At 45.7% G+C, this 288,358-nt stretch overlaps 1 protein-coding gene across 2 annotated transcripts; it reads right to left on the bottom strand.

Annotated features, from left to right (window-relative positions):
• Positions 1 to 46,274: 46,274 nt before the first annotated feature.
• On the bottom strand, positions 46,275 to 236,729 carry NAV1 (neuron navigator 1). Of its 2 annotated transcripts, XM_075335814.1 has the most exons (30): positions 236,391 to 236,729; positions 235,576 to 236,100; positions 199,703 to 199,805; positions 195,888 to 196,229; positions 169,248 to 169,386; positions 157,189 to 157,465; positions 152,180 to 152,834; positions 151,727 to 152,086; positions 149,622 to 149,663; positions 144,812 to 144,954; positions 142,588 to 142,755; positions 134,570 to 134,622; positions 134,367 to 134,390; positions 134,167 to 134,244; positions 128,994 to 129,077; positions 123,076 to 123,187; positions 121,441 to 121,562; positions 113,355 to 113,533; positions 112,124 to 112,286; positions 111,896 to 112,034; positions 101,653 to 101,747; positions 101,394 to 101,489; positions 101,147 to 101,312; positions 100,814 to 101,049; positions 82,341 to 82,495; positions 71,681 to 71,752; positions 62,962 to 63,158; positions 53,677 to 53,795; positions 50,438 to 50,635; positions 46,275 to 47,717 (listed from the first exon to the last, which is right to left on the bottom strand). In XM_075335814.1, the coding sequence occupies exons 2-30, from the start codon at positions 236,084 to 236,086 to the stop codon at positions 47,622 to 47,624; spliced, it is 5,124 nt and encodes a 1,707-aa protein (XP_075191929.1). In that variant the 5' UTR covers positions 236,087 to 236,100; positions 236,391 to 236,729; the 3' UTR covers positions 46,275 to 47,621. The 2 variants fall into 2 exon arrangements, with proteins under 2 accessions (XP_075191929.1, XP_075191930.1); XM_075335815.1 differs by lacking the exon at positions 134,367 to 134,390.
• Positions 236,730 to 288,358: the final 51,629 nt, after the last annotated feature.

Genomic DNA, 288,358 nt, shown 5'->3' with positions numbered 1-288,358 from the left:
ACGACTGTCCCACACACTGTGCACCACACTCCCGGGACCAAGTACCCCACAGCCCTAGGGTGTCACACCCCAAAACTTGGCGTAGTCGGCAGGATTCTAACTATACCCGTAAAACCGGGTAACAAGCATACCTTACAAACTGAACTGTGACTAAAATTTGCAAAAGTGCCACCATATTGGACTTTGAAAATAACTGCGCCACAAACTACAAAGAGGCACGAAACAAAAGGCTCCACCCATGACGCCAGTGAGGACGGAAGAGGTGCAGCCACCTGACCCAGAAGGTCCCGAAGTGCTCCCGTCCTGCGAGAAAGGTTGGTCAACGTTCACCAAGGGGGAGACAAAATGGAGGCTCAAGGTGACGGGATGCAGCGGGACCTGGACGGCAGAGAGGTTAGAGGCGGAGGTCCAGCGGCAGTGCTGGACGATGCAGGCGCAGCAGCTCCGGCAGGTCGCGGAGTAGCGAGTGGAAATGGAGGGGGTGGTGGTAATGTGGGCCCATGAGTACCGGGCGCCGATGGCAGGAATCGCATCAGGACCCTCCCAGACAACTGCAACCCGAATGCTGGCACCCTTCGTTCACCAGGCTGCACTGGCTTTCCCGGACAGACTAGATCAGGCCGCATCACATTCTCCGGTTGAGAAGGACCAGGATGCATCGCCTTCCCCAGTCGAGACCGACCAAGTGACCCCTCCATCGGGAGCCGCGGAGGAGGACATCGCCTCCGCCGACGATCACCAGGTACTGTTCCAAGCTGCTGTGGGGGACCTGGCAGCGAGCTGCCCATTTGCAGAAGTAGAAATCCCTGAACCGGGCGATGATGGAGCAGCAATCGCCACCTAGGAACGGATCCAGATCTCCTACCCAGTTCCCTGGTAGCTATGACCTGTTGTGCTACCTGAAAAGTTTTCTGATTCCAGTTTAAAGAAGGGAATTTTGTTTACTTACCGTAAATTCCTTTTCTTCTAGCTCCAATTGGGAGACCCAGACAATTGGGTGTATAGCTACTGCCTCCGGAGGCCACACAAAGTACTACACTTAAAAGTGTAAGGCCCCTCCCCTTCTGGCTATACACCCCCCCGTGGGATCACGGGCTCCTCAGTTTTAGTGCAAAAGCAAGAAGGAGGAAAGCCAATAACTGTTTTAAATACAAATTCAACCCGAGAAACAACCTCAGAGAACGAACTGTTCAACATGAACAACATGTGCACCCGAAAAAAAACAAATTTCCGAAGAAAAACAGGGCGGGTGCTGGGTCTCCCAATTGGAGCTAGAAGAAAAGGAATTTACGGTAAGTAAACAAAATTCCCTTCTTCTTTGTCGCTCCTAATTGGGAGACCCAGACAATTGGGACGTCCAAAAGCAGTCCCTGGGTGGGTAAAAGAATACCTCGTGATAGGGCCGTCAAACAGCCCTTTCCTACAGGTGAGCCACCGCCGCCTGAAGGACTTGTCTACCTAGGCCGGCATCCGCCGAAGCGTAGGTATGCACCTGATAATGCTTGGTAAAAGTGTGCAGACTCGACCAGGTAGCCGCCTGGCACACCTGCTGAGCCGTAGCCTGGTGCCGTAATGCCCAGGACGCACCCACGGCTCTGGTAGAATGGGCTTTCAGTCCTGATGGAATCGGAAGCCCAGCAGAACGGTAGGTGTGAAGAATTGGTTCCTTGATCCAACGCGCAAGGGTGGATTTGGAAGCTTGCGACCCTTTACGCTGACCAGCGACAAGGACAAAGAGTGCATCCGAGCGGCGCAGAGGCGCCGTGCGGGAAATGTAGATCCTGAGTGCTCTCACCAGATCCAATAAATGCAAACCTTTTTCAAATTGGTGAACTGGATGCGGACACAAAGACGGTAAAGTGATATCTTGATTGAGATGAAAGGAAGATACCACCTTGGGAAGAAATTCTGGAATTGGACGCAGAACTACCTTGTCCTGGTGAAACACCAGGAATGGAGATCTGCATGATAACGCCGCCAGCTCGGACACTCTCCGAAGAGACGTGACCGCCACTAGAAAGGCCACTTTCTGTGAAAGCCGAGAAAGGGAAACCTCCTTCATAGGCTCGAAAGGCGGCTTTTGGAGAGCAATTAGAACCTTGTTCAGGTCCCAGGGCTCCAATGGCCGCTTGTAAGGGGGGACGATATGACAAACCCCTTGCAGGAACGTGCGTACCTGAGGAAGTCGCGCCAAGCGTTTCTGAAAAAATACGGATAGCGCGGAGACTTGACCCTTAAGGGAGCCAAGCGACAAACCTTTTTCCAACCCAGACTGCAGGAAGGAAAGAAAAGTAGGCAATGCAAAAGGCCAGGGAGAAACTCCCTGAGCCGAGCACCAAGATAGGAATATCCTCCACGTCCTGTGGTAGATCTTGGCGGAGGATGGTTTCCTAGCCTGTCTCATGGTGGCAACCACTTCATGAGATAAACCTGAGGCCGCTAGGATCCAGGACTCAATGGCCACACAGTCAGGTTCAGGGCCGCAGAATTCCGATGGAAAAAACGGCCCTTGAGACAGCAAGTCTGGACGGTCTGGTAGTGCCCACGGATGGCCTACCGTGAGGTGCCACAGATCCGGGTACCACGACCTCCTTGGCCAGTCTGGAGCGACGAGAATGGCGCGGCGGCAGTCGGACCTGATTTTGCGGAGCACTCTGGGCAACAATGCCAGAGGTGGGAACACATACGGTAGCCGGAACTGCGACCAATCTTGAACTAAGGCGTCTGCCGCCAGAGCTCGGTGATCGTGAGACCGTGCCATGAAAACCGGGACCTTGTTGTTGTGCCGTGACGCCATCAGGTCGACGTCCGGCATCCCCCAGCGGCGACAGATCTCCTGAAACACGTCCGGGTGAAGGGACCATTCCCCTGCGTCCATGCCCTGGCGACTGAGAAAGTCTGCTTCCCAGTTTTCTACGCCTGGGATGTGAACGGCGGATATAGTGGATGCCGTGTCTTCCACCCACGTCAGAATCCGCCGGACTTCCTGGAAGGCTTGCCGACTGCGTGTTCCCCCTTGGTGGTTGATGTATGCCACCGCTGTGGAGTTGTCCGACTGAATTCGGATCTGCTTGCCTTCCAGCCACCTCCTTCACACAAAGCATAAAACTGAGGAGCCCGTGATCCCACGGGGGGGTGTATAGCCAGAAGGGGAGGGGCCTTACACTTTTAAGTGTAGTACTTTGTGTGGCCTCCGGAGGCAGTAGCTATACACCCAATTGTCTGGGTCTCCCAATTAGGAGCGACAAAGAAATGTTGATTGACTAGTGCCCACACAAGAGTGCTACCTCACCAAAGGACCCCAATTGACACCGCCACCAAGGAGAGGATAGTTGTCGGAAAGGTCTGGGGTAGAGTAGGCCAAGACCTGGTCACCATTGAGACCGGTGACCTTCCTCCTAGAGGGTTTTGGGACCAGGACCTTTGGGTGGTGGGTGATGGGGGGCGTGCTCAAACGTTTGCAATGGTTCAAGGAATACCTCCCTTGCGTGGGAAGAATGTTGATATATGTAGTGTACTGCTTACAAAATTTTTTAAAAAAATGTACCTTGTTATTTTTGCAGCCCGCGGATGTGCTGGAATTAACCAAGGGGGAATGTAGCACCCCTGCGGCACCAGGTGCAACCAATGTAACAGTGGAAACCCAAACCTTGGAATATCCGTGCCAGTCAACACACCAGCACCTTCAGGCCACACACACAATCCCCAACACCAAACTGGGAGACTGCCTAGCAACAGGTAAAAGGGATCGGCACTGACTGGATAGTCGCCACCCAATCTGTAGGGAGAGACCCAGCGAGGGGAGGGGTCAGTGATCAGTTGGGAAGTTGGTGGGAGGAAGTGTTTAGTAAGTGGAAGGAGTCACTCGAGTGAGGAGAAGTTGAGAGAAGGAAGTTGAGAGTAGGAGTGAAAGAGTGAAAGTGCAGAAAGAAAGGAAAAGACATGAAGTAACAACGGAGTGCTGCGACAGAAGTGAAGGACTGTGGAGTAAGGAACCAAGACTCCAGGGACTGTGGGTTACCTGTGGAAGTGGAAAACACCAGGGACCGTGGGGCGCCTATGGAAGTCTGGAACCTAGGCTCACAGGACTCAGCACGAGATGGGGTGCAGACCCTAGGACAGCGGGACACTTTATAGTCAACTGTTAACTCTGCAAGGCGAGAAGATCTCTAGGGTCTATCACCAATCAAAGAGTCTGAAACATCCGTAGCAAAGAGGGGACCGGGGATTGAACCCAATAAATAGTCCAGGCTGCCTGCAATAGGACCAAGACAGAAACACCTAAGCTGCATTACTCCACCAGCCCCAGCAGAACCCTGCAGCGGCGGCTTTAATAACCTGGCCGTATACCGCAAGTGGCGTAGTCAAAAAACTCTTTATTTTTTGTTTCTTCCTTTTCTTTTATTTTTACCCCTTTTTTATTCGGACCAACCAACCCCCAGGGTCACAGAATCGGGCATCAGCCGCGACCACGACTCCCCTGAGTGTCACACATGCCCGGGACCGAGTACCTCCCAGCCCTGGGGCGTCACACGTCACACTTGTTTAATAGACACTCATTTTATATATATATAAAAATTGGTGGTAAGGTGGCACCTGGAGAGCTAATTGTTAACAGGAGAAATGGGGGGTGCAGATCCCGTGATGTGGGACAGGTCCCGACACGTGTTTCGCTAAATGTTGTGCTTCAGGAGACCATGTGGCCACAGCATTCTTATTCATGGAGGTTCTGGCGCCAACTCCTCCTCTTCGTGGCCTGGCCCTGCCTTTTACATTTAGTAACTGCATCACAGATGTCAACGGACCAAGCATCCCTTCTTAATTTGTCTTCAAAGGAAAAACACAGTCTATTCTTTAGGTCCTGTTTCTGATATTCCCAGCAATGTTTTACTCTTTTCGTCCAGCAGATGGTGATGTTTACTTGCAGACGTTCCTGCATCCCCTTACATTCCCGTCTCTTTAAACTTGCCAGTCCTCGGACGAGAAGAATTTTTACGCCCCTTGGTATTCTTACGCCCTGATGTATTCAGCTGCTGAGCACACCACCCTCAGATCTCAGGTGTGCCCTTCTGCAGGATCTTGTTTGTGTATGTATTGTAGGTGAGCATTAACACACTCAGTTCTTCAAGGCCCCTCTTGAGGTGTCTCAACAGATACACCCAGGAATTCAGGTGCTTCATGCTGGAATTCAGCTTCTGGCTCTTCTCGATGGGACTCTTCAACTCCAAAGCAGCTCAGAACATGGGGTGATACTATTGTACATGCTGTCTACTTCAGTTACGTCATTGCACCTCCTTCAACACCTGATCGTACCTTCGTTGTAAATCCTACCCCCACCTTTTTTCTGGAGCCATCTTCATCTTTCACATCCACGTCACACATTGGCTCTGTCTGGGTCACTTTCAGGCCACACAATGATGCAGACATCTTGCTGCAGACAAATGATGTTCTCTCTCTCATTCCTTGCCATTCTATGTCATGGTTCTGCTGTGCTTTGGGTGAGGTTCTCCTCAGCTCACCTTCCCATCTCTTCCAGGTCTCTACTTTTTCTCTCTACGGTAATGGGCCAACCTTCTCTCTCCATTTTGCTCTGCGGGGGTGAGCATCTCTCACCACAGATTGACTTCTCCAGGTGCGGCACGTCTACTAGGCACAGGCTTTAAAGGACTGAGCAAATCTTCATGCTCTTTTCGACGCCCATGATGGGCAAGGCCTTCTCTTTGCACTGCACTACTGTCCACCAGGAACTGTCTTTGCTATTGACTGCTTTGTGTGTGACAACTCCTTAGCATGTGCCCCACTCCTTCGCAAGTCCTGAACTCAACTCAAAAGCCTGTCGGGAGGGCGTGTAGGTCTGTAGCATGGTTCCCCGGGGGGAGAATACACCCTCTGTGATCACTCTACATACCGATATCCAGGATCCAGTCCCGGGATAGCCGCAAGGGTTTTTCTTATGCTGCGTAGTTCCTCCCTGATATCCTGCATCTCTTGATATATCTCACGAGCCATGTCTGTCTCAACGTTGGGCAATTCATTTTTCATATAAAATTAAATTCTCTGTTTATTTAGTTTATATTTAATTTTAATTTTACTCAAACAATGGGGACTGCCATCTTGGATTTGCAGCATGTAACGACAGTTACACACCACAAATATGGCAGCTCCACTGCATAAGAGACAATAGTCGGCATCCAACCCTATCTTCTGCATTGTAGCTGCTCGCTGCTGTGATCTGGACATGCTCACTGGACTGTCCTATCAAAGCAGAGAGAGGAGAACAGCTCCGTCTCTGTGGGAGCTCACAGCGTATACTGTGTGCTACACTTTCCCCCTGAGCACAGTGGCGAGTGGTGATCTGCAGCCTGAGCCTGGTATTGTACTATAGATGTCATGCTGCGATCACCACTCCCCACTGCATGTACTCACCTCGGAACCCCGCTTCTAGCTGCTTCTCCTATCACTGCTTTTGGGCACAGTAATATTCTGGCAAAGTATTATGGGGCACAGTAATATGGTGGTACAGTAATGTAATATGGGGCACAGTAATATGGTGGCACAATAATTCACAGTAATATGGGACACAGTATTATGGGGCACAGTAATATGGTGGCACAATAATTCACAGTAATATGGTGGCACAGTGCTATGTGGCACAATAATATGGTGGCACAGTAATATGGGGCACAGTAATATTGTGGCACAGTAATATGCTGCACAATAATATGGTGGTAGAAACCAGAGGACAAGGTGGATTATATTGCAAAACAAATTATAAACATTTATTAAGTGAAAAAAACTTTTTTGTGTTAAAAAGACCAAATCATTAATACATAAAGAAATAGTACAGTGACAACAGACTGCTAGCACCAAATTACATAAAGGATTACAGGTAATGGGTGAACACTTCCATATCACAAAGCCAAGATACATAATAGGTAAAGCAGCCAGTAAAGTATACATAACACATGCAAACAGGCTAATATTGTACAAGTCTACAGATGATGTAATAACATACTGAAAAATCTGATATCAAAATGCAGGAAGATAAAGTGCCAGCAGTGCAAAAGAAGGTCTGGGGTCCCCACTAGGAAGGGTAACACGTGTTTCGCATATCAGATAGCTCGCTTCATCAGACCAGTGAGGGAAGGAAACAAATCCTCCGTTTGAGGACCTTTTGGTATGGTACAAAGGAGTAAAAAAGGATTAATTAAAAAGATTAAAAAGGGAGGAGACAGGGAGGACTACAGAAAAGGAGTGAAGCTCAGGGACTCATTCAAACCATAAGGTGTCATAGTACCCAAAATGGTAAATCTACTTGGTTTCTTTTTGGGCTAGAATTTTTTTCATATTCCCACCTCTACTGCCAACATGGACTACATCTATCCCCTTAATTTGTATGGATTTAGCATTGCAATTATGATGGCTGCGAAAGTGTCAAGCTGGGTCTTAAGACAGTAATATGGTGACAGTCATATGGGGCACAGTATTTTGGGGCACTGTAATATGGTGGCACAGTAATATGGGGCACAGTATTTTGGGGCATATTAATATGGGGCACAGTATTTTGGGGCACAGTAATATGGTGCCAGAGTATATGGGGCACAGTATACAGTGGGGCACTATGCCAGCTGTCCTAAGTGACACTTTCCACATATTAGTATCACTTTGCAGACTCCAACAAAATGGCTTTGCACTGTGATTCTAAACATCCCTTATCCTTTTGGAAACACCCAGATTGGGAGGGGGAGCTGTGACATCACACACAGGAGAGCAGATTCCACCCACTTTTACTGCAGTTGTAATGTGAGCTAGTTGTACACTAGGATTTCAGCAGCTGCTCCCCCAAGTGTGAAAAATATCAAACTTTTAAAATTATTTTTTATATTTTGCTCAATTAAAAACAAATGATAATATTTAAACAAAACATTAAATCATTAATACTTCACATTTTTTCAGTTACTGAAACATTTTTTGGGGGATGGCACCTTACCTTTAATGAGATTTGAAGAAGAAGAAGGCAGCAGCTCGCAAAAGCCAAGAATATTAATGAATTAGAAACCATCGCCCATGAGAAAGGGGTTAAGATTCCTCTGGAACACTGCCAGAAGTTGGTGTCTGACTAGTTTTCACATTTTCAGCAGGCCAAAGCCAAAGTGAGTTCTAATAAGTACTAAAAATGCTTGTCATGAAGGGATTAAATAATTCTGAGACTGCAAGAATCATTCAAAGTAGATTTTGTGCTGAATTTGGAGAAACCACTTGATATATTAGCTGTGCTGAGTTATTTTAACTTTTCTTATTTCATTGGCTTAATGCAAACAGCAGGAAAAAATGTCAGTTTTGCTATAATAAACCTAATTTGCAATGGAAGTTTAATCACTTTTACTGAAATTGTAGCGTGACTGCACCATCACTCTTTCCCCATTAGGGAAATTTTACGAGACCCATCTGATAATATACAGTATATAGTATTACAATATAAAAACATTAATAATGGTAAAATGATGATAAATCCAATAATAACAATTTGTATTTATTTTTAGGCTTTAGAGCATTTGTTATTTAGGCGTAAGTCTAAAGCGGGCTTTACACGCTGCGACATCGCTAGCCGATGCTAGCGATGGTGAGTGTGATAGTACCCGCCCCTATCATTATGCCGATATGTGGAGATCGCTGCTGTAGCGAACATTATCGCTACGGCAGCGTCACACGTACTTACCTGCTCGGCGACGTCGCTGTGACCGGCGGACCGCCTCCTTTCTAAGGGGGCGGTTCCCTCGGCGTCACAGCGACGTCACTAAGTGGCCGCCCAATCAAAGCGGAGGGGCGGAGATGAGCGGGACGAACATCCCGCCCACCTTCTTCCTTCCTCATTGCTGGCGTGTGGCAGGTAAGGAGAGGTTCCTCGTTCCTGCGGCATCACACGTAGCGATGTGTGCTGCCGCAAGGACGAGGATCAACTTCGCCCAAGAGACAGTAGCGATAATTGGGAGAGGACCCCCATGTCAACGAGGAGCGATTTTGGACGTTTTTGCAACGATCCAAAATCGCTCCAAGGAGTCACATACAACGAGATCGCTACAGCGGTCGGATGTGCGTCACAAAATCCGTGACCCCAATGAGATCGCTGTAGCGATCTCGTAGCGTGTAAAGCCACCCTAAGCGGTATATCATTCCTATCCATGTAGGTAGAGATCCTGTATGCGACAATTTTCTATTATCCTCGGCCATTAAGGGCAATTGAAGACTGTTCTCAAGGAGCGATGCTGAGGAAATTAACAAGAAACGCATCTAATCCGCACATGACTGTATCAATAAAGTTTTGTCAAAGCCAAATACCGGAAATTATAAGAAACACAATAAACTAAAACTACAGCGTAAAAATAACATTTAAAAAACACAAATAAAAAATGTAACCTAATTTAGCTAGTGGGTACAGAAATATAACAGAAAATCTGCAACATCACTATCTCACCAGATAATTTCTTCTTAGGGGAAATCTGTCACTTGTCCTTTTATACTTAATCTGAGAATAATATAGGTGCTGAAACACTGATTGCAACGATTTATCACTAGTCTGCTTAGTGTAGTTTTTATTTTTAATTTTTTCACTACTAGACTACTTGACCTGCTGCCAGGTAGCCCAACCCCACCTTACCACTGAATGAGAGCTTTCTGCCTATGCGCAGAGTACACACAAATCCAAGATTGGTTTATCACTTTCAGCTCAACATGCCTCTGACAACACAGCCTCCCTTTCCCCCGATGAATCGCTTTTGAGGAAACGCGTCGGGAAGGAGGACGTTGAGTTTCTGGTGTTACCTTAGGGATATTGTGTGGTGCGTTGTGAATCGCCCCCCCCCCTCCCCACTTTCAGTGAGGTAACACCTGTATCAATATAGTGAATAGTGGGATAGACGGTGAGCATAGATCCTACTGCCACCATTGATTGCACTATATGGACTTTTTGAGCACTATTTTCACTTAAGCCGTCTTTTTCCTCCCTGAATATACCTCAGTGTTTTTGTGACCTGCGGTCAAGTACTAATTTGCACATAGCCACTTTTCAAAAGAGTACTACTCATAGGGCCAGAGTGCAATATTGGGAGATTAACGGTTTTGCACAATGTCACTTTAAAGGGGGCTTTACACGCTACGACATCGCTAATGCGAACTCGTTGGGGTCACGGAATTGGTGACGCACATCCGGCCGCATTAGCGATGCCATTGCGCGTGACACCGATGAGCGATTTTGCATCGTTGCAAAAACGTGCAAAATCGCTCATCGGTGACATGGGGGTCCATTCTCAAAAATCGTTACTGCAGCAGTAACGAGGTTGTTCCTCGTTGCTGCGGCAGCACACATCGCTATGTGTGACACCGCAGGAACGAGGAAGCTCTCCTTATCTGCCTCCCGGCCGCTATGCGAAAGGAAGGAGGTGGGCGGGATGTTACGTCCCGCTCATCTCCGCCCCTCCACTTCTATTGGGCGGCCGCTCAGTGATGTCGCTGTGACGCCGCATGGACCTCACCCTTAGAAAGGAGGCGGTTCGCCGGTCACAGCGATGTCGCCGGGCAGGTAAGTATGTGTGACGGGTCTGGGCGTTGTTGTGCGGCACGGCCAGCGATTTGCTCGTGTTGCACAACAGATGGGGGCAGGTACCCACACTAGCCTTTATTCTATCTGGATGGTTATGTATGAACTAGGAGGACTATGAAGGTATATTGAATAACTCCTGTTTTTTCATTTATGTACGTCCAATAGGTACGTTGTGTTCAACTACAGTACCTTGTGATATCACTTGTTTGGGTTTCATAACATTTTTTAATCATAAACTATTAAGGGTTAAATTTTAAATACCAGTGCTACACACACTCCCTGCACTCCTAGCCAGAGTACACATCGGGTTAATTACCCGATGTGTATTCTGGCTATATGTGCAGGGAGCAGGGAGCCGGCACTGACAGCGTGAGAGCAGCGGACGCTGGTAACGAAGGTAAATAGCGGGTAACCAAGGAAAGGGCTTCTTGGTTACCCGATATTTACATTGGTTACCAGCGTCCGCAGAAGCCGGCTCCCTGCTCACTGCACATTCACTTGTTGCTGTCTCGCTGTCACACATAGCGATGTGTGCTTGACAGCGGGAGAGCAACAACTAAAAAATGGTCCAGGACATTTAGTAACAACCAGATGTTGCTTAGTGTGACGGTACCTTAAGTTTGCCAAACAAACCCAGAGTCAAGCCACAATCTTAATTATTCTGACAAGAAAAGCTTTAACTTATTTCCAGCAATATCTTTGCAAAGGTACATGACACTGGCCAGTTAATTTTCCATACCTTTGAGCAGGTTGGCAGTGTTAAGTTAGCTGAGCCAATCAGGCAACTGGAAGTCCTATTTTTGTTGGGAATAGAGTTTTCTTTAGGCAATCTGGAGGGCTGGACATCATGCAGAGTTCCTGTTGCACTGTGGCATCACAGAGCTGTGGTTTTCTTATCCGGGTCATAGAGCTTATCCCTATATGAGGGAAGAATGTGCCAATCGACGTGGTACACCATAACATGCTCCTGCAAGGAAGGAACCGCTATGTGCACAAAACAACCAATCCCTACAGAATTCTAAAAATATTGTCCAGTACAGCAGGTTCGGCAAGAACCAAGTAGTAACGCCTATAGTGTATAAATATGGAACAGCCTCACTTAGAGATCCTCCAATAAAATGATCATGCCTGTATCACCAATATATATATATATATATATATATAGAAGTAATATACATGCAAAGAAAAGGGGTGCTGTGGACAGTTTTTGTTGCCCAGTAGGAACGCAAAGTGGGGTTTTGTTTTGTTTTTTTACTATACCAATATTCAGGGTAATGACCCCAAATTTTTTTTATTTATGGACATTTGAGGGGATCCAGAAATGGGAATGAAAGGATGTGGGGTTTTGAGAAATATATTGAAGGGCTTTATAAGATGCACTTTTTCCCCCCAAATATTTGGGGAAAGTAGGGGGTGCGTCTTATAATCCGAATATACGGGGGGTATATATATATATTTATATATATATATATATATATATACTGCAGGATCCAGAGGAGGTGGGGGCAGCTCTGGAGCGGTGCTGGGGGCCGGTCAAAGCTGCAGGAGGGAGCCTTTGATCTCCTGCTCCCGCTCATATAATATGCACTGCCGCTGTCCATCACCGTGGTGCTGAAACCGCACAACGGCGATGGGCTGGGGCAGCGGCGCATATTATATCTGCCTGCACCCCCCTTTGATGGCACATGATCCTCTCTGTGTTAGATATGGCCCCCATACTGCTGCCCATAGTAAAATAAAAAAAGCTTTACTTACCTCCAGCGCTGATCTCCCGGTGTCTCTGCTGCCGCTGTCATCAGGCACGCATAGATGATATCACTCACATGATCGGCACCGAGAACCAGGAAGTTCAGGAGCAGAAGCACGGAGGGAGGCACGAGGAGGGACAGCGCTGAGAAGGTAAGGAAAGAGTGTTTTATTTTACTATGGACAGCAGTATGGGGGCCATATCTAACACAGGGGAGGTGTGCCATCTATAGTGGCCATGGGCAGCACACATGGGGGCCATATCTAACACAGGGGAGGTGTGCCATCTATAGGGGCCATGGGCAGCACACATGGGGGCCATATCAAACACAGGGGAGGTGTGCCATCTATAGGGGCCATGGGCAGCACAGGGGGACGTGTGCAATCCATAGGGGGCCATGGGCAGCACAGGGGAACATGTGCAATAAATATTGGGCCATGGGCAGCACAGGGGAATATGTGCCATCAATAAGGGGCAATGGGCAGCACAGGGGGGCATGTGCCATCCATAGGAGACCTGTGCCAGCTGTAGGAGATGTGTGCCATCCATAGGAGACCTGTGCCAGCTGTAGAAGGCATGTGCCATCTATAGGAGACCTGTGCCAGCTGTAGGAGACGTGTGCCATCTATAGGAGACCTGTGCCAGCTGTAGGGGACGTATGCCAGCTATAGGGGATGTGTGCCAGCAATAGGAGACTTGTGCCAGGCTGCCAGCAATAGGGGACGCGTGCCAGCACAGGGGGACATGTAACATAACTAGGGGACATGTGCCAGCAATAGGGGATGTGTGTCATCAATGGGGGACATGTGGCATCACTGGGGGATGTGTCCCAGCACAAGGGGGCTATATTAAATATAAGGGGGCCATATCCAGATTAAATGGGGCTAATTTTAGGATGTGGGGCTATGAGGGACATATACCCTATGATTTGTTAGACGGACATTGGCATTATAAGATGGACCCCATTTGACATTAAAAAAAAAATCTATTTTCCTTCACCAAATTTGGGGCTGCGTCTTATAATCAGGTGCGTCTTATAAAGCGAAAAATACGGTAAATTTGTTTAAAGGTCAATAAGCTCTGGGACTTCTTCGGTGACAAAAAATTAGAAAAACTGAAAAGGGGTAAAATTGGTGACTTCTATGTTTATATATAGGGGGTTGCTAAAAATGGGGAAATTTGAGGAGAAAAGGATTGGTTGAGATACCACAGTGGAGGGGGGACTGCAAAACTTGGCCCTGTCTCTGACGTTTCAGCATTGACGACCGACTCTGCTACCATCAGGCCCATGGAGGAAGCCAAGTCTGAAAATAATTCTGCTTTAGTGGCAAATTCTGACCCTAACACTAAGCCTAAGTAAGAAAGAAAAATTATAATATATAATTATCTGACTAGCGGGATGATACGGTAGGGATGATCATGGGGATGATTAGGAGATTGCGGAAGGATTCACTGGAATTGATTTTATTATTATTTGATTATATTGGTCACCAGTAAACCTAAAGTATCAGTAGTAATTTTTTCTTATTTTATATTTTTAAGAAACCACAACTCTAATTTTAAACCTAATTCTAAAAGGATTTTTTTTAAGTGATGGGGAATGACATGGGGATGGATGGGGGGTGAACAAAGGGGTAGTTCAGATATTAAGGAAGGATTTATCACAATTGATAGCTACGAGGGGCTGCTGATAAGTCTTTGTGATCATTTTTTGTTTCTATGATAATGAATGTTACATCACATGAAAGCCTTATGTGTCTAAAGCCGCTTTACACGCTGCGACATCGCTAGCCGATGCTAGCGATGTCAAGCGTGATAGCACCCGCCCCAATCGTACGGCCGATATGTGGTGATCGCTGCCGTAGCGAACATTATCGCAGCATAACATTATTGTTATTATTACACGCACATACCTGCTCTGCGACGTCGCTGTGACCGGCGAACCGCCTCCTTTCTAAGGGGGCGGTTCGTTCAGCGTCACAGCGACGTCACTAAGTGGCCGCCCAATAGAAGCGGAGGGGCGGAGATGAGTGGGCCGAAAATCCCGCCCACCTCCTTCCTTCCTCATTGCGGGCAGCTGCAGGTAAGGTGAGGTTCCTCGTTCCAGCGGTGTCACACATAGCAATGTATGCTGCCGCAGGAACGAGGAACATCGTACATGCTGCAGCAACGATAATTGGGAAGAGGGGGGCATGTCACCGATTAGCGATTTTGAACGTTTTTGCAACGATTCAAAATCGCTAATAGGTGTCACACACAACGACATCGCTAAAGCGGCCGGATGTGCGTCACAAATTCCGTGACCCCAACGAGATCGCTTTGGCGATCCCATAGCGTGTAAAGCCACCTTAAGGCTAAGAACACACATCAGGCTTTTCTGCCGTTTGTCAGATCCGGCGCGCTCCCGTACAGTCTATACAGTACAGTGGCTGCACTGCAACTTCCTGGTCACATGCTCCGGTCACATGACAGCACGTGACCGGAGCTTGTCGCGCAGCCCCTGTACTGTATAGACCAGACCTGGGCAAGGGGTGGCCCGCGGGCCGGATGTGACCCACCTACTGTCTGTGACCAGCCCACCCGTCTTGCTGAGAATTGGAGGCGTGGCCTTATCTACGATTTTATGCCTCAGCCCTGCTCTCACTGCCGGGAGCTATGTAGCCCGCAGTGCAGTGATAAGCAGCTGCCACACCCCCCACTGTGTCGGTCATGTCCCCTCTTGCTACCAGTTATGCCCCTCTGGATGCTGGTCACAGTCTCTGGATGCCTTCCATGGTGTTTATGCTGCTAGGCACGCCCCTTTTGCTGTCGTCCACGCCCCCTCTGAATGCTGGACACACAGACTCCTCGGATGCCTTCCTTGTCCCCTCCTGCTGCTGTTGATGCTGGCCACGACCCCTTTGCCTGCCCCTTCTACCCAGGATCCTCACGTGACCGATTCATCTGCACAGCGGCCACTTCAAAAACGTCTGTTCTGCAAACTGAGGTAAGTGCACCAGTAGCAGCAGGGAGAGTGCAAAGTGGCTGCAGGAGGGGGGAGCGGGGGAGCAGCCCTTGTGTCTTATCAGGTCCCCCCTGTGCCTGCAATAGAAGAAGCAGACACACTCAGAGAAGGCAGCCAGAGAAGCCCTCAGGCTCTGCTGCTGTAGTGCTGCCTGCCTGTGCCCTCAGCGCCCCCAGGGCCAGTATGTATGCCCCAATGGCCACCAGGGCCAGTATGTATGCTCCCCACTGGCCACCAGGGCCAGTATGTATGCTCCCCACTGGCCACCAGGGCCAATATGTATGCTCCCCACTGGCCACCAGGGCCAGTATGTATGCTCCCCACTGGCCACCAGGGCCAGTATGTATGCTCCCCACTGGCCACCAGGGCCAGTATGTATGCTCTCCACTGGCCACCAGGGCCAGTATGTATGCTTTCCACTGGCCACCAGGGCCAGTATGCATGCTCCCCACTCGCCACCAGGGCTAGTATGTATGCTCTCCACTGGCCACCAGGGCCAATATGTATGCTCTCCATTGGCCACCAGGACCAATATGTATGCTCTCCACTGGCCACCAGCCAGTATGTATGCTCCCCACTGGCCACCAGGGCCAGTATGTATGCTCCCCACTGGCCACCAGGGCCAGTATGTATGCTCTTCACTGGCCACCAGGGCCAGTATGTATGCTCCCCACTGGCCACCAGGGCCAGTATGTATACTCCCCACTGGGCACCAGGGTCAGTATGTATGCTCCCCACTGGCCACCAGGGCCAGTATGTATGCTCCCACTCACCTCTATATTTTCATTGAATCATTGAATTGTTTAACTTACTGTTTGTTTATGGAGGGTTAGTGTATATACTTTATACAGTATTGGGTAGAACGGAGTTAATTATATTAGTCCGGCCCTCTAAAACCATCCCAAGTTCTCATGCGGCTCTTCGGGAAAATTGATTGCCCACCCCTGGTATAGACTGTATGGGAGCACGCCGTATCCGACAAATGGCAGAAAAGCAAAAATAGCTAACTACCGAGTTTTTCCAAAAATTAGACACTGTCTTATACTTTTTTGTGCCCCCAAAAAAGCCCTAGGGCTTATTTTTGGAGGAGGTCTTATTCTTGGAGAAATGTGGTTGGGGGTACGTTTACCCCCCCCAAAAAAACAGACCTCCCCTTCCCAGGAGACTCATACTTACCAGACCCCGGACGGCTGAGTGACTCCGAAGTCCCCCCTGTGATCTCCGGCAGCCGCTGCCAGCAAGTATGCTGCACGCTGCCTCCTGCTGCTGGACAGAAACACACACATACTCATAACACAGACACTCATACACACACATCAGATATCACACACACACACACACACACTCCATCCATCCAGCGGTACAGAGTGCGTCCGTTGGGTTATACCTCTCAGGAGCCTGTACATTCTAGCATCTACCCCGGCCGCAGGGATGGGAGAAAGTCACGTGTCCCAGTTACTTGCGCTCCACCGCACGGCTTCTCAGGATCAGTATCGCTGGATGTGGTAAATGTGTGTGAGCAATCTGAAGGGTGATTGTGTGTGTGATGTGTGATTGTGTGTGTGATGTGTGATTGTGTGTGTGATGTGATGTGCGCGGGGGTGTGATCGCTACAGGTCCTGCCGCTCAGCGTCTGGTAAGTGTCATTGCAGGGTGTCTGCTTTCTATAATGAAGTGTCCTGCAGTATCTGTAACTTTTTTAGCTGCATGGACACTTCATTATTGATCCATGACTAGGGCTTATTTTGGGGGGAGGGCTTATATTTAAGCCTTGCTCCGAAAAAAGCTTAAAATCCCTGCTAGGGCTTATTTTTGGGGAGGTCTTATTTTAGGAAAAACACGGTATGTGTTTTGAAAACTTTGTGTTTGTTGCTTATGGCAACAGTGTTCTACGCTTGCAGGGAAACAAAATTGCGGAGTCTAATGCGATATTCACAGCAACTGAGAGCAGAGGAGTGATAATATTCTTGTTTCTGCAAGAAAATGTCTGCAAAGGTTATTCATGGTGATATGTCGCAGACATTGGGGGATCAATGCCCTTCATATTCCACAGTTAAGAAATGGGTTTCCAAATTTAAAACGGGCCACTTCAGCACCAATGATGAGGAACGTCCTTGGCGACCGAGAGTGGTTGTTGTGATCATCGATGGTGTGCATAACCTCATACTGGAGAATCAACAAATTTCATCTAAAGCAATAGCAGACATCATGGGGATTTCCTGTGAACGTGTTTGTGTCATTATCCATGAACATTTGGACATGAGGAAGCTATCTGCAAAGTGGGTCCCCAAATGTTTGACAACAGATCAGAGGAGCATGCCAGTGAAAATGTCCATTTGTCAGCGTTTACGGACTGATAAGAACTTCCTGGATCGACTGGTCACTATGATTGACACTTGGATGAATTTGTATGACCCTGAAAACAAGGAGCAGTCAAAAGAGTGGAGGCACAGTGGTTATCCTCGTCCAAAGAAGTTAAGGGTGCAAAAATCAGCCACTAAGGTGACAGTGTCTGTGATCTGAGATAAGTAGGGTGTGCTGCTAGTGGACTACCTTCAAAAGGGTTCCACCATCAACTCAAGGTATTGCATTGAACTTTTGGACCAATTAACGGCAGCTCTGAAGGCCAAAAGGTGCAGCAAGCTGTCCAAAGGAATCTTGTTCCTGCAAGACAACGCCACTGCTCACACTGCACAAGCGACCATGGCAAAACTGACAGAGCTGGGCTTCCAGCTGGTTGACCACGCACCTTATTCACCAGATCTAGCTCCCTCCGACTATCATCTGTTTCCAAACCTGAAGATACACCTCAAGGGAACCAAATTTCACACCATTTCTGATGCCATGGCTGCTACGGATGCCTGGTTTGATGCACAACTGAAATCCTTCTTTATGCTAGGCTTACAGAACTTGGAATACCGATGTAAGAATTGTGTTGACATCAGTGGAGAGTATGTGGAATAAATGTAAAGTTTCATCATCCTATCTTGTTTCTTTCTGGGTAAAGCCAAAGCCTTATCAGCAGCCCCTCGTATGTTTGATTTTTTTTCTTCACTAACAGTACTTGTAGTGTACCTTTCTTGTTTCCAGAACAACTACAAGGTGTAGAGCAGAGAGGCACACCCAAGTACTACCAATATTTTCTACATATTAGTGTTTTGAACACTGTGATAGAGTGGCACAGGCAGGCAGAGCTTGAGGGGCACAGTGCGCATGCGCCTCGTAATAATTACTTTGGATACAATTGCTCCATGAGCATTAATAAGAATTGAGTTTCACCCCTATTCAAATCAAATCTTTACTCTGTAAGTTTCCTCATTACTCCAGTTTCTTTTACTCATGTGTGTTTAATTTTCTTTTTTCCTTTCAGTAGTGATATATTTCATGACATATCTGGGATAGATATGATCGCATTCATCTTCACCAGCCTACGGCTGTTTAATTTATCTGCACTCATCAGTTTGATTCTTCTGCAGTCAGCACCTTTCCTTGGATGTCTTGTTCATCTGTATTCCTCTTGTGGCTTTATATATTGAATGGATCACATATATAGTCATATGTAAAAGTTTGGCCACCCCTATTAATGTTAACCTTTTTTCTTTATAACAATTTGGGGTTTTGCAACAGCTAGTTCAGTTTCATATATCTAATAACTGATGGACTGAGTAATATTTCTGGATTGAAATGAGGTTTATTGTACTAACAGAAAATGTTCAATCCGCATTTAAAAAAAATTTGACCGATGCAAAAGTATGGGCACCCTTATCAATTTCTTGATTTGAACACTACTAACTACTTTTTACTGACTTACTAAAGCACTAAATTGGTTTTGTAACCTCATTGAGCTTTGAACTTCATGGGCAGGTGTATCCAATCATGAGAAAAGGTATTTAAGGTGGCCACTTGCAAGTTGTTCTCCTATGAAGAGTGGCATCATGGGCTCCTCAAAACAACTCTCAAATGATCTGAAAACAAAGATTATTCAACATAGTTGTTCAGGGAAAGGATCCAAAAATTTGTCTCAGAGATTTAAACTGTCAGTTTCCACTGTGAGGAACATAGTAAGGAAATGGAAGAACACAGGTACAGTTCTTGTTAAGCCCAGAAGTGGCAGGCCAAGAAAAATATAAGAAAGGCAGAGAAGACGAATGGTGAGAACAGTCAAGGACAATCCACAGACCACCTCCAAAGACCCGCAGCTTCATCTTGCTGCAGATGGTGTCAATGTGCATTGGTCAACAATACAGCGCACGTTGCACAAGGAGAAGCTGTATGGGAGAGTGATGCGAAAGAAGCCATTTCTGCAAGCATGCCACAAACAGAGTCGCCTGAGGTATGCAAAAGCACATTTGGACAAGCCAGTTACATTTTGGAAGAAGGTCCTGTGGACTGATGAAACAAAGATTGAGTTGTTTGGTCATACAAAAAGACGTTATGCATGGAGGCAAAAAAACACGGCATTCCAAGAAAAGCACTTGCTACCCACAGTAAAATTGGGGGAGGTTCCATCATGTTTTGGGGCTGTGTGGCCAATGCCGGCACCGGGAATCTTGTTAAAGTTGAAGGTCGCATGGATTAAACTCAGTATCAGCAGATTCTTGACAATAATGTGCAAGAATCAGTGACAAAGTTGAAGTTACGCAGGGGATGGATATTTCAGCAAGACAAGCGTGCTGTCCATGCTCGGCGACCATCAAACTTAACTGAACTGGAATTGTTTTGTAAACAGGAATGGCCAAATATACCTTCATCCAGGATCCAGGAACTCATTAAAAGCTACAGGAAGTGACTAGAGGCTGTGATTTTTGCAAAAGGAGGATCTACAAAATATTAATGTCACTTTTATGTTGAGGTGCCTATACTTTTGCACCGGTCACATTTTGTTTAAATGCGGATTGCACATTTTCTGTTAGTACAATAAACCTCATTTCAATCCAGAAATATTACTGAGTCCATCAGTTATTAGATATATGAAACTGAAATAGCTGTTGCAAAAACCCAAATTGTTATAAAGAAAAAAGGTTAACATTAATAGGGGTGCCCAAACGTTTTCATATGACTGTATGTAACTACTCATGTATTACGCTTTGTTGTTTTTGCTCACATTGTATATTTATTCTGCATACTATTTTTAATTAATATATGCTTAGTGTACTAATATTTTTATCATTATTAATTTATTTTTTTATTGCTATCCCTATTACTTCTTAAGCGGGCTTTACACACTGCGATATCGGTCCCGGTATCGCTAGTGTGGGTACCCGCCCCCATCTGTTGCGCGACACGGGCAAATCGCTGCCCGTGCCGCACAACATCGCCCAGACCCGTCACGCAGACTTACCTGCCCGGCGACGTCACTGAGCAGCCGCCCAATAGCAGCGGAGGGGCGGAGCTGAGCGGGACGTAACATCCCGCCCACCTCCTTCCTTCCGCATAGCGGCCGGGAGGCAGGTAAGGAGAGCTTGCTCGTTCCTGCGGTGTCACACGGAGCGATGTGTGCTGCTGCAGGAGCGAGGAACAACCTCGTTACTGCTGCAGTAACGATTTTTGAGAATGGACCCCCATGTCACCGATGAGCGATTTTGCACGTTTTTGCAACGATGCAAAATCGCTCATCAGTGTCACACGCAACGGCATCGCTAATGCGGCCGGATGTGCGTCACCAATTCCGTGACCCCAACGAGTTCGCATTAGCGATGTCGTAGCGTGTAAAGCCCCCTTTAGGTCCATCTCTCTTACATTTTTTTTATCACATTTTGTTATCTCTTTTTCTTATTACATTTCCTTTATAAGGATTTTGCTCATATGTTGTCCTCATACAAAATGGACACTGAGTGGCGCGTAAGCACGGTGGGTTCTACTGTGTGCAGGTGTCTCTCAAGACAGCCACACAGTGCAGTGCAGGTCTCTTGACATAACAGGAAGTGTTTTCCAGACTCGCGCTGTCGCCGGAATGGCTGGATGCGACACGCTCACCACCGGGGACCCACCTCCCATGCACCTTATCATGCGGTGATTAATTACATCTTATACCTTATAACACATGCAGGCATACAACCCCTGGCAAAAATTATGGAATCATCTGGCTCTGAGGATGTTCATTCAGTTGCTTACTTTTGTTTAAAAAAAGCAGATCACAGACATGGCCCAATACTAAAGTCGTTTCAACTTTCTGGCTTTATGAAACACTAAAAAAAAATCATGAAAACATAATGTGCTAGCCAGTAACGGTTAATTTTCAAGACCAAACGGGGAAAAATTATGGAGTCACTCAATTGTGAGGAAAAAATTATGGAATCACCCTGTAAATTTTCATTCCCAAAACTAACATCTGCATCAAATAAGATCTGCTCGTTAGTCTGCATTTAAAAAGGAGTGATCACACCTTGGAGAGCTGTTGCACCAAGTGGACTGACATGAATCATGGCTCCAACATGAGAGATGTCAATTGAAACAAAGGAGAGGATGATCAAACTCTTAAAAGAGGGTAAATCATCACGCAATGTTGTAAAAGATGTTGGTTGTTCACAATCAGCTGTGTCTAAAATCTGGACCAAATACAAACAACAAGGGAAAGTTGTTAAAGGCAAACATACTGGTAGAGCAAGGAAGACATCAAAGCATCAAGACAGCAAACTTATAGCAATATGTCTACAAAACAGGAAATGCACAACAAAACAAATGAGGAACAAATTGGAGGAAACTGGAGTCAATGTCTGTAACCGAACTGTAAGAAACTGCCTAAAGGAAATGGGATTTACATACAGAAAAGCTAAACAATAAAAAGATGACTGCCTGAAGAGAACATGTAAATTTCCACAGTCATTGATGATATGTCACGTAAAGGCACTGGGAGATGGCTGTCATTACATCTTCAATAAATGCCAAGTTTATATAGAAATTTTGGATACTTTTCTTATCCCATCAATTTAACCACTTAACGACTGCGGGCAGTAATATTACATCCTAGCGGTCATAATGTTACTGCCCGCAGCATGCCGCGATCGGCGCACATCTCAGCTGATTTTCACAGCAGAGATGTATGCCTGCTAGGCACGAGCATAATCGTTATCTGCTCGTGCCGTTAAACCCCTTAAATGGAGCTGTCAATTATGTGACAGTGCCATTATAATCGCGATTGCAGTAAACTCATGTGATGACTCCTGTACTACACATGAATTACTTTCAGTTTCACTCAGCCCGGAGCCCAGTGAAACAGAAAGTGAGTGTTTCTGCTGTTTACAGTTGTATAGCTGTGATCAGCAGATAGGGCAGAGTGATCGGATTGCTGATCGCTATAGCCCCCTAGGGGGACTAGTAAAATAAAAAAAAAGTAAAAAAACCCTAAAAGTTCAAACCACACCCCTTTCGCCCCATTGAAAATTAAAGGGTTAAAAAAATAAAAAAAAAACACATATTTGGTATCGCCGCGTTCAGAAACGCCCGATCTATCAAAATATAAAATCAATTAATCTGATCGGTAAACGATGCAGCGGTAAAAAAATTCCAAACGCCAAAATGACATTTTTTTTTGTCTACACAACTTTTGTGCAAAATGCAATAACAGACGATCAAAACATGGCATCTGCACAAAAATGGTACAGTTAAAAGCGTCAGCTCGAGACGCAAAAAATAAGCCGTCACTGAGCCATAGATCCCAAAAAATAAGAACGCTATGGGTCACGGAATATGGCGTAAAACGTGCGCCACTTTTTTTGGACAAACTTACGATTTTTTGAACCCCTTATATAAAAGTAAACCTATACATGTTTGGTGTCTACGAACTCGCACTGACCTGAGGCATCACACACACACACACACACACACACACACATCAGTTTTACCATATAGTGAACACAGTAAATAAAATATCTCAAAAACAATAGTGCTATCACACTTTTTTTGCAATTTTTCTGCATTTGGAATTTTTTTGCCATTTTCCAGTAAACTATATGCTGAAACGTATGGTTTCATTTAAAAGTGCAGCTCGTTCTGCAAAAAATGAGCCCTCACATGACCATATTGACTGAAAAAAAAGTTACGTCTCTCAGAAGAAGAATGGCGAGAAAAAAAACGGAAAGCGAAAAATCGGCCGGTCGTGAAGGGGTTAAAGGATGTTTGGGAATGATGAAATCATTTATCAAGATGATAATGCATCCTGCCATAGAGCAAAAACTGTGAAAACATTCCTTGAAAGAAGACACATAAGGTCAATGACATGGCCTGCGAATAGTCCGGATCTTAATCCAATTGAAAATCTTTGGCGGAAGTTGAAGAAAATGGTCCATGACAAGGCTCCAACCTGCATAGATGATCTGGCAACAGCAATCAGAGAAAGTCGGAGCCAGATTAATGAAGAGTACTGTTTGTCACTCATTAAATCCATGCCTAAGAGACTGCAAGCTGTTATTGAAGCCAGTGGTGGTGCAACAGAATACTAGTGATGTATTGGAGTGTCCTTTTGTTTGTTTTTCATGATTCCATTATTTTTGCCTTATAATTGAGTGATTCCACAATTTTGGTTTTGAAAAGTAACCGTTACTGGATAGCACATTATGTTTTCATTTTTTTAATGTTTCTTAACCCCTTAACGACCCTTGACGTACTGGGTACGTCATGGTGACATGGTGCTAAACGACCCATGACGTACCCAGTACGTCATGGTGAAATCGCGGTCCCGGAGCCCCGGGGAGTGAAATTTGTTTAATTAAACAGTAGATTCGGGAAGGAGGGGACCTCTGCCTGACCTCAGGAGGGGTGGTGCTGATAAGGCCGTAATTTAGGTTGATGCAATCTAATCATGCATCCCTCTTAAACTGTCTGCAGTCCAAATTATGAGTCACTCGTGGTAGCATGCATTACCCTCTCTTTCGCTCACACCAGAGAGACGTACTCAGATATGAATAGAAAGTAAGACTGATTTATTTCCGGAAGTGTTACAAATATATATAACCTTATTGGCTAGGTGCCAAGAATACGTAACACGTCTCCTATTGGATAAAGTAGAACAGCTTATTCTGTGATATACAATTTACTGTAATGTGCTTGGTTCCTCATTTATATTAAGCAATGTCAGCATTATTCACTGGTCACAAGAATAGCCCAGACTGTCTGTCTGAGTCTTATGCCAAGAGATATGTGGGGTACAGTTCAAACAACATCTTAAATCTTGTTCTTTATGGATATCTCCATGTAACTCCTATATACTCATAATAATGATAATCACATCCCTAACAGTCCCCCCTTTGGAGATAGCCAAAAAGTCTTTCCTTACGTTTCCAGGTCTATTGATCTGTCCTAATGCTGATGGTTACCTCACTCACATACGAGATACCCCATCCCTTGTGGATGAATCTCCCCACCCAACAGACTATGCATAGGAAGCCAGATCCTGACCGTGTTCTCTAGACTGTCCTCATGGCTATGTTCCCCTGGCCCACGTTATTCAGGAAGGGGGAACGTGGCACTAGTCCTTTAATTGGCTAATATTTATCAGGGTTGGGTTCACTCAGAGTCTCATGCTCCTCAGTCCTCAGGCGGTAATGGTGGGACATCAAAGGTGGGATGTAGAGTCGTCTTCCAGTCCACATGCTTAGATATCATCATCCTGGCACAAAGTATCGGGTAGAAGAGGGAAGACAGCCATCTCCTGGTCTCAGGCAGGTCCGACATCTCTTTGTAGTGGAATGCATGGATCTTCGTCCGAAAGAAAAAGAGTGAGGGAAGAGAGAGAGAAAGAGAGAGAGAAAGATTGAGAAGAGAGGGAGAGAGAGAGAGAGGAAAAGAGAAAAGAGAGAGGAAAAGAGAGAGGAAAAGAGGAGAGAGAAAAAGAAAAGAGAGAGAAATCTAGATCTGGTTGGATCTGGAGGAGAAAACTTCAAAAACGTGTATTAGGCAAATGTTTAAACAAACAACAAGCTTAGTTGAAGTATCTGGCGCTACTTCTAAACAGGATTTCATAGGGTCTCAAGCTAGTGATCCCTGCTGAGGTGTGTCTGACACTGAACAATTCAAGGGGAAGACTCTCATGCCCTTGCCTTCTACACTGCCCCATCCTCCCAACCTTCCCTCTATTCTGTGGCTGGTATGGGGTGTGTAGAGTCAGTTCTGTGTCTAAGGCCTGCCATATCTCTTTGGCTGGCAGTGAAAGCAGGTCACTAGCCACTTTCCATGGTCTCCGGGAGCCCACAGCTGCACCCTATCTCAGTCCTCTTCTTCTGGGACTTGCTCTTGTAGGGTCAGGACAACGTCTTCTCAAGACTTTCCATCCTTCCTTTCTTCTTCACATCTGGGTCATTCGAAAAGCACAGATTGACTGACTGTTTCTCTCGTAAGTGGTCTTGGGGCTTCTTTGGATGTTCTGTCAGTGAGGGCACTTCTTACTGCTTCCCTTGACTCCTCCAATGTAGGCCTCAACCCTGCTCACCGCGACTCTGTCTGGCAATAGCAAAGCTTCCATCCGTTCTTCTATGGCCTCATGGCGACGTACAGTTCCATTGTCAGTGATCAAGTCTCTTATCCTCCACAGAGTAGATGCTGGCTGCCATCTTGCAGGCTGCAGCGAGAGCACATACATCTGCTTCTTCACAGACAGGCATGCGGGTAGCGACTGCTCTATCAGCACAGCGTCTTCTGCTACCAGCACCATACCCATGTGGAACCGTCTTCTTGATGCACATCTTGATCCATCCACAAAGATGTTAAGTCAGGGTCCAAAGGTGTATCCGTCACGGTATCGAATCCAGAGTTTCAGCTATGCCAGAGTCGACTACCTCTTCCACCAAGGTGTCAGAGGTGGGACACTCCCCCCTTGGAAGAGGGAGAAGTTCAGCAGGATTAAGGACCGCACACCGGGAGTTGGTGACTTTGTCAGGGAGCAGTGATGTCATACGGGCACTGATCTTCAACTGGTGCTTTAGGTAGGTGTTCAATCTGGCTGAGTAGTGTTCAAAGGACTGCTATCTTCCTCCATTGCAAACATGTAGAATGACTTCTGGGCTGGAGATGACGTGATGATACTCTTCAGGTGACTGTAACTGTAACTCAGGTGACTGTGACTGTAGCTCAGATGACTGACTGTAACTCAGGTGTTACCAGCTGTAGTTGTTTGCATATGGGCTCTCGGAGACCTGATACAAAGGACTATACCCAGGTTTGTAAGAAAGAGCAATGGGTGTAACTTTGGGGTCAGGAGAACATTGAAATTCTAAAAACTAAAATCCCCTAAAATCCCGGGGAAAGAGAAAAGAGCACAAGAGGGTTTGGAAACTACCAAGCAGCACCCCCTGACTACATCTACACAACTAGGAAAAAGCAGTGGAGTGTATCTACTCTACCTCTCCTGTGCTGACCCTGTAACTCGGGGCCCTGCACTCTCCCTCATCCCGACGGTAGACCTGATGGTGGTCAGGGCCGAGCCTCCAGCGTATCCCTATCTCCTGTCAGACCCTGCAAACTAAGACACAAAGGATTACTGGGTGCTGCCAACGAAAACTTTAATATATGTCAACTCCTGATGATCAATGTCCCCTTGGGACCACATGAACCTCCACCCTCTCTATCAGGGAACTCTTGTGCAAGATATCAGGCAGGATAACATACAAGTGAGAATATCTCAAAACTAGGCTAAGTAACAACTGCCATATGCAGAAAAATATCACTGTCCACCAGGACTAATAGTGAGCAGTCTATATGGTCTACTAAATTGTATAACATACAGAAAAAAACAAATATGCAAAAGTGAAGGGAAAAGGTCCACAGGACTATCAGCAATAACCTCTGCTAAGGTTCATTAGTGGAAAAATGGAGTGTGTGTGTTCCAGGTCCCTGTCTCCCCCCTCTGCAGTCCCTGCTATGTCGGCAATAAACAGAGCAGTGACTTTGGCTGCTAAAACAAAAAATGGGGAACTGGGTGTCGGCTGGACTAAAAATGGCGTCTAAAGATGAACTATGTAGTGTCTGAGTTAAAACGTCCACTAAAGATAATTACCGATAAGAAACAGCCGCTAAAAGAGGAAGTAGGTGTTGGCCAAAAATGGCGTCTGAAGAGTCCTGGGAGGGAGTGAAAAGAAAAGATGTCATGTATTGTGACATCTACATTCAGGAGGTATTCAATCTGTCACCGGGAATATGGAGAATATGGATTATATAGGGACCCCTGGGCTGACCCTGTAACTAGGGACCCTGTACTCGCCCTCATCTCGACGGTAGACCTGATGGTGGTCAGGGCCGAGCCTCCAGCGTATCCCTATCTCCTGTCAGCCCCTGCAATAACTATCCCCATACCATACCCCACCCAGGGCTGAGTGACTGAAAGAAATCTACATTCAGAACAGGAAATAATGGGGTGGGCTTACGTGGACACAAGTCCACCCTATATATCAGCTTATATTTCTTATTTTCACAGACAGGTAAAATACACATAGTGCAGTTGCTAGATTCAGAATTACTCATCAGTTCTCATCTAGAATTCTCCATTTCAACATACGTGTGTCATTTACAACTAAACTTCACAGAATTTCATTCACAGGACTGAAATGGAAACTAACACTTCCCTGTTTTTTTTTTTTCTTTCTTTTCAACTCTCCTACGGTGTTTCACACCAAAAACTGCGTACATTATACATAAAACATCTTCCAGTGTCACTTGGGTGATAAGGTACACGCACCCTCACTGCAAACCTGGCTCCATTACTGGCCAGAAAGAATCCCCAGCTTTAATCTGGGTGAAAACATCTTTCAGGGAAAACTATATATGAGATATTATGTCAGAGAGAGAATTCACGATATACATACACCTCCATGAGAACGGTCTATCGAATACTCAATAATTCCGATTAAGACCAAAGTTTAGGGGTCTTCCCCAATGTATTCAATTCTAGGTAAGAATACATTGACATCCACTAAAACAAGACCAGTGAGTACGCATACAACGTTCAACTCACTGCTTAGCATGAAAACCGTACCAGGTAACAGTCAGGGCTTTTTCACCCACTTTTTCCTTAACACTGCACCGGTACATCAGGTCCAAGGTATCAAACATCAATTATTGATGACACGTCACTCATAGGTGTATATATCTCAGTGTTCCTTCACAAGGACTGCAGCCTCTTGGGGCTTCCATGTCACATATTTAGGGCGTTCTTGTCTGGGACTATCGGAATAATGGTGCGATGCCATGTGTGGCCTGACGTCCTCAAATAGGACAGCACCTGTGGTTTACCTCTACTAGGGACAGTGTTGGTGGTGGATCATTGTTAAATCATTGTCATCTTCCTGACACCCCTCGGTGTCTTCTGCTGCTCCAGCAACAAATAGGCCAGTGGCCTTGGGACTTAAGATGGCCGGAAAAGGGAACTAGGTGCGGCCCAACCTGAAATGACGTCTGGGCAGGCTAGGGAGGGCGTTTGGTGGGCAGGGGGACAAACTACACAAGTCCAACCCTCTGGGGACGACTTATGAGGAGGGGGGCGTTGTTTCCTAATGGGCTTGGCCACTTCCTGAGGTGCCATTTTCTTGAGCTGATGCAATATAGAAATATCTACCATCTCTATCCCATTCCTCTTTCCATGTCAATTTCCTAACATCTTTTGACGTTCTATACCATGCCTCAGCATCCATAAGGAGATCTTTATCTTTCAAGATCCCTCGCTTGTTTAACAAAACATCTTTCCATTCCTTCTCGTTCGCTTACTAATTCTTCTGCCGTTAACTTGACAGGTGTGGACTGATTAGACCCCATATTAAAAAGGGTACACGACCTAAACTAACACGTCAATCTGGATGTCTGCTATGCCGTAATCCACTTCTTCTTCTGGACCAGAGACTATACACATCCACAGAATACATAGAATTTCTACCTCAGTCCACAAACCATAACTTGACAGGTTGTCCTACCAGGAAGTGGTGTCACGTGGGTGATAGATACTAAATTCACCCTCACTATCTCTTACTTCATGTACCAGTAACCTCTGTTCACACTATATACACCTTCTTTGAACGGTCCGTCCAGAACATCAATAATCAATGATTAAGCCTGACATCAAGGGTTTTCCCCAGTATATTCAATTCCTAGGTAAGAATACACTGACATCCACTAAAACAAGACCAATGAGTACAACTTAAACTCACTGCTTAGCAGGAACACCATACCAAGTAACAGTCAGGGTCAGTCCCCCACTTTTGTAACTTTATACAAGACTGCACATGTACATAGAAAACCCTTCCAAATCTTCTATCCCCGAAGATCAGGTCCGTCCAAGGCCTTATCAAACATCAACTATCGACCGGGCTTGTTAACACACCAGTGTATCTCCTCTTATACACAACAGTTAATTTTATTTTTTTTTCCAGTTTCTCCTTCACTCATAGAAGAAACCAGCTTCAATATACTTCAATATATCAAAGTATATTCCCGTGACACAACTTCCTCTTTTCGCGTAACCTGCAAGTACGAACGAACAAAGCACATAGAACTTCCTCTTTTTGCAGCCCACCTCGCTGCAAACAAACACAGTGATTAGAGCGATACCAGCAAGTACTCCACCTGCTGCAAATAGACAGACATTTTTACACAGGTAGACACAGGTCAATACAATGACATAACAATAAGGACACTATATACACCATCCAGGTGGCTGATCTCACCTGCAGATATAACCATATATATCCATATATATGTATCCAGCGTATATCACAACTTCCTCATTTTCCTCTACTTTCAACTCAGAGAAAAACGAAACTATAGAACTTCTGCTTTTCTCAAAGAGCAGACAAAAACCACATTACATAAATTACAGACAGCTTAAGGTGAACCTGACCACCTTGGTGTGAGATCTCTTAGGACGGCTTATTTCATGCGAGATGGCGGTCATTAGGTGTCTAGACTGGGACAGCCCAACCCCCCCTTCGAAATGCAAGTACACGCAAGAGGTTTGCAAGGTGAGATTATACAAATGATCTCACCTGCAGCTGGAGTTGCACAATTCTCCACCTCTCGTGTAGTTGCCTTCCGACTGAAGGTGTCAGCATGGCTGTCCGCCATCCAGAGCTCCGTCCTAAGGTTCGTTGGGCGCCAAATGATAAGGCCGTAATTTAGGTTGATGCAATCTAATCATGCATCCCTCTTAAACTGTCTGCAGTCCAAATTATGAGTCACTCGTGGTAGCATGCATTACCCTCTCTTTCGCTCACACCAGAGAGACGTACTCAGATATGAATAGAAAGTAAGACTGATTTATTTCCGGAAGTGTTACAAATATATATAACCTTATTGGCTAGGTGCCAAGAATACGTAACACGTCTCCTATTGGATAAAGTAGAACAGCTTATTCTGTGATATACAATTTACTGTAATGTGCTTGGTTCCTCATTTATATTAAGCAATGTCAGCATTATTCACTGGTCACAAGAATAGCCCAGACTGTCTGTCTGAGTCTTATGCCAAGAGATATGTGGGGTACAGTTCAAACAACATCTTAAATCTTGTTCTTTATGGATATCTCCATGTAACTCCTATATACTCATAATAATGATAATCACATCCCTAACAGTGCCTCCTCCCCGAACCTACAGAGGCTGTGATTGGCTGACGAACGCCGCTCAGCCAATTACAGTCACTGTAATGTTCCAGCCATTGAAAATGGCTGGAACATTGAAATCCAGCCCTCATCAGTGCTGCTGTAGCACTGGCCATTGGCTGGAGCTGGGTGATCGGTGCTTCACCCGCCCCCAGCTCTGATTGGAGAGACCGGTCTTGTGACCGATCTCTCCAATCACCGTGGATCTGGTGCCGGTGACCTGTGTCCGTCCCTGAAAGCCGAGGAGAGTGGTCTCTGCGGGTGTCCATCGGTAAGTTGCTGCCCCCGCCGCCCGCCGCTGTCCCCGATCGCCCTGCCAGCACCGCCGCTGTCTCCTATCGCCCCGCCCGCCACCGCCAGCCCCGCCGCTGTCTCCGATCGCCCCGCCAGCCCCGCCGCTGTCTCCGATCGCCCCGCCCACCAGCGCCAGCCCCGCCGCGGCTCCGATCGCCACCGCCAGCCCCGCCGCTGTCTCCGATCGCCCCGCCCGCCACCGCCAGCCCCGCCGCTGTCTCCGATCGCCCCGCCTGCCAGCGCCAGCCCCGCCGCTGTCTCCGATCGCCCCGCCAGCCCCAGCCCCGCCGCTGTCTCTGATCGCCCCGCCTGCCACCGCCAGCCCCGCCGCGGCTCCGATCACCACCGCAAGCCCTGTCGCTGTCTCCGATCGCCCCGCCCGCCATCGCCAGCCCCAACACTGTCTCCGATAGCCCCGCCCACCACCGCCAGCCCCACCGCGGCTCCGATCGCCACCACCAGCCCCGCCGCTGTCTCCGATCGCCCCGCCCACCGCCGCCAGCCCCGCTGCTGTCTCCGATCGCCCCGCCCGCCAGCGCCAGCCCCGCCGCTGTCTCTGATCGCCCCGCCCGCCAGCCCCAGCCCCGCCGCTGTCTCTGATCGCCCCGCCTGCCACCGCCAGCCCCGCCGCGGCTCCGATCGCCACCGCAAGCCCTGTTGCTGTCTCCGATCGCCCCGCCTGCCACCGCCAGCCCCGCCGCTGTCTCCGATCGCCCCACCCGCCACCGCCAGCCCCGCCGCTGTCTCCGATCGCCCCGCCCGCCAGCGCCAGCCCCGCCACTGTCTCCGATCGCCCCGCACGCCAGCCCCAGCCCCGCCGCTGTCTCCGATCGCCCCGCCCGCCACCGCCAGCCCCGCCGCTATCTCCGATCGCCCCGCCGCCGCTCCCTATCCACCGCTGTCCCCGATCGCCCGGCCCGCCACTGTCTCCGCCGCCACGTTCGCCACTGTCCCCGCCGCCACGCTTGCCACTGTCCCCGCCGCCGTCACACCCACCTTTTTCAGCCGCTGCTGCCCCCGAATTGGCCCCCACTGTTCCTGATCGGCCGCCGCCGCCTCCTTCATCGGCTGCCCCTTCTCCATCGCCACTACACCTCCTCCCACTCCATGTGCTGCAAGCCACCCTCCCCCCCATGTGCTGCAAGCCACCCTTCCCCCACATGTGCTGCAAGCCACCCTCCCCCCTCCATGTTCTGGGGGCCACCCTCCCCCCAGGGGAGATAAGGTATGCACACCAGTGACTATGGAAGGGGAATACATGTAATAGCAGAAACTGCTGTGTGAATACTGACATGAAAAATTCAATAGCTATATGTAAGAATGAAATGTGAAAAATGGAACCTGCATTACTGCCATGAAAATATGAATAAAGAGAAATTTAGCTACTGAATTGATCAATGCAATAGAGCCCCAACACTACGCCAAAGTATTTCTCTACGTTGGGGTCCCTAGCTTGTGTGTGTCCTCTCATGCAGTTAAAAAACTTACCGTGTATGGGAAGCTGAGACCCAGGCTATATATACGATGTGGATTGGCAATAGGTGTGTATGGGGAGGGTTCACAAACGAACCCTCCCCCCAGGGCCCCCCCTCCTCCATGTGCAAACTCTCTCTCCCATCAGACTCTGCCCCCCTCCTCGATCTGCTGCCTGCTCTCTCCCATCCTCTTCATCTACTGCCCCCTCTCACACTCCTCAATCTGTTGTCTCCTTCATCTGCTGCCTCTTCTGTCTGCTGTGATCCTGCTGCCTAGATCCATCCTGTAAGGTAGGTATCCCCATCTCACCTTCCTCCCCCCATCCTCCGCCGCTCCTCCATCCGCTGCGCCATTTCCCATCATCCATCCGCTGCACCCTTTCCCATCCTCTGCCGCTCCTCCATCCGATGCGCCCTTTCCCATCTTCCATCCGCTGCGCCCTTTCTCATCTGCCGCCCTGCCCTCTCACATCGCATTATCCAGCGCAGTTGCTCGCTTCCAAACTGGAGTGGATGATGCGATGCGAGACTCGTGCATTGCTCTCTCGTTTGGCACTGGTCTTAGTGGCAGGCGCTCATATTTTTTTTTTTTATTCATTTTTTTTTTACTGATGTCTGTATTTTTTATTTCGCCAAACTAATTTTTTGTATGGTGGGGGGTCTAGTTTCCAAAATGGGATCACATGTGGGGGAGCTCCATTGTTTAGGCACCTCAGGGGGTCTCCAAATGCAACATGGTGTCTGCTAATAATTCCAATCAATTTTACTGTGAAATGGCGCTCCTTCTCTTCTGAGCCCCGCCGTACGCCCAAACAATTGATTTCCACCACATATGAGGTACCTGTGTACTCAGGAGAAATTGCACAATACATTTTATGGTGCATTTTTTCCTGATACCCTTGTGAAAAAAAAGCTACCTGTTTGAAAAAACAATTTTGTGGTAAAATAAAGAATAAAATATTTTCACGGCTGAACATTACAAACGTTTGTGAAGCCTCCAGGGGTTCAAAGTGCTCATTAAACAGCTAGATAAATTCCATGAGGGGTCTAGTTTCCAAAATGGGGTCAATTGTGGGGGACCTCCATTGTTTAGGCACTTCAGGGGGTCTCCAAACGCAACATGGCGTCCGCTAATAATTCCAACCAATTTTGCTGTGAAATGGCGCTCCTTGCCTTCCGAGTCCTGCCGTGTGCCCAAACATTTGATTTCCACCACATATGAGGTATCTGCGTACTCAGGAGAAAATGCACAATACATTGTATGGTGCATTTTTTCCTGATACCCTTGTGATAAAAAAAGCTACCTGGTTGAAGCAACAGTTTTGTGGTAAAAAATTTTTTTTTTCTTTTCACGGCTCAACATTATAAACTTCTGTGAAGCCCCCAGGGGTTCAAAGTGCACATCAAAAATCTAGAAAAATTATTTGAGGGCTCTAGTTTCCAAAATGGGGTCAATTGTGGGGAAGCTCCATTGTTTAGGCACCTCAGGGGGATCTCCAAACGCAACATGGCGTCCACTAACAATTCCAACCAATTTTGCTGTGAAATGGCGCTCCTTGCCTTCCGAGTCCTGCCGTGTACCCAAACATTTGATTTCCACCACATATGAGGTATCTGCGTACTCAGGAGAAAATGCACAATACATCGTATGGTGCATTTTTTCCTGATACCCTTGTGATAAAAAAAGCTACCTGGTTGAAGCAACAGTTTTGTGGTAAAAAAAATTTTTTTTCTTTTCACGGCTCAACGTTATAAACTTCTGTGAAGCTCCCAGGGGTTCAAAGTGCACATCAAACATCTAGAAAAATTATTTGAGGGCTCTAGTTTCCAAAATGGGTTCACTTATGGGGGAGCTCCATTGTTTAGGCACCTCAGGGAGTCTTCAAACCCGACATGGCGTCCGTTAATGAGTGCAGCTAATTTTGCACTCAAAAATTCAAATGGCGCTCCTTGCCTTCCGAGTCCTGCCGTGTGCCCAAACATTTGATTTCCACCACATATGAGGTATCTGCGTACTCAGGAGAAAATGCACGATACATTTTATGATGCATTTTTCTGATACCCTTGTGAAAATACTAATTTTTATGGCTAAAGTAACATTTTTGTGTTAAAAAAGTAAAATTTTCATTTTTTCTTCTACATTGCTTTGGTTGCTGTGAAGTTCCTAAAGGGTTCATAAACTTCTTGGATGTGGTTTTGAGCAGAGGGAGGGGTGCAGATTTCAGAATGGGGTCACTTTTGGGTATTTTCTTTCTCCTAGGTTTCTCAAATCACTCCAAATGTGATGTGGTACCTAAAAATTTTTTTTTGGAAATTTTGTTGGAAAAATGAGAAATTGCTGAAGAATTTTGAACCCTTCTAACTTCCTAACGGAAATTTTTTTTTTTTCAAAAATTGCGCTGGTGTAAAGCAGACAAGTGGGAAATGTTATTTAGTAACTATTTTGTGTGACATATCTCTCAGATTTATGGGCATAAAATTTCAAATTTTGAAAATTGCGAATTTTTCACAAATAAACGCAAAACATATCGGCCTAAATTTACCACTGACATGAAGTACAATATGTCACGAAAAAACAATGTCAGAATCGCCCGGATCCGTTGAAGTGTTCCAGAGTTATAACCTGTCAAAGTGACACTGGTCAAAATTGCAAAAAATGGCCGGGTCTTTAAGGTGAAAACAGGCTGGGGGCTGAAGGGGTTAAAGCCAGAAAGTTGCCATTTGAAATGACTTTAGTTTTGTGCCATGTCTGTGATCTGCTTTTTTTAAACAAAAGTAAACAACTGAATGAACATCCTCAGAGCCAGGTGATTCCATAATTTTTGCCAGGGGTTGTATATATATACCTCATGAAACCACAGAACCACACAGTCTCCTCCCCCAACGAATCATTTGTGAAACGTGCATCAGGGCTTACGGACTTTTGCGGTGACCAACATCTTATGAGTACCGTATTTTTCGGACCAGAAGACGCACTTTTTTCTCCCAAATGCTGGGAGAAAGTGGGTGGTGCGTCTTATGGTTTGACTATAGGGCTGCGGCCGGGAATGAGGGTGCTGCGGTGGAGTGGGCCATCGAGGACACGAGCAGGCTGTAGCAGCGTCTGCTGTGACCACGTGGATCCCCTCCTTACATATGCACGCCCATCATCCCGCCCATCATCTCTCAGCACAGAAGGGTGGGCGGGACGATGGGTGGAGGGTGCGTGCATAATTAACAGCCGGCCGTGATCACCCCTGGCAACTACAGCCTGGAGTGATCATGTGCGGCTGTAGTCACTGCTCCCCGCGCATTATCATCAGCGCGGGGGGCAGTGAATCGGTATGGCATACTCACTGGCCACCTCCGTGCAGCTTCGCGATCTCCTCCCGTCTGTGCCGGTCAGCTGATCTGTGTAGAGAGCGGTGAGCACAGCGATGATGTCATCGCTGTGCGCGTCTCTAGTCACGCAGGTCAGCCGACCGGCAGACAGGAGGACGAGCGGTGCTGCAGGGAAGTGACCGTGACTGCTCCACACAGATCAGCGGCGCTGCTGCCACCACAGACAGGGGGAGTAGCAATGCTGCATGGAGCGAGGAAAGGTGAGTATAAACGTTTATTTTTTTGTGTGATACAGAATACAGGCTATATAGCAGTATGGGGGTATATAGCAGGATAAGGGCATATACAAAGATGGCAGTATATATCAGGATGGGGGCATATAGCAGGATGCCAGTATATAGCAGGATGCCAGTATATAGCAGGATAAGGGCTTATACCAGGATGGGAGTATATATACAAGGCAGGAGCCACATTTTTTGCTTAAAATTTTATTTTCCCATTTTCCTCCTCTAAAACCAGGGTGCGTCTTATGGTCCGGTGCGTCATATAGTCTGAAAAATACGGTAATTATTTTCATTGTATTGGCCTTTATTTTAGTTGCCAATAAAGAGGTCTTTTTCATTCATGTGATAACACAGCTCGATGTGTTTGAAGTACTTTAGGGCCATCTAGTGGTCATTAGCTCACACTACACTACCATTTTATTAATCTGACCATACAATCTTTAATATACAGCTTTACCCGGACACTGTTCTCTTTTTATATGCATTTGTGTCATGCGTTACTGTCCTTCATCATGTCTCCTCACCTTATATCTACTATAGTTATGTAGTTATTTGCTACTTTTTTTAACATACACTTTTTTGATACGTTAATAAAGACTTGATATTTTAGAAAATTGTTTAAATGACTACTTTTTGATTGTATCCTTGCTCAATTTTTTTTTATACAGCTGTATTGCTATTGTTATTGCTGTTTCTTGTTTTTTCATATGTGATCGTAATGAACTAGTTGCCATCTTTGAACTGACTGTAACTTCTGATTGACCTATTTAAAATACGGAGCCCAAAACTGGATCCCATATTCTAGATGAGGCCTTACAAGTGATTATAGAGGGGTAACAATACTTTTTGATCACGGGATTTTATCTTTCTTTTATACCCCCTAAATTCTTATTTGCTTTTGCAGCTGCTGCTTGACATTGAGAGATGCTGCTCAGCTTACTTGTAACCAGAATTTCTAAATTATCCTCCTGTTCTATAGTTCCGAATACATGTCCATTTAAACCTTCCAGACATTGGATGTACTGGTTTGTCATATATTGCGATGCATTCCTCCAAATGGATGTATCGGTACCTAGTGATCATGCAGGCACAGAAGCTGTGCCAATGTGATTTTCCCCGGTAGCTTGGCTTACATGACAGCCAAGACCCGGCTCTCACAACCAGGGCTGGTCCCCGCACCACTCCTGGCTGTTTAACCCCCTAAATGCTGTGAACAATAGGGATTACTTAGTTAGGGGGCTGGGAGAGGGAGTGAACTTCCAGAAGAGTGCATTACAAGAGGGGTGTAGTTTCAAAAAAAATGTGGTCACTTGTTTCTACTGCTTTGACACTTAGGGGCTCTGCAAATGGAGTCTGCAAACTATTCTCTTAAAATCTATGCTCCAAAAAATTGCACTTCTTCCCACCCGGCCCCTGCCATGTGGACAAACATTACCGTACAAGTCACATGTAGGGTATTGCCACATTCAGGAGAAATTGTGTAGTACATTATTGGGCATTTTTTAACCTATTCCCTTGTAAAAAATAGAAATTTGGGGCTAAAACTACATTTTAGTGATGGAAATGTAATTATTTTTTCTTAGTATGAAATTCTGTGACACACCTGTAGAGTCAATATGCTCACTGCACACCTAGATGAATTCATGGAGTGATACAGTTTGTAAAATAGGGTCACTTGTGGAGGGTTTCTGCTATTCTGGGCCTCAGGGGCTCTGCCAATCTGACAGGACACCCGCAAACCATTTGAGCAAATGCTGAAATCCAATGTGGTAATCCTTCCCTTCTAAGCTTTGCATTGTACTTCAAAAGTAGTTTTCTACCACATATGGGGTACTAGGGCACTCTGTAGAAATTGTGTAACAAATTCTATGAATTTACCAAAAATGAATAACCCCCTAGTGACACCATGTGCCTATCTTCTTTTTTTGGACTTTGATTACTTGCCTACCCTCCTCATTAGGTTTTTGCACACATGGTGTCACTAGGGGTAATTTTAATTTTTTTGAATAAAGTAGTTTTTAAGGGATTATTCACTTCTGGTAAATTCTTCATTGTGATCCCGCAATTTATCAATTTTTGTTAGTAGTAACATATTGTATTGCACCCTTAACTTCTTTGGATGAGGAGAACCACTGTGCCTCCGCTCTTTTGACTGCACCTTGTTTTCAGGGTCATATAAATAAATCCAGGTCTCATCCATAGTGACCAGTTGATCCAGGAAGTTCTTATCAGTCTGGAAACGCTGGCAAATGGACCGGGAAGTTTTCACTCGCATGCCTATCTGATCTGTTGTCAAACATTTAGGGACCCACTTTGCAGATGGTGTCCTCATGTCTAAATGTTCATGGATAATGACACAAAAACATTCACAGGAAATCTCCATGATGTCTGCTATTGCTTTAGCTGAAATTTGTCGATTCTCTAGTATGAGCTTGTGCACAGCATCAACAATCTCCGGAACAACAACCACTCTCGGTCGTCCAGGACGTTCCTCATCATTGGTGCTGAAGTGGCCAGTTTTAAATTTGGCAACCCAATTCTTAACTGTGGAATATGAAGGGCATTGATCCCCCAATGTCTGCGACATATCACCTTGAATATCCTTTGTGGACTTTCCTTGAAGAAACAAGAATGTTATCACTCCTCTGCTCTCAGTTGCTGTGAATATCGCATTAGACTCAGCCATTTTGTTTTCCCGCGTGCGAAGAACACTGTTGCCATAAGCAACAAACACAAAATTTTTAAAACATATATTAGACACATAAGGCTTTCATGTGATGTAACATTTGTTACCATAGAAACAAAAAAAGATCACAAAGCCAAAGACTTATCAGCAGACCCTCGTATAAAATCTCACTTTCTGGGTGTAAGGTGAAAAATTCTGAATACTTTTTCAAGGCATTGTATGTGAAGATATCTGCATATGTAAAAAGCATCTGACTCAAGCATGCTTTAAAAAGCTAAAGCAGTCAACACAAACAAATTCATTTCATTTTGAGAAATTAACTCCTCATGGACAAAGTGTGGTTTGAACTTGTTTATTGTCTTCCACATTTTTTACTTCTTGTTCCCTTTTAAGTATCATTATATCCACTTATATTTTAGTTTATAACAATAACAAAGAATACATTATTAACTTTGAGATGGACACATTTTAACTGGGAACATTCACAAAAAAAAACAAAAATAAAAATTATTATTGAATATGTGTTTATCAATGGTACAACTTTATAAATACATTGAAAAAACCAACATGCTACAGGTTACCAGAATGATACTGCCCCAAAATATTTTGCGATAAAGACATTTGGGACCTGGAAAAAAAATAAAAAGCAATAGAAGAGCTTGTGTACAAATGGAGAGGGGGGTGTTTTGTAGTTCCCACCCTAAATTAAGGCCTCTGATGTTAGGGTATATTTAAACAGGGCAATAATGCTGCGACAAAACATGGTCACTCTGACGCAACAAAATGCTTCTACTTATTTGCAAATGCAATTTTTTTTTCAGAACTGCCATGTGTGAATATACTCTATGTGATTTTATAAGCACCATTAGAAACCTTGCTTGATCAGAACAAAAAAACAGCAGCAAAATTTTAGGCCTTCTGAGAGGGGAACTGTAAAATAATCCCATTGCTAGCACCTGTGATTCTGTATAAAAGTCAATGCTTCTGAATGGTTTGAAAACAATGATAAAATTGCAAAAACTAGTCTCTCTTCTTCATGGATTTTCCTTCTCCGCTTTCTGATTTTTTAATAAAGGCTCTATACTGACTTTTCAGTAAATACAATATTAACAGAAGTCACTGTTATTCCTATGGGAATGCTACAAAAACTTGCATTTTAGGTCCGCACAAGACAACATCTATTTAAGTAAAACTATTTGTCGTGGGAAACGTTAATGTGGTTTTGTTCTTACAATGGCTCGTGATACAACTGATTGCTTTATATTCGGTTTATTATAAATATTGCTGAAGATTTCACCATTTTTGCTTCAACTCTGCAATTGCTGTAACATTTTCATACCTAGTATCGATATATAGGGATTTATCCATTGCCACTGTCATCTTCTGGTTGTGGCCAAAGTAAAAATGTCCTATCCCAATTGTGGTATTGCCCTTTCCCGCCGTAAACCTTGCTTCTAGACGGCAGCGTTTCATTAAAAAAAATATGTATAGGTGCAGATATATGGTATTGAATAGAATATTACCAGGAAGGTGTGATTTTATCCTTCTAATGGTTATGATTGAAGAATATAGATTATTTCTATATGATTTCAGTATGAAAGATTCATAGAAACACTCAAGAAACATTCAGGATATGTCCAAGATTCAGATGTCCTAATAATATCCAGACTGAGGGGAAACATAGGAGGCACAGGTATTTTTTGCCAGTAGTATACTGTTACTACAATAAGGCTCTAAAGCACCAAATAGCACCAATTCCATATGGCTTTGTGCCGCCCCGTGGACCAGTCATCATGTTCTCACTCATAAGGGTTCATGCTGACAACCGTAAAAAAAATAGTTCATGCTCGGCCAAGAAAAACTATACTCGGCCTGGAAAAAAATTGCACCATGGATGATTTGCCTCCAAGAATTGGATGGCACTTGGTTATTCAAGGAGCACAGGTTCGTGAACAAAATTGGACCGAACTCAGATGTCATCTGAGGGTGGTCTGAATTTCATGGATTAACAGATTGAAGACCATTTTTTATTCTCTGCCTCCAAGAAAAACGGATCCCACTCCAATTAACCCTGATGAGAGACTGATTAGCATAATCGGACCATATTTCTCAGATAAAATACAGTCATGTGAACCCAGCCTGAGACAGAGAGTGATGACTGGTTCTCTAAGTGGATCTGTCAGGTCTGCTCTTCTACTGTGAGGACAGGATATGATAAGAGAGGGCAGAAGAGTCAGGAGAATATATAGTTTTCTATGATTTCAGTCTGTACCGATAGATATACACAGTGGCACCATGTCTGTATGAGTTTGTATACAGGGAGAGCTATCAATCACTGAGTGCAGGGTGACAAACAGGATGTTCAGGCTGAAAGTACCGCTAGCAGTTAGGTTGGGTGCCCATGATGAGCTTTTGATGTTGTAGAATTTCTGTGCCTTTTAAGTAAATTAGGTTACTTGCATTTTTTTAGTGCGTTTTTGTATGTTTTTTTACATGTGTATTTATTCTGTTTTTGATGGTGTGGTTTTGTTGCTTTTTTTTTGACAAAACTTTATTGATACGGTGTTTTGTGGAATTCCATACGTTTTTGATGGTTTTCCACAGCAGAAACACACTTGAAAAACGTATATTTATTTTTTACCTAAGGATTTTCTGCATCTAAGGGCACAGTTCCATTTGCGCATAGCTTCTGATGCAAGAGTATTGGAAGTGATATGCTAATGATCCTCTGCTGCGAGCGTCAGATGAGGGTCATGTGACTGTGATCCAATTTTGCAATCGTAAGCTGCGGAGAAGAGCCAGGGAACACTTTCTCCCCATCTCCTCCCAGGCCTGTCTCTGCGTACATCGCACTGCAGTCGAATGACATGCGAGTGCAGTGTGATGTTTCACACGCTTCCATAGACTTGTATGGGAGTGTGTGAGCCAAACGCAGAATGCTGTGATTCATTACTCAGGCCGCTATGGCATGAGAAATCAATCGTAGATGGACACTGCACCATAATTTTGCACTGGAGTGAGAGCAATTTGATGTTTTATTGGATTGCACTCGTCCGTGCAAAGTGCAAGTGGAACCGTACCCTAATAGAATTCTATGATGTAAATCTGCACATAAAAGTCAGCGTACTCACAAGAGAAACTGACATGTTGCAGATTTGTAACACGCACCGCAGGTTAAAAATTGTTCAATTGGCCTGAGATTTCTATTAATCCCATCCACTTTGCTGGAACTGTAAGGCTATGTGTCCACGGTAGAATGTTGCTGCGGATTTTTCTGCATGAAAATCCGCGACTTTCGCGGCAAATCCGCACCTTTTTTTTGCCGCGGATTTGCAGCGGATTTACCGCGGAATTGCCGCGGATTTTGATGCGGATTTTTTTATTTTTTTCCCCATTCTATAGCCAAAATCCGGATCAAAATCCGCAACAATAATTGACATGCTGCAGATTTTTCCGGATCAAAATCCGCCGCGGAAAAATATGCAGCATGGACACAGCATTTCCAAAATGCCATTGAAATGGCTTGGAAGTGCCGCTGCTGCAGATTTTCGGAAAATCCGCGGCTTTTCCGCGAGAAATCCGCGGCAAACTCCGCGCATTTTCCGCAGCGTGGACACATGGCCTAAGGCTATGTGCGCATGTAGCGTAATTTTTGCATTTATGCTGTGTCTAGCACTGCAGCGTAAATGCATGCGTCCTGCGTCCCCTGCACAATCTATGAAGATTGTGCACAATCCGTGCGCACAATGCTTTTTTGAACGCATCGATTTGAGTGTCAAAAATTTGACAAAATCACTGCTTTTAAAAATGCAACATGTCACTTCTTTCATGAGCTTTGGATGCTGCTCCCACTCTGTCTATGGGAGAGGCAGCATCCAGAGCCCATAAAATCGGCATCTATTCTGCAGACACACTGTATCCATTATGCAATGTTTCTGCAGCGATTTGCAGTGCACATGAGCTGTCAAATCGCTGCAGAAATGTCAGCATGTACGTGCGCACATAGCCTTAGGGGTACTTTGCACACTACGACATCGCAGGTGCGATGTCGGTGGGGTCAAATCGGAAGTGAAGCACATCAGGCGTTGTTGTCGACATCGGAGTATGTGAATCCTTTTTACTACGATTAACGAGCGCAAAAGTGTTAAAATTGTATGATCGGTGTAGTATCGGGCATTTCCATAATGTCGCTGCAGCGACAGTTACGATGTTGTTCCTCGTTCCTGCGGCATCACACATCGCTGTGTATGAAGCCGCAGGAGCGAGGAACATCTCCTTACCTGCGTCCCGGCTGCAATGAGGAAGGAAGAAGATGGGCGGGATGTTTACGTCCCGCTCATCTCCACCCCTCTGCTTCTATTGGCCGCCTGCCGTGTGACGTCGCTGTGACGCCGCACGACCCGCCCCCTTAGGAAGGAGGCAGTTCGCCAGCCAGAGCGACGTCGCAGGGCAGGTAAGTGCATGTGAAGCTGCCGTAGCGATAATTTTCGCTACGGCAGCTATCACAAGATATAGCATGTGTGACGGGGGCGGGGACTATCGCGCTCGGCATTGCTACAATCGGCTTGTGATGTTGTAGTGTGCAAAGTACCCCTTAGGCTGTGTTCACACGCAATATTTTTGCTGCGCTCTTTTTCTGCGCTTTTTTTCTGCAATCAAAATCTGCTCTCTTGACAGTAAAAACACTTTGTTGAAACGCCCATTTTTCAGAGATTTTGATACATTTTTTGGGAGCAGGTTACATGTGTGATTTGTCTACAGTTTAATAAGATTTCACAATAGTGGTTCTCAAATTCTGGCAGGAATTGCTGTTACTATAAAAAGCAGCTTTTAATTTGCATTAAAAAAAGCAGAAAAAAAGTGATGAAATAAAAGCTACGTGTGAACATAGGCTAATGAAGAAGTTTTTTCAGTGTTTTTTTCTACAGCCAAGATCTTCACTCTTGGCAGTAAAAAAGGCCACATATATACGGCATGCTGCACATTTTCAAAAAATTCAGACAGGAAAAACACATCATCTGTGTGAGGATTTATAAAATCTCAGCATTTGTTGGTGCTGTAAAACACGTAGTGAAAAAACAGCACAAAACGCCACATGTGAAGAAGACTCAGATGCTGCGCTTTTAATACTCAGCACCAAAAACTCCTCATGGAAATGTAACTTTATACATCCAACTTCACGGTCAAGTGATAGAATCGATATATCTCCAGCTTGGCATCGCCTCCTTTATCACAAGGTACCCTTAGGGTATGTGCGCACGTTGCTTTTTACCTGCTTTTTACCTGCTTTTTTGCTGCTTTTTCTTCTGCGCTGTTTAATGCCAAAATGGATGTGTTCTTCTATTCAAGCAAAGTCTATGGGAATTTGGGTTTCTTGTTCACACTATGTTGTTCAAAATGCTGCCTTTTTGTGGCAGAACTTTGGTCAAAAACTCAGCTTTTCAAAGAAGCAACATGTCAATTGTTTTTGCCATTTGGGTTTTGCACTGCAAAGCTGAGTTTTTGACCAAAGTTCTGCCACAAAAAGGCAGCATTTTGAACAACATAGTGTGAACAAGAAACCCAAATTCCCATAGACTTTGCTTGAATAGAAGAACACATCCATTTTGGCATTAAACAGCGCAGAAGAAAAAGCAGGTAAAAAGCAGGTAAAAAGCAGGTAAAAAGCAGGTAAAAAGCAACGTGTGCACATACCCTTAGCTGTAGACACACAGAAGACCTGACAGAGCTGCTTTAGATCGATAAGACACTTAAACCCCTAATTCTGCTTACCTGTATAAAACAACAGAAAACATTAAAGTGGAACTGACACTAAAGTGCAATTTAGATAAATTGTAAGTCATTGATTGACATTCAGCACTGATAGTACACCAAATGAAACAGCACAAAATGCCCCTAAAACTAAGATTGCCAATAGCTCCGCACATAAAATATATTCATCCGGAATAAAGCTATTCTAAAAGGTGAAGGTTCAGTTCTATTTACTTAGTGACATTACTGTGGGGAGAAGAGGGGGTCCTAGATCTAAGTACATACACAATGTAAGAATATTTATCATCCTGCTTGAAAAAAGGACAAGATCATTTTACTGAACATTATACATATGTCTCCATCACCAAAATAGCAGTGGTATAGGATAAGATCTGCTATTTGCTGTATAGGTCGAAATAAATCCAAATTTGTTAAGAATGGCTGGGAAGGCAAGTCAAATATTTAGGGTCTGTGCGCACGTTGCGTTTTGACATGCGTTTACGCAGTGTTTTAAACTGCAGCGTACACGCATGCTTTCTGCGTTCCCAGCAAAGTCTATCAGAATTAAGCAAATTCCATGCGCAGGTTGCGTTTTGAAAGGCAGCAATTTGGATGACAATTTTTTTACAAAATCGATGCGTTCTAAAAAGCAACATGTCACTTATTTTGTGCGTTTTGGGTGCTTTTACCACTCTGTCTATGCAGCATCCAGAATGCATGAATTCTGCATTCAAAATACATCCAAAACGCTGCGTTTTATTTGTCACACCAGAATGCAACATGCGCACAGACCATTAGAGTTTCGGATCTATGCTGAGCTCAGTAAGATACATAGAATTTAGTACACATCTCACATTGCTATTTTTCAGCTGTATTAAAGGGAATCTGTCTGCAGGATGTTGCTATGTAATCTGACAGCACCATGAGGTAGGGACAGAGACCCTGATTACAGCAATGTATTACTTTATATAATGGGTGCAGCAGTTATGAAGAGTTCCAGTCTTCTCTGCTGCAGATCTATCAGAGTTTAGTTATTGAACAGAGTATAACCACACTACAGATTTCTGTGTACATTGTATAGTGAAAGAGAGCTGCTAATCAGAGCTGGGGGTGTGGTTGGACTAGGAAGTCAGTTGTCCTGTAGTGATAATCTGCTGCTGATAAAACAGAGGTTGTATTGAAAAATGCAGCTCAGCGGGAATCAGGGACTTTGCTCAAACATTATGGTGCTCTCAGATAACATAGCAAAAACCAAAGGGTATATTCCCTTTACCTAAAACGTAAATTAATTAACTTGGGGTACATTTCAGTATGATCACAATGGCTTCTCTCCATACTGATGCTAAAGTGGCTACTTGTAGATGAAAGGTCTGTCACAACGATATGAACATTTCATTATGTTTCCACCATAATACTGAATTCAGATAATCTCAGGTTGTAATGATTAATGTAGTGATTTGATTTAAGTCACTTGGGTGAGGTTTGTTAAAGAGTTCTGCAGAGCACGCAGAGTTTCAGTAGTTACCAGGTTGAGGATATATTTTTATATATATATATATATATATATATATATATATGAACAACAAATTTGCATAATATGAGGATCATGAAATCTATTTTAGAAATAAGCAGATAATACAATTTTTTCATTTAAAAATCACAATTTAGTGCCCTGAAATGAAGTTTAGGCCTCATTAAGACGCCCGTGCCAATGGGTTCAAGCATAGACCGCTAAAGCAGACTAACCGCACAGGTTCATTTATTTCTATGTGGCTGTCATAATCAGGTGGGGAGACCCACGGGTAAGTCCCTGCATTGCGATCCGATATTGGACCGATATTGGACCGATATCCACGGATGTCTGAATGAGCCCTTATGCTGTATTCCTTTTTGTTTAATGTATTGTTTAGCATTTCATGGAAAACTGCCAAACTGTATTTTGTTCACCTTGGCTTTTTACTGTGCGATTCTCGATATTTATGGACTCCAGAATAAACCCCTACTGTTCTTACGGAAAATTAAAACTATTCACCTGTAGAATAACAACTAGCAGTATATATGTCCCAGACATTATGTCCGGCATGCTCTTGAGAGAATGCAGGGGAGGGGGCTCGCAACTGGCAGCAAGAGAAGTAAGACATAAGAATGGCATGAGGAATATGCTTCACGGAAGAAATTATATCTATGTTCGGTCCACACAGCGCAGTTTGGTGCAGCTTTTGATGTATTTTGATACTTTGCCCTTTCTTATTAGCCATTTCTTGTTTTTTTTTAATGAAAAACATCAAACACTGGATCAAAACTGGACTGCATGAAAGACGACTTACATTATTAAAGATGAGTACTTATCCAAAAGCTCACGATCATACGTCCCAAACATTTCTGAGAGATCTGTCAAAGTTTCATCTAGGAAGTACAGTTATACTAATAACAGTCTTGAAACTGAACAAAACGGTTTCCTATTTTATACTCAAGTATATATAAAAAAAACGATAACTACCTCTTTTGTCCTCGGCAAAAGAAGATGCCATCCATGAAGTTATTAATTAATACTTAGTAGTCAGGCTTGGGAATTATGGTTAAGATATAAGAAAGAAGTGAAGGAAACGCAGCTTCCTCCTAAAACTTGTTTTGTTAATTTTCTGTAGTTATAATAAAAAAAGAAATAATTTAAAAAAATGCTTCAATCTGTAGCAATAATTGATTTCTGAGCCAGGATAGCGTAACTATTAGATAATACAGTTGAAAGAAGGTATAAAATGTTGAATACACAGACTAAATCCTACTAATTCAATCCCTCTCCATTTTGCAACTATAGTATTGTATAGCGGATAAGTTTCCCTATTGAGATTTTAGGCGGCTTTCAGGAGATATCTGAGTCTTCAGATGGTGGAAGATAGGTCACTGTCACACATCGTCTCTCTGTCAGGTGATTCAATATAATTGGCTGCTTCTTGAAGTTTTAAAAGCATCGCCATCTGCAAGACAAGAGAAAAAGATCAATTTAGTAACTGACATGCTTACGCCAACATTGTCTGTGACGAACTTAATGACAAATTGCCCATGAAACAATTCCTTGGTAAATTTCTAGTTAAAAAGCTCTTCTCGCAAGTAAAAAAAAAAAACAACTATAAAGCCATAAACTGTACTCATCTTTCTACTTTACAGTTGTTCCAAAATTCAATTTATCCAATATGGCTGCTACCACTAGCATCACACGTATGAAGGAAGACCACAAGGCCGCTATGGGGCCCATAAGTTGGGGGGGCCCAGTGCTCCACTTCTGCTGACTTGACTTAAACGGTATACGTGTCACGGCAGGGGATAGAAGCCATACTGGCCATATAATAAAATACAAAGGGAAAGGGAAAGGAATGTCCTATTGCTAGGGAAAGGGGGAAGTGGTGACCCCTGACAACAATCTGCAGTTCACCCTCACTGACCTCACCAACCCTATAGAGGTTCAGCACCTGTCGCCAAGCAGGAATACCTCACCCTAGGCAATCCCTGATCTGGGCCCTAAGTAAGAATGGCGGGTAAGAGCGCTAGTCAACACCACTAACGCTAAGGAAGGCAAAAGGAAACAATACAGGGAAATACAAATGCTACCACCTGAGCCCAGGGAGATAGCAAAGTCAAACACTTATCTTAGAAGCAGCTACAACAGAAGTCTCTGGAACAACAATAGAAGACGACTGCTGCAGACCACAGCCAGGGACAATTATAAACCACACCCAAACCATCCAAGGGGGAGGTTTATAAAGGAATTCAGAGGCTGGAAACTGAGATGAAAAACTGACAGTTTCCCAGGGTCATAGAATTTGCAGCTGTCAGATAACAACATACGCTGCCAATCTCTGGGATTTTCTAACACTCGACGCCACTTGATTGTCAGTTGACCATGACACCTACGTGAAAGGCCGTGACTCATCAGTGGCAATATGGTTCCTCAGGTTGTAGATACAGTTGGATAAAGTCTTGCTGTCACCTCAATATTCCATTCCGCCATTCAGCCTGTGCATCTGAGTCTCATAATAGCAGGCCAGATGATATCACTAGATCAAGTCTCAAGTTTGCTGTGTGGCGCATCGAACTGCACATAGAACACATTGGAGTTGCACATCAGGGTAACAGGGCTAGGTGAGTAGTTTTTGTCTTATAAGCCAGTACTTATGGAGGAACTGCAGGGCCTGATACTGTGTGGGGTTAAACTGTGGAAGCATCATACTGTAGTGGTGCTCACCTTGGGCATCAAATTGTAGAAGGAATCACTGTAGGGGCCTCATAATAAACTGTGTGGAGGAGCTGTGGAAGCATCATACAGTGTGGGGGGCTGTGTAGGCAACATACTATGTGATTAACTTCACACTATGTATTGGAGTACATAGGGGCCATTGCACTTTTGTGGGTTAAGTGGTATAGACATAATTCTGTAGGGGGAGCTGTGTGGGCATCAAAATGAGGATTCACTGTGTGTGCATCATACTGGGTTGGGGATCAGTATAGGGCCATTATTCTGTGGAGGACACTGTGGTAATACCATAGTTTGGTAAGCACTGTACGCCCTTCTACTGTAATGGGGGGCTGTGGGTGCATTACACTGTATTGGAGGGCACTGTGTAGACATTACACTGTATTGGGCCACTGTAGCAGTGGTATCATACTGTGTTGTGGGCACTTGTGAGGGCATCATACTGTATGTGTGCTGAGTACTTTGGGAAATTCACTGTGGGGTTATCATACTGTGTGGGATGCTCTGTGGGCGCAAATTGTGTTGGAGAATTCACTGTTCAGGTATACTGTAGGAGGGGCATTTTGGGGGACATTAAAATCATAGGTGGTATCATCATGGGTTAGAACATTAAGAGGCTTCAAAGGGGGCATATTTCTATGAACATGCTACAATACATGTTCCGCTGTTTCTTTAAAATTTGCTAAGTATGCCCTTCTATGACTGCATTCACGTGCTATGAACTGATTGTTTTTTTGGTGGTGACCTCAATTAGAGCTCTCTGCTATGGGGGTTCATTATTTCTATGTAACCCCCTGGCTGCTATTACACATTCCAAGCTATCACTCAGCATTTCCAAGTTAACATAAGTTAAATATGCATAGTTGTTTAGCAATAATGCCTCCTATAACCACATTACTGCAAGACATGCAAATTTGCTGTTTAAAGCTTAAAGAAACCAAAGTAACAAATCCTGTGGGTACTGTAATGGCGTCCATGCTCATCACTAATTGTTCTGAAACTGCTGAAGACAATTTCCAAAAGAAGAGTACTTGATATGATTCCTTGTGTTTTCAGGTGACTTCTAAGGCCTGTACACATACCGATTATTGAAACTTTTCAAACAGTGAAAAGAAATGATAAAAAAATGACTATAGTCCTTGTTATACTATTATACGTTTGGTGAATTGAGTTATTTTTCAGTACCATTATATCTATGGTATATGCAGTAGGAATGGTCCTGGCACATATACCCATACAGTCAAAGAAACCCAGCATATGCCAAAAGAAAGCCATTTTGATGTATGTTCAGGTAGTATAATTGGCATTCCTAAAAACCATAGTAAAGTTTTCTTCAGTAGGTTTATATTCAATGTACATGATGTGGCATTTTCTCTGTGGATTCATTAAATGTAATGTAATGTGAACAAAGAATTAAGTATCAATCCTTAGTCTAATAAGGTATACCAGTGGGTCTGACTCCAAAGAAGCTGGTGGGGATTCCTTCACGATGAGTTCTCTAGGAGGTGATGCTGACAGATTGGTGCCCATACTGGGTTGTGGAAGGTGCAACAGCTTTGACTGATCTTGTTGTGCCAAAGGCCAGGGTAGTGTGTCTCTAACCCACTCCACCGGATCCTCCCAGGCAGCTTTATGTCCATGAACCTATTGTAATAAGAAGAAAATAAAAAGATGAATACACAGTTACTTTCCCAGTAGCAGCGTTTGGCTTTGTGTAATACAGTGCAAAATTGTTTAACTATAATTAATCTTGTATATTGCTATATGTTTGTAACGTTTGTTATGAAGAATTCTTCAATAAAACGAGTTTTAATCTTGTAAGATCTAAGATTAGACATAAAAGATACGATTATTTATTTTGCCTTTTGCCTGATATTCTATCTATAAATGGTTAAACTCCAGCGATTGGAGCAATCTCGTTGCTGCAAATACTGGCAGATGCGGCTATATAACACAGCAGATGGCAGATATAGAGCTAGCTCAGCTCTTGAGCCCGCACCGTACATGAGGACCTGGCTAAGGATGCATTATAATAATTATTGTATACTGTGTCAAAAAGGGGCTAAATAGCCTTTGAACAATGAGTTGATGCTTGAAAAGGCCAGCTTTATTCCCTCTTTCTTGTTCATAATGACTAAGATAAGAAAGTTATCTTAAGAAAAACCAAACATGTTATTATCACCAAGCACAAGCAGTTTAAAGACAAGGCTATCTCCAAAGAACACTGCTTCCTCTTCAATGGTTCACACATTATCAAGAAGATTGTTAATCAAGGAACAAGTAGGGCACTTATGCGTATTCTCTCAAGTTTTGGATCCGTTGGATTTTTTAATACCTAATACATTTTTGATATTTTAATATACTGGATTGTGGTGCTGAGTCCACTCTTCACTTCTTCTCAGTTTCATATCATAGCATTTCTGTATGCAAGGTGTCGATTCGTATTGAAATGATGATGCCCTACAACTTTGTAATTCACTTTGTTCTCTATCTCGTTCTGTTTTCGAGATAAAAATGCTAACTCCGTTGTTTTTCACCAGGTGGCGCTATAAGTGGTTTCATTGCGTAGCACATGGCTACTTTACTATACCTAGACACCACTTCTATGCCTATAGCTGCCGCCGTTCTCAAATTAATGGCGGTGGACAGGATATGGGTGGACACACTGTATATATCCACACAGCGCTTCAGCATGCTCAGTACTTCCCTACTACGTTCTTAAAGGAAACCTGTCAACCATACGTTAAAGAAGTGGTTCACCCATTTTAATTATTTGCTAGATTGATGTAACCTTGAGAAACAATGTTTCTCTTAAATACCATGCGTAGGGCGTGTAAGAGGCGCTATTGCGGACCGCTCTTCCCCATCGCCTGACCCCTGAGTTCCGTTACCTCAGGGATCCGGTGATGTCACGTCAACTTCCTGTTCACCTGACATCACTGCAGTCAGCCCCTGTCTCCATGAGTCACTGGGCTGTTGGCGGAGTTTCATCGCTCGTCACAGTCCAGCTTCCCTCCTACTTGTTGTGCTCTGCAGTGAGGGAGGAGGAAGCAGGGAGATGCTGGGCTGTCACACTGGTCTGTGCTGAGTGGGGAAACTCTGCTCACAGCCCAGAGACTCGGGGAGACTGGGGCCGGCCACAGTGATGTCAGGTGAGTAGGAAGTTGACGTGACATCACCGGATGCTCGAGGTCACGCGATGGGGAAAAGCGGACCGCAATAGCGCCGCTCACAGGACAGGTATTTGAGAGAAACATCGTTTCTCAATATAATATCATTGTGGCCAATAGTGAAAAGGGGTGAACCATATGCTTTAAGCTCCCTAAACTCGCTTTGCAATGCATGTGAACCATAAGGCACTAGCAGTGTTCCACGAACACAATTGACATATACCTTTTCTTCACTTTTTGACCTAACCTTCTTTGCTGACTTTTTAAGGTTATCTGCCTGCCAGTAATTCTGTGATTAATTCTAATATTAAAGGGAACCTGTCAGCAGAAATTTCCCCTAAAACCTAACAGATTCCCCCTCTGCAGCTCGTGGGCTGCATTCTAGAAAGGTCCCTGTTATTATTGGGCCCCCTTTCTGACCAAAAAAAAGAGTTTATAAAGAGGTACCTTTTTGGCTTCGGATTCTATAAATCAGACACGGGGGCGGGCAGCCTGATGGCCGTTATTCTGCCCCCTGGTCCTGTATGCCGCCCCCATCGCTGATTTCCATACTTTTGGACGCCGCCCACTGCTCCAGCCATCCCCGCGCATGCCCAGTGCCAGTCTCACGGGACTGAGCACTGTGACTGCTGGTGACGTGTGCGCAGGCAAGTGATTATGGGCGGGACTGTGACTGTTATCAGCAAGTACCCGCCCATAATCTCGTGAACGCGCAAACCTCTCCAGCATCACACTGTGCTCAGTGTAGATGCTAGACTGTATGGGCTGCTTCCAGGGATGACGTCCCTTTGTCACGTGATAGGGGCGTGTTCAAAATACTATCACGTGACAAAGGGATGTCATACCTGGAAGCAGCCCATACAGTCTAGCATCTACACTGAGCACAGTGTGACGCTGGAGAGGTTTGCGCGCTCACGAGATTATGGGCGGGTACTTGCTGATAACAGTCACAGTCCCGCCCATAATCACTTGCCTGCGCACACGTCACCAGCAGTCACAGTGCTCAGTCCCGTGAGACTGGCACTGGGCATGCGCGGGGATGGCTGGAGCAGTGGGCGGCGTCCAAAAGTATGGAAATCAGCGATGGGGGCGGCATACAGGACCAGGGGGCAGAATAACGGCCATCAGGCTGCCCGCCCCCGTGTCACATTTATAGAATCCGAAGCCAAAAAGGTACCTCGATATAAACTCTTTTTTTTGGTCAGAAAGTGGGCACAATCATAACAGGGACCTTTCTAGAATGCAGCCCACGAGCTGCAGAGGGGGAATCTGTGAGGTTTTAGGGGAAATTTCTGCTGACAGGTTCCCTTTAAAGTTGTGGCATAACCACTCACCGTTGTCTGAACCTCAATGCCCCTAGATTCTATGATGAAATTAAATGATGACAGCAGCAGGGAGGGGCTAGAAGAAGAGGGAGGAGCTAGAGACAAAGCTCCTCCCTCTTCTCCTCCCTCTTTCCTGCTGGAAATACTTCTTTAAGACTGAAAGGATAGCACAATATAGTAGCACACTTGCCTTAAGTCCATCTTTGGCACCTTCTGAAAGGTATGGGATGATAGAGTTATTCCACAGATCGATAAACCATACACGGAAATCCTCAATTCCAATTGGACAGGATAAGAAAAAGCAGGGACCTAGAAAACGAACAAAAAAATTATTCACAAAACTTTGATTGTATGAAAGACCTCTAATACATTTTACAAATATAAGATTTAAGAAAGTTAATAACAAACAGGCTCACAGTGGGAAAGGTTGATTCCATGGTGGGCCTCTGTACAGGAGAGGGAGATCACCCCTTCTTATGAGCAGAAATTGTCAAAAGCACTTGATTTATGATGCACAGACCAAGCCAGCATCTCAGAATTAATTCAACAAACTAGCTAGTTTATTATTATATAGATGCATAGTTATATTTGTGAATGAAGTTAATGTAATAAACAATCATGGCTGAAAATGTTGGCACCCTTGAAATTGTTCCAGAAAATGAAGCACTTCTGCCTGAAAATTATTGCAATTACATGTTTTGTCAAACATATGTTAAAAAAAAAAAACCACAGCGGAAAAAAGGCAAATTGGACATAATTTCACACAAACCCCCCAAAATGGGCAGGACAAAATTGTTGGCACCTTTACAAAATTATGGGTAATTGTCTGAACAATGTGATACTTGTTCAAACTCACCTGTGACAAGTAACAGGTGTGGGCAATATGAAAACCACACCTGAAACCAGATATAAGGGGGAGAAGTTGACTCAATCTTAGTATTGAAAAAAAAGGATTTTCCAGGACTTCATTCCATAAAACTAATCTTTTTATTAAAAATTCATTTAAAAACAGAATGATCCATCTTGAGGATAAAAACTAATGTTTTTCTGGCATACACTATGCCCTTACTCATGGGAATTAAGAAAGATTAATTATATGGATGGAAGTGCCAGAAAATCCTTTTTTCTTCAATGGTTCTAAAGCAACTAAACTTCACCAGCAGGAATTGGCACCCAATAATCAACTTTCTGGTATATCCTGAAAAAAGAGAATTTTGTTACTAACCGTAAATTCTTTTTCTTATAGTTCCGTCATGGGAGACCCAGACCATGGGTGAATAGCTACTGCCCCCGGAGGACACACAAAGTTACTACACTCAAAACGTGTAGCTCCTCCCTCCTAGCATATACACCCCCTGCTAGCCAGTCCTAGCCAGTTTAGTGCAAAAGCTCAAGGAGGACATCCACCCACAAGAAGAGACAGAGTAAAATCCGGAAGAACCGGCACCTCTGTCTACAACAATAACAGCCGGTGAAGACACACGGAACAAGAAACCTGCCAACAGGCAATAGGGAGGGAGCTGGGTCTCCCATGACGGAACTATAAGAAAAAGAATTTACGGTTAGTAACAAAATTCTCTTTTTCTTTAACGTTCCTATGGGAGACCCAGACCATGGGACGTTCAAAAGCAGTCCATGGGTGGGAATAAACAGACAACTGAGAAGCAGGCAAACCTAACTTCACAAATGGGCGACAGACGCCGGACAAATGCGTCTGCCCAAGCCCGCGTCTGCCAAAGCATGAGCATGCCTTGGGTAGTGCTTCGAAAAAGTATGCAGACTAATTCGAGCTGCAGTCTGACAGACCTACTGAGCCGTAACCTGGTGCCTGAAAGCCCAAAAAGGCGCCGACAGGTCTGATCAAATGTGCTCTGATCCCCGGCGGGGAAGGCACTTGAGTACACTTGTAGATCTCGGAAATGGCCGACCTAAGCCAACGAACCAGGGTCGGCTTAGATGCCGAGAGACCGCTACGCTGACTAGCAGTCAGCACCAGAGAGAGGTGCACCGCCTAATAACGGCGGTGCGAGACACATAGATCCGGAGCGCCCGCACCAGATCCAGGATATGCAACACTTCCTCAAGCGATGAACAGGAGCCGGACAAAAGGAAGGCAGGAAAATTGCCCCGGATAAGGTGGAAGCAGTAACCGCCTTAGGGAAAAAAGTCCGGAGTCGGATGAAGACCACCTTGTCTTGATGCAAAAGACCAAAAAAGGGGGTGACTCCGAGAGAGTGCAGCCAGAACTCTCTGGCGGGAAATTATAGCCACTAGAAAGACTACTTTCTGTGAAAGATGAAACAAAGAAACCTCCCCAAGAGGCGCAAAGGGGGGTTTCCGGGAACCGGGAGGACCGGATTAAGGTCCCAGGGCTCCATAGGCCGCCGGAAAGGCGGAATGATGTGAGATGCGCCCTTAAAGGAGCGCACCGGAGCCAGCCGGACGATACGCCGCTGGCACATACTGACAGAGCCGAGACCTGTCCCTTAATGAGGGATAGTCCTAGCTGTAGACCGGACTGTGGAAGGGACAGGAGGGTCGGCAAGGCCAAAAAGGTCAAAGGACACTTTGGAGCTCGAGTCATAGCGGAGATGACTTCAGGAAGGATATCAGAAGTCGCCAAGATCCAGGACTCAAGAGCTACGCCGTCAATCTGAGAATCCAGAATTCTGACGGAAAAAACGGACCTTTTGAGAAAAGGTCTGAACGGTCCGGAAGATGCCATGGCAACCCAACGGACAGAAGGAGCAGGTCAGAGTACCAAGCCTGCCTGGGTCAGTCTGGAGTATGAGAATGACCCGACGGCCCCCTTTACTGATCTTGCCCAGGACTCTGGACAAGAGGTAGAGGGTGAAATACGTAAAGAGACGAAGCTGGGATCAAACATGAACCAGTGTGTCTACCGCAAAACCTGAGGATTGTGGACCACGGTTGGACAGCTGAAATAGTCTGCCTCGCAGTTATCACCTCTAGGATGTGGGCTGCGGATACGGTGGACTAGGAGTCCCTTGTCCACTGAAGAATGTTGAGCTGCCAAGATTGCCAGGCGGATGAGTGTCCCGCCCCGGAAGCTGATGTAGGAAAACGCTGTCACGTTGTCCGACTGGACTCGAATGTGCCTAGCCGCCAACAGATGGTGAAGGCTTAGAGAGCTAGAAATACAGCTCTGATTTCCAGCACATTGATCCAGAGGGCTGATTCGGACAGAGTGCAAGCGCCCTGCGCTCCACGGTGGAGATATACTGCTCCCAAGGCGGATAGGCTTCCATTGACGCCACCGTCTGACCAGCACCTGTATAAGGTGTCTGATAGAACGACGTCGACCGCCAGCGGAGGGACTACTGATCGACTAAGAGCAGCTTCACAAGTGCCGACAGAGTCTCGAATTGCGTCCCTGAGAACCTCTGGTTCGAAGTCAGAGTGGACTTGGACAGAAAGACAAGCCACCCGAATAGGTTAGAGTGGCGAGAGTGAGCGAAGCACTCTACTAAGAGTCAGCCCTGGATGAAGCCCCGACAAGAAGGCCGTCCAGGGCAAAAGATCACTGCCAATCCCTAGGGGTGCAGGACCCTAATCACAGCTGCCCCAATGAGAATACTCGAGGGGCCGTGGCTAACCCAAAGGGAAGAGCCACGAATTGGACCACTCCGATTGTCAAAACGTAGTAAACGCTGGTGTGAAACTGCGATTGACTCCTGCAGATAGGCATCTCTGATGCCGATGGCTGCTAGGGAATCTCCTTGGGTTCTTGATTGATCCGGTGAAAAACACACGGAACAAAACCGAGACTCCATGTGAAAACGCCACACCTGACTATGCTTGAAAAGCTAAAGATCCAGGTCGGAAGGCACCGCCCTCTTCGGGGACTAGGAATAGATTTAAGCAAAAATCTCAGAACCGTTCCCAGTCGGGAACCGGTACAATTACTCCATTGGCCTGCAAGAAATGCCACGGCCTGTGAGAAGGCGGCGGCCTTGGAGCCGGGAGGAGTTGACAGAAAAAATCTGTTTGGCGGGTGGACAGAATTCCATCCTGTAGCCATGGGGGATATAATCCCGCCCCCACTGAATGGAGACGTGTTAGAACCCTACGTCGCCAAGTGGAGAGAGCCTGCCACCGACCAAGGAGGTTGTTGGCGTGGCTAGATAGCTTGGAGGAAGCTGACTCAGTGGCAGCATCTCCTGCGGTCTTCTGAAGGCGCAGCTTCGAGCCATTTGGTTCTATGAACCTAGGCCGAGCTAGAGGACGATCAGATGGAGGAACGGAAACCACCGAAACCTCAACTGATTCCTGCCCTGGACAGGTTCCCTGGTTTAGGTTTGTGGCAAGGAAGAACACTCCCCGCCAAGAGCTTCCTTAATTTCATCCAGTTGGTTCCGAGGAAACTGGTCCCTCCGAAGCCACAGGAGCCTGCGGATAGCGAGGAAAGTAGCCAAGACCACCGCCGTGCGGTGTCTAGCATGGCAGACCTGGCAGAGGATGAAAAGACGGAAGTCTGGAAGTTCAGGCAACCGTTTTGGGCATAGAGTCCCTGTGAGGGAATGCATCTCCTCCAGAGAAGCAGAGAAGGTACTAAAAAACCGCACTGCTGTAAAGCTGAGGAGAACGAAGCTCCTGCCGCCCCCATACCGACTTGGACAAAAGGACAACCGGGCGGACCGCAAAACCTTAAGTGAGGAGCCATCAGCCACTGACATAACGGTCCGGGCTGAGCCACCTGAGGTGAATGAGCCCACTTCTTGACCACCATTGGTGGACAGGGGAAACACAGTCCTCAGAATCACGCTTCATGGGAAGCGACTGTCAGAGCGGAACCTGGGCTGGTCACAGGGGCCTGAAAACTGGAGTGGTTAAGGAACACACGTTGTGTTCACCTAGATAAGGTAACTCCGGCGGATTGAGGTCCAGTACAAAATTAATGTACCGTGGGATCCTTATAGAGGTGCCGTCAGCCACTGATACAACTATCCGGGCTGAAAGTCTAGACACCGGAGTGGCCACCCTTGGCGAATGAGTACACTCCTTGACCCCTCTGACGGGAGGGGGAGACAGGCAGCAGAACCCCGCTGTGGGGTCTGCAGGACAGGCTGTGGGCTTGGACGCAGCGGGCTGAAAACTGGAGTGGTTAAGGAACACACTCCTCGGTCCTGTTAAAGGTATACTGATGCCTTTCTGCCAGCGGGGAATACTCCCCTGATACAGGCGGATGGAGGTCCAGTACAAGTATAATGGACGCAATCCAATCATTCGCATCTGCGTCACCTACGGACGGATCAATGTACATAAAGTAGCGTCCGAGCCCCTGGTAGAGACATCCTCCTCGTCCAGTGAGTCAGCTCGTAATCGGAGCTGCGGGACGGGGAGGACAGGGGACCCTGCGTCTCCCTGTCAGGAGGACGGGGTCTGAGCCCAGAAGGAGAGTCCCTTGTGAGCTTTGCTGAGCGAGCTGAAGCAGAAAACGCCCTGAGAAGGGGGCTGCATGCTCAGCAGATGCCGGGACAGCCGACCCCTGGAAATAGGATTCCCCCAGGGGTCAGCCACCGAAACCGGAGCAGCTGGAGGGACCATTAATGAGCCTCCAAGCTGAGGGGCCACAGTGGTTATGAGCTCGGTACAGCCGTACGAGACTACCTGCAGTGGATAATAAAAACAGCCTGCAGCCTCGCTCTGTGAGACATGCTGCAGAGGTGGGGGCTCTGTCTAGAATGTCTAGAATACCCAAGACAGGGGTTCAGCCTGGGGAGACTCCAGGCTGAGGCACCACCACATAAGAACCATTACAGTGTGGGTCTGTGCTGGTTCAGGCAATATAAGCTTACATGCAGAGCATGTAGTGTACAGCCTTGGAGCTTTGCTCCTAGTGAGACATGCTGCTGAGGAGGAGGTTCTATAATAAAGAATTAACTCCTTCAGAATGCCCTGAGAGTGTATAAAAGTGCACAACCAGAGGTTGTGACTTATCAGGCCGCTATTATGAGTGCCCTCCGGATTCCAAGCCTGGACCCCCAGCCAGATATTCACTCCCTCTGCACTGCAGAGCAGCCAGCGCCGACCAGTGTACTAAGAACGCTGAGAAAATGGCGCCAGAGTGAGGGGGGGGGGTTAACCCAGGAGCGGGAATCGGAGGGCTAAGGAGATGTACAGGGGAGGGAATCATCTCCTCAAAAAGGAGTGTCCTCCCCTGTGCAGAGCGGCCGGCGGGCGGCGCTGCAGTGTCCCCCTGCATGACTGACATGCAGGGGAACGAAACGAAACTAGGCCGCGGCTGAAGCCGGGGCCTAGAGTTATGCATGCGGCCGACAATCAGGCATCATCGGCGCGGTTCTCAGTAAAAACCGTGGAACCGGCCGGAAACACAGTAAAAAGCAGCATTATCAAAGTAAATCACTGTCCCCCCCAATAAAAGTGCCCCACATTGCAGAAGGACCCTCTGAATAACGTCTCTATACTTAGCTTTGAGACGCAGGGCCCAGTCCCTGGGTGGGGTGGGGGTTCAGTGCACCGTCCAGCAGGGTCCTGCAAAAGGGCTGCGGATGGAGGCCGGTCTCCTGCAAGGCAGTGAGAACCGTGTTGGCTCTAACTTCAAGCCAGAGCCCCTAAGGGATGGTGAAGGAGCGCGGCATGAAGGGCTCCTGCCCTGAAGTCAACCTTAACAGCACCGCCGCCAGGGGGGTGAGAAGGGACATGCCGGGAGTCCAGTGGACCCGCTTTTCTTCCAAATCTTTAGAAAAAATGAAAAATCAAAAAAGGATGCATGTGTGTGTGTGATCCTCCTGACACAAAGAATGAAACTGGCTAGGACTGGCTAGCAGGGGGTGTATATGCTAGGAGGGAGGAGCTACACGTTTTGAGTGTAGTAACTTTGTGTGTCCTCCGGGGGCAGTAGCTATTCACCCATGGTCTGGGTCTCCCATAGGAACGTTAAAGAAAATATTGGCATGGTGAGCTTCTTTTATCTCTTCTCTCTTCAATCTTTCATTGTGTGTCTGTGCGTACTACACTAAGCACAGAGAACAGAAAAGAGAAGAGAACTCTGATCTCTGAGGACTTGAGAACCAAATTTGTTGAAAAATATCAACAATCTTAAGGTTACAAGTCCATCTCCAGAGATATTGATGTTACTTTAAGCAATATTTGATTAATAGTCAGGGAATATACATAAGTAATTAATTAAGAAGAATCTTTTATTCCCAAAGTGCAAAATTTTTATTAAATGTAATAATAAAATGGTGTACACAGCAAAACAACCCAGAGTGATCTCTTCAAGACTATTACATACAGGATATCCTCCAAATCTGTTAATGAATATCAGGGGCAGACCAAGGAATCCTGAATAAGATCCATAGCGGATAAATTACATCACACAGGAACGGTTTGATACAAACAAAAATACACAGAGCTTAATTAGCCAATACTCAGCAGTATTCCAATAGATAAGTGGTCAAATGACCATTCCACTTCTGTGGATAGGTGGTTTCCTGTTGGCAATGATGCGGCAGTCCTTTAGTGTGTTATATACACCGTTATACATAGATGGTGCGCCTGGTGATTTTGCCTTTTTGCCTTGAGGCACCAGGCGCACCATCTATGTATAACGGTGTATATAACACATTAAAGGACTGCCGCATGATTGCCAACAGCAAATTTCACCTATCCACAGAAGTGGAATGGTCATTTGACCACTTATTATCTATTGGAATACTGCTGAGTATTGGCTAATTAAGCTCTGTGTGTTTTTGTTTGTATCAAACCGTTGCTGTGTAATGTAATTTATCCGCTATGGGTCTTATTCAGGATTCCTTGGTCTGCCCCTGATATTCAGGAACAGATTTGGAGGATATACTGTATGTAATAGTCTTGAAGAGATCACTATGGGTTGTTTTTGCCCTTTGGGAATAAAAGATTATTCTTAATTAATTATTGATGTTACTTTACCCACAGTGTGCAACATAATCAACAAGTTTACAACTCATGGCACTTTAGCTAATCTCCCTGGATGTAGGCAGCAGAGAAAAATTATGAAAGGTTGCTAAGCAAGATAGTCCATATGTGGATAAGCAGCCCCAATCAAGTACCAAAGAAATTCAAGCTGTCCTGGTGCATTAGTGTCAACGCAAACTGTCCATCGACATATGAATGAAACAAAACACTAGGAGACCTAGAAGGACCCCACTGCTGATTCAGAGACATAAAAAAGCCAGACTGCAGTTTACCAAAATGTACGTGAGTTAGCCAAAGTCCTTCTAGAAATGCATCTTGTGGGTAGATGAGACCAAGATAGAACATTTGGTAAAGCAGATCATTCTACTGCTTACCAAAAATGGAATAAGGCCTACAAAGAAAAAAACACAGTACCTACAATCAAATATGGTAGAGGTTCAAAGATGTTTTGGGGTTGTTTTGCTGCCTCTGACACTGGGTGTCTTGACTGTGTGCAAGTCATTATGAAATCTAAAGAATACCAAAGGATTTTGGGTCACAATGTAGTGCTCAGTAACAGAAAGCTGGGATTGCATCCTAGGTCATGGGTCTTCCAGCCGGACAATGATACCAAACATACTTCAAGAAGCACCCAGAAATGGATGGAAACAAAGCACTGGAATGCTTTGAAGTGGCCAGCAATGACTCTGGATCTCAATGCCATTTAACACCTGTGGAGAGATCTTAAAATTTCTGTTGGGAGAATGCGCCCTTCATATATGAGAGACCTGGAGCAGTTTGTAAATGAAGAGTGGTGCAAAATTCCAGTTGAGGAGTAAGAAACTTGTTGATGGCTATAGGAAGAGATTGATTGCAGTTATTTATTCCAAAGGGTGTGCAACCAAATATTAAGTTGAGAAATTCACTTTGGCAGCTCATTTTTGGAGTTTTGTGTGGAATTACTTACAATTTGCCTTTTTTCTCTCAGTTTTTCTCTGTTCCAATAAACACAAAGGAAATAAACATGTGCATAACTAAACATGTGTAACTGCAATTATTTTCTGAGAGAAATATTTTATTTTCTGGAACAATTTAAAGGGTGCCAACACTTTCAGCCATGACTATATGCATCTAGTTGAACATTGGTCCTCCAGAATCAATGTTACTGGTAAGCCATTGGCATGCCACTGATAAATACTTATTATGCAATTAGTATCACTGATCGCCAATTTTAGGTTTCAATGACATTACACAATGATTTTGAGTATGTACAGTATAGTGTAAAGGACAGGTAACATTGTAAATGTGAGTGCATACCTAAAGTGAGTGTATAATTTAAAAGTACCAGGAAATAAGATTAACACTCAAATTTAACATTATTTATGTATTTTCTAGTTTATATTACTGATATATGATATGTCTGACATTATGGAGAGGCAAGTATGAATATAAAGGGATGTCAAAGAAGAAATTAAAATGAAAAATGTAAAAAATATAAAATGAAGTTCAGTTCATATTGAGAAAACCCAATATAAGGTGATTTTCTTTAATATACCTATGAGGAAGTCTGAAGTACTGTGCTTTTCCAGGAAAGTGTGCAAATGGTACCACAGCCGGGGAACCCAGTCAAGAATTCTGAGGAGCTCCCCATGTCCAGTTCCGATGCCGCCTTCAGATTCTAGTAGCTTTCGACGTAAATACCGACCTAAGAACCCATTTGCTGGCTCCACATTGTTAGAGAAAGTGAGCATTCTGTGAAAAACAAAATCATTTCCATTGGTTACACAGATCTACAAGAATAAAACTTTGAAAAGTAAGAGGTGATTTTTATATACTTGCTGAACTCAGTAAAAATATCGAAAAAATGTAATCAAATACTGTTTTTTTCACAAACACTGACTCCATAGAGTTTTTCTTGCACCATATTTTGACCCCTTTGTGGATGATTTTGGTGTTATTAGATTGGTTAGAAATGAATTGGCTGCTTTGAGGACAGAAGATTATCTTTACCCAGCTTCCAAGGAGTATAAAGAGGTACACTTGACTCAGAAGATTCAGAACATAAAGAGCAGGAATCTAACGAAGACTTTCACATTAGTCCCAACAAGTCTCAGCTCTTTTCACAGTTCTAATTAAATGATTTAGTCAGCCCTCCCTAAACATGCTGCAGAACGTTTAGGCTCTACACTAAAGAAAAGATATGACAATTTAAACTTTATTCTCAAGACACTTAACTACGAGGATCAAGGATGGTCAATATGTGGTGATCTGAAAGTTCCCTCTTTGGCCAGCAAGGAGGATAAACAAAGTACCTATATGCTATTTGTGTGACTGGGACAGCCGGGATAGGACTCATCACTGGAGCCAAAAAAGTTGGCCAATGAGAAGATTTTTGCAACCTGGACTTAAGAACATAGTTGTGGAAAGATTAGTTGATCCCACTAAAGTTCTCCTGCCACCACTCCACATTAAGCTTGGACTTATGAAGCAGTTTGTGAAAGCTCTCCCGAAAGAAGGACAGACTTCAGTACCTGTGTACAAAGTTTCAGGGACTGTCAGAAGCAAAACTGAAGGAAGGCATTTTCGTGGGTCCAGATATTCAGAAACTCATGAAGGACAAGGTGTTTGAAACAAAAATGAAAGCTGTTGAAAAAAGGGCTTGGGATTCTTTTAAAGAATCTGTGAAGAAACTTATAGATAACAACAAAGATCAAGTTCATCATGGAAAATATGCTGAAATGAAAATGGGCCAAAAAAAGAGTTAACTGTTAAAAAAGTGAGTAACTGCTTTATTTGCTATTTTCATGCAACACAATCAATTTGACTGTCAATAAAAATGTATTTGTGGAAAACCCTTTGAAAGTGTACTGTAGAAAACATTGTAAATGCTCTCAGACTTCTGCATTGCTTTTATGATTGGTTTCTTAAAATAATAAAATCAGATGTTACTTAGCCTCCCCAAGGCCAGCTCTGCCTCTGCGCCAGTTTACTGGCTGCAGCAGTGACATCACGACTATATTGTACATCATCACTGCAGCCAATCAATGAGCTCAGCAGCTGATGCTGTCTATATTGGCAGAGCTGCTGAGCTCAGCGATTGGCAGCAGTGGATGAAGCTGAAGGTATGAGGCCACCACTGCAGTCAGCAAACACAGACAGTAGTAGTGGCGCTCGAACTGGGGAGAGCGAGTAACATCCAAATTTATTCTATTAATCCAATGCTGCCATTTGAAGTCAGATACCTTTAACCGAAAAACATCAATACACACAAACATGTATACACCCTCCAGTACAGATGTTGTTCAGCAGCTCTGAGACCTGTGGCTTCCATGGCTCCTATGCCCATACACCAGGAGGCAATTATGCTTGTTTATTAATTTAACCCAAAGAACTGGGGCATTTAAAAGTGGATTTACAAGTTAAGTGGTAGTAATTAATATTTGCATTATTCCATTCTAAAAGACATTTGAGGCTCATGCAGATGTGACATAAGGATCCATAGAAGAGGAATAAATAAGTCATATATTCATTCCTCATGAATGGATCCACAGGACACATGTGTATGAGGCCCAAATATCTTTTCATCAGGCCTAAAGTGTGATTCGGGTACAGATTAAGCCTAATTTTGTTCAAGAATCACATTGTGGACTGCAAGAAAAGATATTTGAACATTCAGAATATTTAAATGGAGACTTACCAAGATTTCAGGCAGTCTGGCGGAGTCTTCACTATGTGCTGGTTCAGCAGCAGAGGGGTGCACCCTCTGTGTGCTACAGCGCTAATGTAGGAAGCAGGCGTGCACACTGTAACCAGCACCGACACACAGGCGTATACACACTGGGGAGTATCTTAGCAAGCCAGACATGCAAAGTGTGCAAAGTTACTGTGTGCATCTTATCTGCGTATGTCTGTGGGCCGGACAGGGACAATCAAAGGGTTGGATGTGGTCCGCACTTTGCCCACATCTGCCTTAAGGCCCCGTCACACTAAGCAACATCGCTAGCAACATCGCTGCTAACGAACAACTTTTGTGACGTAGCAGCGATGTTGCTAGTGATGTCGCTGTGTGTGACATCCAGCAACAACCTGGCCCCTGCTGTGAGGTCGTTGGTTGTTGCTGAATGTCCTGGGCCATTTTTTAGTTGTTGCTGTCCCGCTGTGAAGCACAGATCGCTGTGTGTGACAGCGAGACAGCAACAACTAAATGTGCAGGCAGCAGGAACCGGCTTCTGCGGAGGCTGGTAACCACAGTAAACATCGGGTAACCAAGAAGCCCTGTCCTTGGTTACCCGATATTTACCTTTGTTACCAGCCTCCGCCGTTCTCACTGTCAGGGCCGGCTCCTGCTCTGTGCACATGTAGCTGCAGGACACATCGGGTTAATTAACCCAATGTGTGCTGTAGCTAGGAGAGCAGGGAGCCAGCGCTAAGCATTGTGCGCTGCTCCCTGCTCTGTGCACATTTAGCAGCAGCACACATCGGGTAATTAACCCGATGTGTGCTGTAACTAGGAGAGCAGGGAGCCAGCGCTCAGTGTGCGCTGCTCCCTGCACGTGTAGCTGCGTGCACTGGTAACCAAGGTAAATATCGGGTTGGTTACCCGATATTTACCTTACTTACCAAGCGCAGCATCTTCCATGCGGCGCTGGGGGCTGGTCACTGGTTGCTGGTGAGCTCACCAGCAACTCGTGTAGCGACGCTCCAGCGATCCCTGCCAGGTCAGGTTGCTGGTGGGATCGCTGGAGCGTCGCAGTGTGACATCTCACCAGCAACCTCCTAGCAACTTACCAGCGATACCTATCGTTGTTGGGATCGCTGGTAAGTTGTTTAGTGTGACTGGACCTTTAGTGAACCGTAACCTGTGATCGTCTGATTGCTTGTTTTATATACATCAATACCTTTGTACTGCAGTATGTAAGTAAAATCATGGTCTTCTGAGAAACCTGTACTATGGCGATGAGATTCCAATATAGTACTCCAAGTGTCTGTGCGGCTTAAAGTTGTATTCTCAAGTTGTCACTTGAGCAGCTACAACAAATGAGGTCTCCTTACAGTCTCCTTAATTTATAGTTTCTGGCAGGATGGGCACAACTCCTTAAGAGACAGTTCCCATGAACAGCATACCTGTATTATAAGTAGAACTATAAAGCTTAGCAAAGTTCTGCTATAACGCATTCAGCTATCAGCTCTGGAGTCTACACTGCTATAACTATACGTATTTCCAAATAGAGATAACAGAAAATATGAAAAAGCACACAGCTACAGATAGCAAGAGCTGAGAAAGCTGAGAGCTGTGCTTAGCAGACCTCCTCTAAAAGTTACAGGCTGGTGATTTATAACTGTATCTCTTCAGAGGGGATGCCTCTGAGATCTACTTTATTAAAACAGTTTGTGGAAGTCAGGTGAATCCCTAAACATTATCCATTCGTTCCAGGTCTTATAAAATTTGTCTCTAGTGTCGGCGGCGAGCTCCTCCATCCTACAAATGGTTGCCATCTCCATGTACCACTCAGAAATAGGAGGAGTTGTGGGAGTTTTCCAGTATCTAGGAATGACGGAGCGCGCCGCCGCCAGGCAGAAACGTAGGATGTCCCGCTTGTGGTATGTAATTGAGTGAGACAGGACGGAGAGGAGTGTTATCTTGGGACAGTTCTCTACTGTTTTCCCAGTCACGAGTTGATAATTCGTGAGGACTTTCTGCCAGAACTGCTGGATCTTGTCACACTCCCACCAAATGTGTGTCATTGTACCAAACTCCCGTCCACATCTCCAGCACAGCGCAGACACCGAGGGGAATTTCTAAATATTTTATTACAGCTTTTCATGGGACAACAATGAAGATATGACACTTTGATACAATGTAAAGTAGTCAATGTACAGCTTGTATAACAGTGTAAATTTGAGGTGCCCTCTAAATAACCCAACACACAGCCATTAATGTCAAAACCACCGGCAACAAAAGTGAATACAACCGTAAGTGAAAATGACCAAATTGTGCCCAATGAGCCATTTCCCTCCTTGGTGTCATGTGAGTCATTAATGATAGAAGGTCTTAGGTGTGAAAGGGGAGCAGATGTGTTAAATTTGATGTTTTAGCTTTTTCATACAAGGCACCTCATGGCAAAGAAATCTCTGAGGATCTGAAAAAAAGAATTGTTTCACTGCATAAAGATGTCCTAGGCTATTAGAAGATTGCCAACACACTGAAATTGAGCTACAGTACAGTGGCCAAGACCATACAGAGGTTTAACAAGACAGATTCCACTCAGATTGCCTTGCCATGGTCAGCCAAAGAAGTTGAGTGCATGTGCTCAGTGTCATATCCAGAGGATGTCTTTTCAAAATAGACATATGAGTGCTGCCAGCATTGCTGCAGAGGTTAAAGGGTTGGGGGGGTCAGCCTGTCAGTGCTCAGACCATATGCCGAACACTGCATCAAATTGTTCTGCATGGTTGTCGTACTAGAAGGTAGCCTCTTCTAAAGACGATACACATGAAGCCTGAAAACAGAATGCTGAAGAAAAGCTGACTAAGGACATGGATTATTGGAACCATGGCCTGTGGTCTGATGAGACCAAGATAAACTTATTTGGTTTAGATGGTGTCAAGCGTGTGTGGCGGCAACCATGTGAGGAGTACAAAAACAAGTGTGTCTTCCCTACAATCCAACATGGTGGTGGGAGTATCATAGTTTGGGGCTGCATGAGTGCTGCCGACTGTGGGGAGCTACAGTTCATTGAGAGAATCATGAATAAATACATGAACTATGACATTCTGAAGTAGAGCACGATCCACTCCTTTGGAGCTGGGAGGCAAGGCAGTATGCCAATATAACTATTCCAAACACACCTAGAAAATGAGGATAAAGTTGCTGTACTAGCCAAGCATGTCTCCAGACCTAAACAGTTTTGAGCATTTGTGGACCATCCTCGAATGGAAGGTAGAAAAGGTCAAGGTCTCTAAAATCCACCAGGTCATTGATGTCGTCATGGAGGATATAAGGGAATTCCAGTGGCTCCTTTGAAGCTCTAGTGAACTCCATGCCCAAGGGAGTTAAGGCAGTGCTTGAAAATAATAGTGGCCACAAAAAATATTGACACTTTTGGCACAATATGGCCATTTTCTTTTGTTGCCAGTGGTTTAGACATCAATGACCATGTGTTGAGGTATTTAGAGGACACATCAAATTTACACTGCTATACAAGCTGGACACTGACTACTTTACATTTTATCAAAGTGTCATATCTTCAGTAATGTCCCATGAATAGATATACTAAAATATATACAAAAATGTGAGGCGTGTACTCTACTCACTTTTGAGATAAACTGTATGTACTTTTTAATACTTGTTTTACAGCTTGCAGCATAAATATCGTAATATATCACGTTTAAACAGCAGTTGAGAAAGAACACCTCTATTAGTTGACAGTGGATCTACATTTCTGAGACTGCCCCACGTATGCATGCTTTTACCTTCCCCTCTTCTGTATCTGAGTTATTTATGGTTCCTAGGGAGTAGTCACACTGAGGATTCTACCTTTTGAGTAATAAGGCTCCCCAGTACATCTTATTAATCAGCTACAGTGGGTACGGAAAGTTTTCAGATCCCTTTAAATTTTTCACTTTTTGTTTTGTTGCAGACATTTGGTAAATTTAAAAAAAAAAAAAAAAAATTCTCATTAATGTACACTCTGCACCCCATTTTGTCAGCAAAAAAAACAGAAAAGTAGACATTTTTGCAAATTTATTAAACAAGAAAAACTGAAATATTACATGGTCATAAGTATTCAGACCCTTTGCTCAAACACTCATATTTAAGTCACATGGTGTCCATTTCCATGTGATTCTCCTTGAGATGGTTCTACTCCTTCATTGGAGTCCAGCTGTGTTTAATTAAACTGATAGGACTTGATTTGAAAAGGCACACACCTGTCTATATAAGACCCGACAGCTCACAGTGCATGTGAGATCAAATGAGAATCATGAGTCAAAGGAACTGCCCAAGGAGCTCAGAGACAGAATTGAGACAAGGCACAGATCTGGCCAAGGTTACAAAAGAATTTCTGCAGTACTCAAGGTTCCTAAGAGCACAGTGGCCTCCATAATCCTTCAATGCAAGAAGTTTGGGACCACCAGAACTCCTCCTATAGAGGTAAAGAAGAACCCCAAGATCACTGTGGCTGAGCTCCAGAGATGCAGTAGGGAGATAGGAGAAAGTTACACAAAGTCAACTATCACTGCAACCCTCCACCAGTCGGGCCTTTATGGCAGAGTGGCCCGACGGAAGCCTCTCCTCAGTGCAAGGCATATAACAGAGAGAGGTAGAGAGGGGCTTTCAAACACCGCACCAATGATTACCGATGAGAGAAGTCAGATTAATGTATCTTTAATTTGCACAGGTCTACGCGTTTCTGGAGACTCAGCTCCCTTCCTCAGGACCGTAAAGCATAAGAAAACATCAAATCTACCGTGGTAGAAACAGACAAGACATATATACAAGATGACGTCAAAGACCCACCCCCTAAAGAAAAAAAACGGGCGGGAAAAACATACATTTCAACCTGATATGACGCAATACAATGATCTTCATGAATAATAATTAAAGTTAAAACAATTACAACAAATGAGAATAGAGTCGTAACAAAACATGTAATAAAATTTGTGTGATATTAAAAAAGAAAAAAACATCGTGTCTGAATAAATATACAAGCCAAATATATATATATATATATAAGTGTGTAAAATTAACGTATCAGGTGGGTCTAGATCTCACCTAAACCGTAAATACCTCTATTTAAGTGAACCTGAGGGTGGAGGCATAGAACCATCGCACCAACAACACGTGTGGTGATTCACGATGTGAAAAAAGGAACATGAAGAAGAACTCCACAATATTCCAGTGAAAAAAAGGAGGAAGAGAGAAGGGGATCCTGAAAAAATTAGTACAAAAATGTGAGCGCAAAGTATAATCACACGCGCTGAAAAAAGGCTGACAGTTCTATTGCGGTAAGCAAGGTAATAGGAGTTCAAGAGCGTGGGAAAAAAAGTGAATAGCGCCTGCAGGTGGTTCTATGCCTAGACCTGTGCAAAATAAAGATACATTAATCTGACTTCTCTCATCGGTGATCATTGGCGCGGTGTTTGAAAGCCCCTCTCTACCTCTCTCTGTTATCTGACATCTGGGGTACTGCTGCCGTGATCAGGATATCTATGCTTTTACAGTAGTTGTGACTCTCACAACTCTATCTGGTGAGTAGGACTGCTCATTATATTCACCCCGTGTCTATTGGGGTAAGACCCTATTTGCGCTTTTTGTCCACAGCTTTCTATCGTTTCAGTGCAAGACATATGAAAGCCCGCATAGAGTTTGCCAAAAAACACATGAAGGACTCCCAGACTATGAGAAATAAGATTCTCTGGTCTGATGAGATGAAGATAGAACTTTTTGGTGATAATTCTAAGCGGTAAGTGTGGAGAAAACCAAGCAGTGCTCATCACCTCCCCAATACAATCCCAACATTGAAAGATGGTGGTGGCAGCATCATGCTATGGGGGTGTTTTCCAGCTGCAGGGACACGAGCACTGGTTGCAACTGAAGGAAAGATAAATGCAACCAAGTACAGAAATATCCTGGACGAAAACCTCTTCCAGAGTGCTCTGGACCTCATAATGGCCGAAGGTTCTCCTTCCAACAAGACAATGACCCTAAGCACACAGCTAAAATAACAAAGGAGCGGCTTCAGAACAACTCTTTGACCATTCTTGACTTGCCCAGCCAGAGCCCTGACCTAAACCCAATTGAGCATCTCTGGAGAGACCTGAAAATGGCCGTCCACCAATGTTCACCATCAAACCTGTCGGAATTGGAGAAGATCTGCAAGGAAGAATGGCAGAGGATCCCCAAATCCAGGTGTGAAAAACTTGTCGCATCATTCCCAAGAAGACTCATGGCTGTACTAGCTCAAAAGGGTGCTTCTACTCAATAATGGGCAAAGCGTCTGAATACTTCTGACCATGTGAAATTTCAGTTTTTCTTGTTTAATAAATTTGCAAACATTTCTACATTTCTGTTTTTTTTCTGGCAAGATAAGGTGCAGAGTGTACATTAATGAGAAAAATAATGAACTATTTTGGATTTACCAAATGACTGCAATGAAACAAAGAGTGAAAAATGTAAAGGGGTCTGAATACTTTCCGTACCCACTGTACATCCCCTAAACACATGGAGTTCTTTGTGCATGAAATATAACTGTATGCGTGTGTAATAAGTTTACCTGAAACTTATGTGAAGTCCATGGTTTGGGCTCATTTTCACCGGCTGATTGGTAGTTCCAATAACGTAAGGGCTACAAGTGAAGAATTACAAGATTAGTAATGAAAATGAAACAAAATATAAACATTTCACAGTAGAAGACCTTTGTCCTGACAGGTCATCATACATTTTTAAAATTCTCTTATGATTTGTTTGAGTTCTTAAAAGCTAGACATTCAAGAATTCAGAAACATCATACAAAACTTTTTGGAACATTCAAAAATCATTGTGTGATAATCAACACTATCAGCTATCATAACACAATCAATCATACATTTTTTAGGTACATTTTTGAACTTATAAGGAGAAACCATTGACAACTTGAGAACTAAAGCTAAGTTAGAATAACCGTCCATTCAATTTTTTTTCATAAATCAATTATACACTTGAAAATAAGAGACATTATAACATATCTTATCAGAGAAATCCACTTCTTTCTTTTCCTGGGCTGATCTTTCATTCTTAAAATTCTCAATTCATGGGTAAAACCTGTCTTCAGTGAATACAGACTTTCCCATTACTGGGATAGGAGACGACAGTTGGTGCTCCTAAGGGTCTATGAAGTATATTCCTCTAGTTTATTCTTCCTCTTCTGTCTTCATAGAACATAAAGAAGGACCAACTGTTATCTCCTATCTCAGTAATGGGAAGATCTGTCTTCACTGAATATAGATTTTACAAATATTACCAATGTATTGAAAGTATAAAAACAATCCAAAAGGACAAAGAAGATTTGTCTGATAAAATACATTACAAAGTTACTTATTTTTACCTGTACTATTGATTTATGAGATAAAAATGATAGTGATGGTTACTCCATGTGTTAGCAGTGCAGCATGGTAGGGTCTTTCTAAGCAGAAAAAAAGAGGTTCAAGAAGGGAAGAAGCTCTTCCTCATTAGAAACACATAAATACAAGAATGGTCCGGACAAGGGCCACTCACCATAGAAAATAAAAAAACACACTGACATACTACTGAGCATCAGCAACAAACACAAGCTTTTCTCGCGAGGGACTTGGCGCACTCTCAGGCGGGTAGACTTTAGTTCTAAGCATAGCTGAGAGTAACGAGCTTGGGTGCAAGAATGTGCCAAAATTCTGCCTCAAACTGAGATCAAATTCTGGAAAACATCCCATGCAGCATATTTTCCAAGACGTTTAACCCTTTCATATTTTGACCTATTTGGACGTTTGGATGCAGACCAATTTCTCATATCTGAAGTGTCAATTCAAATAGAAATAACTTTGGATTGCCGTAACATATTTTGAGATTTTGTTTTTGTCACATGTATCAATATATAATTTAAGTCAATGTGGTTTGAATTTTTAAAAATATATATTTACACAAAAAATTGCCCTTTTCATAAATGTTCATGTGTCTACACTTAAAATAGGCAGTCGTACCAAAAAAAAATACTTACAGGGTTTCACCTGGAATAGAAAAAACTAAGCAACTAAAGGAAATATCATTATAAATTCCTAAACATATTTAATTAGCAAATCACAATTGTTTTGCTTAAGCCCTTCACGACCTTTGACGGATCTAGCCATCCTGGTGCCCTGGTACTTAAAGACCCATGACGGATACATCCGTTATGGCGAAATCGCGGCCCCGGAGTGCCGGGCACCGCGATCGGCTTTAAAAAACTGTAGATTCGGGAAGGAGAGGACTTGTACCTGACCTCAGGAGGGGTGGTGTCTCCTTCCCGGACCTACGGAGGCTGTGATTGGCTGACGAACGCCGCTCAGCCAATCACAGCCAGTGTTATGTTTCAGCCATTGAAAATGGCTGAAGCATTGAAATCCAGCTATGTCAGTGCAGCTGCAGCACTGGCCATTGGCTGGAGCTCAGTGAGCTTTACTGCACCCGCCCCAAGCTCTGATTGGAGAGATCGGACTTGTGACCGATCTCTCCAAGAACCGTGCATCTGGGACCGGGTGAGCTCGCTGTAGGAGATCGATCTCCTTAGCTTCTCCCTCCGTGGAATCTGAGGAGAGCGATCCCTGCGGGTGCCCATCTGTGAGTCACAGCCCCCAATCCACCGCTGCCCTGCTCCATGTGCTTCGCCCCTGCTCTCCCGCTGCGCCCCTGCATGTGACGCCGCTACTTTCCCGCTGCGCCCCTGCATGTGACGCCGCTACTTTCCCGCTGCGCCCCTGCATGTGACGCCGCTACTTTCCCGCTGCGCCCCTGCATGTTACGCTGCTATTCAGCAGTAAGAGAGCAGCGGCGTCAGATGCAGGTGGTGTCGCAGTGGGAGGAGAGCAGCGGCGTCAGATGCATGGGGGCATCTGACGCTGCTGCTCTACTCACGCTGCGCCCCCCCTGCATCTGACGCCACTGCTTTCTTCCTGCTCCCTCCTTGTATCCGCCGATGCGCCGCCCCTGCATCTGCCGCTCCACCGCCCCTGCATCTGCCGCTGCACTCTCCCCATCAGCCACTGCACTCTCCCCATCAGCCGCTCCAGTGCCCCTGCATCTTCCGCTGCACTCTCCCCATCAGCCACTGCACTCTCCCCATCAGCCGCTCCACCGCCCCTGCATCTGCCGCTGCACTCTCCCCATCAGCCGCTCCACCACCCCTGCATCTGCCGCCGCACTCTCCCCATCAGCCACTGCACTCTCCCCATCAGCCACTGCACTCTCCCCATCAGCCGCTCCACCACCCCTGCATCTGCCGCCGCACTCTCCCCATCAGCCGCCGCACTCTCCCCATCAGCCGCCGCACTCTCCCCATCAGCTGCCGCACTCTCCCCATCAGCCGTCGCACTCTCCCCATCAGCCGCTGCACTCTCCCCATCAGCCGCTCCACCGCCCCTGCATCTGCACTCTCCCCATCAGCCACTGCACTCTCCCCATCAGCCGCCGCACTCTCCCCATCAGCCGCTCCACCGCCCCTGCATCTGCCGCTGCACTCTCCCCATCAGCCACCGCACTCTCCCCATCAGCCGCCGCACTCTCCCCATCAGCCGCCGCACTCTCCCCATCAGCCGCCACACTCTTCCCATCAGCCGCTCCACCGCCCCTGCATCTGCCGCTGCACTCTCCCCATCAGCCGCCGCACTCTCCCCATCTGCCGCTGCGCCCCTGCATCTGCCGCTGCGCCCATGCATCTGCCACCTCACTCCCCCATCAGCCTCTGCCCCCTCCCTGATCTGCTGCCTGCTCTCTCCCATTCCCCTTAATCCTCTGCCCCTCTCCCCCTCCCGGATGCTGCCTAGAACCATTCTGTAAGGTAGCTATCCCCAATCTCACCTCCCACTTCCCTTCCACCCCTCCCCTCGCCCCCCCTTCCTCCGCCACTCCTGCATCCATTGTGCCCTCACCCATACTCCGCTGCTCCTCCATCTGCCACGCCCTCTCCCATCCTCCGCCGCGCCCCCTCTCCCATCCTCCGCCGCGCCCTCACCCATCCTCCGCCGCTCCTGCCTCCGTTGAGCCCTCTTCCATCCTCCATCCATCTTTTTTCCATCTCACCTAGTCCCCCCCTTTTTGCAGCACATCCGTGCGTTCGTCCTAATTTTTTTTATGTAAACTAAGAAAGAAATACAAATAAACTTAGTTTAGGGCCAGTAAAATTATACTGTAGTAATCATCAACTACAGTATTTTTTACTGAATATTGTAAGGGTCAGCCCAGTGCCACACATGAGAGCGATGCACAAGCCTCACACCGCATCTTCCGGCACGGTCGCTCTCTTCCAGACAGGAGTGTGCGGCTGTGTCGGGTGATGCGATGCGAGATTTGTGCATCGCTCTCACATGTGGCACTTGCCTTAGTGTCAGTTGCAGGTACTCATATATATATATATATATATATATATATATATATATATATATATATATTTTTTACTGACGTCTGTATTTTTTATTTTGCCAAACTAATATTTCTTTGTATGGGGGGGGTCTAGTTTCCAACATGGGGTCACATGTGGGGGAGCTCCACTGTTTGGGCACATCAAAGGGATCTCCAAACGCAACATGGTGCGGCTAACGATTCCAGCTAATTTTCCATTTAAAAAGTCAAATGACGCTCCTTCCCTCTGGAGCTCTGCCGTGCGCCCAAACAGTGGTTTTCTGCCACATATAAGGTATCAGCGTACTCAGAACAAATTGCCCAACAAATTTTGCGGTCCATTTTATCCTGTTACCCCTGTACAAATTAAAAAATTGAGCCTAAAATAACATTTTTGTGGAAAACAAGTACTTTTTTGTTTTTATGCCTCAATGTATGAAGCATGTGAGGGTTCAAAGTGGTCATTACACATGTAGATTTATGCCATGGGGGTCTAGTTTCCAAAATGAGGTCACTTGTGGGGGAGCTCCATTGTTTAGGCACCTCAGGGGGTCTCCAAACGCAACATGGCGTACGTTAATAATTCAAACCAATTTTGCTGTGAAATGGCGCTCCTTCTCTTCTGAGCCCCGCCGTGTGCTCAGACAATTACTCTCCACCACATATGAGGTATCTGTGTACTCAGGAGAAATTGCACAATACATTTTATGGTGCATTTTTTCCTGATACCCTTGTGGAAAAAAAACCTACATGGTTGAAGTAACAATTTCATGGTAAAAAAAATGTATATATTTTCACGGCTGAACATTCTAAACTTTTGTGAAGCCTCCAGGGATTCAAAGTGTTCAGTAAACATCTAGATAAATTCAATGAGGGGTCTAGTTTCCAAAATGGGGTCACTTGTGGGGGAGCTCCAGTGTTTAGACACCTCAGGGGGTCTCCAAACACAACATGGCATCCACTAACGATTCCAGACAATTTTGCGTTTGAAAAGTCAAATGTCGCTCCTTGCCTTCCGAGCCCTGCTGTGCACCCAAACATTTGATTTCCACCACATATGAGGTATCTGTGTACTCAGGAGAAAATGCACAATACATTTTATGTTGCAATTTTTCCTAATACCCTTGGGAAAAAAAAGCTACCTGGTTGAAGTAACAATTTTGTGGTAGTTTTTTATTTTTTTTATTTTCATGGCTCAAAGTTATTAACTTTTGTGAAGCCCCCAGAGGTTCAAAGTGCTCAATAAACATCTAGATAAATTCCATGAGGGGTCTAGTTTCCAAAACGGGGTCACTTGTGGGGGAGCTCCATTGTTTAGGCACCTCAGGGGGTCTCCAAACGCAACATCGCATCTGCAAATTATTCCAGACAATTTTGCTTTCAAAAATTCAAATGATGCTCCTTCTCTTCCGAGCCTTGCCGTGCGCCCAAACAATTGATTTCCCCCACATATGAGGTATCTGCGTACTCAGGAGAAATTGCACAATTAATTTTATGGTGCATTTTTCCTGATACCCTTGTGAAAATGCTAAATTTTATGGCTAAAGTAACATTTTTGTGTAAAAAAGTAAAATTTTCATTTTTTCCTTCCACATTGCTTTGGTTGCTGTAAAGCTCCTAAAGGGTTAATACACTTTTTGGATGTAGTTTTGAGCAGTGTGAGGGGTGCAGATTTTAGAATGGGGTCACTTTTGTGTATTTTCTGTCACCCAGGCCTCTCAAAGTCACTCCAAATGTGATGTGGTACCTAAAACATTTTTTTGTAAATTTTGTTGGAAAAATGAAAAATTGCTGATGAACTTTGAACCCTTCTAACTTCCTAACGGAAAAAAAAATTGTTTCGAAAATTGCGCTGGTGTAAAGTAGACAAGTGGGAAATGTTATATAGTAACTATTTTGTGTGACATACCTCACAGATTTATGGGCATAAAATTTAAAACTTTGAAAATTGCAAAATTTTCGCCAAATTTCCAAAATTTTCACACATAAATGCAAAAAATATCGGCCTAAATTTACCACTGACATGAAGTACAATATGTCACGAAAAAACAATCTCAGAATCGCCAGGATCCGTTGAAGCGTTCCAGAGTTATAACCTGTCAAAGTGACACTGGTCAGAAATGTAAAAAATGGCCCGGTCTTTAAGGTGAAAACAGGCTGGGGGCTGAAGGGGTTAAGGAGGTAATCACTATAAAATTAAAATGACCATGCTTTACTGTCAGAAACTTGTCCTAGAATGTTAGGACAGGAGTCGATGAAATTGGGCAGTAGGAAGCTCCAACCTCCTTCATATGTAGGAAGCTATACTCCACTAATACTACTGGAGTACTGGAGTTATCCAAGGTATTCGAATAAAAACAGACTGCTCACACTGCTGGCCACGCTGTTTTTCTGATCCAATATTGGAGATACCAGGGAGGCTGAGGTAAAAAAAGACTGCTCACACCGCTGTCCACCATGCCTTTCTGACCCAAAACTGGAGATACCAGGGGTGCTGAGTAGTGTTGAGCGGACCCGGATCCGCAAAATCCGGATCCGCACAGTTTGAGCGCCCGATCCGAGTCCGACCAGTACCCAGGATTCGGGGTGCACAATCCAGATCCGTCTTTTTTTTTTTTTCTCTCTCTCTCTCGTCCCGGATCCGGCTCCCCATTCATTTACATGGCCGCAGATTCCGTATCGGATCCGGACTTCGCCGGCAACCCGATCCGGATCCAACAGACCCGGATTATGACCGATCCGCTCAACTCTAGTGCTGAGGTAAGAAGACAATGCTCACACTGCTGTTCACCATGTCTTTCTGATCCAATACTGAGGGATGCTGAATCGTGACAGCATCCCTGGTATTTCCGCACTGAGTGAGTGGTCTTGTGCCAACAGGTAAAGTGGGAAAAAAACAAGTATTTGATACACTGCCAAGTTCGCACATTTTCCCACCTACAAAGAATAGAGAGGTCTGTAATTTTTATTATAGGTACATTTCAACTGTGACAGACAGAATCTTCCCAAAGAAAAATTCAAAAAACCACATTGTATGATTTTTAAATAATTAATTTGCATTTTATTGCACAAAAAAGTATTTGATACAACAGAAAAACGTAATATTTGGTACAGAAACCTTTGTTTGCAATTACAGAGGTCAGACGTTTCCTGAAGTTTTTGACCAAGTTTGCACACAATCCATCAGGGATTTTGACCCATTTATCATACAGATCTTCTCCAGATCTTTCAGGTTTCGGGGCTGTTTCAGGGAAACATTAAATTTCAGCTTCCTCCAAAGATTTTCTATTGGGTTCAGGTCTGGATAGTGGCTAGACCACTCCAGGACCTTGAAATGCTTCTCACGGAGCCACTTCTTTATTGCCCTGGCTGTGTGCTTTGGGTCATTTTCATGCTGGAAGACCCAGACAAGACCCTTCTGCAATGTTCCTACTGATGGAAGGAGATGGTTGGCCAAATCTTGTGACACATGACCCCATTCATCCTCCATTCAATATGGTGCAGTTGTCTTGTCCCCTTTGCAGAAAAGCACCCCCAAAGTATGATGTTTCCCCCCCAATGCTTCACGGTTAGGATGGTGTTCTTGAGGTTGTACTCATCCTTCTTCCTCCAAACACAGCGAGTGGATATTTATACCAAAAAGGTCTTTTTTGGTCTCATTTGACCACATGACCTTTTCCCATGCCTCCTCTGAATCATCCACATATTCATTGGCTAACTTCAAACGGGTCTGGACATGATCAGGGGCTGGCATGAGCAGGGCGACCTTGCGTCCCCTGCTGGATTTTAATCTATGACGGCGTAGTGTGTTACAAACTGTAATCTTTGAAACTGTTCTCCAAGCTCTCTTCAGGTCATTGACCAGGTCCTCCCATGAATTTTTGTACTGATTCCTGACCTTTCTCCGAAATTATCCTTACTCCACAAGGTGAGATTTTGCATGGAGCGCCAGACTGAGTAAGATTGAAGGTCATCTTGTGTTTCTTCCATCTTCTAATAATTGTGAAAACAGTTGTTGCCGTCTCACCAAGCTGCTTGCTGTTTGTCTTGTACCCCATCCAAGCTTGTGCAGGTCTACAATTTTGTCCGTGGTGTCCTTAGACAGCTCTTTGGTCTAGGCCATGGTGGGGAGGTTGGCGTGTGATTGAGTGTGTGGACAGCAGTCTTTCATACAAGTAACAAGCTCAAACAGGTGCAATTAATAAAAGTAATACAGGTAAAGTACAGAGTAGGAAGGCTTATTAAAGAAAAAAATAACAGCTCTGTGAAAGCCAGAATTCTTGCTGGTTAGAAGGTGATTAAATAGTTTTTTCTGCAATAAAATGCAAATTAATTATTTAAAACTCATACAATGTGATTTTCTGGCTTTTCTGGATTCTATCTGTCACAGCTGAAGTGCACCTATGCTCAAAATTACAGACCTCTCCATTCTAGTATGAAGACTAGAGTGGTCTGGCTACTGTACTTCATTAGAATTCAATTCTCCAATGAAATCAGCCACAGACTAAGCTTCACAGTACGACTATAATAGCAGCCATGTGAAATCAAGTTATTTAAACGTCAGTGACATATAAATGGTTAAACAGCAGTGATCGGAGATAGGTATGGTCATTGCAATTAGAGGAAGATGCTGGCTGTGTACCGCAACCGTCATCTCCCAGGAATGATGGAGCTCAACTTTTGAGCTGGCTCTATACACTGACACCTGTGTGATGTACTATTACTTCACACTTTGAGAAGCGTCTCAAATAACCCCAATTAAAAAGGTGCACCACATAAAAATTTAAAAATAGTGTTTAGAACATTTTTTAACCCTTCTGGTGCTTTACAGGAATTAAGACAGTGGAATTAAGAAGTGAAAAATCTAATTTTTCTTCCACAATTTTATTTTAACCCTAAATGTTTAATACAAGGAGCGATAGGAGGAAAAGCACACCACTATTTGTTACCCAATTTCTCCATAGTATGGCAATATACTATATACAGTCATACTCTGCTTTTTGGGAATACGGCAGAGGCCAAAAAGGAAGGGGCGCGATTCTGCTTTTGAAGCACACATTTTGCTGGAATGGTTTTCAGTTGCTATCTCGCATTGTCAGAGCCCCTGAGGTAGCAGTACAGTGAAACCTTCCCAGCGTTTACCCTATTTTGGAAACTATACCCAACAAGGTACTTGGACAGTTACTTTTCTTCTGCACTGATAGGCTGTCAATGAAAGTATAAAAGTATAAAGTATAGTGAGTTGATGCGAGCGACCACTGTATTCACTCCCTACATTGCCTCTATGACTGAAAGCCAATGGCTACCAGAAGGAAATAACCTCACGTCTCTCAGTACCTGCACTTTTAGTAAGACGGCCATGAAACATTGTACCTGCAGATTAATCCTATATCTGCAAGTAAATAAAAAACATCACAGAAATACAAAGCAGCCTTACCAGTACTAGCTCACAATGACAATTTACGACGGCCAATACCTAATGTATTTTATACATCTTTTTATTGCACATTTCATCAGCATTTTGCACCTGTGCTGCTCCCGCCTTTGTCATGGGGTCTTCGGCATCCTGTAGTGCACTGGTATTGTGACCCGCTGTTGGTAAGGCTGTTTTCTTTTTCTGTGATTATTTTTACATTTATTTCCTTTTTTCAGTTAGCTGTTTTTGATTTTACTGTATATACTGCAAGACAATGTGTACTCTTGCCGTCAGTTGTAAGCTTGTGTATATTAGATAAAATATCGACCAATACCAATGCTTTGGTTTTGTGACCTTATGTTGATAAGGCTCTTTTCTATTTCTGTAATGATTTTTGAATTTATGTCATTTTTTCAGTGACCTGTGTCTGTAAGTAAATAGTATTGTCCAAGATGATTGGGTCCATTTAAATCAGGGGACTCAAACACGTGGGTCGCATGCGGGTCCTGAGGATGCTTCATGCGGCTGAAGGCACCGTAGATCCCTTGACAAGCGCAGCAATGTCCAGGGGGCCGCCAAAGTCAGCACTTTATTTCAGATGAATGTGCTTCCTTGGAAATGTAGTGCTGCCCAGAGACTGGTGCTCTGCACTGTAATGCCAATGCCAGCCAATCAGAGGCCAGCAGCTGATGTCGGCCGTTGTACACCACTAAGTTGGCACTCCGATGTCAGCTGCTAGCCCCTGACTGGCCAGTGTCTGGCCTGGGCCGCGATCGTGTATCGTGTCTGCGGGCTGCATGTACAGAAAAGAGGACGTCAAGGGAATAGAGGAAAAGTGAGAAGAATATTTTTTTTTTTTATTTCACTGGTGACAGATATGGCTCGTACATAGTCTGGTCTTTTCTCTAGTAACATACGGATGTGAAACCTGGACGATAAAAGAACAAGACAGAAGAAAAATCAACGCCTTCAAAATGTCTTGTGGAGAAGGATGTTATCAATACCATGGATGGCAAGAAAAAAAAAACAAATCAATTTTAGCAGAAATCGAACCAGACATGTCACTCAAAGCATGGATCACCAAGCTATGACTTGCTTACTTTGGACACATCATAAGAAGATGGCAATCACCGGAGAAGGACATTATGGTCATAAGAATAGAAGGAACTAGAAGAGGAAGACAAGCAATCTGATGGCTTGCTACTATCAAGATAATGGCAGAGAAGACTCTGGTGAATCTATCCATGCTTGCAGAAGATCGATCTTCCTATAGAGCATTCATCATTAAGTCGCCATGACTAGAGTGCTGCACAGACCATTGTTAAACTAGCAAAATGCAGAGTTCTATTTATTTAGCATAGGAAAACAAATACAAAGTACAGTATAATATAGGTTTTCAGTTATCACTTACCACTTGTGATATTTGCAGGTCAAGGCCCCATTCACCAATTCGCTAATGGCTCCACCTTCACTAATATCATCCAGTAAAATGACTAAAGGGACATCACATGGTCCTGTCTCTCTGTCAATCTGGTTTGCCAAGTTGGATAAGTATAACTGCAGATCCTATATAAGAAAGATACACGTTACAAATATAATTTTGTCCTTAATCAGCAAGAAAAAAGATTACCATACACAGTATTGAAGAAATGTCATTTTACCAGTCATCCGATCCATAGTGCGGACCTGCCTCGTACGTGTCATTTGAGTCCTCCAGCTTGCAGCATTTCAGAGTAATAAATACCTGGCTGCAGTAACACATGCTGGTCATGGTTTGGTCACCATGAATGAAAAATGGAACTTTTGGGTACAGCATGGCTTATCTGCATTATAAATGCCATACTTATTACAATAAGCACCTACCTTATCCAGGTTGCTCTCACTTTCAAGGCCCCGATTCATCAAGACTAGCGATCTTCACGCAGCTCTTGATGAAGTGGAGTGGTGGAGAACATGACGTCTGCTTCATGAATAGGCGCAATCCCCTTTCCTAATGAATGGTGAGTTTGAGAAATGACACTCACCTCTGTGGGCCCTCGCCACTAATCTTACTCTAGACCCTGCTGATCATGCTACTGGCCAGAACGCGGATCTCTGACTACAGCGAGGACTTTCGAAGCATCCTCAAAAGAATTGACCATTTGGATATCACTACAAATTCCCTCTCCTTGAGACCACCCAATAGGGCAACTAAAACAGCTTAATAGTAAATGGAATCATCCACTTGCTCAAATAGGAACTATAAGTATTGACCTCATTTACACAAAGGCAAGTGGGCTTTTTTTTATTAAGTGGTCAATATGGATTTTTAAGATTTATGGACCCCAGCGCATGAACTATATAGGTTTACACCTTCAGTGTAAAGGATTTACAGGTTTTCATTTTAATCGGAGTAGTGGATTCACCATGTGCCTAGTGTATTTGCTATTATCACAAAAAAATGAAGGGAATTTTGTTTACTTACCGTAAATTCCTTTTCTTCTAGCTCCAATTGGGAGACCCAGACAATTGGGTGTATAGGCTATGCCTCCGGAGGCCGCACAAAGTATTACACTAAAAGTGTAAAGCCCCTCCCCTTCTGCCTATACACCCCCCGTGCTCCCACGGGCTCCTCAGTTTTGGTGCAAAAGCAAGAAGGAGGAAAGAAATTATAAACTGGTTTAAAGTAAATTCAATCCGAAGGAATATCGGAGAACTGAAACCATTCAACATGAACAACATGTGTACACAAAAAAACAGGGGCGGGTGCTGGGTCTCCCAATTGGAGCTAGAAGAAAAGGAATTTACGGTAAGTAAACAAAATTCCCTTCTTCTTTGTCGCTCCATTGGGAGACCCAGACAATTGGGACGTCCAAAAGCAGTCCCTGGGTGGGTAAATAATACCTCATAATAGAGCCGTAACGGCTCCGTCCTACAGGTGGGCAACCGCCGCCTGAAGGACTCGCCTACCTAGGCTGGCATCCGCCGAAGCATAGGTATGCACCTGATAGTGTTTCGTGAAAGTGTGCAGGCTCGACCAGGTAGCTGCCTGACACACCTGCTGAGCCGTAGCCTGGTGCCGCAAGGCCCAGGACGCTCCCACGGCCCTGGTAGAATGGGCCTTCAGCCCTGAGGGAACCGGAAGCCCCGAGGAACGATAAGCTTCGAGAATTGGTTCCTTGATCCACCGAGCCAGGGTTGATTTGGAAGCTTGTGTCCCTTTACGCTGGCCAGCGACAAGGACAAAGAGTGCATCCGAGCGGCGCAGGGGCGCCGTACGAGAAATGTAGAATCTGAGTGCTCTCACCAGATCTAACAAGTGCAAATCCTTTTCACATTGGTGAACTGGATGAGGACAAAAAGAGGGTAAGGAGATATCCTGATTGAGATGAAAGGGGGATACCACCTTAGGGAGAAATTCCGGAACCGGACGCAGGACCACCTTGTCCTGGTGAAACACCAGGAAAGGGGCTTTGCATGACAACGCTGCTAGCTCAGACACTCTCCGAAGTGAAGTGACTGCAACTAGGAAAACCACTTTCTGCGAAAGGCGTGCGAGAGAAATATCCCTCATTGGCTCGAACGGTGGTTTCTGAAGAACCATCAGCACCCTGTTCAGATCCCAGGGTTCTAACGGACGTTTGTAAGGAGGGACGATGTGACAAACCCCCTGCAGGAACGTGCGTACCTGTGGAAGTCTGGCCAGGCGCTTCTGAAAAAACACAGAGAGCGCAGAGACTTGTCCCTTAAGGGAGCCGAGCGACAAACCCTTTTCCAATCCGGATTGAAGAAAGGACAGAAAAGTGGGCAAGGCAAATGGCCAGGGAGAAAAACCCTGAGCAGAGCACCACGACAGGAATATTTTCCACGTCCTGTGGTAGATCTTGGCGGACGTTGGTTTCCTAGCCTGTCTCATAGTGGCAATGACCTCTTGAGATAATCCTGAAGACGCTAAGATCCAGGACTCAATGGCCACACAGTCAGGTTGAGGGCCGCAGAATTCAGATGGAAAAACGGCCCTTGAGACAGCAAGTCTGGTCGGTCTGGTAGTGCCCACGGTTGGCCGACCGTGAGATGCCACAGATCCGGGTACCACGACCTCCTCGGCCAGTCTGGAGCGACGAGGATGGCGCGGCGGCAGTCGGCCCTGATCTTGCGTAACACTCTGGGCAACAGTGCCAGAGGAGGAAACACGTAAGGGAGTTGAAACTGCGACCAATCCTGAACTAAGGCGTCTGCCGCCAGAGCTCTGTGATCGTGAGATCGTGCCATGAATGCCGTGACCTTGTTGTTGTGCCGGGACGCCATTAGGTCGACGTCCGGCATCCCCCAGCGGCAACAGATCTCCTGAAACACGTCGGGGTGAAGGGACCATTCCCCTGCGTCCATGCCCTGGCGACTGAGAAAGTCTGCTTCCCAGTTTTCCACGCCCGGGATGTGAACTGCGGAGATGGTGGAGGCCGTGGCTTCCACCCACATCAAAATCCGCCTGACTTCCTGGAAGGCTTGCCGACTGCGTGTTCCGCCTTGGTGGTTGATGTAAGCCACCGCTGTGGAGTTGTCCGACTGAATTCGGATCTGCTTGCCTTCCAGCCACTGCTGGAACGCTTTTAGGGCAAGATACACTGCCCTGATCTCCAGAACATTGATCTGAAGTGAGGACTCTTGCTGAGTCCACGTACCCTGAGCCCTGTGGTGGAGAAAGACTGCTCCCCACCCTGACAGACTCGCGTCCGTCGTGACCACCGCCCAGGATGGGGGTAGGAAGGATTTCCCCTTCGATAATGAAGTGGGAAGAAGCCACCACCGAAGGGAAGCTTTGGTTGCCTGAGAGAGGGAGACGTTCCTGTCGAGGGACGTCGGCTTCCTGTCCCATTTGCGTAGGATGTCCCATTGAAGAGGACGCAGGTGAAACTGCGCGAAAGGGACTGCCTCCATTGCTGCCACCATCTTCCCCAGGAAGTGCATGAGGCGCCTCAAGGGGTGTGACTGACCCTGAAGGAGAGATTGCACCCCCGTCTGTAGTGAACGCTGCTTGTTCAGCGGAAGCTTCACTATCGCTGAGAGGGTATGAAACTCCATGCCAAGATATGTCAGCGATTGGGCCGGTGTCAGATTTAACTTTGGAAAATTGATGATCCACCCGAAACTCTGGAGAGTCTCCAGAGTAGCGGTGAGGCTGTGCTGGCATGCCTCTTGAGAGGGAGCCTTGACCAGCAGATCGTCTAAGTAAGGGATCACCGAGTGACCCTGAGAGTGGAGGACCGCCACTACTGCAGCCATGACCTTGGTGAAAACCCGTGGGGCTGTCGCCAGGCCGAACGGCAGTGCCACGAACTGAAGGTGTTCGTCTCCTATGGCGAAGCGCAGGAAGCGCTGATGCTCTGGAGCAATCGGTACGTGGAGATAAGCATCTTTGATATCGATCGATGCAAGGAAATCTCCTTGGGACATTGAGGCGATGACGGAGCGGAGGGATTCCATCCGGAACCGCCTGGTCTTTACGTGTTTGTTGAGCAGTTTTAGGTCCAGGACAGGACGGAAAGACCCGTCCTTCTTTGGAACCACAAACAGGTTGGAGTAAAAACCGTGACCCTGTTGCTGAAGAGGAACGGGGACCACCACTCCTTCTGCCTTCAGAGTGCCCAGCGCCTGCCGAAGAGCATCGGCTCGCTCGGGAGGCGGAGATGTTCTGAAAAATCGAGTCGGAGGACGAGAGCTGAACTCTATCCTGTAACCGTGAGACAGGATGTCTCTCACCCAACGGTCTTTTACCTGTGGCAGCCAAATGTCGGAAAAGCGGGAGAGCCTGCCACCGACCGAGGATGCGGTGTGAGGAGGCCGTAAGTCATGAGGAAGCCGCCTTGGTAGCGGCACCTCCAGCGGTCTTTTTAGGGCGTGACTTAGACCGCCATGGATCGGAGTTCCTCTGATCCTTCTGAGGCCTTTTGTACGAGGAGAATTGGGACCTGCCCGCACCCCGAAAGGACCGAAACCTCGACTGTCCCCTCCTCTGTTGGGGTAATTTTGGTTTGGCCTGGGGCAAGGATGTTTCCTTTCCCTTGGATTGTTTGATGATCTCATCCAGTCTCTCACCAAACAAACGGTCGCCAGAAAATGGCAAACCGGTTAAGGACTTTTTGGAAGCCGAATCTGCCTTCCATTCCCGTAGCCACAAGGCCCTGCGTATTGCCACCGAATTGTCGGCTGCAACCTCCGTACGGCTCGCAGAGTCCAGGACAGCATTTTGAGAAGTTATGGACGCCACTTGCGGCGCAGACGTACGTGTGAGTGCGTCAATTTGCGCATGACCCGCTGAGATAGCTTAGAGTGCCCATACGGCTGCGAATGCTGGAGCAAAAGACGCGCCGATAGCCTCATAGATGGATTTCAACCAGAGCTCCATCTGTCTGTCAGTGGCATCCTTGAGCGAAGCCCCATCTTCAACTGCAACTAAGGATCTAGCCGCCAGTCTGGAGATTGGAGGATCCACCTTGGGACACTGAGTCCAGCCCTTGACCACATCAGGGGGGAAGGGATAACGTGTATCCTTAAGGCGCTTGGAAAAACGCTTATCTGGACAAACTCGGTGTTTCTGGACTGCCTCTCTGAAATCGGAGTGATCCAGAAACATACTCGTTGTACGCTTGGGGAACCTGAAACGGAATTTCTCCTGCTGAGAGGCTGACTCCTCCGCTGGAGGAGCCGAGGGAGAAATATCCAGCATTTGATTTATGGACGCGATAAGATCATTCACTATGGCGTCCCCATCAGGAGTATCAAGGTTCAGAGCGGCCTCAGGATCAGAATCCTGATCAGCTACCTCCGCTTCATCATACAGAGAGTCATCCCTCTGAGACCCTGAACAATGTGATGAGGTCGAGGGGATTTCCCAGCGAGCTCGCTTAGGCGGTCTGGGGCTGCGGTCCGTGTTAGAGACCTCACCCTGGGATCTATGAGACACCCCGGGGGAACATTGTTGTTCCAACTGAGGGGAACCAGGGGGCAGTGATTCCACAGTGCCCATGGTCTGAGATACCGGTCTGGACTGCAAAGCTTCTAGAATCTTAGCCATGGTCTCAGAAAGTCTGTCAGTAAAAACTGCAAACTCCGTCCCTGTCACCTGGACAGTGTTAGCTGGTTGTTCCCCCTGGGCCCCCCTTAGCAGAGGCTCCGGCTGAGTAAGTGCCACAGGGGCCGAGCAGTGCACACAATGAGGGTCAGTGGAACCTGCCGGTAGCGAGGTTGTACATGCGGCGCAGGCAGCATAGTAAGCCTGTGTTTTGGCACCCCTGCTTCTTGTGGGCGCCATGTTGTTGTCTCCTTTGAGCAACACAACAGGGTATATAGCCAGAATCAACTGTGCACCATACAGTGTAAAGTATAGCCTGTAAACATATAAACTATAATTACACTCCTGCACAAGTGGGGCCAGCACCTCAGGTGCTGCTTACCGCCCGCTTAAAGCGGTTGTGTGGCCATCAGAATCCCTGCCTGGGTCCCCCAGAGTTTGTCTCCCCTCTGCAGCGTCCGAGGAGCTGACAGGAATGGCTGCCGGCGTCCTGAGGAGAGGAGGGAGCCGTGGGCGTGACCCAGAAAGTGCGGGAACTGGTGCCCCACTGTGCACAGTGAGGGGGGTGGAGTATGCAAAGCATGCTCCAGCCCTCAGTGCTGCCGTGCTGTACAGCGTCCCGCCCTTCCCCTGACTGGCAGGGCTGGGGGCGGGAAGAAAAAGAGACTAGGCCCAAAAGCCGGGGACTCGAGTTATAAGCGCGGCCGCCGTATAAGCGCGGCCAGCGCAGAGTCCCCGGCGCACTAACAGTCCCAGCCGCGCCTTAGTAATAACAATGGCAGCGGCGGTCAGCGCGGTAGTCCCCATACACAAACACACTCAGCGACGCTGCAGTGTATAATGGCACAAACGCGGTCAGCGCCGCGGTCCCCGGTGCACTAGCACACCCAGCAATGCTGGAGTGTTGCTGTGCGCGGTCCCCACGGGGACACAGAGTACCTCAAAGTAGCAGGGCCATGTCCCTGAACGATACTCGGCTCCTATCCAGCAGGGTCCTCAGGAGCTGTGGATGGAGCACGGTCTCAGTGCCTGGAGACCGATAGGATCCCACTTCACCCAGAGCCCTAAGGGGGATGGGGAAGGAAAACAGCATGTGGGCTCCAGCCTCCGTACCCGCAATGGATACCTCAACCTTAACAACACCGCCGACAAGAGTGGGGTGAGAAGGGAGCATGCTGGGGGCCCTATATGGGCCCACTTTTCTTCCATCCGACATAGTCAGCAGCTGCTGCTGACTAATCTGTGGAGCTATGCGTGCATGTCTGCCTCCTTCGCACAAAGCAAAAAACTGAGGAGCCCGTGGGAGCACGGGGGGTGTATAGGCAGAAGGGGAGGGGCTTTACACTTTTAGTGTAATACTTTGTGCGGCCTCCGGAGGCATAGCCTATACACCCAATTGTCTGGGTCTCCCAATGGAGCGACAAAGAAATATATATTTCCAATGTCAGTAAGGTTTTTAATTTTCTGATTCCTTAAGAGGTGCATGACTCCAGCACATCCTTGTGTTAACGTATTAACAATCGAAAGAACAAAGCCGATGCTGATGAATCTGAACCTGTTTTAGGAAACAACACATGCACATAGCCAAAATGGTCGCTACACTAGCTTTTGTATTGAATTTTCCAATGAGCCTGTTCAAAGATGATTGCGAAGGGAGGGGGAGAAGGGTCAGGTGGAAACCACATGTTTTGATTGGTTGATCCTTTCCTATGAGCTGTGTGTTCAGGTGTGACCTGTAATTTTAATCCTGTCTCTAATAATATAGATCCCGCTGTAAACGCTTTTCAAAAAAATATGAAGTATATGCCTATACAAGCTCGATTGGTCAAAGTAAAGATTGCAAGATTACTATTTTTTCTATCAAGATTGTTAAAAAAAAATACAATTTAAAAAAATACATGTAGCACAAAAACTTGATTTAAACAATAGGTCTTTTTCCCTTTAAGTTTATTGATAAGTCAATAAACATTATTCCCTCGGTCATCCCATATGATGGCGGATTACTGCTGGTTTATTCAAAGTGACTGCTCTGACTCAGCTCACTGCAAAAATCTTTAAAGCTCTGATACAATGTAAAGTAGTCAGTGTACAGCTTGTATAACAGTGTAAATTTTGTGCCCTCTAAATAACTCACACAGCCATTAATGTCTAAACCGCTGGCAACAAAAGTGGGAACACTAAGTGAAAGTGGCCAAATTGTTCCCAATTATCCATTATCCCTTCCTGATGTCATGTAATTCTTAAGGCCCTGTCACACACAGAGATAAATCTGCGGCAGATCTGTGGTTGCAGTGAAATTGTGGACAATCAGTGCCAAGTTTGTGGCTGTGTACAAATGGAACAATATGTCCATGATTTCACTGCAACCACAGATCTGCCAAAGATTTATCTCTGTGTGTGACGGGGCCTTTAGACTTATACGGTCTCAGGTGTGAATGGGGAGCAGAGGTGTTCTATTTGGTGTTATCGCTAACACACTCTCTTATTGGTCACTGGAAGTTCAACATGGCACCTCATGAGGATCTGAAAAAAAACGAATTGTTGTTCTACATAAAGATGGCTGAGCTATAAGAAGATTGCCAACTCCCTAAAACTGAACTGTGAAGCACGGTGGCCAAGACCATACAGTGGTTTAACAAGACAGATTCCACTCAGAACAAAACTTGCCATAGTTGACTAAAGAAGTTGAGTGTACATGCTCACTGTCATATCAAAAGGTTGTCTTTTCAAAATAGAGGTATGAGTGCTGCCAGATCATATGCCTCACAGTGCATCAAATTGGTCTGCATGGCTGTCGTCCCAGAGGGAAGCCTCTTCTACAAATGCTGTACAAGTGAACCCACAAACTATTTGCTGAAGGAAAGCAGACTAAGGACATGATTACTGGAACCATGTCCTGTGGTCTGATGACACCAAGATAAACGTATTTGGTTCAAATGGTGTCAAGCATGTGTGGTGTCAGCTAGATGAGAAGTACAAAGACAAGTGTGTGTCTACAGTTAAGCATAATGATGGGAGTGTCTTGGTTTGGGGCTCCATGAGTGCTGCCGGCTGTGAGGACCTACATTTCATTGAGGGAACAATGAATGCCAATGTGTACTGTGACATTCTGAAGCAGAGCCTTACCCCCTCACTTCAGAAACTGGGCAGTATGCCAACATGATAATGACCCCAAATACACATCTAAGAAGACCACTGCCTTGCTAAAAAAAAACTGAGTGCAAAGAAGTTAGAGTGGCCGAGCATGTCACCAGACCTAAACCCTATTGAGCATCCGTGGGGTATCCTAAAATGGAAAATAGAGGAGCACAAGGTCTCTGACATCCAGCAGCTCCGTGATGTCATCATGGAGGATGAAAGAGGATTCGGGTATGTGCGCACACAGAAGTTTTGTTTCTTGACCAAAAAATGCATAAAAAAACGCATGTGTTTTTGCCGCGTTTTGGTACCTGCGTTTTTTTCACTCTATTCAATGGAAAAACACATGGGAAAACACAGAAAAAAAGTGACATGCTGCTTATTTTTTCTGCACCCAAAATTGAAGGCAAAAACGAAGCAATGTGCGCACAGCCTTTCGGATTTCTCATAGACTTTGCTGGGGAAGGATTGCATGCACTTTAGGACCACAAACTGCACCAAAAAAGCAGCAAAAACGCAGCAAAAAAAAAAAAGCAGTGTACACACAGGGCCATCTAGTGAAGCTCTAATGAAGTCCATGCCCAAGAGAGTTACGGCAGTGCTTGAAAATAATGGTGACCACACAAAATATTGACACTTTGGGCACAATTTGGCGATTTTCACTTAGGGTGTTCTCACTTTTGTTGCCAGAGATTTAGACATTTATGGCTGTGTGCTGAGTTTTTAGAGAGCACACCGAATAAAGGCTCTGTGCCCACGTTGCGTATTTGCATGCAGTTACGCTGCGTATTACATTGCAGCGTAACTGCATGCGTCCTGAGTCCCCATCACAATCTATGAAGATTGTGCATAATCCATGCGCACGTGGCGTATTAGAACGCAGTGATTTGTATGCTGCCAAATCGCTGCGTTCTAAAAAGCAACATGTCACTTATTCCGTGCGCTTTGGATGCAGGTCCCGCTCTGTCTATGGTGGGGGCTGCATCCAGAGCGCATGAAATCGTCTTTTTCACTGCATTTATTACGCAGTGTTTCTGCAGCGATTTGAAGCGCACATGTGCTGTTCAAATCGCTGCAGAAATTTCTGCAGGGACACAACGCAACGTGTGTACATAGCCTTACACTGTTATACAAGCTGTATACTGACTACTTTACATTGTATCAATGTGTCATATCTTAAGGGGGTGTTACACACAGCGATATCGCTGGTGAAAGCACCCACCCCCGTCGTTTGTGCGTCACGGGCAAATCGCTGCCCGTGGCACACAAAATAGTTTGGAGCCGTCACACGGACTTACCTGCCTAGCGACGTCGCTGTTGCCGACGAACCGCCTCCTTTCTAAGGGGGAGGTTCGTTCGGCGTCACAGCGGCGTCACTAAGCGGCCACCCAATAGAAGCGGAGGGGTGGAGATGAGCGGGACGTAACATCCCGTCCACTTCCTTCCTTCCGCATTGCCGGCGGCCGCAAGTAAGCTGCAGTTCGTCGTTCCCGAGGTGTCACATGTAGCGATGTGTGCTGCCTCAGGAACGACGAACAACCTGCGTGCTCAACAATCAACGATTTTTTAAAAAGGAACGACGTGTCAACGATGGACGATAAGGTGAGTATTTTCCATTGTTAACGGTCGTTTCTTGCTGTCACACATAATGACGTCGCTAACGATGCCGGATGTGCATCACGTAATCCGTGACCCCGGCGATATATCGTTAGATCCGTCGTTGCGTGTAACGGGGCCTTTAGTGTTGTCCCATGAAAGGAAATAATAAAATATTGACAAAAATATGAAGGGTATACTGACTTTTGTGTTATACTGTATATAGGGTATATCACATTTCATTAACTAGAGCTGATTGAAGATTGTTCCCCAGTGTAATTATATCGTTTTATAGTATGGGTGGATATGATTAAAGTGATGCCCAATAAATATTTTTATGGGGGGGGTCCTACTTTTGCTAGTAAATATTATCAGCATTTTAAAGTTTGGGATTTTTTTACACAGCTATATTTGTTTCACTTTTTAGGTTAAGCAGTGCTTGTGGACTTCATTTTTGCATAACAACCTAAGGTATTTATTGGTACGTTTTTGTTGGTATATTTTGGGACAAGTACAACTTCTTAATGACTTTTTATTACATTTTTTGTGAGTTGGATGAACAAAAATAGCAATTCTGACATAGTTTTTCCCTTTTTTTTCAAGATGTAAGATAAATATTCATATACTTACCTGTAATGTTTTGGGGTATGGCGGTTTTTTTTCAAGAATTAATAATATTTTTTAGAAAAAAATGTTTTTTTGTTGAGGGTTTTAATACCATTTAATAATCACTTAGAGACTTTTTTTTACAATACCTAAATTGTAAAAAAAAGATTGGCTAACAGAGGAAGCACTCTCCCTCTGTCAAACTCATTAAGTGCCACTGACACTATTGACAATAGCATATGAGGGGTAAACTGTTGGGATCAGTAATAAAAACGATCATTACAGGCTCCTGCAACTGACTGCGCCAATTCAGAAGCAATATCGGATCAGCATGGTGGATATATCCATCATAGAGAACAAAACTAACATTTGCCCATGATGGATAAATACTTCAGCTATCATTAAGCCGTTAAAGAGTAACAATCTTTTTTTAAAAAAAACCTCATATGAAGATTGATGTAACATTCCAGTATATCCGGTCACAGAAATCTGCTTCCTTTTTTTACTGGATCATTCACTTTGAATTCACTATACTGTACTATCTCTACTAGTCTCATCCATAAATGCGCTTTTCTCTGGTCAATACATGTCCTTTACCTAGTTAATAGCAAATTTAGCATAGGTGACATTTGCAAACACTTTAATCCTGCTTCTAGCCCCGTGTGAATGATGTGTCCTAGATTATCCACACAGAGGTCCACAGTGCGCTCCTGCGCATGCGCAGTCTGATCTAACCTGCTAAGGGCAGATCAAAGTAACATAGTGCGCATTTGCGGGTGTTCTTTGACCTTTCCCCATGCCTGCACATAACAGTACTTTGTTCTGCCCTCAGCAGGGAGGATCAAAGTGCGCATGCACAGGAGCTCAATGGGGGCCTCTGTGTGGATGACGTATGACGCGGTGGAGAATGGTGATGAAAGGAAAAAAGGAGAAGTCGGACCGAAACCTGCGATGCTCATCAGAACCAACCGCCCCTAGGTGAGTATAATAAAGGTCTTTTCTTATGTTATACAGCGCGGCCTGACCACTTATATACAGTATTCTAGAATGCTGTATATACAGTAAGAGCTGGTGGCCTCATCTTATAGGGGACAAATCCTGGTGACAGTCTAACTGCTTGTGTCTGCAACTATTACTGCACAACCAGCATATGATCCTACAGCTAATTAAAGAAATATGACAAACGACAAAAAGAAGGGAATTTTGTTTACTTACCGTAAATTCCTTTTCTTCTAGCTCCAATTGGGAGACCCAGACAGTGGGTGTATAGCTACTGCCCTCTGGAGGCCGCACAAAGAACTACACTTAAAAGTGTAAGGCCCCTCCCCTTCTGGCTATACACCCTCCCGTAGGAGTACAGATTCCTCAGTTTTAGTACCAAAGCAAGAAGGAGGAAAGCCAATAACAGTTTCAAAAACAAATTCAATCCGATAACACGATCGGAGAACTTAAGAAACAACATGAACAACATGTGCACCCGAAAAACGAAACCCTAAGAACAAATAGGGCGGGTGCTGGGTCTCCCAATTGGAGCTAGAAGAAAAGGAATTTACGGTAAGTAAACAAAATTCCCTTCTTCTTTTTCGCTCCTAATTGGGAGACCCAGACAGTGGGACGTCCAAAAGCAGTCCCTGGGTGGGTAAAAAGATACCATATGAACGGGCTGTCAGACAGCCTCTTCCTACAGGTGGGCCACCGCCGCCTGAAGGACCTGTCTACCTAGGCTGGCATCTGCCGAAGCGTAGGTATGCACTTGATAGTGTTTGGTAAACGTGTGCAGACTCGACCAGGTAGCCGCTTGGCACACTTGCTGAGCCGTAGCCTGATGCCGCAATGCCCAGGACGCACCCACGGCTCTGGTAGAATGGGCCTTCAGTCCAGATGGAATCGGAAGCCCAGCAGAACGGTATGTGTGAAGAATTGGTTCCTTGATCCACCGCGCCAGGGTGGATTTGGAAGCTTGCGATCCCTTATGCTGACCAGCGACTAGGACAAAGAGCGCATCAGAACGGCGTAGAGCCGCCGTGCGAGAAATGTAAATCCTGAGTGCTCTCACCAGGTCCAACAGATGTAAACCCTTTTCAAATTGGTGAACTGGATGCGGACACAAAGATGGTAAAGTGATATCCTGATTGAGATGAAAGGAAGAAACCACCTTGGGAGAAAACTCTGGAATTGGACGCAGTACTACCTTGTCTTGGTGAAACACCAGGAAGGGAGATTTGCAAGATAACGCCGCTAGCTCGGACACTCTTCGAAGAGACGTGACCGCCACAAGAAAAACTACCTTTTGTGAAAGCCGAGAAAGGGGAACCTCTTTCAAAGGCTCGAAAGGCGGCTTCTGGAGAGCAATGAGAACCTTGTTCAGATCCCAGGGTTCCAATGGCCGTCTGTAAGGAGGAACGATATGACAAACTCCTTGGAGAAACGTGCGTACTTTAGAAAGCTGTGCCAAGCGCTTCTGAAAGAATACGGATAGCGCGGAGACTTGACCCTTAAGAGAGCTAAGCGACAAACCTTTTTCCAACCCAGACTGCAGGAAGGAAAGAAAAATTGGCAATGCAAATGGCCAGGGAGAAAACCCTTGAGCCAAGCACCACGCTAAGAATATCTTCCACGTTCTGTGATAGATCTTAGCTGAGGATGGTTTTCTAGCCTGTCTCATTGTGGCAACAACTTCATGAGATAAACCTGAGGCCGCTAGGATCCAGGACTCAATGGCCACACAGTCAGGTTCAGGGCCGCAGAATTCAGATGGAAAAACGGCCCTTGAGACAGCAAATCTGGACGGTCTGGTAGTGTCCACGGTTGGCCTACCGTGAGATGCCACAGATCCGGGTACCACGACCTTCTTGGCCAATCTGGAGCGACGAGTATGGCTCGATGGCAGTCGGACCTGATTTTCCGGAGAACTCTGGGTAACAATGCTAGAGGTGGGAACACATAGGGGAGTCGGAATTGCGACCAATCCTGAACCAAGGCGTCTGCCGCCAGTGCTCGGTGATCGTGAGACCGTGCCATGAAAACTGGGACCTTGTTGTTGTGTCGTGACGCCATCAGATCGACGTCCGGCGTCCCCCAGCGGCAACAGATCTGCTGAAACACGTCCGGGTGAAGGGACCATTCTCCTGCGTCCATGCCCTGGCGACTGAGAAAGTCTGCTTCCCAGTTTTCCACGCCTGGGATGTGAACTGCGGATATGGTGGACGCTCTGCTTTCCACCCACGTCAAAATCCGTTGGACTTCTTGAAAAGCTTGGCGACTGCGTGTTCCCCCTTGGTGGTTGATGTACGCCACCGCCGTGGAATTGTCCGACTGAATCCGAATCTGCTTGCCTTCCAGCCATTGTTGGAAGGCTCGCAGGGCAAGATAGATTGCTCTGATTTCCAGAACATTGATCTGCAGGGTGGACTCTTCCAGAGTCCACATCCCCTGAGCCCTGTGGTGGAGATACACCGCTCCCCACCCTGATAGGCTCGCATCCGTCGTGACCACTGCCCAGGACGGGGGAAGGAACGACTTTCCCTGTGACAATGAGGTGGGGAGAAGCCACCAACGCAGAGAGTCCTTGGCAGTCTGAGAGAGGGAGACAGTCCTGTCGAGGGACGTCGATTTCCCGTCCCATTGGCGTAGAATGTCCCATTGTAGAGGGCGCAGATGAAACTGCGCGAACGGGACTGCCTCCATTGCTGCTACCATCTTTCCTAGGAAATGCATGAGGCGCCTCAGTGAGTGCGACTGGCTCTGAAGGAGAGATTGCACTCCAGTCCGTAGCGAGCACTGCTTGTCCAGTGGAAGCTTCACTATCGCTGAGAGAGTATGAAACTCCATGCCAAGATAAGTCAGAGATTGGGTCGGGGTTAGATGAGACTTTGGAAAGTTGATAATCCACCCGAAACTCTGGAGAGTGTCTAGTGCCACCTTCAGACTGTGTTGGCATGCCTCTTGAGAGGGTGCCTTTATAAGCAGGTCGTCTAGATACGGGATGACCGAGTGACCCTGCGAGTGCAGAACAGCTACTACTGCTGCCATGACCTTGGTGAAGACCCGGGGGGCTGTTGCCAGACCGAAAGGTAACGCTACGAACTGCAGGTGTTCGTCGTGTATGACGAAGCGTAGGAAACGCTGATGCTCTGGTGCGATCGGCACGTGGAGATACGCATCTTTGATATCTATTGATGCTAGAAAATCTCCTTGAGACATTGAGGCTATGACGGAGCGTAGGGATTCCATCCGGAACCTCCTGACTTTTACGTGTCTGTTGAGCAACTTTAGATCCAGGACGGGCCGATACGATCCGTCCTTTTTTGGGACCACAAACAGATTGGAGTAAAAACCGTGACCTTGTTCCTGAAGAGGGACGGAGGTCACCACTCCTTCCGCCTTTAGAGCGGCCACCGCCTGCAACAGAGCATCGGCTCGGTCTGGTGGTGGAGAAGTTCTGAAGAAACGAGTTGGCGGACGAGAACTGAACTCTATCCTGTACCCGTGAGACAGAATATCCCTCACCCAACGGTCTTTGACGTGTGACAGCCAGATGTCGCCAAAGTGGGAAAGCCTCCCACCGACCGCGGGTGTGGGAATCGGAGACCGCAAGTCAGGAGGACGCCGTCTTGGCAACGGTTCCTCCGGCTGTCCTTTTTGGGCGTGACTGAGACCTCCAAGAATCTGAGCGTCTCTGGTCTTTTTGAGTCTTTTTTGACGAGGCGAATTGGGACCTGCCCGGTCCTCGAAAGGACCGATAACCAGACTGACCCTTCCTCTGTTGGGGTCTGTTTTGTCTGTGTTGCGGTAAGGATGAGTCCTTACCCTTGGAGTGTTTGATGATTTCATCCAAACGCTCTCCAAACAATCGGTCACGAGAAAAAGGCAAATTGGTTAAGCACTTCTTGGAATGAGAATCTGCTTTCCAATGTCTCAACCACAGGGCCCTACGCAAAACAACGGAGTTGGCTGACGCCACTGCCGTGCGGCTTGTAGCGTCAAGAACAGCATTAATCGCGTACGACGCGAATGCCGCCATTTGCGAGGTCAATGGTGCTACCTGCGGGGCAAATGCACGTGTGACGGAGTCAACTCGCGCAAGCCCGGCTGAGATAGCTTGGAGTGCCCATACGGCTGCAAAAGAAGGCGCTAATGACGCTCCAATCGCTTCATAGATGGATTTCAGCCAGAGCTCCATCTGCCTGTCAGTGGCATCTTTAAGTGCCGCTCCATCTTCAACTGCAACCAAGGATCTAGCTGCAAGCCTGGAAATTGGAGGATCCACTTTTGGACACTGGGTCCAACCCTTGACCACCTCAGGGGGAAAAGGATAGCGTGTATCTTTAAGCCGTTTAGGAAAACGCCTTTCAGGATAAGCGTGGGGTTTCTGGATTGCGTCTCTAAAGTCAGCGTGGTCCAGAAAAGTGCTTAAAGTACGCTTAGGGTATCTGAAATGGATTCTCTCGTGCTGCGAAGCTGACTCCTCCACAAGAGGAGCTGGTGGGGAAATATTTAACATCTTATTGATGTTAAATATAAGATCATTAACTATGGCGTCACCATCTGGTGTATCTAGATTGAGAGCGGTCCCAGGATCAGAATCCTGATCAGTTACGTCCGCCTCATCACCCATAGATTCATCTCGCTGGGATCCTGACCATTGAGATGAATGTGAAGGCCCGTCATAGCGAGCCCACTTAGGCTGCCCGGGGCCATCGTCCGAGTCAGAGTCTTCACCCTGAGGTGTATATGCCCGTCCCGGAGCTTGGAGCTGAGGGGGACCAGGGGGCAATGATTGCACAGTGTCCGTGGCCTGAAGTACAGGCCTAGCTCGCAATGTGTCAAGAATTTGTGACATAGTGAGAGACATTCTGTCAGCAAAAGCTGCAAACTCAGTTCCTGTCACCTGGACAGCATTCACAGGTGGTACACCCTGGGTCACGTCCAGCAGAGGTCCCGACTGTGCAAGCGCCGCAGGGGCCGAGCACTGCACACAATGGGGGTCCGTGGAGCCTGCCGGTAGAAAAGTCCCACATGCGGTGCAGGAAGCATATAATGTCTGTGCCTTGGCACCCTTGCGTTTTACGGACGACATGCTGCTGGCTCTCTGAATGTGAGAGAGTCTATAGCCAAAGGGCGACCAGCGCTATGCAATACAAAGTATTTGTAGAAACAAAATACTAAGAATACTACTGGCACAAGAGGGGGTGAGCCCTGAGGGCTGCTTACCGCCCGCTGAATAGCGGGTAAGAGGCTGCAGAATTCCTTGTCTGGGTCTCCCCGGCTCCCCTCTGCAGCTCAGCGTGTCAGCAGGAATGGCTGCCGGCGTCTGTGGAGAGGGGCGGTCCGTGGGAGTTCCCAAACAAAAGTGCGGGAAACAGTGTCCCCTCTGTGCCGATTGTGAGGGCTGGAGTATGTAAAAACGACTCCAGCCCTCAGCGCTGATGCACTGGCCAGCGTCCCGCCCCTCTCCTGACTGGCAGGTCTGGGGGCGGGAACGAACGGAAGCAGGCCGCAAAAGCCGGGGACTCGAGTTATCAGCGCGGCCGCCGTAAAAGCGCGGGCCGCGCTGAAGTCCCCGGCGCACCACAAGTGCCAGCCGCGCCGCAGTCCCAGCGGCCGGCATGACCGATTCCTAGACGTGGCCAGCGTCCCGCCCCTCTCCTGACTGGCAGGTCCGGGGGCGGGAACGAACGGAAGCAGGCCGCAAAAGCCGGGGACTCGAGTTATCAGCGCGGCCGCCGTAAAAGCGCGGGCCGCGCTGAAGTCCCCGGCGCACCACAAGTGCCAGCCGCGCCGCAGTCCCAGCGGCCGGCGCGACCGATTCCTAGAAGTGTGCCTGCTTCAGCGAAGCTGAATGAGGCCATGGCACAAGCGCCGTAGCGCTGATGTCCCCCGGCGCACTACAACACCCAGCATGCTGCGGTGTGAGCGCCAAATGCACGGGGACACAGAGTACCTTGAGGAAGCAGGGCCATGTCCCTGATGTACTCCGCTCCATCCAGCATCTTCTCCAGGGGCTGTAGATGGAGCCCGGTCTCAGTGCCTGGAGACCAGTAAATCCCACTTCACCCAGAGCCCTGTAAAAAGGGATGGGGAAGGAATCAGCATGTGGGCTCCTGCCGCCGTACCCGCAATGGGTACCTCAACCTTACAAACACCTCCGACATACAGTGGGGTGAGAAGGGAGCATGCTGGGAGCCCTGTTTATGGGCCCTCTTTTCTTCCATCCGACATAGTCAGCAGCTGCTGCTGACTAAAAACAATGGAGCTATGCGTGCGTGTCTGACCTCCTTGCGCACAAAGCTAAAACTGAGGAATCTGTACTCCTACGGGAGGGTGTATAGCCAGAAGGGGAGGGGCCTTACACTTTTAAGTGTAGTTCTTTGTGCGGCCTCCAGAGGGCAGTAGCTATACACCCACTGTCTGGGTCTCCCAATTAGGAGCGAAAAAGAAAGGAAAAAATAAATACCTAAAAAAAACATTGGAAAGGAAAGTAAAGCACTAACCTTGCAGGATTGCTGATGCATGTTGTAAGCAGTAACAATGCCTTCAGTGACCTCTCGTCCTGATCTTTCCACCAAATATTCAGCCAGTCTATGCGCTAGAAAACTTTTCCCTGTCCCACTTGGTCCAGACAAGAGCAGCCGTCGATGCTTCAGCAACAAGCTAACGTAGTGCTGAAGCATTGGTTTAGGGATTAGGGACTCAAACACGAGGAGGTCGACACATCTCTCCTTCAGACCTGAATTTAGACATTAGAGAAAGAGGAAAATCCAAGAATCAGTTTAGAGTCTGAAAATTGAAGACATCACTCACTATGCCGAGACGAGCCATCCAACCTTTAAGGTGTAATATAATGTTTGCAGTGCTGCGCAGGCTCCTGGAGGGAAGAGTATCGGGGGTCTGAGAACCCAGATCCCTCTTCACATGGCCAAGGTTGTATCCACTCACGGAATCTCGTCCTAGACCTAATGTAGCTCCAGGATCAACCTGATTAACGTAATCCTAGAAGAAAAGATAAAGGACTTATTATTTAGCATCTGAAAGAAATTGCAATAAACAATGGAGCTGTAAAAATAGAGTTACCTGGAAAATTTGGCAAACGGCATCGTCAAGGCTTTTCCAGTCTGCTTTGTTACTAATTTTTACATGGCCCAAAAAGAACTCCTGCTGCTTCAGATCCTGAAATAAATGATTATATTGTTACTCACACCCTATCAGATCATCCAAAATATGATTTGATTTCCCCTCTCGTCCATGTAATAAGTAATAGTATCTCCATATTTAAACAATGTGTTTTCATGCTCTTTTCTACGAATCTGTAGGTTACTATGAGATGACTTACACCTTTAATAATGTGCTGTGGGGGCACTCTCACTACAGTGCGGAGCGAAACCTCCCGTTGAAGAGAACCATTTATACCATCCATTGGTGAATTATCTGAAAGAGATTCACAATGAAGTTTTTAAAATTAGATATGAAAAATGTTATAAAACAAGACAAACAGTATATTTCATATCAGTAAAATATACAACATACAGTGCCTTGTGAATGTATGCAGTCCCCTTGAATTTTTCAACCTTTTCCCACATTTCAGGCTTCAAACATAAAGATAAAAATGTTAATGTTCTGGTGAAGAATCAACAACAAGTGGGACACAATTGTGAAGTTGAACGAAATTTATTTTTTATTTTAAACATTTTTTAAAAATAAAAAACTGAAAAGTGGGCATGCAATATTATTAGTCCCCTTTAAGTTAATACTTTGTAGCGCCACCTTTTGCTGCGATTACAGCTGCAAGTCGCTTGGGGTATGTCTCTATCAGTTTTGCACATCGAGAGACTGAAATTCTTGCCCATTCTTCCTTTGCAAATAGCTCGAGCTCAGTGAGGTTGGATAGAGAGCGTTTGTGAACAGCAGTTTTCAGCTCTTTCCACAGATTCTCGATTGGATTCAGGTCTGGGCTTTGACTTGGTCATTCTAACACCTGCATACGTTTATTTGTGAACCATTCCATTGTAGATTTTGCTTTATGTTTGGTATCATTGTCTTTTTGGAAGACAAATCTCTGTCCCAGTTTCAGGTCTTTTGCAGACTCCAACAGGTTTTCTTCAAGAATAGTCCTGTACTTGGTTCCATCCATCTTCCCATCACTTTTAACCATCTTCCCTGTCCCAGCTGAAGAAAAGCAGGCCCAAATCATGATGCTGTCACCACCATGTTTGACAGTGCAAATAAGAAAGCCGCGGAGACACCATCACGTGTTTCTCAACGCTGGCAGGAAACTAGCCAGGTCTTTCACCGGGAAGGAACAACCACGGGAAGGGCAGTCTCCAGTCAAGGAGACCACCTATACCAAACATGGTATCCATCCACAGACAGCCGTTTCGGGGTATTTGCCCCTCATCAGTGTGGAGTAGGAATCTGGCTAGTGGGGGCAATGCCTAGTAAAAGACTACTTAAGCAAGCATTGTTGACCTTAGGGAGATCAACATATCCACTGCGGAGACACCATCACGTGTTTCTCAACGCAGTGATTCTAGAGCATTGCCCCCTGGGAAGTATGCAAATATAAAAGCCGCTAGGCATTGCCCCCACTAGCCAGATTCATACTCCACACTGATGAGGGGCAAATACCCCGAAACGGCTGTCTGTGGATGGATACCATGTTTGGTATAGGTGGTCTCCTTGACTGGAGACTGCCCTTCCCGTGGTTGTTCCTTCCCGGTGAAAGACCTGGCTAGTTTCCTGCCAGCGTTGAGAAACACGTGATGGTGTCTCCGCGGCTTTCTTATTTGCATACTTCCCAGGGGGCAATGCTCTAGAATCACTGCGTTGAGAAACACGTGATGGTGTCTCCGCAGTGGATATGTTGATCTCCCTAAGGTCAACAATGCTTGCTTAAGCATGTTTGACAGTGGGGATGGTGTGTTCAGGGTGATAAGCTGTGTTGCTTTTACGCCAAACATACCATTTGGCATTGTGCCCAATAGTTCGATTTTGGTTTCATCTGACCAGAGCACCTTCTTCCACAAACTTTAAATTACACTTTTTATGGATATCTTTGAGACATAGCTTTTTCCTTGCCACTCTTCCATAAAGGCCAGATTTGTGCAGTGTACGACTGATTGTTGTCCTATGGACAGACTCTCCCACCTCAGCTGTAGATCTCTGCAGTTCATCCAGAGTGATCATGGGCCTCTTGGCTGCATCTCTGATCAGTCTTCTCCTTGTTTGAGATGAAAGTTTGGATGGGCGGCCGGGTCTTTGTAGATTTGCAGTGGTATGATACTCCTTCCATTTCAATATGATTGCTTGCACAGTGCTCCTTGGGATGTTTAAAGTTTTGGAAATCTTTTTGCAACCAAATCCGCCTTTAAACTTCTCCACAACAGTATCACAGACTTGCCTGTTGTGTTCCTTTGTCTTCATGATGCTCTATGTGCTTTAAACATAACACTGAGACTATCACAGAGCAGGTGCATTTATACAGAGACTTGATTACACACGGGTGGCTTATATTTATCATCATCAGTCATTTAGGACAACATTGGATCAATCAGAGATGCTCAATGAACTTTTGGAGTGAGTTTGCTGCACTGAAAGTAAAGGGGATGAATAATATTGCACGCCCCATTTTTCAGTTATTTATTTTTTAAATAAAAAAATAAGCAATAAATTGCGTTTAACTTCACAATTGTGTTCCACTTGTTGTTGATTCTTCACCATGACATTAAAATTTTTATCTTTATGTTTGAAGTCTGAAATGTAGGGGAAAGGTTGAAAAATTCAAGGGGGCCGAATACTTTTGCAAGGCACTGTACATCTATAATAAAAGCACAATTCTTACTTACAATGACATTATTAATTATTTTCTGAAAATAATTCTGCCATGTTGAATGCACTTGGACACTGCAAATCTTCAAGATCCGCTGCTGGCAACTACCAATGCATTTGCGACCAATAACGTTCCTGATGGTCTTGATGGGAGACCAGTGCAGAGTCCAGAGATGATGTAGAATGTTTAGACCATTCAAAATGCTTATAATAGCACAAGTATCATACAGCCTGGCGTTGTGTTGAAAAACACTTTAGAGACATGGCTGTACCACTGGTTACACCATCAGATCAATGTAATACTAAGCTGTTAGTATACCTGGAGTGAAGATTAGAGAAGTCCAGTAACCGTACATTATGCCACCTTACAACATAGTCCCAAAAGTAGGACTCGTGTGATGTTCCCTACTGAAGACCACTTCATTGACCTCATACCACCTCTATCAAAACACTATCATGGTGTAAGCAAAGCAGGACAGCGTTGGAGACCGCTATGGAGATTTATCCTCTCCAGTGATGAGTCCTGCCTTGGAGTCCTGACTTGGACCCAATATTAGCCACATATTGGTCTGGACAATGCCATCAAGAGGCCTTGACCAAGTAAAGTCACACAGGTCCAACTTATGGAACTATGGTATAAGATGGCACAGTGTACACTAGTCAGGCTTCTATAGTCTTCATTACAGGTACATACACAAATAGTTCAGCCTATGAAGCCTAAACATGCTGTCATGGCCTGCAGCATCTCTAGACTTGCTCTCATTGAGCACATGGGATGTTATAGGTTGGCAAAGAGAGCTGCCAGCAGTGGATCTTGATGACTTGCATAGTTGCATACATTCAGCGTGGCAGAACATTATCAGACAACCATTAATTACCTCATTGATAGCAGCCAATATGTGTAAGTGCAGGCATTTCTGCGCCTGGCACTCATACTTAATACAAAAATTGAAAATTATGAAATATTTTTAAACATTTTAATTTCTATTGTTTCATAATTTCCATATCATTAACATGTCTATTGATCCTGTGATTTTCATAATTCCACAACGTTTTCTTCTTGGTGTTGCAATTTCAATGTTGCAGAGTGTATATAATAAGATAAAAAAAAAGTGTTAATGGGGATATCCTTGACTTTCAATACTTTTGAGCATAGGGCTAAGAACTAACAGGTTGCTAACTACCTGCTTGTTTTGCACAGTAATTATCTCTGCTGGTCCATAATGGTCATAGCTAGAGATTGGCATGCTCGCAGATAACTGGGACTGGCGGGTTCCTGTTATCTGGTTTTTAAAATCCAATTACAGTCCGGATTACGGTCCCTATAAAAGTGCATGGGGACCAGAATCTGGCAATTAAAAATGGTGGTAGAAGAGACAGGGAAATTGCAGTGCGCAGTATACTGCATCCATGCCATGGCGATAATTAACCCTCATTGAATATTCACTGCTTTACCCGCCCACCGGCGCCTATGATTGTTTGCAGTCAGATGCGCCCCCACCCTGAGTGTCAGCGTGTCAGCTGACTGCTTCCAATCACAAGCGCTGTGTGCATCTATATCGTACAGTAAAAATAAATAAATAATCAAAATTGGGGTTGGGTCCCACATATTATGATACCCAGCACAGATAAAGCCCACGGCTAAAGGGTGCAGCCGCCAGCTGTGCACTTATCTTGGCTGTGTATCAAAATAAGAGGAACCGCATAAATTATTAAAAAAAATGACATGGGATACCCAGCCAAAGTAAAGCCCGACAGCTGTGGGCTGGTATTCTCAGACTGGGGATGCCTATGGTTATTGGGCTGCCCCCCCAGCCTAAAAATAGCATCTTGCAGCTGCCCGGGATTGTCGCATCCATTTGATTTACCCGGCTCTTCCCAATTGCCCTTGTAAGATAGCAATCGGAGTAATAGCACAGGTTAATAATAGCTCACAGATGGCGCTAAGCCATAGATTAGTAATGGGAAGGGTCCCACGGTCCTCCTTCTGCTATAACCGCAACTAACCTGAGTGAAGTCACCGCTGATCGTGGCCCTTTCTCTGCCTGCTGTTACAGCGGGCGAACATGTTCCATGATCGCGCGCTGTGACTCAGATGTAGCAGAGCTGAATCGTCGTGGGACCACATGTGGCTTACTGCAGACCTGCAGGTGTGTTTTAGGGGTTAATAAAGTGGTAAAAGAAGATTTTTTTTTGTATTTTATTTCAAATAAAGAGTTTTTTTGGTATTTATATTTATTTACTTTCGATTACAGATTAGTAATGGGGGGTCTCATAGACCCTCCCCATTACTAATCTAGGGCTTAGTGGCAGCTGTGGGCTGTTATTAACCCCTGCTATTACCCTGATTGCGACTGCACCAGGGCAATTAGGAAGAGCCAGGTAAAGCACTGGGCTTGTCGCATCTAAAGGATGAGACAATCCCAGGCAGCTGCAGGCTACTATTTTTAGGCTGGGGGGTGGTCCAATAAGCATGGACTTCCCAAGTCTGAGAACATCAGCCCCCAGCTGTCTGGCTTTATCTTGGCTGGGTATCAATTTCGTAGTTTTTTTAAATTATTTATTTAGATAATAAAAAAAAAGAAAAAAAAGCCACATGCGGTTCCTGTCTTTTTGATACACAGCCAAGATAGGCGCACGGCTGGGCGCTGCAGCGTGTAGTCGTGGGCTTTATCTGTGCTGGGTATCATAATATGGGTAGTCCCTACACCAAATATTTTATTTATTTATTTTTATACCACGATACTGACCCGCAGACATATGCACTGCTTTCCCTTCCCACCGGCTGGCCTGGTGTCTGTGATTGGTTGCAGTCAGACACTGTTACACAGGTTGGGGGCGCGTCTGACTGACCAATCACAGACGCCAGGCCGCCGGTGGATATGGATGAGCCTAACGAGTGGCCCAGGAAGCGAAGGAGAGGCCGCGGGAGAAGCCGCGCCGATGCCTCGGTAAGTATGAAGTGGCATCTTTATTCTTATTTTCTTTATTTTTCTTTTATTATTTTTAATTTCTTGAGTGCCGGATCCAGATCAAACACCAGGAATCCCGGGCCCGAATCCAGCACCCAGGCACCTTTGAAACCGCATGGATCCGGTGCTTTACACACTGCGACATCGCTACCGATATATTGTCGGGGTCAAGTCGTTAGTGACGCACATCCATCGCAGCGTGTGACACCAAGGAGCGACGATCAACGATCGCAAAATCGTTCAAAAACGGTGATCGTTGACACATCGCTCCTTTCCTTAATATCGCTGCTGCCACAGGTTGTTCATCATTCCTGCGGCAGCACACATCGCTATGTGTGACACCGCAGGAACGACGAACATCGCCTTACCTGCGTCAACCAGCAATGCGGAAAGAAGGAGGTGGGTGGAATGTTACGTCTCGCTGATCTCCTCCCCTCCGCTTCTATTGGCCGGCCGCTTAGTGACGCCGCAGTGACGTCGCTATGACGCACCTCCCCCTTGAGGGAGGGATTGTTCGGCGGTCACAGCGACGTCACTGACAAGGTATGTGCGTCTGACGCTGCCGTAGCGATAATGTTCGCTACGGCAGCGAGTGCAAATGTCGCACGAACGACGGGGGCGTGTGCTATTGCGCTTGACATCGCTAGCAATTGCTAGCGATGTCGCAGCATGTAAGTGATGGGCGGACCCGAACTGTAAAGGGTGCTTTTACAGTTCGGGTCCGCCCATCACTAGTGATAGCCAACTAATTCCAGTGATTCTGCCACTTCTGCTGACATTACGATAACAGAGAAGCATCTTCTCTTCTGCTCTGTTAACAGTGTGTCTATGCCAATGTCATGCTGATGACAGCCAGTCATCAGTAGACCAGAGTGGAAGATTAGGTGCTGCTCTGTTGATGAGAGGTGAAATGACAAAGGGAAATCGCTGTGTGAGCCTAAAGAGATTGTCCACGTGCAGAACAGGCAAGTAGTTATCAACTACTTGCCTGCTAGTTCTTAGCCCCATAGGCATAAATATTAAAGCACCACTCCAGAGTTTCTTTTCAATGCTAGAGTGGCACTTTAAATCTAAGTCCTCTGACCCCTGTCTTATTCTCCCCTTCCGGTGGCTTCTCCTTTTACCGACACCGCTCTCGTCCCGTGGCTCCATCTTGTGACTGTAATGTCTGCCTGGCTGAAAGTCAGAAGTTATGACACAATATCCCAATGTATGTCTAGGAGAGCTAGAATGAGGCCAGAACAAGGCTCTCATAGAGATGTATTGAGTTTAGTAGCACACTCTAGCAAATCCCCTGAGAATGGCTGGAGCAAGGTTGAAAAAAAGCTGACGACAGCGGCAGGTGAGTATAAGACAGAGAGCACGGAACTTACATTTAAAGCACGACTCTACATGTACAACAAAAAATGCTGGAATGATGCTTTAAACTTCCTGGATAATCCCTTTAAAGCTCCCTCAATGTAACAGAACTGATAAGGTGTCTACAGCCTCAGATTTGCAAATCAGGAGAGGAGGATGGAAAGCAGAGGTGAGTATAATCTCAGTTTTTCCTCTGCAGCTGAATAGGGGGGTTGGGTGGGGACGCCTTGAAGGAATCGGGAGGGGAGCAGACGTGGACAGACTGTGACCTAAGGTGAGAGCAAACCTCCGAACCATGGACAGGATAGGAGGGAGAGAGACAGCACATGTGAGTAGGAAATCCAGACATGCTTATAACAGGAAGGGGGGCTGGAGCACCAGGCGAAGACTTACTGACTGCTCTCAGTGTCACACCAGCAGAAAGTGCTGCTTCCCAGGATTCTATTGAGTGAGCTGGCACGGATCAAGACCTACTGCACATGGTCAAAAATGCACACTCCCAAGATCCTGGCCGGACTCTCTGCTATAACTTAAGGCTACTTTACACACTGCGATATCGGTCCCGATATCGCTAGTGTGGGTACCCGCCCCCATCTGTTGCGCGACACGGGCATATCGCTGCCCGTGCCGCACAACATCGCCCACAGCCGTCACACATACTTACCTGTCCGGCGACGTCGCTGTGACCGGCAAACCGCCTCCTTTCTAAGGGGGCGGTCCGTGCGGCGTCACAGCGACGTCACTGAAACGTCACTGAACCGCCGCCCAATAGCAGCGGAGGGGCGGAGATGAGCGGGACGTAACATCCCGCCCACCTCCTTCCTTCCTCATAGCGGCCGGGAGGCAGGTAAGGAGAGCTTCCTCGTTCCTGCGGCGTCACACGCAGCGATGTGTGCTGCCGCAGGAACGAGGAACAACCTTGTTACTGCTGCAGTAACGAGATTTGAGAATGGACCCCCGTGTCGCCGATTAGCGATTTTGCACGTTTTTGCAACGATGCAAAATCGCTTATCGATGTCACACGCAACGGCATCGCTAATGCGGCCGGATGTGCGTCACGAATTCCGTGACCCCAACGACTCCGCATTAGCGATGTCGTAGCGTGTAAAGCCCGCTTTAGACTACATTTACACTTCTGTCTTTTTTCATCAGTGACAATCCGTTGTTTTGAGAAACAACTGAATCCTGCAGAGCTTCAGTTTTTTCCCCATAGACTTGTATTAACGATGAATTGTGACTGATAGCTTGCGTTGCATCTGCTATGCGACTGATCAGTCATGAAATGACTAACAGTTGGGCGGAAGCAACGCAGAATGTAACGTTTTTTTGCAGCGTAAAAAAACGCACCGCGCAGGATTCCGTCAGCATCCGTCATGGTTATAATGGAAGCCTATGGGAGCTGGAATCCGTCGGAATCTGTTAAATGACTGATTCCAGCGACGGATCCATTTTTAGCAAGAGAGCATGCTCAGAAGTGGAAATTCCTTTCTGGTTAGTACAAAATTCTCTCTCTCTCTGTCTGTTGGTCGGTCTCTCTCTCTCTGTTGATGTCGGTCTCTCTCTCTGTCGATGTCGGTCTCTCTATCTGTTGGTCTCTCTCTCGGTCGGTCTCTTTCTCTGTCAGTCTGTCGGTCTCTCCCTCTCCCGCCTTCATACTCACCGGTCACCGGCGCGGCGCTGCACAGCTGTCACACTGCTCTGGCGGCTTCTCCTGCTTTTTAAAATGCCGGCCGCTCATTATTCCATCTCGTATTCACTGCTTCCCCCGCCCACTGGCGCCTATGATTGGTTGCAGTTAGACAACCCCCCACGATGAGTGACAGCTGTCTCACTGCAACCAATCACAGCCGTCAGTGGGTGGGTCTATATCTTGCAGTACATTAAATAATTAAAAAAAAACAGCGTGTGGTCCCCCCAAATTTTGATACGAGCCAAGGTAAAGACACACGGCTGAGGGCTGGTATTCTCAGGATGGGGAGCCCCACGTTATGGGGAGCCCCGGCCTAAAAATATCAGCCAGCAGCCACCCGGAAATGCCACATCCATTAGATGCGACAGTCCCGGGACCCTACCCGGCTCATCCCGATTGCCCTGATGCGGTGGCAATCGGGGTAATGAGAAGTTAATGGCAGCCCATAGCTGCCACTAAGTCCTAGTTTAGTGATGGCAGGTGTCTATGAGACACCCCCCATCACTAAACTGTAGTGAAAGTAAATAAATACAAACACCGAAAATTACTTTATTTGAAATAAAAGACAAAAAAACACCCTCTTTCACCACTTTATTAATCCCCAAATACCCCTCCAGGTCTGACGTAATCCACACAAGGTCCCACAACGCTTTCAGCTCTGCTACATCGGTAGCAAATTTGCTGTTTTTTTGTATGTGAAAATGTTACTCCAGTAGTTGCAGGCGACAGAGTAGATGCATCGAATTCATTAATGAGTTTGGTGCATCATGAGAGGCCTTCATTAAGACTGCACAACGCCAATCTTCACAAAACAACGTCTTCAGAAGTACTCAACTAATAAAGGCACATCCCCAGACATTTCATCTGTAATTACAGTAGCTCCACTAACTACTGACTTTTCTGGATATTTATGCTCAGTAACATTCTGTGCTTTTTGGCTTAATTATTGTGTCATGGTAAAAAATTATTTTACACCTATTTGAACCAGTGGAGACATGACCAAACTGTTAAAGGGGATCTGTCAGCAAGTTTTTGATATGTCATCTTAGGACAGCATCACATAGGTGGGCTGAGACACTAATTTCACAGATGTCTCACTTATAAGGCTATGTGCTGTTGTTTCAAATCCATGAGTGTTTTATCAGCAGGCGATTATCACTGCCTGGATTGGTGCATGTGTGAGACCTGGCCTAGCCATGCCCCAAGCACTGATTAGCAGTTCACCATCAACAGGCAATATAAACAGAAAGCTGGGCTGAGGTTAGCGTTCTGAGCTATGCTACATGCTGAATCTAAAAACTCTGATTGTGTCAAACAGCTGTACCCAGTAAACTAAGTGATATATTGTTGGAATCAGGGTCTTTTTCCTACATTATTTTGCTCTTAGATGAGGTAGCAAAAACTTAGTGACAGATTCCCTTTAACAATCTTCCTTCGGCATCATTAAGGTCCAAGGAGCAATTTATGTGCCACAGTTTGAAGATAATTAAAATGCATTTTATTGTGCAAATATAAAGAGCAAATACATTGTAAACTTTTAGGAGTAGGAACATAGTGGCAAATATCCTAAGGAAAGAGAATATCCTGTCCAAAGAGAATGAAAACACTGTAGGAAGGAAATCAAACCTAGTGTTCAAGAATTTTGGTGGCCCAGTAAGTGGCTACGATAGCAATCATCATTACTATAAACAATAAATGGGGATCCCACCACTACATTTGAATCACACTACCTGTATCTGATGATGCAGAGATTCCTAAGGACTGTGTTAGAGTGATTGCCAAGGACCGTCGTGGAGAAGCGGAGGGATGTAGAGAAGGAGGGACCACCTTCAAACGGTCATTTTCTGCCTTCAACAAGTCAACTTCCAGCTGATGAGAAATGGCAAAACAAGAAAAGTAAGCCAGAAAGAGATGGCAGCTTCCGAGCATAATGACTGAAGGCGTGTATGTAAGCTTACCTGCATATTGTGCATTGTCTCTCTGAGCTGTTCCAGTTGGTGGGCAGAATTAAGAGCTTCCAGGCGAATGTCCGTTAGCTTCATCTCTTTCTCCCACAATTCTGATCGCAACTCTGACACCTCTTTCTTTTCTGGTTCTTCCCCTTCTTGAGCTTCAAATATACTAAGTAATGACAAAACAGTGCATTATACATTAGCCTTCTGCCTTGTAAAGAGGTGCAGAGTATGTCGGTACCATAGCTAATAAGCTGGATTAATGAAAAGATTGTTCTTTCTTATTATTTACATATAAAAGGGATATAAAAGAGCTCGAATAGAAATCAGCATACATTAAGAGGACTTGTCACATGTCCCCAAAAATGAGTTTATTACCATACCAATATCCCAATGCTCCCCTGAATCTGCAGAATGTTTGGTTTTTCATTTTGTCCCTCCAGAGCAGAGATATGCCTTTTTTTCTTTTGGCACCAAGTATGCTCATTTCTGACTTATGTTCCAAGAGGCCTTATCGGAAGAGTTTTTCTTTGGCATGTAGTCCTCCCCATCATATAGTTAAACAGAGTGATCTCCTCGTTCTCGAGGAAACATGAGAGCAGGAAAGTCTTTTTACATCGTGGTCTCACAAGAACAAGATTTCGCAAGATCACCTTCTTCAACCAGTTTCATATGCTGCCAAGATGGGATTGGGCATCAACATAAAAGAGGAGAACTACACGTTTCAGAGGAAACTCTTCTGACGTGCCGTGGTGGATCACAAAGTAAGAATATTGGGAACCACAAGTAAAGAAGAGAGTATCTCCACAATGGGGGGGCAAAACCAAAAAATGAAAGCAGCGTCAGATTCAGGAAAGCATGGAGATTTTGGTTGTTACTGAGTGTGGTTGTGGAGTTAACCCTTGTTGCCACCTTCCTGCTGTTGCTTTTCTCCTGAGTCTCTCGTTGTCTCTTCTTGTGTGTGCACAGTGTGTCAGTTTTAGTTTTTCCTTGTCTGTCTTTATCTGTGATTCCATCATTTTTGGGGGGGAACACATGATAAGTCCCCTCTAACCAATGACCTTATTGGCAATTATTTGCCAAACATAGATAGTAGTTATGTATACAAACTCCTTAATACACTGTCCATTTAATTCAATTGTATGATACTCTATGTAATTATCTCATTTGCTCTTTATAATTCAATAATTGTGTAACAAAATCAACATAAAAAAATGAACATAAGATAGATACATACGCAGAGGATGAAGGTGAGGAATGCAGAGAGGGTGACTCTGGACCTGCTGGTCTGTGGTGCTGTTTAGGCGACGTGGGTGCAGATGAGTCAGGGGTTGCCATCTCTTCAATATCGGAGTAGGAGTTGGCTGACTTAGGTCCTTTTTTCATACTGAATGCTTTATTAAATGAGCTACGCAACTATAAATAACAATAAGATTATATTCTTACTTTCCACCCTTAGAGAAATGATAAATATACAGTATTATATAAAAACATATAAAGTAATTTATTATATTTTTGTAATAAAAAATCACATTAAGTTACAAAACAGTGCCACAGCAAATTGCACAGTGGGGGTACCCAGTGCCGGACCCGATCAAACTCATGTCACCTATTCTATGGACAACACCATCAAACTCATTGGGCCTGATTCATTATTTACATTTTATTTTTTCTGTCAGTTTTCTGTTTTTATCTAAGTGGTATTTAATGACGTACATTGCACCAAATTCATCAAAACGGTTTATGCAGTTCATGAATTTTCCCAAAATTTCTCAAAAAGGGTCTATAACAATTCTTAAAACTTTTAGAGCAAAAGTTGGATCTTTTTTAAAATGTCACAAAAACTGATGAAAAACTTCTGCTGCACGTAAAATCATTCGGCTGGTGTAAGTGGAGGAAATGTGCAACAAATTTTGCAACTTTTTGAGATGCCTTAAATCATGAATCAGGCAAAAACATCTGGAAACCCCAAAGAACTTCTCCAGTAGAGAACAAAACAAAAAACACAGGAAAACATAAATAAAATACTGTATTTTTCGCTTTATAAGACGCACTTTTGTTCCCCCAAATTTTAGGGGAAAGTAGGGGGTGCGTCTTATAATCCGAATATACGGGGGGAGGTGTATATATATATATATATATATATATATATATATATATATATATATATATATATATATATATATGTGTATATATATATATATATATATATATATATATATATATATATGTATATATATATATATACTAGAGTCCAGGGGAGGTTGGGGCAGCTCTGGAGTGCTAGTGAAAGCTGCAGGAGGGAGCGTTAGATCTCCTGCTCCCGCTCATATATTATGCACTGCCACTGTCCATCACCGTGGTGCTGAAACCGCACCGCAGTGATGGGCTGGGGCAGCGGCGCATATTATATCTGCCTGCGCCCCCCTTTGATGGCACATGCCCCCCCTGTGTTAGATATGGCCCCCATGCTGCTGCCCATAGTAAAATAAAAAACTCTTTATTTACCTCCTCCAGCGCTGATCTCCCGGTCTCTCTGCTGCCGCTGTGATCAGGCACGCAGAGATGATGTCACTCTGCTGTGTCGACCACATGACCGGCACCGAAAACCAGGAAGTGCAGGATCTCAGCAGCACGGAGGGAGACACGAGGGAGGACAGCACTGGAGAAGGTAAAGTAAAGTGTTTATTTTACTATGGGCAGCAGCATGGGGGGGATATATAACACAGGGGGAGGTGTGCCATCCATAGGGGGCCATATCTAACACAGGGAGAGGTGTGCCATCCATAGGGGCCATATCTAACATAGGGTGACGTGTGCCATCCATAGGGGGCCATATCAAACACAGGGGGACGTGTGCCATCCATAGGGGGCCATATCTAACACAGGGGGAGGTGTGCCATCCATAAGGGGCCATATCAAACACAGGGGGACGTGTGCCATCCATAGGGGCCTAGGGCAGCACAGGGGGACGTGTGCCATCCATAGGGGGCCATGGGCAGCACAGGGGGACGTGTGCCATCCATAGGAGACCTGTGCCAGCTGTAGGAGACATGTGCCATCTATAGGAGACCTGTGCCAGCTGTAGGGGATATGTTCCAGCAATAGGGGATGTGTTCCAGCACAGGGGGACATGTGCCATAAATAGGGGACGTGTTCCATCAATAGGAGACATGTGCCAGCAATAGGGGACGTGTGACAGCAATAGGGGACGTGTGCCATCAATGGGGGACATGTGGCATCACTGGGGGGGCATGTGCCAGCACAAGGGGGCTATATTCAATATAAGGGGGCCATATCCAAATTAAGAGGGCTAATTTTAGGATAGGGGGGCTATGAGGGACATATACCCTACATGATTTGTTAGATGGACACTGGCATTATAAGACGGACCCCATTTAACATTCCTTCACCAAATTTGGGGGTGCGTCTTATAATCAGGTGCGTCTTATAAAGCGAAAAATACGGTAGTATTCAAAAAAGACAGAAACGGGAAAATGAATTTGGTGCAAAACAAAAAAAAGGCGCAAAACACCAAAATGTCGACACAAAAACAGGCCCAAGTGCTATGAGGAATCAGGCCCTTGGTATATATAGATCTAAGTTAGTCTGAAAAACAAACAAAAATATTAACAAAACAATTATACTCTCATGTTCTCCTAGCACATAATGTGCAAATATTCTATGTGATAATACGAGGAAAACTAGAAAACAACATAACCAACCATAAGCCTTCTATGGCCAAACAGGCACACAACTAAGAAACATATAAGGACATTCCTGCCTTCATAAAAAAAAAAAATAAAATCATTTACAAGAATTTGTAGCGATCCAAGCAAGACACATTTTAATTAGAGTTTATAAATACATGTTTGCAATTCCATCTCCATTATAAAGCCATTAAAGGGAAGTTTCCCTCCTTCTATTTTTGTCAAGTCCCCACATCAATGCTTAGAAACCAAAACCACAAACAGCGAGAATGGTCTCAATAGTGGTCCTTTTTACCAAGTCACGTGGTTGAGATTTGTGATGGGACAATTCTGAATCTTCTAAAAAAATAAAAATGAAAGAATGGAGAACTAAAAGCAAACAAAAAACTGTTAGAAAGATGGTTTTAATGTCCAAAGCCAAAAATAGGTGCAATGTTTCAGCTTTTCTTGAGCCATTTTCAAGCTGGTTACATCTGGATGAGTGTGACTTAAAGGGCATCTGTCAATAGGATCAACTCTCCTAAGGCTAGTTTCACACTTGCGTTGAACGGTATCCGTTGCATTGCGTTGTGTTGATATAACAATGGTCTGCACTCAATTTAAAGAGGATGGCGGTGCACGTGAAAAGAGGGCGATGCCCTAAAGTCATATAATAATAGATTCACTGCACTCAATTTGTAAATTTGCAAGAAGGTGAAAAATCATTTATTTTAAACAGGTGATCAAGCAACATCCAACGACGTTTCGACCCACCTGGGTCTTAGTCAAGTCGCTGTATAGTAGGTGACTGAAGGGTGAGGGATGATGTGCACTGAGGCATGGAAGTATATGGAAAAAGTGCCTTGGGGATATATATGTTATGCAGGCGCAGCAGCGCTATTGCTATTTGAATCTCGTGATTCACGAGATTCAAATAGCAATAGCGCTGCTGCGCCTGCATAACATATATATCCCCAAGGCACTTTTTCCATATACTTCAATGCCTCAGTGCACATCATCCCTCACCCTTCAGTCACCTACTATACAGCGACTTGACTAAGACCCAGGTGGGTCGAAACGTCGTTGGATGTTGCTTGATCACCTGTTTAAAATAAATGATTTTTCACCTTCTTGCATTGCGTTGTGTGACGGATGCAACGGATGTGTTGCATACAGTTAGGTCCAGAAATATTTGGACAGTGACACAATTTTCGCGAGTTGGGCTCTGCATGCCACCACATTGGATTTGAAATGAAACCTCTACAACAGAATTTAAGTGCAGATTGTAACGTTTAATTTGAAGGTTTGAACAAAAATATCTGATAGAAATTGTAGGAATTGTACACATTTCTTTACAAACACTCCACATTTTAGGAGGTCAAAAGTAATTGGACAAATAAACCAAACCCAAAAAAAAAAAAATTTATTTTCAATATTTTGTTGCGAATCCTTTGGAGGCAATCACTGCCTTAAGTCTGGAATCTATGGACATCACCAAACGCTGGGTTTCCTCCTTCTTAATGCTTTGCCAGGCCTTTACAGCCGCAGCCTTCAGGTCTTGCTTGTTTGTGGGTCTTTCCGTCTTAAGTCTGGATTTGAGCAAGTGAAATGCATGCTCAATTGGGTTAAGATCTGGTGATTGACTTGGCCATTGCAGAATGTTCCACTTTTTTGCACTCATGAACTCCTGGGAAGCTTTGGCTGTATGCTTGGGTCATTGTCCATCTGTACTATGAAGCGCTGTCCGATCGACTTTGCGGCATTTGGCTGAATCTGGGCTGAAAGTATATCCCGGTACACTTCAGAATTCATCCGGCTACTCTTGTCTGCTGTTATGTCATCAATAAACACAAGTGACACAGTGCCATTGAAAGCCATGCATGCCCATGCCATCACGTTGCCTCCACCATGTTTTACAGAGGATGTGGTGTGCCTTGGATCATGTGCCGTTCCCTTTCTTCTCCAAACTTTTTTCTTCCCATCATTCTGGTACAGATTGATCTTGGTCTCATCTGTCCATAGAATACTTTTCCAGAACTGAGCTGGCTTCATGAGGTGTTTTTCAGCAAATTTAACTCTGGCATGTCTATTTTTGGAATTGATGAATGGTTTGCATCTAGATGTGAACCCTTTGTATTTACTTTCATGGAGTCTTCTCTTTACTGTTGACTTAGAGACAGATGCACCTACTTCACTGTGAGTGTTCTGGACTTCAGTTGATGTTGTGAACGGGTTCTTCTTCACCAAAGAAAGTATGCGGCGATCATCCACCACTGTTGTCATCCGTGGACGCCCAGGCCTTTTTGAGTTCCCAAGCTCACCAGTCAAATTTTTTTTTCTCAGGATGTACCCGACTGTTGATTTTGCTACTCCAAGCATGTCTGCTATCTCTCTGATGGATTTTTTCTTTTTTTTCAGCCTCAGGATGTTCTGCTTCACCTCAATTGAGAGTTCCTTATACCACATGTTGTCTGGTCACAGCAACAGCTTCCAAATGCAAAACCACACACCTGTAATCAACCCCAGACCTTTTAACTACTTCATTGATTACAGGTTAACGAGGGAGACGCCTTCAGAGTTAATTGCAGCCCTTCGAGTCCCTTGTCCAATTACTTTTGGTCCCTTGAAAAAGAGGAGGCTATGCATTACAGAGCTATGATTCCTAAACCCTTTCTCCGATTTGGATGTGAAAACTCTCATATTGCAGCTGGGAGTGTGCACTTTCAGCCCATATTATATATATAATTGTATTTCTGAACATGTTTTTGTAAACAGCTAAAATAACAAAACTTGTGTCACTGTCCAAATATTTCTGGACCTAACTGTATAGTGGCACAACGGATGCAACGGATGCTGCAAAACAACGGAATCCGTTTTGATTTTTTTTTTTTTTACAGTTGTACCGGCGGCAGACTATTGTGAACGATCAGCTGATCGCTCCCAGTAGCCGGCCGCTGGGTGATCAGCTGATCGCTCCCAGTAGCCGGCCGCCGGGTGATCAGCTGATCGCTCCCTGCAGCCGGGCGCTCAGCTGAGCGCTGTCACTTGCCGGCGCCCGGGCATGCTGGCGGCCGGGCATGCCGGCGGCCGGGCATGCCAGCGGCCGGTCGCTCAGCTGAGCGCTGTCACTTGCCGATGGTCAGGCGCTCAGCTGAACGTTCGGCCACCGCGAGCCAAAATAAAGTTTGTGATTTAAATTAAAAAAAAAAAGAGCATGCGCAGTGAAATCCAGAGGATTCCGCTACTCAAAACAACGTTACATGCTGCGTTCCTCCCGCTGGGCGGAAGCAACGGAGCGTCGCCCAGCGGAAGCAACGCAGGTCTTTTTGGTACAATCCGTCAATACAAGTCTATGGGAAACAGCGGAATCCGTTAACGGATTCCGCTGTTTTCCAAAAGGGCGGATTGTAACGGAAGGAAAACAACGCAAGTGTGAAAGTACCCTAAGCCATCTATATGGGCATGTAGGTCATAGGAAGCTGAATAACATGATACCGTTATATCTGCCATCGGATGTATTATTCCAGAGAGATCCATATTTTTCTTATATGCAAATAAGCTGTTAAGATCTTCCTGAGAAGCTGCCTCTAAAGCTTATTTTAAATTTAAGAGGGCATTGCCAGTGTAAGACATGGAATGATTGGCACTTTGCTCCCATAATCACACACAGCTCTGTTGTGAGATCAGAAATAATACAGTATAGCAGAACTAACACAGTACAGCAGAAGTGAATTTTATCTCATTACAAATACATTTGCAACTGCAGTTCTCTCACAGCGCTTTAACTTTCATTTTGTTAGCTGCCAGTTTGGGGGAAGGGCAATACAGCTCTGTGGGAATACAACTGTAAATGTGATTATTGTTTTTGTAATGAAACAAGGGTTCACTCTGCTGTGCTGCATTAGTTATAATCAGGCACAGCTCTGCAGCACAGCTGGAAGCACTATGAGAGGACAAGTGCTGCTGCAAATGTTTGCAATAAGATAAAGTTCACTTTTGCTGTATTGTATTGCCCATACCGAAGTCTCCGCACGGTCCTGCCCCTCCCGGGGATGTCGGCTCTCTCATCCGTCTGGCCGTCCTGTGGTGGCTGCCCCGTCCCCGGTCCATTCTGCTGTCTACCGGAAGCTGTGCACATCTCACAGACATCATGGCTCTGCCCGAAGGGCACGCGCCAAGCCACACCCCTTTTCTTAAAGGGCCAGCGTATCCTAAACTAGAAGTGCCTCTCAGGTCAGCTAAGAGGCTGCAGTTACTTAAGGCACCTTTCCCCCTAAGGGAGGGAGGTGCCTGGACAATGAGTTAGTAACATCGCTAGTTCTCAGGTCCGTTTGTGCTGCTGCTGTCATTGTGTTGAGTGTTGCTGCTGACATGTAGATATATTTCAGTGCTATGCCTGTTTGCGGATCTGCTGCTGCCGCTAGAATCCATGCTGGCCGGCTACCTCGATACCCGCCACTGTAAGTATCCACGCTGGTTGCTGCTGCCATGTTCATGCATCCATCCCTCCATCCCGGACGGATCCACTAATCTGCCTGCTGCTGCTGCCGTTTCTACCAGAAACTGTACTGTATCTGAAACGCGTTGAAATAAATCACTTTTATTAATCTATCTGGAATAATCTTTCACAACGGCGGTGCAGCATCAACGCCCAGTCTCTTCATTAGTTTCCTATGAGAGTAAAGTGTCAATCATTACATGTCTCACACCAGTAACACCCCCTTTTTTCATTTAAAATAAGCTTTAGAGGCAGATTCTCAGGCAGATCTGGGTCCATCCCATAGATCATAATAGCTCATTTACATATAAGAAAATTATGGATTTTTGTAATATAATTTTAGTCAATGTTCTATGACCTGCATGCCCATATAGACGGCTTAGGAGGGTTGAGGCTAATGACAGATTCACCTTAAAGAGTAACCACTGTTTTACTTTTAGTCCATAAATCAATAGTACACATGAAACTCAGCAAGTTTGTAATAAATCTTATCAGACAAATCTGCTTCTTTCTCCTGCTGATCATTCCTTCTCAATTCATCGGTAAACTCTTTAGTAAGTGAAGACAGACTGAGCTAGGAGACGGCCATTGGTGCTTTTAAAATCCAATAGAGAGGGGAAGTGAAGGAACTAGAGGCGGGCTCAGACATTCTGCTGCAAGTTCTCCTAACAGGTACAGTTTCAATAGAACTGCCATCTCCTATCTAAGTAATGGGGAGATCTGCATTTGCTGAAAACAGATTGTACCCCAGAATTGGGAATTTTTATAATGAATGATCAATCATGGAGAATAAAGAAGATTTCTTAGATAAGATATATTACAAAGTTGCTTATTTTCACATGTACTATTGATTTATTAAAAAAAATTACATAAAATGATGGTTAGGCCTTAATATCACTGCATATCTTAGGACTACAAATAGCCCAGCCTATGAAAGATGTATATATTTATCTACTATTGGGTTTCGGGAGATCGTTATGTGTCTCCTTTTCAATGCTATGGTTCGTCCTGGGTATTGGCATTATTGGTACTGGCATCCTTTGGAAGTGTGCACCCGTCCATGTCGGACAAACCTTATTGTGCCTTTTCCTTTGTTTGAATTTTCTTGTAAAAATAAAGGATAATGTATATCTTACCCAGCTTTTTTTCTTCTTCTTTTTGCTGTCACTATCCTTCAGACTCCCTGCACTACAGTGACTTGAAATGCTATTTAAGCTGGAAATGCTATCCGATGAATTCTGTCGCCTAATTCGCAACTCTAGAATAACACAACAAAAGTAAAAGAAATGAGGTTAATAACAAGCGCAGCTGGTAGGCTATCTCTGGAGCCTCACACTACCATTGGGAAGAATGCATTAGTAATAGAACAGAAAGATAATCTTTCAATGAAAATGATAAAAACTGAACACCGCCAAATTCTCGCATTTCAGGAGTCTGATCACTTAAGGGTGATTTACACGCTGCGACATCGCTAACGATATATCATCGGGGGTCACGTCGTTAGTGCCGCACATCCGGCATCGTTAACGACATCACAGTGTGTGGCACCTAGGAGCGACGATCAACGAGCGCAAAAACGTGAAAAATCGTTGCTCGTTGACACATCGCTCCTTTTCCAAATATCGCTGCTGCTGCAGGTATGATGTTGTTCGTCGTTCCTGCGGCAGCACACATCTCTATGTGTGACACCGCAGTAACGACGAATATCTCCTTACCTGCGTCCACCGGCAATGAGGAAGGAAGGAGGTGGGTGGCATGTTCCAGCCGCTCATCTCCGCCCCTCCTCTGCTATTGGACGGCTGCCGTGTGACATCGCTGTGACGCCGCATGAACCGCCCCCTTATAAAGGAGGTGGATCGCCGGCCAGAGCCCTTGATTTGATGTTCTCTTGCCAATGTCCTGATGAAGGGAGCTGTGTCTCCAGAAACCCGTAGACTTGTGCATGTTATTAAAGAAGCATTAATCTCTTTCTGGATCCATTGGCGCGGAATTAAGACCCTTCTTCTATTACTCTCTGTTATCATCTCCAATTTGTAGCAGCCTCTGCAAGGTGCTGCAGCACAGCTCCGGTTCAAAAGGGTAGAAGCAATATTGTTTTGCAAGATTTGGCAGCAGCTACACAATGAAAGGAGCTGCACTCAGCCACGCCGTTGGCGTTGTACCCCATCCAATCTCATATTGGTGACCTTATCCAACAATAGGTCATCAATATATTCTGCACCAGGTGTTGCCGGATGCCACTTTAGCAAAGGCAGCACGCCCAGACTTTTAACCCTTGTCTGGTACCATGGGGTCACATTGACCCCATGCTGATTGGTACCAAAAATAGTTCAAGATTCAGCCTGCAGCTGCTAAGCAACAAACATTTGGGTCGCCCAATCGGATGCAAGAGGACCATAACGGAGGTCGTGTGCCACTTTACCACCAAGCCCAACCCGCCACAGGCTGCAAGAAATTGCTCTGCGGGCAACATACAGTTCCCTGTGATAGACATCATGATGGCAGACTAATTTTTCTTTCTCTCCAATTCTTCTCTTCCTTTTGGTAATTTGTTTTCACTTATATTCCTGCTCATGTAATATGGTAGTAGGATTATTATATATGATATTTTATACAAACATCAATATATGTGTAAGTGACATATCTCACTATGATATATGTAAGTGCAGCATTATTATTATTTTCTGGAATTTTTTATATTTAAATAAAATAAAAAAAAAAACAAAAAACACCAAAATGATTTGCAAAATGTAAATGTAAAGCTGACTTACCCCTCGGGGCAGGATCATGGGGATTGAGAGCCCCCTGAATAACAGCTTGTGCTTCGGAGTTCTTTGATTTTAGCAAATCAATAGTTTCTCGCAGCTCCACAAGTTCAGAATCCTGGTGTTAAAAGACATCCATCAGTAACACAAAATATGGCCGCTGCATGTATTATTCTGGTCTGTAAAACCGAGCAGAGCAGTACACGCTGTGATTTTGCCATCGGCCATGTGCACTGGCATTCTGGCTATAATGGGTCCGTGTGCTTTTAGTCTCAGCACACAGACTGATTATATGTCCATCTGAATAAGCCCTAAATGGGACAATTGAATTCAATGACCAATTTATCAAACCATACTTGGCAGTACAGACATAAAAAAACCAAAAATATATAATAGCACATCTGAGCCATCATAAAAAACAATGTTTATTAACACAAATAATCATAGGAAGTAACACAAACTAATTAAAAAATAAATAAATTGGTAATGGCAATGACAATGAATGGAGCAGAGATGAGCATGCTCATCCCCTGCTCCATTTAGACAGGAGGTCTGGAGAGCATCGTTTTTAGGATTGGTGAAGGCCCCTCTGATCGCATTATCAGTGATTAGTACGTTATCCCTTATGTAGATAGCGTAAAACTGTCCTGGATCCAAAGTCGACCCCTCTCTCTTCTATGACCGTCTTCTCTTTCTACTATGGTCCACACCGTGTTTCACACTTTGCCTGGTGAACTCCAGTGACATCATCATCCAAGACCATTTCAGGCCGACTCTGACACGTCTGTATGTCTGGGCATTGAGTAAGCTTGTATTCATTTACTTTATGCTTCAGAGGTTGTCTCATCAGTCCTCCCAGCTAGAGATCTTCTAAGCAAACTCCAGCCCAGTAATTGACACATCACTAGAATCAGGCTTTCTGCCCCTACATTATGCTGCTCTCAGATGAGGTATTAAAAATCTGGTGACAGATTCCCTTTAACCCCTTCCTGACTAATGACGTATACATCAGCCATGTGCCTAACCACACTAAGCCCGGATCTTGACCTGCACTTGATGGCTGATTTAATCAGTCATCAAGTGCCTCTAACAGCCGCAGATGGGTCCGAGATCCAACCGCAGCTATTAACCAGTTAAATGCTGCTACCGTGTTTCCCCGAAAGTAAGACAGTGTCTTACATTCTTTTTACCCCCAAAAGTGCCACTATGTCTTACTTTCGGGGTATGTCTTATATTGGAAAAAATCCCACAGCAATCGCAGCAAGTCTCCATGCAATGTACCGTATGGGGACTTGCCGCGATTGCGCCCTAAGTGTACCGCAAGTTCAGGAAACTTAACCACCAGCGGCTGCACATGAGGGCACTGAGGCTGCGTGATTTTGTATGTTGTCCATGGTCCTGATGGACCACGGACAACATTACTGCAACATTTCAACATTTCTCGGTAGCCAAGCGTTCAGCTGAGCGCCCGACCGCCGGCATGTGTCAGCTCTCAGCTGAGCGCTAAGCCGCCGGCATGTCAGGGCGCTCAGCTGAGCGCCCGACCGCTGGCATGTGTCAGCTCTCAGCTGAGCACTAAGCCGCCGGCATGTCAGGGCGCTCAGCTGAGCACTTTGCCGCCGGCAAGTCAGGGCGCTCAGCTGAGAGCTGTCTCATGCCGGCGGCATGTCAGGGCGCTCAGCTGAGAGCTGTCTCATGCCGGCGGCATGTCAGGGCGCTCAGCTGAGCGCTTTGCCGCCGGCATGTCAGGGCTCTCAGCTGAGCGCTTTGCCGCCGGCAAGTCAGGGCGCTCAGCTGAGAGCTGTCTCATTCCAGCGGCATGTCAGGGCGCTCAGCTGAGCGCTTTGCCGCCGGCATGTCAGGGCTCTCAGCTGAGCGCTTTGCCGCCGGCATGTCAGGGCTCTCAGCTGAGCGCTCGGCCGCTGTAACTGTACTGTAAAGAAGAAAAAAAATAAATAAATAAATTTTTACTACGTCTTACTTTCGGGGTACGTGTTACATTAGCCGACCCCCCCAAAACCCCCACTACGTCTTACTATTGGGGGTGTCTTACTATCGGGGAAACACGGTATCAATTATTGAGAGCAGAATTTAGCAAGGAAAGCATGTCATTGATCCCACCCATTGGCACGCCTGTCACTTGATCGCGGGGCACCAATGTGTTGTCATGACAGCTAAAAGTTTTCTGATGACCCCTGTGCTTGTAATTATAATACTATAGTATAATAGCTACTGCTAGTGACAATTACTGCCCAATCACAGTGTCACGGATGTCGCTGCCACATCACAGCGCTATACAAGTGGAGTGGCACTGCTGCCCTGAAGGCGCAACAAGTAAGTCATAAAAAGCAGACACAGTTGGACTTCATAGAATGGCAGAATTGGAAAGGACCTCCTGGGCCATCGTGTCCAACCCCCTACTCACAGCAGGATTCACTATATCATCACACACAGATGTCTGTCTAGTCTCTTTTTGAACACTTCTATTGAAGGAAAACTCACCACCACCTCTCATGGCAAAAACAAAAAGAAATAAATTTCTTAATTCCAGCTCACCCCTTAATGATGGAAGTCCTTGAGGATGGTGCACGGATGGGTGTAGGCCACGACACTAGGAACAGCAAAAATGGGGTCCATGCTGGACTGTGAGCAAGGAAGTAATTCCGAAACGTGTCTGTTCATGTTTTAATCTATTTTAACATGGTTTGAATAAAATTTAACTTTTACATTGGATGTTGCTGCTGGACCCCATTTTTGCTGCACCTCTCATGGCAGTCTGATCCACTCATTGATCACCCTTACTGTCAAAAAGTATTTCTAATATCTAACCCGTATCTTCTCCCTTTCAGTTTCATCCCATTGCTTCTAGTCTTTCCTTTGCAAATGAGAATAGGTCTGATCCGTCTACAATGTGACAACCCTTGAGTTATTTGTAGACAGCTATTAAGTCGCCTCTTCTTTTTTGCAAGCAAAACATTCCCAGATCCTATAACCGTTCCACATGGTTTGTAGACTGGTCACCATTCTGGTTGATTATATCTGAACTTGCTCCAGTGATATTCAGTGAGCAAGGGCATCCGCCCGAAACGTGTATGAATACTTATATTCCGCTCTACCCATATTTTATGGATTAAATAAAGCAAGTAATTTTACTTATGGAGGATCCGGTTTCCTTTTTTTTTTTTTTTTTCTTTTTTAAAATGTGGTGCCCAAAACTGGACACAGTATTCTAGATGAGGCCTGACCAAATAAGATTAGAGGGCAATAATTACTTCAAGTGTGCAGACTCTATGCTTCTGTTAATACATCCTAGAGTGGTGTTTGCCTTTTTTGCTGCTGCATCACACTGTTGACTCATGCGCGGTCTGTGATCTATTAGTATACCCATCTTTTTCACAAGTGCTGTTGCTTAGCTCTAATCCTCCCATGCTGTATATGCTTTTTCATTTTTCTTGCCCAGATGTAGGACTTTTCATTTTCCCCTGTTAAAAACCATTCCGTTAATTACTGGCCACTGTTCCAGTTTATTAAGATCGTTTTGGATCCTCTCTCTCACTTCTCTAGTATTAGCTATTCTTCCTAGCTTGTGACTTATTGCAATTTGCTTGTTGCATTTGCAGTACCATTGGGGACGCAATGCAACGGCATTCACTTGTATTCCACTGATGTGTAGCAGCGACACCCAACAAACTTTAGTTGTGTAACGGATTTTGCAGCCAACATTGCCAGTTGCCACTGGCCTTGTAATTGTTTAGTTGGCAACAGTGGTTAATTATTATTTAAAGACATTGAGGATAGCACACAATAAAGGCATTGTCAATAAAAACAAAGGGTGTTTTTTTTCCATGGCGATATATATATCTAATATATAAAGCTCAGTGTGTGTATGTATGTATGTCCGCTAAAGGAATTTGCGCATTTACAATTACGAAATTTTGCACAGACGCCCCATGTGACTCAGGGAATGTCATAGACTATGTTTGGGAGGGAAAATTTAACCCCATGCTTTCCAGTTACTCTACAAAAATCCTGCAGGCATTAAACTGAATGGAGCTGGGAGCTGCAGGCTATAAATAGCAACTGTCAGTGGTTGCTATAGGAACAAAATAAACTGTTAGTATAAGAAGCTTATGTGTGAGGTAAAAAGATGTTGGTGGTGAGACGGATAAAGAGAGACAGAGACACAGACAGACACAGCCGGGCAAAGAGACAAGCCCTGGAAAGAGACAGACTTGCAAAGAGACAGGCTGGCAAAGAGACAGCCCTGGAAAGAGACAGACCTGGAAAGAGACAGACCTGGAAAGAGACAGACCGGGCAAAGAGACAGCCCAACAAATAAATGGCCCGGAAAAGAGACAGCCCTGCAAAGAGACAGCCCAGGAAAGAGACAGCCCGGGAAAGAAACAGCCCTGGAAAGAGACAGCCCTGGAAAGAGACAGACCTGGAAAGAGACAGACCAGGAAAGAGACAGACCAGGAAAGAGACAGACCAGGAAAGAGACAGATCTAGAAAGAGACAGCCGGGCAAAGAAACAGCCGAGCAAAGAGACAGCCAGGCAAAGAGACAGCGCGGCAAAGAGACAGCCCTGCAAAGAGACAGCTCGGCAAAGAGACAGCTCGGCAAAGAGACAGTCCGGCAAAGAGACAGCCCGGCAAAGAGACAGCCCGGGAAAGAGACAGCCCGGGAAAGAAACAAGCCCGGGAAAGAGACAGCCCTGGAAAGAGACAGCCCTGGAAAGAGACAGCCCTGGAAAGAGACAGCCCTGGAAAGAGACAGACCTGGAAAGAGACAGACCAGGAAAGAGAAAGACCAGGAAAGAGACAGACCTAGAAACAGACAGCCGGGCAAAGAGAAAGCCGGGCAAAGAGACAGCCGGGCAAAAAGACAGCCGGTCAAAAAGACAGAGAGAGAGAGAGACACAGACAGATAAAGAGATTGAGACAGATAGACTGATGCAAATACAGACAGAGAGATAGAAGCAGACAGACAAGGAAAGAGACAGACAGCGAGACAGACAGACAGCGACACACAGACAGAGACTGGGAGAGAGACAGAGAGACAGTTACTTACTACAGCTAGTGTATATATATATATATATATATATATATATATATATATATATATATATATATATATAAATATATATACACACAATATATATATATATATATATATATATAATACATATAATATATATATATATATATGTATGTATATATATATATATATATATATATATATATATATACATATATACACACTATATGTCTAAAAAGCTGTATTCACTGAAGTATAGCCATTTAGAGGTATTACATGATTTATGTTAAAGGTGCTGTACTGAATAAAATAGGACAAAACATATGTACCCTGTGGACTAGCATGCGTTTCATTGAAATGTGGAAGCTGCAGCCCATCAGTGGGTTCTGACATAAATAATGTCATGAGCTGGGGACAGCCTCAGAACAGCATCGGTCCAATAGGTAAGGCTGCTTTCACACCTCCGGTTTTAGCAGAGCCGGCCAATCCGGCTCTAAAACCTATGCAACGGATGCGGCGACAAAACCGCATCCTTTGCATAAGTTTTTTTTACATGCGGCCCGTCCGGTTTTTGCCGCTTGCGGCAGGCTACTGAACGTGCGGAGTGGAAAAAAACGCATGCGGCGGCCGGATGCGGTGTTTGCTGCAGGCAATACGGCACTAATGTAAGTCTATGCAAAAAACCGGAACCCGCGGCAAAAAAAAAACGGTTGCATTTTTTCTGCAAAGCGCCGGATTGTGCCGCACAGGAAACACCGGATGTGTGAAAGCAGCCTAAGCATACTTTTATCTAATCTTCTTCAGCACACTGGGGGAATTCACAAGGACCTATCACTTCCCGATCTCCACTTTTGTTTTCATGATCATGGCTGGGTTGTGTTCATTACCTTCTCATTTGCAGTATCGGCGAGATTACGGAGTCTCGAAGTCATATTCACTAAAGATTGTTCAAATGCTGCCACTAAATTGGCCTGCAAAAAAGTGACAAAGTTGAAAAAAATCAAAAAATTGACACATAATGATTGTTACGGACATGTTATGTGTGTGCGTTTCTAATCCTCACATCCTAAAGACATACAAAAGCCTTGATGCTCTAATGAATTGATTACATGTTAAATATGTAACACTTTATGCTTATAGTAAGGAGAAGTATTAGAAATCCTTTCATGTAAAACAAGGGTTTTCACAGTCAGTTTCTAGGAGTCAATTAGATATAGTGCTTTGAAAAAGTTTTCATACCCTGTGAACTTATACACATGTATTTCATTGGGGTGTTCTGTGATATACTAATGTAAAAAGAATGCTACAAGATTTTCTAAACATTTGAAAAGTATAAATGTAAAATATTTGATGTGCATTTGTATTCAGCCTTCTGTAGTTTGATACCGCTAAATAAAATCCTGAGTGACCAAGAAGTCACATAATTAGTAAATTGAGTCCACCCGTGTGTAATTTATTCTCTGTATAATTACAGCTGTTCTGTGAAGGCCTCAGAGGTTTGAGAACATTAGGGATCAAACAGCATCATGCAAACTAATGAACACACCAGACAGGTCAGGGATAAATTGTGAATAAGAGTAAAGCATGGTTAGGTTATAAAAAAAACTAACCCAAACTCTCAGCATCTCATGGAACACTTTTCAATTCATCATCCAAAAATGGAAGGAGTATAGCAGAACTGTCTACCAAGACATGTTCGACTAAACTGACACACCAAGCAAAGAGAGCTCTAATTAGGTAAGTGTCCCATGGTCACTCTGGAGGTACTGCAGAGACCTACAACTCAAGTGGGAGAATCTGTCCACAGGACAAATATTAGTTACGTAATCCTCAAATATGGCTTTTATGGAAGAGTCACAAAAAGAAAGCCATTTTTGAAAAAGGTCATAAGAAGTTCCCTAGTAGTTTGCAAAAAGCCATGAAGGGGACACAGCTAACATATGGAAGAAGGAACTCTGGTCAAATGAGACAAAAGTAAGTTTTTGGGTAAATGCAAAACGCTATGTGTGGCAGAAATACATGGTACATGACCCTAAAAACACCATACCCCCCATCAAACATGGTGGTGGCACCATGCTGTGGGGATGCTTTCTTCAGCAGTGACGGGGAAGCTGGTCAGAGTTGATAGGAAAATAGAGTCAGCTAAATACAGGGGAATTGTGGATGAAAACCTGTTAGGGGCTGCAAAGCCTGAGACTGGGGTGCAGGTTCACCTTCCAGCAGGACAACGACCCTAAACATACTCCTAGAACTACAATGGAATGGTTTAGATCACATCATATTCATGTGTTTGAACGTCCCAATCAAACTATAGACCTAAATCCCATTGAGAATCTGTGACAAGCCTTGAAAATTGTTGTTCATACACGCCTCCATCCAATCTCACTGAGCTAGAGATATTTTGCAAAAAAGAATGGGCAAAAATTTCATCCCCTACTGTAGATGTGCAAAGCTGGTAGAGACATACCCCAAAAGACTTTCAGCAATAATTGCAGTGAAAGGTGGTCGACAAAGTCTTGACTCAGGGGTATGAATACAAATGCACATCACAATTTTCAGATTTATATTTTTTACTTACTTAAAAAACTATGTATCATTTCCTTTACATGTCACACATACTTGCTACTTTGAGTGGGCATATCACATAAACTCCCAATAAAATAGATTTCAGTTTGTGGGTGTAACAAAAAAATGTGGAAAACTTCACGGGGTATGAATACTTTTTCAAAGCGCTGTAACTATGCTTTGTTGGTCTAAGGCTTAATGGTGTCTGTAAGCTTGGATAGCCTTTGGCCAAATATTCATTAAACTGACACTTACCCTCCATATTCATGAGCCCTGTATAACACCGCCCTGGCTCTGATTGGCAGCCTTCTGCCTATGCACAGTATACATAGAAAATTGCTAATCAGTGGTGTGTGCGGGGTTATACATACCTCAGCATTCAGAGAACATGTAGATCCGCAGCAGAGAAAACTCTGATTCTATCAAAACTAAAGCAAGCAGCCTACTAAGTGATACATCACTAGAATCAGGGTCTCTGCCCCTATATCATGCTGCTCTCAGATGGATAGCAAAAGACCTGGTGACAGATTCCCTTTAAAGGCTTATTTCCATTTCAGTGTTTCACAGCCTGCATCCCAGAGTCAATTATATTTCTCTGATCAATTAATGAGGTAACTGTGGCACCTCACTGCTAACCTCAGAACCAGATCTAAGAGAGATCCTAGAATTCACTATTTTTAGGGACTTACCTTCTTTAATTGGAGCAGAAGATATGGAAAGTTGCTAATCTAAATACATAGCTAGGAAGAGACAAACAGACAGGCTTTCTACAGGAAAAGTACATCCTGACATCTGTTCTCACCAGCACTGACAAGCGCAGCATGCAGCATTGTGCTGTCACAATGACAGATAGCACACCGCAACGAGGCGTCTGTAAGGGAGTCTGTCAGGAGCAGTACGACAGATCCGGCACAGCATTAAGACTTGCCGTATAAACGGAAGCCATGACACACATTTTAACAAGGCCTTAAGTATCATAAAGTAAATAGGGATTGATATATAATCTGTGAATGTCTTTTCTGAGATGCTACTACTGCACAGATCGCCTGACTCCAATGGTCTCCAACTCAACTACTAGAAGAAAACCGAGTTGGGATCTATACTCTGATCTTTGATTTCTCTTTCCCCAATTCTACACGAGGCTAAGATTTTCTCATCCGCATACCGTCCGTTTATTGGATGAGCAGCAAACAGACCCATGTTGTTTAATTTAACTATTTACACATCTGTTTTTACTATTTTATATTCCATGTGTCCATTCCATCTCAAGAGAACCTATAAGCCCACAGAATACGTCATATAATACATATATTATTTCTTGCCTGTTTTGGTTAGAATAACTCTAGCCCTTTAAAAGAAGGCTGAAATCAGGCTCTCTGTTGTCTCCCTACTTTACCAGTTGTGTGAGACTTCCTGCGTCAGAGCTTGGGTATACCAGTGGTGGACAATGTAAGTGTGGAGAAACAGACAGGAGATCTGTGCTGTTATGTAAGATGGATCAGAAGGAGGAGGCTAGGAATAGTAAATGAGGTACAGCCTGTGACAGCCCTCTCATCAGTGTGTTGTGACTGTAGGAGTCTGTGCACTATGTAGTAACACTCAGATAAAGGCCCTGTCACACACATAGGTAAATCTGCGGCAGATCTGTGGTTGCAGTGAAATTGTGGACAATCAGTGCCAGGTTTGCGGCTGTGTACAAATGGAACAATATATCCATGATTTCACTGCAACCACAGATCTGCCAAAGATGTATCTCTGCGTGTAAAGTGGCCTTAACTCTTTACATGCAGCTCATTCCGTCTTTTGCTGATTTCGCTTGTGCAAGTATCTAAGTCATCCCCTTGTGGATGAACTCTTTAGAAACAGCTGTAATCTTCTCCTCTGTATAAACAGCTTAATACATAAGTGTTTTTGACATGGCTGAAAAATAGTAATTTTCTGTATGAAGTAAAGTTCAGGCTCGTAAGGAGGTGAATCTTTTGGTGGTGAATTTATGGTAAGTCTATTCTGCCATTCTATTTTATTGACCAGCGTCTTGACAAAACAGTGAACCAAGCCAAATCTAGCAGAATTGTCAGGCTGCCAGCAGGGGGAGCTGGAGTCCTGCAGGGAAAGACACTACACGGAGCTGAATGAGCAAGGAGGTGAACTCCCAGTGTGTGCTGATGCAGTGTCTGCTAGCATCAGCCGGACAGCTGAAGCTGTGGGGCATGCGGGGTATGGTCAGACGGGTCCGGGTCATACAAAGTACGGGCAGCAGGAAGACCGGAGGAAATAGCAGTGGAGGAGTCAAGATCAGGCCGAGGTTGGTACCAGAGGAAACAACCAAATGGGTAGCTAGGAGAGGGGGAAACAACCGGGGCTATTGTGGGAAGGAAAGAGGTGGGACAGATGAATGGCAGAACGACTAGGGGACAGAACACAGACAGAGGCTTAGGGCACAGAGAGGGAACGGATCAGGATCACACTTACAGGAACCAGCACTCACAGGCAAAGCAGCGCTAAGCTTATAGCCGGCGCTGGTTCACTGGAAATGTCAGCTTTTAAGGCATCCAGGCTCCGGTAGTGAGGCCCGGGAGAAGGCTCCGCCCCCTAGCCATGTGGACAGGGAGGCGAACCATGACAAGAAGGCTCTATTTTGTCATTCAAAGCCTGTATAGAATCTGATAGCTTGTATGTCCTACAGAAGAGCATCTAACCAGATTTTCCATCACTTTAAAGGGGTTGTCCACTACATTGACACTGATGGGCTATGCTTAGGATAGGTCATCAATGTCTGACTGGCTGGGGTCTGACATTGTGCACCACCATCGATCAGCTGCTCTACCTCCCAGTGGTGGTAGCAGGCAGCCAGAAATGCTCAGTTCCGGATTTCCCCATCTTCTGATAGCGGCCGCGGCCGGGTTCTTCACATTCACCTCCTATTGATTAGAAAGGGAGGCAGATAGGCAGTACCCGGTCACTATCACAAGACGTAGCAGCGCCGGAAATTAACATTTCCAGCCACCTGCTGCGACCGAGATCAGCTGATCGGCAGGGGTGCGGCGTGTCGGACCCCGGACAATCAGACATTGATGACTTATCCTAAGGATAGGCCATCAATGTCAAAGCAGTGGACAACCTCTTTAAAGTGAGTCCTTCTAATACGCAGAGAAATTACTTGATTTGCTTATGACATATTTTATATTTAAGAAAAGTCTAGTTATTTGATCTATTGTCACATTTAATGTTTTTATTATTGTCAATAACCTCTTTTTATACCTAGTGCATGTCTGATTCTCATCTGTTTTTATGGATTCATGACTATAAGGATCCAATATAAATGGATTTGAAACGCAAGACATCCACTTTCAATCCATTTTAGCGGATCGATGCTAAGTGACAATGAAAAAAAACAGAAGCGATGACAGAAACTTTCGAGAGTTATTTAAAGAACTCCGCTAACTCCCAATACTATACCCTAACGCATTCCCTGCTGTCATGTATGGCACTTACATTGGCGGACAGCTGCGTGGTCAATGCCGCCACTTTCTCTTGTGAGTTCTCTAGTTCTCTTCGTAGTTTCCGAATTTGCTTCATTCCACACAAAAAAAAAAGAAAGAAATAAAAATAAGTTCAACTGTTAATTAAATGTGATTCCTTGCAGAAAGCTAGCACAGGCAAAAGAAAAAAGCAGATAGGAATTGGATATGTACCTCTGATTGCATCCTTTCCTCAGCCTGACAGAAAAGTGTGCATGCCAAGGAAAAAACAGAGAGGAGGTTACAGGATTAGCAGAACCATGCTCGTTTGCATTCAAAGCACAAGCAGAGACTCTTTCATGCACTGGTAATGTACTTATAGGTGTCTACAGTGGGCAGCGGAGTATGCAACCAAACCATCACAAGTCAGTTCTTACAGAGGAGTATGTTGAAGACGCACTTGATGCCAGAGACAGGACAGAGCCGTGAACTGAAAAATAAATAGGGAATATATTAGCATCGAAGACATATCTACATCCCAAAGAATAAAAGCTTTACAGAGAGGCAAAACGAGACAAGAAATGACAAATTATTTCAACTTTTACCTTAATTACAAATTCAATATGGTGGATGATTAACTATACGATATGGACTTTATGGTAATTATGGTTGTCACTGACATTTCAGTGATCACTGTACTATCAGATAACTTAATCAATATAAATAGGCAATCTAATAGGCAATCAAATGCGCTCTTATGAGAAAACGTCAAGGTCTGTATATGGACCGCAACATCTGGACTGACAGCAGGTCTTCCAAGCCAAGCTAACAGCTTTATATATGTCTATTAAGGTGTAAGTTTGAGTCAGAAGACCCAGGGTCCGTATTAAGCCGCTAAGAGCATCTCTCTGGGTGTCCTCTGCCTGTCTAACTCACTGTCTGCTGCCTGTTATCAATAGTAATGTATCTCTAGAAGCAGAGCAGCTGAGATGGATTACATGAAATGGTGCGACTCTTTGTTTCTCTGCTCCTGTTCGCTGTTTAAAGGGACTCTGTCACCAGGGGTTTGCATTGTAAGCTGAGGACAGCATGCTGCAAGAGTTGAAAAAAAATCTGTGTTTCTCTTATCTTTGTTTACTCTTACTAAAGGGTTTATTGCTCGGTGATTAATATTGATGCACATGCAGAGTAGACTGGCATGCCCCCTGCTGTGATTGACACCTCACAGTCAATGACAGTCTATTGGGAGCCTGCTGTGGGTGGGGAGAGCTCCCAGCTCTGCTACACTCAATTCTGAGATAAAGTCAGAACAGCTGCACCTTGTAATCTAAGATAAATATGGTTAGATTCAGAATCTCTTTGCCTACAACATCCTGTTCTAAGATGACTAGCAAACACCGGGTGACAGATTCCCTTTAAATATTGGACAATGGCAAAAGCAATACTGATGAAGAAGAACAGCCCACTAATAAAAACGGATGGTAAGTCACAGAGCATGAGAATGAGGACAGTGCCTGGATATATTAGACTAGTATATACACTAGAAGCAGCATTAAATAGTTGTAGGTGAGGACACTGAGTGACATGTTGATACACACCTTACAAGATGGAGACTAAAATAGCTCATTTTTGGCATTTATCTGGTAAACTAGAAGGTGGCCCGATTCTATGCATCGGGTATTCTAGAATTTACGTATTGTGTAGTTAATGTATGATTTTTGTTATATATATATATATATATATATATATAGATGTTGTTGTGTGTAGTTACCAAGTGTTTGTGTAGGGCGCTGTACATGTTCTGGGTGTTGTCTGGGTGTGGCGGGGGGGTGAGAGCAGTGTTGTTTGTGTGTTGCGTTGTGTGTTGCGTTGTTTGTGGAGCGCTGTGTGTGTGTGTTGCGCGGTTTGTGTGGGTGTGGGGTGTGTGTGTGTGTTTTGGTGGGAGGTATGTTTTGTGCAATGTGTGTGTTGTGCGGTATGTGCGTATATTTGTGTGTGCCGCGCTGTTTGTGAGTTGGGTGTTGTGTGTGTGCGGCGTTGTCTGTGTGTGTGGGTGTCTGTGTAGGGCGGTGTTTGTGGTTCCCAGTGTGTGTGTGGTGTGTTGTGCAGTGCGTGTGTGGGTGTGTGTGTGTGTTTTGGGGGGAGGTGTGCACCCCCCATCGTGCTCCATCCCCCATGCTGCGCACCCCCCATCGTGCTCCATCCCCCATGCTGCGCACCCCCCATCGTGCTCCATCCCCCATGCTGCGCACCCCCCATCGTGCTCCATCCCCCATGCTGCGCAATCCCCATCGTGCTCCATCCCATCCCCCATGCTGCGCACCCCCCATCGTGCTCCATCCCCCATGCTGCGCAATCCCCATCGTGCTCCATCCCCCATGCTGCGCATTCCCCATCGTGCTCCATCCACCATGCTGCGCACTCCCAAACGTGCTCCATTCCCCATGCTGCGCACTCCCCATCGTGCTCCATCCCCCATGCTGCACACTCCCAAACGTGCTCCATCCCCCATGCTGCGCACTCCCCATCGTGCTCCATTCCCCATGCTGCGCACTCCCCATCGTGCTCCATCCCCCATGCAGCGCACCCCCCCATCGTGCTCCATCCCCCATGCAGCGCACCCCCCATCGTGCTCCATCCCCCATGCTGCGCACTCCCCATCGTGCTCCATCCCCCAAGCTGCGCACTCCCCATCGTGCTCCATCCCCCATGCTGTGCATTCCCCATCGTGCTCTATCCCCCATGCTGCGCACTCCCAAACGTGCTCCATCACCCATGCTGCGCACTCCCCATCGTGCTCCATCCCCCATGCTGCGCACCCCCCATTGTGCTCCATCCCCCATGCTGCACACTCCCCATCGTGCTCCATCCCCTATGCTGCGCACCCCCCCATCGTGCTCCATCCCCCATGCTGCGCACTCCCCATCGTGCTCCATCCCCCATGCTGTGCACTCCCCATCGTGCTCCATCCCCCATGCTGCGCACCCCCCATCGTGCTCCACAGTCACACATCAGACAGTATACACGCACACATCTGATCGCATACACTCACACACACACCCCACTTCTTCCTGTGCCCACCGGTGGGCGGTCCCAGCAGCTGTGCTGCACGCCGTGCTCCTCTGCCGACACTCACAGATCCGATCGCATACACTCACACACACACACTCACACATCAGAACACACTCACACACATCCGATCGCATACACTCACACACACACACTGACGATATCGCACATACGCGCTCACACAATCACAACATCCGGCGATACCACATGCTTCCGGCCATGTGATCCTCCGGCAGGTCCTGGAAGGTCACTGCACGCACAGGATCGCCGCCGAGAAGCAAGCGATATCACGGGATGTTGTGAGTGTGTGGATGCGATCTGATGTGTGTGTGAGGTGTGTGTGAGAGTGAGTGTGATCTGATGTGTGTGTGTGTGTCTGTTCTTATGTGTGTGTGTGTTCCGCCGCTGCAGGACGTGGATGCGATCTGATGTGTGTGTGAGGTGTGTGTGAGAGTGAGTGTGATCTGATGTGTGTGTGTGTGTGTGTCTGTTCTTATGTGTGTTCGTGTGTGTGTGTTCCGCCGCTGCAGGACCTTGATGCGCTCACCTCGGGGCGAGAGGCCATTCCGTGGGGGGGTGGAGCCTGGGCGAGCGGCCAATCCGTGCGGGGGGCGGAGCCGAGGCAAGGTGAGCGTCCAATCCGTGCGGGGGGAGGAGCCGAGGCGAGCGGCCAATCCGTGAGGCCGAGCGGCCAATCCGTGCGGGGGGCGGGGCCATGGCGAGCCCAGCGGCCAATCCGCTGTTTGTCACCGTAAGGACATGGCCAATCCGTGCGGGGGGGCGGAGCCGAGGCGAGCGGCCAATCCGTGCGGGGGGAGGAGCCGAGGCGAGGCGAGCGGCCAATCCGTGCGTGGGGGCGGGGCCATGGCGAGCCCAGCGGCCAATCCGCTGTTTGTCACCGTAAGGACACAATTTTGGAGCAAGACAGACAGCCAGACAAACAGCCAGACAGACAGCCAGACAGACAGAATAAGGCAATTATATATATAGATGGGCCCTATGGAACTGTTAAAGTATATGTCTGGAAAAGCTACGGATGTATACCTTTACCTAAGTCACTGCAGATTATGCACACTGTCAAGACTATCCTACATTGCCAGATCGAGCAGGTCATGTGACCACCAGAATGAACGTAGAACACTGAGATAAGCGGGTGAGAATCCTTTTTGTCTGATGTATATGAGCATTGAAGCAACAAAATCAGTATGGTTTTTCACAGGACAAAGATGAACGGCAGTATATAGTGAGTGCCCGGAAAACCCTTTAAAAGTAATGATATTCGGCTTATTTGAGCTGCTTATAAATAAAGCATACATTTATAATGCATGATAAATGCATCACATCCTAGACTGATCTCATACCCCTATCATAAGGATGAGCTTCCCTATCAATGCTGTGGGTCCTATTACTCCGCTTAAGCTAAGTGCAGGTTGCGTTTATGCACTTAGCTGAAAGTATACTGGCAGGCACGTGCTGACTAGACTCTCCTACGCGTCTCTCAATAGAAAATGTGACAGCCTGCTCAATCCGGCAGATGCAATGCACACTGCCACTATGTGACTGCAGAAATATAGCTGATGCCTGGAAACCAGGGTGCTTTACGCAGGAGTCGCCAATCAGTGACTGCAGGGATCTAGATCAAGCCCGGAAAACTCCTTTAATAGAGCTCATCTTAAACATGCAATGTGATTTTATTGTGACTTTTTATATACAGCAATCCTTTCAGCAATGCTCCTATAGATTAGTACATTTCAGTAGGTATCAGTCAGCCTCCAGGGCTCAAATATAGCTTTGACCCCAACCATTGTAATACAGAAATGCTGCAGTGTCACTACTGCTATAAGCCCTGCCGGGGGCATTGTCTGATAGGAGCCTGTGGTCACACTGGCAGAGTACACTGCGCACAGACCTACGGAAAGTCAACTCCTTCTTGTAGGACGTAAAAAAATGGAAAAGCAAACTTTACACGTCTTTAACATGCCGACCTATTACACTTTCACATTATTTAACCCACATGGTGAACGCTATAAAAAAATCAATAAAAAATCGTGCCAGAATATCTACTTTACTTCCCAGAAAACAGAGTAAAAAGCAATTAACTGTACCACGAATTGAAACAATAGCACTGAAAAACATCGAATGTTTGGTATCACGTTACCAACCTGCAGAATAAACACGTCATAAACATGCTGAAATGTAAACACTGAAAATGTAGAATATAAAACATGCAAGAACTGCGGCTTTGTGCACATGTTCACCTAGAAGCTGATATCATTTAGTAGATCAGTAACATTTAGGGGTGCTTTACACGCTGCAGCATCGCTAGCGATTGCTAGCGATGTCGAGCGCGATAGCACCCGCCCCCGTCGCTCGTGCGACATTTGGTGCTCGCTGCTGTAGTGAACATTATCGCTACGGCAGCGTCACACGCACATACCTGGTCAGCGACGTCGCTGTGACCGCAGAACAATCCCTCCCTCAAGGAGGAGGTGCGTTCGGCGTCATAGCGACGTCACTGCGGCGTCACTGAGCGGCCGGCCAATAGAAGCGGAGGGGCGGAGATGAGCGGGATGTAACATCCCGCCCACCACCTTCCTTTCTCATTGCCAGTGGACGCAGGTAAGGAGATGTTCCTTGCTCCCGCGGTGTCACACATAGCGATGTGTGGTGCTGCAGGAACGACAAACAACATCGTACCGGCAGCAGCGATATTAAGGAAATGAGCAACGTGTCAACGATCACCGTTTTGGAACGATTTTGCGATCGTTGATCGTCGCTCATTAGTGTCACACGCTGCGATGTTGCTACCGGCGCCGGATGTGCGTCACTAACGACGTGACCCCGACGATATATCGGTAGCGATGTCGCAGCGTGTTAAGTACCCCTTACTCTACAAATTGTGCCATTGAAAACTACAAATCACCCTGCACTAGACAAGTCTTTTGTGTACAGAATTTTAAAACAAAAATCATCATGATGAAAGGATTGGAAAAAAACACACAAAAAACTCCAGTCCTAAAGTGGACCTGTCACTTGCTAAAAATATTGTAAAAATCCCAGAGCTCCCCTAATCCTGCCATACGTTTCCATTGTGTGATTCGTCGCTCCACTGGATAGATATTCACATTGGTTTCTTTTGGAGCGCAGAATGTGAAATTCCTGCTTGCAGACCAACTGAGCACTTCCAACCCATCTCTCATAGACTCTGCCAATCACAGCTCAGCGCTGATCTAACAGTCTAAGGCCGGGGTCACACTGGTGTATAGTCTTTCATGCGAAAGAATGGGATGCGATATGTTAATGACACTCGGCTCAAACTCTGCTGCAAGCGTGAGCCAAATGTCATTATACTGTGATCCAATTGTCTCACGTGAGAGAATCAGAGAACAGAGATTAATTTCTCCATCTTCTCCATTGCCTTTCTGTGCATATATCGGACTGCACTCGGATGTCATCTGAGTGCAGTCTGATGTTTCACACTCACCCAGTAACTTGTATAGATGAGTGTGATCCGATTTGCAGAAGCAATTACAGCATGAGAAAAAAATCGCACATCTGCACTGCCCCATTGTAGAACACTACAAGTATCAAAAAGACTGATCCGCACATCCAACAAATGTGAACAAGGTGCTAGCTGAAAAAACATTACAACTACAAAATATATACAGCTGCACACTAAAATGCTAACAATGAAAAAGGGAAACTCTAGTATTGCTTTACAGCTATAGGAATATTTGAAAAAAGAGATACTTAGCTTATGTATTGGCCAATGCATGTGAGCTCGGTCACCACGGCAAGGTGCAACTCTGTGAACCGGGAACCTAACCTAATGCCACTATCTGGAAAAAGCTCCATGTCTGGGTAGAAATGCCACTATCTGAGTTAAAATCTCCATTTTAGTGTGCAGCTGTATATATTTTGTACATCGTATAACACTGACCAGCGTGCTACCTGGTAAAACATCAGCTAGCACTCGGCCATGTTATACATCTTTGTGAGCAAGCCCTAAAAGTCTCAAACGCTGCTGAGCTGTGATTGGCACCATCTGAGAGGAAGGAGTTGCTATCGCACACACATAGAGAAGACTGAAGAAACCCCAAGTTGGTCTGTGAGCAGAAATTTCACATACTGCACTACAATCTGGAGATTTGTAGAAGGTATTTGATTATATTTTTGGAGCAATGAACCCTTTTAAACCCAAAAAATGACTGGTCCTTAAGAAGATAAAGGGGTTTTCTTCTTTGTACAAACCCTAAACCCAATAACGTTCTTTGACAGGATGGTCAGAAAGTGTCCTACTTAAGGGACTTATAGCAATCAGCTGTAATTGGTACATTGCCCACTCAAAGCAATAGGATGTCTACATATTGCAAAACAAGGCACTCTGTTTAGCCATTCTACACTAACCAAGTGCTTTTAAAGCTCCTGTCCCATTCTGCCATCTTCTGACAGCAACTCCTGACTGGCTCTCAATGTAAGTCTATGAGAGACTCATTCTGCCTCTCACAGACTTACAATGAGAAAGGGATTCAAACATTGGAGCTATGCACAACTGGCAGAACAGTACCCCAGAGTAGCTGAGAACACGACGAAGAAGACGATGGCTAGAAAGTATTTTACTACGGGCAGGGAACATGCATTGGTGATAGCACTCCAGCGGTGAAATAAAAAAAAATGGATCTGGCTAAAAATTCTATTTTGGTTTAAATATCTGTTATCTGTGTAATTAAAATGTTAAAAAAATATATATTTTTGTCACATCTTGACTAATGTCGTATACCTAAATAAAAAAATTGTTCTTATGTTCTCCTGTATTGTTAAAAGGTAGATTAAAAATGAGAAAACTGTAAAAGAAACACAATCAAGTTCATTTTTCCAATTAAAGGGTCAAAAGACCAAAAAAAACTAGGTATTCATGTGTTTGTACATGTAAATGACATGATTTGGTATTTGCTATGCAAGGGAAATCCATTATTTTTATACAGGGAATGGACTGGATTAGTGCCAAAGGATCAAAATGTAGGCTTTAACACTGTAGGTACCTATGAGTAAAGAATAAAGATCTATATATACATGTAAAATATATGTTTGATGTCTGAGTCTGGTGTACATAGTGAACGCACTGCGAGAATTGACAGAAATGACAGCTTTATTACTACCCTATACATCAATTTTGTGTGCACAGAGAGTTTCCTTCAGGAACGGAAAGTTTCCAAATAAAGTGATTATATATACAGAGGGTATAAATATATAAAAGTATCAGAGCGGCCAAAATAAAATAGCAGAGGCATTCTTCAGCTTAAAGGTAACCCCTAACTGGCCACCATACCAAATTACACAGTGATAGTGTAGACTTGCCCCGAATGCTAAATTCTACCAAACTTACCATCATCAGAGGGGTCTCTAAATGAGCCAGATCTAGTCATTGTCCCTTTAGGTCGATCAGCAAGAGATAGTGAACTCCCTAAAGTTGAAGAACTGAAAAGTTCAAAAGAAGAGTCTTGAGCTGGAATACTGCTTGACCGAGCAATACGAGGAGCAGAAGAGGGACTCACTGTTGGGGAAGAAAAGGAAAGGAAAATTACATGTATTCTGCCCCGAGGGTCTCATACAGGGCCTATCAATACAATTACATCTGTCATGTCATGATGACAAGTGAGACGCTGTGAATGGAGAGGTTCTGACGGATGACACACCTATCGATCATGGAAACAAAGGGACAGATCCATTAACGATAGTTACATTTAAAGGCTCTGTTCACACTGGCATTGATTCATTACCCGCTGACCTAAATACCATGGAATCCCGTCAACCAAAAATAGATACCTGATGGAAATTGACAGATTATTAAAAACCACTAAGGTTAAAAAGCATCACATAACTATTCATGGGCAGTGCTGGGTGGACCCGGACTGTACAAGTCTGGATCTGCGCGGTTTCAAAGGTGCCTGGTGTGCCGGACCTAGGCCCGGGATTCTGGGTGTTTGATCCGTATCCGGCACTCGAGAAATTAGAAAAAATAAAGAAAAAATAAAGAAAATAAGAATGAAGTAAGCGCTTCATACTTACCGAGGCTCCGGCCCAGCTGCACGCTGCTCCCAAGTGGCTATCACACTGCTCCTGCGGCCTGCCTGGGCCGCTCACGCATATGCATTGCTTTCCCTGCTTTCCCCGCCCATCGACTGTGCTAGCATCTTTGATTGGTTGCAGTCAGACGTGCCCCCAGCCTGTGTAACAACGTCTGCCTGAATCATGATTCATGAAGCAGGAGGTTCAGGATGAGCAGAGGAGGAAACATTGCGCTCATCCTGAGCCTCCTGCTGCATGCAGCACGTGGCACAGGCTGTGCAGAGGAGGACACATCATCACGGGCGCAGCTCGACCAGAGCCTCCTACTGCATGCAGCAGGTGGCTCAGGATGAGCAAAGGAGGAGATATCATCGCAAGCCCAGAGATCTGCTTATCCCTCTCACATCAAGTGAATGGGATATAAAGTGATATAATCTGAATCACATTGTCATATCAACTGAATGGGAAAAAAGCATAATAGTGAGTGGGATATAAAGTACAGTACTCTACAGCGGTAACTAAGTAATGTATAGGGCTGCTGTGTTTCGCCCCTACATGGCTTAGTCTTAGCCTCTGTAGAAGCAGTTTTCAGCTGATTGATGGGGGTCCCAGGTATTAAGGCCCTGTCACACACAGAAATAAATCTACGGCAGATCTGTGGTTGCAGTGAAATTCTGGACAATCAGTGCCAGGTTTGTGGCTGTGTACAAATGGAACAATATGTCCATGATTTCACTGCAACCACAGATCTGCCAAAGATTTATCTCTGTGTGTGACGGGGCCTTTAGACCCACATCAATCTCATATTGAAGACTTATCCTACAAATAGGTCATCAACAGATCGGTTCTGGATAACTTCTTTAAAGTTCTCTCCTGTGTCAAATCCAATGGAGCAGTGAAGACCCAGAAGTGGCGCTCACAGTGGTACCTTTGGTACATTAGTGGCTAGTATATTTGTATTTTTACATTATAGACGGGCCTAAAGATCTATTTTTCTAGCAACACAACACCTGTAAGGTTTAGACAAAGAATAAGAATTCTATAGAAAATTGTAAAAAGAAAAAACACAAGCGCACATGTTCTGCATCAAGTTTATAAAATTTGACATTTTGCCAAATATATTACAGTAAATTTACAAATGCGTTTTAATTGTGGAACAAAGCAAAACATGAAACTGATAATGCCCTTCCAATGTCCCGGTGCTTCCCTTCTAATGCTACCTGGGTCCAGAGTGATGGCTTCCTTTAATCGCTGGCCACCGAAGTCCTTGGCTCGTTTCAAGTGAACAAGGAGCCAAAGAGGCTGACGGAGGATCGGGGCAGCACTAGATCAGAGGCAGCAGAGGATCAGTGAGATGAGAACGACTTCTGTGTCTGATTTTTTACAGCCTTCAAGACTTTTTTTCATTTTTTTGGAACTCAGGGAAACCTTAAGCCACCATTGCCAACATGATTTCCATAGGAAATGTCAACACTGTGTATGAGGAAAATGATCACATCTATTTTTATTTTAAAATTAACACAAAAATAAAAACAACTCACCCAAACATGCTAAGGGAGGCTTTCCTACATTAGTAAGTGGTAAAGGTGGAGGTAGAGGAGATAAATCATCACTATCTTGCATGCCCCCGATGGTATGTGAATGACGCCTCTCCTTGGGTTCATCCTGAGAATGTGACTGGTACCTAAAGAGGTTAAAGTAGCAATAAAATACACTTTTCATGTATTTGGTGAAAGTTCAGTAGCGTCAAGTAGTTTCCTGAACAATCATTAAAAGGAATCTGTCACCAGGTTTTTGCTTTCTCACCTGAGAGCAGCATCTTGTAGGGAAAGAGACCCTTAATACAACAATGTATCACTTAGATTACTGGAAGCAGCCGTTGTGACACCATCAGGCCATGTTCACATGTTTAGCATTTGGTGAGATTTTTATCTCAGTATTTGTAACCTGAAACCAGGAGTGGGTAAAAAATGCAGAAGTGGTCATGTGTGTCTACTACACTTTTCCTCCGATTGTCCCACTCATGATTTTGGCTACAAATACTGAGGTAAAAAAGTCATCAAACACTCAATGTGTGCACGTGGCCTCAGAGCTTTTAGATGCAGCATGTAGCAGTACTCAGAAAGAGAACCCCGACCACACCAAAGCTCTCTATGTACATTGTCTACTGACAGTAAGCTGCTTATCAGAAAAGGCGGCATGTTCGGAACGGTGCTTACGTGCACTGTAGTTCAGGGAGTGATTATTTCCTGGTGATAAAACCATCTTTGTGTGAAAACAACAGCACATGGCCTCTATCTCATGCTGTGCTCAGATTACATAGCAAAAACCTGCTGACATATTCCATTTCATACAGTAGTGCCAGAGGACAGAATTTAGCTAGCAGAATGGCAGACAATTAAAATATCACTGCATGACTAAGAATAGTTTTGCACCATGCTGGTGCAGACTCCATCACAAGATATAAAGCAAACATTCCCTTAGAGCTGGTAGGGAATGCTATAATTCTCCCTCGTGCCCAAACTGAGAGTCAGGCGAAAATAGGAGATGATTTTGCCCTTTCCCTGCCCTTCAGGAAGGCAACTTCAACTTAGTGGCTAAAAATATATAAAATATGTTCAGGCTACTAATGGCCATATCTCACCCTAGATTTCAAGAGTCTCCAAGAATTGTCTCTGTAGCCACCACTCAGGCTGAGGTATTAGTGGTTACAGTGAGAGGTATAGGTGTGAGGCACTCGCATTGCCATGAGTGGATATTGCAGCCGACTACAGCAGCGAGTCTGGCCTCATTATATGGCCTCCTTCCTATGTCCATGTTTCCGGTACTTGTGGCATCCGTTTTCTCACTACAAGGATGGTACAAAACTACTGGGCACAATACTACAGGGCACAAGGATGAGCACAATACTACTGGGCACAATACTACAAGGATGGGCACAAAACTACTGGTCACAAGAATGAGCACAATATCACAAGAATGAGCACAATATCACAAGGATGAGCACAATAATGCAGGGAACAAGGATGGGCACAATACTACTGGCCACAATATCACAAGGATGAGCAAAATACTACAGGGCCCAAGGATAGACACAATACTACAGGACACAAAGATGGGCACAATACTACTGGGCACAAGGATGGGCACAATACTACAGGGCACAAGGATAGGCACAATACAACTGGGCACAATACCCCAAGGATGAGCACAATACTACAGGGTAAAAGGATTGGCACAATACTACAGGGCACAAGGATGGGCACAATACCACAAGGATGAGAACAATACTATTGGGCACAATACCACAAGGATGAGCACCATACTACAGGGCACACAGATGGGGGAGATTACTGCAGCATGGGGACATTACTGCAAGATGTTGGCTGAGATTACTATAAGATGCTGCTAATTATAAAACATTTTTACAAGGTGATAAAATGTAAAAAAAAAAATCAAAATACAGCTTGACTTTTTTTGCCATTAAAAATGCTTTTTTATATTTAAACCTAACTAAACAAAAAAGTGCAGGTTTGTTATAATAAACAAGCAAAAAAATGTCAAAAAAGTGATCCAAAGGTGTATAGGAAAAAAACATGAAATCATTAAAAATGTCACTTTATCCTGCAAAGAATGCGGCCCCTCTCAATTTTTTTTTTCTATATGCGGCCCTTACACCCAGCTGAGTTTGAGACCCCTGATATAGAGCCTGGACAGTATAGGGGGATATAGTGCCTGAGGCAATGTAAAGAGAGGGGGACCAGTATAGAAAGGAGAGGGCAGTGTGGAGGGCATGTACCATAAGAGGGACAGTGTGTCATATTTTGTGCAGGGAACACAGTGAGGGGCAATATTTTATTCAGGGACATAGCATAGGCAGATATTTTTATTCAGGAGTGTTATAATCATTTTGGTATTTTTAAGGGCATTGTGTTGGGATATGCTGCAGAAGACCCTAGAAGATGGAAGTCTGTAGAGGTGAGCTATGGCTAAGAAATGTGATCATGGTGTCTGAACAAAAGAGAATAACTCAAGACAATCATCTATAAGGTACCTGGATGTAAATGATTACTTGAGATACTGACTGTGGATCCTGTATGGTCTGCAATCTAATGATGACTGATAACAATAACTCCCGTTATCTCTTTACCACTGTTAAAGATATTCTTGGAGTTATGTCAGTTCTTGTTATGTATTTCTGTACTGCTGATGGTTCTGGTGGTGTGTTTCTGTACTGATGGGGGTTCTAGTGATGCATTTCGCTACTGCTGGTGGTTCTGGAAATTTCTGTTATTAGTTTTGATCCTGTATACATGTAACAGTCCATAACTTGTAAGATTACGTGATTATGTTAATAAAGTAGGGTGCCATCTCACCAGTTAAGTGTTACTATGTTTTCATTTATTTTGGAAGCATTAAAGCGGTGTCCAAGTTTGTGATGACGTCTGTAGTTACTCTGTGTGACTGCAGAATTCTGAATTCTCCCAGTGCTTGCACTGTGCGCTGTCAGGATTCTCTGGTGTCGGCAGTGAGAGTGTGAGGTCACAAAACTACACCTATGCATTTACATACATGCGGTCACGTGCAAATTAAACATGCATTGCCTAAATCAATACAAATGACTTGAGTGAGGCTGGAGACATCTAGTCGAAATGTGGCCAGAACTACGCAAATCACATACTTGCGCTAACCTGACATCCATTCTTGCCGCCGGCAGCGCACATACTGACAGAATTCATAATTCTGCAGTCACCTAGAGTGACTGCAGACCTTTATCACAAAGCTGGACAAGCCCTTTCATTTTAAAATGAAATGGGTTTTCCCAAAAACAAAGTTGATTTTTAGGTTCATTTTAATCAGTAGATCTTAGAATGATAAGTTTCACAATTGGATGTGTTTAAAAAAAATGTTCCTGTACTGAAACAATCCTATACATGTGCCCCTGCTATGTAGGTCTGATCATGGTCTGATCATACCACAGCTCCTTGGAAGGGGAGGATACAAAAGAGCCTAAAGACATTACAGCACGAGATTATAGCTGATTCTTTTTGTGAGGTAAAACATTTCACTGTCTATTTTTAAAAAATGTTTTACCTCAAGAAAGACATTATTTGCGATTCCGTGCTGTAATGTTTATAGTTTTTTTACTTCCTCTCTGGCCCAGGAGCTGAATTCTTGCCCCAGCTGTGGGAAACCTTAGCTCCACCTCTGTATAGATATACATTTTCCGACTCTCTCATTTCTTCCTTTCTGATTTTGACAGGTTTAAAAGGCGCTGCGGACCTCCCAACACCAAGCTAAAGGAAACAGCGGCTGCTCTAATTTTATTGCCAGATCAACACCAGAATTCTGGAAACATTCTTAATTGTAAAGTTTTACATGTGTGGGTAGTATTGCCATAAAACTTCACCAGCTTGGGGAGAAAAGGCTTAACCCTTAGCTTAGCACTTCTCTCCTATTGGACGCCTCCACCCAATTCCTTTTCCTGATGAGTTTTTCAAGAAATAGCTATATTGCTGGGGAGCGGTGTCCATCCAAGTTGTAGGATTGGTTCATCACCCCATAATGAGATCATCTATAGGAGCTTTCTTCTGCATGAAGAGCATGGGAAATCACCTACCCCTGCTAACCCCTTCCTCATGTGGTGATTTTAGGCTTTTGTACTTTCGCCTGAACTTATTCCAAACTTGTAAGTTTTCTTTTTTATTTTATGTAAAATAAAATTGGAAATAAGTGAAAAATAATTATCTTGTGTCACCTTTTTCAGCTGAGATGTCTGAGATGGCGAGCTGACATTTTTATTGATACCATTTTTTGTGGTGTTCCGGTGACCTGTAAAACTGGCGCTTCGATCTTTTTTTCTCTTCATGGTCTTTGCCAATCAGATTTTTTTGATATTATAAAATGTATATTATAATTTTCAGTCGGAACAATGCCACAATATTTAACTTTTTTTATTCATAACTGTTTTGTTTGTTTTTTTTACTTGATTTCTTTGTTTCTTTAGAATACTTGATCCTATGATAGTCTGATCTTAACAATAACGGTGTCCTATGAAAGCCAACCACAGGCTGGTCTTCACTGTAGCACTGTCATGGTATGCCTGGGGCATTCTGTATGCTGCTGGATGCCAAGGCAACCCATTGGCACTCTGTGATCACATCGCAGAGGGCGATGGGTATATATAATGGCATGCCCACATCCAGATAGCCCAGAGTCTGCATCAAACATGGGTACCCAACATTGGACATAGAAGTATGTCCAACGTCAGAAAGCGGTAAAGACAAGGCAACAGCAGCACTATTTGGCCATATAGTCTGCACCCAGTACTGCAACAGAAAAAAAACATACCTTAATCCTTTTTTTGGCAATGTATTTCGGTCCTGGATAGCACTGTGGAAGTAAAGTTGAAAAGTTACACACAGCAAATCATTTAGTGTGCAGTTATGCATACAGCTTTACAAAGAAGAAATAGTTGATATGGATTTATTCCAGAGGTGGGCAACCAAACTAATAAATAAAGCAGGTGACTGTAGGAACGAGATCAAAATAAGTTCCACCTAATAACTGTTGTGGACCAAATTATTGGCAGACTTGCCTGTAAAATAAAAAAAAGACATATTCAAAAAGCTAAATACGCCAGCATTCTGCGTAAAAAAAATATGACTTCGGCCATATTTTGTGTTTTAGACACTTTTTGCGCCTTGTCCAGAAAGGGGCTGAGACAACAATAAGGGGATTGCTTTCTGGGAAAGTGGCACGGCTTACCGCACAACACAGAATGCCAAAAATGTGCCACAATGTTAGGTCAAACTTTTGGCACAAAGAAAGCCATAGGTGGTGTAAACTCGGACTAGAATGTATTAAAAATGGGTACATTTATCAAATAGCATAAACCAATGATAAATATAAAGCACTTTAAAATCAGCATGTCCCCCAAAACGCTATTTACCTAGAAATGTAGGATTAATCCGCAGATATATAAAGTAGCCTGGCCGCATTACTAAGAGTGTGACTACTAGAAAGAAATTGGCTTATTTCCTCCCAGAAATCGCCAGCATTTAGTCACTGGGGTATGTGCCTGGACAACTCACTTTGCAAAGACGGCAGTGACTGAAGGTCGGCGGCTGCTGAGAGGAAATAGATTATTTTCTCCTGGTAGCTGTACTTTCACTAAGGTGGCTGGACCATATTGTAACGCTATTCACCTGCAGATTAAAGCGGGCTTTACATGCTGCGATATCGGTACCGATATCACTAGCGTGGGTACCTGCCCCCATCTGTTGTGCGTGACGCACAACATCGCCCAGACCCGTCACACGTACTTACCTGCCCGGCGACGTCGCTGTGACCGGCGATCCGCCTCCTTTCTAAGGGGGCGGTTCGTTCAGCGTCACAGCGACGTCACAGCTGCGTCACTGAACCGCCGCTTAATAGAAGCGGAGGGGCGGAGATGAGCGGGACATAACATCCCGCCCACCTTCTTCCTTCCGCATAGCGGCCGGGAGGCAGGTAAGGAGAGCTTCCTCGTTCCTGCGGTGTCACACGGAGCGATGTGTGCTGCCGGAGGAACAACTTCGTTACTGCTGCAGTAACGATATTTGAGAATGGACCCCCATGTCACCGATGAGCGATTTTGCACGTTTTTGCAACGATGCAAAATCACTCATAGGTGTCACACGCAACGGCATCGCTAATGCGGCCGGATGTGCGTCACCAATTCCGTGACCCCAACGACTTCGCATTAGCGATGTCGTACCGTGTAAAGCCCCCTTTACTCTACATCACTGGGTAAATATTGTTTTCCAAGGTGACTGGTTCCCTTTAATACTGCCTAGTAAAGGCCATATGCACTCATTGAATATTTGGTGACCTTTTTACCTCAGCATTTATAAGCCAAAAGTCCAGGTGGTCCACATACTACTCTGCAATGATGGTTGAAAATGTCATTGTAGAGTAAGGCCATGCACAAGGTTGTGCAGTTGCAGGAGCTGTCAGACACAGCCAGACTCCCCAAGGTGAAGGCAGTGCTGAATAAGTGCTGTACATGCACTTTAGGTTTAAAAGTGCTGACAACAATTCCTTCTCCAATCTCAGCAATTTTCTAGAGTGAACAGAGATTGCTGGGCCTTTGGAAACTCAGATTAGCTTTGCTGTACAGCAAGGAGATTGATGTGCCCTGTAATTTGGACTAATATCAGTGAATTGAGCCTGAAAACAATCTAAGAGGGGAAAACTTCAAGGTTATTTCTATAGATCAGGTTAAACATGCATCTTTATTCAACTTTATCATGTCAACTATATTATTTCAGAAGAGGTCTCTAAAACATTTACATTAAATACTACAGCAGCCTACACTCTGCAAAAAGTAAATTGTTCGTGCACAGAAATCTTCAAACAAATGTATCAATTAAATAGTAATTTCACTAATTTTGAAAATAAAAAAATAATATTACCTGTCTGGTGCAGGTGACTTGGGATTGCCATCATTCCATCCAGTATCTGGTGCTTGGTCATTTCCATCTCCAGCATACTGGGCAGGAGGGACACTTATAGTGAGTGGAAGTGACTCCATGCTACGATGTAATCCTGATAATTTCGGGTACATTCTAAGATTACTCAGCCCCTGGGAAAAGCTGGCTGAATTGATGTTTAAGATAGGAGCTGGGCTTGGCGTCAGACAAGCAACCCCTGTAGGGAGTTCAAGCTGTTTATTTGGCAATTCTGGAACAGAAGGGGTAAAGTCTAGACTGTTCGAGTTGACTTTATCTAGATTGGATAAGGTTGGTGTCTTCATGAAAGGTTTTGTGATAGCCCTAGAATAAAATATGAAAAATTAGAACAATCGAGGAATAAAATTACATTTGTTTAGAGATAAAATGTGAAAAAATCCAATAAGTTAGACCCACCTCTGAGGGGTACTTGAGGGTGCTTCCTTCACATTTACTTCTACTTCATTTTTTGCGTTTGTTCGACACTCTGTGTCTTGAGCAACAGCCTTTGCTTTAGCCTTCTCTTTTTCACGATCAGTTTGGTTCACTCCCAGTCGCCCTCCGCCAACTTTTGATGGCTCTTTAAGACGGGAAGATGGAGTCCCCACAGGCTTTCCTTGTACTGGAACAAGACTTGCATCCACACTGCTGCTCAGTGGCCGGCTGCCACTTCTACCTCCAGTAACACTAATAGAACTAGATTTGGCAGGTCGCGGAAGGCTACGGTACTGTATATTTGTGCGGGCAGATGGAGAAAGGAATCCAGGCTCTGGTGCCCCCGTAACATCCAAGCTAGTCTTCCGGCTTCCACTTACAGATCCTGTAGAAGGTTTCACAGGGATCCCTGAAGATTTTGGAGTTTTTCCTAATGTGGCTGAGTTTCCAGTGAGTGGAGAAGAAGGTGCAATGGGCTTCTTATAGCCAAAAGTAGAACCTGGACGAGCAATACCTGAGGGAGGTTTCTTGGCATCAGGTGAGCGTGGATCGCGTCCTGCATCAGAAGATGACCGCTGCAGCCCAGACGTTTTTATGGTCAGTTTACACTTATCAGTTGCTTTCTGTTCAGGCTTAGCTGTTAAAAAATAATACAGGATCAAATATATCGTATAAAAAGAATTGAAATTGAAATTAACCAGAAGTTAATCAGAATTCTTAAAATTATTATAGATTTTTGGCTAGAAACTTTGTCCCATTATGCATCTTCAAAAGTGCATAGCTCCTTGAGGGGCAGCGTGTGGGGTCACTCCCACTTGTCTGGAAGTTCATTATACTGACTGGCGGTTCACATTAAATATGCGGGCTGAAGGTCATGTAACAAAATGACTAAAGGGGAAGATCAGGTGTAAGGCTCTGGGATGGAGCTAAAGTATTAAGGGTGAGTGCATCCCATTTACTCTGTTCAGCCGCATAGGTGCCAGTGGGCATCCTATCATTTAGAGCAGGGGTCCCCAAACTACGGCCCGCATCCTTCCCCCGGAGACCATTTACCCGGCCCGCCTCACAATTTACTTGTGTTATTTCAATTGTAAGGTGCTTACAATTGAAATAACCCGCCGAGCGCTACACGGGAAGTCTCATTCCTGTGTAGACGCTCGGCGCTCGTCGTACGGACCTAGAATGATTACGTCATGGCGCATGACGTGCTCATCTAGGCCTTACAGCCGAAGACAGAGGAGCCGGGACCATAGCTCGGGAGCGGCTGCAGTGGTAGGTAAAGCATATTTTCACTTTTTTTTACTGTGCATGGAGGAGGATCAGATAGCTGGATCTATATGGGGGATTGATGGGACCTTTATGGGGGAGAGCTGGACATATATGGGGGAGAGACCTGGCCCTATATGAGGGAGACTGCATGGGACCTATATGGGGAGACTGCGACCACGAGGACCAGGCACAAGGCCCCATTGACCATATTCAGGACCATATCCCAATAGTTTCACCCTCCGGGTGCCTTATTGTACCTACCTTAAGGTCCAGTCCCACTAAACAACTTACCAGCGATCCCAACAACGATAGGGATCGCTGGTAAGTTGCTAGGAGGTTGCTGGTGAGATGTCACACTGTGACGCTCCAGCGATCCCACCAGCAACCTGACCTGGCAGGGATCGCTGTAGCGTCGCTACACGAGTTGCTGGTGAGCTGTCACCAGCAACCAGTGACCAGCCCCCAGCGCCGCGTGGAAGATGCTGCGCTTGGTAACTAAGGTAAATATAGGGTAACCAACCCGATATTTACCTTGGTTACCAGTGCACGCAGCTACACGTGCAGAGAGCAGGGAGCAGCGCACACTGAGCGCTGGCTCCCTGCTCTCCTAGTTACAGCACACATCGGGTTAATTACCCGATGTGTGCTGCAGCTAAATGTGCACAGAGCAGGGAGCAGCGCACACCGGGTGCAGCTGCACAGGGTACATATATAGGGTATAGAGTACAGGGTGCAGCTGCACAGAGCAGGGAGCAGCGTACACCGCTTAGCGCTGGCTCCTTGCTCTCCTAGTTACAGCACACATCGGGTTAATTACCCGATGTGTACTGCAGCTAAATGTGCACAGAGCAGGGAGCAGCGCACAATGCTTAGCGCTGGCTCCTTGCTCTCCTAGCTACAGCACACATCGGGTTAATTACCCGATGTGTACTGCAGCTAAATGTGCACAGAGCAGGGAGCAGCGCACAATGCTTAGCGCTGGCTCCCTGCTCTCCTAGCTACAGCACACATCGGGTTAATTAACCCGATGTGTGCTGCAGCTACATGTGCACAGAGCAGGAGCCGGCACTGACAGTGAGAGCGGCGGAGGCTGGTAACAAAGGTAAATATCGGGTAACCAAGGACAGGGCTTCTTGGTTACCCGATGTTTACCGTGGTTACCAGCCTCCGCAGAAGCCGGCTCCTGCTGCCTGCACATTTAGTTGTTGCTGTCTCGCTGTCACACGCAGCGATCTGTGCTTCACAGCGGGAGAGCAACAACTAAAAAATGGCCCAGGACATTCAGCAACAACCAACGACCTCACAGCAGGGGCCAGGTTGTTGCTGAATGTCACACACAGCGACATCACTAGCAACATCGCTGCTACGTCACAAAAGTTGTTCGTTAGCAGCGATGTTGCTAGCGATGTTGCTTAGTGTGACGGGGCCTTTAGGCTTTTTGCTTCAGAAACAGTCATTCCCCTCCACAGATCATAAGTCACACGTGTTCAAACCTATGGACCTATTCAGTGCCAGGTGCTGTTTTTGCCCATAATCCCATTTTTTATAAGAGACGTTGGAGACGGTATTTTCTCCCATCTCGGATGGTGAGATAACCATTATCATATATTGTTTCAAACAAGTTAGATAAGAGGACGATTGTCATCCTATCATTCATGTGAGGGTATTAAGGCTCTACAAGAGTGATGAATGTTAGATATATGCGATTGATCATTCTACGCGATACGCGCTATACTACAATCCCTTGAGTCCTTGAAAAAGACCGAAGGTGTTGGTCGATACATTGGACTTGTTTCGCATGTCTTTTTCTGATATCCGCACAATAATACAATAAAAATACTTTCAGACGAAAAAATTATCTCTGGAATCATCTTTATTAGTGTGCCGGATTCGTTGCATATATGGGGGAGAGACCTGGCCCTATATGAGGGAGACTGCATGGGACCTCAATGGGGGAGACTGCATGGGACCTATATGGGGGAGACTGCATGGGACCTATATGAGGGAGACTGCATGGGACCTATATGGGGGAGACTGCATGGGACCTATATGGGGGAAGAGCATGGGACCTATATGGGGGAAATAGCTGGCCCTATATGAGGGAGACTGCATGGGACCTATATGGGGGAGACTGCATGGGACCTATATGAGGGAGACTGCATGGGACCTATATGGGGGAAGAGCATGGGACCTATATGGGGGAAATAGCTGGCCCTATATGAGGGAGACTGCATGGGACCTATATGGGGGAGACTGCATGGGACCTATATGGGGGAAAGAGCTGGCCCTATATGAGGGAGACTGCATGGGACCTATATGGGGGAGACTGCATGGGACCTATATGGGGGAAGAGCATGGGACCTATGTGGGGGAAAGAGCTGGCCCTATATCAGGGAGACTGCATGGGACCTATATGGGGGAGACTGCATGGGACCTATATGGGGAAGAGCATGGGACCTATATGGAGGAAAGAGTTGGCCCTATATGAGGGAGACTGCACGGGACCTATATGGGGGAGACTGCATGGGACCTATATGAGGGAGACTGCATGGGGCCTATATGGGGGAAAAAGCTGGCCCAATCTGAGGGAGACTGCATGGGACCTATATGGGGGAGACTGCATGGGACCTATATGGGGGAGACTGCATGGGACCTATATGGGGGAAGAGCATGGGACCTATATGGGGGAAGAGCATGGGACCTTTATGGCTGAGAGAGCATGGGACCTATATGAGGGAAAGAGCTGGACCTATATGGGGGAGACTGCATGGGACCTATATGAGGGAAAGAGCTGGACCTATATGGGGGAGAGAGCAGGACTTATATGGGGACAGAGTGCTGAACCTATTTGCGGGAAGAGAGAAGCACATTTCAGAGGTGCACTGTGCTGTATTTGGGGAGCACAGTGTATGTAAGTGTTATAATCTGAGGTACAGGGTGTGTACAGTATTATTGTTGGCATATATTGTTTTTGTAGGGCTTTATATATATCTATTGGTATTTTACTAATGGCAATTTGGAATCCCTAGGAAACAATGACGTCAAAAAAGAGAAAAATTGACTCGGGGTGTAGGATATTCGTGTAGTGTGCATAGGGATTTTCATTGTTTTCATAGTTTTTCTTATAGTCCGGCCCTCCAGCGGTGTGAGGGACAGTGAACTGGCCCCCTGTGTAAAAAGTTTGGGGACCCCTGATTTAGAGGAAACATGTCATTATGTTAATGACGACCTCCACCACGGGCAGCATGAACCAGAGCCTGGCTGTCAGGTAGGTTTTACTCTGAAATGCTGCAGCGACCAAAGTGAATAGGTTTGATTAGTCTGATGACGTCTACTGCTGGTTTCTCCCTGCCCCACTTGAATTGATTGACAGGTCTCTCCCATGTGTGTACATAGGGAGAGACCTGTTATTCAACTGGAGTCAGCAGGGGACGTCATCGGAAGACTTTAAAACTGTTTTCTCTGAAACACTGAGCATTTCACAGTAAATCCATCCTGGCTGGAATCGCACAGCCGGCTCTGATTCATGCTGCCCATGGTTTGGGAAGTTTGAACCTAATGACAGGTTCCCTTTCAGTTTGGAAAACTCTTTAAACATAAAGAAATTATGTATATTTAAGAGTCAAATATGTGCTAAATGGATATTAATAGGACAGGAATTTATACAGAAAACTCTACTGTATTTTAGCATTTCAATTATGTATAACATCTGCATTTAGTACCTGCTTTAGTAACTGTTTGTCCAGTTTGGGTAATAGGGGAAGTAACACCAACTGGAGGGTTTTTTCCTTTCCGCAATGGCTGACCTAGACTGACCGGTTTTTTAACATCCGATTTTGTAGTATCATCGTTCTTATCTCTGCGCCATCGGGACGAGCCATGCTCCGACTTTAGGCTTCCACTGTCATACTCCATCCTGCGTGGGCCTCGTTCGTCAGATTCACTGTGCCAGCTTAATCCACTCTCAACCAGCGAGCGTTTTTCAGAATCAGTGCGCAGCTGTGGAGTAAATCAATATGGAAGAATTGATATTTAACATGTTATATTTAAGGGAGTATGTCAGCAAAAAATGCAGTATGAACTAGGCACAAAGCCCTGTAGGGGGATACAGCCCCTATAAGTATCTCTTTAGTGTTGTAATCGTTGCCTCAGTCCTGCAGAAACTGACAGTTAATCAAATATGCTTAATGGGGTACTCAGTGCCGCCATGGTGTGGCATCGTTCTGCCCACTGGTTCTGCACCTCCCCGCCTCCCTCTCAGGTGATTGACAGCAATGGCTTGTCGTGAGCAAGCACCATCTGCGGAGAAGGCTCAAGTAAACCACACAAGAAGGTAGGAAGGATAGACATGAAAAGCCAGTGGTCTACTTTGTGCACTGAACATATTACCATAGTTGAGTAAACTTCAGCAATTAGAACACTTAGGCTCTGTGCGCACTAGGCCGTTTTGCCCGCGGATTTACCCGCGGATTTGCTGCGGAAATTTCTTGAGAAATGTCTGCAATCTTTGTGCAGACATTTCCCAGCAAATCCTATGAGAAAAAAAAATAGCTGTGCGCACACTGCGGATTTTTCTCAAGAAATTTCCTTGAGAAAATTTTCTCGAGAAACTTTCTTGAGAAAATGATCATGTCCATTATTTTCCGCAGGTACCTGCGGAATACCCCCGGAATTTCACTCCATTCACTGTAATGTAATCGCGAAATTCCGGGGGTATACCGCAGGTAGCAAATGATGTGCGGTATACCCCCGGTATAGCCACGATTTACCTGCGGTAATGCTCATCGCTGCCTGCGGTTTTGCAGGAACCGATGTCATTATGCCAGGAAGAGGAAGCGGAGCAGAGTAAACACAGATGTCACTGTCCCTGGACGCCGCACAGAAGCACTTCCGTGTGACCTCCAGGTGCCCGTGCAGTCTGTGTCCCGCTCCAGCCTCGCGGCTGCCTGCACTGCAGCGTGTCAGTGTCTGCCCGCAGTATTGGCAGCTGGTCACCCTGCAGCGCAGGCAGACACTGACACAGGCAGACACTGACACTGCACTGCAGGGTGTCAGTGTCTGCCCGCAGTGTCAGCAGCCTGTCACGCGGCAGCGCAGGCAGACACTGACACCCTGCAGTGTTGGAAGCCGCGGGGATGACGATTGCTGCTGTCAGGAGGTGAGATCTTTACCTGCTGTGACGATCTCCTGCCTCCTGACGTCACCACTGCTGTCTATGTCCGTCTCGCGAGCGGCCCGAGACTGTCACTAGCGGTGACTTCACGGGCTCTCGCGATACTTCTGACAACGCGGCGGGCATAGAAGTCAGTGACAGCGCTGACGTCAGCAGTACAGGAGATGATCACAGCAGGTAATGATTTCATCTATGCTCCTGATGGCAGCGCTCGGCATCCCCTGCAGTGACCTGGGCTATTGATGTTAGCTCAGGTCACTGCATTGCTCTCCCAGCCAATGGGGAACATTCTGTTCTTCATTGACTGGGACAGCGACTATGGTATGGATCGCCGTGCCCCCCCCCTTATTGGATTACGCCGGACGTGGATTTGATTGTTCTTTTCAATAAATTGGTTAAAGAGGGAATGTTTTGGGGAGTGTTTTTTCAAATAAAACTTTTTTTGTTGTCTATTTTTTATTTCTTACTGACTGGGTTGGTGATGTCGGGTATCTGATAGACGCCTGACCTCACCAACCCCAGGGCTTGATGCCAGGTGACATTACACATCTGGCATCAACCCCATATATTACCTCGTTTGCCAACGCACCAGGGCACAGGATGAGCTGGGGCGAAGCGCCAGGATTGGCACGTCTAATGGATGCGCCACTTCTGGGGCGGCTGCGGCCTGCTATTTTTAGGCTGGGGAGTGTCTAATAATAGTGGACCTCCCTAGTCTGAGAATACCAGACCACAGCTGTCCGCTTTACCTTGGCTGGTGATCCAATTTGGGAGGGACCCACGTTTTTTGTTTTAAATTATTTATTTAATGTAAAATAACAGCGTGGGGTGCCCTCTATTTTGGATTACCAGCTAAGGTGAAGCTGCCAGCTGTGGTTTGCAGGCTGCAGCCGTCTGCTTTACCCTAGCTGGATACAAAAAATGGTAGGACCTCACGTCGTTTTTTTTTTAATTATTTATTTATTTTATGGCTAAATACAAGGCTAAGCACCCTTTAGTGCCACATGAAAGTCACTAAAGGGTGCCAGCTTAGAAAATGCAGGGAGGTGGGACATTATATAGGTCTTTCTCATCTATCTATCTATCTATCTATGGCCCGTTTCACACGTCAGTGAAAAACACTGACGTTTTTCACTGGCGTGTAAAACACGCACATGTCCCTCCGTGTGCCGTGAATTACGGCACATGTGGGTTGTCTAAGTGCAATCCGGGCTCCGTTCTCCGTGGCCCGTGATTGCATTTAGAGATTAACTCACCTGTGCCCGCTCCCGCTCTCCATGGTGCTGATCGCTCCCGCGGTGCAGCATCCGGCCGGCGCTGACCCCCGCAGCAGCTGCTTCTGGGTCGGCTGTGTCGTGCATCATGAATATGCGCGACAGTAATGAGCCGGCTCAGAAGCAGCAGGCTGCACGGGCTGCAGAGAGTGCCGCTGAAGCCGGGTGAGTAAAAATGTTTTTTATTTTAAAAGCACATTTTTTTCTGGCACGTGTTTCACGGACCACACCACTGCGTGGTCCGTGGGACATCAGTGATGCCAGAAAAAAATGGACATGTCTCCGTGCGGCAATCACGCACACGCGGGTACGCCGCATGGAGACACGTGCAATGATAAATTACTGACGTGTGAGCAGACCCATTCATTATAATGGGTCTGCGTATGTCAGTGATTCTGGTACATTTAAAAAAAAGCACAAACGTCCCAGAATCACTGACGTGTGAAACAGGCCTATCTATCTATTCATCTATCCATCTTTCACTCTATCCATTATCTGTCTATCGATTATCTATATTATTTATTGCAAAACCGCAGGGACCAACCTGCGGTAAATCCGCGGCAAATCCGCATGCGTTTTTCCCGCGGATTTTTCCGCAGGTGCGGAAATCTTCAACTCCCATAAGTTTCTCAAGAAATTTTCTTGAGAAAAATCACTTTTCTAGTGCGCACAGAGCCTAAAAGTGCCAATTTCATAACCATACAAAAGTTATGTGCTTAGTTAACATGGTCAGTTTGGGCTGACAATATATCTTTATCCATTCTCGATATATCGATTGATATATCTCAAAGTATACACAGAGGCTCTCTTGTATACATGACATAGGATACACTGAGAATGCTGCACATACATCACATAGGATACACTGAGACTCCGCTGTATACATCACAGAGGATACACTGAGACTCTGCTGTATACACACAGATGTCAAACTGAGTCTCTGCTGTATACATCACATAGGATACACTGAGACTGCTATTTAAATCACATAGGGCACGCTGAGACTCTGATGTATACATCACATAGAATACACTGAGACTGCTGCTCATGCTGTATTTACAGGCTATGTGGAGCTGATAATGTAAATAGGAGGCTATTTAAGGCTCATAATGTATATTGGAGGGCTCATGCTGTATTTATGAGACTATGTAGGGGCTAAAGCTGTATTTAGGAGGCTATGTGAGGGCTCGTGCTGTATTTAGGAGGCTATATGGGACTCTGAAAATATATAAGAGGCAATGTGGGGGCTCATATAGTATTTACGAGGCTGTGGGGGGCTCATACTGTATTTAACACTAGAAGTCCCAGAAATTTCGAGCTCCCCCCTGAAGTCCCGAAAGAGGGTCAAATGACCCTTAGTCCAAACTGACAACTCTGATGGCTCCAATTAGCATCCTTTCATTTGTAAATGTGGCCATTGCCTGAGGAATCTGCAGGGGGCAATTGTGTTGATCCATCTCAACAAAGGTCTTGTAAGAGAGTGTAAACAAAAGAATGTCATTCGACCCGTCTCTGGGTTCCAAAAGGTAGAAATGTTAAATGACCCCTCTCTGGGACTTCTAGTGTTAAGAGACTGTGTGGGGGCTGATACTGCATATAGAGGGGCTATGTGGGGGCTCACACTGTACATAAGGGGCTATGTGTGGGCTCATACTGTATATAAGTGGCCATGTGGGAGGCTCATACTTTATATAGGGGAATATTTGGAGGCTCATACTCTATGTATGGAGTTGTGTGGGGGCTCATTCTGTATATAGGGAGACTGCATGAGGGCTCATACAGTATATAGGCTGTGTGTGAGCTCATACGGTATCAGTGTGTTAGCATATTTAATGATGCTCACAATAAAGTGATATAATTATTATTACTGTAAAATAATATTATAATTACTATGGTAAGATAAATATTGAGCAGAATTAATTTCAGCCAATTGATTCGGGCCTCCACAACAGTTGCGATCTCTCATGTGGCCCCTCGGGAAAATGAATTGCGCATCCCTGGTGAAAGTAGATGGCAGGGATCTGGCTCCTAGCTTCCTTTGGGGGGTTGGAGTTCTAAACACTTGCAATTTATAGACTAAACTGTAATTTGTTTCATTCACTAGAAAGCGCTGCAGCTTTAATTAATGATACAAAAGACGAAGTTAAGGATCTTGGCTTTCCAGTCACAGCCCCTATCGTTCTGTATGACTAGAAGGGTGTGTTCACGCAATTTGGCAAATGTGATGTCTGTTTACAAGAGGATCCATGGCAAGAACTCCGTGGTTGACACTTATGTTTCTGGCGCAGATGTGTAGAAATGCCAGAAGATCTTCCCAAGGATTAGCTGCTACACAGTCATTCAATATGGCCAATCTTCAGCTTTTCTTCCCAGAGCCAGCAAGAACAACCTTAGTCATTATTCAGATATTTTCTTTCCATGTTCTCAGAATGTTAGCAGAGATATGACACTTTTTGGTACAAAATCCTCAATAATTACTGAATGTGTGAATGCATTAGCAGATAGAGCTAGAAGTGGGCCCGTTTGTAAGAACAATATATGGGCCCAACAAGGCATCAGAACGCACAATTCCACCTGCTCTGGAGGTAGGAGTGAAGCCCCTTGGCCTTCAGGTTGCACCACTGGTATGTCTGCCCCTGTGTGAATGGGTCCAAAAAGAGGGGTGGAAGTGAGGAAGAAAGATGGCAGATTTTCACTGTTAACTAATACAAACATCTAATGACCCAAAGGGGGATGATCCAGAACTTTTCTTCATGTTATAATTCAGTTTACCAGTTACAGATGACGTGTGTTCTCTAACTCTATAGAGGGATCTTTAAAGGAGTAGTTTATGATCTAATCATCCCCTGAAGGACATTCGTTGACTACAAGTCAAAAACATCTGACATCTGGACTGCAGAGATTTTTGGTCTGTTTGCTTCTAATGAACATGTTAAAAAGGTATAGTGTATACAGTCATAGGGAATACTAAGTACACCCTCTTTGAATCCCACAGTTTTATGGGCCAGCGCATAGTAGAAAAACATCTGGATCTGAGAACGTTTTAACCCCTAACTGAGCTATGATATACATTTATGACATAGGTCGCTAAAGAAAGTATGAAGCTCAAGAACTGAGCCTGCTTGGTGCCAGGCAGATGCCAGCTGCGTTACATAGACGACATCGCTACAGTTTAACCATTTAAACTAAGCTGTAAATCATGAACTATTTAAACTAACTAGCAAATCATGAACATGGCTATTAGTCCGGTGATTTTCAGGATTCCACGACTGTGCATTATACTAGCATAGTAATATAAGAAGCTGAACAGCTGCCTTCCGGGTAATACAGTATGCTCGATGGACTGCATAGTGCTCCAGACCTACACATGGCGCTGACAGAGAAGTGGAAACGCCCCCTGCATCACCTCTTTGAATGGAAGCGAGCAGCTACAGGGAGGATAGAAGTCCAGTTGCTTCACATAGTGATGTTTCCATTAAGGCACCCTAACATTATTTTAATGTTATTTACCGACAGATTCACTCTGCTGGTAAATAGTGTTACTGGATATGACAATTCCCTTTAATTGCTAAAATGACTGGGAAATCTTTCAGAAACATGCTCGAGTTTCCCATTGACCTCCATTATACTCAGTACACAAGTCGCGCCCACCCAAGCATTCGACTGATTGTTACGAGAACCGAGCATAATAGTGCTCGCTCACCACTAATATTAACATACATATTACTCGTCTTTCAGTGGGGTTGATATTACACCTCCCGGTGGTCAAATAAGTTTATGTCACATGACCACTGCAGCCGATCAGCGACTACTGATCAGCTGCAGCCTTCACATTTCCATCAGGTGGAATGGTTTCATCTGCTCCCAGCGATTGCACTGCAGAGAGTCAATGATCTCCCTCTGTGAATCTACGGTATTTACATGAAGTCACTATTGATTGCTGCATGTAAAGGGTTTATTGAGTTGCTGACAATGCTTATTCCCCAGTGATGTGTCTATGCTAGCAGAAGGGAATGAGTACTGAGGCAGAGGGAGTCTCCAGATCATGGTCTTGGGAAGCAGAGTCACTGCCTTTTCACATCTAAATGAAAAATGGCATGTTCTATTAGGATGTGAAAAGGTGAGCGCTGTGATGGGATATGCGTAAGATAAACTATGAATGGATCTTAATATGGTATACTGTATCTTTTTCCTTCCAATTGAAACACTGCCCAAAACACTGCCATGAGAACGTGTCCGTCAACTGTATTTACAAAAGCCATTTTACCATGTTATAAATACATGTTTTAATTGTAAAATAAGGATAAAAACAAATTGGAACACTGGTAATTAGCTGTAACAGAGGTGCACAGGCGGCAACAAAGTGCCCATCTGGCACCCGCCCCCTGCCTGTGCTGAGAGGAGGCAGACGATGCCGAGATACAGAGGACCGGGCTACAGGAAGGAGAGAAGAATCCACACTAACAGCATAAGGAAAGCAAAAGTGGGGGCTAGAGTGTGCAGTTACTGTATGTATATATGCAAGAGAAAATCTGTACATATATGTATATATATATCCTTGTATGCAGTGTCTGTATGTATGTATGCATGTGTATATATGCATGTGTAGAATGTCTGCATGTACAGTACAGACCAAAAGTTTGGACACACCTTCTCATTCAAAGAGTTTTTTTTATTTTCAGGACTCTGAATAGATTCACATTGAAGGCATCAAAACTATGAATTAACACATGTGGAATGAATTACTTAACAAAAAAGTGTGAAACAACTGAAAATATGTCTTATATTCTAGGTTCTTCAAAGTAGCCACCTTTTGCTTTGATTACTGCTTTGCACACTCTTGGCATTCTCTTGATGAGCTTCAAGAGGTAGTCACCAGAAATGGTTTTCCAACAGTCTTGAAGGAGTTCCAAGACATGCTTAGCACTTGTTGGCCCTTTTGCCTTCACTCTGCGGTCCAGTTCACTCCAAACCATCTCGATTGGGTTCAGGTCTGGTGACTGTGGAGACCAGGTCATCTGGCGTAGCACCCCATCACTCTCCTTCTTAGTCAAATAGCCCTTACACAGCCTGGAGGTGTGTTTGGGGTCATTGTCCTGTTGAAAAATAAATGATGGTCCAACTAAATGCAAACCGGATGGAATAGCATGACGCTGCAAGATGCTGTGGTAGCCATGCTGGTTCTGTATGCCTTCAATTTTGAATAAATCCCCAACAGTGTCACCCGCAAAGCACCCCCACACCATCACACCTCCTTCTCCATGCTTCACGGTGGGAACCAGGCATGTAGAGTCCATCCGTTCACCTTTCCTCATCGCACAAAGACACGGTGGTTGGATCTAAAGATCTCAAATTTGGACTCATCAGACCAAAGCACAGATTTCCACTGGTCTAATGTCCATTCCTTGTGTTCTTTAGCCCAAACAAGTCTCTTCTGCTTGTTACCTGTCCTTAGCAGTGGTTTCCTAGCAGCTATTTTACCATGAAGGCCTGCTGCACAAAGTCTCCTCTTAACAGTTGTTCTAGAGATGTGTCTGCTGCTAGAAATCTGTGTGGCATTGACCTGGTCTCTAATCTGAGCTGCTATTAACCTGCGATTTCTGAGGCTGGTGACTCGGATAAACCTATCCTCAGCGGGCAGAGGTGACTCTTGGTCTTTCTTTCCTGGGGCAGTCGTCATGTGAGCCAGTTTCTTTTCAGCGTTTGATGGTTATTGCCACTGCACTTGGGGACACTTTCAAAGTTTTCCCAATTTTTCGGACTGACTGACCTTCATTTCTTAAAGTAATGATGGCCACTCGTTTTTCTTTACTTAGCTGCTTTTTTCTTGCCATAATATAAATTCTAACAGTCTATTCAGTAGGACTATCGGCTGTGTATCCACCAGACTTCTGCACAACACAACTGATGGTCCCAACCCCATTTATAAGGCAAGAAATCCCACTGGTGACTACCTCTTGAAGCTCATCAAGAGAATGCCAAGAGTGTGCAAAGCAGTAATCAAAGCAAAAGGTGGCTACTTTGAAGAACCTAGAATATAAAACATATTTTCAGTTGTTTCACACTTTTTTGTTAAGTATTTCATTCCACATATGTTAATTCATAGTTTTGATGCCTTCAATGTGAATCTACAATTTTCAGAGTCCTGAAAATAAAGAAAACTCTTTGAATGAGAAGGTGTGTTCAAACCTTTGGTCTGTAATGTATATAAATACATGTGTGTACTGTACTGTATGTATGCATGTGTGTAAATAGGCACGTGTGGTGTCTGTATGCAAATATAAGGATCTGCATGCTTGTGTGTGCAGTATCTGTATGCATGTATGTATACAGTCATGGCAGAAGGTGTTCAAATATCATAGCAAATCCCAAGCACACAAATGGAAATGACACAAAGATAATGCAAATGTGATTTATTAGGCTATCTGCAGAAAGAATCGCCACTACAGAAACAGAGCAAAACCAACGTTTCAGCCGGTGTAGGCTTTTATCAAGGATTTGCGTGTCATGAAATCATGCATAGGACGAAAAAGAAATGTCCGGGGACTGTGATGGACGTGCGGCGTCTTAATATCAGCAGAAAGTTGCAATTGCCAGGGAGGCGTAGATAAGAGGTAAGACAGAGGAAAATTGCCTTAAGACAGCCAGGAGTGGGGACAGGGTCCCAGAGAACGTGGGTGTCAGCAGGGCAGTGTGGCAGGCGGCCTGGCAGAAGGTGTTGGCACCCTTGAAATTGTTTTAGAAAATGAAGTAATTTGCTCAGAACATTATTGCAATTACACGTTTTGTTATACACATGTTTATTTCCTTTGTGTGTATTGGAACAACAACAAAAAAACAGGAAAAAAGGTAAATTGGACATAATTTCACACAAGATTAAAAAAAATGGGCTGGACAAAATTGTTGTCACCCTCACCTTAATATTTGGTTGCACACGCTTTGGAATAAATAACTGCAATCAATCTCTTCCTATAGCCATCAACAAGCTTCTTACACCTCTCATCTGGAATTTTGGATCACTCTTCTTTTGCAAACTGCCCCAGGTCTCTCATATATGAAGGCGCCATCTCCCAACAGAAATTTTAAGATCTCTCCACAAGTGTTCAATGGGATTTAGATCCGGACTCATTGCTTGGCGCTTTAGAACTATATAGTGTTTTGTTTCCATCCACTTAGGGGTTCTTCTTCAAGTAGGTTTGGGTTCATTGTCTTGCTGGAATACCCATGACCTAGGACACAAATCCAGCTTTCTGACACTGGGCATTACATTGTAACCCAAAATCCTTTGGTAATCTTCAGAGCTCATGATGTCTTACACACAGTCAAGGCACCTGATGCCAGAGGTAGCAAAACAGCCCCAAAACATCTTTCAACTTCCACAATATTTGAATTTGGCTTTTGGTACTGTGTTCTTTTCTTTTTTAGGCCTCAATCCATTTTTGGTAAACAGTAGAATGATGTGCTCTACCAAAAAGCTCTATCTTGATCTCATCTACCCACAAGACTCTTTCCCAGAAGCTTGAATTTCTTTGGAACTTGATTGGGGCTGCTTATTCACTATCCAGACTATCCTGCATTGCAATCTTTCATCAACTATTCTCTGTCATCCTCATCCAGGGAAATTAGATACAGTGCCATGGGTAGTAAACTTCTTTATTATGTTGCTCACTGTGGGCAAAGGAACATCAAGATCTCTTGAGATGGACTTGTAACCTGCAGATTATTAATATTTTCAAATAGTTTGATTCTCAAGTCCTCAGACTCTTCTCCTCTTCCTGTTCTCTATGCTTAGTATGGCACACACAGACACACAATGCATAGATTGCACCAACTTCTCTTTTTACCTGGTTTCAGGTGTGATTTTCATGTCTGTTACTTGCTACAAGTGAGTTTGAACGAGGATCAAATGCTTGAAACAAAGTTGTTTACGAACAATTTTGAAAAGGAGAAAAAACTTGTCTGGCCCATTTTTTGAATCTTATATGAAATTTTATCAAATTTGCCTTTTTTTCACTGATTTTTTTTTTGTGTTATTACAATACACACAAAGGAAATAAACATGACAACAATTGTAATTATAATTTTCTGTTAGAAATACTTCATTTTATGGAACAATTTCAAGGGTGCTAACACTTTCGGCTATGACTGTGTATATGCTTGTATGGACTGTCTATATGCATGTGAGTATATGCTTCTGTGGAATTTCTGTATGCATGTGTGCATATATGCATGGGAGTGTATATATGCTTATACGGAGTCTCAGTATGCATGTGTGTTTATATGCTTGTGTGGAGTTTTTGTATGCATGTGTGTGTATATATATGCTTGTGTACATTGTGTATATACACGTGTGTGGTGTGTATTAATGCATGTATATGTGAGGGTGATCAATGAGTGGAATAGGCTGCCATGAGAGGTGGTGAGTTCTCCTTCAATGTGTAACGCCTGCCTGGTCCACAGACTCAGATGGGCTGTAATGGACAGGCTAGAGGGAAGCCACTCGCCAAGCAGGACCCCCAGAACCCTGAAACCCTTTAACCCCTATACAGGGATTTCGAATTACACAGGGCCCTGGAGATCACTACCTGTGGAAGGCTGCAGTCCGATGAGTGTAGTCGTCAGGAAGGGTCAAACCAGGAATAGCAGAACAGGAACAGAATCAGCAGGCAAGGACGTAATCAGAAAACGTAGCAGAGGTCAAATCCGGATCGGGCAGCGAGGTACAAAAACAGCAGGCAGGAGGGTAGTCAGGAAACACGCAGAATTCAGCACACGAAATCACAGGACGAAACAAGAGCCAGAATTCTCAGAACTATCTCTGGCAGAGGTCAGCAGACAGGAGGGGAATTAAAAAGGGTGTGGTGTCTTCCCATAGGCTGTAGCTGAATGATGGTACCTCAGCTGGGAGACACCCGCCACCTACAGTCAGCCAGTCGCACTACAGATCCCCAGGAAACCCAGACCAGTGGATGAACAGAGCCTGCGCCCACCGGCGCTGCTGGCAGCGACTCCTCTCCCATCACCAGCACCATCCACGGCAGGAACATGGCGTCGCCTGGCGATTGGAGCAGAAGTTGATGGAGCGGACTCCGGTGGTGACGTAACACAATGTAAGTCTTCAAGAAGAGACTGGACAGACATCTGTGTGGGATGATATAATGAATCCTGCATTCAGCAGGGGTTGGACCAGATGACCCTAGAGGTCCCTTCCAATTCTAACATTCTATGATTTTATGTATGTACGAGTGCAGTATATTTATGTGTATGGAAGATGTACTACTAAAAAGAAACACAGTAAAGTCTGCTCTGGACTCCATCATATTTTCATACTTACAGCAATAGTTGAGCTTCGTCGCGATGCAGTAGGCGTAGATGGTAAAGAGGTAAGAGAAGAACTGACGTTGCATTCCTCTGAACTAAGGTTTCCAGATGCATCACTCAGACCACTGCTGATGGAACTGCTCTCATCCCAACTGTAAAAACACCATAGTGATAAGTTATATAGTTATCAGTCATTCCTCAGAAAGGCATTTCTTTAAAGTAAAAGTTAAACAAATTCAGCAAAACAATGCATTTAAATATGGAAATGAAAAATATTTCATTCAGTTGTAAGGTCATCATGATCAGATGATAGTGAGCTTTTTAGACACATTGATATTGAGAAATACTGAAGGTTCAATATCTTATTTAAACAGGACACTTATTGGAATATTCCTTTAGGCTACGTTCCCACAATGAGTATTTGATGAGTGTTTGATGCTGCAGCATTTCTGCACCCATTGGCTAATTTAGGATACTTGAGTTTTTATTACATTTGAGTGCGGTTTATTTTTCAGTTGCGTTTTTTGTCTACTTTTGAAATATATATCAAGCTCTAAACAAAACTGCTGTGTTTTAGATACTTCTTGATACTTAAGGCCCAGTCACACTAAACAACTTACCAGCGATCCCAACAACGATACAACCTGATAGGGATCGCTGGTAAGTTGCTAGGAGGTCCCTGGTGAGTTGTCACACTAAGCGACGCTCCAGCGATCCCACCAGCAACCTGACCTGGCAGGGATCGCTGGAGCGTCGCTACACGGGTTGCTGGTGAGCTGTCACACAGGCAGATCTCACCAGCAACCAGTAACCAGCCCCCAGTCAGCAGCGCCGCGTGGAAGCGATGCTGCGCTTGGTAACTAAGGTAAATATCGGGTAACCAACCCGATATTTACCTTGGTTACCAGCGCACACCGCTTAGCGCTGGCTCCCTGCACACCTAGCCACAGTACACATCGGGTTAATTACCCGATGTGTACTCTGCTACGTGTGCAGGCAGCAGGAGCCGGCTTCTGTGGACGCTGGTAACCACGGTAAACATCGGGTAACCAAGAAGCCCTTCCCTTGGTTACCCGATATTTACCTTCGTTACCAGCGTCCGCCGCTCTCACACTGCCAGTGCCGGCTCCCTGGTCCCTGCACTCCTAGCCACAGTACACATCGGGTTAATTACCCGATGTGTACTCCAGCTACGTGTGCAGAGAGCAGGGAGCCGGCACTGACAGCTGAGAGCGGCGGACGCTGGTAACGAAGGTAAACATCGGGTAACCAAGGGAAGGGCTTCTTGGTTACCCGATGTTTACCGTGGTTACCAGCGTCCGCAGAAGCCGGCTCCCTGCTGCCTGCACATTTAGTTGTTGCTCTGTCGCTGTCACACACAGCGATGTGCACTTCACAGCGGGAGAGCAACAACTAAAAAATGGTCCAGGACATTCAGCAACAACCAGCGACCTCACAGCAGGGGCCAAGTAAGTTGTTGCTGGATGTCACACTAAGCAACATCGCTAGCAAGATGTGCATCAGCAGCGATGTTGCTAGCGATGTTGCTTAGTGTGACGGTACCTTTAGCGTTGGTAACATTTTGTTGATAGTCTTGATAAGTTTACATTTTCATGCATTTTTGTAGTGTTTGGGGTTTTTTTGCATATTGTCCTCATTTCATTAAAATCCACAAATAAAACTCATAATTATAACAAGAGCTGTTGACATGTTGTAGATCATAACATTGCATATGACTAAGATTCCTATAAATCCTAGCGCTTTTTTGCACAGAAAAGTTGCCGTAAGAAATAAGCAACTCAGAATCACAATTTCAATGTTGTGAAGGGATTGTTTCTAATTTTATATTCTTTGAACAGAGACTCAATGATATGGAACAATATTTTAATGATAGGGGGTTTTCCACACTGCTCCTGCTAGCAATTCTCCATTTTCCAGTGACAACATGCATCAACAGAGCAGCTCCCTCTCTTCTGTTCTGCTGTGTTGAAAGGGCATCTCTGCTGATGTTAGGCTGATTGACAGTTGGCTTCCCACTTCCTAAATGCAGGGAGCCTGCTGTCAATCACCATGATGCTGGTACGCATGTCTCATCGACAGAGCAATGCAGATGAGCAAGAGCTGCTCTGTTGATGTGAGGTCAAAAGAAGCAGGAGAGACACCACTTGAGCCTGAGAGATCTTAGCAGGGCAGAATAGGCATCCTGCATTTTCATCAGTTTTCCCCTCTACAGACTCTCTCTCTACTTGACAATCCACTCTGAGCTGGTGGGTGAAGATTAGCTGCTATGATCTCTCCCATATACACCACAGAAAGAAGGATTCCTGTTCATCTTCCCTTTTTTAGCACACAGAGACAAATAGCAGCAACGTGAAGAAGATTGATTATACAGCAAGTCAAAGCTGTCTGGATATCAATCTAGCTCAAAGACTTGAAATCTCCCATTTGCTCTATCCTCTACAAACTATTCCCTTACTGCTGAAACACACTGATATCAACAAGTTGCAAAAAGCGTTTGTAAAGTTTTTATGGCAGAGAAAGAGACCGAGAGTATCCTACTCAAAGCTGTGTCTACAGAAAAAAGATGGAGGGGTGCAAAGGCCCATGATTAGATTGTTCAACTTAGCGGCACTTGCCAGACATATAAAAGACTGGGTCAACAGGACAACCTTCTTTTCTAACGTTCAGCTGGAGAGGGAGCTAACAAGCCCTTTTAACTTGGTAGCGGTATTACATATGAAGCTAGATAAAATACCAACGTACGTGAAACAGAGCTGTTTAATAAAGGACACGGTGGGGGCCTGGAGAGCACCGAGAAAACTGTATAGACTCCCTTATTGTCTTTCAAAATTTACCCCGTTGTGGGAGGATCCAAATTTCATTCAAGGGTCTCAAAACAAATTATTTCAAGGATGGAAGCAGAGGAGGATACGGAGGTTGGGTGATTTACTGAAAACGGAGGAGGGGAGAGTTCTGAGCTGGACGGAGGTATCGGGAAAATTTAACATGGAAAATCACAATTAGCTACAATATTTACAAATAACAACACATTACACATCAGTGGTAAAAGAGGTCGGGAAGGCTGAGAAGAAGGGGAGTTTTGATGTATTGATTGGTCAGGGAGCGGAACATGAATCCCTTTCGATCATATACCAACGATTGAGAGATCAAGTACAGGGCCCCTGGAAAGAGCAAATATTTAAAACCTGGGAGACGGCTCTGGGCGATCCGGACATCTATGATAAAATTCTAAGAGGTTGGGATCTGTTAAGAAAGTAATGCTAAATGAACAATGGAGGGAGATGCAATTCAAGCTAGTACACAACGCAACATACACCTTTAATATACCACATAGCAGCTCACCAGTGCATTTCTTGGACCATTGCCCTAAGTGCGGACTACATAAAGCAAAACTGTTTCACTGCATATGGGAATGCCCACAGGTGAGGGGGGTATGGGAGGAAGCGGCGGCGTACATATTGAGGATTTGGAAAGTAGTTATACCCGTCACCCCTCAGGCCTGTTTGTTTCACTGTATAGAAGCCCCTACGGAAACTGACAGAGCAAGTGCTCACATTCCAGATGTAGTACACATAGTATTGCTTGTAGTCAAGAAATGCCTACTTAGGAATTGGCTGATAAGACAGACTCCGAGAAATACAGAAATAGTTGATACCCTAAAAGCAATAATGATGTACGACAAACTGGATTCGGAGAAACATAAGGAGAAGTCCACTAAAAGATTCTTCAAAAAGTGGAGAACATTTATTGAGCTTCACGCAGACGGAAATCACCCAGTTAATTAAAGCATTTGAACACACGGCTTGGTATTGTTTGGAAGACATTACAGGGACACTAGGGACACTGAAGATGGGGAGCATCCAAAGGACCAACTGAAGGGAACAAATAGGTTAGTTTGTTAAGTTAGAGTAAATTATTGTTAAGATAATTCTATGGAGATTAAATTGTTGTGACAATGAAAAAGAAAATGATGTAACAGAAGCATTGTACGATCCGGAGACATTTTATGGAGTGTAACAACATGTTGTCTTGTTGATGATATGTGCTTGCTGACATCAAATAAAATATGTGTAAAAAAAAAAAAAGATTTGTAATGGAGCTCACTACAATGATTCTCTGTCTCTCACTGTCCTTTATATGTCCCTGCTCCTCTCTCCTCCTTCCATTTCCCCTCTTTATAGAGCAGACCTGGGTAAACTGCATATCCCGCTGCATTACTTTGCCCAATGTATCAATTTTAGTGGTATCTGCATCCTGAACACTATGGTGGAAGGAGTCGTCGGCTCCCTGTTACACCATCCTCACAGCAGGCGCGATGACATCACTAGATTGTGCTTGCTGTGTGGAGCCTTAGGGGTACTTTACACGCTGCGATATCGCTAACTATATATCGTCGGGGTCACGGTGTTTGTGACGCACATCCAGCGTCGTTAGCGACATCGCAGCATGTAACACGTACGAGCGACCTTCAACAATCGCAAAAGTGGTAAAAATCGTTGGTTTTGGAGAGGTCGTCCAAACACCAAATATCGTTGTCTGGTGAGTAACGACGTTGTTTGTCGTTCCTGCGGCATCACACATCGCTGTGTGTGACACCGCAGGAACGAGGAAACTCACCGTACCTACCTCCACCGGCAATGAGGAAGGAAGGAGGTGGGGATGTTCGGCCCACTCATCTCCGCCCCTCCTCTACTATTGGGCGGCCGCTTAGTGACGTCGCTATGACGCCAAACAAACCGCCTCCTTTCTAAGGTTCACCGGTCACAGCGACGTCACTAGGCAGATAAGTGCGTGTGATGGGTGTAAGCGATGTTGTGCGACATGTACAGCGATTTGCCCGTGACGCACAACCGATGGGGGCAAATACGCTCGCTAGCGATATCGATACCGATATCGCAGCATGTAAAGTACCCTTTAGTCTATACGCAGCAAAGGCTTGAGCAGGGCACTGGGTTAACGGGGGCTGATTTGAGTAGTATTTTTTTATTGTCCTTTACTTCTTGGGGAAATATTTGTACACACCAAGCTGTGGGGACATCACACTTTGTGGTAAGCTATCGGGGATCATAATTAGTGGTAGGCTGTGAGATCCATTTCACTGTTGAGGGCTGTGGTGACATCATACTGTTTTGTGGGCTGTGGGTACATAATACTGTTTGGGGGGCTGTAGGCACTGTCATACAGTTTTGAGTGGCTGAGAGGGAATCATATTATAAAGGGTGTCTATTATAAAGTGTGTATGGAGCTGTGGGATCCATTATTCTGTGTGTGGGGTGTCGTAGGGTCCATCATGCCTTGTCGGGAGCAATGGAGTCCATAATACTGTATGGGAAACTGTTGGGGCCATCATACTGTGTTGGTGGATTGGGAGTATTATGTTGTGTGAGGGGGTATCATACCATATTGGGGACTGTAGAGGCATAAATTGGCTGTGTGGGGGTTTGTGGGGACATTATACTGTTTGGAGCACTGTGGTGACATCACACTGTGTGAGGGGCTGTGGTGGAATCATACTTTGTGTGGGGACATCTGGGGGGGATGACTGGGGCATCATACTGTGTGTGAGGAGTTGTTGATCAAGTACAAAGGCTGAATAACAGAAGCAGTATGATTTATTACTTATAAACTTTGTAAAAAGCAAAAATAATATGGTGTTAATTAGATACTTCTGGTAAGAACACATGTTACAATAAGCCACAAAAATCTCTTATGTGGCCCCTGGGGGAAATTATCGCCCACCCTTAGTATAATGTATAATAAGCTGTGTCATATTACACCATGGTGAGCCTGACCGGTTTGTCTTGGCAACATTTGATTTCAGTTGTTCCTTCACAGTGGATGATAGGTTCAGGAAGTGGGGGAGGGTTATCTGATAAGATTTTATTTTTTTATTTTTGCTTGTACTAGTAATGTATGAAAGTATGTCGAAAGAACAATTCCATTTTAAAGGGGTTATCCAGTGTAAGACGTATCATCTGTAGTCACTCTATGAGACAAAGCCAAATCATGACAGTATGTGATGCGCATGCTATCACAGTTTCCATGTATTCCCCATGCAATCTGCTTTTTTGCGATCACATGCCAACTAGACTTCTGCATTCTATCAATTTACTTCCATTAAAACAAGCCTGCACGTGATAGCAAGTTTGGAAAATGCACTCATGTGAGCGCTCACTCACACAGAGGAATCGTGACAGTGAGTGCATTCCACACAGTCAAAATTAGGCACAAGAGTTACAGCGGATTGCTTCTTAGACTGGACAACCCCGATAACGATAAGTTAATGGGCTGATTTTGGCAGTTGTCAATATACCTCATTAGACCTTTATTTTAATCTAGCACACAAAATCTAAGTTTTACTTGTTTGCACTGCCGCCAATCCAGTAATGTACCCAGGGGAGATCATTACTACCTCCCACACACTGAGGAGACATAAATGGATTCTTTCTCTGTGAATTGAAAAATGTTTATCTGGTTAAATGCCTGAGCGGTCTCGTGTATGTTGGGGAGACGATCCAACAATAAAGAGCCGGCAATAGCAAACACAAATCTACAATATGGGGCGCAACCTTCACCCATGGCTGGAATCATTCCACCACTCAAATGCCAAATAATTAAGTAGGTGTAAACCCTGAGATGGGAAGGGTATATAAGCCTTTAGGATCCTTATGTTACGAACCAAGGCTCCAAAGAGAAGAAACGGAGAACATCAGATTAATCACTTATTACATTCATTGTATAGCCTCGCACAATTTCCCATTTTACTTTCTAGACGCTTCAGACGAGCTGAACCGACAGGAGGAAATTTAGATGGGAGCCTGGTAAGTAGTAATATTATGGCTTACGTATAACCTTGCTTATTCAGCGAGGTGAGATATTAGGGATATCCACCAACTTTATTGGGGTGGGAAGGCTTTTACTCTCTTCTGATCAATAAAATGTTACCTAAGTACTTCTAGAGTATGTTTTTTTACATGTTACTATTTACTTACTGTAGGGTTCCTATGCGTTGGGTTATATTTGTTTGCTAATGGTCAGAGTGTGACTGTGCGCCTACATATTATACTTAGGCCCCATGCACACACTGCAGTTTTTGATACGTTTTTGATGCAGTTTATGGTGACCTTGTAGTCACCTCACACTGCACGCTTTTCCTTCCCCAGCAAAGTCCATTAGATTTCAGTTTTGCTGTGCGTACGTTGCTTTTTTGATGGGCTGCAGCATGTCAATTCTTTTTGCGTTTTCCCTGCGTTTTTTCACTCATTGATGATAAAAACCTCATCAAAAACACATGGTCAAAAAAACGCATCAAAAATACACTAAAAACGCATTAAAAATAAACTAATAATGCATCAAAAACACATGGTCAAAAAACGCATCAAAAATATACTAAAAATGCATAAAAAAATACACTATAAACGCCTCTAAAAATACATGGTCAAAAAACACATCAAAAATACACTAAAAATGCATCAAAAACATATGTTCAAAAAATGCATCAAAAATACACTAAAAACACACAAAAATGCATGTGTTTTTTTGACCACAAGATGTGTTTTTTTGGCCACAGGGTGAATTTTTGTGGTTACAACAAAAATGCAGCTTGCGGACACAGCCTTATATTCACAGGCGTGCTGGCCCTTGTCTCTGCCTCCGACTCCCCCTCCCACTCTACTCTTCACCTCTGTAGTAAACCTTACAAGCACTAACTTTCATCTCCTTTCTCAGAAATGTGAAAATCTGTCTATCACGTTTTGGTCTTTTTTTATTGTATATTTTTAGAGAAGTGTGATAGTAAGTTCTCTCTGTGTTTGCATATGTTTCCTCCAATAGGGATAGGGGTCTAAGATTGTGAGCCCCAAACAGAACAAGGCGTGAAGACTTTAAGCTGGTTCATCAAAGCTTTTATGCCGGTATTGTGGTGTAGAGCAACTGGTGGCTGTGGTAAAATGATGAGACTGTTGCTGTTCTCACGCCATTTCTGCTCAGGACCAGCAAAGTGGGGGAGCAGGGGCAGGACAGGAGCGTGGTGACTGCTGCTCATCAAACTCATGATGAGTGCTAGTGTACACTAAATGACAAATCTTACTCCAGCAGTGAGTGGCAAGGGGCACACAGAGGTGCATGCTACTCCTCGTGTGAGCAGGTCTTGATGTATCGGGCCCAGTGCACTATGTAATAGTTATCAATCCAAATGTTCCAGGATTCTGCTGTAGTCTATGCCAAAAACCCTTGCGCTATATTTATTTTGTGTCTTAGACATTTTTACGCGTTCCTTAAGGAAGGGTCATAGCTTCATGTAAAAGAAGCCTGAAGCGTGCCCACATTTTGGCTTAATGGGATTGTCTACTACTTGGTTAACCTTCTCGTTCTCCATGTGCGCCCCCATAAAAATAAAAAAGCCTATACTCACCTCCGGTGCTGGCGTGGTTACAGCCATGTTGGAGCTCATGTTCCCGGGGCCCACGTGACATTGTTATGAGCCCTGAGACCAATCAGCACCAGCTTCCTTCTCCCCACCTTCAAACGGTTAAATAATTAACAGTAAGTGAGCGCTGCGGTTGCCACTCACTTCCTGTTATTTAATTAACCGTTCAAAGGCGAGAAGAAGGAAGTCAGTGTTCATTGGGTAGGGGCTCGCGTGTCATAACAATGTCACGTGAGCCCTGGGAACACGAGTCTCGACATTTCTGGGACCGCGCCAGCACCGGAGGTGAGTATAGGCTTTTTTATGTTTATGGGGCAAACACAGAGAATGAAAAGGAGTTGTCCAAGTAGTAGACAATTCCTTTAACTTCTAGCACAAAGAAAGCCAACTAACAGGTGATGTAAATTTAGACTAAACGGTCTGAAAATGTGACATGTTTACCAAACAGCATGGACCACTAGATGAATTTGTCACAGTTTAAGACTGTCTAAAGTTGCATTAAACATTAGATGTTCTGGATGACTGTAAAGCACGGCAGAATAACTTAGCGCAATATCAACCAGCATAATAAGCATTAGATTACACTGGCTACTTGCTTCTGTTCTGCTGGAACTACAAGGTCACCTTTTATTACACGGCTCTTTCCACGTCTTCGTCTTTATGGACTGACGATCCACAAAATATAGCAAAGAGGGACATCTCAGAGTTTGGTCCAATGTGTGGTCAGACATTTTAATGAAAGGTCCATGAAGTGATCACACAGGCGGCTCTCGGGCTGAATAAGGGCACAGTTAGTGTGAAACATGGACATGTGGACTCAGGCCTACTCCCCTTATATTACCAATGGAGCTCGTCACCTAACACTCGGGTGTCCGGCCGCGCCATGTCAGATAACAGTAAAACCGGACGCAAGCTTTTGTTTGTCATCTGGCGGTGTCGGCTACTAGCCCACTAGTATTGTTAGCCATACAGGAGCTGCCTACTTTCTGTAGTTTTTTCTTCATATGAGCAATAACATTTATATATTTCCACCAACTGGGCCTTTATTTTGAGAGATTTCATGAAATAAATTGGCAGCTTCATGGAATGAGAATGAACAAGTTTTCCATTTAGTATACAGGTTGTTACGAATCTACAATACTAAATACGGCAGAATTTACTGCTGTTTATTTTAACACAGTTTGTCATTATATATTTATTCATTTTGCCCAAGATGGCAACTATTAGGATAAGCCTTAGCCATGGCCTAAGTGACTATACATGGCAGAGATGTGGGCATTGTTAGGCCCATATTTCCGCTGTTAAACTGTTTAAATGCTGCGGCATCTAAGACAAATAGCTTTATTTAGAGCATGACACACCAAACAGAGACAAAAAACAAAGCAAAAAACTGAATAAAAAAGCATGTTAAAAAATGCACACAGAAACGCAATAAAAAAAGCTAGTAAACTAAGGTGCAGAAATGGGCAAGAAATTCTCCAGCACCAAGAACTCAACAGATACTGATTGTGGGAAAGTAGCCTAAGGGTTTAAGAGGCTGAGATTGACATTTATTCCCATCCCGGCTGTTACATGAAGGTGTTCTGTTATAGCGAAGTAACATTTACCACTGGAGATGGACGGATCACTCCGCACAATCCCGGCACGCGGTCCAGCTCAGTTGGCACCAATATCCTGAGCCTCTGGGTACCGTGACACGGTGTTTGACTTGCTGGTCAGGCCTGACAGCATCTGTGTGACGTCTCGACAGCCTGGCTAATCATAAGCCAAGCCTAGGATCCTGGAGGGTAAAGAAACTCACACAGCTCCTGTCTATGGCCAGAGAGCACTAACCTAGATGGTGGACCAGGGTCAGGCAGAGCAATCGGCGTATCTCTATTAAATATCTTATATATACATTGGCATTATATATATATTACAATGGCATCTATCGAGTAGAAACATATATTTATTTTGTAGGCAAGTGGATAAGAACATCTTGAAAACAGTAGGCCTTGAAGATTGCTCTTCAATTTTAGTAGTGAATATCTGCCAAAAGTAGTCCAAAGAGAAACAACCCTGGCAAAAGGTCCCAGGTGCCTCATGCTCAGTGATACGTGGGATAGTAGCACAAAAGAGCTATCATTGCCCAAATTGCTAAAGAAAGTAATGCTGACTATCATAAAAAAGTGGCAGAAAGCAAAGGGTTACAAAGGGATTCATCTGGCATTGGTCCATGTGTACAACATATTTGGATTAGTGAGCAAGAGGCTGAGACCGCGTGCAAGTCGCAATAAATCCAAACCAAAAAGCTTGTAGCGAGAGCCAGTATGGGAAATGTAACCATCTAGATTAGGTATCACAAGAGTTAATGATTTAGATCAAAACGTAAAGCCAGAGCATCCAAAGACCACACAGGTCAGTTATCAAATTGCTCATTAATGGGAATCTGTCACATATAGAAACGCTACTTAGATGTGGGCATGGGTTGGTCTGTAGAAAATAGTGTCTAACTACTGCTTGGCTGGATTACTGGAGCAGCGGGTGCAGGGAGAAAATGAAGTTATATTCTTCCAGTCATCGGGGCCATGCAACAAGAAACAGTAAACTTCTTTCTGAAACATAGTGCAGCAGCGCTGTGTGATAGTTCAGGCAGATAAAACGCTCCTGATACCTTCTAAGGCTCTGTGCGCACTAGTGCATTTTACCCGCGGATTTACCCGCGGATTTGCCGCGGAAATTTCTTGAGAAATGTCTGCAATCTTTGTGCAGACATTTCCCAGCAAATTCTATGAGAAAAAAAAATAGCTGTGCGCACTGTGCGGATTTTTCTCAAGAAATTTCCTTGAGAAGAATTTCTCGAGAAAATTTCTTGAGAAAATGAGCATGTCAATTCTTTTCCGCAGGTACCCTGCGGATTTCGGCAGTACAGCCTGCAAAATCCGCAGGGAACCACCCGCGTCTAATCCGCGGCAAATCCGCATGCGGATTTAGTGCGGACTGCCAGAAGTTTCTCAAAAAATATTCTTGAGAAACTTCACATTTCTAGTGCGCACATAGCCTAAGGGTAAATTCTACTGTTGTGTTTCCCTAAAGTTTACTTCCACCCAAAGCACATATGCAGAATTTCTGTCTGGAATATCATCATTGTATTACAGTTCCAGTACTATGCATAAGATTTTACTAAATCTATTCGCCCCAGAGAAAATTAGCAGAAATTTAAGAATATTGTGGATCTGGCATTATCACACAGGTAATAAGCCGCAGAGCCTAAAGGTGGCTTTACACGCTACAATATCGTTAATGTTTTATCGTCGGGGTCATGTTGTTAGTGACGCACATCCGGCGTCATTAACGTTATCGCAGCGTGTGACACTTAACTGCGACCTTAAGCGACCTCAAAAATGGTGAAAATCGTTCACCATGGAGAGGTCGTCCCAAACTCAAAAATCGGTAAGGGTTGTTTATCCAGGTGGTTCATCGCTTATGCGGCAGCACACATCACTATGTTTGACACCGCAGGAGCGAGGAACGTCTCCTTACCTGCCACCGCCGGCCACAATGCGGAAGGAAGGAGGTGGGTGGGATGTTACGTCCCACTCATCTCCACCCCTCCGCTTTGATTGGCCGGCCGCTTAGTGACGTCGCGGTGACGCCAAACGTCCCTCCCCCTTGAGGGAGGGATTGTTCGGCAGTCACAGCGCCGACGCCGACCAGGTAAGTGCGTGTGACGCTGCCGTAGCGATAATGTTCGCAGCGGCAGCGATCACACGATATCACATGGGCGACGGGGGCGGGGGCTTACACACTCGATATCTCTAGAAATTGCTAGCAATATCGTAGCGTGTAAAGCCACCTAAACTGTCTGGATCACTGGTGGTCCCAGCTGTCAAACCCCTAGTGATCAGCAAGTTAAAGGATAGGGATAACTTGGGGGTTTTTTTAAGGAATATCTCTTAGAGCAGTGGCCCCTAAGGTTACTGATCGTGAGAGCCACAATCAGCTCTGAGATGGTTGCGAGTCACATTCAGTTCCTCATCCTCCCACAATAGAGACACGGAGTATAAAGACTACCAAAGCTTCACCACAAATAGAACAATGTGCCCTTGTTCCCCTGTGCCTTCTAGGCAGGATACTTACATCTGGGAGTGCACTTTACCACATTCAGTATTCTTGCACCAAGTGCACTCACCACACTATTGCATCCAGCTTTGAGCACCCCTCTAAATGACAGTATCAAACCTATCTGCAGATTACCATATATAAAGTGGGGAAATAAGTATTTGATACACTACAAAGAATGGAGAGGCCTGTGATTTTAATTGTAGGTACACTTCAACTGTGACAGACAGAATAAAAAAATCCAGATAATTATATTGTATGATTTATAAATAATTAATTTGAATTTTATTACATGAAATAAGTATTTGATACAATAGAAAAACAGAACTTAATATTTTGTACAGAAACTTTTGTTTTAAATTACAGAGGTCAGACGTTTCCTGCAGTTTTTGACCAAGTTTGCACACTCTGCAGCAAGGATTTTGTCCGACTCCTCCATACAGATCTTCTCGAGATCTTTCAGGTTTCGGGGCTGTCACTGGGGAACATTGAGTTTCAGCTCCTTCCAAAGATATTCTATTGGGTTCAGGTCTGGATAGTGGCTAGGCCACTGCAGGACCTTGAAATGCTACTTACAGAGCCACTCCTTAGTTGCCCTGGTTTTGTGTTTTGTGTCATTTTCATGCTGGAAGACCCAGCCATAACCCATCTTCAATACTGTTACAGAGGGAAGGGGGTTATTGGCCAAAATCTCAAGATACATGACTCCATTCATCCTTCCTTCAATACGGTGCAGTCGTCCGCTCCCCTTTGCAGAGAAGCCCAGCCAAAGTATAATGTCCCCCCCCCGTGATTCACAGTTGGGATGGTGTTCTTGGGGTTGTAGTCATTCTTTTCTTCCTCCAAACATGGCGAGTGGAGCTGATACCACCAAAAAGTTATATTTTGGTCTCATCTAACCACATGACCTTCTCAAATGCCTTCTCTGGATCACCTGATGGTTGTTGGCAAACTTCAAACCAGCCTGGATATGTACTGGTGTGAGCAGGGGTGCCTTGTGTGCCCTGCAGGAGTTTAAGCCATGATGGCATATTGAGTTACTAATGGTATTCTTTGAGACTCTGGTCCGCGGTCACTTCAGATCATTGACCAGGTCCTCCCGTGTAGTTCTGGCCTTATTCCTGACCTTTCTCAGAATCATCCTTACTCCACAAGGCGAGATCTTGCATGAAGCCCCAGACCGAGTAAGATTGACGGTCATCTTTTGTTTCTTCTATTTTCTAATAATTGCGCCAACAGTTGTTGCCTTCTCACCAAGCTGCTTGCCTAGTGCCCAGTAGCCCATCCAAGCCTTCTGCAGGTTTCCAATTTTGTTCCTGGTGTCCTTGGACAGCTCTTTTGGTCTTGGCCATGGTGGAGAGGTTGGAGTGCGATTTATTGAGTGTGTGGACAGGTGTCTTTTATACAGCTAATGAGTTCAAACAGGTGCAATTAATACAGGTAATGAGTACAGAGTTGGAGGGCTTGTGAGAAACAGAACTCTTGCTGGTTGGTAGGTGATAAAATACTTATTTAATGCAATAAAATGCTAAATAATTATCTAAAAATCATACAATATGATCATTTTATTTTTTTTATTCTGTCTGTCACAGTTGAAGTGTACCTACGATAAAAATTACAGACCTCTCCATTCATTGAAGGTGGGAAAACTTGCAAAATCGTCAAGGTATCAAATACTTCCTGACTGTATCTCTTCTCCCAGTATGTGGAACTGTTTGGGGCTACTCATAAAAGTCACAGACCTGCTCTTCATAGCTGTTTGTTAGACCTGGCGCTAATGCACCAAGCTGGCAGACAGCCGCAGGCCACACATCACCATATGTGGCTCCCAACTCACAGGTTGGGGGCCCCTGCCTTAAATGAATGCAAATTTACACTACGAACATAACATCTTGGTGTTGGCTATAAAACATCTCTGACCACACACTCCGGCAAACACATCTACTCACTTTGACATGCACACAAAAAATACAATCAGGTACAGATCTACACCGTGTGACACATTTCCAGGTACATTAGCGCACACATCGGCACAGTGCAAGTATCTACACATGCAACCATCAGCACACTGACACACATACATACAGTGTATACGGCAAACACTAACCTGATTATCATCAGCTGCTCTCAAATAGAAGCAGATGACAATCTGCAAAAAGCACACATGTGGCCACATGACTGCCCACTGACACTGCAAGTACAGTGGGATTGTGACAGTGTGCACATTGCGCACTATCAGATGCAACAGTCTGCAGTTTCCTTTTCCTGATTCAAATGAAACCAGTGCTGACAGTATGTCCTCTCCGATGCAAAGCATAATAAGACTATATATTAAATTATCCTAATTTAGTCTTCTTAGGCTTTAAACTGAATACATTCAGCACAACATTTTGATAAGGCTTTAGCTATTCTTTTGACGCTCCGGCAGATAGACAAATGTTACAATGCTAAATCGAAAACATCATTGTAAAGAATGAATGGACACAAATCTGACTGTTACCGTATTATATTACATTTACGTGGAGTGTTTTTCCAATAGGCTATGTGTGATCAGAAATCAATTGTTGTCTTGTTAACAATCACACAGCTTTGGCATTAATATTGATGATCATTTATTTGTTTTTCAAAGAAAGCTGTTACCAGGTTTTTACTACCCTAATATGAGAGCAGCATAACGTAGGGGCAGACACCCTGATTCCAGTGATGTGTCACTTACTAGGCTACTTGCTGCACTTTTGATAAAATCCCTGCAGATCTACCAGTTGTCTGAACACTGAGCGATTTATAACACCGCCCACACCACTGATTGGCAGCTTTCTGTGTGCATTGTACATAGGCAGAAAGCTGCCAATCCGTAGTGAGGGCGGGGTTTTACAAAGCTCATATGGAGGACTTTATGGCAGCAGTTTTACTAGTTCTCTAGTGATAATCTCCTGTTGATAAAACAGTAACTTTATTCAATCTAAAGCAAGCAGCTCAGTAAGTGACAAATCGCCGGGATCAGGGCGACAAATCGCGGGGATCAGGATCTCTGACTCTATAGTATGCAGCTGGTAATAAGCTGGTGACTGATGGGTGTTAGACAGTAGAGGCGCTAAACATCTTATGACTGGAGCCTCTACTGATCGTAGAAGCCCCTCATTTTTCCTCATCACTTGACAACTTCAAGTTACAGCAGGAACAAAACAGCAGTAAAAGATGCGAGCTGTCACTTCACCCAAGGGTACGGGGCTGGTGGAGAAGCTAAGTATACACACGATTTGGTGACATACATCTTTTCTGGAATCATCCCCTATGTAACAAATCTGGTCCTTCATGAGTTAATAGATATTCATAGGGTTTGATTGTGATTTTAGCGGAGACAAACATGGCAAGAACTGTGACTTTGCGGCAACGTATGTGCTGAAGCAATGTGGTGTAGCTATATGGAGGCATGAAATGCTAGCATCCGATATCGTCTTCCTGCAGGTCCCCAGCCCCCAGTACACAGCACAGCACTGCTCCGACCACAGGCTCCGTCAGACACAAAGCGACCCTTCCTCACAGACACAATATGACTCAGCCAGTCTGACAATATTACTACAAATATACCTGTACATATATAACACGACGGCTGCAGAATGGCGATTCTTGCACGCACATCACACTCACATATGGCCGGGTTATACAATACCTTTCCATGAGTCGCTCTGTGACAATTTTGGTCAGTCTTCAGGGGTCCCTGCGCAGGGCTAGTGAACACAGATGTGAAATGCTCTGTATTTCCAGCTGTCAACCAGGAAGAGAGCCAAGAGATTACTAACCCTTTTCACACCCTACACAAGGCTGAGGCGCTCCTCCTCGCATATTAACACATTCACTGCAGGACCCTTACAATGCACCACAGTCTGACGTTACTCTGCTGCTAATAAGGGCATCACACTGCAACGCTGATACGGAGAAAGCCTGCGCGACCAGTGCCTGCACCTACTGAGAACTCCTGGAAGAAGCCGTACTCACCAGGTACACCTCTCCAGCTCCGTACATCCACAGCTCCTTCACGGTCTTTGTTTAGTTGGCTGCAGAGATGACGTCTAGTAATGAGCGAACACTGCCATGCTCGGGGGCTCAGCACTTGTAACGAGCAGTAGGACGCTTGGATGAGCTCGACTCGGGAGATCCTCCTGACAAATGCTTATGTTTCCCATAGACTTCCATTATACTCTGTACAGTCGAGCCTGTCTGAGTGACCGACTGTTCGTTACAAGCACCTGGTGGTGCTCTCTCATCCCTATGTCATGGGGGTGTCACAGGTCACATACAGTCATGTGGTTTCTGGCCATAGAACGTCACAGCGTTTGGCTGCGCAGACCGCTCCCTGACTTTCCATTGTTCCTGCTGTCAGTAATCATTGGTATAGGTAGCTTTCCTGCTGGATTCATCTCTCCCCCTTTTGGACCTAGCAGGAGCTCGCTTTCCACCCAGCTGCTAATAATCGGTATTTTCTTGGAGCTTAAATACCCCTTCCATCCTTGGACTGGTGTTGGTGAAATTTATTAGTTCATTCAAGCCTTGGTTGCAAGTAGGTGGCTTGTACTCCTCTGTGGTATTGTTGCTGAAAACTCTGCTGAACGTCTACCTGAGTCATCTGTGGATAAGTAGTTTATGCATTTCCTCTCTGTGTGTCCTTCTCGTGTCTTCTATAGTGTTTAGTGGGGTTGACGAACAGCTCATCCCATGCGTTCCCTATTTAGGGCCCAGCATTAGGGACACCTAGGGACAGGTATCTGGCTCAGCGCATAGGTGCAGAACCTATCTAGGGTGTTGAGGGACCCCAATGACCAGCAGTAAGTTTGGTCAGGGGTAACTATCTTCCCTTTCCCTAGACACAGGGTTTCCCTTCCCTTCCCTTTTGCCATCACTTGGTACTTTTCCGTACCTAGCGTGACACCCTAGTCGTTACGAGTACCGAGCACCCGAGCATGGTACTGCTCACTCATCACTAGACGTTACAAGTACCGAGCACCCGAGCATGGTACTGCTCACTCATCACTAGACGTTACAAGTACCGAGCACCCGAGCATGGTACTGCTCGCTCATCACTAGACGTTACAAGTACCGAGCACCTGAGCATGGTACTGCTTGCTCATCACTAGACGTTACAAGTACCGAGCACCCGAGCATGGTACTGCTCACTCATCACTAGACGTTACAAGTACCGAGTACCCGAGCATGGTACTGCTCACTCATCACTAGACGTTACAAGTACCGAGCACCTGAGCATGGTACTGCTCACTCATCACTAGACGTTACAAGTACCGAGCACCTGAGCATGGTACTGCTCACTCATCACTAGACGTTACAAGTACCGAGCACCTGAGCATGGTACTGCTCACTCATCACTAGACGTTACAAGTACCGAGCACCTGAGCATGGTACTGCTCACTCATCACTAGACGTTACAAGTACCGAGCACCTGAGCATGGTACTGCTCACTCATCACTAGACGTTACAAGTACCGAGCACCCGAGCATGGTACTACTCGCTCATCACTAGACATTACAAGTACCGAGCACCCGAGCATGGTACTGCTCACTCATCACTAGACGTTACAAGTACCGAGCACCCGAGCATGGTACTGCTCACTCATCACTAGACGTTACAAGTACCGAGCACCCGAGCATGGTACTGATCACTCATCACTAGACGTTACAAGTACCGAGCACCCGAGCATGGTACTGCTCGCTCATCACTAGACGTTACAAGTACCGAGCACCCGAGCATGGCAGTGCTCACTCATCACTAGACGTTACAAGTACCGAGCACCCGAGCATGGTACTGCTCGCTCATCACTAGACGTTACAAGTACCGAGCACCTGAGCATGGTACTGCTTGCTCATCACTAGACGTTACAAGTACCGAGCACCCGAGTATGGTACTGCTCACTCATCACTAGACGTTACAAGTACCGAGTACCCGAGCATGGTACTGCTCACTCATCACTAGACGTTACAAGTACCGAGCACCTGAGCATGGTACTGCTCACTCATCACTAGACGTTACAAGTAGCGAGCACCTGAGCATGGTACTGCTCACTCATCACTAGACGTTACAAGTAGCGAGCACCTGAGCATGGTACTGCTTGCTCATCACTAGACGTTACAAGTACCGAGCACCCGAGCATGGTACTGCTCACTCATCACTAGACGTTACAAGTACCGAGTACCCGAGCATGGTACTGCTCACTCATCACTAGACGTTACAAGTACCGAGCACCTGAGCATGGTACTGCTCACTCATCACTAGACGTTACAAGTACCGAGCACCTGAGCATGGTACTGCTCACTCATCACTAGACGTTACAAGTACCGAGCACCTGAGCATGGTACTGCTCACTCATCACTAGACGTTACAAGTACCGAGCACCTGAGCATGGTACTGCTCACTCATCACTAGACGTTACAAGTACCGAGCACCTGAGCATGGTACTGCTCACTCATCACTAGACGTTACAAGTACCGAGCACCCGAGCATGGTACTACTCGCTCATCACTAGACGTTACAAGTACCGAGCACCCGAGCATGGTACTGCTCACTCATCACTAGACGTTACAAGTACCGAGCACCCGAGCATGGTACTGCTCACTCATCACTAGACGTTACAAGTACCGAGCACCCGAGCATGGTACTGATCACTCATCACTAGACGTTACAAGTACCGAGCACCCGAGCATGGTACTGCTCGCTCATCACTAGACGTTACAAGTACCGAGCACCCGAGCATGGCAGTGCTCACTCATCACTAGACGTTACAAGTACCGAGCACCCGAGCATGGTACTGCTCGCTCATCACTAGACGTTACAAGTACCGAGCACCTGAGCATGGTACTGCTTGCTCATCACTAGACGTTACAAGTACCGAGCACCCGAGTATGGTACTGCTCACTCATCACTAGACGTTACAAGTACCGAGTACCCGAGCATGGTACTGCTCACTCATCACTAGACGTTACAAGTACCGAGCACCTGAGCATGGTACTGCTCACTCATCACTAGACGTTACAAGTAGCGAGCACCTGAGCATGGTACTGCTCACTCATCACTAGACGTTACAAGTAGCGAGCACCTGAGCATGGTACTGCTCACTCATCACTAGACGTTACAAGTACCGAGCACCTGAGCATGGTACTGCTCACTCATCACTAGATGTTACAAGTACCGAGCACCTGAGCATGGTACTGCTCACTCATCACTAGACGTTACAAGTACCGAGCACCCGAGCATGGTACTGATCACTCATCACTAGACGTTACAAGTACCGAGTACCCGAGCATGGTACTGCTCACTCATCACAAGACGTTACAAGTACCGAGCACCTGAGCATGGTACTGCTCACTCATCACTAGACGTTACAAGTACGGAGCACCCGAGCATGGTACTGCTCACTCATCACTAGACGTTACAAGTACTGAGCACCCGAGCATGGTACTGCTCACTCATCACTAGACGTTACAAGTACTGAGCACCCGAGCATGGTAGTGCTCATTCATAAGTGCAAAGAAACAAATATCCAGCTCACCCCAAGACATCTGCACTCCTGGCGGTGTTGAAGCACGAGATCCCGCTGCTGTTCTGCATCTGAGGCACAGGTGAACAAAGAAATGATCCAGCTTCCCTTTTCCATAAAAACACAGCTTTAATGAAAAACTTTTTTAAAATACAAAGAGTATTTTTCTTGTAATAAAGATAAGCCACAAAAGTATACCATCTCTGAGTCAGGAAAAATCCAAACGTTCTTTAAACCGCACATCAGACGCGTTTCAAGCACATGGCTCTTAGACCTTGGTGACTCTTTGGATTTTAAAAAAGTTTTTCATTAAAGCTGTGTTTTTATAAAAACATGAAGTTGGATCATTCCTTTGTTCACCAGTGCTCGCTCATCACTAGTCATTACAAGTACCAAGCATGGTAGTGCTCGCTCATCATTAGTTGTTACGAGTACTGAGCACCTGAGCATGGTAGTGCTCGCTCATCATTACCGTGTGTTTCCAAAAATAAGACCTCCCCAAAAAATAAGCCCTAGCAGGGATTTTCAGCATTTTCGGAGAAAGGCTTAAATATAAGCCCTCACCCCAAAATAAGCCCTAGTCACGGATCAATAATGAAGTGTCCGTGCAGCTAAAAAAGTTACAGATACTGCAGGACACTTCATTATTGACAGCCGCACCCGGCAATTACACTGACCCCACACTCAGCGGCAGGACCTGCAGTGATCACACACCCGCACACATCAGCTCTCACACACACACACACAAAATCAGATCTCACACACACACCAGATTTCACACACAAACATCGGATCGCACACACAGTCAGATCGCACACATAATCAGATCACACACACAAACATCGGATCACACACAAACATCAAATCACACACACACACACACACAAACAATGGATCACACACACATCAGGTCGCATACACACTCACCTCATCCAGCGACACCGATCTCTTCTCGCCGGGAGAATCCTGAGAGGCAGTGCGGTGCAGCGCGACGAACAGGTCCTGCGGCCGGACACGTGACTTGCTCTCATTCCCTGCTGCCGTAAGTGCTGGATGTGATGTGATGTGTGTGTGTGTGTGTGTGTGTGTGTGATCTGCTGTGTGTGTCTGCAATCGGCTGTGTGTGTGTCTGCGATCGGCTGTTTTCTGCGATCGGCTGTGTTTTTCTGCGATCGGCTGTGTGTGTCTGCGTTCGGCTGTGTGTATCTGTGATCGGCTGTGTGTGTCTGTGATCGGATGTGTGTATCTGTGATCGGCTGTGTGTGTCTGCGTTCGGCTGTGTGTATCTGTGATCGGCTGTGTGTGTCTGTGATCGGATGTGTGTATCTGTGATCGGCTGTGTGTGCCTGCGATCAGATGTATGTATCTGTGATCGGCTGTGTGCGCCTGTGATAGGATGTGTGTATCTGTGATCGGCTGTGTGTGCCTGTGATAGGATGTGTGTATCTGATCGGCTGTGTGTGCTTGTGATAGGATGTGTGTGCCTGTGATCGGCTGTGTGTATCTGTGATCGGCTGTGTGTATCTGTGATCGGCTGTGTGTGCCTGCGATCTGCTGTGTGTGATCTGCTGTGTATATCTGTGATCTGCTGTGTGTGTGTGTGTGTGTGTGTGCGTGTGTGATCTGCTGTGTGTGTCTGGAATCTTCTCTGTGTGTCAGCGTGTCAGTTGGCAGCAGGGTAGGACGGCGTGGAGCACCGACCGGAGATCACAGGAGGACCTGGGAATCACGCAGACGTCCTGGTCTGGTGAGTATGAGTCTCTTGGGAAGTGGGGGGATCTGCTTTTTTGGGGGGTAAACTTACCCCCAACCGTGTTTCTCCAAGAATAAGACCTCCTCCAAAAATAAGCCCTAGTGCTTTTTTGGGGGGCAAAAAAAATATAAGACAGTGTCTTATTTTTGGAAAAACACGGTAGTTGTTACGAGTACTGAGCACCCGAGCATGGTAGTGCTCGCTCATCACTAGTCATTACGAGTACAGAGCACCTGAGCATGGTAGTGCTCGCTCATCATTACGGTAGTTGTTACGAGTACTGAGCACCCGAGCATGGTAGTGCTTGCTCATCACTAATTGTTACGAGTACGGAGCACCCGAGCATGCTAGTGCTCGCTCATCACTAGTTGATACGAGTAGTGATGACCAGACCTGGACTGTAAAAGTCCATTAGAGAAAGAGGTTGTTTTTTTGTATTTAATTTCAAATAAAAGGATTTTTTCGGTGTTTGAGTTTTATTTCTTTTCACTTACAGATTAATAAATGGAAGTCAATTTGGAACTCAAAAACTTTTTTGCGGAAAAATACTCAAATTCCCATTAACTTATGTACATTATGCTCTGTACACGAGTTGTGTCCAACTGCTCGCTACGAGTATCGAGCACTCGAGCCTGGTAGTGCTCGCACATCACTAGTCGTCATGAGTACCAAGCACCTGAGCATGGTAGTACTCGCTCATCACTAGTCGTTACGAGTAACGAGCACCCGAACATGGTAGTGCTCGCTCAACACAAGTCATTAGGAGTACCGAGCACTCGAGCATGGTAGTGCTTGGTCATCATTAGTCGTTACGAGTATCAAGCACCCAAGCATGGTAGTGCTCGCTCATCATTAGTAGTTACTAGTACCAAGCACCTGAGCATGGTAGTGCTGGCTCATTACTAGTCATTACGAGTACTAAGCACCCGAGCATGGTAGTGCGTGCTCATCACTAGTCACTACGAGTACCGAGCACCCGAGCATGGTAGTGCGTGCTCATCACTAGTCGTTACGAGTACCGAGCACCCGAGCATGGTAGTGCGTGCTCATCACTAGTCGTTACGAGTACCGAGCACCCGAGCATGGTAGTGCGTGCTCATCACTACTCACTACGGGTACCGAGCACCCAAGCAGGTAGTGCTTGCCGATCACTAGTACTCTATAATGGGAAAAAATGTCCAAGTGGGATGGAGTGATAAAAAAATGTAATTCCACTACTGTTTTATGTGTTTCATTTTTACAACAATTGTGTGCATTTTTACCATACATTGAACGCCGTAACAACAAAACACAATATTGGAATAGGATTTTTTTCACCAATTCATCAACTTTTTTCCCATCTCTCAGTATGTTGTATTGTAAAACTGGTGGTGTCAATCAAAACTACAACTAGACTGTGTAGACACGGGCTATTAGATGACCACCGATCAGCAAATTGGCTACAGTTTAGTACCACACATCATCTAATGCCTGGTTCAAAGAACATGGTGCCAAACAATAGTAAAGAAATGGCATAAATGATGGTAAGAAAATCATTTTATACACCTGATAATCATAAGCAGGAGGCAGGACAGAACTTAGCCATGACACATATTAAAACCACTAAAAAGAAGGAATCCACTCCAGAAAAGGGGAGAATGCGTAAATGAAATACCTGAGAACCCAACTGTGAAGCATGGTAGATGGAAAGTTTTGAATTGGAAAAGAAGAAATCCCTCAATCTTCACTGGCAGTGAAAACACAGACATCAGAGGGATCTTTTTCCACAGTAATAACTGTTAAGTTCTTTTTTTTTTTTTTTTTTTTTTTTACAGTACAGTATATACAATAAGTCGGCCAGACAATCTTCAACAACCTTAATTTCACACTTTTTAAGATATACAGTTAGGTCCAGAAATATTAGGACAGTGGCTGAATCTTAGTGATTTGGGCAATTTGGGAATGGAACAGCTGAAATTCAATTGAAGTGAAGACTTTCAGGTTTAATTAAAGGGGTTGATCAAAAATATCCTGTGAACTATTTAAGAATTGGAACCGTTTATCTACAAAGCCTCCTCATTTCAGGGGCTCAAAAGTAATTGGACAAAGTAACTTTACCATAAATAAAATGTTCATTTTTTGTAGAGAATCTGTTGCAGATAGTGACTCCCTGAAGTCTGGAAGCCATTGAGCCACCAAATGTTGGGTTTCCTCCTTTACAATGCTTTGCCGGCCTTTACTCCAGTTGACTTCACTTGTTGCTTGTTTGTGGGTCTTTCTGCCTTAACTTTTGTCTTAAGCATGTGAAATTCATACTCGATGGGACTGAGATCTGGGGATTGACTCAGCCATTGCAGAATATTCTACTTCTTTGCCTTTAAAAACCCCTGGATTGCTTCCGCAGTATGTTTTGGGTCATTGTCCATCTGTACTGTGAAGCTCCGTCTAAACAACCTTTCTGCATTTGGTTGAATCTGAGCAGAAAGTATAGCCCTGTACACTTCAGAATTCACCCACCTGCTTCTGTCTTCAGTCACAGTAATGACCCAGGGCCATTGTAAGCCATTCCTGTCCATGCATGCCCACACCACCATGTCTTACAGAGGATGTGGTGTGCTTTGGATCATGAGTTGGTGTTCCAGGCCTTCCCCATATTTTCTTCTTCCCATCATTCTGGCACAGGTTGATCTTAGTTTTATCTGTCCAAAGAATACTTTTCCAGGTCAGAGCTGGCTTCTTTAGATATTTTTGCAAAGTCTAATCTGGTATTTCTATTTCTAAGGCTACTTTCACACATCCGGTTTGAGCACTGCGGCTCAATCCGGCTGTGAAAACTATGCAACGGATGCGGCGAAAACACCGCATCCTTTGCATAAGTTTTTACATGCGGCCCGTCCGGTTTTTTCCGGTTGCGGCATGCTACTGAGCGTTTTTTGCGTTTTTTTCCGCATCGCGCCGCATCCGGCCTCCATAGGTATGCATTGAAAAATGCGCCGCAGCGGCCAGATGCGGCGCGATGCGGTGTTTTTTGCCGGAGCAAAAAACGTTGCAGGGAACGTTCGATCCGGCCGCGGCATCGGCTAAATCTGCCGCATGCGGCAAAAACCGGACCGAACGCAAGCACCTGCGGCACAATACGGCACTAATGTAAGTCTATGCAAAAAAAACCGCAACCGGCGTTACAAAAGCCGGTTGCGGTTTTTCTGCAGAACGCCGTATTGTGCCGCAGAGCAAAAATCCGGATGTGTGAAAGTAGCCTAAGTCTGAATAATTATATGCACCTTGTATTTGCTCTCATGAAGTCTCCTCTTTATGGTAAACTTCTATACTGAAAGACTAATTTCCTGGAGAGTGTTCTTCACTTGATGGATGTTGTGAAGGGTTTTTTTTCACCATGGAAAGTATTTTGCGATTATCCACTATGGTGTTCTGTGGGTATCCAGGCCTTTTTGAGTTCCTAGACTCACCAGTGCGCTTTTTTTGCAGAATGTACCAAACTAATGATTTTGCTATACCTAACATTTCTGCTATCTCTGATAGATTACTTGTTTTTCACCCTAATGATGTTCTGTTTCTCTTCCACTGAGAGCTCCTTTGACCGCATGTTGTGGATTAACCGAATGTTGTGGGTTCACAGTATGTTGAAGGTTCACAGCTACAGCTTACAAGTGCAGGCACTATACCTGGAATCAGTTCCAGACCTTTTACAAGCTTAACTGATGATGTGTTAACGATGGAATAGCCTAGGAAGCCTACAGACTTATGAATCCTCGCAGTGCTAGCACTGTGTAGTGTGACGATTCTTCGGTGTCTGCACCTAGCATAGTGGTCAAGTATGCAATAAGCATACTCCTGAACAGAACTCGACTAGAGGGCACAGCCTCGCTCAATACAACTGAGCCCACTAGTTGGGTACTGGCTAGGAGTATGCTTATTGTATACTTCACCGTCATGCCTGGCGCAGACACCAATGAATCCTCGCAGTACACATGCTTGCGCTTGGAGGACTCACAAGTCTATAGTCACACAGAGCGACTGCAAACTTTTCAGTTTTGTCCATCCAACGCCTTTAAGAGCTTTTGAGATACCTGTCCAATTATCTTTAGACTCATGAAAAACAGGCAGCTACATATTAAAGAGCTGTAATTCCTGAACCCTTACTCCAATTAGGATGTGAATACATTGTAATTAGAGCTGAGGGTCTGCACTTTAAGCCCAAAATGATTCTATAACTGTATCTTCAATATGTCTTGGTAAGCAGCTAAAATGCCAAAACTTGTGTCACTGTCCTAATATTTCTGGACCAAGTAAATCTTGGTAATGACCAAACTATATTCTGATGAGTGCGTAGAAAAGAACAAAATAGGCCTGAAGTATTCGGACGCAAGTTAGAAACATTAGGAAAAAGTTTCCAATTTTGTAAGAAAAAACAGTAATGTTTTAATATTTAAGAATGCATCAATTTAGATCTGTTACCAGATTACACAATGTAAACTATATTCTCAAAATGTAGATCTATTTGACTTGGTGATACTAGTGTATTTACTGTGAAATGCTAATTTTAAAATGTGAGGTTCATACAGCCATTATATGAGTTCAACTGGAGCTCATTATAAGATCAGGCACAAAGCATTATACGTCCCTTCTTACATCTATTTTCACAGTAAGTACACCAACTTCATTAGGCTTAAAAGATCTATTTAATAATGTATGCAGTTTGTCTTGTGAAATCTGGTGTCACCTACTTTAAGCATTTCTATATTGATAGTAAAGGCCACCATGGATTACGCAGCTCGGATGGAGTGGTAACTTTAGCAGCACTTACCTCGTAATGATATCATCATCCTCGTGCGTCACTTCTTTCACCAGCTTACAGTCAGAGTCACTTCCATAACCTGATTTCAAGTCCTGGCTGCCAGATTCGAGAAGTTCTAACCGTTGGGTAATGCTGCAGATTCGTGAACCAGCACGGAGGGGCATTGTGTGGGAGAATTGCCAGCCTCCTCCACCATGCTCAGGACGACCACCAAGTGAGGGAGCTTCTCCAGCTTGTAGCCGTGGACTAGCCTGTCCATAACGCCAGGACACAGGCGAGGAGCGATTGGATAGACTGGAAATACTGCGAGGATTGGCATCATCACTGTCATAACATGACATATCTAAGGAACTAAAAAAGAAAAGTATAATTAAGTTTAAAATGTATATCTCCATAGTGTTATCTAAAACTAATCATTTAAGGGGGTGAAATCATGTTCTAAAAATGTTAATATTGCAGACTACCTACAAAATCAAGCAACTTTGCAATTTACTACTTATTAAAAATCATCTCCGTTCACTAAACAAAGGGATTTATAGAATTATAGTTTACAGCTCGTTGCCTAGGTTACCGGCCACCAATGCAGTAGTTGATTTCCTAGATAAAGAGTGCATGCTTGCAAATTGTTTGCTATACATATTGTAAGCACTGCTCTAAAGCTATCCAGATCGCTACTGCCATGCTGCACAGGCAAAGCTGCCTTGGCTAGCAGCATCGGAAAGCACGCAGCTTAGGCCAGCGGCTCTACCATGCTGCTTTCCTGAACCATGTCTTCCGCAGTACACTGCTCCCCGGCAAGTAAGAAGCTGGAAGCTGAAGGAACAGCGCTCTCCTGAAGAATAAACACTGGTATGGTTGTCCTTTCATCTGTCTGTTGTTGCACTTTCACCTGTCTGTGGTTGCCCTTTCATCTGTCTGTGGTTGCCCTTTCACCTGTCTGTGGTTGCCCTTTCACCTGTCTGTGGTTGCCCTTTCACCTATCTGTGGTTGCCCTTTCACCTGTCTGTGGTTGCCCTTTCACTTGTCTGTGGTTGCCCTTTCACCTATCTGTGGTTGCCCTTTCACCTGTCTGTGGTTGCCCTTTCACCTGTCTGTGGTTGCACTTTCACCTGTCTGTGGTTGCCCTTATATCTGTCTATGGTTACCCTTTCACCTATCTCTGGTTGCCCTTTCACCCATCTGTGGTTGCCCTTTTATCTGTCTGTGGTTGCCCTTTCATCTGTCTGTGGTTGCCCTTTCACCTGTCTGTGGTTGCCCTTTCACCTGTCTGTGGTTGCCCTTTCACCTATCTGTGGTTGCCCTTTCATCTATCTGTGGTTGCCCTTTCACCTGTCTGTAGTTTCCCTTTCACGTGTCTGTGGTTGCCCTTTCACCTATCTCTGGTTGCCCTTTCACCTGTCTGTGGTTGCCCTTTCACCTATCTGTGGTTGCCCTTTCATCTATCTGTGGTTGCCCTTTCACCTGTCTGTAGTTTCCCTTTCACGTGTCTGTGGTTGCCCTTTCACCTATCTCTGGTTGCCCTTTCATCTTTTCTGGTTGCCCCCTTTCACCTAGTCAATCAATATCTAATAACAGACTAATAGCAATATCTAAACCAAAAATAAAAGAATTTCCATAAAGGGTTATTTATTAGAACAATTTAAAATTACATAGCAGAAAGACACCAAAACAATACATTGAATGTATATGAAAAAGCAATAACATAATGTATCAGAGAGCTAGAAGCTCTGGACCTAAAATCCACCTCAAGTAGCTCCACCTGCATCACCCTGACGGTCTATGGAGGAGATGCACCCTAATTTATATGGCGCTCCCGTTCCTCAATGGCTCTCCCTCCAACTTACACACCGTATATAAAACTACACAAAAGGGTTTTAGAACCAACTGCAACTACCATAATTCAGAGTCTATTTAGAATCATTCATAGGGCTCCAGACGCCAATACTTAGCTTCATCGGGAGCCTCTTTCTTTATCTCTGACTTTGTCTCATGTATAGCGGAACACAAGATCTATGGGAGCAGCCTGTAGTTACCAGCCCCCTCACTGGACATCTTATATATTAGACCATCCTGGAACTTTGCAGTCGCCTCATTCACCTTTGTGTATTCCCTGTGTTAGTGGTTCATTAGGAGGCCCAAGTGGAAGAATAATCCATATTGATACATGAAGGGCCAAGATCAAAAGATCATGATATAATGTCACGCTCCCCGGGTCCTCGGCTCCCCTCCCCGGGTCCTCTGCCCCGCTCCCCGGGTCCTCAGCCCCGCTCCCCGGCTCACCTGCCACGCTCCCCGCTCTCCAGCCTCCGGTGCCCGTCCTTCCCAGGTTCCCCGGCCTCCGATCCCGGCGTCTGACGGCTTCCCAGGCCCTGGCCGGCTCCCCTGCGTCCTCCCCTCAGCTTCCTTCCCTGGCTTCTGGCACCCGGGCGGCGCGCATGCGCATTAGGGCGCGCGCGCGGTCACTGACCCTTTCTTAAAGGGCCAGCGTCCATTAACAGGAAATGAAGCTAAACTGGTACAGGGTATATAAGGGTTTATTGTCCAAGGGGGCGGGGCCTGATCTTCGTGTTTTCCAAGCTAGGAGTCAGGTCTCCTTGTGTCTCCTTGCCATACTCACGTATCTCTCTTCTAGAGCTGATCCTGCCTCGGCATCCGGTCCTGCTGAATCCCGAACCCCGCACGCTGTCCGTCTGCCATCTGACAGTCCGTACCATCTCGGATCCCTGCGGTGACCGTCATCTCGCTCCAAAGGTTCCGGACCCCGCCTGACCTCATCTCGGCTTCCGAACCTGAGCTACGTCACCCGGACTACCATCTGTGACTCCGTGGTCCCAGGGACTTCTCCGTTACACTCACTTGCACGGACTGTTCTGCTGCCCATAGTGCTTCAGCTACCGGACTCCTTACCACCATCTTAGAGTTCGGACCAGTGGATCCACCTCCTGGGTCTGCCCGACCGCCTGGCCCTGACATATAATAACCACCTCAGGCCTAAGAAAGTCCTGGACAATTCAGACAATGCATGGGTGTACTGGCAGAACGGTCCTCATTGTCTGAACCGGCCAGGACTGTCTTAGAGCTGTGGTGGTTATTATATCATGATCTTTTGATCTTGGCCCTCCATTTATCAATATGGGTTTTCCTTATACTCGGGCCTCCAATGAAAGCATTGAGGCGAATGAGGTGACTGCAAAGTACCCAGATGGTAAAGTGTTCTTATGAAAGCTTGCTTGGCGAGGATCTTTACAATTAGTGTGGGGGGTGGAAGTACACACACAGTGAAGGAGCTAGATCAATGTGGAAGGAGGGAGAGACAGCAAGGGATCATGGGAAATGTAGTTTTCTACGTACTGCTGAAGGTCTATTGACCTGGAAGTCAGGAAAGTGAACAAGCAGCACAAAGAAGATCCATTTTGTAAAAAGCAGTAACTTTTGATCTGAAAAGCCTGTGTGGCAAAATTATTTGAAAAGTCGCATTTTGGAGCAAGGCGAAGCTGAGCTAGTTTGCCCCTTTTTCGACCAGCTGGAACACAAGAGGAGATGGGTTATAATGGTTGTGTGGCATCCCCTGCTCGTCAAATTCATGATGAGCGCTAGAGTCCCTAATGGCACAAATTGGTGACTGGAATAAGATTTTCCACTTTTCAGACACACCGGATTCATTAAGAAGCGCCCCCCTAATGACTCAAGAGCGTCTGACCCTAACACGCCTCCTCTTTAAGACCGGAGGGAAAAACTCCTTTAAAACTTGAATTAAATTAATGGTATTACAAATATTCCATATTGGAAGAGATCTGGATATAGTTGAAACAGAGGCTACCTACCTGTGTGTTACCTGAGAGCCTCGAAGACTGGACATGGTATCCTCCAAGTTCTGCCTCAGATCCAGTACATTTTGGACAGTTCTTTTCCTTTGTGTCTCCGGATCTGAGAAAGATTACATTAAAAGCAGAACATGAGATTGGGAAACGATAACCCCCTTCAATATCATTCATTTTACTTATCATATTCAGCAGTGCTTTACAGACATCATCATCACTGTCCCCATTGGGGTTCACAATCTATATTCAGTATGTTTCGGGATTCTGTTATTAATATTATTATTCACAAATATTTGAATCATTTTCATATTTAGAATCTTGTTTTTATCTTTTGTGACTATCTATATGGCATTCTAGTTTTCACACGCAAGGATAACGATGGCCAATATAAGTCTATGAGTCTGTGAGAAACATGTACAGCACACAGATAGCATCAGTGTGCCCCCCATGTGATGTACGTGTTTAACATTGAAAGTATAGGAGAAGCTTTGTAATAGCTTTTTCTTTAGTCATACCGGAAGAACACCAGTACCGGTTTTACACAAACGTTTCTATGCGCACGTATGAAGGGTGAATTAATGTTATTGGAGAGTATGTTGGATTATCACCAATGTACAGGCTAGGTATTTAAATGTCTAATGTCTGGAGCCTCCACTGATCACTAGAGCAGGGGGCCAGAGCTCCCATTCCCCCAGAGTTGTTTTAAGATGGACAATTAAGGTTCCTAAAAGTCCTAACACACATTAGATATATGTCATCCGATTTCGGCCAACAGACATTTCCCCGCACTACCCTAAACACAAAAGTGGTGGGACAAGACTCCTCTTACATCAAGAACAAAAGGATTGGAGGATGGAAATCCAATAGGTCATTCTCTCTCCTGACACCATTTTCTGGAGGACCCCCATGCATATTAGACAATCAGCTGATCTTATCGATATCAGTGGTTTCAGTCAACATTAACCTAATGTGTATGGGATCTTTAAAGACGACCTTTCACCAGTTGAGCCAATAGGTGGCTTTACACACTGCAACATCGCAAACGACATCGCTGTAACGTCACCGGTTTTGTGACGTAATAGCGACCTCCCCAGCGACATTGCAGTGTGTGAAACACATCAGCGACCTGGCCCCTGCTGTGAAGTTGCTGATCGCTACAAATCGTTCAGGACCATTCTTTGGTCCTTTGTTTCCCGCTGTGCAGCATGATCGCTAGAAAGTCTCAGTGTGTAAAGGGGACTTAAAACACTGGAAACGAGTGATGTGTCACAATATCTGTCAATCACTATTCTCTGTCAGTCGGTCTCTCCCTCTCGGTCTCTATTCTCTCTCTGTCGGTCCGTCACTATCTCTGTCCCTCTCTCACAGTCTGTCGGTCATTTTCCCCTCCTCTCTCATACTCACCGATCCCCGATCCCCGGTGCGGCACTGCACGGCATTCACACTGCTGCGGCGGCTTTTACTATTCTGAAAAAGCCGGCCGCTCATTAAACAATTTTGTATTCCCTACTTTCCCCACCCACAGGCGCCTATGATTGGTTGCAGTGAGACACGCCCCCACACTGAGTAACAGGTGTCTCACTGCACCCAATTACAGCAGCCGGTGGGCGTGTCTATACTGTGCAGTAAAATAAATAATTAAATAATTAAAAAAACCGGCATGCGGTCCCCCCCAATTTTAATACCAGCCAGATAAAGCCATACGGCTGAAGGCTGGTATTCTCAGGATGGGGAGCTCCACGTTATGGGGAGCCCCCCAGCCTAACAATATCAGTCAGCAGCCGCCCAGAATTGCCGCATACATTATATGCGACAGTTCTGGGACTGTAGCCGGCTCTTCCCGATTTGCCCTGGTGCGTTGGCAAATCGGGGTAATAAGGAGTTATTGGCAGCCCATAGCCGCCAATAAGTCCTAGATTAATCATGGCAGGCGTCTCCCCGAGAAACCTTCCATGATTAATCTGTAAATTACAGTAAATAAACACACACAACTGAAAAAATCCTTTATTAGAAATAAAAAACACAAACAAATTCCCTCATCACCAATTTAATCAGCCCCAAAAAGCCCTCCATGTCCGGCGTAATCCACGGACCTCCAGCGTCGCTTCCAGCTGTGCTGCATGGAGGTGACAGGAGCAGCAGAAGACACCGCCGCTCCTGTCACCTCCACGCAGCTAATGAAGACAGCCGCGCGATCGGCTGAGCTGTCACTGAGGTTACCCACTGTCACTGGATCCAGCGGTGGATGCAGCGGTGGCCGCGGGTAACCTCAGTGACAGCTCAGCTGATCGCGCTACTCACCGCCGCTCTGGTCAGCTCCACGCAGCAACTGAGGTGAGTAGCGCGATCAGCTGAGCTGTCACTGAGGTTACCCGCTGCATCCACCGCTGGATCCACCGCTGGATCCAGTGATAGCGGGTAACCTCAGTGACAGCTCAGCTGATCGCGCTACTCACCTCATTTGCTGCGTGGAGCTGACAGGAGCGGCGGTGTCTGCTGCTGCTCCGGTCACCTCTATGCAGCAGAGCTGGAAGCGACGCTGGAGGTCCGTGGATTACGCCGGACAAGGAGGGCTTTTTGGGGATGATTAAATTGGTGATGAGGGAATGTGTTTGTGTTTTTATTTCTAATAAATGATTTTTTCAGTTGTGTGTGTTTATTTACTGTAATTTACAGATTAATCATGGAAGGTTTCTCGGGGAGACGCCTGACATGATTAATCTAGGACTTATTGGCAGCTATGGGCTGCCAATAACTCCTTATTACCCCGATTTGCCAACGCACCAGGGTAAATCGGGAAGAGCCGGGTACAGTCCCAGAACTGTCGCATATAATGTATGCGGCAATTCTGGGCGGCTGCTGACTGATATTGTTAGGCTGGGGGGCTCCCCATAACGTGGAGCTCCCCATCCTGAGAATACCAGCCTTCAGCCGTATGGCTTTATCTGCCTGGTATTAAAATTGGGGGGGACCGCACGCTGTTTTTTTTAATTATTTAATTATTTATTTCACTGCACAGTATAGACACGCCCACCGGCTGCTGTGATTGGGTGCAGTGAGACACCTGTCACTTGGCATGGGGGCGTGTCTCACTGCAACCAATCATAGGCGCCTGTGGGCGGGGAAAGCAGGGAATACAAGATTGTTTAATGAGCGGCCGGCTTTTTCAAAATAGTAGTGCCGCGCCGGAGATCGGGGATCGGTGAGTTTGAGAGAGGAGGGGAAAATGACCGACAGACTGTGAGAGAGGGACAGAGATAGTGACGGACCGACAGAGAGAGAATAGAGACCGAGAGGGAGAGACCGACTGACAGAGAATAGTGATTGACAGATATTGTGACACATCACTCGTTTCCAGTGTTTGACTAGTTAGGTCGTTCTGCAGGTCCGGATCGCTGTTGCGTCGTTGGCCAGGTTTGCCTGTTTGACAGCTCACCAGAGACTCACCGGAGACTTTGTAGCGATCCCGGCCAGGTTGGGATCACTGGTGGGATCGCTGAACGTCTCAGTGTGTAAAGGGGCCTTATTAAACTGGTTTCATTATGGAATATTGTGGGAAAAGATGATTAACCCGTAGTTACTAAATATTTGTCTCTGGGGGCATTTACTTTTTCCCCTGCATTATGTTGACCAATCATAAGCAGGAAGCACCATACAAGGGAAAAAAGATCATGTTCCTAGATAAGCTTAGAGCAGACTGACTCCTGTGTGAGACGTGATGACAGAGCCCTGATTTCTGTAGATAAGGCGTCCTTCACACATCCGTGTCTCCGGTACGTGTTTGGTCCGTTTCCTCACATGCCGGAGACACGGGCACACGTAGACCCATTAAAATGAATGGGTCTGCGCTTACGTGCGTGTTTTGCCATGGACTGTGTGTCAGTGTGGAGCATACATTTTCGATTTTCTCCGGCATCACGGGTGTCACACAGACCGCACACGGACCGCACGGATGTGAAAAAACACGGATGTGAGAAAACACACGTGGCTGTGAAATAAAAAGAATTTCTATACTCACCTTTTCCAGCGCTGCTATCTCTGCCGCTGCTGGCACTCGCTTCCAACCCCCGTTCATTATGCTCATCGCATATTCACTCCATTGCGGGCCGGAAGCAGCAGCAGCGGGGAGTCCGCAGGACTGGAGACCGTAGATCAGCACCACGGACAGCAGCGCCAGGGACAGATGAGCAGAAAGTTCCCATTCTCCGTGTGTTATCACGGATAACATAAACACGGCACACGCAGGGCAATACGCACATTTGACACATATGTGTAAACGTGCGTGATTTTCACGGACATGTAAAAGAGGCCTAAGGCGTACTTTGCACGTTGCGACATCCCTACTGCGATATCGTCAGGGTCAAATTGAAAGTGACGCACATCCGGCGCCGGTAACGACGTCGCAATGTGTAAAGCCTAGAAGCACCGATAAACGATCGCAAAAGCGTCAAAAATCGGTGATCTGTGTATCTGTGTCGGTCATTTCCATTATTTCGCTGCAGCGACAAGTACGATGTTGTTCCTCGTTCCTGCGACAGCACACATTTTTGCACCAGGAGTGGCATAAGGTCACCCAAAAGCAGTGTGATAGACTGGTGGAAAGCATGCCAAGACGCATGAAAGCTGTGATTAAAAATCATGGTTATTCCACAAAATATTGATTTCTGATCTCTTCCTGACATTATTAGTATTGTTGTTTCTAAATGATTATGAACTTGTTTTCTTTGCATTATTTGAGATCTGAAAGCAATGCATTGTTTTGTTATTTTGACCATTTCTCATTTTCAGAAAATAAATACAAAATGTATTGCTTGGAAATTCAGAGACATGTTGTCAGTAGTTTATAGAATAAAAGAACAATTTACATTTTACTCAAAAATATATCCATAAAGAGAAAAATCTGAAAAACTGACAATTTTGCAGTGGTCTCTTATTTTTTGCCAGAGCTGTGTGTCTCACACAGGAGAAAGCCTGCTCTAAACTTATCTAGGGGTTTGTTGCTTTTTATCCCTGCATGATGCTGCCTGCTTATGATTGGTAGAAGTCATGCAGGGGAAAAGTACCACTCGCCCAGAATAAAATCTCTGATAATTTAGCCTTTGTGGACTTATCATGAATTTTAATCTAAATTTTACAAGATAAAATCTCTGCAACGAAAAGGAGAAATATGATAAGATAGGATTTGATAGATAGCTACAATACATAGATAGAGTGATAGATAGAAAAAATAGATAGAAAGAATAGATAGCATGACTGCCTGCTGACAGCAGACAGACAGAGCCACGCAATGAGAATGAACTCGGGTGAACCTCTTTACAGGCAGTAGTGCGGGGCCCGCAGCTGTGACGTCAGAGTTTCACCCGAGTTCATTGTCATCGCACGGCTCTGTCTCTGTGTGCTGTCATGAACTCAGGTGAACCTCTGACGTCAGTGCTGCAACACAGGCAGTACTGCGGGGCCCCGCAGTTGTGATGTCAGAGCTTCAGCCGAGTTCATTCTCATCCCGCGGCTCTGTCTCTGTGTCACAGCCTGATTTGTGGCCACAGGTGAAGGACTTCAGCTGTGACCGGAAATCACCTGAGTGACGGCACCGCTGATAGCGCAACTCAGTTCAATTGGTGTTGTGGATGTAGCAGTGCTGAAAGCGTCGTGAGACTGTGGATTATGTCGGACCTGGAGGGGTGTTTGGGGGGTTAATAAAGTTGTGAAAGAGGGGGCTTTTTTGTCTTTTATTCCAACTAAAGGATTTTTTGGGTGTATATGTTTATTTACTTTCTCTTACAGGTTAATCATGGGGGGTGTCTCATAGACGCCTGCCATGATTAACCTAGGACTTAGTGGCAGCTGTGAGCTGCCATTAACTCTCTATTTCCTGCACCAGGATAATCGGGATGAGCCGGGTAAGGTCCCGGGACTGTTGCATCTAATGGATGCGGCAATTCCGGGCGGCTGCTGGCTGATATTTTGTTTCTGTGGGGGCAGCCTAAAAAACGATAGGCCTTCCCTGTCTTAGAATACCAGCCAGAAGCTGTGAGGCTTTATCTTGGCTGGGTATCAAATGGGGAGACCGCACATCATTATTTTTTTTAAAATTATTTATTTATTTATTTTACTGCACAATATAGACCAGTCCACCAGTGGCTGTGATTGGATGCAATGACACAGCTGTCACTCAGCATGGGGGCACGTCTGACTGGAAACAATCATAGGCGCCGGTGGGCGGGGGAAGCAGTGAATATGAGATGAACCTAATGAGCGTCCGGCACATTCAGAAGCAGGAGAGACCGCAGGAGCAGTATGACAGCTGTACAGCGCCGGTGATCGGGGAGTATGAAAGAGAGAGGGAGAGAGGGGGAAGAGAGAGATCGACAGAGAGAGACCAAGAGACATGCGTTTTTGTTGACAAGAACGTATTTAAAATGCAACCAAAATGCAGTGCAAACGCACAGTTAAATATTTTGTTTGCGTTTTGACACACCTAATTCATTTCAATGGGTGGAAAATGTTCACAAAATGCAATGAAGAAGTGACATGCTGTTTTTTTTTCCGAAACGATTTTGACAAATATTTGTCAAACAAAATTCTGCCTAAAAAAGCGCATGGAATTTCTGATTTCTCATAGACTTTGCTGGGGAAGCAAAACGCATGCATTTTGTCATTGCACGGTGAGGTTTAAAACGCAACAAAAACTCAAAATAAAACGCAACATGCGCACATGGCCTAAAACTGGTGAAATGTGCTATAGATTATGAATATATAAGTCCTGGACAATCTCTTTAATAGTGCCATAACATACAGTGCATCACTGCTTACTACTTATGGAAATGTGTAGCAAAAGGCTGGCCACAGTGCCCATGCTGTAAGCATTGCCTGTCTACACTGGCAGACTATGATTAAGATGCATACATAATGATGAGTAATAGCTTGCTCAATGCGAATAGGCAGCCACTGTTCTTGGCAGCACAGGTTCTGTTTACACAAGACGATGCGCTGCCAAGAATGATGATCCTTTGGGCAAACCAAAGGATCATTTCACCTGATGAACAAGCATTTTGCTCATTCGTCAGGTAAGGCTAGTTTCACAGTTGCGTTTTTTTCCTTCAGTCGCAATCCGTTAACTGATTCCGCTGCTTCCCATAGACTTGTATGGACAACGCATTGCGACTGATGGTCCTGCGTTGCATCCGCCGGGCGGAAAGAATGCAGCATGTAGCGTTTTTCTGCGCATCCCTGAGCGTCAAAAAAACGCAATGTGCTGGATTCCATCGGCGTCTGGCATTCTATTAATGGAAGCCTATGGTGGCGGAATCCGGCGGAATCCGTCATTTGACGGATTCCTGTGACGCATCCGTTTTTACACAACTGCGCAAGCTCAGTTGAGTAATTGTTGAAAAAAAGCTACAATGGATTCCGCTGTTTTGCAGGATCCGTCATCTCAGTTGTGCCACTATATGCAACGCATCTGTTACATCCGTCACACAACGCAATGCGACCGATGCCGCACAGCGCAAGTGTGAAACTAGCCTAATTTTTGTTTCTGCTGTAAGAACTGATACATCACGGAATCCAGCCAAACACCGCAATAATCAATCATGGAGCTGATCTGTATCTGATCATGACTTTCATTTACTGTATCTGCTCCTAAAACTGAGCAGAAACAGATTTCTGAACACAGGTTAAATGCAGTGTTCCTTTGTGGAAGACATTTGGCCCATATTTTACACAGAAGGTTGCATCTCAGCACATCTTTGCTTGACAGGCCAGAGCATTTTTCCAGCACAGCTCCTCATACGCGGGGCATAAAAAAGTGCCAATATGCATAATAAAGGTGGTACATGTAAGACAAAGGTTCCTGGTGGACTCAGCAATCACGCACATCATCAGAAGGTAGGGAATAAGCACAGGCATCTTCTGAAAAGGATTTCTACTATTAGTACAAATATCCACAGGCTTTGGCATGTGGGTTTTAATTAGGTTACTATGGAGATAAGGAGCAGAAAGTACTAGATCTTTCCATAGCAAAATTTCATCTAAAATTGCCAATTGCTAATTAGGGCTCATCCACATGGCAATATGAAGCCTCTGCACAAGCTCAATAATACAGCACCCCTAAAAGTCACCCAACAGTATGATACACCCACAGTACATTCCCACGCCCACAGTATGATACCTCACAGTACATTCCACCACACACACAGTATGATACCCCCACAGTACATTCCCACACACAGTATGATACCCCCACAGTACATTCCACCACACACACAGTATGATACCCCCACAGTACATTCCCACACACAGTATGATACCCCCACAGTACATTCCCCACACACAGTATGATACCCCCACAGTACATTCCCACACACAGTATGATACCCCCACAGTACATTCCACCACACACACAGTAAGATACCTCCACAGTACATTCCCCACACACAGTATGATACCCCCACAGTACATTCCACCACACACACAGTATGATACCCCCACAGTACATTCCCACACACAGTATGATACCCCCACAGTACATTCCCACACACACAGTATGATACCCCCACAGTACATTCCACCACACACAGTATGATACCCCCACAGTACATTCCCACACACACAGTATGATACCCCCACAGTACATTCCACCACACACAGTATGATACCCCCACAGTACATTCCCCACACACAGTATGATACCTCCACAGTACATTCCCACACACAGTATGATACCTCCACAGTACATTCCCACACCCACAGTATGATACCCCCACAGTACATTCCCCACACACAGTATGATACCCCCACAGTACATTCCCCACACACAGTATGATACCCCCACAGTACATTCCACCACACACACAGTATGATACCCCCACAGTACATTCCCACACACAGTATGATACCCCCACAGTACATTCCCACACACACAGTATGATACCCCCACAGTACATTCCACCACACACAGTATGATACCCCCACAGTACATTCCCACACACACAGTATGATACCCCCACAGTACATTCCACCACACACAGTATGATACCCCCACAGTACATTCCCACACACACAGTATGATACCCCCACAGTACATTCCACCACACACAGTATGATACCCCCACAGTACATTCCCACACCCACAGTATGATACCCCCACAGTACATTCCCCACACACAGTATGATACCCCCACAGTACATTCCCCACACACAGTATGATACCCCCACAGTACATTCCACCACACACACAGTATGATACCCCCACAGTACATTCCCACACACAGTATGATACCCCCACAGTACATTCCCACACACACAGTATGATACCCCCACAGTACATTCCACCACACACAGTATGATACCCCCACAGTACATTCCCACACACACAGTATGATACCCCCACAGTACATTCCACCACACACAGTATGATACCCCCACAGTACATTCCACCACACACAGTATGATACCCCCACAGTACATTCCCACACACAGTATGATACCCCCACAGTACATTCCCACACCCACAGTATGATACCCCCACAGTACATTCCCCACACACAGTATGATACCCCCACAGTACATTCCCCACACACAGTATGATACCCCCACAGTACATTCCACCACACACAGTATGATACCCCCACAGTACATTCCCCACACACAGTATGATACCCCCACAGTACATTCCCACACACACAGTATGATACCCCCACAGTACATTCCCCACACACAGTATGATACCCCCACAGTACATTCCCACACACAGTATGATACCCCCACAGTACATTCCCACACACACAGTATGATACCCCCACAGTACATTCCACCACACACAGTATGATACCCCCACAGTACATTCCACCACACACAGTATGATACCCCCACAGTACATTCCACCACACACAGTATGATACCCCCACAGTACATTCCCACACACACAGTATGATACCCCCACAGTACATTCCACCACACACAGTATGATACCCCCACAGTACATTCCACCACACACAGTATGATACCCCCACAGTACATTCCCACACACAGTATGATACCCCCACAGTACATTCCCACACCCACAGTATGATACCCCCACAGTACATTCCCCACACACAGTATGATACCCCCACAGTACATTCCCCACACACAGTATGATACCCCCACAGTACATTCCACCACACACAGTATGATACCCCCACAGTACATTCCCCACACACAGTATGATACCCCCACAGTACATTCCCACACACACAGTATGATACCCCCACAGTACATTCCCCACACACAGTATGATACCCCCACAGTACATTCCCACACACAGTATGATACCCCCACAGTACATTCCCACACACACAGTATGATACCCCCACAGTACATTCCACCACACACAGTATGATACCCCCACAGTACATTCCCACACACACAGTATGATACCCCCACAGTACATTCCACCACACACAGTATGATACCCCCACAGTACATTCCACCACACACAGTATGATACCCCCACAGTACATTCCCACACCCACAGTATGATACCCCACAGTACATTCCCTCCACATATAATATGATATCTCTACAGTACATTCCCACATCCACAGTATGATACCTCACAGTACATTCCCACATCCACAGTATGATACCTCACAGTACATTCCCTCCACATATAATATGATATCTCTACAATACATTCCCACACACAGTATGATACCCCCACAGTACATTCCCACACCCACAGTATGATACCCCCACAGTACATTCCCACACACACAGTATGATACCCCCACAGTACATTCCCCACACACAGTATGATACCCCCACAGTACATTCCACCACACACAGTATGATACCCCCACAGTACATTCCCCACACACAGTATGATACCCCCACAGTACATTCCACCACACACAGTATGATACCCCCACAGTACATTCCCACACCCACAGTATGATACCCCACAGTACTTTCCCTCCACATATAATATGATATCTCTACAGTACATTCCCACATCCAGAGTATGATACCTCACAGTACATTCCCACATCCACAGTATGATACCTCACAGTACATTCCCACATCCACAGTATGATACCTCACAGTACATTCCCACATCCACAGTATGATACCTCACAGTACATTCCCTCCACATATATGATATCTCTACAGTACATTCCCACACACAGTAAGATACCCCCACAGTACATTCCCATACACAAAGTATGATACCCCACAGCACAGTCCCTCCACATATAATATGATATCTCTACAGTGCATTCCCACACACAGTATGATACCCCCACAGTACATTCCCACACCCACAGTAAGATACCCCACAGCACATTCCCTCCACATATAATATGATATCTCTACAGTACATTCCCACACACAGTATGATACCCCCACAGTACATTCCCACACACAAAGTATGATACCCCACAGCACAGTCCCTCCACATATAATATGATATCTCTACAGTGCATTCCCACACACAGTATGATACCCCCACAGTACATTCCCACACCCACAGTAAGATACCCCACAGCACATTCCCTCCACATATAATATGATATCTCTACAGTACATTCCCACACACAGTATGATACCCCCACAGTACATTCCCACACCCACAGTAAGATACCTCCACAGTACATTCCCACACGCACAGTATGATACCCCACAGTACATTCCCACACGCACAGTATGATACCCCCACAGTACATTCCCTCCACATATAATATGATATCTCTACAGTGCATTCCCACACACAGTATGATACCCCCATAGTATATTCCCACACCCACAGTAAGATACCCCACAGTACATTCCCTACACATATAATATGATATCTCTACAGTACATGCCCACACACACAGTATGATACCCCCACAGTACATTCCCACACCCACAGTAAGATACCCCACAGTACATTCCCTCCACATATAATATGATATCTCTACAGTACATGCCCACACACACAGTATGATACCTCCACAGTACATTCCCACACCCACAGTAAGATACCCCACAGTACATTCCCTCCACATATAATATGATATCTCTACAGTACATGCCCACACACACAGTATGATACCCCCACAGTACATTCCCACACCCACAGTAAGATACCCCACAGTACATTCCCTCCACATATAATATGATATCTCTACAGTACATTCCCACACACAGTATGATACCCCCACAGTACATTCCCACACACACAGTATGATACCCCACAGTACATTCCCACACACACAGTATGATACCCCACAGTACATTCCCTCCACATATAATATGATATCTCTACAGTACATTCCCACACACACAGTATGATACCCCCACAGTACATTCCCCACTCACAGTAAGATACCTCCACAGTACATTCCCCCACACACAGTAAGATACCTCCACAGTACATTCCCACACACACAGTATGATACCCCCACAGTACATTCCCCACACACAGTATGATACCTCCACAGTACATTCCCACACACACAGTATGATACCCCCACAGTACATTCCCACACACACAGTATGATACCCCCACAGTACATCCCCCCACACACAGTATGATACCCCCACAGTACATTCCCCACTCACAGTAAGATACCTCCACAGTACATTCCCCCACACACAGTATGATACCCCCACAGTACATTCCCACACACACAGTATGATACCCCCAGAGTACATTCCCCCACACACAGTAAGATACCTCCACAGTAAATTCTCCCACACACAGTAAGATACCTCCACAGTACATTCCCCCACACACAGTAAGATACCTCCACAGTACATTTCCCCACACACAGTAAGATACCTCCACAGTACATTTCCCCACACACAGTAAGATACCTCCACAGTACATTCCCACACACATAGTAAGATACCTCCACAGTACATTCCCCCACACACAGTAAGATACCTCCTCCACAGTACATTCCCACACACACCGTAAGATACCCCCACAGTACATTCCCACACACACAGTATGATACCCCCACAGTACATTCCCCCATATACATTATGATATTTCCACAGTACATTCCCTACACAGTATGATATCACCACAGTATATTCCCCCCACACATAGTATGATACCTTCACAGTACATTGTCTGACACACAATATGATGCCCGGATGCCCCCATGGTACCTCTTCCACATGGTGTAATACACCCACAGTACATTATCTCACACAGTAATAGACCCCACAGTACATTCCTCTACTCAAACTATGATGCCTTCACAGCTTCACCACACAAAGTATGATTCCACCACATTATTTTTCCCAACACACAGTATGATGTCCCTCTAAAGAACAAAGTCAAGTATAGCACTTGGTTTTCACTGGCAATCCCATAAACAATAAAGGGAGCGGAAGCTGTACATACGCACCTCCACTCCATTCAAGATGGGGCTGCAGAGCCCTTGTTCTCAAGTTCTAGAGCCACTAATTCTGGATGACTAGATACCTTTAACCGGTCCTCTGCAGTCCAGTCACTGAACTTCCTGCAAAGTCATGTTCTCTCATGAAGCCCTACTCAGATTGATTGGGACATCTGGAAGAATGACTGTGATACGAAAAGGTGAGCACTACCGTGAGTCCTGTGCCATGTCAACAGTGAAGCACTCTGAGACCATTCATGTGCGGGGTTCCTTTTCATCCAAGAGAGTGGGCTCACAATTCTACCTAAGCTAGGAATAAAGAATGGTATCTAAATATCCTCCAAGAGCAAATTCAAAAGGAGGACAATGATAAACTCAAAGCGCTGATTACACAAGAATGGGTTGTCATCAGTAAGGATTTGGCCCAGAAGTTGATATGCATCATGCCAGGGCATATCGGAGTCTTTGCAGAAACCTGATGTAATTGTCAATCAAGGTGTATAAACTTATGAATTGCTGATGAACCATAGAAATATTTGATGAAAAGATCTAAATACATTGAAGCAGGAAACTTTGTGAATCCAAAATTTGTGTCAGTCTCAAAACCTTTGGCCACAGCTGCACTACACTAACTGCAACAAAACATACAATCACACAATGGAAAATGGGGAGAAATTCTGGGACTTCTACAGATGAAACTAATAGAAAAACCAGAAGAAGCTGAGAGAGAAGAAAGCAGGAAACGTGATATAAAAGCCCCAACCCAGAGGAACCAGATGAAAATGAGAAGAAATAATGTAACCACAGATTGTGAGAGTGATAGAAAGAACAATGCAAGAAAATGATCTGCTCAACTGGGAGATGTCTACTTGACCTATCAATACTTAGGTCCCCTGGAGAGTTGGCCAGTAAATGGTGGACCTCCACTAAAAACAATGTTGTAAATTAAAAAAAAATAAAAATAAAATACATACTTAGCTTAATATTACTCTATCTCTTATTGACTATGTCACCTTTTAGGGTTGGAGTGTTTCGTAACTATTTTGGTAGCCTTTTTCTTGAGGTGTACTTTCTCTCTAGCCTGCCCTTTACCATAGTCCTTCTTCCTCCCTTACGTACGTTCTAGGATAATATTTTATTATTTATGTACAATCATTGGTCAATGTTTGATACTGAGATACCATTGAGAGTTTTTTATTCTTTTGGTTATTTAATAAAGTGATTTTTTTTCTCTTGCTGATACTTAGTGTTGCTGTGGGACCCCTTTGTCCCATCGCAATTTATCTTCCATGCTCAGTTTTGTTTTTCCTGTGATATATCGTCTGTAACGGCGGGCTTCTGGACCTATTAATGTATATCAATAGGAAATGATGCAAAGGAAGTTGTTTTTAGAGCAGGAGTTTTCCTATGGTTTACAGGGAAAGTAATGGCTTTAAAGAAAATATCAAATCGTAGTGGGAGGTCTAAAGTAATTCCATCTATCTCATTACAATGAATGGTTCCAATGGGTTTAGTCTGAATGCCAATTTTTGGGGATTTACATGGAAACCACACATGTAAGTTCTCATTGTAGAGCACAGGATAAATACAATATGCTCCTAGCCTTAAACTGAAAGTTCCCACTCAGGTCCATCATCTGTCAATGGAAATATGGGGGGCATTCCAAGTTACAGGACCCTCAAACGCTCTGCAAAAGCAATATGGCTATCCCTCCAACTAAAATCCAGTGAATCTGAGCTCCCAAATCCTAATACCCCATCCCTTCTGCGCCCCACACTGTGCTTAATCTGAAGAAAAACCCACATAATAATATATGGCACGTGTGTCTCCAGAAGCACAAGGTGGGCACAATATATGGGCACTAAGCTGGCATACAGTTAAGTCCAGAACTATTTGGCATTTTAGCTGTTTACCAAAATATTCAAGATTCAGTTATATATAATAAAAGTGCAGACTATCAGCTTTAATTAAAGGGGTTTCACATCCTCATTGGAGTAAGGATTTAGGATTTACAGGTCTTTATGTAACTACCCCTTTTTTCATGGGACCAAAAATAATTGGACAATTATCTCTAAAACTCTTTATGGCCTTCATGGGCTATTCCCTCATTAAGAGATCATCAATTAAGCAGATAAAAGGTCTGGAGCTAATTCTAGGTGTGTTATTTGCTTCTGGAAGCTGTTGCTGTGAACCCACAACATGCAGTCAAAAGTGCTGTCAATGACCATCATTAGGCTTAAAAAAAATAAGAAATCAGAGAGATCACAGAAAATTTTGGATTGGCCAAATGAAGAGTTTGGTACAGCCTTCAAAAAAAAAAAAGTTTACTTGTGAGTTTGGCAACTCAAAAAGGCCTAATGGTCAACAGAAGACAATAGTTGGTGACTAATCAAATCCTTTCATTGGTAAATAAAAACCACTTCACAACATCCAACTAAGTGAATAACACTCTCTAGGAAGTAGGTATTTCAGTATCCAAGTCTACCATACAGAGAAGACTTCATGAGAGCAAATACAGAGTATTCACCACAAGGCGCAAAAAGTTAGTCAGCCTTAAAAAAAAGAAAATCCAAATTTGACTTTGCCAAAAAACATCTAAAGAAGCCAGCCGTGCTGTGAAAAATCAGGATCTAACAGGACCCCGTACACTGGGGTCATCAGATGACCTTAGGGTACCATAGTAACCATTGGTAACCGTGATTAAGATCGTGTGGGTCGACAGTATCAAAGGGGGTCTTCTAACCGCCTTTTAATCACTTGTCAATCGTGACAACGGTTTATAAGGGGTTCATCAGCCCGGATCATTTCCGAAACCGGTCGAGGCCGATACCTTGATACCTATGCTCCTCCACTAGCAGCCATTTTATATACAGAAATGCTGGTCTGTTTTTGAGGCAAGCAAGTAACAAGAGATAGTGATTAACCAATGTTCTAAAACCTCCCCCTATGTGACCCTCACTTTTATTACTTAGGCCCCAGTCACAATATACACTATTTTCCCATCTTTTATAGTAGTTACCCTCTTCTCAGGCCTTAATTAAACACTCCTCCAACCTTGTAGCCATACTATCTCCAGTACAGTGGCTCCCTCCCCGTTAAGATCCAGCATATCCCTAGCGTGAAGCCTGTAGCCAACTTAAACTGGCTACTAGTTCTCTTAAGACTTGCAACCCTGCTTCCTATACCAATTCCTGAGCCACTTATTTACCTCCCTAATCTCCCCGTCTCTCTCGCATGGCACGTGGTACAGGTAATATTTCAAAGATTACCACTGTGGGCTTGCCTTACACTTATTGCCTAAATCCAAGGATCCTTCAGCTACCTCTACCTTTGTCATTAGTGCCAATATATACCATGACCATTGGGTCTTCTCCCAGTAGTCTATCTACCCAATCTGCAGTCTGTCGAACTTGATTGTCATGAAGACAACTTAGTATTCAATCTCTTTGTGACCATTTGCTCTGTCTGGTTCTCTATTAATGTCTGCTCTCTGCCGCCCTCCATTCCTGTTTTCCCCCTTAAAGGAGCAGATATTCTCCCCGGCTTTCAGAAGACATGTATTACTGCAGCATTGGTAGACCTGTACTGACACCTCCCTGATCTGCCAATCTATTATGCTTGGCTTCTACCCTGTTTTCTGTCACCTGGCTGGCTGCCACACTGTCCTGCATCTCCAAGCTACCATCCTCCCCAACATCTACCCCAGCAAGCACCTTCTTAGGGTATGTGCATGTTATGGATTTGGTGCAGAAATTTCTGCATCTCTTGGCAGCAAGAAGTTCTATTTCGGTGAGTTTTTAACAGGCGTTTTTGGTGCCGATTATTCCATTCATTAGAAATTGGTGAAATGAGCAGAAAAAACACTGATTTATCTCTGCACCATATCTGCAAGGGGAAAATATTCATCGTGTGCCCTACGCTCCAGGATTGTCATTGACTTTTCTGGCATCAGGATTCCCTTCAGATTTTGTGACAAATGTGCGCTCAAAAACACAAAAAACACATGATAAAAACGCAACGTGTGCACACAGACTTAATGAGCAGCAAACTCCTGTATTGTCAGTGGATCTCAGTGTTGCCAGATGCTCATTTAGGTCCAGTATCTGGGCTTCCATATGTACAACATGCACACATCTCACACAGCAGTATGCACCCCCGAATGGCTGCTCAAAGACTGCATACATGCGAGAAGATGTACAGTTAGGTCCAGAAATATTTGGACAGTGACACAATTTTCGCGAGTTGGGCTCTGCATGCCACCACATTGGATTTGAAATGAAACCTCTACAACAGAATTCAAGTGCAGATTGTAACGTTTAATTTGAAGGTTTGAAAAAAAAATATCTGATAGAAATTGTAGGAATTGTACACATTTCTTTACAAACACTCCACATTTTAGGAGGTCAAAAGTAATTGGACAAATAAACCAAACCCAAAAAAAAAAATTTTATTTTCAATATTTTGTTGCGAATCCTTTGGAGGCAATCACTGCCTTAAGTCTGGAACCCATGGACATCACCAAACGCTGGGTTTCCTCCTTCTTAATGCTTTGCCAGGCCTTTACAGCCGCAGCCTTCAGGTCTTGCTTGTTTGTGGGTCTTTCCGTCTTAAGTCTGGATGTGAGCAAGTGAAATGCATGCTCAATTGGGTTAAGATCTGGTGATTGACTTGGCCATTGCAGAATGTTCCACTTTTTTGCACTCATGAACTCCTGGGTAGCTTTGGCTGTATGCTTGGGGTCATTGTCCATCTGTACTATGAAGCACCGTCCGATCAACTTTGCGGCATTTGGCTGAATCTGGGCTGAAAGTATATCCCGGTACACTTCAGAATTCATCCGGCTACTCTTGTCTGCTGTTATGTCATCAATAAACACAAGTGACCCAGTGCCATTGAAAGCCATGCATGCCCATGCCATCACGTTGCCTCCACCATGTTTTACAGAGGATGTGGTGTGCCTTGGATCATGTGCCGTTCCCTTTCTTCTCCAAACTTTTTTCTTCCCATCATTCTGGTACAGGTTGATCTTGGTCTCATCTGTCCATAGAATACTTTTCCAGAACTGAGCTGGCTTCATGAGGTGTTTTTCAGCAAATTTAACTCTGGCCTGTCTATTTTTGGAATTGATGAATGGTTTGCATCTAGATGTGAACCCTTTGTATTTACTTTCATGGAGTCTTCTCTTTACTGTTGACTTAGAGACAGATACACCTACTTCACTGAGAGTGTTCTGGACTTCAGTTGATGTTGTGAATGGGTTCTTCTTCACCAAAGAAAGTATGCGGCGATCATCCACCACTGTTGTCATCCGTGGACGCCCAGGCCTTTTTGAGTTCCCAAGCTCACCAGTCAATTCCTTTTTTCTCAGAATGTACCCGACTGTTGATTTTGCTACTCCAAGCATGTCTGCTATCTCTCTGATGGATTTTTTCTTTTTTTTCAGCCTCAGGATGTTCTGCTTCACCTCAATTGAGAGTTCCTTAGACCGCATGTTGTCTGGTCACAGCAACAGCTTCCAAATGCAAAACCACACACCTGTAATCAACCCCAGACCTTTTAACTACTTCATTGATTACAGGTTAACGAGGGAGACGCCTTCAGAGTTAATTGCAGCCCTTAGAGTCCCTTGTCCAATTACTTTTGGTCCCTTGAAAAAGAGGAGGCTATGCATTACAGAGCTATGATTCCTAAACCCTTTCTCCGATTTGGATGTGAAAACTCTCATATTGCAGCTGGGAGTGTGCACTTTCAGCCCATATTATATATATAATTGTATTTCTGAACATGTTTTTGTAAACAGTTAAAATAACAAAACTTGTGTCACTGTCCAAATATTTCTGGACCTAACTGTATATTGGATGGCATTGTCAATAATGGAGCACATTTTCACAAGACAGAAATATTAACAAGTAAATACTATCAGTGAATTAGTACAAGTCTCTTCTACACTCCCAGAATCCAAAGTCACTGCAGCACACATCACGCGGGATTGTCCAGTCTAAAGCCAGCTTTACATGTTACGATTCTGCATACGATATCGTATGCGATCGTAACCGCCCCCATCGTATGTGCGGCACGTTCAATTCTGTTGAATGTGCTGCACAAACGATTAACCCCCATCACACGTACTTACCCGTCCATACGACCTCGCTGTGGGTGGCGAACGCCCACTTCCTGGAGTGGGAGGGACGTTCAGCGTCACATGGACGTCACTGCGATGTGTGCTACCCCGGGTATGATGAACAATCTGACGTTCAATTCATGAGGAATGAACGACGTGCATGCGATGAACGTTTTACCGTTCATTCGCAATCGCACGTACCTGTCACACACTACAATGTACCTTACGATGCCGGATGTGCGTCACTTACGACGTGACCCCGTCGACACATCGTAAGATATATTGTAGTGTGTAAAGCGGGCTTAAAACGACAGGTCTGCAGTCCCTCTGACTGCAGACCTGTGAATCCTCACATTGTTAGCATTATTCACTGTCCGCGAGAATTGTCCACCAATGTCAGAGCGGGGATGTCGGCCACGTGGCCACGAGTATGCGATATGCATTCTCCCAGGCAAAATCGGACTACACCATCCAGCCTTGTACGATACTGTAATCTTTCATTACTCCCACTAGAAACAAAATAGTTGGATTCTGGCTGTGAGTATGTATATTGCATACGCGCTGCCACATGACCACCATTCCCGGAGCTGTCACTGGTGAATCCTCACAGCTCACAGTGCGTGCAACGTAAGGATTCACAAAGTGGATTTAAACTGGTCAAACCCCTTTAAATCTGCTGCTTTTCCTTCTCAGTGAGGCAGAATCCTACATCTGTTCCCTACAGCCATAACTAATGGCATTGCACGGGTTGGTGGGGGTGTCCAGCATTTTTCACTGTGTAGCCGTAGCTGAATAGTAATAAGCAGGCAGCAGTGAGGAGGTGCAATCCCACTGGTGACGTAGCTGTGCTGCGTTCTGCACAACGATGGGCTCCTCTGGCAGCAGGCTGGGGAAGCACATGACGAGGTAAAGCAGACGCCTGTCACAAGTTACAGGGGTGACAGGCTTAGGCACTCCCCTTAGTGCAGAGGGAGCGCTGGGCACAGACTCACAACTGTTCTTGTAATGTGCAGACCTCATGGATGACACTGAGTGATAATTCTATTGCACCCCTCTCATTTATAGTTAGGCGGTGCCCTAAGCCTACACCTACTTTGCCTACCCTGGTCCTGGAAAAGATTCACAACTGCACTGTTCAAAATAATGGCATGTAAACAAGAACGGGATGGAATCTGTCTAATTACAAAAGATGTGAAAGTGTGACCCAAAGGTAATGGATTCCTGTAGACTTTGACAGTTTACCTTACCATGAAGTCGTAACATGCTAGTTTGCACAGCTGAAGGAGGCAGTGACGCTCTGAGTAACAACTTGGCTCTTTACTGAGTATTTGGTTTTAATCTCTTCAGAAACAAGCTCATTTGTGGTTTCAATATGTTTAGAATTTCCCAAACTCGCATATTCTTGGAAATCAGGACTGTCCAGCTAGATGTGAGGACCGGCTCATATGGGCCTCACCTATCCTTGTAGCCACAATCCCCCACCGATCATCCACTTGGTTCCTATGGCCCCGCTCTAGCAACATTCCCTCTTCACTCTTCGCTGGTACTTTTGGCACCAGCTAGACCTCGATGCACATTCTGGCATCCTGATATCATAACATGCGGTCACGGTGAAGAATGAAGATGAGATTAAGAAAGTCAGTAGAGGACTAGCGGGAAGCCGCAGACTCTGGGCCAGATGAGGATATTTTACTGTTTTTCAACCTCCCTGGCCATGTAAACCCAGCAAAATGGCAGCCAGCTGAGCATAATTTTGCTGGATTCACCCAAATCAAATTCTCAAAAATTAATCTTTGCTAGAATTTATGATAAAGGGAAAATTATAGATGCATATGAACCATAAATTAGGAACATTACAGATGTTTGGGAATCGGGAGACCTCAGAGCATGATAAATGGCTTTTCAAGCAAATCTGTAGAATATGAATGTTGGTAGATTTGCTCATCTGTAATACCCCATAAAAGTATAGTAAGAGGTTAACTGTCTTCCCATAAAATTGCACAGAGTATGTCTGTGTTCAATATAGTAAAGTAGATTGTGAGCTCCATGGTGACTGATGTAAATGCTGACGACTAGTGCTGAGCGAGTACTACTATGCTCGGGTGCTCAGTACTCGTAATGACTAGTGATGAACGAGCACTACTATGCTCGGGTGTTCAGAACTCGTAACGACTAGTCATGAGCGACCACTACCCTGCTTGGGTGCTCGGTACTCGTTAAGAGCAGTTGGATGCCCGGATGGCTATCACTCAAGTACTGAACATAAAAGAAGTCAATGGGGGACTTGAGCATTTTTTTGGGAAATCTTGTGGAAAAATGCTCGAGTCCCCCATTGACTTCCATTATGCTCAAATTCTCAAGTCAAGCCTGTCCAAGCGTCAAACTGCTCTTAATGAGTATTGAGCACCCGAGCATGGTAGTGGTCACTCATCACTAGTCGTGACGAGTACTGAGTACCCGAGCATGGTAGTGCTCCCTCATCACTAGTTGTTATGAGTACCAAGCACCTGAGCATAGTAGTACTCGCTTATCACTAGTCATTATGAGTACTGAGCACCCGAGCATGGTAGTGCTCACTCATGACTAGTTGTTACGAGTACCGAGCACCTGAGCATGGTAGTGCTCTCTCATCACCAGTCGTTACTGGTACTGAGCACCCAACCATGGTAGTGCTCACTCATCAGTAGTCATTACGAGTACCGAGCACCTGAGCATGGTAGTGCTCTCTCATCACTAGTCGTTACGAGTACTGAGCACACGAAAATGGTAGTGCTCTCTCATCACTAGATGTTATGGGTACCGAGCACCTGAGCATGGTAGTGCTCACTCATCAGTAGTCATTACGAGTACCGAGCACCCGAGCATGGTAGTCCTCGCTCATCACTAGTCGTTACGAGTAGTGCTCTCTCATCACTAGCTTGACTTGAGAATTTGAGCATAATGGAAGTCAATGGGGGACTTGAGCATTTTTTTGGGAAATCTTGTGGAAAAATGCTCGAGTCCCCCATTGACTTCCATTATGCTCAAATTCTCAAGTCAAGCCTGTCCAAGCGTCAAACTGCTCTTAATGAGTATTGAGCACCCGAGCATGGTAGTGGTCACTCATCACTAGTCGTGACGAGTACTGAGTACCCGAGCATGGTAGTGCTCCCTCATCACTAGTTGTTATGAGTACCAAGCACCTGAGCATAGTAGTACTCGCTTATCACTAGTCATTACGAGTACCGAGCACCCGAGCATGGTAGTCCTCGCTCATCACTAGTCGTTACGAGTACTGAGCACCCGAGCATGGTAGTGCTCTCTCATCACTAGTCGTTATGGGTACCTAGCACCCAAGCATGGTAGTGCCAGACATCACTAGTCGTTATGAGTACCAAGCACCCAAGCATGGTAGTTGTCGCTCATCGCTAGCCGTTACTAGTACCTAGCACCCGAGCATGGTAGTGCTCACTCATCACTAGTCATTACGAGTACTGAGCACCTAAGCATGGTTGTGCTCGCTCATCACTAGTCGTTGCGAGTACCGAGCACCTGAACATGGTAGTGCTTGCTCATCACTAGCCATTATGAGTATCGAGCACCTGAGCATGGTAGTGCTCGCTCATCACTAGTTGTTATGAGTACCGAACACTTAAGCATGGTAGTGCTCGCTCATCACTAATGACGATTTGTCTGAGAATATCTGTGCACTATGTAAGCAACGGTAAATTTTCTTACAGCGACTTATAAGGATAAACCTCCATATAAAAAACAGAGGTTTGGAGGCCGACCTAAGGGGTTTCCTCGGTATAATGTCCATGTGCCTTAACAAGGCTGAAGAACAAGGGTTATCTTTATGAGTAAACTCCTTAATGGTTTGACTAATGCAATCACCAAATCTAATTTAGTACACAGGAAGCCGTCCATAAACCAGGCAGAGGGATACTCAGTCAATTTAATAAAATGAACTGATATATTCAGCACCAATATTTTCTAATTTAGGGCTCGTTCAATCCATGTGATGTCCCTATGCCAAACTGGTAGCATACGAAAAGCACACTGACCAACACAAGTCAATGTGGCAGTCACATGAACGTTTGTATACACGGGCCGATGGTCTGCGTGTATAACAATAGCAGCGTGTACCGAATTACGGATCAGTCTCGCCCAGTATGGTACATATACAGGTGACCAACCAAAAGTCATGCATTTTGCACAGATCCATTACTATCGTAAAATATCATTAAGGTCATAACTTTGTATAAACTTATTTATTAAATTGATCATGTAAAAAACAGATACCATAAAGATGAACAAAACAGACTCATGGATTGCATACGGATGACAATGTGCATGCCCTCGTCTGACCTCGCGCAGATCAGACATCAGACCACTTTCATCAGTGCTGTCATCCATTTATACATCTGTATTTATGCATCAACAGTATTTAATAATATCAAATACAACTTCCAATGTCAAAAACTGCAATGTATCTGAAAAAATCAAATGTCACATGGATGATCTGTGTGTGATCTGTTTTTTTTGCATACTGATAGACATAAGTGGGCGAGTCATCCAAAATACCGACGAGACTGGAGCATGCGGTGATTATTCTCACATAGACACTGGTCCGATGGTCATTGTACAAAAGCCCTTTACTAACATTAGTCAGTGTGCTGACTAATCAGTCCAAATTTAACAAGGACAGCACACGTCCATCTAATACTCATGCCGGCGTCACAAGGTACGGATATATCGGGCGATATGTCGTCGGGGTCACGTCGTAAGTGACGCACATCCGGCATCGTTTGATATATCGTAGTGTGTGACAGCTATGAGCGACGGTGAACGAGCAAAAAAACTCACCTTATCGTTGCTCGTTGACACGTCGCTCATTTTCAAAAAGTCGTTTCTTTTTCTCTGCGCCGGTTGTTCATCATTCCTGAGGCAGCACACATCGCTCCGTGTGACACCCCGGGAACGATGAACACAGCTTACCTGCGTCCCGCTGGCAATGCGGAAGGAAGGAAGTGGGCGGGATGTTTACGTCCCGCTTATCTCCGCCCCTCCGCTTCTATTGGCCGGCCGCTGTGTGACGTCGCTGTGACGCTGAACGTCCCTCCCCCTTCAGGAAGAGGATGTTCGCCGCCCACAGCGACGTCGTCCGGAAGGTAAGTGCTTGTGACGGAGGTTAACGACTTTGTGCGACACGGGCAACTAATTGCCTGTGACGCACAAACGACGGGGGCGGGTGCGATCGGTCGTGCGATCGCACGACAGATCGTACCGTGTGACGCCGGCATTACCCGAACGAGCCTTATCTCTTCCCTGTATGGGGGAAGTCTGAGAGACAAACTATACACTGTAGAAACACCAATATTAGATTTCATTAAAAAGAAGACTTAAAGGGAATCTACCAGCAAATTTCTGATATTTAATCTAAAAACAGCATGAGGTAGGGTCTGAGACACTGATTTCTGTGCTGTGTTACTTATATGGCTGTGTACTGTTGCTCCAATACAATTAGTTTTTTGAAAGAAGCACTGCCTTGTATAATCTGGTCTAGCCACGCCCCCAGCACTGATTAGCAGCTCACAATGTACACAGAAAGCTGTGGCGTGGGCGCATTAGTGTTCTGAGCTCTGCTACATCAAAAACTCTGTGTCACGACTAATGCACACAGTAAACAAAGTAATACATCATTGGAATCAGGGTCTCTTTCCTACATTGTATTACTTTCAGAAGCGGAAGCAAAAACCTGGTTAATGATTTCCTTTAAAAGGTGGTATAGATCGCTTACATTACAAAAAAGTTAATATGTTTGGATCCACTGCCTTGTGTACCTCATTTTAGTAAATGATTTGGTCAATGCTCCAATAAAGGGAAGACTGTCAGTCACATATGAGTCCAGAAGGCGGTCCAACTAGTGATTGACAGCTATCTCTGCACAGTCATAAAGGGAAGACTGTCAGTCACATATGAGTCCAGAAGGCGGTCCAACTAGTGACTGACATCTATCTCTGCAGAGTCTTAAAGAGAAGACTGTCAGTCACATATGAGTCCAGAAGGCGGTCCAACTAGTGACTGACATCTATCTCTGCACAGCCTTAAAGAGAAGACTGTCAGTCACATATGAGTCCAGAAGGCGGTCCAACTAGTGACTGACATCTATCTCTGCACAGTCTTAAAGAGAAGACTGTCAGTCACTCGAGTCCAGCAGGTGGTCCAACTAGTGATTGACAGCTATCTCTGCACAGTCATATCAAATACCGCCATTACATAGTTAGTATGTACATACTGTACTATACACAGGCATAAAATACCCAATTAATGCCATACATGTGCCTGCTTATACTACATATGTACATATACATTTATCACTGAAAGAAAGAAGTTCCTTTCTCTGCTGTAGATAAAGGGGAAGGAAGGACTCTGCAGAATGCTGAGGAATGAGCTCAACAGGAAAAGCAGATTTCTTACACTACAATGCAAAGTATAAGTGTAATCAGATTTTCATACAACCAGAAGAGATACTAAACATACTATAAAAACTAGGGTTCCCTGGTCTGCCTATACTGCCATCCACATATCATCCACATATCATCCACATATCATCTAAGTAACATCCATATATCATCCACATATCATCCACATATCATCCACATATCATCTACGTAACATCCATATATCATCCACATATCATCCACATGTCATCTAAATATCATCTACGTATCATCCACATATCATCTATGTATCATTCACATATCATCTACGTATCATCCACATATCATCTATGTATCATTCACATATATCATCCACATATCATCTATGTATCATTCACATATCATCTACATATCATCCACATATCATCTATGTATAATTCACATATCATCTATGTATCATTCACATATCATCTACATATCATCCACATATCATCTATGTATCATTCACATATCATCTACGTATCATCCACATATCATCCACATATCATCTACGTATCATCCACATATCTATTTGGTATTTGTAATTATAACCTTAGATTTTTTCTTGATTTCTATGTTTTAACAGCGGACTGTATGATAATCTTGAATTGCACAAGACCAGACGTACAGACAGCACAGAGATAATAATCAATTAGAAGACTCCTAACTAATAGTCAAGTGACTACATCATCTGACAAGGTCACAACAGCATCTTTTGTGTCAGCGTTCTATTTTAGACTGTCTTCCTTCGTGTTCTCCATCCTTACAAGTACATTTCGTTCCAGGCATTGATATTTATTTTACACATCTAATATATGGCTCCAAAAGTCAAGAACACGCATGAGAGGTCAATGTTTGACTACATCAGGAGTGCTTAACAGGAATAGTGAAGTGTAACGAGCGTAATATACGGCCGTACGGAAATCAGACAACACACTAACCAATGCAATCACGCAACATGCACATGTCTGGGATGAGAATTACATATGTTAATCAATGAATGGGCAAAAAAAGTGGAACCCCATACGAATCATGTGTGTAGCATCTGATTTTTACAGATACATTGCCCTTATTAACCTAGGAATCTATATGATCACGAACATTTTAAAATGTATAAAAACAGGACGTTAAAAAATAGACAAATGGATAAAAATATGGATGAGACACATCCCAGCTTTCTGGATGAAACTCAGTTTTTACACTCATATGTTTTTCTGTACACACAATTAAAAGAGATATATGTTTTTCAATCAGATATTCCCATAATGTTTGCACTTTGATGGGGGGTATAATTTTATGTTATTTTTATACTCTATATTATTAATTTTCTGCCAATATTACAAAAGACTTTGGGGTGGGGGGTTTCAACCAGGGCTGTGGAGTCGGTAAGCCAAACCTTCGACTCCGACGCCTCAATTTCCCTTGCACCGACTCTGACTGCCACATATATTGCTTATAGTTAAGTGAAAAATGTATTGTAGTACAATGTGAACATCAGACATTTAATCATTCTTATGATACAATAATCAATATATTTAGGTAGAACATAAAATATATTTATTGGAATACAACTCCAGGACAAAAACTGTAATAAATTGTAAATATGTTATACACTATGTAATATCCAGTAGATTACATATATATCTTGTGTGTGCATGTATAATATATATATATATATATATATATATATAATTACATATTGTATTACATATTTACAATTTATTACAGTTTTTTGTGTTCTAAAGTTGTATTCCAATAAATATATTTTATGTTCTATCTAAATATCTTGATTATTCTATCATAAAAATGATTAAATGTCTGATGTTCACATTGTACTACAATACATTTTTCACTTAAATATATAAGCATTATATTAAATGTTATTTTATTATTTAGTATGTTTTTGTTGAAAATTGTTTTTTGCCACTTACATAGAGTATTACATAGTGTTATATGTAAGTGGCAAAAAACAGTTTTCAAAAAAACATAGTAAATACCATTTGTGCAGTCTATGAATTTGTTATAAGAAATAGAATAGCTTCCATCAGATCCTCCTTCATAGATGACCTCAAATCTGACCTGATAATTTTAAGGCTAGAGAACAACCTCTCTACAGTAACTTGTGTTGGAGGCAAAGCCGTAACCACATGGACAACATCTCTAACAATTTCCGGGTATAAAGGAATTGCCTCATGCACAGTCAGTTTTGATGAACGGTTAAATTTTTCTATTTCTTTGAGAGCAAGTGAAAAATTTTCCTGAAATCTGGTCAATCTGCTGCTATAGGAGACGGAATGAAATCTTTTTCCTTGCGGCAACGCTTTGTCTGCTCCATGTCATCCAAATATTTGTCAAAGTTAAACTCCTCATCTGATGAGGATGAAGATATGGCAGCAGTAGCACTGTCAGGCCCCAAGTTCTCTTGCGCCTGGCAGTCCTATAGCTGCTCATCCTAACTGCTACCTCAGTCAGAGCTTCTTTTCCTTTAGTAAGCTGTTGATCATCAAGCAGTATACGATGACTTGGGTCCACATAAACAGCTGCCAGAAGAATTTTATTTTCCAATAGCTGTGTCTCTCTCCGTTTCAGTGAAGCAGAAATGCCATCTGCGATTAAACCTCCTCTTTGGGACAGGAAAAATAGCAAGTTCTTCCACTCCCTTATGAAAATGCCAGGAGTTAAATCCTCAGCTTGTAATTTTTTAGTCATGGTAAATGGGTGATTAAGCAATTCCTTCAATTCAGCCACCTGTGTCCATTGACCTTCATTTAAGGTTACTTGAGGGTTCACTATATCTATAAGAAACGATTTTAGTTCAAGCAATCGCTCAACCATTAAATAAGTGCTGCCTCACTGAGTTGGTTGATCAACAATTGCCCCTTTCCCAGCACGTCTCTTCAAGATGGAATCAATTTTAGGGGTTCTGGCGGCAAAAACCAACTTCCTCACTTTTCCAATCAGATTTCCAGCATGTCTGCCCAGTTTCACACATCCGGCTTTTCGCCGGTTTGGCGGATGCGGCGCACACCAGTACAGTACGATACAATACAGTGTCAGCACAACTTCCAGGTCACATGAAAGCATGTGACCGTCGTTTGTCGCGCTGCAACTGTACTGTATACACTGTACTGGAGTGCGCCGCATCCGCTAAACCGGCGAAAAGACGGATGTGTGAAATCGGGGTCCCTCTTGCAGACTCTCTTATTGCCAGCTGCAGTGTGTGCACAACACAGCGCATGAGATGAATATGAAGTGTTTTGAAGCAGCTTCAACAAGATCTAATGCTAAAGTATCATTTTGCTGTTCTTCTGTTGTAATATCTGTTTGTTCCTCAGTTACATGAGCAGCGCTGTGGCCTTCCATCTCACACATACTGAATCCTAAATTTTCTTCTAGCTGTTGTTCATTACTCTCATTCATCAGTTTAATTATACTTATGTTTGAAGCATTGTTCATTACAATAGCAAGAACCTGTTATTTTTTGCGTTCCTCATCTTGCAGAACTTTTTCCACTAAGGCCTGGAGAAACTGGCTGATGTGATGAGCTTTACTATCTTTTACTGCCAGTGTCTTGCTAACAATTTCTTTCTTGTCACAAACATATTTAACATTGATGGCAAAATAATTCAGTGAAATGCAGTGACTCTGGGATCCCAGCAAAGGCAATAGGTTTCAAGATAGGACATTCAGACACAGCATTTTGTGAGGATCCTCACAAAGAATGAGCAGTCAGTTTGTGGCGTTTTTCTAATCTGCTTTTGCTATTGAAAACATTATTTATGAGCTCAAAAACCTTTCAGCTGATGCATTTTTTTTAAAAAGCTGATCTGCTTTTGCAGCTGAAAAAGGTATCCTCAAAAAACGCAGCAAAAACGCTGTGTGAATGTAGCCTTAGATCAGGAATAGAACAGCCATTTATAGGACATTTCATAAGTTTCCCAAATTCCTATGAAAAAAATTTCATCACACTCTGCATTGCACTACTGTCCCCAATTTATTAAATATGTTAGGAATCGGAGTCGGTGCATTTTATATCGACTCCGACTCCACCAAAATGAGCTCCGACTCCACGACTCCGACTCCACAGCCCTGGTTTCAACATTTAAATACTTGTTTTTAATTGGACTTCCCTGTAACTGGGGCTGGTATATTAACCCCTATTACAGGGGAAATGCTGGTTCATAGCAGAATTGATAAGGTCTACTCCTAGTACCCAGTAGAATGCGGACCACCTGGAGATTTAATGTTGACGGGTGGTCCAGAAGCCATTTAGAAACTTGATGGTTTGTATTTTTTTTGCTTAAATTATGAACACAGTTTTTCCGAGAGCAAATAAAGTTTACAACACTACATTAAATTCTGTAATTGAAATTTTAATTTAATTGTAACTGTCTAAAACAGTAGATTACAGCCCCCACCCTTGACATGTTTAGCTGCAGATAGGCATATTGATGCACCCATTTTCTCTGAAGAAGCTGTGTCCCAAAATAAGCTGTTTCGGGGGGTGCTAGTCTTTGTTTTTAATAGTGAGAGAGAGGAGGGTCTATTAATATATTAGAGCAGTATTGCAGATTGATAGATGGTGAAGCTGAGTCTCATGTACATTAATTCCATTCTACCTGGAGAGCAGCATAATAAGACATAATACACAGTTATATTGTGGACTATACATTGTTTGAGGGACTTACCATTAATTAAAGAGAACTTATCATTGTTACAATTGTCCACTTATTGCTTGTATTTTATTCCTGCTGCTTCTCTGATTATCCCATTTTTATGTTTTATTTAAATCCACCCTATGGTACTAGAGATATGGGCCTTTAGTATTTCGTGCTATTGTTTATGGTCTATATAAGGAGGCGGGCTCACAGGGCTCCTTGGGGGCGTGTCATAGCTTGCTCTGCATAATTACCCCGTGAGCCACACCCCCACGGTAATGAGCATAAAAACTAGCTCCAAATTAAAAGGCCCATATCTGTAGAACAGTATGGTGGATTTAAAGAAAGAAAAAAATGGAATAATCATAGGAGCGGCGGGAATAACATAGGAGCAAGGACTGTCCACTTTTCATCTAGTGACAGGTTGTATTTAAAATGACGTTGCATTCATAAAGTGATATAGCATAATCTCTCTAATAACCTAATGTATTGCAGTAAACCGTGATTCTTATGTGCCCTTAAGCAAACTGTGCTCATGATATTATCACCATTGGCGTAGGGCAGAGCTATTGCCTACAGCCTCCTCGGGTTTGTTCTGGATCAATACTACAAGATAAGATATAGGTCTTTTTCTAAATGGACCCGAGTAGCCATATGCAAGCAGCAGCTACATTTTTGCTGACACAGCCAGGAAAGCAGCCGCAATGAATCTGGAGTCAGAAAGCAGTTTCTTCTAGTAACTGAATCACTCCAATCTTACAGCAGTTTCACGCTGACCTAGACCTGGGCAGCATACAATAGTGGCCGGCTGGCTCATTGCAGAGCACTACGGCCCACGCTGGAGAAGGCAGATTACACACTTCACAAATGAATGTGCTGCAAACCCAGATAAGTCCTGTTCACACCTATTCTACAGATCAAGAAAAATGAGGCTGAGTAGACCAGTATCTGAGCCCTCCGGACATAAGGCTCAGACTTATTGTGCTGCTTGGATATAGAATGTGAACATATGGAAGTGCTGAATCCGTCCGATGGAGGACACTGTCAGCACAATATGGGACTCCACCGGACCAATTATTGGCTCTGGGATTTTTTTAAGGAATCTGTTTGTGGTCCAGAACACCACATTTTCCTAAAAATGTTAGTCTACAGAATTATACAATCTGACATAAAGGGGTAAAAATTGGAAAGTAATATATACAAATCAACAGCAAATATGGGAAACTAGCCGAGGCATACAAATCAGTCATGGGGTGAGTTTGTTCTCTTTACAGGACAATATCTGAGTAATGTCTGAATATGGGCCTCATCCACTGACTCACCTAACAGAGGACAGTAAGACAAGCAGCTGAACACTCCGCAGAACACTCACTTTTACCACTCAACGTCTAGGAATCCACTCAGACCACAGCTAGCCAAGTCACCGAAAGGTCAGCACTAGTGATCAGCGAGCACTACCATGTTCGGAGCACTACCATGTTCGGTGCTCAGTTCTTGTAACGACTAGTGATGAGCGAGCACTACCATGTTCAGAGCACTACCATGTTCGGTTCTCGGTACTCGTAACGACTAGTGATGAGCAAGCACTACCATGTTCGGAGCACTACCATGCTGTAGTGCTTGGTACTCGTAACGACTAGTGATGAGCGAGCACTACCATGTTCGGTGCTCAGTTCTTGTAACGATTAGTGATGTGTGAGCACTACCATGCTCGGGTGCTCAGTACTCCTAAGGATTACGGTAGTGATGGGTGGGCACTAACATTTTCGGTGCTCGGTACATGTCACAAATAGGGATGAGTGAGTACTACCATGCTCAGTTCTCGTAACGAGCATTCGGACATTCAGACTGGCTTGGCTTGTGTACCAAGTATAATGGAAGCCAATGGGATAATCCCCATTGACTTCCATTATACTCGGTACACAAGCCAAGCCAGTCTGAATGTCCGAATGCTCGTTATGAGAACCGAGCATGGTAGTACTCACTCATGCCTAGTTGTTACATGTACCGAGCACCGAATATGTTAGTGCCCACCCATCACTACCGTAATCCTACTCGCTCATCACTAGTCATTACTAGTACTGAGCACCCGAGCATGGTAGTGCCACTCATCACTAGGTATTACGAGTACCAAGCACCCGAGCATGGTAGTTCTAGACATCACTAGTCATTATGAGTACCAAGCACCCGAGCATGGTAGTGCTAGCTTATCAGTAGTCGTTACGAGTACTGAGCATGATAGTGCTCACTCATCACTAGCCGTTACGAGTACCAAGCACCCAAGCATGGTAGTGCTCGATCATCACTAATTGTTACGAGTAGCGAGCACCCGAGCATGGTAGTGACGCTCATCATCAGTTGCTACAATTCCCGAGCACACAAGCATGGTAGTGCCCGCTCATCACTACAGTAATCCTTACGAGTACTGAGCACCCGAGCATGGTAGTGATCACTCATCACTAGTCGTTACGAGTACTGAGCACCCGAGCATGGTAGAGCTCGCTCATCATTAGTCGTTACGAGTACTGAGCACCCCAGCATGGTAGTGCCACTCATCACTAGGTATTATGAGTACCAAGCACCCCAGCATGGTAGTGCCAGACATCACTAGTCGTTATGAGTACCGAGCACCCGAGCATGGTAGTGCTAGCTCATTACTAGTCGTTACGAGTATCGAGCACCCGATCATGGTAATGCTAGCTCATCACTAGTCGTTACGAGTACCGAGCATGGTTGTGCTCACTTATCACTAGCCGTTACGAGTACCAAGCACCCAAGCATGGTAGTGCTCGCTCATCACTAGTCGTTACGAGGTCCGAGCACCCGAACATGACAGTGCTCGCTCATCACTAGTCGTTACGAGTACCAAAACCCGAGCATGGTAGTGCTTGCTCATCACAAGTCGTTAGAAGTACCAAGCACCCGAGCATGGTAGTGCCACTCATCACTTGTCAGCAGCCACATTCTGTAAGTGCAAAAAATCAGCAAAACCTTTATTCCCCCATGATAAAATAAAGCTTGTGTCTTCTTTTGTGAATAAAGACAGTTTGAAGACTTTTTGTACCTATGTAGCTGCTGTCATTTCAACAATTTGGATCACAGAATACTCACAGACTACTCATTTGAGGAAATTCATTAAGAAGGGTTGTAGAATGGAGTGATCCGAGCGAGACAGTGCCTTTGACATGGCAGGAGATGTTTAAGCCGAATTCACACATCCATGTGTGGCAGTCGGAGCACAAACCACGAAGCACGGACCGGTCGCAGGTATCCTGATCGGAATTTGACATCTCAGAAGACCAGCGACCGATCAGTGAATCATAGACCATGACACACAGATGTGTGAATGTCACCTTAGAATGTCAGTCTTAATCCAGGGTGGCTGGCGTAAGAGGCAATACAAATCATTAAAGGGGTTGTTCCCTTTCAGTTCATGTTTGTCCCTGGTTGCAGTAAAAACAAACCATGCTGTCCTCACTGTCCTCAAGACCACCAACAAGTCTCCGCTCGCTCCTGGTGTCTGGCATGGGCAGTGGCGACGAGTCAACAGTCAATCAGTGAGCTCTGCTGACTTACAGCTGCTGAGCTCACTGATTGGTGTCCGACCTGTCGATGTGACGGTAGCGCTACAGCCAATGCCAGACATCAGGAGCCATGCCGGAGACTCGCCAATACAGCGCAGTTTGTTTTTTGTCTACCAAACAGTGCCCAGGGACAGACATTACCTAGAGGAGGACAACCCCTTTAAGATGCCTATTAGTAAAACGGGGGTATCTTTCTGCTGCCTGTACGTTAGTTACAGAGCGAAGTCCATTTGTGCTATAGTTAATTGTGCCGTAAATGTTAGGGAATCTGAGCAGTGCTGCGCCTCGTCCCCTTCTGCCCGTACATGATAAGGAATCTGGGCAGTGCTGCACCTCGTCCCCTTCTGCCCGTACATGATAGGGAATCTGGGCAGTGCTGCGCCTCGCCCCCTTCTGCCCGTACATGATAGGGAATCTGGGCAGTGCTGCACCTCCTCCCCTTCTGCCCGTACATGATAGGGAATCTGGGGAGTGCTGCACCTCGTCCCCTTCTGCCCATACATGATAGGGAATCTGGGCAGTGCTGCGCCTCGTCCCCTTCTGCCCGTACATGATAGGGAATCTGGGCAGTGCTGCGCCTCGTCCCCTTCTGCCCGTACATGATAGGGAATCTGGGCAGTGCTGCGCCTCGTCCCCTTCTGCCCGTACATGATAGGGAATCTGGGCAGTGCTGCGCCTCGTCCCTTTCTGCCCGTTCATGATAGGGAATCTGGGCAGTGCTGCGCCTCATCCCCTTCTGCCCGTACATGATAGGGAATCTGGGCAGTGCTGCGCCTCGTCCCCTTCTGCCCGTACATGATAGGGAATCTGGGCAGTGCTGCGCCTCGCCCCCTTGTGCCCATACATGATAGGGAATCTGGGCAGTGCTGCGCCTCATCCCCTTCTGCCCGTACATGATAGGGAATCTGGGCAGTGCTGCGCCTCATCCCCTTCTGCCCGTACATGATAGGGAATCTGGGCAGTGCTGCGCCTCGTCCCCTTCTGCCCGTACATGATAGGGAATCTGGGCAGTGCTGCGCCTCATCCCCTTCTGCCCGTACATGATAGGGAATCTGGGCAGTGCTGCGCCTCGTCCCCTTCTGCCCGTACATGATAGGGAATCTGGGCAGTGCTGCGCCTCGTCCCCTTCTGCACATACATGATAGGGAATCTGGGCTGTACTGCGCCTCGTCCCCTTGTGCCCATACATGATAGGGAATCTGGGCAGTGCTGCGCCTCGCCCCCTTCTGCCCGTACATGATAGGGAATCTGGGCAGTGCTGCACCTCCTCCCCTTCTGCCCGTACATGATAGGGAATCTGGGCAGTGCTGCGCCTCATCCCCTTCTGCCCGTACATGATAGGGAATCTGGGCAGTGCTGCGCCTCGTCCCCTTCTGCCCGTACATGATAGGGAATCTGGGCAGTGCTGCGCCTCGTCCCCTTCTGCACATACATGATAGGGAATCTGGGCTGTACTGCGCCTCGTCCCCTTGTGCCCATACATGATAGGGAATCTGGGCAGTGCTGCGCCTCGCCCCCTTGTGCCCATACATGATAGGGAATTTGGGCTGTGCTGTGCCTTATCCCCTTCTTCTGAGCTTTGCCCGTTTTTCTAAAGATGATAGAGATGGCATAAAAGTGACAAATATCTGCGACTTTTTAGCGTCAGAAAACAGATAAGTCCCAAAGTGATTTCTTACCTAACATCTGACTGAAGAGCAGCTGCTCCAAATCGCCAAGGACAGTCACCACTAATTCCGGGTCCACTTTGAGGAACGTCTTCTTGTCATCGGAGGGTTCGTTGGACGTCTCCTCGGCTGCGGTGCCACCAGTGCTCGAGTCCGATGCTTTACTGAGTGGTTTGACCTCCGCGTATGGACCGCGAGGAATACGGCTGGGCGTCCTGGGTTGTAGAAGGGAGTGCTCCGAGCGAGACAGTGCCCTTGACATGGCAGGGGAAGCGGGGCTGGCAGCATGGTTTCGTGGTGGCGTTATGGTAGACAGGTCATCACACCAGTCAGGGCCACACAGACGGAGTTTCTTCTCAGCATCAGTCAGCACGGACAGATTAGTGAGGGAGCGCTGGCGTCTAAGGGGTGCTCCAGGCAAGCGGGATTCAGGGGCGGCACTCGAGGGGCCCCGAAAAACACGCAGCTCCGCAGATCGGCCCGGACCCACCCCTGAGGGTGGCTTCACTTTCCGCTGCATCATTCCACCTCCCCGTCCTGGAAAAAGAGGAGACATTTTATCAAGGAGGCAAATCTGTAGGGTCAATACTGGCAGAGAGGGGGAATGACAGGCTGGCACAGCAATGGCCTAAAGGAGAAGGCAAGCTGCAGGGCACTGGAGGAAAGACAGGCAAAATGGAGAAGGAAGGTGTGAAAAAAAGGAGACATGATGCAAGGGAAGAAAATGGTGGAGAAGGATGCACACAGAATATAGGAAAAGCAAGGGAAAGAGGAGATGGCATGCAAATGGAAGAATGGAGGGCATCCATGGTGCCCACTGTACCCACCGCAATGGGAAGGCAGCACAGCCCGGTGTCGTCCTAACGGGCACTCCCTCCGCTTCTCCCTCTACGTCCCCGAGGATGCTGAGATAAAGGAGGAGGGAAGGAAAGGGGGAGAGAGGAAGCGAGAGGAAGGAGGAGGGAGAGAGACAGAAGAAAGAGGAGGAGGGACTGCAAAGGAGGAGAGCTCCGGAGCGCAGCTGGACGGAAGGGAAGTCCTGTCACCAGTGTCCCCACAGGCAGCACGCTGCCCGCTCCGCACAATGGCCGTGCTGCCCACTGCTCTGCCAGCTACAATGGACCGGTGATAGTGGGCAGCGCCTCCCGCACGGCATTGTGTGCACCGATCGGACGTGCCGCCTGGTGGCCGCAGTGGGTACCGCAGTCCTGCCCAAAATCTCGCGCAGGGAGGATCGCTGCAGTTTTACGTATTTCCGACGTATGTCCACAAACATCTGCAGGCTTTACCCCAGAGATGGGAAGGCGGTACCCCCTGCACTCTGGAGTAACTCCGATCTCCACATGATGCAGGCTGACCCTCCTCCAATCCATCCTGTGTGCGAGAGCAGACGAGAAACACTAGGGTTAACCTTCACATAATTACTGCTCAAAAGCCTCTAGTATTAAAAATGAAGCAACTTTCCAAAAGCCCACCATTAGCCTTTCCTATAATGCAGCTTGTTTGCAGAGTCAAACATGTTTGTGTCTCCATGGCAACAGACCACTCGCCGTCCCTGCTTCATTGTGAGCCATATAATAACACATGACCTCTCACAATGGCAGTTATGAGCTTTATGGGGTAAAATACGCTCAGTCAGACCCCATACAGCAGGTTTCTGGGGCAATTGTGACCCCAAAGCCAGGTGTGGATGTGTGGCACCCCTGAGGCTCTGGTCGCCACAGGTAGCTGCACCTCTGTTACGGTGCGGTATCTATCTCAGGTAAAGGGGGGGTTAATCACCGGTGTTTCACATTCACACTTACATACAGCTTAGGAGCCTTCTCACAGGGTGGGATGGCTCAGGGTAGGCAGGGGGGTAGCCATCTCGATGCATGGGACTTCCCCGGTCACTGAAGCCAGCCACCTGGAGGGCGGGGTCCACTTGGGGTAGAAATAGGCGCGAGACACATGACTCTGATGAGTCGGGACCATAGTTCTCCTCTGGAACTCTTGCACTTTACTGGGCCCGGGGCTTGGAGCGGGAGCTCAGCCAGGGTACCTAACTGCTGAGGGGGACATCCTAGGAAAAGGACATGTTCTCTCTTTTTTTCTTCAAACACCAGTGGTGGCCCCTCACTTGCTTGGGATTGACCGGAGCCAACAACGGCAGAGGCCAGCACCTGGGTGCAGCTTTAAATCAGTGAGTAAAAGAACCTGGAACCGCAGTTACCGACTCAGACGCTGATTAGCGACGCCGTCACCCCGTGCTCTGGCGCTTCCAAGGGACTGCCAACTCCCGTCATCCCACCTGGGGCCCGCTCTGCCTGTGGGGAATGACACCATCCCGGCTGCCATAACACCTGTGACATATTCTGCAGTGACGGCTAATCCCTGGCCACATACCACAGGGGGTGTCACGACAAATTTTCCCCAATCACCCCACTTCCCCTTCAATTACTGCACGCCTCGGGGCAACGGAACCGGGCAAGGCCACCCGTGACATCGCCTGACCCGACCCGCGACGGCCCGACAAAGAGTAGGTTAACCACCTGCCCCGTGGGGTGCTGCAGATGTAAAGGGAAAGAGTGTAATCCACTCCTGACTTTATCTACCTCACCGACATCAAAATAATTCCTGACTATGTGCCTTCCCCTTAGGCCAAGTTCAGACAGGTGTATGTCATGGTCCGTATACAGACCGCAAGGCCTGGACTAACCAAGAGTCTCGGGACCCCAGCTTACCCCTCATATGTGACTGTAAGGTCGGATACGCGGTCAGTCCGGGCCTTGTAGTTCATATACAGAGCAATAAATTCATCAGTCTGAACTGGGCCTTACTCCAGCGCTCTATGAGTGATGATGATTAAGAAAGAGCCTTTAGTGAGATGAATATAAAGTAAATATGGCTGCAGGATGACACTATAACCGGTTTGTTTCTACTCTGTGTGCAGAATTAGGCTATGTGCGCACGTTGCGTAAATACATGCAGTTATGCTGCGCTTTGTAGCGCAGCATAACTGCATGCGTCCTGCGTCTCCTGCATAATCTATGAAGATTATGCAGGAGCCGTGCGCACGTGGCGTCTTAGAGTGCAGCGCTTCGGCTGCTGCCCGAAGCGCGCGTTCTAAGAAGTGACATGTCACTTCTTCCGTGCGCTTTGCCGGCAGCCCCCGCTCTGTCTATGGGAGGAGCTGCAGGCAGAGCGCATGGAATCGGCATTTTTTTTTCACTACGGACATTTTCTGCAGCGATTTGAAATGCACGTGTGCTTTTCAGATCGCTGCAGAAATTTCTGCAGTGACTGTACGCAACGTGCGCACATAGCCTTATTAGGCAAATGAGTATTTTGATCACATGATACTTTTTATACATGTTGTCCTACTCCAAGCTGTATAGGCTTGAGAGCCAACTACCAATTAAGTAAATCAGGTGATGTACATCTCTGTAATGAGGAGGGGTGTGGTCTAATGACATCAACGCCCTATATAAGGTGTGCTTAATTATTAGGCAACTTCCTTTCCTTTGGCAAAATGGGTCTGAAGAGAGATTTGACGGGCTCTGAAAAGTGCAAAATTGTGAGATGTTGTCAGGGCCAGGTGGACGGGCAGACCCAGGAGGTGGATCCACTGGGCCGAACTCCTAGATGTTGGTAAGGGGTCCGGTAGCTGGAGCACTATAGACAGCAGAACAGTCCGTGCACACGAGGATAACGGAGAAGTCCCTGGGACCACGGAGTCACTGGTGGTAGTCCGGGTGACGCAGCTCAGGTTCGGAAGCCGAGATGATGTCAAGCGGGGTCCGGAACCTTTGGAGCGAGATGACGGGTCACCGCAGGGATCCGAGATGGTACGGACTGTCAGGATGGCAGATGGACAGCGTTCGGGGTTCGGGATTCGGTCAGGACCGGATGGCGAGGCAGGCACGGCTCTACAAGAGAGATAGGTGAGTATATCACAAAAACACCAGGCGACCTGACTCCTAGCTTAGGAAACACGAAGATCAGGCCCCGCCCCCTTGGACAATAAACCCCTTTATACCCTGTACCTGTTTTGCATCATTTCCTGTTAATGGACACTGGCCCTTTAAGAAAGGGTCAGTGACCGCGCGCGCGCCCTAATGCGCATGCGCGCGGCCCGGGTGCCAGAAGCCAGGGAAGGAGGCTGAGAGGAGGACGCAGGGGAGCCGGCCAGGACCTGGGAAGCCGTCGGGCGCCGGGATCGGAGACCAGGGGGCCTGGGAAGGACGGGCACCGGAGGCTGGAGAGCGGGGAGCGTGGCAGGTGAGCCGGGGAGCGGAGCTGAGGACCCGGGGAGCGGAGCAGAGGACCCGGGGAGGAGAGCCGAGGACCCGGGGAGCGTGACAGTACCCCCCCCCACGCCCCCATCCCCGCAACCGGGACATGAAGGCACGGATCAGAGGAGTGCCCACGTTCTCCCTGGGCTCCCAGGACCTATCCTCAGGACCATACCCCTCCCAGTCCACCAGGAAGAACTGTCGACCCCGTACGGTCTTCATGGCCACGATATCCCTTACCGTATAGATGTCGTCATCGGCAATAGGTGGAGGAGCCGGACTGGCAGCAGCGGAGAAGGGACCAAGGACAACCGGCTTGAGCAGGGAGACGTGGAATGAGTTGGGTATCCTCATCGTGGCCGGGAGCTGTAGCTTGTAGGAGACCTCATTGATCTTGTTGAGGACTTTAAACGGCCCGATGTAGCGAGGACCCAGCTTGTATGATGGTATCTTCAAGCGGACGTACTTGGAAGCAAGCCAGACGAGATCTCCAGGAGAGAAACACGGAGGGTCCAGACGTCTCTTGTCTGCGTGTCGTTTCATCCGTAGGGAAGCACGCCCAAGGGACGCCTTGACAGAGTCCTAAATGGTTGCAAAGTCACGGGCTACAGTATCAGCAGCAGGGACATCCGAAGAAGGGGATACCGGCAATGGGACGGAGGGCTGGAGTCCGTAAACGACATGGAAGGGAGAGCTGGAGGACGACTCACTGATGTGGTGGTTATGGGAGAATTCAGCCCAAGGAAGAAGCGTGGACCAGTCGTCGTGATGGGCGTTGACATAGTGACGTAAAAAAGAGGTCAAGATTTGATTGACCCTCTCCACTTGGCCATTAGACTGAGGATGGTATGCAGATGAAAAGTCCAGAGTCACTCCCAGATGTTTGCAGAGAGCCCTCCAGAAGCGGGAGGTGAACTGAGTTCCTCTGTCGGATACGATGTGTAATGGAAAGCCATGCAAGCAGAAGATGTGATGTATATAGGCATCCGCGAGTTCTTGAGCAGAGGGCAGTCCTGCCATAGGGACGAAATGAGCCATTTTAGAGAACCGATCCACCACGACCCATATGACTGTGTGCCCGGAGGACAATGGCAAGTCCGTAATAAAGTCCATCGCTATGTGTTGCCACGGAACTGAGGGTATCGGCAGAGGCAGAAGACGGCCATATGGCAGGTGTTTGGGCGTCTTGTTCCTGGCACAAGAGGAGCAGGCAGAGACAAAAGCAGCGACGTCCGTGCGAAGGGATGGCCACCAGTAGTGACGTACAATCGCACTCCAAGTTCTCCTCTGACCAGCATGACCGGCTGTTTTCGAGGCATGACCCCAGTGTAACACTTTTTGCCTGTCTGTCTCAGAGACATAGGTCTTCCCGGGCGGTATCTGGGCCAGGGTGACAGGGGCCACCGGAATGATTTTGCTAGGACAGATGATGGGTTGGGTAGTCTCTTCCTCCTGCTCCATGGGCATGAAAGACCTGGACAAGGCATCAGCGCGTACATTCTTGTCCGCGGGTCGGAAATGGAGCTGGAAATCAAACCTGGCAAAGAATAAGGACCACCTGGCTTGCCGTGGGTTCAGTCACTGAGCAGACCGCAGGTATTCCAGGTTCTTGTGGTCCGTGTAAATAATCACGGGGTACACTGCTCCCTCTAGAAGGTAGCGCCATTCCTCCAGAGCCAGTTTGACTGCCAAGAGCTCTCGGTCACCGATGGTGTAGTTGCGTTCAGGCGCTGAGAAGCTCCTGAAGAAGAATGCGCAAGTCACCATCTTCCCGGAGGAGGACTTCTGCATGAGCACTGCTCCGGCTCCTGAGGAGGAGGCATCCACCTCCAGGGTGAACTGGCGGTTTAACTCCGGACGGTGGAGTACAGGAGAGGAGGCAAATGCCCGCTTCAGAGAGCCAAACACGGCGTCGGCCGCCGGGGACCAGTCCTTGGGATTAGCCTCTTTCCTGGTCAAAGCAGAGAGAGGAGCAGTCAGAGCAGAGAAGTGAGGGATGAACTGGCGGTAGTAGTTGGCGAATCCCAGGAAGCGTTGGATTGCCTTCAGTCCAGAAGGAGGAGGCCAGTTGAGAATGGAGGAGACCTTCTTTGGATCCATCTGTAGTCCAGTATCAGAGATGATGTACCCCAGGAAGGGGAGAGAAGACTGCTCAAAGACACACTTCTCGTACTTGGCGTACAGGCGATTCTCTCTCAGTCTTTGTAGAACCAGTTGTACGTTCTCTCTGTGGGTCTGGAGGTCTGGTGAGAAGACAAGGATGTCATCCAGATACACTACTACACAGACGTAAAGAAGGTCCCGGAAAACGTCGTTCACCAGTTCTTGAAAGACGGCTGGGGCGTTACACAGGCCGAGGGGCATCACGCAGTATTCATAGTGCCCATCGCGCGTATTGAACGCGGTCTTCCATTCGTCCCCAGAGCGGATGCATACCAGATTGTAAGCACCCCGAAGATCCAGCTTGGTGAACACACGAGCTCCTCTAAGCCGGTCAAACAATTCGGGGATGAGCGGCAGAGGGTACTTGTTTTTTACGGTGATTTGATTCAAACCCCGGTAGTCTATGCATGGGCGTAAGTCGCCCTCTTTCTTCTTGACGAAGAAGAAACCTGCTCCAGCAGGAGAGGAGGATCTCCGAATGAATCCCCTTGCCAGGCTCTCTGTGATGTAAGTAGACATGGCCCTTGTTTCGGCTGGAGACAATGGATATATCCGTCCTCGAGGTGGTGTTGTTCCAGGGAGCAGGTCGATGGCACAATCGTAAGGACGATGTGGCGGAAGTACCTCGGATTCCTTTTTATCAAAGACGTCTGCAAAGGACCAATAGGCCGAGGGCAGCCCCGGTAGGTTCTCTGGAACCGGAGGTCGTCGGATGGGTTGTATAGTCTTCAGGCACTTCTCATGGCACGAAGAGCCCCATCGGGTGATTTCGCCAGTGCCCCAGCTGACTGACGGTTCGTGTGTCCGTAACCAGGGAAGTCCCAGCAGGATCTGATGGGACATGTGTGGGAGGACGTAGAAAGCGATGTTCTCGGTGTGCAGGGCACCGATACGCAGTTCCACCGGCTTGGTGATCCAGGAGATGGTGTCAGAGAGGGGTCTCCCATCCACAGAGGCAATCACGAGGGGCTTGTCGAGTGGAGTAACAGGCACCTGGTACTTGTCCACCGTGGCCTGCTGGATGAAATTGCCTGCTGCCCCGGAATCGAGGTATGCCTCAGCCGTGAACCGCGTCTCTCCCGTTGTCACTTGCACAGTCCACGTAACCGGGTCTGAGAGAGTCCCAGCACCTAGGGTGGCCTCTCCTACCAACCCTAGGCTTTGGAGTTTCCCGGCCTCTCTGGACAGGAGCATAGCAGGTGTGTGTCCTCTCCGCAGTAAAAGCAGAGGCCCTTGGCGAGCCGCTCAGCTCGACGTAGTTCAGACTGCCGCACTCTGTCGATCTGCATGGGCTCGTGAATGGGAAGCCCAGCTGTCGATGACTGAAGTACGGCGGGCTTCTGCGGAGGAGAGGAATGCCGTACCGGACGTCTCTCACGGGACACTTCCTTAGATCGCTCCTGAAAACGAATGTCCACTCGAGTCGCTAGGGCGATCAGGGCATCCAGGGTGGTCGGTACGTCACGACCCGCCAGCTCGTTTTTAATTCGCCCCGAGAGTCCTTCCCAGAAGGCGGCGGTTAGGGCCTCGTTGTTCCACCCGAGTTCCGAAGCCAAGGTGCGAAACCGGATGGCGTATTGGCCCACCGTCAGAGTCCCCTGACGTAACCGGAGAAGAGACGAAGCGGACGCGGAGGCGCGTCCGGGCTCATCAAAGGTGCCACGGAATGCCTGCAGGAATTCCTGGATGTTCGTGGTCACAGGATCCCCCTTCTCCCACAAGGGGTTCATCCACGCCAGTGCCTCACCCTCTAGATGGGACATGATGAAGGCGACTTTGGCTTGATCGGAGGCAAACAAATGCGGCAGCTGCGTGAAATGAAGGGAGCATTGGTTTAAGAATCCCCTGCAGGTCTTGGGGTCTCCGGCGTACCGGGGTGGTGAGGCCAAACGAAGTCTGGAAGTATCTGAAGATGTCGCCACGGGAGCTGGAGCCGTGGACTGACTAGTGGAAGCCCGGGATGCTGAAGACGTAACTGCCGCTTGTAGCGTGTTCAGGCGGGCGTCCACAGAAGACATGAATTGCAGCATGCGGGTCTGAGTCTCACGCTGGCGTTGGAGTTCCTCCTGTACGGCTGCTAGTGCTGCAGCGGGATCCATGGCCTGATCTTACTGTCAGGGCCAGGTGGACGGGCAGACCCAGGAGGTGGATCCACTGGGCCGAACTCCTAGATGTTGGTAAGGGGTCCGGTAGCTGGAGCACTATAGACAGCAGAACAGTCTGTGCACACGAGGATAACGGAGAAGTCCCTGGGACCACGGAGTCACTGGTGGTAGTCCGGGTGACGCAGCTCAGGTTCGGAAGCCGAGATGATGTCAAGTGGGGTCCGGAACCTTTGGAGCGAGATGACGGGTCACCGCAGGGATCCGAGATGGTACGGACTGTCAGGATGGCAGATGGACAGCGTTCGGGGTTCGGGATTCGGTCAGGACCGGATGGCGAGGCAGGCACGGCTCTACAAGAGAGATAGGTGAGCATATCACAAAAACACCAGGAGACCTGACTCCTAGCTTAGGAAACATGAAGATCAGGCCCCGCCCCCTTGGACAATAAACCCCTTTATACCCTGTACCTGTTTTGCATCATTTCCTGTTAATGGACGCTGGCCCTTTAAGAAAGGGTCAGTGACCGCGCGCGCGCCCTAATGCGCATGCGCGCGGCCCGGGTGCCAGAAGCCAGGGAAGGAAGCTGAGAGGAGGACGCAGGGGAGCCGGCCAGGACCTGGGAAGCCGTCGGGCGCCGGGATCGGAGACCAGGGGGCCTGGGAAGGACGGGCACCGGAGGCTGGAGAGCGGGGAGCGTGGCAGGTGAGCCGGGGAGCGGAGCTGAGGACCCGGGGAGCGGAGCAGAGGACCCGGGGAGGAGAGCCGAGGACCCGGGGAGCGTGACAGATGTCTTGCAGAGGGATGCAGCAGTCTTGCAATTGCCAAACGTTTGAAGCGTGATCACCGAACAATCAAGTGTTTCATGGCAAATAGCCAACAGGGTCGCAAGAAGCATGTTGGGCAAAAAAGGCACAAAATAACTGCCCATGAATTGAGGAAAATCAAGCATGAAGCTGTCAAGATGCCATTTGCCACCAAGTTTGGCCATATTTTAGAGCTGCAACGTTATTGGAGTATCAAAAAGCACAAGGCGAGTCATACTCAGGGACATGGCCAAGGTAAAGAAGGCTGAAAAACAACCACCTTTGAACAAGAAACATAAGGTAAAATGTCAAGACTGGGCCAAGAAATATCTTAAGACTGATTTTTCAAAGGTTTTATGGCCTGATGAAATGAGAGTGACTCTTGATGGGCCAGATGGATGGGCCAGAGGCTGGATCAGTAAAGGGCAGAGAGCTCCACTCCAACGCCAGCAAGGTGGAGGTGGGGTACTGGTATGGGCTGGTATCATCAAAGATGAACTTGTGGGACCTTTTCAGGTTGAGGATGGAGTGAAGCTCAACTCCCAGACCTACTGCCAGTTTCTGGAAGACAACTTCTTCAAACAGTGGTACGGGAAGAAGTCGGTATCGTTCAAGAAAAACATGATTTTCTTGCAGGACAATGCTCCATCACATGCATCCAACTACTCCACAGCATGGCTGGCCAGTAAAGGTCTAAAAGATGAAAAAAATAATGACATGGCTCCCTTGTTCACCTGATCTGAACCCCATAGAGAACCTGCGGTCCCTCATAAAATGCGAGATCTACAGGGAGGGAAAACAGTACACCTCGCAGAACAGTGTCTGGGAGGCTGTGGTGGCTGCTGAACGCAATGTTGATCGTAAGCAGATCAAGCAACTGACAGAATCTATGGATGGTAGGCTGTTGAGTGTCATCATAAAGAAAGGTGGCTATATTGGTCAGTAATTTTTTGGGGTTTTGTTTTTGCCTGTCAGAAATGTTTATTTCTAAATTTTGTGCAGTTATATTGGTTTACCTGATGAAAATAAACAAGTGAGATGGGAATATATTTGGTTTTTATTAAGTTGCCTAATAACTCTGCACAGTAATAATTACCTGCACAAACAGATATCTTCCTCAGATAGGCAAATCTAAAAAAAAAACACTCCAACTTCCAATAATATTAAGCTTTGATATTTATGAGTCTTTTGGGTTGATTGAGAACATAGTTGTTGATCAATAATAAAAAAATACTCTAAAATACAACTTGCCTAATAATTCTGCACACGGTGTAGTCCATTACCATGGAGATGAGTAGATTCATCAAGGAGATACATAGGTTCCCGCATGGTCATCATGTTGGTCCACAGAGGTGTGCCCATTTAAGACACTGAATTGTCTCCAGTGTAAGTTAATCCAGTGGAGGGGCACAGTTGGTGAGGGTACATCATCGGCCAGCAAATGCAATCCTACTTAAGGCTGTTTTACACGCAGCGACATCGCTAGCGATGTCGCTGGTGAAAGCACCCGCCCCCGTTGGTTGTGCAAATGGCTGCCCGTGGCGCACAACATCGCTAGGACCCGTCACACGTACTTACCTGCCAAGCGACGTCGCTGTGGCCATTTTATTTAATCTATTTATTCATTTTTTATTTTTGGGGACTTTTATTGCTTTTACACAAACGAAAAAATATCATTTTAAAATACATATTTTTTGGGGTGGTCATCATATTCTGAGACTCATTTTTTCTTTCTATTCAGATGGAGCTGTGTGAGGACTTGTATGCAGTACAAGCAGTAGATTTCAGGGCCAGCCATGCCCTGTGTAAAGTTACCATTTGTTGCCCTCACTCTGTTCTTTGTTTATTCAGAACACATAAACCGCATGTTTGTACATGAGGAAATCACTGCCGGCTGCCACGGGCCTGCGAACAAGTGAACATAGTGATGACAGGTGTCACCCAAGAACAATCTGATACTGATGACCTCTCCCAAAGCTGAGGATACACCATCAATATTTAAGAACTGGACTCCCCCTCTAAGCTGTTTGATTAGTACATATGTTTATGAATGAGTACATGCAGAATACAGGTCATCTGATATGAATAATAGCTGGGTGTCACCCGTATTTTCAATGTGATTCTCTTTGCTGAGGCATTGAATCTAAGGGGTACTTTGCACACTACGACATCGCAGCTGCGATGTCGGTGGTGTCACATCGAAAGTGACGCACATCCGGCGTCGCTGTCAATATCGTAGTGTGTAAAGCGTTTTTTATACAATTAACAAGCGCAAAAGTGTCGTAATCGTATCATCGGTGTAGTGTCCGTCATTTTCATAATTGCGCGGCAGCGACGGTACGATGTTGTTCCTCCTTCCCCTGCGGCAGCACACAACGCTGTGTGAGAAGCCGCAGGAGCGAGGAACATCAGCTTACCTGCGTCATCGCGGCTCCCGCCGGCAATGCGGAAGGAAGGAGGTGGGCGGGATGTTTACGTCCCGCTCATCTCCACCCCTCCGCTTCTATTGGCCGCCTGCCGTGTGACGCCGCACAACTCGCCCCCTTAGGAAGGAGGCGGGTCGCCGGCCAGAGCGACGTCGCAGGGCAGGTGAGTGCATGTGAAGCTGCCGTAGCGATAATGTTCGCTACGGCAGCGATCACAAGATATCGCTGCGCTCGGCATCGGCTTGCGATGTCGTAGTGAGCAAAGTACCCCTAAGTCTAGCTTATATACTGCCTGATGAGCTGTAGTAGCTAAAGCTAAGCCTAACCTGTGAAGTGCTGTTTGGTAAAACCCTGGATCAAAGCCTATATTTGTTCTCTTCTATTTGTGCCATGCATTGATCATTACAATGTCCATAACTATTATCATCCAGCTTTCTGCACACCTTGAATGTGTATTAGTATACACCTAGTATTAGTATATTAGTAGACACCTCTCTCTTAGGCCCCATTCACACTTCCATATTGCATAGAAATGAGAAAAATAGATGTCATAATAATAAAAACTGGTTAGTTTGGCCTTGGAGCTTGAGTGAAATGTTTACTCTAATTCTTTCATTATATTCATTAACTAGAAGACTTAAAGGTGTGTTCAGTTGTCAGGAAAATTGTATTCCCAAAAATAAACAAAATTTGCTTTACACACCCTCCCCAGGTCCTGAGCCACATCATGTCTACAGCGCTGTAGCCAATCAGTGATCTCAGTGACTCTGCCTTTATCAATGGCATGAGCCACTGACCTCAGTGATTGGCTGCAGCACTATCAATGTAATGTCAGTACTTTAGATAATAGCATACATCAGGAGCAATGGCAGAGACTCAGCGCAAAACCTGGAGAGGATGATAAGGTATAGTTTGGCTTATTTTTTGTATCTTCTGGGTACTCAACTTTATTGAAAATAGGAAAACCCTATAAGTTTCCCACCTCGCCTCCCCATACACATTACATAGCTTTCAGCAAAACTAATAGCATTTCACCCCTGATTACCCAATATACAGAAACGCTCAGTTTAGTCGAATGCTCCTCTGTTCTCTATGAGAGAGCTGCTGCCAGGAAAATATCAACTTGCTTCATTCTTCTCTCCCTCTACGTCATCTCTCACGGAAGAGTCAGGAGGCATCAAATCACATTAGCCTGGCTGGTTCAGCTTACTGTAGTTTAATATATATGGAGGTCTTTAATATGAAAAGAGACAGTCCTTCCACAACAGGGGAATCTGTGTTGTAGAGCAAAGAATTATGATGAAATACAAGAAAAATGACTGTAAACTAATTATACCTTTACTGTACTGTAGTATGCAACAAAGTTGACTGTAAACTAATTATGTAATTATAACAATACCTTTACTGTACTGTAGTATGCAACAAAGTTTCCAGCTGTAAAATCTGGACAGAAAATCCACTGCTTATTTTACATCTGTGAATATATGAATATATCCCTTTCCTGTATATGAGCAAGAGAATATAGATTTGATTTTTATATTATGTACAATAACATATCTATATATGTATATATATATCATATCAGTAGATGAATACAGCAACAGAGCAATCATCAGCACATGAACAAAGCACAAGAACGAATATAAGTACATAAATACATCACTTTAATCATCATCAGTAGATTATTAAAGTACTGGAACTATCATCATTATAAGAATAAATCACCAGAACCATCACCAGTAAATGAATACAGCACCAGAACTACCAACAGTACATGAATACAGGAACAGACCCATCTTCAGTTCATGAATACAGCACCAGAAACAACATCAGTACATGAATACAGTACCAGAACCACCATTAGTAGAGGAATACAGTACCTGAACCACCATCAGTACATGAATTTAGCACTAGAACCTTTATCAGTTCATGAACATGTGGCACCCCTGAGGTGTGAATCGCCACAGAGGTACTGCACCTCATCCAGAGGTGTGGTATTCCATCCTGGGTATGGAGGAGGTCATCCACTGGTTCACACAAAACACAACACTCTCACTCAAGAACACCTCATCAGAAATGGCAAGGGCTTGTTGAACTCGAAGTAAGGCCAGGGGGTGGAGTCTTAGGAATGGGTACACATGGTAGTGGGGTGTGGAGAAAGTCAGGCAAGCAGAGAGGAAGGTGGAGGAGGAGGAGGAGGAGGCAGTGGAGGAGAAAAGACCTGTGGTCTAGAGCTGGTGCAGCTCTGCCTAGACCCAAGACAGTAGGGGTCCTAGAGACCACAGGAAGTGCAACATACTCCCATGGCCTTGTTCCACATACAACCTTTAAGTGGAAGGACTTGGAAACAAATCAGGGACTGGTCCCTAGGCTAGAGGAGAAGAACCTATGTACTCCGCTAGTAAAACCAGCGGGTGAAGTGACTGCAAGCACCGAGGCCATATCCGCACACAAATTCTCTGGAAAGGGACCCTAAGGGATAGAGCTTCACGCCACCCAAAAAGGGTCCGCGGGCTCCAGCTCAGGGCTCTGTGTGTGAGGGCACAAAGCAGGAGGGAGAAGCAAGCGCAGGAAGATGACCAGGGAAGGTACACATAAGAAAGGTGCACTGGACTCAACCTTTGAAATACCCAGGGTCAGCTGGAGCCATTCACAGTGGAACCCAGCACTCCGAAGGCAGTCACTGACATGTCGTGTTACCTTGGAACCTGCTGCAGTAAGTAAAAACCTTGAGACTGCATCCCTGTGTCACTCTGTTATTTGCCTGCGCCTGTGACCCTGCACCCCTGACATCGCCTACTACTACCCCCTTCCGCCCTGGGGCCCAGCTTTGCCTGTAGAGAGCTGCACCATTCAAGCGGCGTCACCATCTGCCTCAGAGGCCCCCATCCTGCAGTGGCAGCAGCAACTTGCCACATACCACAGGTGGCGTAACGAATAAACTGTCATCATCCCCTTCCTATTTACTAAACGACACCACCGGGGTCACGGAGCTGGGCCTTGCCACCGTGGTATCCCAGGAGCAGAACCGCGGCCCGGTAACGAGTCACTCCAGGCCTCGCCGGTGCGAGTCAACTTGGCGTCACGAACAGGATTGTCGTGCCCTTTGCCACCGGTACTGTGTGCCTTATTAGACTGTGTGAAAAGACTATGCACTGGCGGCCATAGAAAAAGAACAGGCGCCATGTGTAAACATATAGCTTGGGTATTTCTGCCCGTCGTGGGCTCGGTAGTGGTATTGCGTGAAAAGCCATGCCCACCCCCTGCAGCACCAGAGCAGAAACTAAACTTACCCAAGGGCCCAGAAGTCCCGCCTCCCCAGAAAGTACAAGGGCATGGGATAACCGCGCAGAAGGACTTGGGGTTCATCATGGTGAGCAGCAACCGTTACAACCTGGAGCGCGGGGTGGCAGCGACCAGCTCCCCTGGCTGTCTGGAGAACACCCCAGTGCCACGACCAGTCCTGGATCCAGATTTCTTGTTGGAGGAGGTGAAGAGACTGGAACGCCAGCTGCTGGAGCTTCAATCCGGTGTGGTCCAGAAATGGCAGGAGTCCATGATGGAAGTGGTGGCGAAGGGATATGCCCTGATGGAACGTGCACCACCAGCCCAAGCGGAGAGAAAGACCAGCACTAGAGAGGTAACGGAGACAACAACCTCTGTTTCTCCGGTAGCTGAGGACACCCTAGTGGGACCCCTTTCAACTCCTCCAGCCCTTGCACCCGGTCAGGTGCAGCAACCCTTGGCCTGGGACGTCATGGCCGGCAGTGGAAAAGGACTGGCGGCCTCTTTAACACCCACCCAGTCTGAGGTAAGGGACAGTCACCCGGTTTGACCTGTAACAGGGATGGGGCTTTGTCAGTGAGACCGATCTCGCGAAAGATGTCTTCGTCTCCCGGCGAAACGTAGAAGCCCACCTCCAGAAAGGCCATCCAAAGTGCAACCTATACCTGGGTGATATGGTAGCGTACAATTGCTACAAATGCGAAAGGGGGTGGTATGCCCTGAACGTGCAGCACTTGGAAATGGCACCAGAGAGTGCATCTGACCGGGAGGCTGCCAATAATGTTTAAGAAAGCAAGTTAACAGATAATGTTTCTTTTTTGTATGTGAGTTAAATGGACAACTGGGTCACTGGACTATGGGTGACCTGGACTGCACTTGTAAATAGTTGCGCTGATTACAGCGCCCCCTAGCAGAAATCACAGATCATAGGAGATAAAACACGTCTGGTGTGGCAGAAGTTAAGAAGCGTGATTAAGAACGCTCTGTCGCCCACCCAGAACCTACGTTGGGGGTTTGTTGGTGGTGGGTCCCCCACATTGTTCTATCTGTGGTTGCTGATTTTGCATAGATCAGGAGCGGTGCAAGGAACTTTAGCATCATGGCTCCTCAACAAAGTTTACAGTGTAAAAATGATGTTTATTTTTGTCAAAGTTTTATATGTAAAAGTTTATCATGTTGGTAACTTTCAAGTTAATGCCTCCCATAAAGAGAAGAAAATGTTTACAATGTTGCAGCATACAAAAATTTACATGTCATAAAACCACTGTATTTTTGTTTGTTCCGGCCCAAGGACGTGCTGGAATTTGCTGTGGGGGAGTGTAGCGCCCCTGAGGCTTCAGTCGCCACAAAGGTACTGCACCTCATTTAGAGGTGTGGCATTCCATCCTGGGTATGGAGGAGGTCATCCACTGGTTCACACAAAACACAACACTCTCACTCAACAACACATCATCAGATATGGCAAGGGCATGTTGAACCCAAAGCCAGGCCAGAGAGTTGAGTCTTAGGAGTGAGTACACATGGTAGTGGAGTGTGGAGAAAGTCAGGGAAAGAGAGAGGAAGCAGCAGTGGAGGAGAAAAGACCTGTGGTCTAGAGCTGGTGCAGCTCTGCCTAGACCCAAGACAGTAGGGGTCCTAGAGACCACAGGAAGTGCAACATACTCCCATGGCCTTGTTCCACATACAACCTTTAAGTGGAAGGACTTGGAAACAAATCAGGGACTGGTCCCTAGGCTAGAGGAGAAGAACCTATGTACTCCGCTAGTAAAACCAGCGGGTGAAGTGACTGCAAACACCGAGGCCATATCCGCACACAAATTCTCTGGAAAGGGACCCTAAGGGATAGAGCTTCACGCCACCCAAAAAGGGTCCGCGGGCTCCGGCTCAGAGCTCTGTGTGTGAGGGCGCAAAGCAGGAGGGAGAAGCAAGCGCAGGAAGATGACCAGAGAAGGTACACATAAGAAAGGTGCACTGGACTCGACCTTCGAAATACCCAGGAATGGCTGAAGTCCTTCACAGTGGAACCCAGAAGTGGAGCTGCACCATCCAAGCTGCGTCACCATCTGCCCCAGAGGCCCCCACCATGCAGTGGCGGCAGCCAACTTGCCGCATACTGTCACGCTCCCCGGGTCCCCTGCCCTGCTTCCCGACTCCCCTGCCTCGCTCCCCGGCTCACCTGCCACGCTCCCCGGCTTCCCTGCTTCGCTCCCCGGCTCCTCTGTTAGGCGTCCCCCGCTCCACAGCCTCCAGCCCCCATCACCTGCGGTCCCCAGGCGGCCCGGTCCCCGCTCCCGGCGCCCGTCGGCAGCTCTGCTCCAGGCCGGCTCCCCTGCTTCCTATTCACCGCTCCCTGCCCTGGCTTCTGCCACCCGGGCCTCGCGCATGCGCATTAGGGCGCGCGCGCGGTCATTGACCCTCTCTTAAAGGGCCAGCGTCCACTGACAGGATATTGAACACACAGTTACAGGGTATAAAGGGGTTTAATGTCCAAGTGGGCGGGGCCTGTTCTTCGTGTTTCCTAAGCTAGGAGTCAGGTCTCCTTGCGTCTGCTGGTATACTTACCTATCTCTCTTCTAGAGCTGCTCCTGCCTCGCCATCCGGTCCTGATGATTCCCGAACCCCGAACGCTGACTGTCTGCCATCCCGTCAGTCTGTACCATCTCTGATTCCTGTGGTGATCCGTCCTCTCGCTCCATCGGTTCCGGACTCTGCCTGACAACATCTCGGCCTCCGAACCTGAGCTCCGTCACCCGGACTACCATCAGTGACTCCGTGGTCCCAGGGACTTCTCCACTCCACTCTTTTGAACGGACTGTCCTGCTAACTGTAGTGCTCCGGCTACCGGACCCCTTGCCTTCAGTAAGGTGTTCGGCCCAGTGGATCCACCTCCTGGGTCTGCCCGTCCACCTGGCCCTAACAGTAAGAACAGGCCATGGATCCCGCCGAAGCACTAGCGGCCTTGCAGCAGGAACTCACACGTCAGCGTGAGACCCAGACCCGCATGCTGAACTTCATGTCTTCCGTGGATACCCGCCTGGACGCGTTACAAGCAGCGGCCACATCCTCGGCATCTCGGGTTTCCACTGTACAATCCACGGCCACTGCTCCCGTGGCAGCCTCCTCGGATGCCTCCAGTCTTCGTTTGTCCTTACCCCCCCGGTACGCCGGAGATCCCAAGACCTGCAGGGGATTCATCAATCAATGCTCTCTCCATTTCAAGCTGCTGCCGCACTTGTTTGCCTCCGACCAAGCCAAGGTCGCGTTCATGATGTCCCATCTGGAGGGAGAGGCACTGGCCTGGATGAACCCCTTGTGGGAGAAGGAGGATCCGGTGACCACCAACATCCAGGAATTCCTGCAGGCATTTCGTGGCACCTTTGACGAGCCCGGACGCGCCTCCGCGTCTGCCTCATCTCTCCTCCGGCTACGTCAGGGGACTCTGACGGTGGGCCAATATGCCATCCGTTTTCGCACCCTGGCTTCGGAACTCGGGTGTAACAATGAGGCACTAACCGCCGCCTTCTGGGAAGGACTCGCGGGTCGAATTAAAGATGAGCTGGCTGGTCGTGACGTGCCGTCCACCCTGGATGCCCTAATTGCCCTAGCGACCCGAGTGGATCTTCGCTTTCAGGAACGATCCAAAGAGGTGTCCCGTGAGAGACGTCCGATACGGCATTCCTCTCCTCCGCAGAAGCCCGCCGTACTTCAGTCAACGTCGTCTGGTGTCTCCGTCCACGAGCCCATGCAGATCGATCGTTTGCGGCAGTCTGAACAACGCCGAGCAGAACGGCTCACCAAGGGTCTCTGCTTCTACTGCGGAGAGGGTACACACCTTCTACGCTCCTGTCCAGAGAGGCCGGGAAACTCCAAAGCCTAGGGTTGGTAGGAGAGGCCACCCTAGGTGCTGGGACTCTCTCAGACCCGGTTACGTGGACTGTTCAAGTGACAACGGGAGAGACGCGGTTCACGGCCGAGGCGTACCTCGATTCTGGGGCAGCAGGCAATTTCATCCAGCAGGCCACGGTGGACAAGAACCAGGTGCCTGTTACTCCACTCGACAAACCCATCGTGATTGCCTCAGTAGATGGGAGACCCCTCTCTGACACCATCTCGTGGATCACCAAGCCGGTGGAACTGCGTATCGGTGCCCTGCACACCGAGAACATCGCTCTCTACGTCCTCCCACACATGTCTCATCAAATCCTGCTGGGACTCCCCTGGTTACGGACACACGAACCGTCAGTCAGCTGGGGTACTGGTGAAATCACCCGATGGGGCTCCTCTTGCCACGAGAACTGTCTGAAGACTATACAACCCATCCGACGACCTCCGGTTCCAGAGTCCCTACCGGGACTGCCCTCGGCCTATTGGTCCTTCGCGGACGTCTTTGATAAAAAGGAGTCAGAGGTACTGCCGCCACATCGTCCTTACGATTGTGCCATCGACTTGCTCCCGGGAACTACACCACCTCGAGGACGGATATATCCGCTGTTTCCTGCCGAAACAAGGGCCATGTCTACCTACATCACAGAGAACCTGGCAAGGGGATTCATTCGGAGATCCTCCTCTCCTGCTGGAGCAGGCTTCTTCTTCGTTAAGAAGAAAGAGGGTGACCTACGCCCATGCATTGACTACCGGGGATTGAACCAAATCACCGTGAAAAATAAATACCCCCTGCCGCTTATCCCCGAATTGTTTGATCGGCTTAGAGGAGCTCGTGTGTTTACCAAGTTGGATCTTCGGGGTGCCTACAACCTGGTCCGCATCCGCTCTGGGGACGAATGGAAGACCGCGTTCAATACTCGCGATGGGCACTATGAATACTGTGTGATGCCCTTCGGCCTGTGTAACGCACCAGCAGTCTTTCAGGAATTGGTGAACGACGTGTACCGGGACCTCCTCTACGTCTGTGTGGTGGTGTATCTTGATGATATCCTGGTCTTTTCTCCGGACCTCCAGACCCACAGAGAGAACGTGCAGCTGGTACTACAAAGACTGAGGGAGAATCGTCTGTACGCCAAGTACGAGAAGTGTGTCTTCGAGCAGTCTTCTCTTCCCTTTCTGGGTTACGTAATCTCCGATACCGGCCTGCAGATGGATCCGGAGAAGGTCTCTTCCATTCTCAACTGGCCTCCTCCTTCTGGACTGAAGGCAATCCAACGCTTTCTGGGATTCGCAAACTATTACTGTCAGTTCATCCCTCACTTCTCTGCTCTGACTGCACCTCTCTCCGCCTTGACCAAGAAGGGGGCTAATCCAAAGGACTGGTCACCTGCGGCCGACGCCGCGTTTGGCTCCCTGAAGCGGGCATTTGCTTCCTCCCCTGTGCTCCACCGTCCGGAGTTAAACCGACAGTTCACCTTGGAGGTGGATGCCTCCTCCTCGGGAGCCGGAGCAGTGCTCATGCAGAAGTCCTCCTCCGGGAAGATGGTTACTTGCGGTTTCTTCTCCAAGAGCTTCTCAGCGCCTGAACGCAACTACACCATCGGTGACCGAGAGCTATTGGCAGTCAAACTGGCTCTGGAGGAATGGCGCTACCTTCTGGAGGGAGCAGTGTATCCCGTGATCATTTACACGGACCACAAGAACCTGGAATACCTGCGGTCCGCTCAGCGACTGAACCCACGGCAAGCCAGGTGGTCCTTGTTCTTTGCCAGGTTCGATTTCCAGCTCCATTTCCGACCCGCGGACAAGAATGTATGCGCAGATGCCTTGTCCAGGTCATTCATGCCCATGGAGCAGGAGGAGGAGACATCCCAGCCCATCATCTGCCCTAGTAAAATCATTCCGGTGGCCCCTGTCACCCTGGCCCAGATACCGCCCGGGAAGACCTATGTCTCTGAGACTGACAGGCAAAAAGTGTTGCACTGGGGCCATGCCTCGAAAACAGCCGGCCATGCTGGTCAGAAGAGAACATGGAGTACGATTGTACGTCACTACTGGTGGCCATCCCTTCGCACGGACGTCGCTTCTTTTGTCTCAGCCTGCTCCTCTTGTGCCAGGAACAAGACGCCCAAACATCTGCCATATGGCCGTCTTCTGCCTCTGCCTATACCCTCTGTTCCGTGGCAACACATTGCAATGGACTTTATTATGGACTTGCCTCTGTCCTCCGGACACACAGTCATATGGGTCGTGGTGGATCGGTTCTCCAAAATGGCTCATTTCGTCCCTATGGCTAGACTGCCCTCAGCCCAGGAACTCGCTGACGCTTACATACAGCACATCTTCCGGTTGCATGGCTTTCCATCACACATTGTGTCCGACAGAGGAACTCAGTTTACCTCCCGCTTCTGGAGGGCTCTCTGCAAACATCTGGGAGTAACTCTGGACTTTTCTTCAGCCTACCATCCTCAGTCGAATGGCCAAGTGGAACGAGTCAATCAGATCTTGACCTCCTTCTTACGTCACTACGTCAACGCCCATCACGACGACTGGTCCACGCTTCTTCCTTGGGCTAAATTCTCCCATAACCACCACGTCAGTGAGTCCTCCTTCAGCTCTCCCTTCCATGTCATTTACGGACTTCAGCCTTCCGTCCCATTACCTGTATCCTCTTCCTCGGATGTCCCTGCTGCTGATGCTGTAGCCCGTGACTTTGCAACAATTTGGGACTCTGTCAAGGCGTCCCTTGGACGTGCTTCCCTGCGGATGAAGAGACACGCAGACAAGAGACGTCTGGATCCTCCGTGTTTCTCTCCAGGAGATCTGGTCTGGCTTGCTTCCAAGTACGTCCGATTGAAGCTACCATCATACAAGCTGGGTCCTCGCTACATCGGGCCGTTTAAAGTCCTCAGCAAAATAAATGAGGTCTCCTACAAGCTGCAGCTCCCGGCCACGATGAGGATACCCAACTCCTTCCACGTCTCCCTGCTCAAGCCGGTTGTCTTTGGTCCCTTCTCCGCTGCTGCCAGTTCGGCTCCTCCTCCTATTGCTGATGATGACATCTATGCGGTAAGGGATATCGTGGCCATGAAAACCGTACGGGGCCGGCAGTTCTTCTTGGTGGACTGGGCAGGGTATGGTCCTGAGGATAGGTCCTGGGAACCCCGGGAGAATGTGGGTACTCCTCTGATACGTGCCTTCCTGTCCCGGTTGCGGGGAGGGGGGCGTGGGGGGGGGTACAGTCACGCTCCCCGGGTCCCCTGCCCTGCTTCCCGGCTCCCCTGCCTCGCTCCCCGGCTCACCTGCCACGCTCCCCGGCTTCCCTGCTTCGCTCTCCGGCTCCTCTGTTAGGCGTGCCCCGCTCCACAGCCTCCAGCCCCCATCACCTGCAGTCCCCAGGCGGCCCGCTCCCGGCGCCCGTCGGCAGCTCTGCTCCAGGCCGGCTCCCCTGCTTCCTATTCACCGCTCCCTGCCCTGGCTTCTGCCACCCGGGCCTCGCGCATGCGCATTAGGGCGCGCGCACGGTCATTGACCCTCTCTTAAAGGGCCAGCGTCCACTGACAGGATATTGAACACACAGGTACAGGGTATAAAGGGGTTTAATGTCCAAGTGGGCGGGGCCTGTTCTTCGTGTTTCCTAAGCTAGGAGTCAGGTCTCCTTGCGTCTGCTGGTATACTTACCTATCTCTCTTCTAGAGCCGCTCCTGCCTCGCCATCCGGTCCTGACGATTCCCGAACCCCGAACGCTGACTGTCTGCCATCCCGTCAGTCCGTACCATCTCTGATTCCTGTGGTGATCCGTCCTCTCGCTCCATCGGTTCCGGACTCTGCCTGACAACATCTCGGCCTCCGAACCTGAGCTCCGTCACCCGGACTACCATCAGTGACTCCGTGGTCCCAGGGACTTCTCCACTCCACTCTTTTGAATGGACTGTCCTGCTACCTGTAGTGCTCCGGCTACCGGACCCCTTGCCTTCAGTAAGGTGTTCGGCCCAGTGGATCCACCTCCTGGGTCTGCCCGTCCACCTGGCCCTAACACATACCACAGGTGGCGTCACGAATAAACTGTCATCATCCCCTTCCTATTTACTAAACGACACTGCCGGGATCACAGAGCCAGGCCTCGCCACCGCAGCGTTCCAGAGCAGAACCGCGGCCCGGTAACAAGTCACCCCAGGCCCCGGTGCGGGCGTGTCAAACACTTCACCAGAACCAGCATGAGTAGATGAATATAGCACCAAAACCATCCTTAGAACATGAATAAAGCATTACAATAATAAACATTATATGAAGTATTCACCAGAATCATCCTCAGTTCATGAATAAAACACCAGAACCATCATCAGTGCAGAAATACATAGCTAAAACCACCGTTGAGACATGAATACAATACCAGAACTAACATTAGTACAAGAATGCAGCAGCAGAACCACCCTTAGTGCAGGAATACAGCACCATAAATACCATTAGTACATGAATGTAACACCAGAACCACCATTGGTACATGTCATGTACATTGGTACTATATCTCACTAAAATTATCATTACATGAATACATTAGCAAAATCAACATCAATACAGCACCAGAACCATCATCAGTATGTAACTACAGCACCAGAACCTTGATTGTTACATGCATATTACACCAAAGCCACTATCAATCCATGGACGTAACATGAAAACTATCATCAGTACATGACTAGAGCACCAAGCTTCATACAGCAATCAACTGCAATTATAGAACCACCATTAGTACACAAATACAGCACCAAAACCATTATTAGTACATACAGGACTGGAGCAACTTATTTTGATGCCCACAACACAGGAGGCTAATGGCACACTATCCCACCCCACCCACAGCAAAGGAAATGGTAAGAGAGTGACCAACATATATCACTCTGTCTTTTTTCTAATATTTTTATTGATATTAACAATTTTACAATTAAAAGAAACATGAAAAGAAAGGGAAGAGTAAGGTAGGGAAGTGAGGGAATAAACTAATAAACTTTAATGCGAAGGAAAATAAGAAAGGTGTAAAGAAGGATAAGTATAAGTCACCCTCTCTTAAAATGATGTTGAAACTTCTCAATTGGCCTGTTGTAAAAAAAAATTCAAGAAAGAACTTCCATTAATCAAAAAGGAGGGAGCCAGACAATGGCCAGTTGACACTGTAATCTACATGGATGCAATAATTAGTTGCCTCTGGAGCCACAACTAACATTGAAGTCAAATGTTAGCAATTTTTCACCTGTTCTTGTTACTATTGATGAATATATATATATATATATATATATATATATATATACTGTATATATTTTCCCTCATGCTGAAAGTTTATGAAATCTAATAAGCTTTCCTGTTTACATTAAGAAGTATGTGTTTGTGTAAACGCTACCCAGTTGTCTGCAAGTGAGTGGGTCCTTATAATTGGTGCATAGAGCATAGAAATCAGCGATAGCAGTTCAAACGCATTTTCAATGTATGGGGCAGAAGATTAATCAGCTGGTTCAGGTTACTTTCCAGCAGCAAGAACACCCACAGCTGCAGCACCAGCAGTGGCAGCAGCAACAGAAGACCCAGCAAGGGACCAACGAGCTCCTGGTTCAACAGTTTCAGCTGCAGCAGAGGCAGCAACAGATGAACTTCTCCGTGGAGGTTGTCCTGCATCGAGGCAATGATACCCAGGTGAGGAAAGTAGTCATAGGGGCGTTGCAGAAAATTACTCCAGGGAATGATGTTGAGGGATCCCTCACCATGTTTGAGTGGGTGGCGGACCGGAAGAAATTACTTCCAAAGCACTGGGCAGACGTTCTGGCACTAGACTTGACTGGGGAACTACAGAAGGCATATTATGACCTGACCCTTAAGGATGTCAAGGACTAAGAGAAACTGAAGGCAGATATTTTAGCTCGCCTGGGTGTCACCCTGGCAGTCAGGACACAACGGGTTCACTAGTAGGCCACCACAGGGATAAGCCTCCCAGGCCTCAGATGTTTGACCTCTTGCACACTATGCAAAAATGGCTGCAACTGGAGACTTCTTCCCCAGCGCAGACGGTGGAAAGAGTAGTGATGGATTGTTTTATCAACTCCATGGCTGGGTTACCCAGGGAGAGCCTAAGAATGCCGATGACATGGTGAACAGGTAGTGAGATAGAGTGGTCAAGGGTTCTCTGGCAAGGCAAGGAGCTTCAGCATCACCTTACTGGTGGCCTAAAACCTCACCTATAGGGTGACCAAGGGCCTAGGAAGTGTCTGAACCATTTCCGATAGAGCAGTCGTGTACCAAGGTCTGCTGGAAGTGTCATGCCCCTGGCCTTATAGGTGCCCGGTGTCCCGAGTCCTCAAAGACCATGAACTGCAGCATAGGATGGCGCTGCTCCTACTTTGCCTGTCTTATCAGTGATGCTGTTCCTTATTCTGGCAAAGGACCTCAGGCATGCCAGGTGACTGTAAATTTGGTGCGGGGGATTAGACTCTTGGACTCAGGGACTTTGTTGACACTGGTAAGGGCCACACTTTTTCATCTGTTGCTTTCTGGGAAAGTGGTGAACGTCAGATGTATCCATGGGAATGCTAAGAACTTTCCTATGGCCCGAGTCAACATAAACAAGGACTATGATTCCACGTCCCACTAAGTAGGAATCATTAAGGATTTGTTGCAACTTGTATTTATCGGACGCCACTTTACCTTGTTTTGAGATGTGTGGGGGAGAGCGGTGTCACTTAGAAGCCTGGCTGATGATCAGGTCACAACTAAGAAAAGCGCGCTGCATAAGGTTGGTAAAAAATTTCGTTTTCGGTGCTGGCCAGCAAAGAGGTTGAGGACGTATAGCCTGAAGTGGATATCCCTGAGCTGGAGATATCCAGGAGAAAGTTTGGAACTCCCCAACTCAGGAATTTAACAATGAAAAGTGCCCTGAAGAATGTGACAGTATTAAATGTGGTTCCTCAAGAGGAGGGGGCTGACGGTCGGTTTCCTCATTTTGCCATGAATAGACATTTGTTGTACCAGGTGACCAAAGGGGAGATAACAAGAGTTGCTAGTGCCAGAGCCTTAAGGCCCAGTCACACTAAACAACTTACCAACAACGATACAACCTTATAGGGATCTCTGGTAAGTTGCTAGGAGGTCGCTGGTGAGATGTCACACTAAGCGACACTCCAGCGATCCCACCAGCAACCTGACCTGGCAGGGATCGCTGGAGCGTCGCTACATGTGGAAGCATGCTGCGCTTGGTAACTAAGGTAAATATCGGGTAACCAACCTGATATTTACCTTGGTTACCAGCGCACACCACTTAGCGCTGGCTCCCTGCACACCTAGCCACAGTATACATCGGGTTAATTACCCGATGTGTACTCTGCTACGTGTGCAGGCAGCAGGAGCCGGCTTCTGCGGACGCTGGTAACCACGGTAAACAGCGGGTAACCAAGAAGCCCTTACCTTGGTTACCCGATATTTACCTTTGTTACCAGCGTCCGCCGCTCTCAGCTGTCAGTGCCGGCTCCTGTTCCCTGCATTCCTAGCCACAGTACACATCGGGTTAATTACCCGATGTGTGGTCTGGCTATGTGTGCAAGGAGCAGGAGCCGGCACTGACAGCTGAGAGCGGCGGACGCTGGTAACGAAGGTAAACATCGAGTAACCAAGGTATGGTCTTTTTGGTTAACCGCTGTTTTCCGTGGTTACCAGCGTCCGCAGAAGCCGGCTCCCTGCTCACTGCACATTTAGTTGTTGCTCTGTCTCTGTCACACACAGCAATGTGTGCTTCACAGCGGGAGAGCAACAACTAAAAAATGGCCCAGGACATTCAGCAACAACCAGCGACCTCACAGCAGGGGCCAGGTTGTTGCTGGATGTCACACTAAGCAACATCGCTAGCAAGTTGTGCCTTAGCAGCGATGTTGCTAGCGATGTTGCTTAGTGTGACGGTACCTTTACAGACGCAGGTGTTAGAGATGCCTCCTTCACATGTATTGGGTTGTCATTTCGGAGTAGACAAGACCCAGGAGTGGATCCTTCAGAGGTTCTTCTGGCCCAGGTGCTACAGAAAGATCCTGAGCTGTCGGTTCTGCCCCACGTGCCAGCTTACCTACCCGGTAGCCTATTTTCTCAGCCCCCTAGTTCCATTGCCCAACATCACGGTCCCAATCAAGTGGATCACAATGCATTTAGTGTGACCCTTGGTAAAGTCTGCAAGAGGACATTAATATACATAAATGGGGATTGATTATGCCACCAAGTACCCAGAGGCAGTGAAGCTAAGAAACTCTTCCGCTAAGTGCATCATTCAAGAACTGGAACATACTGTATATTCTATAGAAAGGACCTGTCAAATGTTATGATTGTGTAGTAAACTAATGAGGATGAATTGGTGAAACATTGAATGTACTGCAACTGAACCAGTCAGTTCCTGTACAGACTGGAAATTTGAGCCCCTTAGTCCCTTGTGAAAAACAGAAATGTAGACATTTTTGCCAATTTATTAAACAAGAAAGACTGAAATATCACATGGTCATAAGTATTCAGACCCTTTGCTCAGTATTGAGTAAAGTCACCCTTTTGAGCTAGTACAGCCATAAGTCTTCTTGGGAATGATGCAACAAGTTTTTGCACCTGGATTTGGGTATCCTCTGCCATACTTCCTTGCAGATCCTTTCCAGTTCCATCAGGTTGGATGGTGAATGTTGGTGGACAGCCATTTTCAGGTCTCTTCAGAGATGCTCAATTGGGTTTAGGTCAGGGTTCTAGCTGGGCCAGTCAAGAATGGTCACAAAGTTTGTCTGAAGCCACTCCTTTGTTATTTTAGCTGTGTGCTTAGGGCCATTGTCTTGATGGAAGGTGAACCTTCGGCCAAGTCTGAGGTTCAGAGCACTCTGGAAGAGGTTTTCTTTCAGAATTTCTCTGTACTTGGTTGCATTCATCTTTCCTTCAATTGCAACCAGTTGTTCTGTCTGCAGCTGAAAAACATCCACATAGCATGATGCTGCCACCACCATGTTTCACTATTGGGATTGTATTGGGCAGGTGATGAGCAGTGCCTGGTTTTCTCCACACATACCGCTTAGAATTATCACCAAAAAGTTCTATCTTCCTCTTATCAGACCAGAGAATCTTATTTATCATAGGGTGGGAGTCCTTCATGTGTTTTTTTGCAAACTCTATGCAGGCTTTTATATGTTTTGCACTGAGGAGAGGCTTCCGTCGGGCCACTCTGCTATAAAGGCCTGACTGGTGGAGGGCTGCAGCGATAGTTGCCTTTGTGGAACTTTCTCCCATCTCCCTACTGCATCTCTGGAGCTCAGCCACAGTGATCTTGGCTCAGTTTGGCTGTACGGGCAGGTTACGAAGGGTTCTGGTGGTCCCAAACTTCATCTATTTAAGGATTATGGAGGCCACTGTGCTCTTAGGAATCTTGAGTACTGCAGAAATTCTTTTGTAACCTTGGCCAGATCTGTGCCTTGCCACAATTCTGTCTTTGAGATCCTTGGGCAGTTGCTTTGACCTCGTGATTCTCATTTGGTTTGACATGCACTGTGATCTGTGAGGTCTTATATAGACAGGTGTGTGCCTTTCCAAATCAAGTCCTATCAGTTTAATTAAACACAGCTAGATTCCAATGAAGGAGTAGAATCATCTCAAGGGGGATCACAAGGAAATGGACTGCATGGGAGTTAAATATGAGTGTCTGAGCAAAGGGTCTGAATACTTATGACCATGTGATATTTCAGTTTTTCTAGTCTAATAAATTTGCAAAAGTTTCTACATTTCTGAAGTTGTCTGTCTGTCAAGATGGGGTGTAGAGCGTACATTAATGAGAAGACAAATTAACTTTTTTGACGTTACCAAATAGCTGCATTGAAACAAAGAGTGAAAAATTTAAAAGGGTCTGAATACTTTCCGTACCCACTGTACAGCCGCACTCAAAAAGGTGACTGGACAGAGAAATAAGTAAATGTAAATGTGGCGTCCTTGACCTGGTCAGGCGCCACTGAGTACTGCACCCATGCTGGGACAGTACTTCCAGGTAAATCCTGAAGGCTGAAATAGGATGTGTATGCACAGACACATAGCAACCAGGTCTCCCACACCTTAGAGGGGACCCTTGGGCAGACTCAAGAGGGGGCGGTCCTCCACATCTCATCTAAGGGTGCTGGGGAGGGGCTGGATGCTAAGGTGGCAGTAGCTGTCAGGAAAGTAGGAGGAGCGAGCCAGTCTGGGGGTGTAGTGTGGCAGTTGCAGAGAGACGCAGACACTCAAGTCAGACCCTGCACGTGTAGTAGCCGTTAGCGGGGGAGAACGGTCACCAGTAGTTGGCCAGCAAGACGCTGAGGAAGTCAGCTGGTCATGTACGGAGACTCCTAGTGACTAGGCACACACGGGGAACAGGTCCCTAGAGTAGATATCCATTTATATCCATTTATTTGGTCTGGTAAACCTGCCGGTGGGGGGAACCACAAGTCCCACACCAACCAACTAGAGTCCGAGCATCAGCAGCAACGAGGGGGCCCATAAGGAGGATTGAGCCTGGAGCCATCTTCCTTGGTCCATGCTGCCAGCAAACAAGCCAAAAAAGGGAGAAGCGACTTCCCTGGATGAATCCCACGGTACTTCAAGTCAGGGGTTATCCGAAACAAGAAGTGCTAGGAAGGCGAGTTAACGGTTACCCTTAGACCAGCCTGAAGGATACCTGGTTCCACCTGGTTTATCTCAGCATCGCCCCCGGGTTATCTCACAAAAACATCTGAAAGTGATCAAACGAGTTGAAAGACACTTTGGACTGTGACTAAGTTATTCTTGAACCTGTTGTTCTACACACCAGAGCCCCTGGGGCCAGCCTCACTCACAGGAGGCCACACCACCAGACTGCAGACTCCATCAGCCCCAAACACTTGTTAAATCTGCAGTGGCGGTCACCCATACCTCTGACCGCAAAACCGTGAGTGGCGTCATGACTTCTATGTAAATAAACCTGACATACCTGTGGCCAGAAATACCAACAAGTGGAGACCCTGTGGTGTCCCTGCAGGTGGATAGATGTCCCTGGGAGCGGTGGGCAACACATAAACACCTGTTAACTAGGGATAAGCGAACCCAAACTGTAAAATTCGGTGTCTGTACCGATCATAGACAATTAACAGTACGCTCGATTCCTGTTCGGATTTATCACTCGAATAAAGCTTGTTGAAAGGTTGCAGGGCAGCCAATCAGCAAGCTTTTAGACTGTGGACACTTGCGGAGCCATTACAGTCATGCCAAGTATTGGCATGACTGTGATTGGCCATAGAAATCATTCGTAAAAAAAAAAAAAAAAGAAGCAAACTGGTTAAAGCAGGACATACCAGTCTCAGCGGCGCAGCTGTAACACTGTTTCTGGGTTCGCTCACAATACACCTCATACATATTCACTGATTCCCCCACCCACCGCCTATGACAGCATCTGTGATTGGCTGCAGTCAGGCTGCCAGTGTGCCGGCATCTCTGATTGGTTGCCTCATAGAGGCAACCAATCAGAGTCTGCCGAAGCAATGTGTAACAAAAAATTACGTAGGGTGCCCTGTATATAAATACCCAGCACAAATAAACCAGATGACTACAGGCTGCAGCCCCCAGCTGTGCATAATTTCTTGGCTGTGTACAAAATAAGACAGACCCATGCAGCTTTTTAAAATTATTTAAATAAATAATTTTAAAAAATGGCGTGCGTTCCTCCCCAATTTTGATACCCAGCCAAGATAAAGCAAACAGCTGGGGCTGGTATTCTCAGACTGGGGATGCCCTTGGTTTATGGGCCCTCCCCAGCCTAAAAATACCAGCCTTCAGCTGCCCAGAAAGATGCGACAATGCCGGCTCTTTACCCAGCTCATCCCGATTGCCTTGGGGCAGTGGCAATTGGGGTAATATAAGGAGTGAATGACATCTGTGATTCGTCTATGAATCACCCCTATTGCTAATCTTACAAGTCAAAAGAAATAAAACACAAGCACTGAAAAAACGCTACCTCCAGAGCCTGAAGGGAGGACAAACATGTCTGCTCGCTACAATTTCCAGGAAACACTGACAGCCAAGAGGGTTACCACGGTATGACCTCCGGTGACCTGACTGCTGAACTGTCAGGTGTGGGACACGGCTGTGACCCACAATCTGACAGTCCGCAGCAGCTTCAAAGTGAAAGAGAAAGTGATTCCGAATTGTCGGACTGTGGGTCCCAGCCGTGTCCCGCAAGCTGACAGTCCGGCAGCGGCTTCATTTTGAAGCTGCTGAAAGACTTTCGGATTGCAGGACACGGCCTTGATCCACAGTCTGATAATCCGGAAACACTTTCACATTGAAGTCGCTGCCAGTCTGTCAGATTCTGGGTCACGGCTTCCTGGCCCTGCTCCTGGCCAGTCCTGATCTAATTCCCCCTCTCCTACCCACAGGGAGGGACGGGACAGGAGAATAATTAAATAGATTTAGACAGACAAGGGAGAACCAAAATTCTGTCACACAACATGCACATACAAAAGTAAAGACAATAGGATATTCAGGAGGAAACACAAGAGTAGGAAGGAAGCTACAAAACAACAGGGGTAAACTTCCATAGCCGCAAGAAGTGAATAGGGCAATTTTCCCCAGAGAATCTGGGACACCACACCACACAAACCAACATAGAAAATGTAGCTGGCATGGAAAGACAAATTCACCCAGCCTAAATAGGAAGGGAGTAGATGTGATTGGCTTCCCCACAACATGTGATAAAAGGAGCAAGCAAACTAGAAGATATTACCTGTTGCTAGCTTCTGCCTATGTATCAGCACATAGTAGGTCGACGCCCGAGTTGATATTAGATACCAGGGAAACCATCAGGCGAAGTGTCAGAATCTGCAGTCTGAATGGAGCCCAATGCCACCTTGACAGCTTGCGAAGTTTGAGGAAAACTCTGTGTGACACAAGACCGCTTACTGACATGACTAAGAATGGTATGGACTTCTCTAGATGGACTGAGAATGCTTTATATGGTTTCGACTGCCTTAGGTCTGCAACACACATCCGTGCCTCCGGGACGTTTTTAGTACGTTTTTGCACGTACCGGAGACACAGAGACACGTTGACCAATGTTACCCTATGGTAGATGGCACACACACGTAAAATCACACGGAACGTGTGTCCGTGTGGTTAGTACGTGTGTGCGTTTTTCCACACGGCCGACATGTCCGTTTTTGGCGGTCAGCACGCAGGCACGGACCCGCTAAAGACAATGGGCCTGTGCCTGCAGGGACGGCACACGTAGCATGTCCGTGTTCAGCACATACCGTCCGTGTGCGTTTTTAAACGAACGATGTCGGGTTTTGGTTTTTTTTTTGTTAAATGTGAGTCTACTTACCTTTTTTCTGCTGTTCTCAGATATCATCCCTTTTGCGCTCGGTCTGTATCTGTATCTGTAGGCCGGCGAAGAACAGCTGTTCCAAAGATATACGGCTTCAATTAATTTGAAAATGCCAGCCGCTCATTAATCAATCTACTATTCCCTGCTTCCCCCGCCCACAGGTGCCTATGATTGGTTGCAGTTAGACACGCCCACATGCTGAGCGACAGCTGTCTCACTGCAACCAATCACAGCCGCCGGTGGGCGGGTATATACTGTGCAGTAAAATAAATTAATAATTAATTAAAAAAAAACGACGTGCGGTCTCCCCAAATTTTGATACCAGCCAGGGTAAAGCCATTCGGCTGAAGGCTGGTATTCTCAGGATGGGGAGCTCCACGTTATGGGGAGCCCCGCAGCCTAAAAATATCAGCCAGCAGCCGCCCAGAATTGCCGCATCCATTAGATGCGATAGTTCTGGAACTCTATCCAGCTCTTCCCGATTTGCCCTGGTGCATTGGCAATCGAGGTAATAAGGAGTTAATGGCAGCAACCCATAGCTGCCACTAAGTACTAGATTAATCATTGCAGGCGTCTATGAGACAACCCCAATGATTAACCTGTAATTTAAAGGTAATAAACACACACAAAAAATCCTTTATTTCCAATAAAAAACACTAACAAATACCCTTGTTCACCACTTTATTAAGCCTCAAAAACCCATCCATGTCCGGCGTAATCCATGGAGGTCCCACGTCGCTTCCAGCTCTGCTACATGAAGGTGACAGGAGCTGCAGAAGAACCCCGCCGCTCCTGTCAGCTCCACACAACAACTGAGGTGAGTCGCGCGATCAGCTGTGCTGTCACTCAGGTTACTCGCGGCCATCGCTGGATCCTCCACCTGTGACTGCAAGTCGCCCGAGTGACAGCGATGAAGTCACAGGTGAGTTGCGGTCTCTGGGAGAGGACTCCAGTTGGCCGCGGGTAGCCTGAGTGACAGCAGCGCAAATCGCGCTGCTCACTTCAGTCACTCAGGGGATTAGCGGTCACCGGTGAGTCCTTCACGGGTGACCGCTAATCAGTATGCGACACCCAGACAGAGCCGCGGTATGACAGTGAAGTCGGGTGAAGTTCACCCGAATTCATTCTCATCGTGCAACTCTGTCTGCTGTCAGCCGACATGTATCAACGACATTCAGCATCACACACGGATCATTTCACATGGACATTACACGTACGCATACACAGCCATTCCACACGCACACACGGCTAGCATACGCCATCACACGGATGTCATATGTATCGGAGAAACGCCCATAAAAAACGGAACACGGACCCGAAAAACGGAATGTGAGACGTACGTTTTTTATGCGGAAGTGTGTTTTAGGCCTTAAGAAGTGCTTCTCGTCGGCACCCATATTGATACAGCCTGATGTATCTCTACCTTTTTACAGTGAAGATTAATGTGCCAGAAGTGGGGTTTGGAGCTGTATTGTCTCAAGGTCCATCTCTTGGTAAACTGAACCCATCTTTTCTAAGAAATTATCTGTGCTGAATGAAATTACAATATTGGTATCAGAATTATGAGAATCAAGTTAGTGTTTGAGGAATGGCAACAGTTTCTGGAGGGAGTTACTCATCCTGTCATAGTAATTATCGACCATAAAAACCTTCTTTACCTTGAGTAGGCTAAACATCTTACACTGAGACAAGCTTGATTGTCTTTAGTTTTTACTAGGTTTAATTTCTTGGTTACTTATCGCCCTGGTTCTAAAAACATTAAAGCCGACGCTTTGTCCAGGAGTTTTCCGGAGGGGGGAACACTGTGAGGAGCCAATCCCCATTCGTCAGAAGGGAGTGGTGGTTTTGGCGCTTCGCCCTGATGTAGAATCTGAGATTGCTAAGGCTCAAGGTGAACAAGTCGTTTGGTCCCCTGAATTTTCTTCTTAAGGTTCTGGGGCAGCATCATGATTCTGTCCTGACTAGTCATTGTGCAGTCAAAGGTACTCTGGATCTCATACTGCATTGCTTTTGGTGGCCTAGAATCCAGAGGGATGTGGTATCCTATGTGTCTTCATGTGCTACCTGTGCCTGCTCGAAGGCATCTCATTCTCGTCCTTAAGGATGTTTGCAGCCTTTCACTGCCCCTTGGACAGACATTTCCATGGACTTTATTATGGATTTACAATCCTCTGCTGGTAATATAGTTATTTTGGTGGTGGTGGATAGCTTTTCTAAGATGACACATTTTATCACCTTACTGTCATTACCTAATGCCAAGACTTTAGCCCAGGTGTTTATTCAAAAAGATTCTCAAACTCCACGGAATCTAATGTTTGTCTCTGATAGAGGAACTCAGTTTATTGCCAACTTTTGGATAACTTTTTGCCCCGGTTATGGATTAAACAATCTCATTTGTCGGCATTCCACCCTCAGTCTAATGGGCAAACTGAACGCGTGAATCAGAATTTGGAGTAATATTTGCATTGTTTTGTTTCAGTTAATCAGGAGCAATGGTCCCTGTTCCTTCCACATGCCGAATTTGTCATCGATATTCGCGCCATTAATCTTCTGGTATATCTCCTTTTTTTTGTGTCCATGGTCGGCATCCCCATTTCTGTACGTTTCACGAGGGTCACTCATCAGGTGTACCAGGGGAGGACCAATTGGTCTCAGCATTAAGCCGGGGCCACACGGGGCACTAGTGCGATGCTCGCATGATACTCGGCTCACGCTGGCAGTACAGCAGAGCCGAGTGTCATGCTAGTATCCCTGCGTCTGAGGTCCGACTGTGCGAGCGGACCTCAGCTGCGGGGGGCGGGCCGGCGCTGTGGAGGGGCGGGCCGGCACTGAGGAGGGGAGGGATTTATCTCCCTCTCTTCTCCGTAGTCGGCTATTGCGATTCTCGCTCTGCACGCGTTGTACACTGGTGTACCGCGAGTGCAGTGCGATTTTTTTCTCGCCCCATTGACTTGAATGGGTGCAAGAGAAAAGAGTCTCGCATTACAGTCGCAGCATGCTGCGATTGTTTTCTCGGTCCGATAAGGGCTGAGAAAATAACCGCTCATGGATGCTGACACACAGGCTAAAATTGGTCCGAGTGGAATGCGATGTTTTATCGCACTCCACTTGCACCGATTTTCTCGCCGTGTGGCTTAGGCCTTATCGTCGACATGGAAAAGAGTTCAGCAGCATTTGCGTGATATGCGTTCTAACTGTAAATATGCAGCTGACTGTAGACGTGGTGTGCCTGGTTAGGACCTGTGTTTGGGTGAACATTAAACTTAAGATACCTTCACTTAAAGGGAACCTGTCAGGTGCAATATGCACCCAGAACCATGAGCAGTTCTGGGTGTATATTGCTAATCCCTGCCTAACTGTCCCTGTATACACTAGCATGAATAAAGAGATCTTTAGAAAAAGCATTTCTAAAAGTATTTCACGTTGTCTACCCTTGCAGAGTTGGTAGACAACGTTAAGTATGCCTGCCCTAGGATTCTGTATCCCGACAGTGCTAGATCCTGTGGAAGCAGCTGTCCTGCTTCTCCCCAGCGACTGTGTTGAACACCTTGGCCCACAAAGCTGCTCACGGCACGTCCACTCTGCTCTGTGTCTGATGCTGAACTTGTTTTCTGATTATGTTGTGTGTCCTGAGCTGTTGCCCCCAGTCGCTGCCACCGGCTGGTTCACTACTCTCACTAGGTCAACCTTTTCTTCTCACTGTGTGCTCCTGACTCCTCCTAGTAGTTGTTTCTCCCTGACCCTGAGTCCCCCAGTCCAGTGGATCTGGGGAGCCCCTGGTGCGGTGACGACCTGTAAACCCACCGCTGTAGTGACCCCCTACTGTGATCCGACCCTGGCCCGGTCCCCATTGGGGAGGGCAACCCATTGACTGTATGTTTGTGTATGTGTAAACAGGCCTCGACCTTCCTCGGACCCAGGATGAATACTACACCCTAATGGGGAGCAGTACCCTGTGGCGCCTGAAGCCGCAGGGGCGCCACACTAACATGCTAATGAATGCGCAGCGTCAGAGGATGATCTCACTCACCTCTCCGCAGCCATTGCATCCGACGCTGGATTTCGGCTCAGTGCGCATGACCACAGAGGTTCAGTCATGCGCACTACTTCAGTTCGAAGTCAGGACACGTACACCTGCGGCGTCATAGTGCGCATAGTGACCGGAACTCCGGGGTCATGCGCACAGACACGAAATCCAGCATCAGATGTGATGGTGTTGGAGAGGTGAGTGAGATGTGAGTGAGATCATCCTCTGACGCTGCGCATTCATTAGCATGTTAGTGGCTTCAGGCGTTGCCCATTCATTAACATGTTAGCACGTCCATAGGAGTGTACTAACATGCTAATGGAACCGATTAGCAAGGAGACCTAACGCCCAGGGGACTAGTCCCCTCGCTCATTAGCATACGGTAAAAGATGTTTAGAAATACTTTTCTAAAGATCTCTTTATCTATGCTAGTGTATACAGGGACAGTTAGGCAGGTATTAGCAATATGCACCCAGAACTACTCGTGGTTCTGGGTGCATATTGCACCTGACAGGTTCACTTTAAGTTAGGATCTCGGCTTATTGGTAAGTACAAAATCACAGCAGTCATTAATCTGGTTGCTTTCCACCTGGCATTACCGGCATCTTACAAGATTCATAATATGCTTCTCTGTTAAAGAAATATGTGGGATCTTACCTCCACCTCCAGACTTAGGCGGGCTTTGCACACTACGACATCGCAGGTGCGATGTCGTTGGGGTCAAATCGAAAGTGACGCACATCCGGCGTCGCAGTCGATATCGTAGTGTGCAAATCCTTTTTGATACGATTAGCGAGCGCAAAAGCGTCGTTATTGTATCATCGGTGTAGGGTCTGCCATTTCCATAATGCCGGTGCAGCGACAGGTACGATGCTGTTTCTTGTTCCTGCGGCCGCACACATCGCTGTGTGTGAAGCCGCAGGAGCGAGGAACATCTCCTACCTGCGTCCCGGCTGCAATGCGGAAGCAAGGAGGTGGGCGGGATGTTTACATCCTGCTCATCTCCGCCCCTCCGCTGCTATTGGCCGCCTGCCGTGTGACGTCGCTGTGACGCCGCACGACCCGCCCCCTTAGGAAGGAGGCGGTTCGCCGGCCAGAGCGACGTCGCACGGCAGGTGAGTGCATGTGAAGCTGCCGTAGCGATAATGTTCGCTACGGCAGCGATCACAAGATATCGCATGTGCGACGGGGGCAGGGACTATCGCACTCGGCATCGCAGCATCGGCTTGTGATGTCGCAGCGTGCAAAGTACCCCTTAGTCGATGGATCATTAGAATTTCAGGTGTCCAAAATTGTTGATTCTGAGGAGTGGACTTGGTTACCAGCCTCAGATATCAAAGCTGAACACATGGTTTGGACATTCCGTCGTCTCCATTCTGAAAGACCGGGTCCTGAGTGTTCAGTAGCCCCTCTTAGAGGGAGGGGTACTGTCCCATGGAGCTTTGCATACACTTTGCCAACTGTCATGGTGGCATTGGACTTTGTTCAGATTGCAGATGGTTTCTCTGGTGATCAACACAAGCACACTCGGGTAACATCCGGCTGTGTACTGATTCATAGAATAGCAAGAGTTAATATCGGCTAGTCTGCTTGCTCCTTCAATCAAATGTTGTGGGGAGACCTAGCGCATCTGCTCCCCTCCTATTTATACTGTTGTAATCCTTTTAGCCATGCCACTTATAGTTTATTCTGTGTTGGTCTCTTAGGTGTAGTGTCCCAGACTCTCTCTAGTGAATGGTGTGTTTGGTGATGCTTTTTGCTTCTAGGGGTTGTGGTGTGTACCCCTGATGTTTTGTACTTTTTCCTGCTCTTATTTTCCTCCTGAATCTCTTATTGTCTTATCCTCTGTGTGTGTGTGTGCTGTGTTCGCTTTTGTTTTCCCTTGTCTGCCTTTTCCTGTAGTTTCAGTACACTCCTGTCCTGTCCCTTGCTGCGGGAGGGGAAGGGGGAATTGTGCCGCCCCAACAGCGTATCGAACCACTCGGATCTGTGAGCAGTGATCGTTCGTGGCTCGAGGGTCTCCAGACCCGGGGGCTTAGGGGCCACACTCTAAAGTAAAAGGGGATATTTACATGGGAGTTATAGTTTGTGACGCCACCCGTGGTGCACGGTAATTGGGAGTACTGCCGCTGCCGTTGGGAGTACCCGGGGTGATGGAATGGGGCAGCAAGGTGTTGTTACCCTCCACGGGTAGGGGTAAGCCCCGGGACTCTGGAAGATGATACTGGGTGCCATGACGGGGAGATCACTCATGTACTCACTCAGCCAGTAAGCAAACGCTGACTCCGGGTAAACCAAGTCTCTGGGTGCCGCTGCCTTTCAAGGGGAGCTCGTCCGGGTCCCGTCCCCTGCAGTGCTGCCTGATGATCTGTGTCCTGCCTCCTAGCACAAAGTTTACATTCACCATGGTGGCCCGGTAGTCTGGAACTTGCCAGGCCCTGCTCCCCACTGTGGCTAAGTTTGCACCCTGCTCTCAGGGCTCATGCTTGGGATTTTAGTGAGCTGCTTGTATGGAAGGCCCTATCCCCCTCGTTGCCAATAGTGCCCCAATTCTAGAGCTAGTGGGAACAGTCCATAAAGACTCCGCTCTCTGCAGGTTAATTGCCGGGTTGCCTGAAACTTCTCCCCGACCTAGGGTCCGTGTACCCCGCCGTGCCTTCAGACCCGGACCGGTGATAGGACCAGGCTGTTGACTGTTCTCTTTAACAGGTCCAGGTACCTTGCCTCAATCCCCTGCGACCGGGGGTCTGACTCCTCTAGGCCCAAACAATTGTCTGCAACCTAGACAGCTACTCTTGGGAGCCACTACTCCCTTGCTCCTCCACTTCACAACTCTTGTACTCTGTTTCACTGACACTCCTCACCTTCCCTTCCTGACCCCTAGGTGGGCGACCCTATTCCGCTTAAGCCGCCCACTGGTGTGTCTGGTGGGTGTGGTGCAGGGTGTACCTAGGATTTGATTTGCTGTTGGAGGCAGCGCTGTAAGATGGGGACCCAGAACCATGAGGGATTTGAATACTGCACTAAGGGGAAAGAGCGTGCAGTACCGTGTGACGACCTGATAGTCCAGGGGCGTCACAGAATTAGATCATAACTTGTAAGGGGCGTGGCCAGGAAAAAGACTCAGGTCTCTCCACCATTAGGAGTATCCTTGATAATAAGGGTAGCTTAATGTTCTGTAGCTTGAGGAACAGCTTAGAAGCCCCGCTATCCCAAAGTCATTGAGACAAAATGAGAAACAAAGTAATTGAGATCTATCAGTCTGGAGAAGGTTATAAAACCATTTCTAAAGCTTTTGGGACTCCAGTAAACTACAGTGAGAGCCATTATCCGCAAATGGTGAAAACATGGAACAGTAGGGAACCTTCCCAGGAGTGGCTGGCTGTCCAAAATTACCCCTAGAGCACAGCGACAACTCATCAAAGAATTCACAAAAGACTCCACAACAAGATCCAAAGAACTGCAGGCCTCGCTTGCCTCAGTTAAGATTGGTTTTCATTACTCCACCACAAGAGAGAGACTGAGCAAAAATGGCGTGCATGGCAGAGTTCCAAAATGAAAACCATTGCTTAGCAAAAAGAACATAAAGGCTCGTCTAAGTTTTGTCAGAAACCATCTTGATGATCCCCAAGACTTTTGGGAGAATACTGTGTGGGCTGATGATACAAACATTGAACGTTTTGAGAGGTATACGTCCCGTTACATCTGATGTAGAAGTAACACAGCATTTCAGAAAAGAAACATCATACCAACAGTAAAATATGGTGGTAGTAGTGTGATGGTCTGGGCCTGTATTGCTGCTTTAGGACAAGGAAGACTTGCTGTGGTAAACAGAACCATGAATTCTGATGTCTACCAAAAATTCCTGAAGGAGAATGTCCGGCCATCTGTTTGTGACTTCAAGCTGACCCACACTTGGGTTATGAAGCAGTACAATAATCCAAAACACATCAGCAATTCCACCTCTGAATGGCTTTATTTATTTAAAGTAATTTATTTATTTTATAAAAAACTTTTATTTTTGTATTTACATTGCAAGAGAGCATAGTTACGTGCTCCCCACTGTTATTTGAATGACATAAAACTGATTGAATATGGAAAATAGATCTATGGGAAACACCCTTATCCAGGAAAGACGGAGGCGCTTAGTGGAAAATCTATTTTCAGATAATGGGCAGGCAACTCCTAATACAGAGGATGTGTGAGGATTTTAAACTTTTGCACAAGCAACTTAATACAAAGTAAATAAAAGAAACCAAGCTCAGGCTTGACGTTGAGTTTTTGAATAACTACATAAGTAACAAAATAATCCCTAGAGGTTTGCGCATAATTAAAGAATGTACCTATCCATATCCAAATAATTTTTTCACTGAATGGAATGAAATACTTTCTACTTGTTCTATGGAATTGATGAAATGTATTGTCAAATATGAAAAAGAACAACTGAATAAAATACATAAAGATATAGCAGAAATAGAAAACAAGATTGAAAAGGCAAAAAAACCCAGCAATTTTCCAGATTTAATGAAGAAAATGGCAAACCATATAGAACACCTTGAAACACGGATAGTAGAGGTCAAAAGACGTAAGTGGAAATGTGACAGTGAGGATTTCTCCCTAGGAAAAGTGTACACATGGAGAAAAAATGTCTTCCATGAAAAACAAATATAAAAATTGAAAGGACAAACGGAAAGTACGGTAAGTTTTTCTTATCCAGAGACCTCAGTCGATTCCTTTTCTTTTTTTGACATGCAAGATTATAATAGTAGCCAAGATGACACAGATAAATCGTATTAAAAAAACTCGGAAGACGAGCGGGCAGAAGACACCGCACCAAAGCGACAATCAACAAGAAAACAGAAAAATTAAATGCGGTATGGAATTTAACTACAAGGATTTTCCAAAAGGATCATATAAATGTGCTGATAAAAGGACTTGGATTTGCCCCTAAAAACAGATTCAATCTTTGTTCAACGTTGCTTGATCTAAATAAATTTACAAGAAACATAACTCTGAAATGTCATTTTTCTGGACATAGTAATGAATGCATAAATGAAAGCTCAGCTACTAACATACATATGGAAAAATCATCATCCACACAAGATACTTCCCCCGTACCTAGTTTGTTGGAATTACGCAAAATAATGCTACTAGGTGCATACAATGCAGATTTTCGCATACGAAATAATGAGTATTACCTGATTAATTCGAGACCACCTATACTGGATAAATTGCCAGACCTCCGTTGGAATCCGCCAAGGTGTCATGATTGTCTATGGTGGCGGATTCCACTGCAATGCGCTAAGCAGCGGAATCCGCTGACGGATTCTGTCACGTTCTACTGAGCATGCTCACCATATCCAGCAGCACGATCTAAATCGTTTAAAATCACTCCTGGTCAATCTATCTCTCTCTGTCGGTCGGTCTCTCTCTCTCACCCCCTCTCTCATACTCACCGATCACGGGCGCGGCGCTGCACAGCTGTCACACTGCTCTGGCGGCTTCTCTTTTGAAAATTCTGGCCCCTCATTATTCCATCTCGTATTCCCTATTTCCCCCACCCACCGGTGCCTATGATTGGTTGCAGTCAGACGCACGCCCATGCTGAGCGACAGCTGTCTGACTGCAACCAATCACAGATGCCGGTGGGCGGGTCTATATCGTGCAGTGCAATAAATAAATAATTAAAAAAAAACGGCGTGTGGTCCCCCCCAATTTTGATACCAGCCAAGGTAAAGCCACATGGCTGAAGGCTGGTGTTCTCCAGATGGGGAGCCCCATGTTATGGGGAGCCCCCATCCTAACAATATCAGCCAGCCGTCGCTCGGAATTGCTGCATTCATTAGATGCGACAGTCCCGGGATTCTACCCAGCTCATCCCGAATTGCCCTGGTGCGGTGGCAGTCGGGGTAATAAGGAATTAATGGCAGCCCATAGCTGCCACTAAGTCCTAGGTTAATCATGGCAGGCGTCTATGATATACCCCCAATGATTAACATGTAAGAGAAAGTAAATAAACATACACACCCGAAAAAATCCTTTATTTGATATAAAAGACAAAAATACACCCTCTTTCACCACTTAATTAAAATCCCCAAATACCCCTCCAGGTCTTACGTAATCCACAGAGGTCCCACGACTCTTTCAGCTCTGCTACATGAAGCTGACAGGAGTGGCTACAGACCATGACCGCTCTCTGTCAGCTCCACGCAGCAACTGAAGTGAATCGCGCTGTCAGTGGGGATGTCACTGAGGTAGTGCCAGTGTGTGCAGTGATGATGGGGACGGTAGTGCCTGCATGTGTATGGTGATGATGGGGGTGGTAGTGCCGGTGTGTGCGGTGATGATGGGGATGGTAGTGCCGATGGGTGTGCGGTGATGATGGGTGCGGTAGTGCCAGGGTGTGCGGTGATGCTAGGTGTGGTAGTGCCGGGGTGTGTGTTGTGATGATGGGGGTGGTAGTGCCTGCGTGTGTGCGGTGATGATGGGGCAGTAGTGCCGGGGTGTGTGCGGTGATGAAGGGGTGCGGTAGTGCCGGGGTGTGTGGTGAAGATGGGTGCGGTACTGCCGGGGTGTGTGCGGTGATGATGGGTGCGGTAGTGCCGGGGTGTGTGCGGTGATGATGGGGTCTCTTTCTCTCTCTCTTGGCTAAAGAAAACTAATGCAACATGTTATTTCACAGGAATCCGTTGCCTTTTTTTATCACACTATTTACAACGCATCAGTCACATGTGTCACACAACGCATTGTGACGGATGCCAAAGGACGCAAGTGTGAAAGTACCCTTAACAGCAGATATAGTGGGATTATATCCATTGATTTCTTATGAATTGGCAATGACATCTCTAGAACATTTTTTGAAGAAATATAGTAATTATGACAGTAATTTGCAATTTTTCATTCCAGAAACAGCCAAATATTTGCCGTTAAAAAATTATTTTCTATTCAATGATCGATTCTTCATACAGAAAAGGGGAGTTAGCATGGAAGGGCAATTCTCCCCCTCCCTTGCTAACCTCGCAATGGCGTTCTGGGAAGAAATATTTCTCATAAATGAAAATAACCCTTGGCAACAAGATATCCATTGGTATGGAAGATATATTGATGACTTCCTGTTGGTGTGGGAGAGTATTGAAGAGGAAGGATGTCAGTTTATTGAATATTTAAACAAAAACTAATTCAATTTATGCTTTACATTTACGTATAAGCAGGACAATATAAACTTCCTCCACATTACTCTCTTGACTAGCAGGGGGTCATCAAAGTTTTCAATTAAACCCTTTCATAAAGAGACTAGTGAAAATATGATTCTTGAATACAATTCCTGTCACCCATGCCATGTTTTAGCAAAAATTCAGAAAGGAGAACTGATACGTATTAAACGCAATTGTTCAGATATGTCATGTTTGGAAAGTGAACTTAAAAATAAATTTCAGACATTTGGTAAAATCCAATATCCTAGACACACACAGGAGGCACCCATCCAACATCAGTACCCAGGAGAGAAGGGCCATAAAATCTTTGAAAACCAACAAAGAAATCATCATTAAACCTACAGACAAGGGGGGTGCAATAGTCATGATGAACAAATCAGACTACATGACTGAAGCACACAGACAACTGATGGACACATGCTACTATAAAAAATTGGAGTCTGACCCTACACAGGACTATTACAAGGAACTTAACAAGTTGGTCTCTTGCCTGCCTGACATATCCTCAACAGCTGATGAACTGATACCGGTAAGTCCAAGAATAGGCACATTCTACATGCTTCCTAAAATTCACAAATCTGGAAACCCAGGAAGACCCATCATTTCTTGTGTGGGCACCCTCACTGAACAAGTCTCTGGATGGGTAGAGGGTATCCTCAAACCCTTGGTAAGGGATACAAGCAGCTACATCCCCACTACTGACCTATTGAAAAAACTATCAGCAATAGGTCCTTTACCAGAGGGAACCATCCTTGCCACCATGGATGTGGAATCCTTGTACTCGAATATTCCACACCAGGATGGATTGAATGCCTGCAAAGTCTTCCTAGAAAATACAGGAACTGATGCCGAATCTGTAGTGAAGCTTACAAAATTCATCCTCACCCATAATTACTTTGCATATGACAATAACATATATCTACAGAAGACTGGGACTGCAATGGGAAGCAAAATGGCACCACAATATGCAAATCTTTTCATGGCCAAGCTTGAGAGTGACTTTTTATCCTCTTGTCTTATCAGGCCTCTGGCCTACTACTGTTACATTGACGATATTTTAATCATCTGGACAGAGTCTGAGGAACAGCTGAAGACCTTCCATGAACACTTTAATCAGTTTCATCCCACCATCAACTTAACAATCAACAACTCCTGCACGGAAATCAACTTCTTGGACACCACCATTAAACTACGGAACAATGACATCCCTGTACAAGAAGCCAATTGACCGCCCAACATACCTGAAATGGGATAGTTTTCATCCAAAACACATAAAAAACTCTATTGTATACAGCCAGGCTATCAGGTACAATCGGATATGTTCCAACAGTACAGATAGAGACAATCACCTTGAGGGCCTAAAGGCCCCGTCACAGTAAGCAACATCGCTAGCAACATCGCTGCTAACGAACAACTTTTGTGACGTTGCTAGTGATGTTGCTTAGTGTGACATCCAGCAACAACCCGGCCCCTGCTGTGAGGTCGTTGGTTGTTGCTGAATGTCCTGGGCCATTTTTTAGTTGTTGCTGTCCCGCTGTGAAGCACACATCGCTGTGTGTGACAGCGAGACAGCAACAACTAAATGTGCAGGCAGCAGGAGCCGGCTTCTGCGGACACTGGTAACCACGGTAAACATCGCGTAACCAAGAAGCCCTGTCCTTGGTTACCCGATATTTACCTTCGTTACCAGCCTCCTCTGCTCTCACTGTCAGTGCCGGCTCCTGCTCCTTGCACGTGTAGCAGAGTACACATCGGGTAACTAACCCCATGTGTACTGTAGCTAGGAGAGCAGGGAGAGAGCGCTAAGCATTGTGCGCTGCTCCCTGCTCTGTGTTCATTTAGCTGCAGTACACATCGGGTAATTAACCCGATGTGTGCTGTAACTAGGAGAGCAGGGAGCCAGTGCTAAGCGGTGTGCGCTGCTCCCTGCTCTCTGCACGTGTAGCTGTGTGCGCTGGTAACCAAGGTAAATATCGGGTTGGTTACCCGATATTTACCTTAGTTACCAAGCGCAGCATCTTGCACGCGGCGCTGCTGGCTGGGGGCTGGTCACTGGTTGCTGGTGAGCTTACCAGCAACTCGTGTAGTCACACTCCAGCGATCCCTGCCAGGTCAGGTTGCTGGTGGGATCGCTGGAGCGTCGCAGTGTGACATCTCACCAGCAACCTCCTAGCAACTTACCAGCGATCCCTATCAGGTTGGATCGTTGTTGGGATCGCTGGTAAGTTGTTTAGTGTGACTGGGCCTTTAGAAAGACCTTTCTGAATCAAGGCTACCACCCAAGAACAATTGAAAACCAGATTACAAGAGCCACCAGAATATCAAGAAACCATCTTCTCTTCTACATTATAAAACTAAAGAAGCAAACAACCGGGTCCCTCTTGTAATCACCTACAATCCAAATCTGGAGGTGTTAAGAGGAGCTACACAGAAACTACAAACATTACTGCAAAAAGATGCCCGGTTAATATCTATTTTTCCAGACCCCCAACTTCTGTGTTTTAGGCAGCCCCCGAATCTAAGAAGCATCATTGTCAGAAGCTCCCTGTCCTCTCCAACAACAACAGGAACATTTCCCTGCAACCAGAAAAAATGTAAGACCTGTCCATTTATATTGACAACGGACAAGATAAAGATTCCCAGATCACATCAGGACTACAAGATCCCAGGTACCTTCAGCTGCACCACAACCAATGGTGTACTTAATTATATGTACCAAATGTCCAACTGGGGGTCTGTATGTAGAGGAGACAGGATAACAGCTCAGGACAATGATGAATTCTCACCGCCACACAATTAGAGAAAAAAGGATAGATCTACCTGTGGTTAAACATTATTGTAACCCAGACCACAGCATCATGGACATGAAATTGCTGGTATTGAAAAGAAACTTCAAGTCCCAGAGAGATAGGAGACTCTGGGAGTACAAACTTATGATGACCTTTGACACATTCAGAGCAGGAATGAATGTGTCACATGGATTCATGTCTTTTTACATCAATTAAGAGATGTGTTCCTCAGACCATCCTGGGGCATCACAGCCCTGGACCAGATCCTAATCAGAGGATAATAAAACTTTCACACTGAACTGCAGCAATATTTATGGCCACAACAGTTTGTCCTCTTGCCATACTGATAGTTCTGCTCCATGTCACTTGTCTTATTTACTGCCCCATTCTATGTCCTGTTGTGTATAATATGTGACTTTTCAGATTTTGTGTTATACTGAGCCTGACGAAGAGACCTGAGAGTCTCGAAAGCTTGCTATTATTACCATCTTGTCAGTTAGCCATTAAAAGGTATCAACCACTGAGGACTTCAGTTCTTTTAGATAAATTTCAGAAATTAATGGACAGAGGGTAACCCAAGAAACTAGTGGAAAACACATATGAAGCAGTAAAGAAAATAGATCGAGGTAATTTATTGAAGGATAAAATCAAGTCTCACTATGCAGATAATAACATAAATTTTGTCACACAATATAGTGAGGATTTTCCTGATATAATTAAAATAGTTAAAAAATATTTGCCCATCCTAAATAGTGATCCAACAACTAGAAAAATATTATCAGAGAATGAGATAAAATATATATCTAAAAAAGCTCCAACGATAGGTAATATGGTATCTTCCAGCTTTTTACAGTCCCCACTACAAAAAACAGAAACATGGCTCAGTTTAAAGGGATTCTTTAAATGCAACTATAATATATGTACTTGCTGCTCCTATGCTCAAAGAAGTAACACCTTTACATCGATAGCAAATGGTTGCACATTTAACATCAACAGCTTTATAAACTAATTCAGCCAGTGTAATTTATTTCGTTACATGCAATATCTGTAAAGTGCAATATGTAGGGTGTACATTAGGCCCATTGAAAAGACGAATTAGAAGATACTTGTCAGATGCAATAGGACAAAATAAAACAGGGATTTCCATGATTTCTAGACACTTCTCAAATGTACATGGAGAAGATAATACAAGGTTTTCCTTCAGCGGCATTGAAAAAGTCACCAGACCAACAACAGGTGGAAACTATAGACGAAAGATTCTAAATAGAGAGTCTTTTTGGATCTTTAAATTGGGAACCAGACAACGTGAAGTACTCAATATCCAAAGGGATCCAATATTGCAATATAATTAGATTATTTTTCACTATATATACTCAGTGAAATTTAGTTTCCATTTAATGAATACATCTATATCTATATTTTTGTAATTCTCCCATTTGAGGTCGATTATTGAGTATATCTATAGTATAATCTCAGGTACATACTGGTGTGATATTTTCCATTGTCCATCTGTAGTAATGATAATTTTTTCAAACACTGTGTGGATTTGGTGACTTATTTCACACAATAAGTGGATCTGGTGTCTTTTTCCAATATTTCAATGTTTAATATCATTTTTTGGGAAATCATTATTGTCCTTTGAATTTGCATGGAGTTACACACAATACATGGATACCTGTTGTTATCAGTTGTTTATTGTAGTTAGAATGATTTATTCTCTTGTTCTATATATGAGTGAAAAAGAAAAAAATTTGTTTCATATACCAATATGCTCAGAGATATGATGTATATATTGATCGAGTTGAAATATTTACTTGGCATAAAATGGTTTGTATCTATTAATGTATTTCGTTGGATTTCCCATTAGAAATCATATAGAAGTACGTTTATATGGTATCTCTAACTATATTTTAATATGGGATATTTTAGTCTCGGTAATAATAAAAAATTATGGGAATCTGATGATCTATAAAATGAATAGATATTTTCTATTTGGAGTTGGGTAGGGATATGTTCACCTTATATGCGTAATTACTTTTTAACATGAGATTTTTCTAGTTTTGATGATTTCTATGAAATATGTGAATTTGTTAATTTTTTTCAATGAATCCATGCAATTTCAATGTAATCTCAAGCAATTAGAGCTGATAACCTTTTTGAATTTATATGAATTTATATACCATATATAGACATCTGTTGATATTCATTTTTTACTATGTGTAATGATTAAATTATTTGTGTATTGTATATTTAATCTTCTTGCACAGGATGTTGTATGATATAATTGACAATTCTATCACACACAGAAATATATTCCAAGATTGGATTTATATATTAAATGAATTGAGAATTTCAGTGAAGAAATAAAGGGTTAACAAGGCTGCCTTGGTTGGTTACTGAAGAGTTACACCTGTTTCATCTGGAGCTTGGAGCTTTATAAAGAATCCACTTAACTATAGACTTTACTTGACAAAAGCTACACCAGCTAGCCGAAACATGTTGTCATTGTCAAAAGTTTTCTTTCCTCTTTATAGGGACTGTCTGACCCAGGATGTCAATCTTTTTACTTGTGCACTAAGTGCCAATAAAAATTGGAAATCTTACTTACCTGGCTGGTTTGTTCACTCCGGAGCTCTGGACAAGCTTTCTTTTACCTCCCTTCTAACAGTCTCCCACAATCTATTTTACACTATTCTGCCTGACTAATCCACCTGTCCCCCCGCTACTCCCCGGCCTCTCCTCTCTGCCAATCCCTTCACTGGCTTCCCATTGCCCAATGACTCCAGTTCAAAACACTAACCATGACCTACTAAGCCATCCACAACCTGTCTCCTTCATACATGTGTGACCTAGTCTCCCGGTACTTACCTGCACGTAACCTCCGATCCTCACAAGATCTCCTTCTCTACTCCCCTCTCATCTCTTTTTCCCATCATCACATCCAAGATTTCTCCTGTTCATCCCCCATACTCTGGAATGCTCTGCCACAACATATCAGACTCTCGCCTACCTTGACAAGCTTCAAAAGGAACCTGAAGACCCACTTCTTCCGACAAGCCTACAACCTGCCATAACCCTCAGTCTGATATTGCGCCGCACGACCAGCCCTACCCTCACCTACTGTATCCTCACCTGTCCCTTGTAGACTGTGAGCCCTTGCGGGCAGGGTCCTCTTTCCTCCTGTACCTGTCTGTGCCTTGTATTGTTTATGATTATTGTACTTGTCCCTATTATGTATACCTCTTTCACATGTAAAGTGCCATGGAATAAATGGCGCTATAATAATAAATAATAAATAATAAAAATAATAATAATAATAATAATGACTCTCTACCTCAATTTGCTAACATTATGTTCACTTTCTATAAAAAATGTTTCACTACAGGTAGTTCCGTTTGCCTACCCCACATAGGCTTTATCACATGAGCAAGTAATAACATCAACAGCTAATTTAAATTTGCACAAATATCTTATCTAATTTTTTTCCATTCTAGGGTTTCTAAAAATGTTATCTTTCTATACAACTATTGCAATTGTGACGATTAAGATTCAGAAAGTTTTCGCTTTTTTGTGGTAATTAATAATTTGTGTACCCTCATTTTTTTACCAGATGTCTGACCTATCTAATGAATCTGGAAAATTCCTATTCCTCCTATATACTATAATGGGTGTGGCGATGTCATAATGCATACCCCTGGATGCCACCATAGACACATTTATATGGTGTGTGTGTCTATGTCTACGCTCTGAAGTGGATGTGCACCAATGCGTATACACTAAGTGAAAAAAGTATTGGGCACGTCATCAATTTCCAAGTAAATATATTTCTAAAGGTGCTATTGACATGCATTTCTCACCAGATGTGGGCAACAACCAATCCAATCCACATAGGCAAATAAATCAAACCATAGATGTCCATAAATTAAGTTATGTGTAATAATTAGAAATGACATTGTGAAAAAGTATTGAACACATGAAGAAAGAGAGGTGCAAAAAGCCATACAAAGTTATGCTACCAGCTTAAATCTAGCAATAATTAGAAAGCAATCCTGCCATCCTACCACTTTGTGAAAAATAATATCAGTTGATTCAACTGATGGCTTATAAAAAAAAGGTGTCTCATTACCAAAATGTGACACAAGAAACAATTAGTGATGGGTAAAACCAGTGAGCTGTCTCAAGACCTTCACAACCTTATTAAGGCAAAACATACTGATGGCATTGGTGACAGAATTTCTAAACTACTGAAGGTTCCAGTGAATGCTGTTGGAGTCATATTTCAAAACTGGAAAGAACATCATTTTACTATACACCGGCAATGAAGAAATGCTCCCCGCAAGATTTCAGACAGAGGAGTAAAAAATTATTATCAGAAGAGTTGTCTAAGAACTAAGGACCACCTGTGCAGAGCTACACAAAAACCTGGAATCAGCAGGTACAATTGTTTCAAAGAAAAGAAAAGGTAATGCACTCAACCACCATGGCCTGTATGTACGCTCACCATGCAAGACTCCATTGCTGAACAAAAAGCAAAGATTTTTATATAAAGTATTAAATAAATTTCAGTAAGTGTGTCCAACACTTTTTCCCAGTTTCATATCTCATTGTAACACATCAAAAAATGTATGGACATCTATGGTTTAATTTCTTTGACTGTGTGGATTGAAAATTTAGAAAGTTAGAAAATTGGTGAAGTGTTGAATACTTATTTCACCTGCTGTAGATATGGTATGTAGTGTGTTAGTGTAGCACCCCTGAAGCCATCAGGATGCTACAAGGTTCTGCATCCCCAGAAAGATGCAGGGTCTACCCCCTAGGGCCCCGGAAGACCAGTGCCGCCAACACACAAAAACTCTTTCCCAACAATCCCCCATACAATGGTACAAGGCTAGGTTCGGACCAATGGATGGCCGCCTAGAGGTGGAGCCAGTCCAGTCCACTAGTTGACCAGGTGGAAGGGGCAGACTGTGGGCAGTCAGTAGGAGTAGTCAGAGAGGAGAGAGTGAAGTTGACATGAGGAGACATACTGACACGAGGTGAACAGTAACCTGGTACCCAGGAGAGTAGTTGCCGGTGGAGTACTCCCGGAACTACACACCGATGGGGTACAGGACCCTAGGACAGGAAAGAGCTCCAAGCCAAACTGTTAACACCTGCACAGCGAGGGAACCATCAAGGACCTCGCTGACACTAAAAATCCAAAGACTCAGTAGCAAAGGGAAAACCAGGGACAGGACCAGAGACTCCAAACTCACAGGGTTTACGCTACAGTCAGGCGGACAGAAGTGGAAAAACCACTGGACGGGGACCCCCAGTTGCTCTACGCCATGGGGACCCATTTACCAGAGACAGGTGCAGGGGAAGAAGGTACCAGATTACTTCACTGGCACTGGGACGAAGGGGACCTAAAGGTGAAACCAGCTGGCCTCGGGTAACCAGTTACTTACCACCAACCAGCAGTGAGTAAAAACCAGTTGCATTAAACCTCTGTGTGGACTACCTTCTTCCGACGGCCGTCACATCACCCATCCTCTGGGGCCCAGCCCTGCTTGCGGAGGGCCTGCCATCCAGGCTGCAATTAACACCAGCCCCAGTATTGACATTCTGCAGGTGCGGCTCCATCTATATAGCTGCCACACCGCAAGTGGCATCAGATATGAACACTAATCTAATCCCCTGTAAATACACCCACATTACAAAAAGGGCCCAGGGCACGGAGTCGGGCAACGACAAGATATATACTGCCCGGGACCAAGTACCCCATATCCCTGGGCGCGACATTAGGGCATGTGTACAATATATGTGTCATGCACAGAAATTAACTTGTTCCTGTGAGATGGAGCCTGAACCATTGAGAGTAACCTGCAGATGTGTCAGTTATAAATTATCACATTCCACTCTGGTAAGGCTGCTTTCACACTATGTTTTTTTTAACATGCGTCATGAACGTTTTTTTGCTGTAAAAGTTGATCCTGTTTTTACAAAGAAAAACGCATGCAAACGCATGTGTTATTTTGCAGGATCCTGTCACTTGAAGTTTATGGGCAGGCATTGAAGTCATGTGATCGGGAGTGAGGGGAACTGAACATGATAGACTGGGAGCCGGCATCTGACAGCTGCAGATGCTGGTAACCAAGGTAAACATCGGGTAACTAAGCGAAGCGCTTTGCTTGGTTACCCGATATTTACCTTGGTTACGAGCGTCCGCAGCTCTCAGGCGGTGGAGAGTGAGAGGAGAGAGAGGGGGGACGGAGAGAGAGGGAGGGGGAGAGAGGGAGGGGGAGAGAGAGACTGATCACGCCAGGCTGGTTTCTGGGCATGCTCAGGAGAGCGTTCACATGCATTTGCGTGCAGTATAGTCAGGATCCAGTGAAAAACAGTATTTGGACGCAGCTCAAAAACACTACAAGTAGCGTTTCTGAAAAAAGTTAAAAAACTGCAAGTTGCTG

Source organism: Anomaloglossus baeobatrachus, chromosome 2 (genome assembly GCF_048569485.1).
Source record: "Anomaloglossus baeobatrachus isolate aAnoBae1 chromosome 2, aAnoBae1.hap1, whole genome shotgun sequence".
NCBI classification, from domain to species: Eukaryota; Metazoa; Chordata; class Amphibia; order Anura; family Aromobatidae; genus Anomaloglossus; species Anomaloglossus baeobatrachus.
Note: the sequence above shows the minus strand (reverse complement) of the source record. Positions and strands in the feature narration are given on the sequence as shown.

Coding starts and splice junctions, on each gene's coding strand:
- NAV1 (XM_075335814.1), bottom strand. CDS start 236,086: ATGATGCAGCGGAAAGTGAAGCCACCCTCAGGGGTGGGTCCGGGCCGA. Junction 53,796..62,961: donor TACTTCAGACTTCCTCATAG/GTATATTAAAGA, acceptor TTCGTTTTCTAG/GTCCCTGCTTTTTCTTATCC. Junction 47,718..50,437: donor CTTTGGAGTCAGACCCACTG/GTATACCTTATT, acceptor CTTGTCTTGCAG/ATGGCGATGCTTTTAAAACT.